This window comes from Molothrus ater, chromosome 3, assembly GCF_012460135.2.
Source record: "Molothrus ater isolate BHLD 08-10-18 breed brown headed cowbird chromosome 3, BPBGC_Mater_1.1, whole genome shotgun sequence".
NCBI lineage: Eukaryota > Metazoa > Chordata > Aves > Passeriformes > Icteridae > Molothrus > Molothrus ater.
In genome coordinates, this window is record NC_050480.2 from 82,521,410 (window position 1) to 82,809,767 (window position 288,358).

The 288,358-nt window shown below is 36.4% G+C and overlaps 2 protein-coding genes across 2 annotated transcripts; both read right to left on the bottom strand.

The window, feature by feature from the left end:
* Nucleotides 1–30,500: 30,500 nt before the first annotated feature.
* On the bottom strand, nt 30,501–67,297 carry TPO (thyroid peroxidase). Its single transcript, XM_036379808.1, has 13 exons — nt 67,204–67,297; nt 64,400–64,484; nt 62,618–62,787; nt 60,209–60,341; nt 55,416–55,545; nt 52,567–52,773; nt 46,658–47,173; nt 40,917–41,175; nt 40,222–40,392; nt 39,272–39,509; nt 35,450–35,658; nt 33,976–34,146; nt 30,501–30,756 (listed from the first exon to the last, which is right to left on the bottom strand). The coding sequence occupies exons 1-13, from the start codon at nt 67,295–67,297 to the stop codon at nt 30,596–30,598; spliced, it is 2,544 nt and encodes an 847-aa protein (XP_036235701.1). The 3' UTR covers nt 30,501–30,595.
* Nucleotides 67,298–98,355: 31,058 nt separating this feature from the next.
* On the bottom strand, nt 98,356–219,888 carry SNTG2 (syntrophin gamma 2). Its single transcript, XM_054514231.1, has 17 exons — nt 219,802–219,888; nt 218,195–218,332; nt 204,099–204,155; nt 203,954–204,011; nt 191,890–191,933; nt 191,739–191,780; nt 176,319–176,406; nt 173,221–173,312; nt 161,221–161,348; nt 152,056–152,185; nt 143,686–143,724; nt 134,719–134,835; nt 125,878–125,949; nt 122,227–122,436; nt 107,378–107,470; nt 103,258–103,368; nt 98,356–98,538 (listed from the first exon to the last, which is right to left on the bottom strand). The coding sequence occupies exons 1-17, from the start codon at nt 219,886–219,888 to the stop codon at nt 98,407–98,409; spliced, it is 1,638 nt and encodes a 545-aa protein (XP_054370206.1). The 3' UTR covers nt 98,356–98,406.
* Between the last annotated feature and the right edge of the window lie 68,470 nt (nt 219,889–288,358).

Here is a 288,358-nt window from a genome sequence, read left to right on the forward strand (position 1 = left end):
CCAGACATTTTGATGTGACACATGTTCAGTAGATCAAGATCAGATCTGTAAGAGAGGACATTTTGATCCAGTGATAATGGTCTGAAGTTTCACAGTGAGCATATCTGATCTATAGTCATTATGTTCTGAGCTCCTGCTATGCTCAGATATGCCTAGCAATCCTGGACAAGTACAGTGCAAATATTGTGCTCTGACAAGATTTCCAGGAATGAAAATGGATTCTGCTTGTCAAACTGAAATTCATGTTGACTTAGTCAGACTGGATAACACCCACTCTAACAGCCAGTCTCTGCAGTTTCTCTAAACCATAACCCTTCAACTCATTCCTATTTACATTGTCTTTTAATGAAATCAGGCAGGTATAAAAGTATTTATTAAAACAGTTGCCAGATCTTAACACAGCCTCCACTTGTTTTATTCTTTATCTCTATTGATGCAGTTCTCATGAAGTTGTTAATGCATGATGCTTTTGAAAGCACTATACAAAAGCATTACAGAATTATAGACATGTAGCCTTATTAATATCACTCAACAGCATTTTATAGCTAATAGATCATCCCAGCTGAAGCAAATCTTCATTGTATGATTACAGATTTATCTTACAAAGAATTTGATAAAATATGCTTAAATTAGTAAAGTCAGTTGATGCAACATTGCACAATATTTTAATTAAAATTTTGACAATATAATTTCAAGTCTACACTAAAATGATTACCTCATAGTTCCTTAAAAGATAAGTTAATGGTTAATCATTATCCAGTTGGTACATTTCAAGTGGGATTAATGAAGAATATGTAGTTGACCTTTTACTATCCTGAAGAAAACTAATGGAAATGCAAATCCATGCTGACATAGCTGTACATAATAGAAACAAATATCAAAGTTAAAAATAATAATAAAATAAATAAGTTTTTCCAGAAAACCCCCAAAATGTCTTTGAGCAGCCACCTGAACTAATATGTATAATAAGTATTTTAATGCAGCAAATTTGAAGCTATATTCTGGAGACTAATGCTATTCTGATGCTATTTCCAAATGGGTGAGTATGTTCTGAATGTCACCAACTCAGACAGGGAATTAGTCTGATTGTGGTAGATAACAAGCTGGACATGGACTCAAAATGTACTGCAATGCTAAAACAGCTGATATTAATCTCTAATCTAAGCCAAGTATGTAACTAAATCAATGTCTGTAAGTACCTACACAGGAAACGATTTAACAGTATATAAGAACCATCAATCTTGTGAACAAGGGCATAAAAATGTCCATGGACTGTCAGCTAAGCCTAAACAATTTCAGAATAAAATAAGGTATAGACACTTTACTGGAAATGCAATAGTTTTACACATCTTGCAAGGTAAAGTGAGCCCTCGTCTTCCTGACCTTAAGTCACACCAAGCTTAGCAGTCTATCCAACTCTGTCCCCCAGAAGAAGTTAGGGCCTGTGCTAGAAACACTGAGCACTTTTTATGAGAATCCAGGTTATTCAGATAAAATATTATGGCACAAATGCTGTGATACATCTTAAAATATGCCAGAGTAATACTTTATTATGAAGATGAATTATTAAGAGTTAGGGTAAGACAAGTATTACATGTCTTGATAGACAATGATAATTTACTCTTTCTTCAATTCAATCACATAGGTACATTTTGAATCATACAATGGAATCCTATAATGGCTTGGCTTGGAAATCATAGAATGGCTTGGGTTGTAAAGGACTTTAAAGACCATCAAGTTCCAACTCCCCTGTCATGGGCATGGATGTTTTCCACTAGACCGAGTTCCTCCACAACTCCATCCTACCAGGCCTTGAATACTCCCAGGGATAAAGTATCCATTGATTCTCTGGGCAACCTGTTTCAGTGTGTCACTACTCTCATAATAAGAACTTCTTCCTAATATCTAATGTCTCCCCTCCTTCAGTTTAAGGCTATTCCTGTTTGTCTTATTACTATATGCCCTTGCCAAAAGTCTCTTTACATCTTTCTTGTAAGCCCTCTTTATATACTACAAGGTGTTCTAAGGTGTCCTTGGAGCCTTCTCTTCCTTCAGGCTGAACAAGCCCAACTGTCAAGTCATCTCTGGTTTCCTGGCTCATCACAACATTCAGCAAAATTTAGCAGGCAGCCCTACACTGGTTTTTCTACTGTAACAAGAGTGAATCCCAAGTGGTAGGACTACTCAGTCTGGTCTCTGCAGCTATGATGTCAGTGCTCATTCCTTGACACTCATAGACCCCTTCCATCTCTTCTGCTCAAGTTGCTATCAGCAACATCCCTGCTTATTTTCCTTTGAAACTTCTTCTCTCCATCATATCAATCTGTTTATTTTGTCAGTAATGAAGAAACCACCAAGAACAAAGAAAACTTTAGTACACATGCAAATACAATCAACATGACCACATAAAAATACCTGAGAGAAAACAAACTGAATATGCCTTTCTCCCCTGAGACAAGAATCAAAGGATTTATTCATCAGTGATTTCAGGTTCTCACAATTTATTAGTTAGCATCTGAAAAAAGACTGCTGAAAAACTCAAAAGATGTGTTTTGCATTATTTTTGTCTCTAAGTGCAAGGTTATGAAATAACTTCAGCAATTCCTTTGTACAACCCCTGAACACAAACACACATGCATTTAACCCCATGCCCCAACCCCAAAACTTACTTGTTTAGGGCAGCCTGAATACTTTTTTTAGAAGAACATTTTCATATATTTATTTTGGCATGTTTATTTTCAATGAAATGAATTATTTGGTTATAAAAGTAATTACTCATCTTTGCACTTAAGTATGACACCATTAGGAAAAAAATATATAAGGCAAAGGAGAATCAATGTTGCCAGGGTTTCTTGTCCCATATGATCATCTCCTTTTGAGATGGGAACTATGCTGCCTATGTATTTTTCATCATGAAAGCCACTGGCAACCTTTAGAAAAGCTCATGCTCCCTTTCTCAGCAATGGCTATTTGTTTTTCCTGTTGAATTTTGAATTAAATATCAGGAAAAAAATATTTCTGTGTATATATCTTGATGTTTACCTAATCTCCAAAGGTGTCCTGAATCATGATCTGGACCTGTGTCCAAAACTGTCATGCTGGCCTAATCTGTGATGTGGCTGCTAGTTAACACAGTCTGCTGGAAAAGGCTGGGAGGGGGTGAGGAAATAAAAAACTTCCTCAACTAAATATAATACTTCACAGCTGTGAGAAGCATTATGAATGGTGCTATAACAGATAATGTGGAAAAAGATGGAAACAACAAAATGTGTGCCTGGACTCTCTGTATTTGCTAAACCAAAGCAAGAATATAGCTTTACCACATGGGAGCTTGTGTTCAAAGTCTGGAAACTATTCCCTTTTGGAATTTCAAGGACAGGTTAAAGGGGTGCACTTATTTATGGCCGGTAACATTTAGTCGTTACAACAATGTACAATGAACAGTGATGAAAATGACTGGCAAGCACTTACACATTGTGGTAAATTCAGTTTATTTTGCTGCAAATTACAGGCCATTATTCCAAATCCTGGAAGTCAATGCATAGGGTCCAGCTCCTGACTCATCAAAAGGGCAATTTTGTGGGCAAGTGGGTCATTATGTGCAGCATGAGGACCACCAGCCTATGGAACTGATACAGAACTTGGCATGAAGGCAGATTTTCAATGCTGTGAAAGAATCTGGGATAGGGCCAGGATCCAGAGGGTATTGAGAAAAAACGAATGGCTTTGACTTTTAGCAGCCAGTTTCCTCTGAGTTCCACATTCAGTATGAGCCACAAGTCTCATGTCTCTCTGGACATGTTATGAGCCCAGATTTCCTATAGCTAGTGGAACAGAAAGAAAGGTGTATTGGAATTAAACTTTTTGCAATTACTTTTTTTTAAAGTCATGAGATGATTTTAAAGCTAAGAAAACCCAATATGCAGTCTGTTCCTAATGAAAGAAGTATTCTGCTCTGGAAAACTGTAACTCAGAGAAGTCTTGAAGAGAAGTAAGTCAACAGAAGCTTTCAAGATACTATTGTTTGAAAAATAGCTGCTATGATGGGTGAAAAATTAATAAAAGAAAAACGAGTAGTATTAGTGAAATTATTTTCTAGCTATACTAAGCATATACAGTATTTAAAAAAACTTTGAAGAAGTTAAAAATCTGAAAAATGAGCCACAAAAAATCAGTTGAAGATTATAGGAAATACTTTGTGAGTATTAAAAAATCCCATTAATGGAAAAAAAAGACAAAACTGATTTTTTGACAGAACCTTAATATCCACAGGAGGAGAAAATATGCAGCAGAGAAAATCAACAAGTTGCAAGTGAAACCTGAAGTGAGAGAATTTGTATATAAAACAAGACACAGCATCATTAACAGCTGGGGCTGACCAGCAGTCATAGATACTTCCTCTGTGATATAATCATGACTAGTTCCCAAGCCAGGGGGCACAATCCTGTCTCAAATGAGGTATTAAATGTATTTTGAAGCTCATCACCATTTACAGACAGGGGAAGAACCAGGGGCACCATCTGTAAGAACATGGCAGCAATCCTAGAGCATAGAAAGGGCAGTACCTTCCTGAAATTAGGATGGACAACTGGCCAAATCCAGTCATGTCTAGGGTCCTCACTGTTTTCTTATCTGATGTTCAGCTACAAAAAGATCAGATAATCTTCTCAAACTTTGTCCAAACAAAATTTTGGTGGTTTGTCATAATTCATAAAATGGGTAGTTTAACTGCACAAAAATGAAAAATGTGTCAGACATGGGAAATCAGACCAGACTAATGCTTTGTAATTGTCTCAAGCCTTATGTCTTTAAGTAACTAGGCTGTGTATAATAAAATCCTCTCACTCTTAGAAAGCCATCTTTTTTTTAGATCTGGAAGAGATATAAAGATGGAATAGCACTCTTGGGAAGACTTTATGGTCAGGGAAAGTATTTAAACTGACTCAACACCTGTTAAAAAATAGAAAAAGTGAAATAAATGCCATATCCAATCACCTGTAATTATAAGTTATAGAAAATTTGTGAATTTTTAGCTGCTCTGTTGCCCTGCCCAGTTTACAGAAAGCAATAGTTGGCTTCTCAATTCATGAGCCCTCTGCTAAGGTTATTGTGAAAAAGGAGCAAACTGTGGAGCAGCTGCTTTATCATTTCACATGCATGTTACATTACACATACTTTCAGGACATATTCCGCTTATGAATCTGCATTAGGCCTCTGGTACACCTCTTACAGCTTCTCATTAGCATTGCCAATACTCTTCTGACACTTAGGAAGGTAAAGTTATTAACTGTGAAATCCTACTTGTGAGGAGCTGTTATTCCAACTTACACCAGAGCCTTTCCATACACAGAGTTCTTGTCTTAAATTAAATAAGATTGTTATTCTAATTCCACCTGTTTGTTAGGTCAAACTCCTGTGAATAATAGGAGAAAATATGAGGTGATTCACCTAAGATTATGATAAATTGTCAGAAGAAAAATAATCTGCTGAAATTGTTCAGAATTTGGTGCATGTGTTTTTGGTGCACGTAAAGGGTTCATAACAGTACAGAAAACAATAAAATAGGAGAACTTTTGTCTCATGTGCTCCAGTGTCTGATCTGATCTGTGAAAGTGTTAGATTTTCTACTACTTAGATGGTAAGCAATAAATAATTGAAGGTTTAAAGTTAGCTTCTTTTGGTCACCTAGCAAAATTTTGCAATTTGTAGCCTTTTGGAGGGAAAAGCAGATTCCCTGGATCCCTCTGTGAAAATTGTTATAGGTCAGTAAGAAAAAAATTCCAGCACTTAGAGAAAGTATTTGCTATGTTTCATGTGAGAGTTGCAGGAAAAGAAAAATAAAAGCAAATATTTTAAGCAAAAGAGATATAAAAAATGTCTATTAAACTACAGACAAGTCCAGCAGATTTTGCACATTTAGCAGAAATTCTAAATTTAAATGTTTACGATGCAGTATGCACTGACACTGTATAATTGCCAGGATTTGAGGAGATGGGAGGACAGATATGGTCAACCAGACTAAAAGATATTTTTGTATGGTAGTGCCCTCTATGGATATTTCCAGAAACTTGAATGTTATGGAAGAAAAATATTACTTTTTCTGTTCTCCTGCTTAGAACAAGGAAAAGTTGCTGGGAATTGTGCTCACACAAAGCTCATCAGTTATTTGGAGTGAGAACTTGGGAGTGAACTGACATATATATAGATGCCCTCTGGACCAGGATGCTGGCACAGTGAGACAGATAATTTGTCTAGCAAAAAATACTTACCTGTTGTGAAAAAAGGTGGAAGAAGGGACATGTGTACTTGGAACATAACATGTGACATAACTCAGGATTTAAGTGGTGGATTGTTATTTTATTTGTAACAACTGATGTAAATTAAATACTTTCTATGTTTTATAGAATTAGAAAGAGTTATCACAGACTATAAAATTATTATAAAATTAAAAAGCACACAAGTTAGCCTATAAAATAGAAACAAATGAGGCAGCCTACAAAAAAGAACAGATGAGGAAGTTAACATTATTATTCATTAATCAGAAAATAAGCCATTTTTGTATTGCAAATTTGGAATAAATTTGCCAAATCTGCAGCCAAATATAAATTCAAGCACACTGTGATTTAACATCTGATAAAATAGAAACTTTACCATGAGATATTTTGGCTTTACTGTAGGTGGTGCTGTAGCATAAAATATGCATCACACTCTAACTCCTGATTTTAAACTATTTAGCTATGACCAACATCCAAGTCCTTCTATGCACAGGATTGAGTCACAAATTTTTGTGAGGGATTATGTAAACATGTTGCAATTTATGAATGGTCCCATGTGAGCAAGTGTTTGTTAAAAAAAAAAAAAGAAAAAGAAAAACTAATTCTTTTCTATATTACTAATATGCTGGTGTATTACAGCATATTAATAAAAAAATATTAATTGAAAGGGATATCACGCAGACTGCCCAGGGAAGAGGTTGATTCACTGTCCCTAGAGGTAATTAAAAAGCATGCAGATGTTGCACACTTTAATGGTGGGTTTGGCAGTACTGGGTTAATGGCTGGACTTGATGGTCTTAGAAGACTTTCCCATCCTGAAAGATTCTATGAATCTATGAAATGCTATGCCATATAAAGGTTTAGAAATATCTGTGGAATATATTTGTTAAAAAGGATAAATCTCTGTATTTTTCTTTGGTTTATATTGTTTTCTTCCTTTGTTGAGAACCAATGCAAATTAATTTTCTCTAGGCAGGACCAACACAGAGTGATGGCAAAAAATCAAGTTCAATGCATATGCCACAAGCAATTCTTATTCCAAAGAAGTCTCAAAAACCCACCCAGTTATGATGCAAACTAGGGCTGGCCTCAGGGGCAGGAGGGACCCCAGGAGAGTGATTGGTGCAGAGGAGGGCAGGTGCTGTCCTGTCCCTGCCTACTCCCTGCAGGCACCAGCCCCCTTATCTAAAAGGTTCTTATGGAGCTCATGTTTTTACTGCATATTGTCTGTGCTATCTGTTCTGGAATTAAAATGTTTTTCTTGTTTCTTTTCAGGTCTCAAATGCTGCAGCTCCTCTTTCCAGGTATGTGCTTGGCAGATGTCTGCAGGGAAAACAAGAGATTTCAGACAAGATGAAAGATGAGATTTAAGAAGGTGCAGAGTGCGTGGGATAAGGAGCTTGCTAGATTGACCAGCAGCATGTACACAGAGGGTGGGTCCTCAGACACACCAAAAAACCCAGTCTGACATTTTATTTCAAAGAATCACAAAATGGGTCAGATTGAAAAAGATTAGAAAGTGTCACCTGTGCGCCCAAGCAGGCCCATCCTAGAGTACATGGTACTGTTAAATGCCAAAGTATTGCATTTAGGGATCTGACCTAATTGATGGCTCCCAATTTAATGGAACTAATAAATCAAGTTTAACATAATTGCCAGCAGACCAAATACAGTCCTGAAAAATACAGCTATGTCATTTCTCCCATATGTTCAGATGAAGTCACTGAATTTTCATTTGTATGCTTTCCTATAACTGCTAGAAAAAGCAAAGAATATCTTCTATTACAGAAGGACACTTGAATACAAATTAGCATCATTACCATAAAAGAACTATGCAATATTTTTAGCATATAATTAATCAAGAAAAAAATTAATATCACAGATAAAGGCTAGTTAATTTAAGTAGTTCCTACCTCTGATAAAATACCTTATCTACTTTATATTATAGCATTGATCTGTTCTCTATATTTTTAGCCATAATAGAAGTATGAGTGTTGTAATTAAACTGGAAGATATGCAGTTAGCCTAAATATATCTGTCCAGAATAGCGCTAATTTAGAATTTTGATGTAAAAGTAAAATTCTGTTGAATTTCCCATTTTGGATTTCACTATTATTTGTATCTTAATGTGGATAGTGCCTACTTAATGGGTATTTTTATGATGTATATTTTCACCTGAACTATATATAAAACAGTAGTGTTTGGTTTAATAGAGCTCCTAGACTCATAACTTACAGTATGAAACAAAATACACGTCTTTTGAAAAGTGTAACTAATGAGGTTGGATACAAGTGAACTTCAACAGTAAATATGAAAATTCCATCTTCTCAAGGGCAAAGATTCACCAGCCCATACATCATTTTTATTTTTAATGATTAAAAGGAGCAGGTATAAGTCCTCAACAATTGTTTCTGCAACTTTGAAGAGCTGAAAAGCCTGAGTGAATCAGCCAGCACTGCAGAGGTTTTTAAATTAAGAGCAAGTACAGAGAATTCAGAGACTTATATCTGTAGAATAAAAATGATGTGAGGAAATTCATAAATATGTCCCTTAATTCAGTAACAGAATTTAATTTTGATTTTATAACATATTTTTTCCACAGACAGAGTTTAAATTTTCACCAAAATGCACCATTTCACTTCCTGCATGCCAAAGTCCTTTGGACAGGGTCATGCTGAAATAGTTTTTATTCAAATACACATTTACATCAGATACAAAATACCACATAACTAAGCTGTGATCTTATTTTTTTTTGTTAAAACACTAGATATACTAACTCAAAATGATGTCATAAACTCAACCACTTGACACGGCTCTCATTTAGGTGAATATTAACTTCACATGTAAGAGAAAGGGGAAAACCAAAGAAGTTTTCCTCATTTTGTTTTCAAAGATTGACATTGAGAGAAAAAAACCAGTGGGATCATTTTACTATAATTCATGCTTTTCTACTGAAACAAATACATCTAAATGGCAAAATGGAGGAATGAAAAGTATCAGAGATACCAATCTCCCAGCCAGCCTACAGTGCCTGATGTACCTATCAGCAGAGGTAAATCTGATCTATACTTAAACCATTTCTGTCTTTAGAATGTTCACCCTGCAATGAACGCTGCAGATTAGCAGTGTAACATAGGCTTTAATTCAAGCACCTTAAACGTCGCTCTAATAATATCAAATGAAGGCAATTATGAAGTAGGGAGTCTAAGATGGAGAAGAGAAGAACAGAGACTTTCCCCCCTGCCTTTTTTCATTTAGAGTGATGTATTGAAATTTCAGCTGTAATGGCAAAGGTTTGGAGGAAAGAAATGTCCGTGCTGGCTTCAGGGACTTTCTTTCAACTCCACTTGTCAGATGTAGTTACATTTCTGGGCAGAGCTCAGCACCAGAGGATCTTGATTGCATGCAGTATCATTTTCTCTAATAGCCTGTTCAGTCAGAGTGGCTCCCATGACATGCAATGCTATCCATGGTATATTCATTTAGTTTTAAAATGTAGCAGAACTTACAATAACATTTGCATTAATTTGCATTTCAGTGTTGATGTGAAAAATACTGGAAGTAATTATAAAATAACATATATTTGGCCACTTGCCATTTTATGACTAACACCCATGGAGGGACTGTGATGACTGACAGCTTCCAATAGGTGCTTAGAAATATTAAGGTGCTTGATTTAGGCCAATTTATGGCCTTCTGCAGGCAACCAAAACTCCCATGAAACGATCCAGACCAGTGAAGAGTTTTACTTTGCTCACATTTGCCTCAACACCTGCAGCACCCAGTTGTGTCACTGCACTTACCACTGACTGTTCTCAGCTTGAGGAGCTCCTTGCTTGTCAGAGACCTGGTTAAACACTGATTCTTATGTTTAGCTGTAGATGTATCACTGTCCAGACTGGGACACTTCCAGCAGGGTGAGAAACTGTCCCAGTTGTTGAGCCCAGGCAGTAGGGGTCAATGCCTTGTGCTCCACCTCAATGCCTGAAGCAGGTGAAGCCTCTCAGGACACTCTCCTCTGTGTATCTTTACTGGCAAAGTGGAGGAGGAGGGAGAATAAACCCTCATGAAGTTTGTGGGCAGTGAGCTGAGCCTGAGCCAGCACTGAGACCTGGCACCAGCAACAATCAACAGTGTCCTGGTTGTGCTAAGGGTGAAGGGATTGCTCTCCTTCCCTCAGCACTTGTTAAATAACTTCTGGTCTACTCCGTCCAGGAAAGACTCCAACATAAAGTGGAATGAGCTAATTGGAGGGAACCAACCTACTTAGGGTGTGGGAGCACTTGCCCTGAGAGAAGAGGCTGAGGGAGATGGAACTGTGCAGCCTGGAGCAGAGACAGCCTTGGGGGAACCTGACAGGAGCCTTGCAACACCTGCATGGAGTTACAGAGCACATGGAGCCAGGCTTTCTGCTGAAGTCCATGGTGAGTAGAACAAGTCAGTATGCAAAACAGGAACAAGCTGCCCAGTGAGATTCCATAACTCCCTTCCTTGCAGGTTTTACAGACCCACTTGGCCAAAGGCCTCAAAAACCTAGTCTGCACTTGGTTTAGACTCTGTTTTGAGCAGAAGGTTGCAGTACAGTCAGTGTGAGTTCCCTTCCAGCCTGAATGATTTTATGAATTTTTGATACTACAGAGCTGGATAAATTATTACAGTGTCAGGTAAATTTTGCTTTGAAAATTAAAGATTAACATCCCTGACTCAGTTTATTTCCAACAATGCTAGAAATTTTTCTTGTGTGAATTACTTTTCTTTCTTTCCCATCTCATGTGCCTTTCATTTAGCTAAAAAAATCTACTTCTGCTTTTCATTCCAATATTGCTACAACTTGTGGCAATGAAAATTTTTATACCCTCCTCCCTCCTTCCTTCTGTACTCCTCCTTCTTCTCCCCTCTCTTTTTTATCTTCAGTATTTTCTGAATACTGCTGTGTCAATTTTCTGTCAACTGTGACATGATCAAGTTCATTCACAAAAATATCGGGAGTCTAAATCACTCTCTATCTCTCATTGTTTAGGGCAGACTTAACTTGGCATGTGTCTGAAATCACTGGAAATAGTTGAAAACTTTTTTCATTCTTTCTGTTTTTTAGTTTATCTCTAAAGCTTTCACAGTTCTCACAGACATTCACAACCACATTCCAAACAGTCATTGTTGCTGCTGTCTTAATTCCTTCTTCCCTCAGTATTTCTTCTTGATGAAGGAAAAATTGTCTCTATGCCATTGAGGATGGTAGAAAATTATACTGGTGATTGCTTTTCTTGACTACTTAAACAAATATAATGATTTATGAAAGTATTTACAAATGAAGCTTCCATAGAAGTTTCCCCAGGATGTTTCCTAAATCAATGACAATTGCATAGAGAAAACTATTAATATGGTAATTATATAAAGACATTTCTTAAAAGTTATAAAACCTCACACTGATACTGAAGATTTGCTACATAATGAAAGCAATTCACATAACTGAGACAAGCAGTTGTAATATTCATCTGTCATGCTGCCTGAAAATTTTGGTAGAGCTGGCTGATCACAGATGTATCATCTCTAGAATCCCTCTTTATTCTTTCTCCCCAATACTATTGCCTGAAACCATGCAGAACAACCATCACTGTAAAAGCTCTGCAATAAATGGCAAGCACATTTACACAGCTAAATAGAGCACAATACAGGGATTTCCAGGGTTTTAGATTTCCAATTCACACTGCATAGTCAGGATCAATATAGACAAATTATTATGGAGTCCCATACATAGGAATTAGTCTGTCAGGAGCTGCAAACTAGTGATTTCTTACTCAAGCTGTCTTTGGTCAGAAAGTTTGATTCCCAACACTGGGCCCTACTCCAATGACATGTGGCTATAAGCCAGGCAAGTCTAAATCTGTATATCTCTGCTGATTAAATATGTACAGAGGAGGCCAGGGATGGTTCATGACAGAAACCTGTTTTATGTGACTCATGGAAATCTAGACTTAATTTCTACCAAGGTAATGCTTTGCAAATATCAATGATAAACTGTGTTGGCTTAATAAGTATTACAGCACCTTTACACTGCCAGTGCTAAGACTGCCTGTTTGCAGTGCCCATGTGACACAGTGACTGGAAATTGTGCTACCACATAAAGTATGTTTAAGAAAATGAAGATGAATTAATTGTGAAAAGGATTATTAGAATCAACAGGACAGCATTTATTGCTTATTTAGGCAGACATCTCAGTCTCACTGAGACCAAGAACAGAATTTCCAGTGGATGCAAAATTTTTTAAATTTTAAATTTATTCTTTTGCTTACCAGTATACCAGCGATATATATCTGCTCACAGTGTTGATATTGTCAAAGCTAGAAGAGCAGGTGAGGAAGTAGAGGCAAAAGGAAGTTTTGAACTTGAGGTGGATTTCAGCATCAACATTGTGGGACATCCTGATTCTCATACAAATGTGGTAGAGCGGGTGTCATGGTTTGACACTGGCCAAATGCCTGGCACCCACAAAAGCTGCTGGCTCACCCTTCTCTGCCACAGCCAGGCAGAGGAGAGAAAAACATTAATGAAGGGCTCATGAGTTAAGGACTGAGAGAAAACACTCCAAGGGCAAAACAGGTTCAGCTTACTAACAGAATTGGAGGAGAATAATGAGAAGTCAAATAAGCCCAAAAATCCACCTGTTTTCCCCTAACCTCTCCCTCCTTCCCACTGACAGTGCAGGAGACAGGGAATGGGGATTTGGTCAGTTCATCACCCAAGGTTTTCTTCCACTGCTCAGGGAGAGAGTCTTCCCCTGCTTCACTATGGGGTCCCTCCCATGGGAGACAGTTCTCCATTAATTTCTTCTGCGTGGCTCCAAATCTCATGAGCAGAAATCCTGCCAAAACTGCTGCAATGTGAGTCCCTCCCACGGGCAAACAGTCCTCCCAAAACTGCTTCAGTGTGGGTCACTCTTCCATGGGGTGCAGTCCTCCAAGGACAGGCTGCTCCAGCCTGGAAGCAGGCACCCACTCTCTCCACCAGTCTCCCACTGGGTCACAGCCTCCTCCAGGCATCCACCCACTCCAGCATGGGCACCTTCCCCACGGGCTGAGGGTGGATCTCTGCATTCCCTGTGGGTCCCCATGGGCTGTGGGTGGATCTCTGCATTCCCCATGGATCCCCATGGGCTGAGGGTGGATCTCTGCATTCCCCATGGATCCCCGTGGGCTGCAGGGGCACAGCTGCCTCACCATGGTCTCACCACGGCCTGCAGAGGAATCTCAGCTCTGGAGCCTGGAGTCCCTCCTGCCCCTCCTTCTGCACTGACCTTGGTGTCTCCATGTTGTTTTCCCTTGCAAGGTCTCACCTCCTCCTCGCCTCTGACTAGAAGAAAAACTGTGTGTGCCCACTTAGTTTTGATCTTCTTCTTTACTATGTTATCCCAGAGGCGTTACCAACCTCTCTAATTGGCCCAGCCTTGCCCAGCAGCATGCCCATCCTCAGAGCCATCAGGGATTGGCTCTGCCAGACATGGAGGAAGCTTCCAGCAGCTTCTCACAGAGGCCACCTCTAGGCCTGGCCCCTCCTTCCACCCTCTGCTACCAAAAACTGGGCCATGTAAAACCAACACAGAGGGAAATAGCAAAATTGACTGAAACCAACTCAGTCCAGGATAGGAGTGCAATGTGGGAGTAATTTCTAACTCTTCCCCTTATTTCTATCTCTAAGAAAGCTTCATAGTGCTGCATAGTTTTACTCTTAGAAGCTAATTTCCTGCTTCTAGCAGAATTTTATATTCTCTTATCCTAAAGATCTGCAACAGGAAGGTAGAGGAAATCAGGCTGAAATAATAACAAGAAAATATTTGCCACGTAAAATCAGCAGCAACAGCAACAGCAACAAAACAGTTTATTAAGAGAGCAAATTCAAATAGGGATGATATTTTGAAGATTGTCTGTGACTTTTTCCCCTTGTGTCTATGCTTTGCTTGCTTAGCTATATGCTTGTATCTTTTTTTCCACACAAATCAGTACAGCATTGCTTATGGCCTTCAGTGCTTTCTTGTTGTGCTCAATATGTGGCCCTATGCCATAGTCACTGTACACCTTTTAAATTCAGCTCTAATTCAGAATTATTCCTTTTCTTTTGCTTTTCATCCTAATATCTTAATCTCAGAAGTCAGTCTTGGAGCAATCTTGGAGCAAATCACACTGGGTGCTGGAAATGATGTTTGAAGCCCCAACAAGATAAATTTTTTAGTGATATGGATCAAACTATGGATGACTGTGAGACAAACATCAACCACAAGCCTTCTTTCCTAATGCAGATGGAGCCTGTGTACAAAGATAAAGTCACCCTTTATACTGACCACTCTTGTCTGCAGCAGTCCTGGAGCTGCATCTGCTTGTTAGCTTCCTACAGGTTTGACAGTGTTTATTCTGCTACAGATGATACCATCTGATCTGGTGTCATTCCTAATTTGACAACATCTGCACATTTGCTGAATGTGTAGTGTGTGTGATACATGTTGCTGATAATGAGCAATGTCAGCCCTGCTATTGAATGGTGCCTTCTGGGGGTAGTGTGAAGTAGATGTCAATTTATCAGTCTTGTGGCAAGTTCACAAATCTGTAGAAGCCTATGGGCATATCTGCAACATCCTATGTAGCTTTTGGCAGAGAAGAACCCCATAGTTGGCTCCTCAATGACACATCCAGAAGTGTGACACTGTCTTTATGTTGTGCTGTGCAGAACTAGCAACACTTTTGGAGTTAAACTGAGTATTTATTTGTGGTTCTACATTTAAATTATAGACCCTATAGAACATGTAATTGATTCTTTTTACTGCAAGAAACAAGAGTTCAAGACCAATTGAGTTTTCTTTTTTTTTTTCGGTAGCAAGAGTTTAATATTTTCTCTCTCTGTTATAGTGTGGGTGAATTTTTCACTTCCCAGTGATAAATGGAGCTCATTAGAAGTTCCCTGTTATCTTATAATACCTTAAAGTAAATCCATTGTACCACAGTACATTGCTGTTATGTCTTACAATGCAGAAACAGGGCACTATTCAAGAGTCCCTTTGAAAACACAAGGTGAATTTGACAACAGAAAGAAAACTGTGAAGGCACAGTGAAGTTGGGTAAGTCTCAGTGTGACTAGTTACAACATATTTTTGATGTCCATTGGCAGTGACACAGCTCAAATATTTTGTCAGTCTTTGTAACTAAATCCTTGCTTTATCTCTGGTCTAGATGGTATTAGAGTATGGGGTTTTTTTCCCTGATTTATGCATGCTTCCATGTTTGTAACAATTCATAAGCCTCAGGAAAAGTATTTTGTATTCACTCTGGTTTTGGTTACTTTCTAATTGCTGCATTCAACAAATAAGGCTATAATTTTTTTAAAAATGAATTTACAGATTGTCTGTCTTCTACAGTTATTAAATACAAAAACATTTAAAATATATATATTTTTTCTCATGTCTTCTTTCAAATGAGCATTTGATGTGAAAAATCACATATTCTACTGGTGCCTGAAAATCCAGAGAGAAGCTCAGAAAGGAGAAGCAACTAAAATAGACAAAACAAGGCTTTTGACACATCCTCATGGGTAAACTCAGAAAGTGTGAACCAGGTAAATGGACAGTGAGGTGAATTGACCCATTTTGTAATTCTATGCAAATTTTATTAGAGTGCAATGGGATTGTGTTTAAAATTAACTCAACCAACAGCAATAAAAAGGAGCTCAGTTTTCTGAAAATACAGTCAAATAAAAAAAAGTAAAAAAATTAATGGACTTTTTGCATATAGCTGTGCACATGAGAAAGCTAAAAAGTCACCTTCAAACTTGCATAAAAAGATAGCTGTAATCAAGACAATGTGTGTTAACCATGAGTCAGGTGTAGAGATCATTGAGGATATAAATACCAACAAAAAAAATATGAAATATTGCCATACATTAGTAAAAATGTAATTAATTTAATCTGCATTTCTTAAACTATTAATAAGTATTTCTTATAGGTTAATAATGTTGTTTTTTGGACAAAGATTACCAAACTGCAGAATCTCTAAAGATTCCAAATGGCTAGTATGTAAAAGTGGCAATTGGGATGAATAGAGAGCAAGGAAGATATATTTCAAGTGCATATGTTGGTGGCTGAGAATAAATAATTTATTGCTTTATTGAAGTTAAAATATCTGACTTTGAGAGAGTATCTCAGTTTGTGGGGGTGTTTGGTTGGTTGGGTTTTATTTTTATTTCATTTTATTTTTACTAGAGATTTGTCTGGCATCAGAGAAGAATAGAGTTGTTTGGCTTTGTTCACAAAGAACCTAAGGGCACATCTTGGATTTTCCAGAGCAAATCCAATACTGTTCTTTATTTACTTCACTGGAAGCACTGGAAGAGCCCACATATGAAATTTTAACATACTCTGTCTTATGATATTATCATTATGATCATGATAAAGGACACTAAAAGTCTAAAATGTTTAAAGTAAGAAGAAACTATGCAAGCTCTTTGCTAAAAGAAGTTCAAAAGTGTCTGGATGCTGAATGCTCCCAAAATAGTGAATTTATTTCTGAATTTTTCCATTGTCTTTTAAGACATTTTAAGATTTTTACATTGTAGGTAGATTATGATGGTCCTAAAGACAAGGGAAAGTGTACTTAAATTTTGTATCTAAAGCCTGAATTCCATGCACTTGTATAAAATTTTTTGCTGATTTGGATCCCAAGCATCTAATTTTAGAGAGCTGAGGCTGATTAATGGCTGCAATAACAAAATTGTTTTATGACTCACAGCTCAGAAGAGAATTTTCATTCTCTTCAGCCTCATCAGACAATGGCGGTGCTCGGTGCTAACTTGCTGTGTGTGTGCAGAGTGTTGTGCAGTGCTTGGGATGACAAAGCCCCCTTTGTACTGGGAGCCTCCTGTTTGCAGATGTGCAGCCTGCCTTCCCCCTGCAGTGGTGGGGTGCTTATCACCTGAGCCACTTGGAAGGATCTCCCAGGGCCCTGAGACTGAATTTTCCTCTCCATGATCTGTTCTCATGGCCTTGCTCCTGCTAAGTTGGTAACGTGGCTGTGGTGGGCTCTCAAAGGAAGCAGTTGGGCCAGGCAGGAGAAACACTCAATCTGACTTATTTTCACCTCTTTTGAGTCTTCAGGGTAAATTGGAGAACTAATAATATGCTTAATACTGAGTGTAGCAGTGAGGATGCAGCACCGGCCCCAGTCAACACATCAGAGATAAGATCACAAAGTCAGGAGCCATCAACAAGGGTTCAAACATAAAGCTTGTGTCTCTACTGTAAGAGTGCTGTGGGGAAACACTGCTGCACTGGAGAGGAGCACTGGGGGGCTGCTTACCTGGGAACCTCCATCACTTCTCTTCCTGCTGGCCACTGAGGAGAGTTTTCTCTTTCTTTTTCTCTCTGTCTTTTACATTTTGATTTTATTTTTTCTCAAAGTAAATTTACTGTTGTATGATATATGCCATGAACTATGAGCTCCACTTGCAATTTTTGTGCACCTTTCTCAGCATTCAGTGTGTAACAATGGCTCTTTCTGCAACTTGTTGATAGATTCCTGCACCCAGTCATCTTTTCTTACCTTGGGTTTTAAAAAAACATTTTCTGCATACCAAAGTCCACGCCCCTTACCTTTTTCAGAGCACAGCTGTCATCTGTCTTTTCATGGGTGTGCTAAAACCCACAATGTCCAAAAACAGCTAAATCCAATCTCATACAGATTCACTAGCTCCTTGCTTAATTTAGTATTCAGCTCAGAGAACAGTCTGCAAGCAGGTTTGTACCCCAATTTGCATGCAGTCTTCTGTTGATATCCCTAGTCTCCAAGGCTTATTTGTAGTCCTCCTTTCTGTGGTACCTCATGTGGAAGGAAAGAAGAATTTACTTGGTGTCAAGTTCCTGGGTGAGATTAATTTTTTTTTTTATTAGCATGTTACAAGTTGCCTCTGGCAGTGATTAAAATATTCTACTTATTTTCAAAGGTATATTAAACCAAACCCCAATAATTTGCTCAAAACTAATGAATAAATCATTGGTAAAACATGTAAGAAAGTCCCAGTGCATCTGCAGGACTTTATATAGACACTTTGCTGTCAACTGTACCTGTTTTCTATACTGTTACCCTGGATTTGGAAACGGGAGAATTCTATGTTTATATGCCCACCCTTCTGTTAAGGAATTTAAGTAAATATCTTCCCTGTAGATAAACTTTGATCAGATGTAGGATTTCACTTCAGAATTATTTTTTATGATGCTTTAATTTTGGGTACATTAGACCTTACTGGCTGGATTGGCCAATATTGTGGATTGAGATGTCTTAATTGTCACAGCATTGTTTTTCAGCTTCTCTTCACAAACTAGATTAATTCTATCTATTGAATATGTTCAGCAGACCTGATGTGCTAACAAAATATGTTCTGTTTAAAACAAAAAAAGAAAACATGTTGAACTACTCACACAGCCAATAAAGTGAGCAATTCAGCATGAATCGAAACATATCTTCTGGGTCATTTCAGGTAAAGCCTAAAGAAATTATTGAGCAAAATTTGGAAATAAAAAAAATATATTGTTTAAATCAGCTTTCAAACATCAAAAGAAAAAGGAAAATTACACAGAGTAACTGGAGTACTTCTGTGAAACTTCTGAGGGCTGAATGTCAATGCTGGTGGCTGTCTGGATAGTTCAGGTTTCAGCCTTAGCTCTTGAAAAGAGTTTCTGACTCTTTTATATCAGTTAAGTGGGGCAGAGGAGATGCTTTCATAATCCTTTTCTAAAATCCTTCAAATTTCTCTGTTTTTCATCTCACTCCAACTAATTGGCAAGTATTTTGCCAAAGAGAATGTGTACACACAGGCAAACACCCACATGTGCACTGGCAAGGAAAAAGATCAGTTTTAACACTTTGCAGTCATTCTTCTTTTCAGAGTCATTTACTGTAAAACAAGTAATAAAACCCCCCTATATGGTTTACCATGTGGCAAACATAGCTTTCCTTGTTATGGATATTTAAGCAGTTCAGATAGGATCCTTAGAACAAAATGAATCCTCAGCAGCAATTTGGGGAAAGAAAGAAAGAAAGAAAGGAAAACTGAAAAGAAAAAAAAGGTGAATTTAAATCCTGTTCACCTACAGTCACAAAATATTCATTAAGTACAAAATAAGTTCTTGGCAGTGGTCTTTTTCTCCATGCTTTGTGAATTTAAGGCAGGGATTCAACACAATATAATCAGAGAATGCTGATAAGCAGATGTTAATTCATCATCGATACAATTCTCCTGAAGCAGGTTGGCTATCATGCACAGGGATCATAGAAATGGGTCAAACATGCAAATTAGATCAGTGCAGGAATTATTACATTGATTCTTTTCTCTCACCTAATGGAGATGCAGTCTGCACTTCCTTCAGGACCACCAAAAGATTTATTTTGATAAAGAGTCAACTTATCACAGCTTTTTTTCTGCAAAGGGAGGGCAATGCAACAAAGCTTACCAGGCTTAGCAAGCTTATGGAAAAAAAAAAAGATGCTTTAAAAATGTTACATAAGCAATTCATCTCATATAGTAATAAAACCAGAAATAAAATTATATATAAAATCAAGACCTCCTTATACTGCTAACCCTGGATATCAGTCCACCATGGTGCAACTCTAACAGCATCAGGCCTGGTCTTCTGGGGTGAGTTGCATGTAGCTGTAAAATCCCTGTGAAATCTTGTTTTCTCCAACCTGTAAGCTGTTATGGGATGAGGGTCTATTTGCAAAAGAAAAGACAGATCTTGCGTGCAGAAATGCATTTTCCTTCAGCCAGGAACTGAGGTTTCAGGACTAGGCTTAGCTTCTTGATTTCTGTACTTGATCTAGCCCTTGGACTCTACGTCCTCCTATAAATATTGTCTGATGAAAATGAACCAAGATTTTCTGTTGAAATTATCAATAGTAAATGTAGTTTCACTTTGGAATAAGCATGGAAAATTCCAGTAGTTTTGTCTTGTATAAAAGACAAATTAGGAGAGCAATCTTTATTAAAAAAATTAAGTTACCTGTAAATGCCTAGAGGTTTCCAATACATCAGTGTTAAAGCAAGGGATTTTTGTCTGTTGAACTGTATTGAAGGAATGATGCAGACAGCATACTCAGGAGAAAGAGGGCAGAGAAGTGAAACAAAGACAATGGATTCAGGACAGGAAAGCAGAAGAAAATCCAGGCTTCTAGTAAGCATTACCTTACTGTCACTATACTCTTCCTGTTTTAACAATACTACTAAAGATTTTTGGTGCTATGCAAAAGATGGAGTTTCTTCAGAAACCAGAAAACTCTTTGAAATATAAATCTATCTATCTATCTATCTATCTATCTATCTATCTATATATGTCTAATTTTTTATTCTTTTTCTCGTATATATCTGAATAGCATCATCATGAATAATAGACTAGAATTGGGATAAGTGCAAGAATTTAGGAATATAGTTCAGTCATGGTGGATATGAGGGTAGATCTGATATTATTGGACCCAGGAAAGCAGTTTGGGTCTCAAAAACAGGGAAAAGAGTCAGATGCCCACATATTCAATAATCTTACATATATAGGCTAATTGGATAGCATAAAAGGATTATACTTCACATATTTAATAACTATCCAGCTTCCTCATCACAAATTCTTAGTGAAAGTGTAAGTATGTCTCAGCCATACTTTTCAAAGTATTGTTTGTTTCTGCTCCTAAATTTCCAGTGTACTGAAAATCTAATTCTGCTCTGCCATTAAAATGGAAGAATTTGTGTTGGTGTTGCTTCCTTTTCTAAAAAAAAAATTAAAAATCTCATTCATGGCTTTTATAGTAAGGAAAGATTGCTGTAACTGTTAAGAAATATAGTGAGTAAGAGTCCTACTCCTAGTTCAGATGGGGCTAGCAGTCTCCTAAGTGTTTCTAGAGCCTGCAGAAAAATAGATCTTATAGACATATAATTATTAATTATTAATTTTTTAAACAAATTTTAGTCTTTTCTACCAATTTTTTTTGTAGTGATGAGTTAATTAAATAAAAAATTCTCTTAAACAAAAATTTCTGTATATTTAAGATGCAGCACAAATTAGCATAATCTGGAAACAGCTTTCACAGGAGGTGTCTCAGCTGTTAAATATCAAGCAGTCTTCATTTTAATAGAGAGAGACCTCAGATTGACAAGATAAAGAGGATTGCATAAAGATTGCAAACCCCCCCACATTTTTCTCATTAAAAAAAAATATAGGGCTCTAGCATTTGCATGCATTTTGAAATTTCTTTAGCTTGGGACCTGCTTTCAAGCTGGGCCCCCTCAAGCTTGTTTCCCTCCTGCTCTCTGCTACAGATGTGCACGGTAATGCCCATGGCAGTCCTCTGCTGATGTGAAACACGAACCTCACTTGCATGCTCGTGTCTCAGTCCAGCCTTGTCCCATCCCCAGTCCCCAGCTATGTGCCCAGTGCCTGGGCTGGGGCTGCCACGGTGCCCCTGGCTGCCCTGCTCTTGGCTGGGAGGTGGGATATGCCCTGCCTGAGTGCCCCAGCCCTGCCAGCTCAGGCAGCCTCCAGCATCTCCAGCAACTGCCCTCAAGCAGCCTCCAGCCCCCCTCATGCCCTGGCAAAGTTCCCTAAGCTTAATGTAGATATCTGTGCATTATATGTCTACATTTGTGGTGCTGTAAGCTTATGGAGCATTAACTTCATCCTTGTCCTCAGTAGAAAATTGAAGTCAGAAGAGTATCAGAGGAGCTGTACCCCAAAAGAGTCCATTTCCCCCAGAACCCCACAAAGGGACCTACTTTAGCTACAGTTAGAAATCTAAAATCAAGTGGTATAAATCCCATTCTCCATCTGGCATATGGAATAACAACATATAGTAGAGTGTATCATAACATACAACGTTATGTTACCAGAATTCAATGCGTCTTTATTAAGCAAATCAATAGAGCAGAATCACAGAAAGAGCTCTGTCTGACTTTACCCATTGAAATCTCAAAGCTTAGATCCATATGGGTATACACACATATATGGAAGTGTTGGTTCTGGTAACTTAATACAAAAATGGAAGAAGAGCAGATGTTGCACCATTCATGGAAAACATCAGAACACTTTTTACAAGCATGAGTGACTTCACATGTAATCATTTTCCTCATTTATTTCAACCAAATTACTTAGGATTTTGGTTTTATGCAGTGTGCCCTCAACTGTGAGAAATCAACAGCCATGTCTGCTGCAGGAAGATTTCTAAAGTTTCTGTGGAAAAAGAGACATCTGAGTCACTTAAATTCCTTCTTCCTATTGTTGTCAGGTTTCTTCCACTGAAGGTATATATATTTATTTGGGTTTATGTTTAGCATAAGGAGAATTGTCACCAGAGCTTGCAATAATCCAAGAAAAAGTTTAAAAATACCACAAAACACAAGAAGATCACAATAGCTTACTTAAATACTCCCAAGTTACTCTGCCTCAACTAAACAGACAGGTTCCTTTTATTTTGAAAGTGTAATACACACCAGACAGAAGCCAGATATCACCAGCTCAGAAAGAGGTCAAAGAAAATAGTACTGCTTTACTTGGGAACAGCCCAAAGGAATAAATTCTGTCCCATGGAAGAAAATGGTAGAATTCTACAGTATGAGGACTTGTTCCACCTGAAATATCATCTTTCAATAAGTTTATTTTAATAATATGTCACAGGAATATAATGGGAAAGTTAATTCAGAAACAGTTAAAATGGGTCAGAGCTAATTATGAATAGCATAATTCCAAAACATACAGGAATTATTTAAATTCCTTCTGTAAATCTGTCATTGTCACATATTTCTTATATTTAAGTTAAAATGAAGAATCACATTTGACTTTGTTGGGTACAAGTAAACATCAGCAATTTTTCAGAAATGTAGTCAGCATGGTCTTTGTAGCCAGCAACAGCTTGACTATCTTGCCACCAGCTCTACTTTCAAAGCTCACAAATTTTTGGGGTGGTCAACAGTCTACCTACTTGGTATTCAGAGACCATTTGCAGCAGATCAGAGTCCCTAGTAAAAGTTTTGACATGGCAGAGTTAAAATCTAAGGATATTGTGGGGTAGGTAAGGTAGAGGTAGAGGTATTCAGGCTGCAAAATCACCCAAAGAAGTTGAGAGCTTTGTATTTTTCCTAAAATTAATAATACAAGACAGAAAAATGCTGCAAATTTTCTCACAGGCTGGAAAAGGGTAAAAGAGAAAAAGTCACAGATGATGATATATTTTTTTTTGTCAAAGAAGTCAGTGTATCTTAAATGCTTTCGAGCTGACATCTTGGTTACTTGCCATCATAGTGAAAAATGTCAAAAAATCCCTGAAGCATTCTGGAATAAACTTTGATCCATAGTTCTAAGTCTTTCCATTCACACAAAGGATCATGGGATTTTAATGACCCAAATGGGTCACTACCTTTGATTTATAGCCCATCTAGTGGGGCCCTAACCTCAGCCTGTGCTTGTATACCTTTACTGTTAATTGGCTATAAAGAAAGTGGTACCAATCATTATTCTTTATTTTAGGAGCTCAAAAAGGAAAAGGAATACAAGAGTCTTATTTCAGTAATGTCAAAAATTATCAAAGATCTGGAACTGGGCACTTATAATGTGTAGTGCTCAGACAAACTAAATGACAGATAAGTACTGGAAAAAAATAACTGAGAAAACTGCAGTTCATTTTGAACATTGGCTGAAGTCTGTCTTGGTACCTTCATGGCACTAATCCAGTATTAACATTTCCTATGTGCTTAAAAAGATAACGTTCATCCTTCAAAAGATAATGTTCCCTTGTGGTCAAATCTCGTTCTGCAATCAAATCCGCAAAATAATAATTGACTACAATTAATATAGAAACCTCAAGAAACCATGAGTGGAAATAAAGGATAAGCGCTCCACAGTTTTATGATATAAAGCCAGAGAAAGAGCAAGCAAGTCATGTGTATGGTAAGTAAGCAGGTGAGTGAAACACCCAAAGGGACAATGAGAAGAGCATGATAATTCTGATTCAGCATGGGTTGCCTACCCCTTTCCAAGCATTGTGCAGGCGCTTGGACATCACTCTATAATGACACAGAGTCTAAAATCACAGCTCTGAGGCTTTACCCTGGAATATAGAGAGTAAATACCTCCTGGGGAAATGGTCAGTACACAAACCTCTGCCTTTCCACTGGCTTTTCAGCATGAGTTCAGCCCTGTGGTTTGGACAAGGCTGTCAGCCTTGTGGTTGTGTTTCTCTTGAAGTGTTCGCCTCTGAGTTAAGCCTGGGATAACAGGTTGGCTGGAGGTTGGCTGTCTTCACTGTGTGCAGGAATTGGGGATCCAGCATCTGGCCCATTACAACAAATATATTCTGCTGTGTCAAGCGCCTCAGTATCTTTTGCGTTTTTCACTTTGTGTTTCTGAGGAAAGCATGATAAAGTACAAACTGGCACACGGTGATAGAGCAACAAAACTTTCCTGGAGGGTGGAATTTGCCTCTGCAGTGATGAGCATGCCATGCATCTTCAGCTGCCATCTGTATCCTTGCAAAATTGGTTTCCTGTTTTGGGAGTGGGCAGGCGGCCATCAGCTCGGCAGATGTGTGTGCTTCCAATGCCATATAGAACCATCCAAAATAAAAATGACCTTCCAGGCTGGGAGGTCTGATTGCCATTTTTTCTTGAATTCTAGTGTCCAAAAGGTGTAATCATGTGACTGCTAGACTTCTGAAGAGAGGTACACCAACCTCATTTGCAGGCTGTGAGTCAGAATCAAGAATAGTAAAATGAGAGTGTTAATTCCTTCTTCGTTTTTCACCAAAAGCCGTACAGATTTAAAGTAACTTAGCTTTTTAGTTGTCAATGTTTTTAACTAACTATAAATGTAAAAAACTTTCCTTATGTATGCTGAAAGGCACAGTGGAATTGCCAAGAACACTCACAGAAATCATAATAGAGTTTTTATATTTTTCATTGAAACAATCTAATTAAAGGGCATATGTCAGAAAATAATATCATAGCTGCTAAAAATGCTGGTAAAACTTATCTCTTATTCTGTTTTAATTCAAGTACTTAGTTTTGCTTTTACACATCATTAGTGGAATAAAACTGTGTTTTGAGTTTAGTACATATTTAAATGGAAGTGCTGGACTATTTTGCTTCAGTCTATTCTCTTCACCCACCCCTGAATATGCTTCACTATTTATCTCAGTTTCTCAGTTAAGTCTTTACAGCAATATCCATTCACTGGTAAATACAAAATTGAGCACACAAAAAGATCAATTTTGTAAGCATGTGAGTAGCACAGAATATAAAGTTCCTGTTGTAAATTTTTCCCCAAATGAGCCATATTTTTCCTGTAGTTTTGATAAAAGTGTCAAAAGTCTTGTTTTCTGCCATCTCAAACCAGCTGGCTTTCTCAACCCTGCAGGGTGCAGTGCTGAGTGTACCAACTGACTTTGCAGACTAAAGCACCTGCTGTGATGAGTCACTTCTTACAACATTCTGCAGCGCAGCAAAGAAAGTTGGTCCAATATTATAATTCCATCAAAGTTTAAGGAAGTGTCATTTTCAGGATTTATGTTCATTTGACATGGCAGTAAAAACATGCAAAAAGTTAAGAACATTTATCCAAAGGTTACAATCTGTCACTGTCATATAACTCAAAACAAGAACTAAAGCTAATTTAAATTAGAGGCCAATATTTTGGGTTGCATGACTATGAGGAATCTTGAGAGTAAATTATTTTGTGCAGAGGTTAAATAATTGTGGATCAAGAGCGAAGATATTTAAAATGTGACAGTATTTTTAATGTAATTAGAGTACGCATAGATGAAAATTGAGAATTTTAAGCGTTTTGTTGGGGGTTTTCGTTTGTTTTTATTTGGGGTTTGTTTGGTTTGGTTTTTTTTTACTTCTAAAAGTATCACAAACCATGGCCAGAGTGGTAAGGGACGAACAAATTTGATTTGAGACCATTCAACAAATTCACTTCCTGAATAAAGTTATCCTATACAAGTTTCCATCTGAGTCAAAGACATTATCCAAACTTAGAAAAAAAAGCCTTGAGGCTACTGATCAATTCCATCAATAAAAGCAGGATTGAAGGTTATATAGATTTTTAGTATTGAATAGTTAGCATTACTAGAGCTCTTCAAAATTTATAAGAGCTTTTTAGTTTTGAAGACTGAAATGCTCATAATAATGTGAAGTGCTCTCATAATTTTAAATCACTCTATACTGCAGATTCCCAAATTCTTATTACTACTCAGTTTCAGCTGCTCATCTATTATCACCAATATGTTGGTTTAGAAAAGTGTTGCGCTGCCTTTTTCACCAAGTCTCAAAACCTCACTTTAATCATAAGATGAAATTAGCTAGGCCTTATGAATGATGTCCTTAAAAATGCAAAAACAATAGACCAATAAAAGAAGCCACTCAATGACCTTGATAAAAACTTACTGTCTGAAATAAAAACACAAATGTCTTATTTTATGTAAAATTTTCATATTTTTAATATGGAAATTAAACAAACTAGAATACACTTAGCTGTAACATTCTCCTTTCCCTTGTTAATACAAATATTTTTGCAAGCAATCTACTATCAAGTTGCTAATTGACTCTTTTCTCAATTCAAAAAATGTGAGCAATGACAGTGAGAGATGTACACTAGTATGTTAAGAACCACAGTTTACAGATAAACCATACAAAACACTGCTAAAACCTGTTTTCTCTTTACCTAAATGTAGAATCAAAGATTCATTGAGGTTGGAAGGGACCTTTTGAGGTCAACTAGTCAAATTTCCCTGTTTAAACAGGATCAGCAGGTTGCCCAGGGGCCTCTACAGGTGGGATAAATGGGCTGACAGGCACCTCAAAGTTCAACAGGAAAAATACAAACTCCTGCTGTTGTAGTGCATTTTTATATTTTGTAATACTTTGAAGTAGTTTTGTTTTGTATCCCCATATTTTTCCCAAATGGTTTATCCCAAACTGTACCCCCCTCCCTTTACCTGTGTTATCCCTCTCCGGGATGAGATCATCCCCAAACCCCCACCCTGGCTCTCTGTCAATCACTCAGCATCCCATCCCCTCCATCCAGAAGTTTCAGTCCAAGTCACCGAGTGATTAGCCAGAGGCCAGGGGTCAGCCCGCCAAGCCTTGCCCCATACGCTGTCCTATATGTCTATCCCCCAGTACCCATCCCTCAGGGTCACTTATTGGTTGGTAAAATGTTATCTACTTTTGGTTTCCACCTCCCTTTAAATGTGACCTTGGCCCATCTCCCGGGGCTCTCAGCAGGAGGCCCCCTGAGGTGCAGGAGCTTCCTTGGGATCCTAATAAAATCTTGGATTAACACCTGCTCAGAGTCGGCCCTTTCTCTTCTACCGATGTCTCTGGTGTCTCTTGTGCTGCAAAGGCGCCCAGCCCAGGTGCCCTCAGCACCCTCGGGGCACACACAGAGAGTGTCTGCCCCCAGCCCAGGTGCCCTCAGCACCCTCGGGGCACACACAGAGAGTGTCTCCCTGCCAGCCCAGGTGCCCTCAGTACCCTCGGGGCACAGAGAGTGTCTCCCTGCCAGCCCAGGTGCCCTCAGCACCCTCGGGGCACACACAGAGAGTGTCTCCCTGCTGTCAGCCCAGGTGCCCTCAGCACCCTCGGGGCACACACAGAGAGTGTCTCCCCGCTGTCAGCCCAGGTACCCTCAGCACCCTCGGGGCACACACAGAGAGTGTCTCCCTGCTGTCGGCCATGTCGGGGCTGCCCCCCGGTGTCTGCCGACTCGGGACTGGCCGAGGGCCCCTGAGAGGCTCGCAGAGGGACCGAGACACTTGCATCTGAGGAGGAACAACACCAGGCCCCAGTCCACACCAGCAAATGACTTGCCGGAAAATGGCTTGGCAGAAAAGGACCTGTGGGGCTGTTGGCACCAAGCTGAAGGTGAGCCAGCGATGCACCCTTCCTGCAAAGGTGGATGATAGTTGTAGCAGGCACAGGGATTGCAAAGGCCCCGTGGAGAGCAGAGGCCTAAAGATAGGAAATGCTAATTTCCATGGCAAGCCCCTGTCTTCTGCCTTTCGGACCCCTGCTTATCTCTCTGTAAGCCTATAGGTCACTTCCCCTTAACCCCTGCTATCGGACAATTTCTGATCCCCCTATACCCTATATAATGGGCTGTTTTAGCCTGGTTCCGTAGAAGAGCTGTCGCTGGGACCCTTCGCAGAACACCCAATAAAGACATCGGTGCGGAAGATGATGTTATCCTAGGATGCGTTGAGGAAAGTATTGCCAGCAGATCAAGAGATGTGGTCCTTCCCCTCTGCTCTGGATAAAACATCATCTAGAGTTGGGTGGGTGCAGCAGAGACATCGACATACTGGAAAGAGTCCTGAAAAGGGGCACAAAGACAATTGGAGTCTAAATTATCTCTCCTATTAGAAGAGGCTGAGAGCTCTGGGACAGCTTAGCCTTGCAATGAGAAGATTCAGGGGGGAGCTTATCAATTTGTATAAATATCTGAAGGAAAGGTGCAAAGAGGATAGAGCTGTGCTCTTTCCAGTGGTGCCCAGTGACAGGACAAGAGGCAATGGGCACAAACTGGTATACAGTGGGTGTGATCAGGAAACTGCCACTGGGAGACTAAGTGAGCACTGGTATTGTTTGCTCAGAGAGGTTGTGGAGTCTCCACACGGAGAGAGTTGAATGCTGTCTAGACATGGTCCTGGACAATTGGCTTTAGGTGATCTTGCTTGAACAGAAGAATTGGGCAAGATGAACCCCAGGGGTGCCATTCTGTGATGCTATTTTTAAGCACTAGATCCCACAGAGCACCTTTTCTTCTTGTCTCCTTGGTCTACTTCTGTCAGAAAGCTGTCAATACCCTCCAAAAATCTTCTAGATTGCATGTGCCCTGCTGTACTGTCCTTACAACTGTGGGTAAAATTCCTCATGAGGGCCAGGGTCTGTGGACACAAAGATTCTTTCAGTTGTTTGAAAAAGACCCATCTATTTCTTCCTGAACAGGAAGTCCATAGCACATACTCACTACAACAGCAGCCATATGCCAATGCAGTGTCCTCATGTTATCATTGTTGCATTCAACACCAATGAATTAACCACTTTAAATTAATCTGAAAGCAGATTTTTGTCTCTGAATTTAGAGGAATAAAAAAATGTAACCATGGTTGATTGGATAAAGGAATAAATAATAAAGTTAAGAAACACCTAAAAAAAATGTGTGTTTTTTCTATTTTCTGATTCAGATGGAACTCTGAATGGCTACCACTATAACTTTTTAGTCTAGTCTCATAAAAAATAGGCCCTGAAGATTTGCATTTGCTTTTTCTACAGCAAGAGAGAGGTAGGTCCATTCTGGCAACCTCCTATTGGGGAAGATTTTCTTCTGGAGTGTCTTCTGGGCTAGTGCAGTCTCCCATTGTACTTCATTCCTGGGCCTTTGATGAAGTCATGTGGCCTTTCTTAAGGTGTAATTTTAAGAATGCGGTTTCACTGGTTGGATTGCTCATGTGACCCTGAAACACAGCTGGAAAATTGACTGGATATACCTCATATAATTGAAGAGATGTTTGTCTGCAACTAAGTTTTTTTTTTTCCCTCTGGAATTATCATCTTGTTTTCTTAGAGCAATTAATAATAAGGGATAGTGTAGTCCCACATCATAACCAAGGAATTGCTGAAACAGGAAGAAAGTAATTTGCTACCAGTGAGATTCAGTGTGCTTATGATTGTGTGGCATACAGCACTCTATCTGCAAGAACTGAGTGGTTTAAACATTGTGTGTTTCCCTTGGGCACTCAGATAAAGCAAATACACATCCACTTGAGTTTGAATTGTAGGTTTCATGGAGGTTTCCCCAGAACAGGTATTGCTCAGCTTTAGGGGGTAACTGCGCTCATATTCCCCCTAAACTTCTACCATACAGCTTCCATTCATGCTGAAAAGTAGAAAACCCCAAGAAAATGCGTCATTTCTGCTAGCTCTGAAAGAGTTGACAGTTTTGAAATGTGTCAAGTAGAACTTAGTTAATATTTAAATGCTTAATTTAGATACTGACTAGGAGAAACTGAGACAAATTTGATTCCCTCCTCATATGCACTGTCAGGAAATACTTAGTGGTTCATATGCAATAGGAATGGAAATGAAAAGCTTATTTATGTATCAGAATTATTTATTCAACACCTTCATTTACAGAATCTGTATCTTTATGTCCATGGTTGTGTAGAGATTTTTCACATATGTTAACAGCTCTTCAATAAAATGTAATCTGATGAATTTATACAGCATTGTAAAGTGGAACAAAGAACATTTTATTGGGCAGTAGGTTCACAGCCATTACCAATGCATGTTCTCCCATCTTCTGCCAGCTTGTAGGGATCAGTGTGGAGACATCTGTAGCTGCCTTTAGTATTAATGCATATAGCAGAAGGATGGCATGGTGGATTAATTTCATTTTCACATTCATTGATGTCTGCAAAATAAGTACACTCTGATCAATAACAATTACAAATTACAAAGGGATTACTAATTTCTCATAAACACTTTTTACAAGGATTCATAAATGAAAGGCATTGTACATTTTCAATGAGATACATGATAAAAATCTGTATTGTTACTGTTTAAAGGACAAAATACAGGGTTGTTGTTGCTTCGTTTTGATTTTTTGTTTGTTTGTTTTAAAGCTGGAGATTATGAAGAAAAATGTTGCTTTCATAATCCTCAAAAAGCCACAAATGGAAATTGGATGAATTTTCAAAAATGCAAACCCTAAACTTGAGAGCTCTTCTTGCATGTGTTTATGTCCTAAGATTTGACTTTCTCTATAAATGTTTTCATCCTGTGCTCTATAGACATAGTGAAAATAATAATGCACAGTTCTGTACACTTCTAGGCATGATTTTGAGAGGTCAAATTTTCAGGTTAGCTTTGGTTACAAAATTTATAACCACAATTTGTGATATCACTGCAAGGATGGTTGTTTCAAGATGCTATATAAATTCTGTAAAATGACAATATCCTGGCAGAATGTTGAGCAGATAAACAATTATCCACTGGAAAATGTGCATACACATATTGTTCTTGAGGCCTTTCAAGATCTTTCACTCTCACTTTCTGGTTATGCAATGAAATGGAAACAACAGTGCAGGAGAGAAAGTACTCAGTGAAAGAAAGAGATCTTTTCATATTTTTGCAACTTTCTTCTTTCTATGTAATATTTACTTGCATGACTGAATTTAGTTGACTAAAAGTAGGTGTCCAGTGTTATTTTAGGTACTTTCCAATTGGTTCTGTATATCTGACAGCTTGTTTAATGTCTCTGACCAATGGTCCTGTGAAGCATTGCAAACCCATATGTGGACAAGTAGTCAAGTCTTCAGTGTCTTCTCTTTTTGGTTTTATTCCATTCCTTCTCTATCACAATGTTTGATCTGCTACTTCAATATAAGTAGTTATTTTCAATCAGTATTAGAAATTGACCTGTCTTTACTGACTTAGTTTACCATTGTCACTGAGACCACTTTCCATCATTGGAAATAGGATCAGCCTGATTCTCTCAAATTTTAGTACAAAAAAGTAGCTGTGCCCAAAGATAGTTATCAACTAAGATGGTCAAAAGACTAACATGGAGGAAAAATCTAAAACTTCAGAACTCTTAAGAAACAATAACTTTCATAACACTTCTTTGAAGCAGGAAAAGAATCTGTTGGTCAGGATGAAGATTTCTGAGTATTACTCCCTTCAAAACTAAATTTTGAGTCAATGTTCACTGCCTTAATCATCATCCAGGAAAGAAAACCTCCCCCTTTGCCTGCACTGTAATTCAAATGTGCCACTTCCACTTCTGCAGATCCATAGTCATGCTCTCTGCTAAGTAGCTAACACTTCTTCATCACTAAATAGTGCATGTCAGATCTGACCAGTCTACCCTGCTAATCAGAGAGCAGTAGTTTACTAAATCAAAAAATAGTCATCTATCAGGAGTATGACATCACTTAATATAAAGGAAGGTGGCATATTCTAGCACTAAATGGCTTCCTGAATCAATAGAAATGATTTCAGTCAAAGCCCAAGTTAGTAAGGGGGAATTAACAGCTCTCAGAATCCTATGCTTTTGCCAGCAAGCCACTCTGTCTTTTCCAGAGCAGCATATAATTTTGAAACCATCTGCAGAAATGCTAAGCTCTATCCTCCTCATTATATTGCTTGATTTATCCCTAATTTGCTGAATATTTAAAAGAATGGGAACATATTGCACAGGCATGCGTGGAACAAAGTGCTTTCTACTGTAAAACTCAAGTAGCATCTGCATAAGTGGGTTTTGATGGTTTTTCCTTTAATAAAGGCATTGCTTTTTTAATATATGCAGCAGCTTGTTTTCCTATAGCAGATATACAGTCTTTTGTTTACATTACTAAACATATTAAAAGAAACTAGGACAAGGAATGATTCACTCATTTAACTTATTTATTCCATTCACTGCCAGAACATTAATCTATTGAAAAGGTTTTATTATAATTCATTTAAGAGCTTTATTTCTTTATATAGTATTTATGTGGGAGGAATTCAGTGGATAAATAGGATGTGAATAAAGGAAAAAGCTGCAAATTTCATTTGACTTTTTCCGTACCAGGTATACAATTAGAATGAAGAGCTTTCCATTCCGCTATCACAGAAATACCAATAAGCAGACTTTATTGTGGATGAGCAGCAGCACTTGCACTCAAATTATTTTACCAGCATCCATAATATATTCTGAAATACAGCCTTTTTAGGTTTAGTTTTCTCTCATGTTCTTATAAAGCAGAGGAATATGAATATATATATATACACCCAATACATATATACATATATATGTACACACAGCCCCATTGTAAAAGCACACATTTGAAATGGGAACAGAGAGAATTCATTCTTCATAACATGAAGAGTGATAGTCTTGAAATATTTGCCACAATCTCTTTCTAACCTATTCTATTAAACAGTAAAAGGCAAAAAGAAAAGAGAAGATTAAAGAATTATTAAAATAACAGAAAAGTTTTCCTGTGAAAATGTGCTAGAAATATGTCCTTTTGCTGATTTTTTCACCTGCTCTACTTTTGTACCTGCAGAAGTAATTAACTTCTGGCAAATCTTTTCCCAGCTGTTTGGGAGAGTGGTTGGACCTAAAGTGATTGTTTCCTTCATTTCACTTATTCACTCCACAGAATGTTTTTTTTTCACTATTACTAAAATTATTATCATCCTAAAATTATTAGGATGACACATGACCTAGTGGTGCATAGTTCAGCTTTTATCTAGAGCATCCATTGAAACAATGCCAGAAAAATGGCAACTATCTGTCATGCTGTTATGTTCAATGTAGGAGGAAGCAATGTATAATTCTGATTTGCTGCCTTTTTCCTCACTTTCTCCTCCCCCTCCCTCCCACTGGCTGTTAATAGACTTGATTTTTGCTTAATTGGGCAATTTTTAGTGCCATTTTCTGATCATCAACTTGATTGCTGAATCAGGATGGGTAGAAATTGAGATAGAGATTCTGGAGAGAGTCACATTTTTGTGCTATTACACCTATAACCCCAGGATGCTAACTACAGAAAGCATAGGAGTGAATTCACATCTGATGAGCTATGGTGGACTTTAGATGTTAGAAAACTCATAAATAAATAAATAAATAAATAATAATAGATACCTATACAAACTGGAGCCTCAAAGTTCCATCCTTTGCTTGTGCAGGTTAATTGTTCTTCTCCTTGTAACTGAAATCCATAGTGACATGTATAAGTCACTGTAGATTTTCCAGATTCTGAACAGTATACAAAATCACCATTTTCCACACTCTTTGGTGTTCCACATAGTTCATCTACAAATAGAAAGTCTATATTACAGGCTTTTAAAACATTAAGCATTTTGATATCCCATGTCAAACTACAACATCCCCTTATACTTACAAATGGATGGTATTCATCATTACTGTTATAAACATTAACTTCAGTGAAAATTTTCACATGTCTTAAGGTGATCAAAGCTTTCATTATTCATTTATGGAAAAGAATTTATATGGGATACCACAGGTTTGACTTGTGATCCTCACAAATCTAGCATTACAACATAAGAAGTACATGGACCTGTTGGATCAAGTCCAGAGTAGGGCAACACAGATAATCAGAGGGCTGGAGCTGGAGGGCTGGAGCACCTTTCCTTTGAAGAGAGAGGTTGAGAGAGCTGGGGTTGTTGTTGTTGCAGCCTGGAGAAGAAAAGGGCTCCAGGGAGACCTTTTTGCAGTCTGCTAATTTAGCTAAGTCTTTTCAGAATGATTAGCACAAACTTTTAACCAGAACCTCTTGCAAGAGGAGAAGTGGTAATGTTTTTAAACTAAAAGAGGGATGATTTAGATTAAATATAAGGGACAAGTTTTTTGCAAGAGCATTGTAGCAACAATCCCCTGAACTGGGAATAATGAGCATTGACTCCATGATTGCAGAAGGCTGATCAATCACTTTATTATTGCTGCTACTACACTACACTATCCTATACTATATTCTACCATATGAAAAACCCATCACCCTTGCCAGACAGTCTGATACAGCTTTGACCTAATTGGTCAATCAATCAAAACACCATCACCAGAGTCCAATTAAGAAATCACTCTTTGGTAAACAATCTCCATGACACATTCCACATGTGCACAACAACAGGTGCAGCAAGTAGAGATATGAATTGTTTTCTTTGAGCTTTCTCACAGCTTCCCAGGAAAATCCTGGGAGATAATTGTGTCTGTCTCTGTTCAGAGAATATGTGATTACCACACAAGAGTACTTAAACACTGGCACAAGTTATCCTGAGAGGTGAATGCCCCTTCCCTGGAAACATTTGGATTCAGATTGCACAGGGGTCTAAGAAATTTGATATAGTTGAATATGTCCTTGGTCATTGCAGGTGAGTTGAACTAGATGTCTTATAAAGATCCCTTCCAAGCCAAAATGTTCTATGATTCTATAATCCCACTTCTAAGTGATAGAAATACTAAAGGTCTCACCCAGACCAGTAATTTAAGATCTATGAGAACCAAGGTCAGTACTTCAACTGCTCTTTACTGTCCCTCCCCTCCCCTTCTCTCTCTGCCCCTCCCTTCCCCTCCAAAATTATTGGTAACTACAGATTACCTTCCTGATAAAATTCTTGCCAAGCTTCTAAATTCATTCCAGGTATATTGTTACAATGCTTAAAATCCTGTGGAAACTTTCCAAGTTGAAAGGCATCTGCTGGCACTTCAGAAATTCCTGTGTTGTCACAAATCACGCGGGACAGTGAATGTTTTTTGAGTTCCTGCTTTTGAGCTTCTGTGAAAACTTCATCATTTTCCCACCAAAATCTGGAAAAAATAATATAAACTTTTTCTGAAAATATCAAATTCAAAGGGCTGGCTATTCTTACTTACACAGTACATTATATAAAAGACCAAAAATAAGAATTACAGTAAAAATAGGTGAATATAACAATAATAAGAGTAAACGCCATGACCATACAGAACCAGTCATAAAAAGGCTAGTGTGAGTCTGATATGCTGGTCAACTCGGGTCTTGTGTTAAAGCCAACAGAATCGCTTTTCATTGATTAAACTGGTCCACAAAAAAGTTACAATCCTGAGACAAAAACTTGACACAGACTTGATTGGACTGGATCCTTACTCCTATGCACACTAATATGTGCTGTTCACTCATAAATTGTTAAAGCATAAATTACAGAAGACTGGGAGGAGTAACCATAATAGATTTCCCCATACCAAAGCTTTTGAATTCTGCTTGCTCTTACTGAATGGTTGCTAGGAAAACAGGCATTGTTGAATGCTTCTCTGGTTAACTAGGACCATTTAATTTGCTAAGAAACCTGTAGATGTGCAGATTAATTATAGTAGAAAAACATAAGATAGTAGTTAGTGTTTTGATCATACAAAAAGTAAGCTAAGACGACTGTCTGGAACAGACAAGACCTGTTTATTTTTGTCAGGAGTGTGGCGTCAGAACGGAGGAGCCAGTTGGTGCTACAAAAGTATATCTACTAAATGGTGACATTATATAAAATATATATGTATGCATACACATATACATTCAAAGGTTAAAGGAAAGAAAACAATGAGGAGAAAAGGAAAGACAAACATTTGTATATAAAGAAGAGTCATAAATGGAAAAAATACTTCTGGGGAGCTTGATTTAACATCTCTATTAGTAAATTAAATGGTGATAAGCACTCCTACACTGCTTGGTTCCCTGTGGTACTCAGGCCAAGCCAGTTAGGATTTTCCCAAATGCTAGGCAGGATTGGTGGTAACATGCCTGAGCATAGTCAGCAGTAGAGTATGGGAGTGATCACACTGTAGAAACTGAGCTCAGGTATAACAGAGAGCTTATGATCCATAATACAGGGGGCTCACGGCTGAGGCTTCTAGAAAGTCTGTGATTTTGTGTTTATATTTTCCTGAATAAAACAGAACAGCAATATTGACTGTGGACTCTAAGCAAACCTGGCACATGTGCAGTATTTGAAGATTTTTATGAACTTTGAAGATTTTTGTGAAGATCTGAAGATTTTTATGCCTGTAAAGGTACCATACAAGTGGAAATTCTGATAGTTGTGTTTATGTTGTGGGGAGGATGAGGACTACCCGTGTGCCCTAGGGTGGCTTTTCAAGGCAAATTGGATCCTGCTGCCAAAAGAAGCATACCTGCTGGATAAGGTGAGTGTATGTGAAATTTTGGAAAACTGGCTTTATTTGTAGGCCAATAGTTACATTCAGAAGCCTAATTTGTTAAAAAACCCATCCCACTTTGCCTACATTGAAGGAGGAGGCAACCAGAACCAGGGGTGGAACAAATGTTCCATACCTTAGCAGCACTGTGGCAAGAAATGCAGGAGAGATGAAGGGGCTAAAGGGAAAAAAAGAAAGAAATTCCCCCTATACCTCAGCTGCAAACTGTTCCTAAACTACTCAGAGCATCCTGAAACCTCTCTCATGATTCCAAGGCCCCTTCCTATAACCAAAGCTATCAAAGACATTTCTCCACTCAGCTCTACATCTGTCACATCCCCTTTAATGTACATTAAAACCTATTCTACTTTCATCACAAAATTCAGTTTTATCTACAGGCCTAAATGAAAAATGATTTTTTAATATACCCAACAGATAGGTGTTTACTTTAACAAACATTTTGGTTTTTTCCATTCTTTCTGCATCAGGTGACCAAATCCCTATGCAAAGTATGTCCAAACTTCAGAAGTTTTGCCCAAATATTTCAAATACTGAGATTGCAAAAATATTCAGAGGAGGAAAAGGTGGAAGAAGGCTGATGGATCAGAAACAAGTTATTTCAGGTGATGTGGTTAAGACAGTGCCTGAATTTAGTAGATAGAAAGAAGAAAACCTTTTATTTTTTGTGAGATTACTGAAAAAATTATTTAGGGCTATCAGAATTCAGAGTTCAGTCAGATGACAATTCCAGGTAGTCCTGATTTCTGAACTTAAAGAGTACATTAGAAGAATTATTTTTAAATCCCTGCATACAGACCTGTCAATTGGGGTATCAAGTGTGTGTAGTGTCCCTGGTGCAGTTATAGGTAACATCCAACACTCTACCTAGACCAGACACTTTTCTATTCTTATTATGTGACAACTATAACATGTTGTTACATACTTCTAAATTTTCTTGGGTGGTTTCTTTGTTATTCATGATGGAATACCATTTCATAGTTACGTTAACTGCCGCAAACTTTGTGGCAGAAACCTGGGGAATTCTTTCATTATTAGAGCTCTCTTTTTCTCAATTTGGAGTTAAAGTAATAAATTAGGCTTATGTTTATTTAATGCAGGTAGCATTATAAGACACTGAATGTTAAGTAACTGTGTAAAGTACTGAATAATAGAATGGAGGCTGAAAATACTTCCAAAGATACTCCTTCCTCAGATAGGGAAAAGTATGCCTGTACAATTCAGAGGACTTTCAACCATGTTTTTAACACAGATGAGTAGAATGATTGTTGTCTATACAGTTTCTGCAAATAAAATGTTACCTTTATGATTAGCATTGCTTTTTCTTGTGAGCTAATTAATTAACATTTTTTAAAGTTCAGATTTAAATTCTGCCTTGGATGATTATTTCCATAATGGTTATTTTCCGTAACAGTGACTTATAAGAGGAGCTTAAAGGTCATTGTAAGGACCAGAAGTACTTAAACACCCCTGCTAGCATGGTGTGAGCAGTTTTAAATTAGTTGTCTCATGAGATCCAAAATTACTGCCACAAGTACATGACAGAAATAAAAAATGTTTGGTTTTTTAATTGCTTCATGAGCAGAAGCAAGATATAAACAGCTTCTTGTGCCCCGTTGTGACCTAAAGCTGCATTCCTCCTGCTTTTCTGGTATGAAGGGTTGTACTGGCACAAGATCCTGGTGGCACTTGTGCAGGATTGGTTGAACTGACATCCTGTGTTGTGTCCAATGAGGTAAGTCTGGGAACACTCTGCAGTCCCAATTCACATAGGGCCAAGTATGTGGTGTTTTTTTTATCCCCTCTATGAGGACTGAATTACAGCTTTTTCCTATCCCTTCTGACTTTGCTGCAGTTGCCAACGAAAAATATTGAGGTTCTTCCAGCTCCTGAGTCCAGTGCAGCCCTCAGGGGGAATAAAGTTTGCACTGTACTACATCCATCCCTGCAGGAGTTACTGGCCCCTGCCACAATTAACTTCTGGTGGCACCTTGCATTTTCAGCAGGAGTGCACAGCTGGTCACCTCAGTACCATAAAAACAAATTCCATGTCATCTGGAATTGAGACTATGTACCAAAGAAGAATAATCAAAAGCTCACCCGACAAAACTGAGGGAGCTAAGACAAAAATGTGCAAGGGGTAGAGAATGATTTGTTTGAAGCATATTTAAGTGGCTGTAAAATCTCCATTGCTACACAATTTGACTCGTAATAAACTCACCGGTCACCATCCCTTAGTGCTTTCATTTGCTTTCCAATTATACATGCAAACAGGGGACCAGTTCTAGCACCTGGAAGAAAGTCTTCCATGAGACCGCCAAGCCAAACATCAATATTGTTAGGATTATGGTAGAATTCCATGATTTTTTCAGTGACATTGGGATTGGTTATTACTGTGTTCAGGTCAGTGTGAGTTTCCAGTTTTGGCAAGCCACAGAATTCTCGCCATTCATTATAACCTGCAAATATGATGTTTAAAGGAAGATTAGATTTGTCTATTAGACATGATATATGAAATGTAAAAATTTATAAGGACTGGATTTTGACAATCTTGATCATAGTCATAGACAGTTAAGTATAAAAAAGGTCTACTATTACTGATTAAATTGATGAGAGAAATTATGGCAGGATCTGAACTAAGCTCCAGCAGTCTTTCTCTAAGCAGGTTTATCCATGGCCTGATGGGCTATTAACTCCTTGACTGTTAGTTCAATCTTACCCTGGGCTGACTGGAGTAAAAAATCTAATGCAAAAAACAATGAAAAACATGTAATATTTCTCAAAATGCAGAGTGTACCTAACTAAGCCATCTATAGCACTCCTGAAGACATCTGTCAACACCTTCTGTGGTTGGTGGAGCTGGTGAGGTTGTGCCTGAATTGACCTATCCCACAGGCTGGGGACAGCCTGCTGATGGGGAGTGGCTGCTTCAGGCAGAAAGCCCCACTTCTCAGAACTGGTTCCAGCTGGTTTTAATCTGGTTTTAATCTCAAAACTGTCAAATACTTTCCATCAAAGTCAAGAATATTAGCAATGTATATTTTAAAAGAGACTTAAGTGACTTTTCTGATTACTAAAGCTACTATTTAAAAGTTTACAGTCACATCCCAAATATAAGCAGTTATACTTCAGTTACCAGTTGGAAGAAAAACTCAAGAAAAATCAATAGACCTGGGAGTCCATGATCACGGCCACGTTGTAAATTCAATGACGATAAATCAAGTGATCCATTATTGGACAGCACAAACAGTTTTTCTGTTAACTCCTCATTCAGCAGTTGATCTTGTACCTGTAGTTTTGCTGGATGTGCTAGAAGACCCCTTATTAAAGGATCCAAGCCTCCTTTAAAAATAAAAAATGATGCTATTATAGCATATATGTAGACCATTATAACTTTCATAACAAATGTGAATACATATGTGTTTCCATGTTTTTAGAACTTTGTCCACATAGGTTTTTACATTCAGACGCATGCAAAAATCTCCTTTAGTTTAAAAAAAAAGTAATAGTGGTATGAAGGAGGAGCTTCGTCTTCTTCAGGTATAAAAGAACTTGTAACCTGTTAATAAATTCATACACAAAAAATTCCAGAAATGTCTTCATCATCACTCATCTTCCTATTGCTAATATACCAAACTGGCTTGATCTGGACAGTAATGTTCTTCCAATTTTGTCAACTATTTAATTGAGAATAATAATTCAAGTTCTTTTTAGTGCTCTGGAATCCAGTCAGCAACTTTAAAAAATAATTTAATTAAATAAATGCTCCAATTCCTAATTCAGGATAAGTAACTTTGAAAAAAGTTACAGTATTCTGGTGAGAAAAAGACCAAAGAACAACAGAAGCAGTTTAAATAAGACCATACCTTCTTTAATGAGTCTCCAGGGACTAAAGAAAACTTGATGCAAATGAAGATTTGGGAGTTCAGGATCATCTAAATACTGTGCATTCAATCGCCTTACTATTGGTTGGATTGTTGCATGACCAAAACGAAAAGCAGCTGTTGAAAATACGTTAGAAACTGTAGGATTCATTGTGGGATCATAACCTGTATAAAGGCCAATATACAGATTAAAAGCATCTGGACCAATGATTTTGGGAATGTAATCTCTTAAAGTAATAATCTGAAAGAAAAGAAAAAGAAACATATTTCAGCTTTTCTATAGATGAATAGTAATGAATCCCAGGTGCTAAATGCTTTTTGTCTTTGTTCATCTATGCCCAAGCATTTGGCATAAGTAAGAGCAGTATTACCTGGAAAACAATATCAGTCTTATTTTTGCATCAAGGGGACAAATATGACCAGAGAGAATTGGTGGTGCAGCTCAGTGCAGTGCAACAGTCAGGCCCTGTTAGGTCTTACCATACATGCTAGACCAAAGCCTCCTGAGCAAAGATTACCAGGGCTGCTCATTTACAAACCACCGGGGTAATCCAGCTCACAGGAGGTGCGTTGAGATTAAAAATGTAAGTTATAGTGGCCTTAAAAATGGCAATGAAAGCAAGAAGAACTAGAATATCTTTCAAGAATGCTTTCTAATGTGAACAGATGCTATTTTCAGGCATATGTTTGTGACAAAAATTCTTTTTATGTTTTTTTTTTATTTGAAATGATGAGGCTTTAAAATACTGGTGCCCAAAATCTCCTTGTAGACATTTTATACTAAACTTAAACCAATTTATAGACTTCTAAAAAATACACTTCAAAAATGAAAAGACTGATAAACACCTTCTGTCAAATGCTTTTATAATGTAATAATATTATAGTGGCATGGAAAAGCATAGGAGTAATCATGACAAAAGGAAAGAGGGGAAAATATTCTAATATACCAAATAAAATGAAAATGCATTATAGGTTAAAGATTATGCTGAACTCAATAAAGCAATATGAGATAAATATGAAGCATAATGAACTCAATAAAATACCTCATAGATTCAATATAATATGCAATAAATATACAGACAAATGTACTTTGAACTTGATATAGCGCATATTGAAAAACTAGCTGGCATAAAAACGACCTTATAAAAAACTTGTGTTTTTATTTTAGGCAAAGAGCACAAACAAGCAAACCTTTCCACAATTTGATCACTTTTCTCAGAGAGTAGAGGTTTAGGTTTTCAGGTTAGGTTGTTCAGTGAACAAAATATATAAAAGACAGTATGTTAGAATCCCTTTTACATCTCCTTTAATGCAGCATATGAAACAAATGAAATTATTGCAAGAAACTAATACTGACACTGTCATTTGAAAAGATGATATTTTGCTTTATTCATAAAGGTTTTGCAAGACAGCAGTTCTAATTTTAGATATAGTTTTTACAATCAAAGACCTTATGGAGGAGTAGGTTAGTCATGGATACAAAAATCCTGGCATGACTAATTTTTTGGCTCATTTTAAATGAAATCCCTAGCTAAGCTGCTCAGAAAGGCTGGACTCCCTGAAGGAAAGGGCAACTCAGATTTTACATTTTCTCCAGAGGCAATGTTTTCATTTCTAATTTCCTTGATAGAGAAAGAGGGGTTGCCATTTCAAGGCACAAAAATTAAAAGGCTAAGGGTAAAAAGGGGTCTTATGCCTGCCTACCCTCCACTAGGAGAGGCATCTGTTTGATGGAAACCTCCAAAGGCTAAATGAGGCTCCATCAAGTAGAGGTGAGTTTTAGACCATACAGGCTAAAGTTGTTACTAATACAGAAGAATACAATACTGCTACTGGAATCTGCCAAAGAACCCCATCTGAAATGGCATCTAGCATTTGTGTAGTATCTGGATATGGACAAATTTGTCTGTGTGAAGTCAAGGAAAGGCTCACTACAAGTTCCTAGAACTGACACATATATAAATTTGAAAGAAGATGTTAACAGCTGACAAGCATCAAAATTATTTTTGTTAAAATTCTTTTGCATGCAGTTCCTTCTCTCAGATAATGACATAAAATGTTTATTTGCTTTCATAAATAAGCACAGTACTTTCTTTCAGTAGAGTATTCTTTCTTTAAATGAGATTCTCTTGTGGAAACAAAGGAATGTACTTGTTACAAAATATGTCAATAAAATCAGACAGCAAGTGACTCTATGGGAAAGAAAGCTAGCATAATGAATGGCTCCATCATTTCTGACTTACTTTGAGTCTATTTGTTAAAAAAATGTTAACTTTTGTGTGTTTGCAGGAGCATAAGGAATGTATGTGGATATCCTAAGTCTGAACCTGCAAGTTACTGCATGGTCTCAACTCTGTCACATTTATGAGATTAGTGGTAATCCAAATTCCTCTTAGGCTACATTCCATTCATCACCTCATAGCATCACATCCAAACTCTGCAGAAGCCTCATGAAGAAAACAATTTTAATCAGTAACATCAATATTTCTACTATCTCATGACAGTTATTGTTCCAACAGTTTAATTTAGTGGAAAATTATGACAAATGAGCGCTGTGTTTTAAACAGAGGCCCATATGCTTGGTGTTTTAATATGACCTTTTTATTCTATATAACCATATATTAACTGAGAAATTAAGATCATTTAAATGCTATTCATTTAGTCATACCAGAGAAAATAAAACACTAATTTCTTAGCAATTCTGCCAATAATTTGGTAAGTATCCAGATAGAAACAGCATCTGAGAGTCAGAAAAGGCTTTGTATAGATTTTGCATCATATCATGAATCCCATGTGCACTGTTTACATAAAAAGTAATTGAATCCTGACCTCTAAACAATAGGATACTGCAAGTCAGACAGGATGTTACTTTAAAGACAACACTCTTCTCATTCAGAAGGCAGAATTACAGCTAAACATTATTGTCAATTAGATGCAAAAGATCCAGAAATTCTTATCACTTTTCATAGGGTTCAGGAGACTTTCCTTTCAAAAGCCTCTACAAGTATACCCCAAAGTAGGTGTGAGTGGGGCACAATGGTTGGAACAGGAAAACAAAAAACAAGGTTGGAAGAGTGAATATAAAAATATGTGAACCACCATAAGGATGAGTAAGGCCAAAAGTGTGTCTTGTCATTGCCATTGGCCAGCTATAACTGCAGAGGAATAATATCTCACTGAGATAGTGTAGTGCCAATTAAATGAAGCTTCAGCACTTGGAAAAGATTGCAGAAAAAATAGAGAACTATCAAATATAGCAACCATGTTTAATTCATTAAAGTGCTGTGCATGGTTAGTCTGCAGTTCTCATTGAACATACTAAAGGATTTACAGATGATGAAGATGATGTTGAAGTCCTAAACTTTTGGGTAAAAGGTGATTTTACAAGAGTTCAATTTTTAATAAAAAAATGAACACATTATTATAGTTTTGTTAATAGTCTAAACTATACACTTTATAAACATGAGGTCTGACATTATTCAGTACATACTATTTTATAAGACATATTGTTTATCTATTTATTCTTTATAATTTCAAGTTCTGAGAGGAGCTATCTAATCATCTAATTTCACATCCAAGCAGTTAATTTATGTAAGTCTCAGAAGAGAGACTTTCAACCACTTTCAACCCATGCCTTGGACCATGCAAGATGCTCAGAGAACACAAGCAGATGCAGAGGGAAGTGAAATAAACACCTACATGTACACTGAAAACTAAAGGCAATTGTCACCTAAAATTGGGATTAAGTGGGAGCAACTGCATTCATTCAGAGATGGTTCTCTGGTACTAAATCTGGTAATAAATCAAAGAGAATTGGATTCAGATTGATCTGCAGAAGTCCTGCTCCATCTGACTAGTGCCAAATAATCCATCTTTCATAATCCAAATGGCACATCAAAGGAAACTGTCTCCAGAAAGAGCAGCATAGGTGTGTGCAAACTTCGTATGTATGAGATAGTAATGTTAAGACTAGCAATTGCATAATTGAACATTTTTTCTTCACATATTAAATGACAGTGAAAAAATGTTTTTTTTTCACAAAATATGAGGTAAATAAGAATATGTGTCTTTAACACTGTGTACTGCAGTATATTAACTTTATAAAGTTAAGCATGTGTCATTCCCATGAAATAGAAAGGACAGTTACTACTCCCTAACAGTGAAACTGTATAATGCAGCCAAAAAAAAACTTGTTTTGTGCAGGATATCAACAGACAATTGTTATGTTTGCTAACTTTGTCAAGGTTCTATTATCAAATACTTGTCACTAGACATATTTAAGGTGCCAGAAAAACATCCAGGAAGAAAAGCATGGTCTAAATAGATTTTTTTTAATCTTCTTTATTCTAGAAAGAAGAAAAGGCTTTTTTATTCAATTCTCTATAATTACACACCCACAGGCAGGACTCATGCTTGAAAGTATTCCTTCTGAAAAAAGAGAATTTTAGAAATGTCTAGCAAGTGAAGCAAAACTTGATCGTGGAAATCTCAAGGTAAGTTCAACCAGAGCTGTCATTAGTGTGCCAGTTAACATACTACACTAATAGAGATACTCCAATTATCTGTCCTGAATGAATGTTTCTAAAACAGCTAGAGATAACTCAAACCCATTTCTAATGAGCCACAGGCAAATCTCATTAGTCTGTGATACCAGCAGAGATAATGAGCAGTGCTGATCCATGCAGTGCAGTACCTTGCAAAAAGCTGTTTTTTCAGGCCATTATGTTTGTGAATGCAAACCAGAAGGGTATAAATGGACAGAGATCTACTTTTGGACTTGCAATTTTCTTCTAACAAGTATTAACAACTATTCTGACTCGTCAATGCCATTCTTTTAATGAAAATGGCATATTTATGGCAGAGGAGCTGACTTGGTTAAAGCAAACAAAAAGCCAAACATTTCAAAAGACCTGACTAAATACAGTAAAGTGTGTTACTTGTCTGAAGCTATATGGCTTTGAGTGCAAGTAACAATGCATTGGAAAATGTAGGTGGTTTCTTAAAGGAAAATGCTTCGTATTCTATTCCACTGTCTAAAAATTGTGGCAGAAGAAAGGGAAATTTTTTTATCAGAAAAGTGAAGTTTTATTGCATCCTTCCCCAATTTATCTTCAAAAGAGTCTCCTTTGGTACTGAAAACAAAATACACTGTAAGAGTCAGAAAACATGTCTAATATAAACATTCTTATGGACTCTTCTGTATTTTCCCACTCTTATTTCTCCTGCTATCTCCTGTCAACAGTAGCCCCTGATGTTTGTGCATTACTACTTCATTGAGAACTTCACTGGCATTTTTACATGGAGGATTTATTATTTATGATACACCTGCGAGAAAGTAAATATTTTGTGCATTATATAAATACAGAGACATATATTACTTTTAAATAATTTCCCTGACCAAAAAAAAAGGCAAAAAAAAAAAGCGTCTGAAAAAGCCTCTTTTATAGACAAAACAGACATTAGAGTTGCCTGCATAAATATGTATCAACTGCCATGAAAATCAGAGCACTAAGGTGCCTAGACAGACTAAGCACCGGGACATTGCATTTAGAAAGTGGAAAGCAAAACCAACTTTAAACATGCCATATTTGAAGCACCGAAATAGGTGGGAAAGAAAAGGTAACGTGATCTCAAAAAGCCCTCACAGAAGCATGTTTGAAGCTTTGTGAGCTCTGTTGTGAGATATTTACTGCAGTGTGTAGAAAAGCAAGCAAGCAGCCCACCTGATGCAGAGCACCAACAATTTTGCGTGTCTCTTGGTAGACGGTCTCCGCACTCCAGTGGCCATTGATGCGTTTGAGGGCTCGGGCCAGGCGGTTGTGCTCCCGCAGCCACAGCGTGTGCATGGCAGCCAGGGATGTCACCTCGCTGGAGCGGCTGTCTCCAGCCAGAAAACATTCCACCCTCTCACCTCCACTTGCACTTAAGTCCTGTGCACAAGGGGATGGGATCTGGTCTGTAAAAGGCAGGTATTCCCGATGGTTATCATAATACTTTAAGTTTACTCTAAGAAGTCCTTCTTTGCTTGTTAAATTCCTCAGTTTGTTTTCAACAGCAGGGGTACTGCCATAGACTGTAGAGGCATCAAGGAAAGAAGTTAAGCCATTGATCTGTTGTCTTGTATTTAGCACAGATATATTTCCAAAGAGAACAGAATGATCACCAGTGCCGCATGCGGGAGATGAGCGGTAGAAGGGCAGGCAATCCATCCCTGCAGATAATGTATCATTGGTGGTTACCTGCATACAAAACAAGGGTATTTTCTGAGGTGAGGAGAACAGCTGTGGATGCTGAATTGAGTCTTGTCTAAATATTTACCTTCTCTCTCTCAGTTTTTAATTGCTCAGACCTCATCTACTGGAGTGACATATTCTAAATATGTATAGATTGTTTTTCTTTAGACTGAAGGAAAAAGATGAATCTTTTTTAAGCAGAGACAAATAAACCCCGAAATATTTACTCTATCACAAGCTATTGATGTAATACATCTACATCTAAATCAGTCTGGCTTTACAATGAAAATTCATCATAAAATGTATCAGAGTGAAGACATGAACAGCTGGTCAAATTCTGTTCTACTGAAGAACAACTGAAACAGCAGGTTTACCTGTATGCATCAAAACATCATGAGGAGTTTCAGTGTCTGCAGCAGCACTCTGTAAAAGCTTTGGTTCAATGCTGAATTCTAATCCAGCTTCCTAACTAAAAAGGACAGACGTAAATATTCATTCTGCTTTCTACCACTCCCCCACAAGTCTTCTGCTGCATTATTTTGCTGCAACAGTTGTCTTACAATTATTGAATTCTGACCATCTTTATAAAAAGCAAAGGCTGCACATAGACTTGGCTAAATGAAAGATTGCCCAGTCCTTTATTGATTTGAACCCCACACAGTTGAGACACTGAGGTCAAATAATGAGGTTCAAAAATCTGACTAAGAGAAAATAAATGTTTTGTACAGACACCTGAGCTAACTCTAATTTGTATTCTATCTGCTTGCTTTTCATTTTTCAGAACTCTTCGGCAGAAGACAGTGAATGCTGCATATATGATGTAATTTCTTCTTCATTTTTCTAATAATGCAGAGATCAGTCTGCAAAGATAGAACAGTCATTAAATTGGGGTTAACAGTAACAAAGTAAATTTGGAGTGAAATTAATTAACTTTATATATTAACATTACCTCACTTGTTATACCAAGTAAAATCTTCTTACTACTGAGAGCTCATGTCAGTAGAGATTGATAACAACAAATCATTTACATTACGAAATGGTTTAATTTTGTTTGGTAAAGAAATTCTACCATTATTTCTTCATTGCCTAGGTTTTAGCAAATCAAGGTAGGTTATGTTTGAAGAAAACAAGTAATTTTTTTACTGATTTTAGAAATCAGTAATTTCTCTGTCTTGTGTTTTCTATTTAGCATTTGTTATTGTGTCTTTTGCTATTAGTGTGGCTTCTTTTTCCCTTCAGCTGGTAATGTAAGCAGGCAGCTCATCTCGTAATACAAATATCTGAACTTGACAGCCACAGCCCTGTATGTGTTTGAGTGTGTCCTGCTTCTAGTCATCAGGAGATATTCCAGGAAGAATTCAGATATCACTGAGAAAAGAATGTAGGAGATGCCTTTATGCTGTTAAACAGCAAGGCTCACAGCAAAACATATAAACACTGAATAAAGTTCATACTGGATAATCTTTAGTTAACTGCCTCTGCAATTTCAATTCAATCTGTTTTGGTCCCAGTGGAGAAAAACCAGCAGTAATGAACATTAAGGGACTGGCAGAGCTGCATTATGCTGTCCTTTCCCTTTTCATAGGATTAGTACTTTGCAGCCAACAGCTGAATGTATAAAATAGAGGTTCCTTCTATTATTATTTAGAGACATTAAAAATAATCTGAGTGAAAAAGGAGACCCTTTTCTGCTGAAATGGGTACTGAGTAACATTTATTTTCAAAACTAATTACTGAAATTAATGTGATTCTTTTTTGTGTATAATTCTAGAGGGAAAAAATTGCAACAGAACCTTGATTGGTCACAATAGTTTTCCTGTATAGCTGCATGTTAATTTAAATGGTTATTATATATGCATGGTCAAACCTAGTTATGGTGAAATTCTTCTATGTGAAGGAAAATGAAAGGTAATAATTGTTTAAGTGTACTGCAATCTCTAAACTGTTATTTCAGTTAAAGAAAAATCTTGCTTATTGTGAATTCATCCTGTGGGAAATGACCTTGTAAATGGTTTTTTTACTGTAGATTTAAAAGAAAACCTAGCTTATGGTCTCTGAAAGTTTTAAAAAAAGGAAAATATTAGTGCTTGAAGAAGAGTCCATGATCTCATCTGACAGCAAGCTGCTGCTTCTGAAACAGAAGAAGAAGGCAGGAACTCTGCTGGTTGTTGAGTGCAGATGACTGATCTATTTGTACCTGAGACAGTAACCTGTCCTGTTACATGTCACCTTTTTCAAATCACCTCAATTTTCTGTGACTCTATTTCTTTTCCACCTTTTTTTACTCAGGTAAACTGTAAGCTTTTCTGGATTGCATCATGCTAACTGTATGCCTCGTGTCTATCTTAGCAGCAGCAGCTTAATTAATACTGAATAAAGTCAGTAGCTCTCTTATGAAAGTCTTTTTAATGCTTCTTTATGTCTCAGACCTAACCTGAAATAATAATCTGAGGAATGACAAGTTTTCTCTACAACCCTGTACTGCATGTCAGGCTGTTATAAAAGAAGTGTAAGCTAAAGCTAGTGGGTTTGGGGTTTTTTTCCCATTAGAGGACCCTGTAAATATACAGCAAAAAGAATGTTCAGGCTCTATGTGAGAATTTCTGAGAGAAATTCTATAGCATTTATTATAAAAATATCCAGAACAGAAAATCACAATGGTTCCTGAGAACCTATGAATCATTTACCTACACTTCTTATTAATATCAATGCACTATTGCAGCTTTTGATCCTTCATTGAGTTGCACTGACTGAATATTTTCTAGGCAGAGTCCCTAACCTGTGCAGTCAGGAGCCTCCTCTCCCTGCTGAAACCCCCAGAGAGGATGTGCAGCTGCAGGCACAGTTGTCCTTTTCTGTGGGTGGATTCTCCCTTGGGTGCTGCTTTTGTAGGAACAGCAAGAGTGCAAACTGCAGCTTCTGTGTCTACACTGCTGTATAATATGCTATTGATTTCACTGCCATTGGAAACCAGCCATATTTTCTTCATACGCAAAATTAATGTATAAAACAGACTGTGGCAGTTTTCCAAATATTTACTATGTGGAAATTTATTTAGTTAATAATTCTGAAAGAAGAGTAGTTCTAGTGGGCAATAGCATTTTGTTTCACTGTTCAAAAATTAGCTCTTCTGGTCACACTATTTACTGCATGTACTGCAACAGCCCTTTCTTTTTCTGAACATATAAAAGCAAAAGAACAACCATCTTTGTATCTGTCCATCAAAGCTGTGAATAACAGGTTATAACAAAATGGAGCTGAAAAATTAACCATGTAAACGGGTCACAAGTTTGGAAATGTATCTAATACTTTCAGGGTTGTGACTGAATTTCTTTGTATGTCCCCTGCCATGGCCAATTGTGGCTACATCGAAGGTAGCCTTGAGCCATCCTCCTCCTGGGCTACACTGCTGAGTAGGACGAGCATCCAGTGCTAGATTTAGCTACACATTAAATATTCAGTGATACATTTAGTACATGTGGACATGATTTGTCTTCAAGAGCATCCTTGAAACATGCTCTCTGAACCTCATCACAGCTCTAAGACAGAAATCCAAAGTCTGTGCCTTGTTTAGAGCACTGAAGGATCCACTTGCAAGTCTATGCCATAATAATCTGTGCACCTTTTATCCCTCTGCACTGAATGCCTCTACCATATGAATAATGTTAGCCTTGGAGTCTTTTTTAAAAATCCCTTATGTTGTCTCTTTTTTACAAATCCCTTATATTGTCTCCTTTTTAAAGTAGATGGGATTTCGAGACTTGAATTAGTCAGGGTTCAGTAATTAGACTACTGTGGTCCCTGTGATCCACATTTCATTCAAGTTATGTGAAACAGTATGAGTCTCCTCTCAATCGAAAAATCCATGTAGTAATAAAAAATGTGGGGGTTTTGCACTTAAAAATCAATACTAGTCATGCTATTTCAAAGAATTTATTGTAAACACAAATGACTTTTGAAGACTTTTGCAGTTTTATAGCTACAGAAAACAGACTTTAAAACAGGGAGTTTTATGTTTAATATATCTTTTATAAACTTATATTATGGTGTATGTTTCAGATGGATCCATCTTCACATCATACAAAGCACTGCTGGTCGGGGAGTGGATGTCCACCCTAGCCTCTCTTGGTAAGACTTTAGGAATGGGAATATTTCTAAGACTATTACTTAAAAACATAAACAGAAAAAAAAAATCATGTCCCAGATGGAAATTTAAAACACAGTAAACTAGAGATTTTTGTCAGAACTATGGCATACTTTTAGTAATTAGAGCTGTTGTGGCTGATTCAGGTTACTCAGTGCTCTCTGTTGCTCACTACCTGAAAGAATGGGGTTCTTTAAGAAACCTCTTTTCTTTTTGAATGCTCTCAAGATATGTTTGCAACTTTCAAAAGTCCATATCTCCAGGGTGAGAGGGTCTAGATTTACTTGCCTGTGGTCAAATTCTAGTAATTTATTAATTTCACTTAACCTTCCCTGTATTTTAAATTCTCCCACCATATGGAAGACAAGCCACCTTTTAACACAACCTGATTTGGTTCTCTTTACAGTTACCCAAATATTTTCCTCTACATTTAATGAAAGAGGAATGAGGCACTTAAAGCAAAAGGAGACTGTGGAATGCTTATCAACTACAGCTTGCTGAGGCAAAAACGGTTTTCTATTCTGACAGAAGCCCTACATGGCAGTACATAGGGAAGCTGGTCAATAATCAAGCTCCAACAGAAAGTAAAGCAATTTAGGTTGCTCTCACTTGAACATTGCCAAGGGCTGTGATGAGCATGGGGCTTTCCTGTAGCCTGAGTTGGACAGGCTGTGCTTTGAGAAACAAAAACATGGTTTTACTTTGCTACTCAATTTTTTGAGTGAAAGAAGGACTATACTTTTAAATTAAGTGATCAAAATTAGAGTATCCTAAATTTATACCTATTTATGTTTCTCCTAGCCCTTTAACAAGGGCTTTGAACTCATGTTTTCCATCTGCTCAAAGCAAAGATGTGATGTATGTAGGTTTCAGCAGCTCCCCGGAGATCATTTTTATACATACATTGAAAAGGTAGCTCTCTTTGAAAGTTTGCATTAACTGGGAGAAGTATCTTTGCTTTCAATGATTAACATTAAGATCCTTTCATTTAATCTGACTGAAAATGTAAATGACTACTTTGCTATATTCCCAAATGGAACTCAAAACCTCAAAGCATGAGAACAATAACATTGGGAGAGACCAGTAAGGTCTCTGCAGCATAAACCTTAAATCAAAAAATTAAATGTCTACCTGTTTCATATAATAGTTGTATTGTTTTCTATTTTTCTATCATTGTCTATTCTAATGTTTCTTGACTTTACTCATCTGTTTAGAGCCTGGAATTTCTCTTGAAGAATTTAAGTTATAATCTTACCTTTATTGGAAAACATGGATTTTGTTTTTCACAAGTCATCTGGCACTCCATCCCGCTTAGGAAGGTAGCTCTACTTGTGCTCTGAGGTGTGAATGCAATGTCATGGTCTATGTACTGTCCCCATACCATGATGATATCAGAATACAGGCTGTCTTCAGTAACTGCCTCATTAGGTGCATGAATAATTTTTCTTGTCACTTCACGAACCTGAGAAGAGAACCAATTTACCTTGAGCGTTAAACAGTTTTTACTTCTCACAAAGTGATAGAACACTACAAAGTAGAGAGGACAGTGATAAAATCTATCTTCCCCTTCCCCAACTTTATGTTGTAGAGTGCTTCTAATAGTTTGACTATAACCAAACTAAAACAAAATAAAGAATCCAACAACAATATAAAATCCAGCTTCTACCAGGTTCTTATTTCTGTTCAGGAGCTGACACCAAGGTGTCACAAGCAGTTTCAAGGACATTTCAGCTGAGTTTTTCTATACGTTTGACAGTGAGGAGTGTATCTTTGATCTGTTCCTTTCCAGACAATTTTGAAAACCACACATTTGTTTTCGACAGTCCAAAGGTTTTCTTTCTATTTATTCTGTTTTCTCCTCCTTAAACAAAAGGATTTGCTGGAAAATCTCAAATCACTGTTGATACTCAGAAAGTTTGAGCGGCTCCATATGTAAATGAAAGAACTTATGCAGCCCACGACATGAGGTAGGTTGCAAACAAATGGTAGCAGAAAGTTCAGCTTCCTTTTCCCAGGTGAGGAGAAGCCAAAAAAATATTTCTGATGCAGTTCTGTGCAAGATGAACAGAGATACAGATGCTCTGAGGAGGAGCACATAGAGACATCTATGCTACGTGTCCAGCCTGTATTAATAACCAAGAAAAACCATAAGGGCAAAGTCAGCACTCATGTTGTGGAGATGTTAAGGGAATCATTGTTCACAGATTCCTCCCTCATGCTGCAAAATATTCCCTGGCAAATAGCAGCTGCCTTGAAAGTCAAGCAACTGAAAGGCAGCACATAAAATCGACTGACAGAGCCTGTAATAAATATAAGGGCTATATAATGAATGCATAGGGCAGGTTCAGTTAAATAGAATTGGTAAGGACAACAGGCAACATGGGACTTCTTAGGAACATCAGGATTTTTACTGAAATAGTCAAGAGCAAGCTACCTACAGCTCATCAGGAATCCAAATTTTTAGATCAGTATTTTAATAGCTTTGGTGGCCACAAACATTTTCTTGAAATTAGTAAAATTTTCTTATTACTGTTTTGCTTTATAATAATCCTCGCACTTATCTATCACTTTCACAATATTTTCATGTTACTTTTGAAAGAATATAATCAGATAGCTAAAAGCACAAAAAAAGAAAAAACAGTTATGACAATAGTTTTACCTATTTTGCTCCAAAACAAAGCAGAGAACCTTGCTGATGGTCAGATGTTGATTATCAGATTCGGTACAGTTATATAATCTTTTTTTAAGAGAGTTTTGCTTTACAAGCATTTAGCCTAATGAATCTAGAAAAAGGCAGTTTGTACTATCTACTGGAAATTTGCCTGTGTAAATGTCAGGTTTTCATCTCTGAGTGCTAAATTGTGCAACTTAGAGACAATGTTATTTAATTAATAACATGAGTTGTAGGTGACATTAACACTAAATTCTCCTGATTATCCTTATTAAACATACAATGGTTAAAATAGCAAGACTTTGAGTTCATTAAAAGTCAGGTTTCAAAGCAATGATGACAAATCACCAATTCTAAATCCAGCCCAAATCATTGCATGCTGCACTGGGGAATTTTTCTCCCAGTCCTCTGTGCAAATGCTCTTTTTTCAAACTTCTCTCTATGGCAGGTCTGCTATTTTTAAAGTATATGAGGTGCTATAATCCATAAATATTGCAATACTTTCTAAGATCAGTAAGTTTGACAAGCTAACAAATGAAGTCATGATTTGACAGCAATACTTGTTCAGTTGAGGCTTGCTAGCCTATGAGGAATGGCATACATGCACACACCTCCACACATGCTAGCGTGTCCCTGTGCTTTATACCTGTTTAGTTAACATCCAACCTTTTTCCCCTTCTTCCCTGAATAAAGGGAATTATTAAAACAAAGAATCATAAAACCGCTGGAAAATCTAAGCTGGAAGGAAATTCTGGAGACCACAAGGTGCAATTTTAAATTGAAAGCAGGTATTAGGTTATTAAGAGCCCCATGAAGACAGATCTTGGGTATTTCCCATGGCGGATATGCCAGAAGTTCTCTAGGCTGGAATCCATATTCCAACAAAAACCTTTTCCAACATTTGTTGTGCTCACAACAAATTTAATTTCTTGTTTCAAGGCAAAGTTTTCTCTGGAAAAACTTGTTACCATTGCCTCTTGCCATGGCAGCATGCATCGTTGTAGGCCTCCCTTGTATCTGCAATTTCATCACGGGAAGGTCAGAATTAGGTCCAGTGTGCACCTTTTCTCTACCTGAGCAATCATCACCCTGTGTCTGCTGGCTGCCTGGTGCCTGCCAGGCCAGGCATTTGGCTGGCTCCTGTCCTGCCTCTCTCCCTTACAGCTCTTTGGAGTACTGGGCTGCCCCTCAGGAAGGTCAGTGCCCCCTGCACTGCGCTATGGGCTCACCCCAGCCAGGGGCAGGGAATCTCTCACCATGGGGCTGAACTTATGCTTTAGCAAAGCCACTGGCTTCTTAACCAAGATCCACAGACACTTTTGAAGAATTTTATACAGATACTTCCTTTACTGATGCAAATGGAGGTGTGTGGTGCAGGTGTGATAATGGCCCAGTGTGTGTGTTTGAGGTGATCTGGAGGTGCCCTTCCTCACCGAGGGGAGCTGGAATCCATTGTATCGGATACTGGGATCCCATCCTCGAGGCTGGCTGAGGCCATCTTCATAGGCTGCTGGAAGCCACCTAGCCAAAGCTGTGTTGGATGCCCCCCATCTAGGATGTTCCCTATGAAAAGAAAAACAAAATTAAAAATCCCCCAAAAGCAATAGCAGCAACAGAACCTCTGAATAAATAAAATATATATAGACATATATACATACATACATATATATAATATTTATATTATATAATATTATATTTACATTTATATAATAGAAATGTTCCAAATATAAGACCAGATCATAAAAATAAAATAATATTAAAAAATCATCAGTCACAGAGCAATATGCCATTATAATAAGATGTTCATGTAGCAATCTTTGAAACTGCGTAAAATACTTGTCTTCATGTGTGCCAATATTATTTTACTCAAAAAGAAAATAATTAAAATCTAAATTGCTAATGAATTATTACTATTTTACTCGTGTTTATAACCTAAGTTGTTTACCTTTTGACATTTGTTAAATACTTGCTGTGAAGGTGAGTTCCTGATAGTGTCATCATTCCCCATAAAGTCAGATATACTCTCAAGTGCCTTTCCTAGCATCTCTAAAAAGATGTTTAAGAGCAACAAAAATGCTCTTTAAAAAGATGTGTTAGAGCAACAGAGAGAAAATAAAAACTTGGGGAAATATGAAGAAACCCTTCAGTGTGAAGGTGAAGAAAACTTAAATGAAAATTGGACACTAGTCATAGAGAAGAAATCATTTAGCAAGACCAAAGGAGCCAGGGCTGAAGAGATGGGAGCTGAATCCAGTGGCAATGCTGCCTCTGGCTGAAGCTATACCAATTTCTTGGGTCCATCTTTGGGATCCTGCACAAGCCCAGGCACTGAACTATGCTGCTAAGTTGTCAGTACTAACTGCAGTGTATTTTTTCCTCACAAAAACTTGCTTTTCTCTGAATGTCACCTGCCTGAGCACATCTTGGCATCATTGCATACCAGTTTGTGACCCCAAAGCCAGCCTACCTGGAAGGGAGAAGGGGAGTAAAAAAGTGTAGTCCAACATGTAAACATAAGGGGGTGGCACATATCAGGTCATATTTAATTTGAGGGTCAGCAAATGATTTCTGACCTATACTATTTATTAGCATAGTCAGTGAGTCTTGGGTTTGACCCAATTTATTTTCCCTCTGTCATGAGTATTAGAAATTTTAGGAATTTTTTTTGGTTATTTTTCAACTTGTCCTGTTCAATATATTTCATAATTGTTAAATATATGTTAACACTAAAAGGAAGAAATAATTTTTTGCAATGCATTCAAGTTGACTAAAGTTGTAAAGTAAGCCACAAAGAACGAGAAATATTTCTGGAATGTTGGTAGAAATATATAGTGTTAAAACATACATTTACATATCTATCAGGATGCTAAAGAATTATATTAATATTTCATTGATCTCCAGCACACTGAGGAGACTCAGTTTGCCAAGCTATATGGTGCTGTAATACACTTAATTATCCACAATAATTCACACTTGAAGGTTGAAGTATGCTTTAATAAAGCATTCAAATTAGTTACACTTGATTTGCCTTTATTGAAATTGCATAAAATACTGCACATAGTGTAGTGCTATTTTACTCAATTAAAAATAATGAAATGTTAATGTAACTGCTTAACTGGTGATTTTTCTCCTGATTGCTTTTGTATTTTAGCAGATCACTGGAATGTTAGTAAAACCCCTCTCACATGCCTTTTTATTATTGCATTAAACATGTTAGTGTCTTGGAATCTTGCTTGAGTTAAAAAGGCAGCTGAAATAATGAGATTTTGCTACCATACAGCTTTATAAAGTACCCAAATTTGATTACTATATATTCTGTTTATGGAAGGTGGGAGTTTTCATTTGCTTGTGAAATACTGGAATTGTACCATTTGGATTTTGCTTTGGCTGCGTGAGAAACAGCCTGGAGTGTTAAGCTGCCATTTGCTATCCAGATTTTTATCTTTTGAATCTTATTTTAATGTTCTGCCTAGTTTCAAGTAGATTGAATCAATGCCATATGGCAACTTAATAATTGGAGTTTGTGATGTTTTAGGTTTTGCTGAGCTATCATGCGTGTAACTTCTGGAAACATGGGACACTTCTGGAAAATAAGCCTGCTACTAATTGAACACTGAGTTTGCATTGAGGTGAAGTAGCTAACCTAAAGGAAACATCTCCATTCCTTCTGGAAGTCAATGGACTCAGTCAGGATTGCTCATTCTTTCCACTAGGTGAGCCATACTAACACTTCTAACTGCTGGTACTGCACCTCCAGAGTGAGCATCAGGTCCTTTTCTGAGAGAATGGTTAACAATGAAATAGAAATGCTGCAGATAAAATTCCTCCCAGATGCCCCAAATATTAGGTGTACAAAAAGTAAGGTAGTCATGGAACAACCTGTCCATCAAGCCAGAAGGACAGACAGTTTCTGGGTGCCATCCTGTCATTCCATTTTGTTTCTCACTACCAGGAACAGCCAAAGATGCAGCATTGCAGTAGACATATAACTCTGAAAGCTCTGATGAGGTGAAGCTAATTACACCGTGAGAGTCCCTTCCTTTAGTACCTGTAGTTCCTTCAACCTTTGAATTCCTTTCATTGTACTGGACACTAAAAAAATACCTAGATCAATGCTAGCTTGTTGGGATTAATAAATGGGAAAAAAACCACCTCTTTGGATTTTCCTTTTGTTCCTTTTTCTTCATTTTAAAATAATGCAATTTTATTTTGCTTGTTCAGGCAGAAAGGAAACTAAAATCTGTTAATATCTCTTACTAGTAAAAGGGGATAATATCTCTGCTGGGAATGCCTGATTTTATGTTGAGATTGTCCATAGGAGGTCATGTTTATACTATTCTACTACACCTTTGTTCTAGGAAGAGCACACTAAAACAAAGCAAACTCAGTGCTAAGGAAAACATCCTTTGCAATTGATCTGATTTTTCCCAAACATACAAACTGATGTAGCAGAACATCTGTAAAGCATTTCCTTGCTCCCTTCTAAACTAAAAATTTCATTTCTAAATTTCACTCATGAAATGGAGAGTTTCCTGATCTATAGTACAGCTATAGATCCAAACAGAGTGAACAAAAGTGCAAATGCAACACAGGTCTTGATGTATTTTCTGCCTGGAAGTGGAAGCTGTAAAGCAAGTAAAAGCACAGACTCGTATTTCATTTAATGTCTGAAGTTCTCAAAGCTGGCTTACATCACAGAATATGTTATTTACATTACAGTGTTATGGGCTTTTTAGGCTGATGTATTTCAGTAGAACTAGAGGTATTTCAAGGGGCTCACAAAATTTTAGACTCAGTTAAGATCTGATTCACTGGTTTCGACTCCTTTGTTTTTGAAGGGTTTTTTGTCATTTTACACCTTTTACATTTAGAGCACAGAGTATAAAATACTACCAAATATGAGTGGTGGGTTTATGTGGTACAAGCATAAAAACATACACAGTAGAACAGAGTGACTACAGACCAGACTCAATGAATCATATTTACCCTACCCAGCTTTAGATATCAGACTGAAATGCCTGTATACCTCCTAGTATTGTCAGTCACTGAAGAGAAAAAGGTTTTTTACCTTTACCTATAGCAGAGTGCTTCACTCCATCACTAGGGAGAAAGACTAAACAGCCACCCTGTAAATTAAGAGCTTCATCCATGTGTCTGTGTTCAGCTGCACAAATCTTGGCCAATGTATTCAAGCCCTGATGGAGATGTCAATGAAAATATTGTACTAGCTGCTAGTTCAGACTCCAAGCAACTCTGAACATGCCTGGGGGAAATTATGGATATCCACATAGTTAGATTTATAACACTGATGCATATCATGTTGTGTCCTTTCAGCAAAGAGTCTATCAGGCATGTTCCTTGCAAATGACTTGTGATGTAGCAAAACAGATTCATCTCATAAAACCAGACTCACTGAATAATAAAACTGCAGAATTGTACTGCTCTTTATTCAACACATTGCAGAGTACCTTAACCCGTACAATGATGAAGGCCTTCCATTTTCATCTCTGTAGCACTTCACCTGTAGACTTACAGTCCAACTTTCAGTTTGTGACCTTAGGTCTGTGTATCCAGAGGCTGCTGAGTAGAAATATTGTTTACCCTTGTACTTAAAAGGGCCCTCATTCTCAGTTTTACACTCATTGCATTGGAGGGTTCTGAAAAGACGAGCACATCTATTATGTGGGGTTTTGCAGGAAGCTATTGCCAGATAGATTCGGCAACAAGTAGATACTAGTTATAAAAAATAGCCACTAAACATATAAAAACAGATATGTAAAATTAGGAATGACATCTAGAACTTTTTGATTTGTCCTTTCTAACTGTTAGAATTGTGGGAAAATACAAAAATATTACTCCTTGGGGAGTAGTACTGTTTTCCTGCTTTATATAATTTTATCCAATTCAATCAAAAATAAATGCTGAGTTAGAATTAAGTTTTCTTTTTATGTAGAAGAAGGCATGTACTAAATCAGTCCTCCCTAAATATAAAGTTCCTCATATAATCCTAGAAGCTTTCAGAGGGAAAGCCTGTTTACAAAAAGTAGTGCACAAAAGTGTAAATGATGAGTTCTTCCTCCAGGAACTTTCACTGGCACCTCATTTACAGCCACTGATTAACACCAGTCCCCCTTCACCCATTTCCTTGGAAAAAGTAAACACAGCTTCTTGGGTTTAAAGAATGAGAAGAAAGGATTTTTCAGGACACAATTTTTATCATACATACCTGTTATTGCAGGCACCAGTGATGAGTCGATATTCATTAGCCAAGCAATTATTTGGACACTTTGGTGGCAACATATAAGGCAGGCATCCAGAAATATTAGCAATCATAGTGAGCAGATCAGCTGATAAATGATCTGAAAGGAAGAGCCCAGACAAGCAGTTTACTGTATTGGATTTAGCTGCTAGAGTAGAAAAGGCATTATTGTCAGCTGCATTTACAGAATTCTCCCTCTTCCTAGGAAAGAGCACTTAGTGAGAAGTGCTGCAAGAGGCTGTGTCAGGGACTTAGAGGAAGAGCTGGTTTTATTGGCTGATGCATAGAGAATGAGAAGAAAGAGGTTCAGCAACAGCTGAGAGCTGAGGTTGACCCGCTTGCTGCTTCCTTCTTTCCCTGTGTTGTAGTCCTTTACTTGCCTGGTCCTTGTGTTTACAACAAAGTTGTAATTCAATGCCATTCAAGGACAAAAGTATATGCCAAAGAAGAAAAATGTGTGACTGGAAAGATGCAGAAATCTAAAGACCCTGCAGCTGACTACAGAATTCAGTGTTGAGTGGAAGAGAATCAGAATTATTAGCTGGAATTTGGAAGCTAGGTAAAGTCAAGTCCCTTTATGCCAGTAGACAGCATGTTATAAATATATTTCTGATACAATCCAAGATGGGTCTCCCAGTGAGCATCTGATGATGAGGGACAAAGCCAACTATTGTGTAAGCTGCAGAGAGGTGGTACCTATTCTCACCTCTGCAGGTATTGAAATATGTGTGGCCAGTTGTAGGTGGATGTACCTATGAAATAGGAGCAAATTGGTCTAGAGGAAGGTGACCTTGCCCATGGCAGGGGGCTGGAACTAAGGGGTCTCCAAGGTTCTTTCCAACTCAAACCTTTCAACAATTCCATGAGTATCCTTCCTGAACTCAGAGAACCCTTGACATTCAAAGTGACTACAATCATCACATGATGAAAGATGAGGGTAGAGGTAACATACAACTCCTGCCCTTGTCTCCCCACTGGCTAATGCATGCCACCCAGTCCCAATATCTATTTGTTCTGCCCATTCAACTCTGAAATAAGCTGCTTTAGTCCATTGTTCAAACCAAAATATTAAGCCACAAAAACAAAGAACAAAGGTTCAAGAACCAAATCAGCTCAAAACATGTTCTGCTGAGCAGTTATAACCTGCACAAAGCAGTAGTGAGAACAGAGGGAGAATAGGTTGTTAGACTGGCTGCATAATCTTGTCATTATGTACTAATAACTCATGCCAAATTTGTGAATAGAGCTGTACTTCTATGTTAGTTCAGGTTCAAAATTATACTCAGAGCCCAGCTCCCCAGTTATCTGGGCTGCCTAGGTAGAAATTCATATGTTTTCTTTAAAGTCAATTTAGTTCTGTAATTCATGTAAAACTATTCTGTTGTGGCACATAGACTGTACAGTGTCTATTCACCTTCTGTTAACATTGTTTCTGTTCTGAAAATTAGCAAGAGCTTTGTGCACTTCTGAAGTTTAGAAATTCAACTTCTTTTGGATCGCACAGCACAAAAACAATTGCATCTGTGTATGTGTGTGTGTATATAAATATATGCACAGACATATCCATATAGATAAAGATATATTTTTTACTTCTACAAATGTCCCATTAGTTTAGTAAACCAGATATTTTTTCAAGGAAATAAAATAATAACTGTGGTGTGTGCTTTATGTTTGTTTACAGCACTCTAATGCTTCTATATCTTGGAAAAAAATGTTCGAATACTAAGATAGAACACTTTGTGTAAGTGACAGAATTAAATTATATGGGGAAAAAGTCAATGGTTCTGATATTTTGATCCTTCCAGACACCAGACAGACATCTTGAAATTCATATCTAATTAACAACAAGTATTTCACTTTGACAACATTGAACTTTCTCTTTCTTTCCCCATCTGATATGAAAAACCCCAGTTAAAGTGGAAATAAATGTGCAACAGCAGTGCATTATAAAATTAGTTTTGGAAATAACAACATATATTATTTAAAGAGGGATATGCATATGTTGAGAGGAAGTGTGTTTGAAAATGCCAGTGCCATAGTGTGATAGAAGATCAAGCACTAAACCCAAACTGCTGGGGAAGATAGACATTTCACTGCAAACATGAAGCTTGCAACACTGAGGATATACAGGCTGATTTATAGGCAATACAAATACACAGTCACGAGTTCACAGGGTGCCAATAGTGCAACACTGCTCTCCTCAACTATAACACCACCCACACTCCAGCAAAGAAAAATGTAAACCTATCTGAGGTGTTTTCAAGAACAAAAGAAAGTGAAAAATAAATAAAAGTGAACTTAACTGAACCTTAATCTAAAAGACAGCATTCAACAAATCAATAGGGTGGTTTGCCAATATCAATACACTGTATTTACCAGTTGGATGCAATGAACGCTTGTGCCTCTGGCAAACTTTTTGTTTCAGCACCTGAATTGACATTTCCATTCGTTCAGCTGCTTGGGAAATCTCTTGACTCTCTTGTTCAGGAAATTTTGAGAAAGCCAGCAGTAAGGTAGGGGTTGCTATTCCACTTCCTTGGATCTTTCTATAATAGAGATAAATACAGAAGGTTTTGCAATGTATACATTTTTAGAACATTTTCATAACAATAAAGCTGTCTGTCCTGGATATGTTGTAAGTTTAAGGTATTTAAGGTATTAAGGTATTTTGATTGAAGAGAACACTGGGAAAGCAAAGAGGAAGGCTGTTTTGTGACCTTGTTCTGCAAGGAAAATTCTAAAAGAGAAACTGTGGTTCTGTTGGACACACAGCCAGAGTTCATCTTGTGGGAAGTCTTTAGGATGAGAAAGAAACTTTAAGGGTGAGCAGAGCCTGCAGCACCAAGTGGAAGACTTTGTGCAGGATAGTCACAGAAGAGGTCTCCAAACTCACTGCTGTGAGTAGGTTTTGCTTTCATGTAACATTTAATACCGAAGACCATCCTCAATCTACTTCTGAGAACCAATTCTCTTTAAAGTCTATATATCCACATACACAGCATTTCAAAGGTAGCTTAATAGCTAAAAAGGTGTCTGGGGTAAGTGGTCTCAGTTTTATTCCTAATAAAATTTCAATTCCTAATTCAAATAATCATTGTTAAGCATTTATCTTTAGCATCTCTTAGCACTTATCACGTTTAAGATATTGACCAAATAATTGCTACAATATCTTGTGAGACATAAATATCAGTATCTCCATCTATTACATGAGGCAATTGAGCCACTGAAAGCTTGAGACTAATGTTTTTAAATTTTAAATGCCTTAGGATTGCCACCAAAATACTATCACTAAAACCTGTGAGTGACCTCAGTCTCTACATGTAGAGGGGCAAGAGTTCTTCACATGTTCTGTCCATATAAACAGTTAACATTCACAGAGGTCTGCAAATCAAGACTCATTTTCAAATCACAGAGATAAGTCTTAAGGGAAAGTCTACTAAAAAGTGTGGGGATTCTACCCTGTAAAACTTAGATGATGTGTTCTGAATTTTGGAGAGAAATTAATTTTGTGTTGCACAGAAATCTAGTCAGAAAATGGTTGAAAGAGCTCATTCTCATACTGTAACTCAAGCACAAAGAGCTTTCCCCTAATTTGTTGCCCATCCACAGTCCAAGACAAATGTTTCATTTCCTTTCCCTTATCCTTTTTTACATCTGTTGTAGATGAAAGGGGAAATATGCAATTCACTTTGAAAGTCCAATTTAAGGCAACAGTGTTTGGGTCCTGATGCAATAGGAGTTGCTCCAGTCTCACTGCACTGGAAAAAATATAATCAGTGTTCAAAAATAGGTCCACAAAAGTATGATTTTTGAGGTATTTAGTTCAGAAAAACATCCATATTTATATTTGTGTTATTTCTTTTTTCCCACATTTTAAAAGAGCAACTTACACGGTGATAATGCACAAGGTGCTATTGGATCAGATTATCAGTGACATAATCATAGAATGGTTTGGGTTGGAAGGAACCTTAGAGATCTCCTAGTTCCAACCCCCCTGCCACGGGCAGGGTCACCTTCCTCTAGATCAGATCCCTCAAAGGTAATGGGGGCAGTGATTTTTTGATCATGTGGGTTCTCAATGAAGCAGAAAGATTGACATCAAATTGTTTTGTTATGAAAGCTTTTTCCTGAGTACATTATTCACCTCTTTTTTTTTACCTTTTAATTTCATAATGTGCAGCATAATCCACCAGACTAGAACCCTTCTGGATAGCCTTAGTGATGCAGTTATCTTCAATTTGTTCTCAACGGGAAAAAACAAAAAGAAAAAAGAAAGAAAGATAAATATGTTAATAAATAGCATATTTATTAAAATATTTACAATTAGAAAATATACAAGTTTCTAACATTAAGATACAATTCTTGCCCTTTAAATCCAATTCCATATTTTATTCCTGAAATTCATGTTGTGGCTTCTGAGCTTTCTAAAAGGTAAGGTAGGTGTGGTAAATAAATTCTTCCATAATTTATAAGACATGGCGATTTAGATTTCCTTGCTTGAAGTATAAATCCAGTTATGAACATGTCATATAGGACCAAACATAATAGGTCCAGCTGAAACATGCTGTGTTCTCTGTATGCAGCTGTGTTCCTTAGGTTCATATTTATTTTTCATCAGACTGTCCTTGGATTGACAGGACAAACCTGACCCTCCCTCACAGGTAATATTAGCTGGTCTGAGCCATGTAAAGAATTCAAGTCCATATTTAAGCAAAATTAAGACCTGGGATAGGGCCAGTTCATGAAAACTCTATTCTCATTTCTTCACCTGTGTTTAATGGGAAGATATATGTAAACATAATAATACTTCAGCTGTGCTATTTTGTATAATGCTATTATGAGGCTTAGCTTATCCCTCTTTTGTGTACATGTTGCTTTATAATAAAAGAACCAGTCATGTTTAAAGTTCAACTGCTTTATTTCTATCTGAATTTTGTGGGATGGCCCATTTTTTTCTTAGAAAAAAAATAATAAAAAATAATAACAATCATTTATGTACAATCGTTCATCATTTATGTACAATTTAATTTTAGGGTAGCATGTTTTATTTGTAGTACAGTCTGTGCTGTTCCTATCATCTATTTTTTGAATAGGGCATTCAGCTCAAGGAAGAGAAATGTGTGATGAGGAGTAATCTCTCCTAGGCTAAATTATACTCTACTAAAGTTTTCAGTATCTAAGTATAGCAGTAGTTATTTCTCTTTTTCACCTATGCATAATAAAATATTCAGATGATTCATTTGGTATTATCATTTGGATTTCGACTACTTCTGAAAAACTTTTTGAGTCTATGTTAAAAAGAAGTTTGATTTTTACAGGCCATACAAAGGTAGTTCTTTCAGAATTTAATATAGCATATTTTTGAATTACTTTTAGGGGGCTTAGCTCTGAGAAATATAACATGCTTGAAGTATTGCCCATCCTGTGATATTGATTCATGCTCTGATGTAAAAGAGAGTATCCACTTCCTGTAATTAAATTCCATTGTCTCTCTTCCTTTTCTTCTAAGTATGAATTTGGTACCAATACCATGTCTTCAAATACATGGTTCTTGAGTAATAAACATTATCTTGTACTGTTTCATCAGACCAAGAACACTTACTATAAAAATAATCACATTTCATCTGTTCTATTTATTTATAGTCCATGTATATTTTATATATTGGTGCTTTCCTGTGTCTTAGGGAAGAATATAAAAAGGAGGGAAAGGGACTTCTTATATGACAGGATGATAGCCAATGGTTTCAAACTGACAGAGAGCAAGTTTAGATTAGATGTTAGGAAGAAATCCTTTACTGTGAGTGTGGTGAGGCACTGGAACTGGTTGCCCAGAGAAGTTGTGGATGCCTCATTTCTGGAAGTGTTGAAGGCCAGATTGGATGAGGCCCTGAGCAACCTGGGCTAGTGAATGGCATCCCTACCCATGGCAGAGGGTGTGGATCTAGATGATTTGTAAGGTCCCTTTCAACCTAAACCATTCTATTATTCTTGGATCCATTTTGTATTAACTAACATATAACATAATGTGGTCATTTTAGAACACATCTTTCCAAAAAATTTGTATGGTAACTCAAAGTAAAGAATCCGGTATGGAAAGAAAACTGGATCTCCTGTTTTGCAGTGATAGTAAAAAGAAGATTTCTCATAAGAAACAATAGCTTGGGAATTTAATTTAATTAAATTTAATTAATTAATTTAATTTTTTGCATATAATTTTATTTTATTTGTGATTCTACACTAAATTCAGGTGAACAGTTTCCTAGGGAATCATATCACCAAACTTTATGAATCAAGCATACAGCTATATAATATGAGGTTGTGGTTTGAAATCCTGTTTCTTTACTATCTCTGCCCTAGTTTCATGTAAAATCAGTTTCTGCAGACTTCTTTTAAAATTTAGTCTGGTATCTGCTACTCTTCTAGATTATTAGATTTAGCTGATTTAAATTGAGCAGATGCAAATGTTGGTAAAAATTACTAGATTAAATTTTTTGAACATAATGAATAGGGAAATCTGAGATGCTCTAAAATCCTCTGGGTGCCAGCAGCCAACAGATCCACAGGAAAGAAGCACCTTTGTGGGGCAGCAGGAGGGTGCCAGGTGGGACATCCTATGTCAACTGCCTCTAGCCCAGGATGATTAGCAGATGGGGAAAGAAATCCAGCAATCCTGCTTGGCAATGCATCATCTGACACATGAATGCCACTAAGAAAGTAAAATCACTCCTAGTCAAAGCAGTGATTGAGATACCCTACACATATAAAGTTTTACTTACTGAGATTATGAAACTACAATTTAAAAGAACACCTCCATGGAATAATTCTCCGAGAAACCAGATAGTGTATTTTGCACACAAAAGCAGTTGAACTATACTGCTGGTACTAAACTGTCTGCAGTGTCTGTGTATTTTCAGCTTAACAGTAAACATAAGAAACTAATGTGTATTTTCACTGTTACTTACCAAAGATGGTGTCTTTCCCTATTTGAAGGAAAGAAAAGAAAACAGCTGTAAAGGCTATAGCTGCAGAAAATCCCAAAATAATGAAAACTTTCATCTACAAGAAAGAAGAGATAACGGTTGAAAATACATATACCTTCATCTTCTAATTACAAGCCAGACTATAAATAATTTTCTGTATACCGCAAATTTTACTTTAAAATTAGATTTCCAACCATGTTCTGACTATTTTTTTGAAGTTCAAAGTAATTCACTTTCTCTTTTTCCCTTCCTTACTTATCACTTTTCTTTTACATTTTATTTTACATTCTTTCACATTTTGAGACGCTTCTAGCACAATGATACACATACTTATTTTATAACATAATACATTCTCACAATATCAGCAGCACTTAGCCTATACATTGGAAATTCATCAGCATTTTACCTCCATTCATTTTGAACTTCTCTGTGCACTAGACTGATTTGATTGTAAGTTAGTGATTGCACATAAGACAATGAAGTGGCCAAACTAACACCAATTAGTCAGACCCTAATCTCTGCTCCTATCCATAGATTACTGTGGTATCAAAGCAGCACAGTGAATGTGCTCACTCTGCTGAGGAGAGCTGAATTCTCCATTTCAGTACTGGTACTCTGGCAGTTCTTAGAGCAGTGCAAACTCTCCAAGAGATATCATTTTTCACATGCCCTATATTGATAGGAAATTGAAAGATTTGAAATATTTTTAGCTCCATATCCTATCAAAATTAAAAAAAGAAATCAAGTCTGAAAATTCAGAGAAACTATATTGCCCATAGAAATTCAATGTGAAAACACCCTTTCCTTTTATATTTCATGAGTTAATATGATGAATTTCTTCTGGAAAATGTCAAGCAAAAGTTTTATTGTCTGACCTTCTGTCTGCTGAGGAGATTATCTTCCACAGTTCTGTACTTTATCGATGGCAGTAACTGTTCTGAATTATGAAAGCCAAGTACTTTCCAGGGGCCCAGTTTATGCTATCAGCTTTATGCACTGGTACTCACTCAAGCTTTAGCAGTGCAATTTCAAAATCTTTTTGGCCACAGTTATGTTCCCACAAAGCAGAAACTGACGTTAATACTTGAGTTGTTTATTTTTGCCTGCTGGGGACCAAAAAATGGTGTTGTCAATTCTTACATCAGAATTATTTTCCTGAAAATGAGAAGGAAAATAAGTTCATATTAAATACATATGTGTGTGTGTATATATATATATATACACACACACATATATATATAATTGCCATGTTATGCAGTAAACCAAAATATTTTTCATTATTTTTTCTTTTCTTTTTTTAAATTTGTTTGACAAAAAAGAAACTTTGTGTCCAATTTTATGTGTGCTAAAGTTTGTGCTTTACCAAAACAACCATTTGGAATTCAGGTGCTAACTCCCAGGTTGCCCACCAACTTCCTTCCAGCACTTTTTCTCTAGTTATTTTGATTTAGTTACACTTTTCAGCACCATTGCTTCTTTTAAACTCAGTAGTTTGACCTAAAGAATCTATTTGGCTTTTTTCCATTGTTCTATAGAGGCAGAGAGGTCAAGATCAGATCTGGAATCAGTACTGAGGATTCCCTCATCCACTCTTTGCTGGCCACGCCAGGAGATCACAAGGTGGAGCCCAAGATCAGAGTTTGATCACTCCAGAGGGGACAAGGTGAGTAGGGGGTGGGTAGCAGGGAGCATCCTGGAGCTGGAGGCTGTGGTACATGGTGGTGAAAGGAAACCTAGGACCATGTAAACTGACTGGAGGACAAACTCCAGGATGTTATTACAGCAGTTTGGGAATATTATCCATAACCTGTTCACTGCAAAGATGAGTGGACATGTTTGAGAAGAAAGCACAGAGCCAAGGGGAACAGACCTCTGTTGGGAAAGTAGGCTTATGCTCCCTGGCTGGAGGATTTAAGATTGCAGGCAAAGAGTCAAACTTGCAATACCTCTTTATCCTGTTCCAAATTGTAAATTTTTTATTATGTTTCCTTACATAAGAAATTATAAAGGAGATTGACTTCTTCTGAAGCAGAGTTAAGTATTGAGAAAAGCAGATCCATCCTAAACACCTAATAGAATAAAAAGCTTGCACTATATCCTTTCATATACTTCACAAGCACTACAGGTTTAATTTCTGAGAGATGAGAGACCTCCTTAAAGTGAAAAAAAGGTTTGATTTTCTTTGCTGTTTCAGAGTCAAAAATCAAAGCTTCCCCATTTAGTTCAAAAAGAGCATACCTACATCAAGATTTGTTTGAATGAGGTTCCCAATATTTGCTCATTGGTTGCAGTTGAAGTATTTGTCAACAGTGGGCCTTAAATGTTTACAGACAGTAAATTGGTCTATGATGAAAAAATGGAATAGTAACATTTATTTTGTGTTTTTCTGAGTATGAATATTTAACTGCCTGCTGAGCCACAAACACAGTTTTAGCTAAAACCTGTGCAAAGTCTTAATTACACTGGACTCACACAGACAGGCACAGCTGAATTCCTATTCTTACTGGACCTCATTCAGAATCTTGTTATTTAAATCTGATTAAAGAGAATTAAGAGGGTAAAAATTAGTTGCTCAAGAACAGCCTTAATTTTTTTTATTCTGAGATTCACATATTGCCATTGTAAGTGCAGAAAATTTCAAGGAATATCCTGCTGAATGTACCCTCTTTGTTCCAGATTTTCTGTTATCTGTCTGTCTTAAGCCATTCTTCCTGCAGAAAGGGTTTCAGCCTTCATGCCCAGCAGTGAAACTGCACAGATCAATGATGGTCTCAACATGGAGTACAAGACCAGTATGAAACAGTTTTTATGCTAAACAAAGTCCTTGAGAATAGCAGAAGTGAACCTTAACCTTATTAATATTATTAAATTTTAAATTGACTTGTTCAATTTGCTATATTCTCAAGATTTAAATCTGCACATGAAGAACAATGCTGTATCTATGTTCTTAAAAGTTAAAGACCTATAAATCTCTGAGTTGATAATAAAAAGATAAATTCTGTTCATTGAAATATCCCAAAGCAATAGAATTTCAGATTACTCACAAATATGAATTTCTGCAAAGCTACTATGGTATTTAGAAAAAATAACTCATACTCAAAATATTATGCAATTGCAGATGATATTTGATACAGGAAACAGACACAATTCTATAATCTCAAAACAACTTACATTTGCACTGTAGCAGCCTGCAGCCCTGCCAGGCTCTCTGAGGCATCATCAGTTCTTACAAGCATTGGATTAGAATGAGAGACTTCCAACACAAATCTGTGCTGCTGCAGGAGCTATTTTTGATAGCAGATTACACCATTTTGTAGAACTTAGTGGCAATCCTGGGGTCAAGCAAAGCGTGAAGGACACTGTTAATATGGATGTCTAATCTATAATAGAAAAATTAGTTTCTAATCTCTTCTGGCTTTTAAAGTTCGAAGAACACTCTTGCAAGAGAAGAGGCAAAAAGTGTGCATAACTGCACAATACTTCAAGAGAAGGAATTTTGCCAGCTTTAAGTTCCAGCTTAACAACATAGAAGCAACAGCAATAAGCCTCATTTTCATATGCTGAGCAAAATATCACAAGTCAAAAAAGGCAAGAAAAGGGTGAAAGAAAAGTAGTTCAGTAGGAAGATCAATTTAGCTGGGTTTCAATGATGCCATTACTTCTACTTACTTTAAGTACTTAAGTTTTTTCCTGGAATCAATTTGATTTTATTAGAAAGGTTTGTTTTTGCTATTACTCTCTTTAGATAGAGAAGACCTTGTAGAGGTGTCTGAAGCCAGAAATGGGATGAAGAAGGTGAATGGGAACAATCATTCACTGCCTATTCCAGCAGAGAACCAAGGCTCACACAGGTTGAAAACAAACAAAAAAAGTACTGTTATTTACACAACACAAAGCTATACCACGAAACAGCTTGTGTCTGGGAAAAAAATTCATATAAGTTTCATTTAAATGTTTTCAAACTTTTATGGAATAAAAATATATAAAGGCCTATGAGGTACAAGATTTACAATAGGGACTCCTGAATCACAAATTAAGTATGGCTGGAATTTTTCTTATCCTTTTTTTTTAAGGCTTCTCCTAGCATTCACTATTGTTTGTGAGGGTTTTTTGTGCTTTGTGTTTTTCTTTCTTTTTTTTTTTGTTTGTTTGTTTTCTTTTGTTTGGGTTTTTTATTTGTTTGGTTTTTGGTTTTTTGTTCTTGTTGTTCTTGTCAAATAAAAAATATAATTCTAAATGGCTCTTAGGACTAGCTGGCTGGCTAGGCTCAGAGGGTGGTGGGGGATGCTGCCACATCCAGTCACATCCAGTTGATGGCCAGTCACTAGTGGGGTTCCCCAGAGCTCAATACTGAGGCCAGTCCTTTATCAATTATTAGGACAAGGACATTGAAGGCACCCTCAGCCAGTTTGCTGATCAAACCAATTTGGGTGGGAGTGTTGATATGCTGGAGAGTAGAAAGGCTCTACAAAGGGATCTGGACATGCTGGATCAGAGTTAGATTTAGTCATTACATACTAATTTTAGTGTATGATGCTGAACTCATGTTCTCAGGTAAATAATTTTTCTCAGAAGCAGGTGGCATGTAACATCTACAGAACATGAGATTGTCTTGTTAAAATGTTGATTCAAACCCCAAGTGATGTTTTATCTCATGCAAGCAAGCATTAAAAACTCTTAATTACAGGAAGAATCTCTGAGATGCTCTGTTTTAGAGTAACCCAACTTGCAGAACAAAACTATGTAAAAGTTAAATTTAACTGCAGAGAAGAGCCCACTCAATTTCTTATATCTGAATTCATGCGAATCCTGTATATCACTGTTTGAAAACTCTGCCTTAACTAATGAGCAAATTATGATTTATGTGAAAGGATGTGGAACAGATGAACAATTTTTAAGGTCTATAGAAGGTCTGAAATTCAGTGGCTTGAATCACAAAAACATTTCCTTCTAAAATGAGACAGAAAATTAATATTTCATCTTCACAGAGCACTTGTTTCAGACCAAACTCAGACTCTTTCAGACAGATCATTTTAATTGCAAGCTTAATGGTGAACTTTATGCCTTCTTCCAATGCATGGCCTTCTTGCAGAGACCGCTGCAATTTTGTATTATGAAGTCTATGTCTTGGATGGATGTTTAAGGATGGTCAGTAGATGCACCATATGTCATGTAGTCATAAAGCTGATCAAATACTAACAAGACATGATCTTTTGTAATTCAGGAGAAAACAGAAATGGATTTAGCAAAACAAAAACAATGGCCACATAATAAAATTATGACAGATGAATTTTAATATTCAGCCTGCTGTGAATGAGGCTCTCAGCATGGTTAGCAACAAATCCACAAAAGAGTTTAAAATTCCAGAGAGAAAACTGGGAAGTGCAAATAGTGACAGTGATTCATTACCATACTCAAAGGATGGCAGATGTTTCTGTCCTGCTTTTGTAGTGAAATATTTCCATGGTAGGAATCATGACAAATGGCTATCTCACTTCAGAAGTTCTTTTGATAGCACTAGGATCTGGAAAATGTCTTTGACCTCCTGCCTCCCAGGAGCAACTTATTGGGAAAATCCTGACAGTGACAATGTTTGCATTTTGTACCCATTATTTGAAAGAAAAAAAAAAGGTGGTGTAGTCAAAATGCTCAAGAAAAGGTGGTGACATCTATGAAGGAAGAGGAACAGGGAATCATAATGGAGAGAGAATCTGCCCTGCAGATCAGTGTGAATGCCATATCATGAAGAGCATTTTATGGTAGTTGTGTGTTCTCAACTGTTCTAACGAGCTGGGTCAGATATCTCAGTAGGACAATATCAGTACAGTCCATTCTGAGGAGTGCTACTCTCTCCACTGTCTGAAACCAAAAAGCCTGGGCTTTTTTGGGATGTATATCATGCCCAAAATGAGGCATTGCAGATGGTTGTGATGTGGAAGCCCCTCTGTAGACACAAATGTTGCAATAACTTGGAGAGCAGTGCTTGAACTCCTCCTCACACTTAAATGCTTTCTGCTGTTCTGCTTTAGTGACCTGCCTGGTAGGTGCAGTTTCCCAGGTATGGCATTGACTTTCCAACTTTATTATTTAATTTTTAATTATTTGTTTTTATCAATTCAAAGATAAAGGCAATGATAGATATTAACATAGTAAAAAAATAATTTTAGAGTTGGAGTTATTAAAAAAGGGAAAAAAGGGTAGTAAAGGGAAACAAACAGCTAGTGATGTTTGATGATCTCAAGATGACCACCAGCTCATTAAATGGACTGTTCACTAGACACATCCTACATTATAAACACATTTTGTTAATTGAAAACAGCATTTTAAATCTGATGAGTTACTCTTGAACTGTTTCATCCAAATTCATATTCACTCAGGCAAATGAGTATGCTTCCAAATTAATCTCCAAATTTCCATTAGTCTGTCACAAATCAGAAAAGTAAATGATCTGAAGAAGTTAAATGAAACATTCTTCATGAGTGCTGATATTAAGAGGTCACAAAGCACTACTCTCTGGAATATTTAGTGTTCAAGTGAGCCTTATGGCTGAGTAATAAAAACATCTTGGCTATTTGACGTCATGTCAAGCTTCCAAAAATCTTGAGCTGTTGTTTTTAATGCCCTGATGGGTACAAAGCATTCTGTAGCTAAAGTATGTTTTAGAAAACTCTCAGACTGAGCAAACAGGAGATGCTACAGGTTTCTTATTTCTCCAGATGCAAAAGGCACATAAGAATTAATAATCATGCAGCATTAAATAGTTGCTAATAGCATGCATGAAACCTATCACATTTAAATGAGCATTAATAAGAATCAATGCTGTGTGAAAAATACTCTGAGGTTACTAAATAAGTGAAGGAACAGGGAAGAGTATGTGTATGTATTTGTATGTAAACATACATAAAAAAATATATACACATACTCACACACACACGCAGAGATAGGCACACACAGAGATAGACATAACCAAAGAATACATTTTTTACTGAAGTCTTCATACCTAAACTGAGGCAAAATTAATAACAGATAACATTGTAGACTGACAAATTAAAAAACCCTTTTTTAATACAGTCAAATATAAAATGGTGTCTTTGGAAATAAATTTTATAGACAATAAACATGTGAGAAGAGAATCTGGAGAAGTTGAGACTCAGGAGAAAGGAAAAGATATAAAAGAGTCATTTATCACTGATTCTAAACAGACTTTTCAGGTGAGTACTCCGGCAAGACAAAATAATGTGCGTCCCTGAGATACAAAAGGAAAATAATAACAACAGAAAAAACCCCAACCAAACAAATGAAAAAAAGAAAACAAACAAAAAAACCCCCTTACTCTCAATATTTGGAATTGGTAACTCTGCTACAAGTTCATTATACCCACTTTTGAGATCTGCAGACTGTGGGTAAGCTTTTACAATGTGAGGCTTAAAGAAGTGAAGGTTCTTGGTTGGGTGTGAAAATGCTAAAGTTTGGTATTATAAGTGGTTGATCATTTACACTTTAAAAAAAACATCTGTAGGGAGCAAGTTTTCATTTCTGCAGAAAAAGGTATAAGAAGATGAGCTGTACTGGAATTAAACAACTCTGGCAATGAAATAAAAAATAGCTCCCAAATTGCAAAAAAAAACCCCAACCAATTAAAAATTGGAAGTGGTTACAAGACAAGGGTGCACTGTGAAGAAGTAAGAGAAGAAAGAAAGCCTTCTCCACAGGGTCCTGACCCCCTAGGCCTGCCTTAGTTCAGGGCTCCTGCATACAATACCCTTGGGTCCCAGTCTCCTGTCACACCAGCTCTTTGTGAGAAGGAAAACAAACCCAAGAATTTACAGAAATTTTTTTCCCTTTACAGCATTTTTTCCCCTTCCCCCCTGTCCTAGGGTGACGTTATGATGCTTGTATCCCCATTCAGGTGTTCTGTTAATGTTGGATATTATGTTCTGATGTTCTGTACCTTTAAGAGCGGCTCTGAAGAGGGAAAGTTTTGTTTTGGTTTTCTTATCAGCCTGGCGGGACACAGAGACTGCAGCTTTTGCTTTTCTTTTTTCTGCTTTTGCTTTTGCTTTGCTCTCTCGCTCTTGCTTCCTTCGCTTCTGCTTGCTTTTGCTCATTAGCTAGTTTAGCTAAACTGTCCAATTTCTTCCTGGACTGTTTCTCCTTTCCTTTTTCTGACCATTTCGAACCTGCTCCGGACTGGGACCTGGGAAACACCAAGAGCTTGCACCTTGTGGCCTGCAGCAGCTGCCCCAGCGCCGGAGGGACTGAGAACAGAGTGACCACCCCCCAAGAGAGACTTTCTGAATTTGTCACTCTTTTTCAGAGCGGTGTCATCCGGTATTGTTCATTCTGTGTGCTGGGGGGTGCTGTGCTTGTTAAATAAACAGGTTCTTTCCACTCCTCTCCGAGGAATTCTTCCCGAACCGGTTGGGGGGAGGGGCTGTGTGGGTTTGCTTACTGGAGGGGCCCTAATTTGGAAATTCTCCTCCAAATTTGCCCTAAACCACGACATCCCCCACCCCCGCAACCACCCCCATCTTCTCATTACTCCTCCTGCAGACTGGTATGCAGCACTTACCTGCTGCCCTTCCTGTGCTCCTGCCCAGCTTCCCAGCCCTGCTCTTCTGCAGGTAGCAGCAAGGTCTGCCTGAGCATCCCCCATCCATGACCACCAGTCTGGCTTCTTTTCTGCACAGCAGCTTATTGCAGGGTATGTAATGGTAGGTGGCATTTAATTATGGATAATCTGGGGTGGGTAATCTTGTCTGGCAGATCAGCTCATTGCTCTAAACCAGCAGGATGCTTTTGCATATAATTGTAGGCACCACATTTAGAGAACCATCTATGTCAGTTTTCTCTAACAATGTACCCCTCGTTTCTTCAGGCATACAGCTGATCCCTGATGCACAAGGTAGCCCTTTCTTCAACAACAGAAAAGAACAAATCTATGCACAATTCAGATCAATGGTATTTGGCAGCAGAATTTTTTGCCTCCTGAGAGGATCACAGTTCACTTGAGAAATGATAAAATTTGTGTTAATGAGGAATAAACACTTGAGTGAAATATCATTTCATCAGAAGTGGCTTTTGTAGCTGTAGTACCCTGGCAACGTGTGCTCCCAAAAAGAGTTCTAACCTTATTACAATTGGACTGCTTAATGGCCACAAAACACACATCTATTTTACTATGTTACAATATTAAGGGCTATAAGTCCATACCATGATTATACTGTGAAAATTTGGAGGATTTTGATTCCCAGCTCCTTTTTCTAGATTTCAACAAGGCCATCACAAATTAAAGAACTTATTCACAAGGCATGCATGGAAGACATGGATGCCTTTCTCTGGTGCAAGGTACCAATGCCATATGGTGGGGCTTGTATATGAACACTGGAGTCCCTGAAATGGAAAGCTGCTTCTGCTGAGTGAATTAAAGGTGCATGAAACACTACAGATTCCATCCGTACTATGGGAGATCTCCACCTCCAGATGAATGTAGTTACACAGCCTGTAGCAAACAGCATCTGGCTTGTGCTAATGCTTCAGCCATGCCCAGGGCATTTCAGCACACTGATGACTGGCCTGGGGCAAAAATACATCAGAGAGAATTTTCACAAATTTACCTTAGGGCCAGCAATAACCCAAGTCCCAACCATTTCCTAATATAGTTTAGTTTAATTTACTTGTATGGGAGTGATGAAAAGGTCTTCACTAGAGAAACAGCTTGGTTTATAAAGGGTGCTCTCTAATCAATTTTTCAAGGTGATTGAATGTGGGCACTATGGAAGACAGACTCTTCACTGTGTGATAGAAAAGTACCAGGCTCTCCTGACGACCACTCTGAAGGGCAAAATGAACTTCCCAGAACTATAACAGGAGGACATGATCAATCAGTTTGTTTTGAGTATCCATTCATAAATAAGAACACACTGACAACAGGACCAATAGAAGCTTTGGGAAATGACATATAATGTAATACCCTTGAAGGACCATGAATAAGAAATTACTTCTCTCCCCACAGAAATTATTAAGTAAGGTGTGAAGTTGAGTGTGTAACTCATACAGACATGTTTATAATCTTCATATATCATTTAAAACCAAATAATATTATGACAACAGGTAGCTTTTTTCAATATACATAAATCTAAGAATGATATCCATATTCTCTTCTCCCTGAGGCACAGACAGTTTTAGATCCTCACTTTTTTTTTTCAGTTGCTGCATGTGATAGCACCCAAGTACCTGAATTTTCATTAATAAAAAGTCATCACATTTGTGTGGCTGTGCAAGGGAATGACTAGTGCAACACCAGACCTAGCAGTCTGTGACATTGCCTCAGTGCTCATTCCCACAGGTTGCTCTGACTCCAGCCTGTCTGTAACAGATGAATGCAGTAGACTGTCCCCTGTTAACAACTACTTGGGCAGAAGGGAGAGCTATTCCCAGACAGGGAAAAGCAGTGGGGAGAAAAGTGCTGATGAGTGCAAATCTGGTATTTCATGGAGACTTGACCACAAAGAAGTTGGCTGCTCTGAATTAACTATCACCTCTTGAGATCTAATCTGACACAAAGAACAGCTTCATTTCCCCAGGCAGGGAACATATCTGCCTTATTACATAGATGACTTTTATGAAAGGTTGTAGAAAAGTTGCTAAATACACCACTGACATATCAACATTAGCTCAATATGCACAAAGATGCTAAATACACCACTGCTGTATCAACACTAGCTTAATATGAACAAAGTTGCTGCCCCATAGCAAGCATGTTTTAGGTAATGTGATGTGCTCTGACTCTTGAAGAGAGAGATTAGCACAGGCTGGGAAAGGCAGATGCAAGCAGGTTAGAACAAGGCACAAGGTGGCAGAAAGAACAGGTGGATCTTTTAAAGGGGGAACACACAAAAATGGTAACAGTAATGGGCAGAAAAAGACATAACTTTCCTGGAATTCTGCCTGTGCCAGTTGCAGTAATTATATGGCAGAACAAACCTGCCAGCAGCAATGTTTGTTTTCTGTGCAACAGCCAGGCTGTGGTATACATAATTAGCAAGCAGATGGCTAAAGCCCCGCAGGGACCATAGTTTGTGATGACTTTTGCACTCCACTGCTTGTGCCATAACATTCTTTTAAAAATACTACATGTGCCAGGTCTGGGTAATGGTTTAACAGATGCCTCATTTTGGCTGCAGGACAGCAGATGCAGGAATGTTTCTCTGAGAGACAAGGAGGAGATGTGCATGAAGCTGTAGATATTCCGGTATGTACAACCTTGCACAGGTATACATGTGCTCCTTTAGCCCTGAGAATGCCTGGGATATATAGGTTAAATGTGGGTATTCAAGAAGGAGAAGTTGCAGAAAACAGAGAACTTATCTCTTCCCGAAAGACGCCAACACTTTGTGGCTAATCCTATGCAGTGAACTGACCGGTTGGCTCAATTTTGGGTACTGAAGACTTTGAATCTGAGATCTGGAGGCCAGGTGCTGTTTAAGAAAATGCTGGAAGGCTGAAGGGGCACGGGAACAAGGTCTCGTAGTTGCATGGGCTCTCTTACAGAAATGTGAAAGGTCCTCAATGAAAAATGTTATTAGTAACATGCCTATGTCTAATACTAATTTTTTATATTTCAGAATACTTTGTATTGATCAACTACAGTAATTCTCAAGAATAAAATGCTCAGAGAATTGAATAGGTAAGAATGAAATGACAAAGGACTGTTATTCAAGAGGCTTTGCATATGTTTAGATACAATACTTTTGCAAAAACGAAGTTGTGGTCTGCCATTTAAACCTGCTTTATGAGTCAGTGTTAACCTGACCCATGTGCGTAAGCCAATAGGTTCAGGCAGCTTAGCTGTCTGCATCCATACCAGACTGCTCTACTTTGCTTTTCCTCACTAGTTTTTGTTGAAACCTTCAGTAACTTTCTCCTCTTTTCTTTCCAGCTCTACTTGATCTCATTTATCTCCTGAAGTCTCATCTTTCTGTGTTTCTCACATCGGTCAAAACTTTCAGATATAACTGCCTCATTCTTTCCTTAAAGTGAATACACCTAATGTCTAAGTGAGTTGGATAAGAGGACAAATTACAACAAAACAGCTCTGAAAATTGATAAGATTTAAATATTCTGGGCAAGAAATTAAAATATGATACCATACCCTTTTAAGATCCTTCTTTCCAGCTTTGATCTTTTTCTATTACTTTTGAATAATTTTATGCTTGTAAAAACTTGTATCAACTTACCTGCATCACCAGGAAATGTCTTACCTGACAACACCTTTTGACCCAGCTCTATTCAGAGTTTCCATCCTACTTCCTGCTCCCTCACCCCAGTAACACACCTCCAAATGCTCAGTATTAATGTCTGAGAGAGAGCACCCCTCTAATTCTCATCCAAAGGTACAGGTATTGGCCAATTTTCCAGGCAAGAACACCCTCCCAACACTTATCTCTCCAACCTTTACATCCCTCAGTATCATCTTGTATCCCCCTCTTTCAGATCTCACATTCTATTTTCACTTTCCAGCCCTTTCCCATGCTCCCACCCTCCATTTGCACAGCCTTTCTACCTCCATCGGTCCCTGCCTCCCTCTCCTTCTCCCTCTCTATTTTTCTTAATATTTTTTGTCCCTACCCTAGTTCTTCTGTTGTGGGTCTCTTTTAATTGTCATTTAACTATTCTCTTGAATTCCATCACAATTTTGTATAGAACAAGGAGGGATTTACATGCTTTAAAATCCTCTGTGCTGGGTAGGCAATAAATATTTCATGCATCTTTTAATTGTCATTTAACTATTCTCTTGAATTCCATCACAATTTTGTATAGAACAAGGAGGGATTTACATGCTTTAAAATCCTCTGTGCTGGGTAGGCAATAAGTATTTCATGCATCTTTTAATTGTCATTTAACTATTCTCTTGAATTCCATCACAATTTTGTATAGAACAAGGAGGGATTTACATGCTTTAAAATCCTCTGTGCTGGGTAGGCAATAAGTATTTCATGCAATGGGAGTTTCCCAGATGGCAGAGATACAGACACAAGTACTCCTAAGCTCTTCTTGCTCTACTTTTGACACCATCAAGTAAAGTTCCTCCTTTGAATGCACAAAAGCTGCACCTGAATCATTAAACAAGGCTGCATATGAACAACAAAGTCCAGCTCTCAGAAGAGAGAAAAGGAAAACAACCTCCTCTCTTTGGGTACTTAAAAATTAACCCACCCATTTCTCTGTCAGGTGCAGTGCTGCTAGCCCAGTTCATAGGCTGGAGTTCAGACTGAGTACAATCTAGTTTAATGAAAAATGAACTGTGAAGAACAGCTTCTTGCTTTTGCAAAAATCACTAAGTTTGCAACTAACCCCAGCTAATAGTAAAAATCATAAGAATAAATGCTAATACTTTAAAATTTGCCACTGTCTTAACATTTTTTCTGCAGTTGAAAAAGCCCCACTTTATTTTCCCAATAACCATGAATTTTCTTCTCTTTTGAGGCGCATACTGTAGAAAGTAATTCAGCTCTGTCATTCCAAGCATGAAGTAGAACAGACCACCTGAAATAGTTAGTACAATTTAGTGCAATGCAATTACATCTATTGCCTGTGAAGCACAATTTACTACCACAGGGAAGTGAAAAAGTCCAATATGTCATAGTAAAATGCACTTTAAACTGCACATAAATGAGACCTTCCTCACATCTCTGCATATTTCTCTTTGGAACTAGAGCTCAGGGCTACACCTCCCCAGATGACTGCCCTGCCTGCTGGGTTACCAAAGCTTGCACCTTCAGCTGTGCTTACTTTCCCTCTCCAGCAAATCTGCCTCCTTTCCTCCATAGTGGCACAACCTCAAGCAGGAACCCAGAAAGGGCTGCCATTCCCAGCAGCCTCCAGAGGTAATAAAGGCAGCTATGATATTGCACTCAAGGGCTTGGGCACATGCAAAGGGAAGTCGATGCTTAAGGAGTACAGAGCCCCCCAGCTGCTTGCCCTGTCCTTCCTGCCTCATTGGTCCCTCCCGGCTGGACACTGAATTAGACCTCTGCAGGGACTGCTGGACCTGAAATGCCAGACTGCCACCCACAATGCAGGTACACACTCTCCTCTGCTGCCTCTTCTCAGGGGTAGCTCTGCACAGACAAGAGGTTCAGGCATGCATCTATAAATTTGTCTGCTCTAGGAGCTCACTTTCTAAAAGAATATTTTCCCCTTGGGCCCAGTGCTGTAACCAATGGGCAGTTAAATGTTGGTGTTACTCGGCCTTTCCCCACCTGCCAGTACATATTTTAATGGAAATTACAGCTGCAATGTCATCTTCTGGAGAGTCTGACTGCACTCTAAAATTGCACTGTAGCATCGAGCCTTTCTGCAGACCAAGCAGCCTTCCTCCCAGCTGGCCTCTGCCTACATGGAGTGCACATGAGAGTATGTGGGAAATTTGGGGTATTAAGGAGGTCCAAAGTTTTATACTCTCTATGGACAAAAGACTTTTTCTGTGACTGCTTTTTCATTTTGTGCTTTCATATTAGTTGTCTAAGTCCTACTTCTGATTCAATCTTGTGAGACTAGGATACCTCTGGTTTCAAAGACTAAAAGGAGGGGTGACTGAAAAGTGTTACCTTAAAGACAACTTATAGGTTGTTTTTGATGACACTGCTATGGTCATTATCTAAGACAGCAAGCCCAGCTCCATTAAAGCACACACTGTTTTTCTATTAGGTTTAAATTCAAGAGTTATCCTTTTCCTTCTGAATATTACTGTGTTTTCTTCTTACAAGCTAGATATACTAGAAGACATTAAAAATTAAAAAAAAACCCTGTTTATAAAACTTTTCTGAAGTCTCTTTTTCCAAACATCTGCCTGGTAGAGGTGACTTGGTCCTAATGTGCCGTATTTTTTCTCTGTTAGCAAAGCAAGGAACAAATCTAGAAGAAATCTTAGATTACAAATCTGAATTATGCCCAGCTTTGAAGGCTGCAGACATTTTGCTGTTTAGTACTTTTCAGTTCAGATTTTCAGCACTAATCTCTCACTGAAGCAAATGTATACTGTGGTCATTATGCCTTTCAGTAAATATCAACTGGCTGCATTTAAGCCATGGAAAATGGAAGTGCTTCCTATTCCTTGCTATGTTCCCCTCTCTCCAAACCTTGATTTCCATGGCCAAATTGATCTTGGTGACTGAAGGAAGATGCTGTGGCAATGTCCTTTTGCTGGCTGATTGCTAAAAGGACTGGGGGCTGATCATGGCTCACACCTTGGCTTCCTCACAGCAACTAGATCAAGCCAACAATGATTTAGTGAATGAAAAGGAAAATGTGACTAAGTAATTAACTTTTCTCATTCCAAAAGCTTAATTTTAAAAAGTAAGAAATTCACTAAAGTCATCGATGATAAAATATAAATCTCAAATAGCTGCTTTCAAATACATTATATTTATTTCATAAATGACAAAACCCCCCACTAATGAGCAATAAATTATTTATTCAAAAACATCTATACAAAATAACACTCTTGGAGATAGACACTTTTACATTTTTAAAGTGCATCTCTCATTGCTACAATATTTGATTTGCTAATTTACACTGTACATTCATAATTTATAAAAAAAATAATTGGTGAATATTTCTCCAGTTGGATGTTAATAACAGTGACAGGGAGCACATATTCCATTGTAGAAATCACTTTTGAAGTGTGTACATATACAAACCATTCATATCCAGATTTAAAGACAATACTGTGACAATAGCAAGAGTATCACTACAAAGTGAATTACAGTATACTGTACGATAATAGATTCTTGTTATAAAAGGTTATTTAAAAGTGCAAAATATATACACTCTGCCTTTATATTACTTCCTAGTTTAGTTTTTACTACTTATTAAATCCCTTTCTGACTTCCTGAACAGATAAAATTACAGTAATTTTACACTATGCAAATCTATAATCATGCACATGTTGAGAGGCTGCATTTCCCATAAAAAAGGAACAAAAGCAAAGCTGCACATACAAAAAAATGCTGCATTTCAGATGTCTTTTTTTAATTTGCCAACTGAAACACATAAAATGTGTAGTAAAATATATAATGAATATCATTTAGATGTGAAACACTATGAGTATGAAAAATTTTTGTTAGTTTTATTTTGATCATTACAGGATTACTTGCAAGTAATTCCCTATACTAAGACAATCAAATATATGGGCTCATTTTGTTGCATTGTAGCCCTCAGTACCACCTTCCTCAAAAAAGTAAAGAAACCTGCAATATTCAAAACCTCAAAGAGCTTCAACAAAAATTTAACTACCACATGGCAAAGATGAACAACATTCAATCTTTATGTATCTATATAGAATTTTGACACCTATTTAGGTTTGGCTCTATTATGAACTGCTGAACTAATGCATTTTTAGGACAGAGGTAGAGAACTGTCAGGAAACATTTAATAAGGTATAGTTACTGGCTGCAATAGAGTATACTAATTCAAATGTTCTTTTTCAAAAAGAACTTCTGAGATCACATTGAATAAAGTTTTAAAACTGAAAATCTTGTGCCAATTACCTACTGGAGATCACTTTTTTCCCTGTTCCATAGACTTCAATATACTTGATTGTTCAAAACTTATGTCAGTTACTGAAGAAAAGATGATTTTTCCCTTTCAATAGAGATTTATAGGGTATGAATAAGAACAAATGGCAATTAGAGGGGAATACCTGAGATTTAATGTCACCACTGATTATTTAATCCTAAAGCCCTGAGTTCTTAAGGAATTCTGCCAATGCCCATTGACTTTCAAAGGCATATCTGGAAGTGGTTTGAAACATTTCCGATAAAATGTCTACATACCTTTTTCTTCTTTGGGTTAAAAAAAAAAACATTAAAAGGAATATCTGAAATATTCACCTCTTTTCCCATGAACAACAGTAGCCAGGAGTCAGACTTATGCCACACTAAGGATTACTGATCAGAATATGAACCAGCTCTGGACATCACTGCCAATGATGCTCATACACGGGATTGCATTAAAAATCTCCACACTTCTCCTCCATCACATGTTCCTGCAAGTTTTCACCAAGAAGTGGCAATTGCCTTTCACTTTGCAAACAAGATGGCATGATGGAGGGGCGGAGAATCAACAGCTGCATATTTCAAACTGATTATTTTGGGATGGAAATTCCCACAGATGTACTGTGTGGCTCAACTACTGATAGTGCCTGCCACCCACACTGAACAAACTTCAGTATTTAAGATAGAAATTCCTGGGAATATTGATACAAAAGCACATGTAGGAATGCTCCTAATACAAATTTCAAGGACACATAAAACTAGTTTTTTCAAATAAAAGTTCATGTAGCTTTCCCTTCTTTTCACGTAACACTTTCAGTAAGAATAAAGTAATCTCCATTTTTTACAGCTAAGTATAACCTGAGAACATCCCGAGAACCTTAAATTCCTTACTTTAAATCATAAGTGATTTATAGATTGTTATCTCTATCAACATAAGTCGTTGGTCATGTTTCTGTTGAAACAGGACTAATACTCAACTAATATACTACAAAATATGCAAAAATAGTTAAATTAAAATTAACTTCCCCAATGTCATTGCAAAATGTTTCTTTTTTTTTTTAACTTTCCAGTCAATAGAAAGATAAATACAGCTCTGATCATCTAACATCATAAATTGTTATTCCCTTTAAAAAAAAAACAAACATGGCTTATATAACAAATATCCAATTTGTTCATGTAATGGAATAAAGAGAATGCAATAAGCATGAATAATTAATCATTTAAGTACACCTGATAATGTCATGTCACTGTAAAAATTTGAAATAACAGACAGTTTGTATTGTCAATATAGTAAGCTACCAGATTATTCCAAATAGGGCTAAAACTCCTATCTCCATCTGTCTTTGAGAGATTTAAGTATTCCAAAATATTGGTTGTAAATAAGAAGTTTTGATTAAATTGATTAAGAGAACACAAAATTTGATTTCCAGAGGCGCTAGACCAGATATGAAAAAAACCTCAAGCATTCAAGGATGCTCAGTGAAAAATACAGAAAACAGCAGGTATACAATTAATGAACAGACACCTGTCATGGGAAGAGTGAGTGCAGAGGAATGAAATGAGAAAATATTCAGCGGCCACCAGTGATTTGGCCTCTTGGAGAATGGAATTGCATCATCTGAGAGAATGTTTATAATTTTCTCCAAAAGGCATAATTGATATTATAATCTCAGGAATAGGGTAGTGAATTATATATACAGTGAATATATATATTACACACTTCAAGAAGAGATATAGAAAGTACTTGCACTTACAAAATCATTCACAAGCACTAAAAGGAAACCAAACCCCAAAGATTTCACTTTCTCTGATAGGACCACTTTTCTAGAACAATTGAGCAGTTTTCTGCTCACACTGTGCAAGTAATTATTGAATAACTCTCCTTCCCTGCCCTCCATGTTTGTAACCATGTATGCTGCCTACTCTGGTCTGCATAACAGCTTCTCAGGACTCAGCATATTCCCAAGCACCTGGTTCCATGCTGCTCCTGTTGAGCTCATTAGTTTGCTTTTTTGGTTCGTTGTTTTCTGTTCACATCCCAAGTTTTTCATTTGAGAGAGTGTTTTTACAGTTTGAATATATTTTTCCCCACCATTGAAATAATATTTAAAATTACTTTTAAGTATCAGTGGTGTACCTGTTTATAGAGCAGAGCTCTTTATTTCAAACACTGCCACAGCTATTATTCAACAGCAGTAAGTTGGTCGTACATAAAAGGTGGTTAGAAGCACTTATATGTGCTTTTGCAGAGCTTTATGTTCTACAGACAAGAGCCTTGTGAATGCAGCTATCTCATTTACAGGATGGTTTTTACATAAGTTTTGCCTTTAAGACTGTAATCACATATTGTAACACAACTACTCGTTTCTAACAAAAAAAAATTCATTGTGTAAATATTAAATGTTTGAAATTAAATGACAAGTCGCTCCCATAGACTGGCCTCTATTTATATACTTAAAATTAGCCCATTGTTGCCTTTACAAGGTGAACAAGAGACAACTGCACAAATTCTAGGCAGTGAATTATCCCAGCTCGATGTCTTTGGCATGAACAGGCACCATTTTCAAAAGTGGTGGGTGCTGTGATCATCATGGCGATGAAAAGGCTGAGGATGCTCAGCTAAAATAATGGAATCATATGGAACCAAGACAATCAGGGACAAAAAGAGAAAGAGGAGATTCAGGCACCACTCATTTTCAGTACTTCATAACATTGAATTTGCTTCTGCCCTAATCTGTAGTATGGGAAGTTTTAATGAAAAAAGGGTATTCTCTGTTTCTGACTGGTTACCCCTAAAGCTCTGCTGTTATTAAATGAGAAGAACTTGCAAACATCTCTATAATCCAGGGCCTGTTTTCTGAAATGAATCATGGCGGCAGGAAAACTGACAGGCTGAGAATTCCCCAAGTGCTGGATCCTGGAGCTTCAAGTCTCTGTGGTCTGGACTTGGGCAGATTGATTGCTGGTTGAGAGGTACTGCCAGATGTACAACAGTTTTGCTGGGATGCACAGAAATCTGCTTGGTTAACTCATCCCAGTAAGTACTCCTCCAAATTCATCCTATAATTAGAGTATCAGAAAAACCTTTTTTTTTTTTTTTTTTTTTTGTGGAGGCTGAACAGTTAAACTAGGAAAAGAAGCCAACAACAAAAGTATAGATGACCAAAAAATGCAAGAAAAGAAATCAAATTAGTATATGTTTTAGTATATGTTTCTCTAAAAAGATTAATCTTCCTTCTCCCAGTAACAGTTGAGAATTATACCTTTGTTTCACCCTGTGAGTGTAGAGACAGGCTGAGGCCACATTTGCTTGCTAGCACCTTTAAACTGCTCGTAATCCCATTTGACTAATTCATGGAGGCTTGGGGGAACGTAGAAAATATTTAGGAACACTGTGCTAAATTAAAGGGTTTTTTTCCTCCTTTAAGATAGCTTTTAGAAACATAGGAACCATTTGGGTTGGAAAAGAATATTTGCCTCTTTTTCTTTTTTTTGTTTGTTTTAGTTTTGATTCAAGGAAGGAAAGCATTTTTCTTCTAGGTCTAAACATAAAACCTCCTCACTTTCAAAAATCGGAGACAAAATGCAAATGAGAAATGGTGGCTCTTTGTTTTCTGACATAGGAATGAGGGAATGAGCAGGATGAAGCGCCTCCAGGAGTATGTGGTGATGGTTCTGGATAAGGACATAAATGAGTCAGGCATACATTTGAAGAGAGGAACATAAGCAATAATGCAGCTGAACAAACAGGTGTTCTGAATGACCTCTCACATTTGAAAATGTGACAATACTACAACTTGAAGTATGACTTTCCTACACTGCATAATTATGTTGCCATCAGTACAAAACAGCTCATTTTTATATGATTAGAAATCCTTAGATTTTCAAAACCTAAAGATGGATTTCAATAGACTTTTCAAGTACATCAAATGTGCTTAATTTCTTCTACTCTTAATGCAACTACTTGCTTGCACTCACCACCCTAAGAATATTTTGCAGAAAATGTCTTATATTTTTAATTTAATTTCAAACCCACCACTGAAGCACACTTCTAGTGGGGCTAATCTATTTGACCTGAGAAGTCCAAGGATAGATTCACAGATAAGCAACCATAGGTAATCAAGATATTGCAGCTTAATGACAACTTCCACTCATCAACTGAGGCACAGCAATCATTTATATGCACACTCCCAGCTGGCTAGAGTTATTAACTGAAATATGCTCAGAAAACTGTGAATGTCTAGGAATTAAAAGTGAGTGCCTAGTGTGAGTAGATTGTTCTAAACTTAGCAATTTTCATTTAGGGTGATCTAAATAATCACACATAATACTAGAACTGCTAGATCAACTTCCCACTGCAAGACCTGCTCAGCAAGGGGGAAGCCGATTATGGAACTCTCTTTCTTGAGCTTCCTCTGAAGAAATCCCCAAAGACATTTAACTGTTCTCACTAACTAGAGTTCACAGAGGTTATTATATACATATTATATGTATATACATACATAATACATAATAGATAATATATATTATAGAATAATATATAATATATATATATTATATATAAATATATATATATCATATACTAGATAACATATATATATGTTGATAAAGTTATATCAATACCTAAGGAAGGTCTTGCTTGACCAGCCTAATGTTCTCCCATGACAAAGTGACCAGCCTAGTTGATGAGCGAAAGGCTGTGGATGTAGTCTAGACTTCAGTGAAGTGTTTGACACCATCTCCTAGAGCATCCTCTCAGAAAAGCTGGCTGCTGGCAGCTTGGATGGGTAGGCTCTCCCAAGGGTAAAAGCTGTGTGTCTGGCCAAGTGCAGAGAGCTGTGGTGAGTGGAGCTCACTGTGGCTGCCAGCTGTCGCCAGACATGTTCCCCAGGGCTCAGTGTTGGGGCCAGTCCTGTTTAACATCCTTATTGAAGACCTGAATATTGGGCTTAAGTCCACCCTCAGTAAATTTGTAGGTGATACCAGACTGGGTGGGAGGGAGCATTGATCTGATTGAGGAAGGCAGGAAGGCTCTGCAGAGAGACCTGGACAGACTCCATGAATGGCTGAGGACAACTACAGGAGGTTCAATATAAGGGGAAGAGTCCTGGCTTGGGTCAAAACAACCCCCTGCCGTGCTACAGGCTGGGGAGGAGTGGCTTGAGAGCTATTCAGCAGAAAGGGACTGGAGGTGCTGGTTAACAGCCATCTGAACATGAGCCAGTGTATGGCCAGATGGCCAAAAGGCCAATGGAGGTGTCCTGGCCTGTATCAGCAATAGTGTGGCCAGCAGGGCCAGGACAGTGGCTGTCTCCCTGTACTCAGCACTGGGGAGGCCACACCTTGAGTACTGTGTCCAGTTTTGGGCCACTCATTTCAAAAAGGATATTAAGGTACTGGAGTGAGTCCAGAGAAGGGCAACAAGGCTCGTGAAAGGACTAGAGAACATGTCCTAGGAGGAACAGCTGAGGGAGCTGGTTTTGTTTAGTCTTGAGAAGAGGAGGCTCAGGGGGGACCTCATCACTCTCTACAACTCCCTGAAAAGTGAGGTGGGGGTTGGTCTCTTCTGCTGTGCCTGCAGTGAGAGGACAAGAGGAAATGACCTTAAGCTGAGACAGGTGAGATTCAGATTAGATATTAGAAATGTCGCTGTTAGGGTGGCCAGGCATTGGAATAGCTTGCCCAGGGAAGTGATGGAGTCACCATCCCTGGAGGTGTTTATAAAAGGCGTCTGAACCTGGCACTGGGTGATGTGGTTTAGTGGTTACAGTGGTAGTGTTGGGTTGGCAGCTGGACTTGATGATCTTGGGGATCTCTTGCAACCTTTATGACTCTACCTTACCCTGGGTTAAAGCTCTGTGTCCTTTTTGTGGGTGTTTAAAATACATCTTATGCTTGTTCTTTGTTAGATGGAAGTTGATCTCTGGTGGAAAATCCTTCAGTCTGCAAATTGCAAATAGCACACAGTGAATGCTGCTGGGTTATATTGTGAGGTAGAGTTCAGCTTTTGAAGTCTGATATATGATGCTTTAAAATGACAGAGACAAGATGTCTGTCTACCCAAGAAATTTTCTGAAGAGTTTAATTACTCTGGGAAATTCCTTCCTATGTATTTTTTACTGGTCCCTGGCTTTTCTAGGTGATAAAAAACAGCCAGACACAGATTGGTAGCTATGTTCACATGGTTCGCAAAACATTTTAATATAAAAAAACCGCACATACCTGATACCAAAATGTCCCCTCTTCCTTATGCTGTAGAAATGTTCCTAGTTTTTGCAATATTTAATGAAACACCCATTTCCTCAGCTGCAATTTTATTTGCAGTTCAGATAATTAAATTTGAGTTCCACACAGTTCTGGCAATTTCCAAATTCTGGTGTCAAACAATAGTGTACAGTAACCTGCCCATGTATGTACTTGTGAGGTTATTTCACACAGTTTGAAGTCTTAATTTTTGATTTTGGATGGTGTGTTTTCCTGTCACAGAGACATAATTCTGGGTGTGTTTTAAATGTCAGGATTAAAAGGAATGTAGGAAAAAGAAAAATAGGATGGAGCATGCAACTTATTATTCCACATATAACTTTTTTCTCATTTTTTGTCAAAAGGGAAAAAAAAAGAAAATTAAGAGAAAAAATAACATCAATTAAGCAAATTTATGGAGAAAACTACAGAGATTTTTTTATCAGGCAATTGAATTTTTTTCAGACCAAGAGATGAAAATGTACCTGTAAAAGAAAAAAAGTTTGATAGATTTTTTTGAAAGAGCTGTAACAAATGAACACAAAATATAATATTTCAGAAAAATGACCTTGATAAAATGGCAGTGGTATGATAAATCTTGGGGTAGTGTTTATTGCAGATTAATATGCACCAATAAAAATTAGGAAACTGATTAGAAAACATTAGGCAAAAATAGGACTCACTCTTAGACACGGTTACCACACAGGCATTTTCAGCCTATTGGGAAAGTAGTGCAGCTTTGGATGGTAGAGGATAGACTGTGCTTATTGAAAATAATTGAAAAAAATAACATCTATACCTTACCTACTTGCCTGTATTGTTACAAAACAAAAGATGTCATGTCCCGCTGGGAGAACATTTTCTTTGAAGACAGAGGCAGAGGAGCTAAGCAATTCTGAGTTAAAAGGACCACTTGGTGACTGGCCATGCTATTTAAATAAAGAAAAAACCCCAGAAAACCTACTTGTCTTTAAGATAGATTAAGTAAAATCACATGAAAGCATGCCACATAAATGGATTTACTACTGATGAAAGGCACATATTGTTGAAGGCTGTATAATAATTAGCATGGGAAAGACCTACTACACTGCTGTGCATACTATGACATACCAGACAAAACTGAAGTACGGTATAAGTTTTTCCAAGAAGAAAATTAGTAAAATATCTGCATGATTAAAACAGAGAAAGCTTGTTTAGATCCTTTTCATATGACCATTCATAAACTGTCTTTTTAGGGATAATTTCCTGATTGCAATTGCAGATATTTCTCTACAGTATATAAAAAACTGAGTTAGAAACGTATTAAGAAAATAAAAGGAAATTAAGAATAAAAATGATTAATGTGGCAACAAAAGGCACAGAAGCACTTGGATTAATAGAATTAGGGTGACCAATATTGTAGCGAAATAAAAGAATATTAAGAATATTTTGAGCTATTAGTAAAACACTGAAGTGCAAAAGAATACAACAAGCAAATAAACTCAGGGAAATTATTTGCAGGACTGGGAATAAATTAACTATGATTGATCAGGAGCCCATAATATGATGCTGTCATAAGAGCATTTTTACCTACCATATAGAGTGAGCTAAATGAAATTCTACAGGGTCTTGGTCCAAAGAAAGGTAAAGGGCAAATTAAATGTAAGTTTGGTTATGAATCTGATACTTTTCCTTTCAACCTGCTATAAATATCCGAGAGATGGGAACAAATAAATTTCTAATAATAATAATACAAATGCTGGTAAAAATCATTGACTTGAATAAAGAATTGAAGCCCAGAAATGTCTGTAAGGTTCAATTCTGCAGTCATTTGGATGTTGCTGTTTCTTCTTCTCTCTGGCTGCACGTTTCCTCTTTTGAGTTCTGTGAAATCATCAATATATCTCAAGCAATATGATGTGATATGTGCTAATAGCTGCTGGGGCTTTTGTGGAAGCCACCATTCTTTTAGTTTTAGGCAAATAAGGAAAATTCCTGCCTTCATTCCAGAGATTCTTCATACTATTGAAAACGGTTAGAGTACAAGACATGCAAGTCATAGCACTTCTCCAAGTCCTAGTGAGAAAAATTTAAGAGCTGCTTTTCCCAGTTCTATCCAGCAATAAAACATACTGGTTCAGTAAAGGACTTCTACTTTAAAAGACAGGGAAAGTTTTATCCCTGAAACCAATTTGGTATTCATATTCACTCCACCAGGGAATACTTGTCTGTCTTCTGTGCAAAAAGAAAACAGTGAGCTGATTATGTACTCTACTTATGGATATTGTAGAGTAGTAATTTAGCTCAGTTTTGAATGTTAATTGAACAAAGTGCTTAGAGATACAGTGGAATGTCTCTAATATTTTTTTATGAGTAGCTCTGTGTTCCAAGAGTCAGTACATCTCCTGAGACATAGAACTCATCTATGAATTAATACAATTCCTGCTGTATTATTTTAGAAATTTTTTCTACTATGCCCCAGGTAGTAACTCATAGCTAGTAAAACAGGCTAAGACCTTTTCTTCCCTCTTCCCTGCCAGTTAAATAGGATGACAAAATTCTGATTTAAATTTCATTCACTTCAGCATTGTTTTATTTTATTCCCATAATCCTGCAACATTGCTCATGATTGATACTTTTATTGTATTGGTACATAAATCTGATACTAAACCTATCTATAGAGAATTGAGCTGTCAAAAATCTATGTTAGTATGGTAGTATAGTTTGTTGATGGACAAAGATGCCTTCTCAGAACGTTATTTATTCCACTGGTTTTAGGCATCTATTGCAGTAAGGAATAAAGCACTCCTCAGATTTGCTGGTTTCTATCCACTGGTTATGGGGTTGAGACCAGATGATTAACAGAGACTGGGCACCTAATTTCTACACTAATTCCTTAATAAATATCGAGTATGGCATTTCCATCATAGTTGGGAATTTAGAGACTTGTAAGAAACAGTCAGTTAGTAGCCTAGAAATATAACAGAAATAATGTTCAAGAATAACTGGTAGTGAGGAAAGAAAAATAAAGTTCTTACATTTAACTTCCTTTCCCTGCTTGGTTGTCTTGCAATCCTAGAGATCTATGCAGCTTAGATGCTTCTGCCACTCACACCTCCAGATGTGTAGACTTGCACAATAGATCATGTCTTTGCACTGAAAAAATATGTGTGGTCCATTTAAACTAGAGGTCCGAGTACCTGCATAAGTGCAACTTGTACAGGGCATCGTCATAGCTGCTCCAAAAAAAAGATTATGGCTTTCAGTCCAAATAGTTCTGATTTTGATTCCCTACTGAAAAGTCAGCAGTGTTTTCAGTAGGAATTAATCCTTTAAGTGAACATGTAGGCAGCTGTGCACCGAAGGAATATTAGAAAAGAAAAGCAATTTGGTTTCTCTGTTTATTATTTAAAATCACGTATCTTTGTTTCAGGCAAAGTCCTGTATACTTTACTGGGACTTAAAACAGCAGTGGATTTTGGCTCATATCCGTGGAATTTCATAAAAAACCTTCAAATTTCATAAAAATATTTTACTTAAGATTTTTTTTGTGCTTGAACCACATTAAAATACATATTTGATTTCATCTTGTATGCTGCACAAATTTGTTTTGCACTTAGTAAATTTACTACAAGGTCTTTAGTTCACATAAGATAATTGCTTGTCTGCATGCTTCAACACAAAAGTACCTAAACATTTTGAAGCATTGTTTAAAAAAAATACAATTACATAATATATTTTACATTTTTTCTTTGCAGCCTTTAACTCTTCAGCATCCATAGCTCAATAACAGCAATTCAAAGTAAGACAACTACACTGAAAGATAAATTTCCTGATGAAGTTCCTGATGAAGTCAAATGAGTTCCAAGAGGGTTTTGTATACCTAAGCGAAGAAGTTTTTTAAGATTTCACAGTCTGTCTGTCCATTTCTCCCCTACTTCCATTTTTTCAGTACTTTCTCCTATTTCTCATGTACAGGAAAGAGCGACAGAAATCACCACATTGCCTCTCAAGAGAGCATGGAGAAAAGTGCTTCCTTCCTAACATTCACCCTCTCTGCTCTGAAAAAGCTTCTGGAGGACACAGGCAAACTGTATTAAAAGAAAATCAACAACAGAAGTAAACAAAAAGCAGAAAAATTGCATTGCCATTATACACATCTCACTTTGAGCACTGCAACAGAGGAGATACTCAGGTGGGCAGGAAAGTGTTACAAAATACTGACAGCATTTTGATAGAAGCATTTATAGACATGTACTTAAAAAGAAATTCAGGCAATTTTAAATTCTGCTTAGGCCACTGCAAAAATCAGATTACACATTAAAGGTTTTGTGGAAAAAGCATGCCTTTGTCTGAAGTTACTTATGAATTAATGTATTTCAGATATAATACAGGATTTTAGATTAATGGTTTCAAAATTTGGCATAGCTAAGTCTTCCTCCCACAGAAAATTATTTTTTAAGCTTCAGGCCTACTGGCTCAAGGTTAAGAATAATTTTGAAATAGTTTTTCTAAGATCCTAACCTTAGAAGAATTCAGTCAGATTTCCATATCTTGAGCTTTGGATCAGCACAGCCTCAGCCTCCCAGATTTTATGATTACAGGCAAAAATAAAACAAAATATTATAGCTCAGATTAAGTCAGTGAAATGCTCTGGTAACTCCTAAATTTATAACTAAAATTGTCAGGTCTTGTTTTTTATCCCTGAGGCCATCTGGCACACCCTGGCCACATTCCCTCTATTAAATGCTCTGGTGTTTTCAACAGGGTAGCACAACCATGCCATGCACTGAGAACAGAGCTGAGCTGACTTCAGCTTGATTGTGAATAGGATTTTTTTCCGCAGGTTTTAATCATGTTAGAGCAAAAAATTCCAGAAATTATATTAACAAATCATCAGTATGATTCAAGTCCTGTGCTTAAATTCAGGCTGTACCACTCCTTAATTAATAAGTCACTGATGAGCCTTGTTCTAATTTAAATCAAGAGTACTACCCATTTGCTCAAAATCACGTTTGTAGATGGGATCATTTTTAGCCTTTTAACCAAGTCTTGAGTTTAAAAAAAGGCATAAAGATAATTTGGACGTAGAGAGAATGTCCTTTTTTTACTCATTTCTAATCACAAGCGGCTATCTTGATTTTGTGATGGGGCCCAATTTCATAACACTGTGTTTGTATGCTTCCTTCCCCAGCCTGCTTTTTATGGTGCTTCTTCCGTAAATGGTTGTCTTTTCCTACTCCATATTCAATTCTGCTACACCTTTGTCACCCTAGAAAAATATAAAGGAAAACTATACTCAAATAAATTATGAGATTGTAAGACTAAAGCTTAATATATCACAAGAATGTAACAAAGAATATAAAAATTTGTTTTATGATGTCATTAGAAATTAAATATTTGACATTTGAAATGGCTTAAGCAGGTGTCCTCTGCCTCAGCCCACAATTCTTAAGGGGTGACTGTGGACGGTTTCTAGCAGCAGATATAATTGTGAATCCCAGTATTTTCCTATTTTGAGATGTTTTGGCAGCTGAAATGTGGTGCAGATACGCAAAACATTGACAGAGAAAAATATATGCATGATATGTGATTCACATTCTGAAGGCAATGACGAACTTATATGCTTTGACATAAGAAACATAAACAATGGAACAAATTTGGAATGCAACATTTTCAAATATGAGGTATATGACTAAGAAATACATATTTGTAGGTGCTATGGAAGCCCTACACAGCCTATATAATAGCTGAGTAACTAGCAATCCATTAGCTTTTCCCAGCCTCTGGCAACTTTCTCAAATAACTGGCCTTTAGTCCCTGCCTTGAGAGTGTTGTAGAATGTGAAAGAAAGAAAGAAAGGAAAAAGCAACTGAGCTAATCTTGAGCTTGATCTTCAAGTTCCTCATTAAAAATATGTTTGGAGAATTATTTCTAAAACACAATGCTAAATTTCAGATGGTGAATTTATAAGAATTTTTTCTCTAATATTCCTTGAGATTGATTTGGGCATGTAGAAGAAAACTACGATGTTGCAAAAACAGTAGCTCATCAAAAGACTAAAAGAATTTAGAAATTCCATTAAACAATAACAAAATTAATTAAAATCAGCATAAGCAACTTCATATAAGAAATTTGAAAAGTGCAGTATCCAGCAGTTTTGGAAAAAAAAATCAATAATGCTCTTTTTGAACTGCAGAACATTTTTTGGTGGAAATGAAAGATTATTTAATAAATTAGGCCTAATTTATTTTAAGGTTTTATTACAGTATTTGGGGAGATATTCTAGTTTATGATTACATGATTCTTAAAACATTAAATCTAGATGTCTGACTGTAGTACCAGTTCAGAACTAGCCGGTACAGTTTTCTACTATAACTAACATGTTAGTATTGAACTTTTTCTGTGAGAAAATATTAGAAAAACAAAACTGAATTAATTCCATAATTCTTTGTCCTACAGAAAAAGTGATGCTTCTAATTATTCATGCTAATAAACTCAATTGAGAATTGGTTGTAAGAAAGATACTATAATGTTAATGCTGTAATTTGTGATTGTTAAAACCCCAGTAAATACAATGAGCTGAAAATAAAAAAGAAAGCTGAAAATTAAATGAAACATTTTCAATAAATGTGTGTTCAGAAAAGTAAACTTTTAAAATTATTTTCTTGAAATCAAATTATTATAAAATTGAGATTATGTATGTTAAAGATACAATAATGGCTATAAAGATTTATTTTAAAATAATAAAAATATTTCTCACATTTGCTAAGTACTGCTTTACCAGGAGTTAGCATGCCTCAATGCAAACAACACTGGAACTCCAAACAGAGTCTGCACCATTCAAATTAATTTCTCTATAGATAACACTTAGAAACATGCAATCCTCCTGGCAGGATTAAATCACCTGCATCAGGCATTTTATTTGTGCCCAAGCTTTAGGTGGACAGAGAAGCATCTGTTTGAAGCAAGTGCCCCACTGCACTATGAAAAGACAGCTCAAGACCTGAAGGAGAGAATTTAACTGACTAAACTTAAGCACTGAGTTTATGTAAAAACACTCCTCACTTGAGACCTTTTAAAGGCACCAACCTCTTTTCGTTAGGCTACAGTAACTTTAGGTTGTAACTTTATCAGGGCACCTTATAAGACTCCTAAAATATAGGGAGGACTTTGATGAATTCACTCCTTTCCATGGCTTCTACTTAAGATACTCTACTTGTTCGATTTTGATTGTTTTATTTTCTTGATGCTGCCTCAAAAGTACAAGTGAGAAAAACAGAAACTCCTATAAGAAAAACTTGCAATATCTGGTATCACTTACAGGGAATTTGCCCTAAGAATAAATGTCTTCTTTTTTAATAATTTTTTCAATTGCAGGAAGTATTATCTGTTCATTTAGGATTATGATTTCAGAAGGAAAGTTAGGCATATGTCAAAAGTAACACAACATTTTTTCCTCAGCAAGGACAAAATCCACTTTTCTTGAATAAGAGTCAAGGTTAAAGCGATAGGAAAAAGAAAGGCAGATGTGCCAGAAAAATATTTATGTTTTGTTATGTTCATCTTATCTTGGAAGCATGTTTCTCCAAATAAAAGCTGTTCCCAAGCATACAGAGCATTATATCAAAGGATAGGTGTCAAGTCAATCTATTAATGAATAAATGAATGGGTCATGGAAGCTTTATTAAAAGATAAGAAAACCCTATGGCAAGTTTCTTAAAACTTAAGTGTCTATAGTCGGGCTTCTTAGCTGAGTCTAAAGCTCTTCACAGCTGATACTTAAATACACTCTTAACATTACCTTGCAAATACTGGGGCTGCTGAGTATTTTAGAGCCAAGTGCGTGCTTAGCTATGTTCCTAGATATGAAATAGATAGAGTATTTAGTGTTTTACAAGAGCTAAACTCTCAGGCCTTGAAAGAGCCCAACCACAGAACTACAATTTTTCAAAGATATAGAAGGAAGATGAAAGTTTGATCCCTACAGCAGTTGTCTTCAATAATTCCTCTTTTTTACAGTGAAGACTGTAGTAGTTGTCTGTATGCCCAACACTTTTCAAAAGAGACTTAGAGGCCAAATTTTGGACATGCACTTTTCAAATGTTACTCCACATTACTATGTAATAAGGGGTAGAATGTATCATCATGAGAGCAGAAATCAAAATGACTCTACAAATATTCACTTGGAATTTTAGATCAATGGTGAAGATAACAAGCTTTGACTTAGTATTTTTAAACTCATAGATTCAAAATATTTATCAGATTGTGAAAACTCTTAACATTACAGATAACACAACTAGAGCCTTTTTATAAAATCACCAAGTTGCAATATTGTGAATGAAATAACTACTTTGGTTAAGAAAATAATTTATTTTCCATAGTCACAACATTTAATCTAGTATCAGTTACTGTACATATATTTTCTTGCAACACTCTGACTGTCTATGAATACAGGATCCACAGATGCCACTTTTGCTGCTATAAAGGAGTGAATACAGTGTAAAACTGCCGTCAGATCCTGAAATTCAAGTTCCTGAAAGAAGTAAGAGAAAAAAAAGAAAAAAATGAATTCAATTCAGATTTATAAACATTTCATATGAATAAAGAGTAGACTAGTTAGAAAACAATAATGGCCTTAACATGAAAATTGAATTTTTATAGGAAACTGTAAAATTAAAATTGTTAAGAATAAAATCTGTATATCCATACCTTGTTCATCTCTTGTGAATAACCTTTTGAATACTAATACACTCTTGTTTCTGGAAGATATACTCTACTTAGAGGTGGAAGACCAGCAGTAACACTAAATCTATGTTTTATGTGACAACAACACTACTTACTGCAGTTAATACTGCAAGGTCCCTATTTTTGGATTGTTTTCAAGAGTGGTGCCAATTTTGAAAGTTATTACAGAGCTGAAAAGCAAAATGTGTGGCACATAAGCACTCCTCATGCAGTTTAGCAGCTCGTCCACACCTCTTGTCTCTCACATCTTCACTGTCTTAGGTTAGGTTTGTGCAGGGATGAGCAATCCTCTGGGATCATAAAACAGAAGCAGAGCTCTGGAGATGTTATCTTACAGGCCTCAGCTAGATGTGGCCACCTATGGTGGCATCAGAAAGGTGGGGCTCATCTGAGGCCTCATGCACCAGAAGCTTCTAGAAATGCAGCTTATAACAGTAGTATTTGATCAAGAAGTCCACTAATGGGGTAGGGCTGTGGAGCTTTGTGTCTGAAGGATGTTTGATGCCTGTTCTGGCTGCCTTTGCAATCCTGCAGCCTGCTAGTCAGGTGTAGATAATGAGGAGTAGTCACACATACCTAAGGATAAGCTGGGGTAAGGATTTGCTTACATGTTGATTACAAAAGGGAAAGGGGAAGAGGGGTTTAATTTGAATATATGGATTTAGTAAAAGATAAGGATGGCTTTCTGACTTGGGAAAATGTAGCTGTTGCATAGTCTGAAGACTGGGACACAATATGTCTCTTTGCTATCTTGAATATAGTTTTATAGATGGAAATGCAGCCTCTTTAGCTTTCGAATGCAATGTGAATTCTTCCTAGAAAATAACACCAATGGCACTTCTTTCAAACAAATACATTGCTCTGATAGTTTATTTTTTTTAAGTAACATTTGTCTCTGTAGTCAGTCAGGCAGATGAGTAACTGATCATTTTATTTGTGCTATACCACCTAACAGCACCCTTATGTTTGCTTTCCTTATCTGAGTTTGCTGCTTTTTTTCTTTAATTGAGATTGTCAGTTTTTAAGGAGAATCTGTGCATGTCTAATATTTCAATAACCAAAGCTCTTTCAGTTTACTGTATGTACCACAATAAGTAGATTAAGTACAACAAAGGCACTGGAAGGAAGACACTGGGAGAAGAATACAAAAGATTGGATTTAAGCAGTGGGAGGACAAAACTGCAAAATTTCCTGCTGGTACTGAAAATACAAAAAATGAGCACAATGCACTGACCTCCTTCACTGCATATGCACAGCCAAGGAAGAAAAATATATGTTCTTATTTCATCCACCCACTAGGAGAGTTGGATTTATTACATGTCATAAAGAGCTTGACAGGCCTGTTGCATTATTACCATGCATGCAATTTTATTGAGAACTTCTGAGAGCTGTTGAATCACTGTTTGAACAAGACATGAGCCTTGACATCACATGAAAGGCAAATAATGGAGATGCTGACAGATAGTGTTATTGTGCCCTGTGCATTTCATGACTTTAGGGACACTGGTAAGTCTCAGTGTATGTTATTTGTTGACCAGAGCAGAACTGTTACCAGTTCTGGTATTGTTCAAGATATGTTTTCCAATCAGACTGACTTTTTTAATTGTTGTGGGGTTTTGCTGTTGTTGTTTGTTTGTTTCTTTGTTTGTTAGTTTGGTGTGGTTTGGTTTGGGGTTTTTTTCAGGTTAAAAGTCCAAATAAAGATATTCAGGTTTTAGCTGCAGACAACATCAAAGTCAAAATGGAAACCAAAATTCTAAATTTGATTCTGTATCTCAGCAAATATAGCAGGGCTTGGTTGCCATATCATGGATGAGAAGAATATGCAGGGTTCTTAAGTTATTTCTTGTAATAGACAAGAAATTTATGAGACCAGCAACATCTAGCTGAGACTTCAGTATGGCTCACAGTACTCTATTGACCACCGTGGTTTCTTATCTTTCTTCAATAAATATTTAAGACTAAGTAAGATGAAAAGAAAAGAGAAATGCTCAATTCAAATAGGCTTGGTAAAAAAGGCATTTTTTTCAGATATATAGCTACAGTTTAGCAAAGGGAAATAAAGCATCAACACAAACATGGAAGTGTTAATCTTAGTTTTTTTCTTTTTTATGAGAAACCTTGACATTTTGGGTAAAGAATATCTAGTATTACTAAGATTGCTTGTAATTTCTCAATGCTAAAGGCAGGGTAAGTCCAGGGAAGTACTGAAGTGGTAAACTATAAGAAGTTGTAGGGAATATGAAGAACCTGAAGGAGAAAAAACTGACAGGAATCTTTTCCTTATTATCTTCTTTCAACAGAAAACTTTTTAAATGGAGGAATGTACTGTTCACCTAAAACTAAAGTGCACAGGAAGAAGTATTTGGCTTAAGATTTAGAAGCCAAAATAAGAGAAGAAACATCACATCTAGCTATTAAACAAGATACAAAAATAGAATTCCCAAGTGTGGTTTTTTTTTTTTACTCCCAAGAATTCATAATAATATAGAATTAAATATAGTTTGGAAAATTCTTCTGCAACCTTGACTCTCTGTTTTCCACCAAGGGAATGTAAGTCATCTGCATCAAGATTCTTTTGTGCATAGTGGCTCATTTACCCAGGAAAAATGAAACTTCTATTATTTGATAACATTTTTATTTCTTGTTACTGGCTACATTTCACCATATAGCACCATCTGGCCCTATGAAATCTCTTTCAGTGTAATAAGCAGAGGCAACTACTGGATTGTACCATGAGCATTAGTGCTGGGCATTTTCCAGCCAGCCTGTAACTCTCAAGTCTAAGAACTCATTCCAATTAGGTGGTGGGCATACAGTTGATGATATATACCAGTTATCTGAAATGGAGAGGCTGCACAGCTGTGTCCCAGTCCCATTAAATGTGAAATGCTAGTGGCTACATTGCACTTTGCAGAGGCGGTTGTAAAAGGTGTAATCACTGAAATTCTGATAAATCCTCAGCTACTCAGTATCAGCCTTTTCTTCTGGCCTTTAATGAGCTTATTCTGGGATCTTCCAATACTTGCAACACATATGTACTTTCGGGTACACAGATATTAAGAATTCTGTATGAACCAATCCTGTATCAACTTCCATCTGATACTTTCAAGGTGAATTTTGCCAACTACAAGATTTTCATTAGAGCTATGTAAAGGAATGATTTTTAGTGTTTTAACAAATCTGTCCCTTGAACAAAATTTACTGCAAAATTATAATAAGGATTCACCTATAATAATTTTACAGATAACCAAATTTTCATTAAAAATACTAAAATTTACAATTTTTCTATCAAAGAGTAAAATTGGGTAAAACCAATTAGAAGCAATCTAATTTGCCGAAAATAAAAAGAAAGCAAAATTTTAAAAATCAGATTGTTTACCACACCAGAAAGATGAATGATACAGTATTAAAGTAATAGAATTCCATTACAAGCAATGGAATTGCAGGCCTTGGCTAATCACACACAAGGACTATCTAAAGATTTAATGCACAGACATACACAAAGTAGTTTATGCATGAGTACAATCTTCCTGTCTGCCTGACCTGAAACAAGTTATGTAAGCTCTCAGCAACAGATGATCACATATAAAATGAAGACAGTAGTCCTGTTCTGTCTCCAAGGTCTACTGTGAGAAATGAAGTGGAAATGGCCTGCTACTAGATAAATTATTATACATTGTAACTTTTGTAACAGATATTATAATATCTTTTGCAGTAGAGCCAGGAGGGTCAACTCGGGTCAAGCTTGCTGATGAAATCCTGAATAATTTACTAATACAGATGTACAAAGAAAGATATATTGCATGTACTGTAACTGTAACAGGCATCAAACATGCCTGTTCCTTTTACAAATAAGGAAGGTTATGGACTTCTTCCTTACAATTATTTTAAACATTAGAAGGATAGGTAACATATATCTTTTGTGTATGGTCAGTATAGAAAAATATTACTTTATAAGTGACTTTAACCTGTACAACTCCAGGTAAGAGTATTTGAAAACTTTCACAGGTTTTCAGATACTTTTCTCTTGTTTCACTGGCTTTTGTCAACCAAAACCCAGTTGTACCAGTCTCATCTTCCTTTTCTATGTCATATCATGCCAAAGTTCTCCTCCTTCTTTTTAAAACCACATAGGTGAAAAACTGGTCTGGTTCTTTTATTCAACAGCAAGCTCAGGATCATTTTTTTTTACTTTATCTTTTTTGAACACAATTTTTAGACATTATATCTACTATAGGTTGACAGAATAACTTCAGATAAACTATCTTTCTGAAAAAGTAAAATACTATCATAACACAACTTAATAACTGGCTTGTAGAAATAGTGCAATAAATCTATGGGTATTACATTGCTTCCATTTATTGTGGAGTTTCTAAAGAATTGGCAAAAAAAGATAAGCTGTGATGTATTCACCATGTCTATGTCCCAGTAAATGGGATTTCTGATGCTTTGACAGTAATTTTATGTCATCTTTAACTAAATTGAAAAAGAGGATGTTGCTTACCTTTGTCTCAATTTGTTTGGTGTCTATATTTTGAAAAAGCAGCTTTACTCTTGTTTTCCCATCATCTGATGAGCCTTTGAGCTGAGAGAATTTAAACCTCCACAGCACATTCTAAAGAAAAAAAAAATTGATTAAGGACTCTGCTACATGTTTTTACCTAGAACTATAGAAGGATGATCAATATTCATGTACTAAAATAAAGCACTACAGCAGTAATGTGGTGCATGGTAACAGGCTCTTTGCAAAGCAATTAAAATTAACACTTCTGTACCCTTTGTGAAAGCAAAATATGCAATATTAAAATTCATTAATTAAACTATTTTGAAATTCTCTGAGATATAAATGTTTCAATTGCCTACGTCACATAAAGTTGGCAAAAGCTTCATTCCATAAAGATCCATGAGGACATTAGTATCAGTTTCTTTAGGAATACAATTCCATGCCATATCTTGATTTTTTTATTTCAGTTGGCTCATTTGCATAATGTAGATAATTGTGACTTACACAGATATTGCAAAGCTGAACTTACTTATGTGTGAAATGTAGTTTGAAGTTCTCAAAAAAGCTATATAAATGCAAAAATATTATTATTGAGCATAGTCTCAGAAACCACAAAAATGTGTCCCTTCATTACATAATGCTTTGTAAAATATATGACTTCTAAGCTTCTTGGTCTCCCACAGGTTTATCCATGGCATCTTGGTAGTGCTGGCTAACTCTAGATTGACAGATATGCTTTAATATTTATGGAGATATTTTGTAAAAACAAAAATTGGGAAATTATTTTTGAAATCAAGGTTATTTTCTGTATTTATCTGAATGTTTTCTATTCATCACCTGAAAATGCATAATTAAAGAAAACCCCACAAGGTAACCAACTTGCACCTGGACTTTCTGTTGATGTTTCCTTTAATACTTATAATCTTAATGAAAATTCTCTGCACATGTTGAAGAGTGCTTCAGTTCCTGGACACTGCTGAAGAAACACAATTTAAATACTTGGGAGCTTATTTCAAAAGCATACATGGAAAAAAGTTTGCTCTGTTCCATTTTCCAACATGCCTCTTCTCAAAATATTTTTGCTACGTAGACCACTGCTACCAGTGGGCTTTAGAACCCTATTCACAGTTTAAAATGGAATGTCCTATAAAAAACCCCTATCTCCTGGTTCCTTGCAGACATAAATGTCACTGAATTCTTAGAGAGATATAACAGATGAAGAAAAACTGAAGTACGCTACAGCACTGTGATGGTGCTTAAACTTTATATTCATGAACAGATTTTAACTGGGTCCAGAGGGCCTAATTATAGCACCTGAAAAGTGTTAAAAGCTTAAATGAGTTTGGCTCTAAACAGGATAGATGAATGTTTGCTATGTAATAACTGTTAAGGTGGAGATGAATCAAGAACTTAGGAGCAATTTAGTAAAAGTAAGCATTGCTGGAGTTATCATCTCTCTCAACAGTTGACACCGAGTGGGGAAGAGAAGCAGAGAGAGATGGAAGATGGCAGAAAATAAATGCACACTTTGGGATCCCTTCATATTGGAGGAGCGGCTGGAGGCACAGGATGGGGAAGGTGACCCAACCAAGCTGACAAGATAAAAAGAATCTCTACAATGAGATAAAAAGCAGATGCAGGCTATAGAAGTATCTCAGTGATGAGCCCAAAAAAGATAAAAGCTGAATGAATTAAGCCCATCAAGAGCCTGGAATAGAATATGCAGGAAAAGAAACTGTTCTAGAAAAATTCTTTAAAGATATTTTTCTTGTGCTGGAGAAATGAATGAGAATATGGGAGAGAAAAAGCCCTGCAGACACCATGGTCAGGGAAGAAGGGGAGGAGGTGCTGTTCCTGGAGGACCCACACTGGAGCAGTTCATGAAGAGCTGCAGCCCATGGGAAGGACTCATGCTGGATTCTGGAGGGGTGTCTCCTGTGAAAGGGACTCCATGCTGGAGTAGATGAGTGTGAGAAATTCTCCTCCTGAGGAGGAAGGAAGGACAGAGACAACATGTGGTAAACTCACTACAGCCCCCATTTCCAACCCACCTGTGCTGCTGGAGAGGAGGAGATAAAGAAAATTAGGAAGCAAAGAAGTGTGGGGTAAAAGGTGTTTTAAGATCTGTTTTTATTTCTCATTATCGTACTCTGATTTGACTAGTAATAAATTAAACTGATTTGCCCAAGTGGAGTCTGTTTTGCCCACGATGGTCACTGGTGAGTGACTTCTCCCTGCCTTTATCTGGACTCACAAGCCTTTAGTTGTATTTTCTCTCATTTGCCTGACTCATGAGGAAGCCAGAGACAACCTCCACACTCCAAAGCAAAAAATTTATGTGCTTTTTATTTCAGAATTTGTAATAATAAGGCCCTTTTAAAACTGTTTTTCAAAGTGTAAAAAAGAATGCTTTTCAATGACTACATGAGCTGGTTACCCAAAATTTGAGATCCAGATTTAGAGTCATAGAGGAGACAGGGGACTGGCCTTTATTTTAATAATCCTCTTTGAACACCTGCTGGGGTGTAAGAGCATTCTTTACATCAATAGAACACTTTATTTTTTTTCATTAAATTTAAGAAAAAGATAGATTCTTCAAGAAAATTTCTGTGGGCCTAATGAACAGTTAATTTCTTGACCACTTTAAGAATCTTTTTTGCATTGGCAGGAAATATTCTAAAATAGCTATGCATATGGGAAAACACAGTAAACTTCAGCTGACAATTATGGGAAGCAAGATCAACTGCACAAGTCGCCCATTACTGCCTCACTCAGGCTTGAGGATGCAGAGAACATCTCCATCTCTCACACAGATGAAGAATAGATGTACTTAAGCTCTCCAGAATTTTTACTGTTTGGCAATGGAATCAGTCTATCTGCTGATATTCTGTGTTTCGCCTTAGGTAGGCAACAATAAATCATCTAAATCCTCCTCATCATCAATACTGAAGGTAGGTACTGTGACACAAAGTCCTATTAATAGAGAAAGGTTATAATTTTAAAGATGAGAGTACATGCAATCATTCTTCACATTTAAAAGAAACCCTTTCTAAAGGATAGAGAGCTTACTTCTTACAGTTAATTTGTGATTACATGCAAAATATGATCAATTGTGTAAAAAGCAGGATTCCAAAATGCAGTATCACCTGAGGGAGAGAAGTGTATACAAAAATATGTTCTGAAATTTTATCCTGCTGCATGGGATGCACACTTAATTTATCTAAATTTTCATGCAGTTTTGGTCATTATTTCTCTGCACTAAGATTTCAATAGATTTGAAATCTGGGGGCATTTTGATCCCAAACCCACAGAATGCCAACATGCAAAAACTAGGTCCTGCATCAGTATTTCAAAAAGCAGTGTGTTCCCTCTTTTCTCAGAATGACTGACTGAATTTTTAAAAAAATATTTGAGAAGACCAACTTTCTACTGAACAGTTCTATTAATGCAGAAACATTTTTTGTATATTTGTTTTCTTCTACTATCAAAAAAAATGTTAAAATCCACTTAGAATAATATACATTAAAGTACCACTAAGTTATACAGAAAATAGTAGCATTATAGACAGGTCTTGGAAGTTGGCATGTATCATTAACCATTCTCTGTAGGCACTTCCTATATAGCCACTGTTTTGCAAGATAAGTGCATGTAAACTTTTAGATTCTGACTTTGAAAAACATTTGCCTTTATTCTGTTTATTTTAGACATGACCTAAATTTCTTATGATGGAAGAATAATTAATCCTATTTTATATTCATAGCTTCAAAACAAATAGAATCAGGTGACATTTCATTTTTTTCATGACTTGTAATCTTTTATAAATCTTTAAGTTTCTTCGTTAAACCAAGTTCTCTGCTAAATATAATTTTCCTTTGCTTTTATTACTTGAAGAGGAGGTTACTTTTTTATATCTTTCTTCAAAATGCATCTTTACATGCTATACAACTATAATCACCCCTTTGAAGTCCCAAACTGACTGTATTTCAGTAGGGGTAAATAAATAGTACAGTATATTGGAGGAATAAATACTGGACATAAACATAAAGAAAATGCAATAGATGATAACTTCAATAACTATAAAACAATTCAGAGTTATATTTTCCTTTTCTTTTACTCTTACCTTCGTTTTACTGTCAAAACAGGTAAATCCTAGAGCAAAGTCGACTGTGAAACACAGGGTATCCCCTTGCCAACTGCACATATATGTTTTAGACTGAAAAAAAAAGGTATGATCTTTGAGAGGACAGCCATCACTGTAAATTATTGTATTCAAATAATATTTTATGCAGATATCTTTGGCTGGGAAGACACTCAGCTGACAACACTGGTACTGCTTATATTACTCTGTTTGAAAATGGTCATAAATTTCTGGCTGTAAATCATTGTCACATCTGTCAGCTAGACATTAACTGAAGACCTTTTATATTTCAAGTCACTCTTCTACAAAATTAATATATTCTTGAAAACCAACCCTTGCAAAATGCAACACAGAACAAACAAAACCAGATCGGACTACTCTAAACTGCTTAGACCTGAACTATTAATGACTTCTGATATCACTTCCAGCAATTGTGAATGCAACAGTGCCTAAATGTTCAGTCATTGCAATCTAATTATAGAAATCTAATTATAGAAAAGCATTCTGCCTGCTTGACCTCTCCATCTGATTTAAACTTTGTAGAGAATCTTTCTATTTTACAACACTTTTTAATTTGGGTCTGGTGACATGCTGGCACAGCCCTATGCTAAAGTTAGTTAATGTAATTTCATAGTAAGACCTAATAGCTATCACATCTTGGTTAGCACTGATACCTGCCAGACACTGCTATCTATTCACCAATTCCATGATAAGCTTTCAGATTAGAAAGGAAAAGAATTTGTTTTATCAATAAAACTCAGAAGTTCTGGTTAAACTTGTGAATAAGCTTTACAGTAAAAAGTCAGTTAACTCTTTCCAGGCATTTTTAAGGCTCACTAACTTAGGTATGTGGCAGATTCTGGAAAGACATGAATGAGATTTGCTGTAATATGGAGCACCCTGGTGACATTCACTGTTGACAGCCATAATAGCAAAAAACCCATAATAGCAAATAACCTTCAGCACAAATAGGGATCAGATCCTGTCTCCAGGCTTTTCTTGCCACATCTTACCAAGCCATTTTTAAGATGATACCCTTGTGCCTTGTGAAATTTGGATTTTTTGTTTCTTCCAAGGAAGCATTACTTCACTGTCATTGATTTATCATAAATCTCAATGTTGCCTCATGCTTAGACATTTGTTGACACAGAAGTGTTGTATCTGGATAATTTCTTTTAATTAAAAAAAAACCAAAAAAAAACAAACCGAAATCCTTTTACACGCAAGAATTCCCTAGACGAGACTGAAAGCATTAATAAAACTTGCTTAAAATGCAAACTGCCATTTGAATTGGTTTTTTAAAAATTTTTAGTATAGTCTAAAACTTCTGGATGATTGTAAAGGTTTCCTCACTCCAGTATCAATAAAAAAGTTAGTTATACTAAAATAAGCATTTTTGAGTTACAGTTATGACATTTTAAAAAGGATTTTGAAAGGGCTAGGAGTACTATGAGTTTAAAAGTGCAGATTAGTATTATAATCATCTCCACAATAATGGAGATGTATAATATTTCTGAATAAATTAATTTGCTCATTGGTGTTCAAAGATCATATTATTTGGCATTTAAAAATATTTCAGCGATTGATTTTCAATTAGAATGACATTTACATATCCTTACATTTCATTCAGTAATTAAAAGGTGGCATTAAGCACCAGCCATAACTTATTCTCCATTATTCTCCAATTAAAAAGGTCATACTAGCTGAGCTCTGACTGAGCAAAGCAATTTTTAAAACGAATAAAATTAGATTCCCCTAATGGGTAAGCATCAAATTGCTCAGCCACAAATGGTGAATACTAAAATGAACTATGCAGAAATAATGAGCTTGGAGTACTTTAAAAATATTCAATATTGGGAAATAATGAAACCAATTTTGAAATTATTCACAAATACTAGAGAAAAACATAATCATTTTCACCGTTATTAAAAATATATACGTGTTTTGTACTTACAAAACTCACGGGGTTTTCTTTACAAAAGAATTAGTTTGTATTTTGCCATATAAATTTTAAATCCTACTCCTGGCATCTCCTCAGTGACTTTGAACAGATTCTCAGAAAGCTCTATGGTAAGAACCCTCATCCTGACTCATTGACTCTAGGACAGAGCCTTATTTCTTTCCATTTTGCACTTGGAATAAGCTTCCCATACACTTACAATTGTGATCACCCTTGGATATCTACAACAATTGTTTACAACAATTGTGGAAATTTAACATCAGAGGTCTAGGTTCAGGTGTCTTTAAGTGAATTTGGGAAAAAAAAAAAGCATTGAATATCAGCCAGCTTGCTAAATCAGTTTAAACAACAGAGAGAAGAAAAGGCCTCATAGTGCAATAGCTAAGAAAATTGTAGTGTACAACCTAGATCAATCATCTGATGTTTTCTGAGCAATGTAAAGATCCACAGAATATTATATTTGTGATAAAAGACAATAACAAAACTTTTACCTGTGTAAAGTTCAGGTATCAGCATCTCAATGCATATTCTTTTAACTCATAAAAAGATCATTAAGTTGATAATACCACTGTTCAAATACCAAAAGAACACTGTATCTGACTCATTTATGACAGAATTCCTCAGACATACTACCTGTTGCTGAGTAGAAGCATGACTCTTGTCTATCTCTGGCTCTGTCATTTGTCCTCCAAGACCCTGAGAGGGCCTAATAGTTACAATGACCACACATGTACACTCATTCTCATTCCCATAGACAGAGATTTCCCTGAAATAATTCAGCTTTGAACTATGCTTGGTGGTCAAGAAGCATCCAGGCATAGCACTTGTTCTATGTGGTCTATGTTGTCCATGGTCTAGTTAACAAGGGTGATGATCAGTCTGGTTGGACTTGATGATGTCACAGGTCCTTTTCACCAGTTTTTACAAAAGGACATGGGACAGTTTGCTTCAATATTCTAAAAGAAAGACTGACATAGTATTCTAACAGTAAAAGACATTACAAATATATACAATGACAAGCCAATTATTTCCAAAATCAGCTTTTATGTTTATGAGTTACTATGACTCTTTCCCTCATGGGAGAGAATGTGTTTGTAAATAGATCAGCTAACACAAAAAGAAGGGCTTTGAACTTGGTTTATGGGTGTCAGGAACACAAGACAAGAAGTGAGTAAACACTCAAACTGGAAAGTGAATGCATGGAAAGAGATAACAAGAGGGATTTATTTCCACCCAGAGAGGAGACCACCAATATACCTCAGATATGTGTGACAGACAAAGCCTGAGGGACAAACAGAAAGAGGAATCTCTTCATGGGGAGTCACCAGGGTGTGATGAGGCTGAAGCACAAAGACTGGGTGGTAGCAAGCACCACTGCAGCCCAGACACAGAGGTCTGGGGAAGGAAAGGCAGGAATAAAGAGGAACCCTCCTCTTCTTCAGTTTCCTTTGTGTTGGTGTCCTTGTCCCCTTTAAGCTGAAGTACGACGGCAGAAGGAAGCATGAAGGCCCCCTGGATCACAGGGAGGCCTTCTGATTTCTCCACACATGTGGGTCTCCCATGTAGGGTAACGCCATAAGTACATTTGGGTTCTTCTGGGACTGGGAAGTCCAAAAGCTTCTAAATAAATCATGATATGCAATAGATTTTTTGGCAATAGACTTTTGCTGGAATATGAGTTTATTGCAGTGCTTTGGATGGAGGGCTTAGATTTGCCTATGTTCTGCCACAGGCATCCAGTGTAGTATCTCTGGATTCTTTTTTGAAGACACAGAGTCCTTAATGTTACTTAATGATGTGGGATTGTATTCTGTCCAAGAAATAGGGGTTCAACTTGCTTTTGTTTTTCAGTAAAATTATTAAAAATCAAGATTAATAACAATAACTTTCAGTTGAGATAGCATATTCTGAGATCATCAGCAAAGATTCTTAGTAAAAAATACCATTTCACGTATTTTTTTAAGAATCAGGGCACCAACCTTTTCAGTCAGTACTCTTTTTCCTAAGTTCATGACAGTAAGTTTTCTAAGGATTAAGTGAGACTGAGTGATGCTGCTCATCTAAGTGTAACACAGAAAAATGACACAGTGTATATTCATTTCAAAGGATATTACTTTTACAACTCTAATGCTGTTGGTCCAAATGTCTCATCAAATTTACAGTTTCAAAAATTCAGCTGGTGATTGGCTACATTGCAGTTAATTATTTTCTTGCATGAAGGAAACCCTCATTTTGCTTTAACTACGGCACTGATTTGCAATGTCTTTATTAATTTTGGACTCAGCCATGTTCTACTGAGCAGGAATTTTAGTGTTTTTAATCAGCCAAAATGCAGAAATAATACCTACCTTCTAATCTAAGTGAATACAAATTGGGCATGTACATGATTTTGTTTATTTTCCAAAAAGCAATTGGAAAGCTGGCAGTACCATTACACTTTCCTGCTTGAACTACATATTTTCTCTGCTATGCCGTTAACTGCTTTATACATAAAGATATCCATTTCCTCTAAGATGAGCTGTAAGGGTTTATTACGTGTAAATGGGAGCACAGACATTATTTCTCACTATACTCATGATATAGAATTTAACACACATTTTCTAAAACTAAATTCTAACCAGACAGGACAGCATTTAGGCAATAGCCATATTCATGCAGTGCACATACTGCATGCTGTATTCACTTACTCACTTTAAGTTAATGTGCTATGAAGCCAAAGAATTTATTTTTGGAGTAGAAGACTCCAGCATTGCCAATTTGAACTGATAAAATTTTAGCATCCTCCAAATATCACTTCTATTTGTTTCTTTTTACTTCTAAGACCAAATCTCTCACCACCTTACATTTAATATTTTTCGTCATCTTTCTGCCAATGTCTGTAAAAACTGGAAGGAACTTGGTGGACTTGTCAGAGGAACTTAAATGCATGAAAGACAGAAGGACCTAAATGATGTGTTATTTTTTTCTGCATTAGAAATAAAAATAATGTACACCAGCATTTAAGATACATTGACAGGAAGGGAAAAAATTGTTTGGAACACAGGTTCTTGCATTAAGACTTTATATGGCAGCTTTTCAAAAGCTTGTAAATCGTAGAGGAGTGACAGAAGTAAGGTGTCTTAATGCATCCCATGTATTTACAAAAATATAGAGTTTGGTAAAAGCCTTAATATGGGACCAGATATGTCAAAAAAGTATTTTTGAAAATTCCCCTTTTAGCATTAAAAAAATCCAAGCAGTATATGAAAATAAAGATAAGAGCAACCGGAGTTATTATGGTTGTACTGAGAAATATATATCAGCCCACACATAGAGAGAGTACTAGAAGGCAAAATTAAACCCCTTAATTCTGAACACAGCCTGCAAAACCTCCAAGAGTCTTTTTGCATAGAATGAATAGTGCTAAACTGAAATGTTTTTAAACCCTTTGAAATAGCAGAATCACTGAATTAAAAATGTAGATGCTCTGGCTTTCTCATATCTAAAAAAATGGGGTTTTAGCATAAAATATTCTATATATAGTCTTTTTTTTTAAAAAACAAAACTTTCAGACCATGTTTATAAAGTACACCAAAAGCATTGTTACTCTGAATTCACATTATACATGAGAAAATGAAACAACAATGAAATCCATCATTCACCAAAAGCATGAGAGTTTTCAGAAATTTCATCTAGAACAGACTCCCAAAGCTCAGTTGTATTCCTGTTCCATATAACAGTGAAAAAGAATCAGTGAAATAATTTCAGTGAGAGTGATCAAATGAATATAAGCTTCACTTAAAAACCATGGCAGATCCACTCATTTGCCCATACCTTTAAGGAATTAATCATGTCACAATTAAAAGGTTACAGAACTTTGATAATTATGGACAAATACAAAAAAACCCACTTCATCTAAACAAATGAGATCTGATTTAAAATCTTGTATATTCCTTCAAGAGCTGCTGTTACTGCTGCCAAAGGAATTACATCTTAATATCCTAAAATGACTCTTTTTTGCATACCTTGCTTGTATTAGTATGAAAAGTGCATTCTCTTATAAAAGATGGAACTGTAATCTGATGATTTCAAGAAGGTTATAGTTGTTTTTTTAAAACATTTATGCGCATTTGTGGTTCAGCATATATGTGTACAAGAGACATTCTGGCAGTAAAAGTAAGATTTTTCAAAGGAATCAAATGATGGCTCATTATATTTTCACTGAATTTTAAAGAAAGTTTCTATTTATTTCAGTAGAAGTGGGACTAGCTCAGTGCTTTAGAAAATAATACCTGGGTTTAATACATCCATGTTTTAAATGCTTACTTTCTTAGGATACTGCTCAACTTGAAACTTTTCCCTTTAGGTTATCTATTGAAATAACTATCTGATCTATTTGTAATTTTTAATTTTTAATGCTTATGACATTATAGCAGCTAACTGCCAAAATGGTTTGCTTAGAAGAGCGACTCATTGGACAGACTGTCTTTTCAGAAACTTTCAGCATCACTGAGATAAAGCATTAAACCAGCATTCAAATATTAGGATTACATTAATGTGGGATTTTAGGATTCAAATATTAGGATTACATGTACATGTGGGATTACATGTACAAATGAATTTTACTCCACAGGGAATTGTGTTCCTGTAGGAAGACTGAGGTGAACCTGTAGGTTCAGCTATTTCTTGGCAAGACAGATAATGCAGTAGTGGATGGCAACTCTTGGCCATGGCATTCTCTCTGTGATATGAACCTATGGCTCAAGTAAACCTGACAGAAGAAAAGACTTGCTGCCCTCTTTGCTGAACAGACAGACAATGACTTAAACCTACAGCGAGCAAAATGGATGCAGGAGGAAAAAATCTAAGGGTAGCAACTAAGAAATGGTTATCTTCTAGCAGGGAAAATTCAAATTGTGTTCTTTAGCGTTCGCTTATGTCAGAAAGAGATTGTGCTTCCTCCTGTCTGTGTCTGAAGAATACCTTCATTGTTTTGCAGCAACTCATTTTTCCATAAGGAAAAGCAAGAATCAACAGTGGCTTCAATGTTAAGAGTTTCCCACATATTTTCCTACATTTCCTATATGTTTCCTACATGTCCCAAGCATATTTTCATAAACCTGAGGCAGATTCTCAGTGGTAAACACAGTAATCAAGCTGACACTGCTTGATTTAGTAGAACCAGTGGACCACTACTGGCTTACTTCAGCAAAGACAACGACTTCATTCTGATGCAGTTTGTTATTATATAATAATAAATATTTTTTTTCTCTGGTGATCTGTAAATTCTGGAATTTCACAGTTGAGAAGGGAATTAATCAGAAATATCATCAAAAGACATTTCTGAGTACACAATTCAATTGTGAATCAGTGGCATTTTCACTGGGATTTTCTTCTGCCTGATTCTTATAAATGGTGGGTGGAGAATTATAGGGAACACCAAAATTAAAACCATAAAATCCAGCATCAAAATTCTAATTTTACTCTATAAATTCTAATATTACTCTATAATTTGAAGTTCCATGACAGTAAATTTCTAAGATAGTATTACTCTACAAATTTGAAGTTCCATGACAGTAAATTCTTTGCAGCAAATTCTTGACAGATTTAAAAGAATCACAGAATGGTTTGAGTTGGAAGAGTTCCAAAATGGGCCCACTCACCACAGGCAGGGACACTTTCCAGAACACCAGGCTTGTCAGAGCCCCATCCAACCTGCCTTGGACTCCTTCAGGGATGGGGCATCCGCAACATCTCTGGGCAACCTGTTCAGTGTCTCACCACCTTCCTGTATAGAATTTATTCCTAATAAATTCTATGTAATCTAAACATGCACTCTTTCATTTTAAAGCCATTCCCACTTGTTCTATCACTATTTGCTCTTGAAAAAGTCCCTCTCCAGCTCTCTTGTGGTTTCTTCCTTATTCCAGTCTATAAGATCCTCTGGAAATAAAAACAAACCTAGATTCCCATGACATGATTTTTATCAGAATATTTGGATTTAGAAATAACTATATGTAATATAAAATTATTTAGATTTATTCTTTTTATATAAATAAATGTAATTTTAAGAATACATTATATTTTCAGAAATAATGGTCATTTTATATTAATCATGTCAAAAATACAGAATATAGAAACAAGTTTGAGTTCAATAGCCTTGAAAATTGGTACATTCACTGTTTTAAAAGTTCTAATAAATGCATTGTTTGATTTTCATTTGTCATATGAATTGTTGAATTATTAATAATTATTGAAAATGTATTTACTATTAATCTGTATAGTTCTCAGAACGTTTCTTTGTGTTAGAGAATGGTGAGTTTTTTGCATCAGTGTGGAAATGAATTAGAATCTAACACCGTTTCTAAAGGTGACCAGTTAAATTGTAACTGTAATTGTAATAAGCTTTCTGTGCATAATGAAAACAATCTAAAACTTAATTGTGTAATTAAACTGAGTGCTTCTTGTAACAAACTGGAGAGTATCTTTTAATGACACTATAAATCTCACCTAATCTACATGCTATTTAATATTTCGCCTGAATATAAGGAGAATATTACCTTCGCTTAAATGTTTGTCTCAGAAATTAGTTCTGAATTTAGCATGTGGTGACATTTCCATTCTTAAAGGGACTCCTACATATAACTCTGTTTCATATATGCTTGGCAATCATCACAGAATAAAAAAAAAACCAAAAACCAAAAACTTGGCCAACTGTATTTAATATTTTTACAATTCAATACAGTATTTGCAGCTCGCAAGGCTTACATTGTGATCAACCAATCATGATTTATTCAACCTCTCAGGTCACCATGAAGAATTAATAAAATCATAAATGTCCAATAATGGATCATAGAAATGACAATTACTTCCTATCGAGATCACCCAATTTCTGCAAGGTTTTCTTTATTTCAGTGGAATTCTTTTGGCTCAGTCTCCGAGGGTGGTTTAGTCTCCTATTTCTGCAGGACCACTAAATTCCCAAAGATGCCCCAAAACAATGAGTGTGTTTGTTTTGATGCCAGCCTTACTGAGAAAGTCAAAGTTCTGAGAATCTCAGGAGTCAGGCAGTTGGAAAACTTAAGTAAGCTGTGGTAGAGAAGTGAAAACATAACTAATCTCTGACCAAGTTCCAGTGGGGACATAGTCTTTAAAATCTATTCTGATTACATCTAACTTGAATTGTAGTAAGATTATTTCAAAATGCCACTAGTGAATGACTAGAAAGCACATTTTGTATAATATTGCAGGAAGGAGACACAGGAACTGAACTTCTTGTAGGCTGTCTTGATATGAATATCACAAACTCTTCTGTTTTCTCTAAATCCAAAATCTTCAATTGAACTTGTACCTTTCACGCTAAAAAAATAGTTTCAGAGTGAGCTAATTCCACATTTCCATGTAGCTTGGCTTCCATACGCTGGGAATGCAAGGAATCCATCACCCTGACCAGCATACATCACTATTTATATTGGTGACTTGTTAAACACTCAGCATTAAGCAAATATGAAGGCATGTTGATAAAATATGCATTGAAATTCAGTTTACAAAAAAAAATATTTAGAAGCCATTTGAGTTTCTATGTAAGGGATTTTCTCCATCTGGCTCCTAATTTTGAAACCATGAGGAATTTATAGTTATCTCCAGAGGACAAAGAATAAATGCCTAACTAAATTAATTTTAGCTCTTTCTTGAGCTGCTACAGATATGGGAGCTATTTATCCATTAATTTTGTGAAAATGTGAAGTCTTAAAATATCAGTGCAATTTCGTGCAGTTCTTTCTTTTTGATCTTTCATCATTATGTGGTTTTACATATCATAGAAGCAACTATGTGATTTAAAATATAAATACTGCTTTTCATGTTATGAATCAATTACTGGTTGTGACTGGTTAGTAAGTAGCATGTATGCATACAATCACTATTACACTGTTATTTTATACAATATAGTCAACTGAATGCTTTTAAAGGGAAATTATGACCAAAAAAAAGTGGTTTCCTTGAAATGTTGTTGAGGTCAATTGGAAAGAACTTATTCACTTCTCTATGTCTTAAATTAATTGTAGTGAACCCTTTAAGAAGATTTTAAACAAAGATAAGCATCTAAAATCAAGTAATGGTCTAGAACAAACAGCAAGCGAGTGTTGAAATGAGGAGGTTGCACTGATTATTTCCTGAGCTGAGAAGGAATGATGAGAAGGAAGCATTACATGGACAAGTTTTATAAAAGAAACTTTAAACCCATAAATCTTTACTAGAAAGCCAAGAGGTGAAAATCAACACCTGTCAACAGTATTCTGAAAGGATTTGTACAATGAACCATATCTATTTCATGGAAAAAAAAATATTTTCTGAAATGAACATATTATGAATACATTAGAAATTAATTCAAACTGATGAACTAGCAAAATCTATGACAAAGTATTATAAAGAAATTTAAAAGATGGATAGAAGAGAGGATACCAAAGATAACCAGGACCAGATAATTAATGAAAAATAGTCCATCAAGCAAAAAGGCAAAGACATATAAAGCTGAGGAAAGGTTATTGAGTTAACCATTTCTTCAAAATAGTTATGTGACTTTTTGGTTGGTTGGTTTTAATCATCAACAACATGATTGCTGATTCCTTATGTACTTCGTACCAATCTGCCAGAAGAAGACAGAGTGTCTAGGGGGAAATGTTGAAGTGGAACAGGAAGATGGTGAACTTAGCATTGTGCAAGCTATGTCACTCTCATGTCTGTCACCTTTTTTAAGCATGGAAGACTCAAGTTCACAGAGGAAAACAGTAACTAGCTGGAATAACTAATATGCAAAAGCAATTAATTGTTGCTTACAAAACAAAACAAAATTATCAATTGCGCTTATCTATTATATATTTTTTAGGAATTTTCATCATGGTGTTTTAGCAGCACAATATTTGTAGAAATAAAATTTAAAGTCTAATGTGGGAATCCCATAGAAATGAAGCTCTAGGTCTGCATGCACAATTATTCCCAATAATTATTTTTGCTTTATCCAGGAACAGACATAATCTGTCTGAGAGCAATTCTGAGTCACAATGATTCTGAGTCATATATGCAGCATCAAGAATCCTTCTATAGAGAATGGTTTGGTATTAACTTCTCAGAAAATAAAGACATATTAAAAATGCATACAGAAACATAAAACATCCACAGTATATGTGATTTATGTTAACTGATTTTAAAAGAGGGAAAACACAGGAAAAATGCATCATACGTTTATGTTCATTATAAAATTACTTTGGATTTCCAATTGTGTTAACAGAAATAAGTTGGAACATTCATTAATCTTCATTTGTTTACTTTGCTTGCTTTATTTACTTTGATTTTATTAGTATTTATTTATTTGATTTTATTAGTATTACTTTGATTTATAGTAATGTATATTCTTCACATGAGGAGCCTGTATCATTCCAGGAATATGAATTTTGCTGCTAACATTTTTCTATATATATTCATATCCCTGACTTAAAAAAATAAATAATAATTGTATTTCAAGGGTTTATTTCTCTGTTGATATTAGTCACTGAATCATGGAACAAAATGGAAAGAAGTTAACTAGAAGTACTTACCTTTAAGCATGGAAAATAATGAGGCACCAAAACTTCTTGATTATTCTGTTATAACTGAATAGGATCCAGCCTATTTTAATTCTTGGAGTAACTCACATTAAACAAATATTTTGTCCAAGCAACAAAAATGGTTTCAATACAGTAGGTTATTCAGCTGTATGAGATTGGAAAGAACTTGCAGCATCTTCATCACAACTGGAAGTATGAAGGGAAAACTTTCTTTTGTGTTAGAATTGCTAGTGAGGAGAGTATGCAACCATGTCTTATCACTATATACCCACCGCAGGTACTTTAGAAACACTGTGGTAGATTATTTTCCCACTGCATGGGTTTTTTTCAGTCTCCTGATACTTCTTTCATTTGTAAAGAAGATTTCTCTCCTCTATCTTCTTCCAGCCATCAAAAAAAGCTTACATGTACAAGGTTTCAAGATGACAAAACTGTTGGTCCAATTTTTCTACAGCTGATGGTAAAATACATTCCTGTCACTCTTTCCTCTGTCCACTATTCCAGTATTCTCCTCCATCCTCCTACTGAACACAACTGATCCAAATCATCCCTTTGAGATGTTTCTGCATTAATTTAATAACCATATCCAAGACTCAGATGAGTCAAAATAATTTCCTTTGGAAAAACTAGTCTGAGGCAAAGCAAGAATACTGATTTAGAAATTAAAAAAGACATCATTGAAAAAAATGTGGAATAATATCCTATGCTACTGACAAGACCAAGCTGAAGGGTCAAAGAATTAGTAAGAGCTCTGGAAAATGTACTAGTGTCTTATTTTTGAAGATTTTCTGCACCATAAAAATCTTGGAAAAAAAAAAAAAGAAAAATTACCTAATGTGAGCATCCTTTATTCATCTTGCACTGTTTAGGATGTTCCATGTGAAACAAGCATTCATGCTGGGATTTGCAGGAGATTATTTAACTACAATATATGACTGAGAGGATTTCATTGCCTATCTTCCACTATTGCAATGCTGACTTTTATTACCAGCCTCGTGGAAATACTTTTCAACAACACTTTTTCTCTCTTTCAATTGCCTTTCTGCCTCACTTCTCCTGCATTTTTATTGCCCCCATCTATCCAAGTTATGCCATCAGCAACTACAATAGTTTTTCTAGGAAAAAACCCCATGTATTTCTAGTACATGAATTCAACATCTGTTTGTTTGTTATTATTGTCTGCAAATAGATTAATTTCACCAGGGTCACTGAATTTCAGAGTTACTTGGTAAAATTTTTGTAAACAATTGCAGCTAGAAATAGGGATTTAAGATAGCTAAAAGGGGAGCAATATTGTGAGGGGTGTTTCTTCCTGCTTTATTGCATTCTTTCTGTCATCTACTGCTGCTGCCATTTTCAAAAGAATTGCAAAAAAATGACACAACACCAGCAGATAAAATTCAAAAGGACCACTGCACCTTAGCATTTCTCTTCATAGACTGTGTAAGGACAGAATCTTCTCAGAAATACAGCTCTGATTATAGAAACACCAAATACAAAGGGTATGTACAGGAAAGAGTTAACAAAAACTCATAGGCAAGATCCTAACTACACTCGACATCAAACAGGACCAAGCTCCATTTAAATAAGAATGGCTGAAATGGCACAATGCAATCCAACAGCTGCCATGAATCTTGCCCAATCATTTATGAATAAAAAATAATTTCCAAAATTCTCCAAAAGAAAGAACTTTTACAGACTGACATACCAGTGAAAAGCTTGAATTTTCTGGGTACTGGAATGCCAGTTCTTTTTCTAGGACTTGAAATATTCTATGTAATATTAAATTGCACCTCATTCATGCTGCTCTTGACATCATTCTGAAAAGAAAGGCACTCACAACAGAATTTATGCTTTGAATGGAGAAAGAAAATAGTGCAGTAAAAAGACTTTTCACTGCTGGAGACTGACCATAGTACTCTGAACTCTACTGACATAGTAGTTTACAGTAAATTTGGATGTGTCCAACCATGTGAGAGAAAATGAAGACATAGGAAACACATATGGAGACTTGAGCACTGTAATCAAGATTTTATTTGAATTACTTTCCTGGAGGTTTCAGATAGGTTAAACCACAGCTGCAGGACATTTAATGTCTTTTGTGTGAAATGAGTCTAGATGACTGATTCAAATGACAAAAGATCATTCCACAAACAAAGAATCATTCCTTAATTTTAAGGATGTAACGGAAAGGCAAGCTTTGAGATTTAACAATAAATATTCAGAAATTTAATCAGATAAAGAGCCAGCTAATCTGCACGCTTGTTATACTTAATTTCAATTATGTTATCTGGTTTTATATGGATAATATATATAAGGATCAATATTTTCCTGAAGAACTGCATTCCTTCTCAGGAATTCAGTATTAGGAACTGTTACAAAATCTTTTTGTTCCTTCATCAGTCTAAAGAGACAATTAAGTACCTTGTAAGAACCCAGAAACCTGTTTAGAATCCCAGAGATTTGGAAATTTAGACAAGCTGATTAACCACCTACGACAGGACTCCTGCTCCTTGCAAGTCGTGTTAATACAATGCTGTGATCCACTGTTCTCAGTGTTTCGAATGTCTTTAGGAGGCTCACAGGGCACTGGAAACCTGAGCACACCAAATCAAGTTTGCATTTGTGTTCAACTGTACAAATATATTTTTAATTGGAAGAGGTCTATAGTCTCAATGAATACACTCCCATAACGTTCATCCAGTTCACTTGAGAGTATGGATCTAGATTTACTAGACAGCAGAAAGCGAAAATCTGCTGTTTAATTTTGAGAATTCAAGACTATTACAAACTTCTTTTCACTTTTATACTGTCTTCAAACTCTTCCAATGTTAACAAGGACAATCCCAATTCACAATTAACAATATAAGAGCAAAATATTTCTTTGAATACAGAAGCATTATGTAAACCATATCATATTTACCTTATGTGAGAGGAAAATTAGCTTTCTGGAAGAAAATGTTTAAGTTGGACTAAATAAACTCCTGAGAGTTTTCCAGTGGTAAAATATATTAATTTCCAGTTTTTAATAATCAAGGTGAAATTACAAAGTATTACTTTCAATTTTCAATCTGTCATAACATGCTCATTGACTGGTATTACACAGTCATTGACAGAAAAATATCGATGTGATGATGAAGCTTTCAGAACTCTTCATTGTATTAAATGTACTCAGAGCCTTAGTCATGGAGGACATCAATTGAATGAAATTATTAAACATACAAATAATTCAAAATCTTTTTATACTTATTTTGCAGATTAAATGACTTAAATTGTTCGCTACTTACCCCTGTTCTTTGAACTTCCAAGAAAATTGCTCTTTGGAATGATTTCTCCCACACTGCCAATTCACTGCCCAGCTCTACGTTGAAATAGTGGCTCTTGCCATGTCCAACCATAACACTGAAACAATATGGCCTCTGGTCTTCAAGATCAAAGTCCTGGTGAATACCTAAATACAAGTTTGCTTGTAGCCAGCAATCATCAGCAAGCCAGAGCTGAAAGATATGTTTCAGTATGTGATTCTTCATCTGGCAAAACCAAATAATTGAAGCAACACTGTCTTCTGTAAGTGATGGGTATTTGGATATACTACGCCATTATGTCAACAATTGTGTTGAAGAAATGTTCTAGGAGTTAAATAAGTATGTCAAAGACAGCCTCTCTCTTTGCTTCTTATTTGCTTTATTCCCTATCTTTTAATCCAAGCTACTCCTGCAGCTCCAAAATACTGTCAAAATTACCTAAGGAAAACATGTATAATTTAAAGGAAGTTTGTACAAATACATTGCTTACAGTGAAAAAAGAAGGAAATCCCTGAGTGTTTCAACACATTCCAGGAGCTGTGTACCAGCTCTACAGGAGACTAGCATTATTCCATTCTACTTGGATTCCAATACGCTAAAACCCAAGGAATGCAGTAATTTATCAAGCACCCCACGGCTAATTCTAGAAATGACAACAGGAGTATGTCCTCCAATAGCTGTCAATGCTGTTCTTTAACTACAAGGAGACTGAAACAAGATCCTGCCATCACCAAGATAAAGCAGAGAAACTTTACATTAAACTTTCATAATAAAAAATATACCTGCAATACAATGTTTGGTGAATGTAAACAAATTAATACAAGAAACTTCCCTACTATTTCAAGACTTATTGATTAACAAAATATAGAGGAAAATAAAACTAAATTAAAAAGCTGCAACTTATACATCTAAGTGCTTTCACAGCTTGAATTTCCAAATTACACATATTGTTATTTTTCTGTTTTTCAGATAGAATCCTTCTCTATCCCCATTTCTCTGTGATATCATGGGGCAGAAAAGACTGAAACCCCAAAATAATTAGCAATGATTCATGGGGCATCTTGGGCGCACCACATATTGCCACCAGGGTACAAAGCACTGTGTTCTCAAAATTGGCCCTGCTACTGCCTGAGGAGAGAACAGACTTGATGCAGCTCAGTTATTTTACAACATTCCTTTGCACTGTTGAAAAGGAAGTTGAACAAAATTCCTGCATATATTCTGTTTCAGCAGCTATGGAGTGACAGGTATTACATCTGCTTCAAGACTCAGTGCTGCATATCATGGCTTTTAGACTACTATACTAGCATTTTTTTAATTTTTCATGTGAATATATGAGAAAATAAGAAAAAATAAAATGTTTTTAAGACAAATGACTTTTAAAAATGTACAGGATTACAGTAAGAGTTTGAATTATGAGACAAGCTGTAAGAATAAACACATGCAATGCAAGACATTACATTTCAAATAATCTGGCTGTTACCACCAAATGAACAGAAATATGCAAAGGCATATTATATATATGAATTTTAATTCACATATTTGTGTATTTATATTTATGTATACATACATCCAAATCTAAAATATATCAAACATTCTGTTTTAAAATTTAAGTTCCATATTGGATTGATATTTTCCCTGTTTAACTCTTGCATCATAATAAACATAGATGAGAAGTTTACAATTAGGTGTGTAACAAGAACACTTCTCCTTAAAATCCATATTTTGTGAGAAGATACAAAACACACTCTCCCACAGTTTTGCACTAGTTCTAACCAGCTTCTGAAAATCCTTAAGAACCCCCTCCCCAAATGGCAGCTTTTACAACATTAGTGTATCATATCTAATGCAGAAACCTTAATCTCTTACAATTTTTTGGATTTGTTCTGTTTGTTTCATTGTCATTTATACCAAAGAATCAACAGAAAAGAGGTTAAGGGGTTCAGTTCAAGCTTTTGCACTTTAGCTTACGTATTCATGAAGACTGGCAATTAAGCATTCATTTATTAAAATGTCAAGAACATTAAAGAGTTGAACCATGAGTAGTTTATTTCCCAACTTCTTTTTCTTAATGAAAAAGTATTGGAGAAGCTGCAGGAAGACAGAATATCCTTGAAATTACCGTAATATTCCAGGAACAACTGAGTTTTAGCAGTACCAATTATAGGAGAAAAACCAAAACCAAAACCAAAACCAAGCCGCAGGAAAATCTTCCCAAAAGGCTTAATGTCTATGTATTTCATTGGTGCCTGACTTATTTATGAGCCAAAAGTAAAATTATAAAAAATATGAAAGAGAGTAAATAAATGATCTGTGACGGAACATCTACTTTTTGTTGGTATGTTAGTGATGGGAAGGACCTGAATGTGCCCATATGTTCCCAGCTGGAGACATGGTCACACAAAAATAATGCCATGACTACAAGAATATGCCTCTCCTGTGCCTCTGGAGCTGAGCTCTATTCCTGAACTCCAGGACTACTGTTTTCTGGCATGGCAGTGCCAAAACACTTCCTTCCCATGTCCTGAATAGCCTGCATCAGAAAAAAAACCAACAAATAAAAAACCCCTACAACACAAAAAAAAAACCCTACACACCCCAAACAAAACCAAAGCAAAACCAAAGCAAAGCAAAGAAAACCAAAGCAAACCAAAGCAAATCAAAGCAAACCAAACAACCCCCACCAAGACCAAATCAAAAACCTTAAGCACTTTTGCTTCAATGCAGGATCTGTTACAGGTAATAGCAACAACCTGCCTTTTCCACCACATCAGTGTGTGGTCAAAGAGAAACAGCAGAGAAGGGCAGCAGCTGGTGAGAACTAAAGATGAGCTTTAATTTTTCACTGAAATACTATTTTATCTGAAAAGATAGGTTTTTTGGTCGGAAAATATTCTTTACTCTCCTAGACAAATAGGCTCTCACAGTAGCCTTATCTCACCTGCAAAGGTTTTGTTTTAGTTGCAGAACAAAATTAATCTATCTGATGCAATTTATTAGACAATATATTCCATAAGTCAATTATTTACGTAAAGTGCTAATATTTTGATGCAAATCTCTAATTGGAACAAGCTAGACAGAAAACACAACTTTTTCTAGTTGGGGGAAAAAATTAATTCTATGGGAAACAAACCTGACATGTTTCCCTTTATAAAGAAAAAACCACTACAATACTTGATACAACAATCAATACATATGATACAACAAGGATATAAATTTATATTTTTAATTTCTAAAATGAAAATACCTTTATATGGATCAAGAATTACAGCAAGAGTATTTTTCATCATGTTTGCTTGATAATCTCACCCACTAAGAAAAAACTAATATCATTATGCTTATCAGTGTGTCTCACTGATACTTCATATTGAAGTATCATATCCAGCTCTAATACTGAAAACTTTCTTCAATAAGAAAACATGTTAGTAACTTGTTCACTTGGAGCTTAACCCATTTTCCATATTTTCTTATACTTGTACAGCTAATGCCTTAGGAATTGCAAATAGCTTTTTATAAGAACAGATGAACTATTTGAATACTAGTTATTCCTAATTAAGATTAATTTGAGCTTATCATCAACAGGAAAAGGTTAACTTTACTAAATAAAATCACTGGAATTGTTGGGAAACCTACCTTGTGAATTTTAAATAGAACCTCACAGAGGTTATAGATTTTTTCAGCTCGTACCCAGTCTAGTGTGCTCACCTATAATATAAAAAAAATAACATTTTTTATTTGAAAATCATGTTCAGATAAAAAAAACCTGAAAATATTTCACCCATCATTATTCTACTGGATTTTTTAAATACAGGCACATCACTACATTTAATATCCAGCATTTAGAAGAGACTGCCAAATAGTATTAATTTTTTATGGAAACAGGAATTAAAAGGTGTTAAATAATTTACTTTTTCTTTTCCTAGTATGATGGAAATGTCTTTGTAATCTCTGTGGTTAGTTACATAAGCAATTTTATTTCTCAAGATGCTAACACAGAGAACTCAGTCTCAAACACAGTCATTCAGCTTCATGTCTCAATATGAAAAAAATCTTACAATCAATAGATCAAGATGTATTCCCAAATTCAGTTTTGAGTTTACATGCACTAGGGAGGCAATAACGCAATATTTATTGTGTTATTGCCTCCCTAGTGGGAGGCAATAAAACTGGAAAAGGACTATGTGACTGCAATATTTAAAATCAAGGAAAATATCAACTGTGTGCTCAACAATATGAAAACACCTGTATTTTCTTTTCTTTTGATTTCATTACCTAATCCTGTTGACATGACAGGCTGTTAAAATCTGAATAGCGAGAATGATTGAAGTTTTTACCAAAATTCTACTTAATGATATGATGTGATAATCTGTTTTCTTTTAAAAACAGTACCCAGGCTACAATGTTCAAAGGAAAAAAAAAAAACTCACACGGAGGAAAAACTCAATGTGGATATGTATCATTTTTGCTTATATGTTTTAGTGCAAAATTCTAGCTCTTGGGGAATGCATAGGAGTGGCTGCATAGATAGATGAAGGATTTGACTAGGTTGCACCTCTGAGGCTTTTGGCATATGCAAATAAGTATTTTGGTAACTTTAATACTAACTTGAATAATTTAAAATTCTAGGGCTTATACAGCTTTGTCCTATTCCCACATCCCAATCAAAAGGAAGAAAGCAGAAAGAATAAATTAAAACAATTACCATAAAGAAAAACATTTCCGTCAAACATCTGGTTTATATGAATGAAACTTAACTAGAATAAACTATGAAATTCAATCACATATTCTTTTTCTCTGTGTTCACAGTAGCACATAATTCACCTTTAAAAATTTAGTATTTCTCCTGATGATTTGCATGGAGATATCAACATGTTTTGGTTCTTTTAAAATTTATTTTATGTTTAATTTTCAAGTGTCTTAAAATTCTAAGCTGTTAAACAGAATTTTAATAACTTGATGAGATTCCACTCAACACTTACAGGACTCTAATGGGACTTCTGTTAGTTATGAAATGTAACTTCAGAGTCCTTTGGAGGAATAATGTGAACTTGGTGTTAGTTTCGTTCTAATCTTAACAATCTGAATTAATTCTTAATAATCTAATTACTAAGAATTAAATCTAATAATCTAATCTTCTTCCAACTTCTCTTAGGTTTAGATTAGGTTTTTTTATATGATTAAATTTAGATATTATGAATCACCAACTGAAATGGAACTGAAGAACTCTAGAAATTCTAGCACCACATCTTTTCAGGATAGAGAGGGACTCACATTCTAGGATTCTCCATTTCATGTTTTCTATATCTTAACAATCAAATGGCAAACATGACTTGAACACAATATGTCCACTAGAATATGTAAAACAGATTACACACTTTATTTTACTATGAGAAATGTCTCAAAAATTAAAGCTCAAAACATTACATACAGGTCATTTTAAAGCTACATGATAAAAGCACATAGTAGTACTTAAACTTTTTCAAATTTAAATCTGATGTCTGGTTTAGAAAAGAAATGTAAATAAATTCTAGGTACTAACTTGTCCTCCCATCCCTTTATAAAAAGGTAGCAATTTTTAAGGACACCTTTCTATTTTTTAGGTTTCCATTTCTACTTATCTTCTTGTAAGTCCATTCAATATTTATTGAGTTTTGCAATTTAATTATTGTACAAATAAGAAATAACCTAAGTTTTGTAACAACTGAAACAAAGGACTTATAAAGTTAATTCATAAAGAAATGTACATTTTAACAGGCTCACAATAGAGTAAGCACTTCAGGTCTTTGATTAATCTTATGTCCAGGGAAATACTTTGTACTTTGATGGCTGTTTTGAAAAGAAAATAATTAAATAATACATGTTTTGACCCATACTGTTGATACTCCAAAGGGATATTCATGCTTCTTCAAAATAAGGTTTAGAGTAGAATGGAGGCTAGTTCATTATTTGGTCTTGAATTTTTCAAAGGGAAAGGATATTTTCCATCTCAATTAACAGCAGGAGAAGCCTTTATTGATGTAAGTGGCTAAACATAGAAGCATAGGCACTGATTCATTTGCTGTTTATGCCACTGGCTTTGGTGACATAGGCTATGACCTGAAAGCTGTTGAGATATGAATGGACTTTCATTTGCTCATATAATTTGTTTTGATTCCTGAAGATTAATTTTAACTGTTGGGGATCTTTGCACTATTAATGATGGATGAAGGTAACACTGCTGTGCCATTAAATTTACTGTGCGTACTTCAGATTTCTTCCCATTATTCCACACATCTCTTTCATCTTTTGATGCTGTGTAACCTCATATGACTTTTTCAGCAGAGGCAGGTAGTGATAGTGACAACTGCTGTCACCTATATAAGTCAAGGTTTTCTTTACCTGTGTACGTCAGAGAACAGTTACCATACTTAGAGAGTGAAACAGTCTGAATACCACTGTGTGAAAAGTGCTCAGAACACAAAAAACATGTTGAGAGGAATTTTAAGGAGGCAAAATAAACATGTTACAAATGAATACTAGAATCTAAAAAGACAGCTGACATTATTTATAGTTTTATCAGCACTATCATAGCATGTCTAAGTTTAAAATGTTACTGTTATAGACTGCTTTACTTTTAAAACCCCACATATAACCATATACTCCTAGTCAAGAAGAAAAGCTGGAAATAATCAGGAAATTTCATGAAAATTGCAATATCCTTCATTTGATTTAAAGAATATTCAAGTTTATTGCAGGTTATCCATCATCACACATGTAATTACTGGGTAACAAATACCTAAGATAAATGAGATACCCAAGTATATTTCTTAGTCAATAAAGTAGTTTTTCCTCATTATTTCCCCTTGGACTTGTTCCTGCAGGTATTCTATACATTGCAATTTCTTGGCATGACAGTGTTATTATTTTATGAAGCATTTGACAAAACATTTCAAACAGCTCCATTCAGAATAGATGACTCAATGAGACATGCTTGCATTCATATGAATTTAGTTCAGACAGTTTCAGAGTGTCAAAATGCATGAGAGTTTCAATTAGCATTCAGTAAGCCTCTACTTTAATTCGTGTTCATCTACTATATGAATTTATGACCAAGAGGAGCTGAATGTTGTTATTTATATTATTGGCAGACCACCTCCATAGCTAACCTAGTGTAGTATGTGTTGAGTACTTGGTTCTGCAGACATTTAGCTACATTAATCTTTTCAGGATTAATACATTGCAAAACATTGCAAATGTTGCAAAACTAAGACATTTGTAAACTCACAGGTAACACTGAGCTGATCAGAAAGATAATAAGACCAAACAGGGTTACAAAAAATAGGAATCTGAAATTAGAATTCTAAATCTCTAATGAGAGACTAAAACAGGTACATAGAGTTACAAAAGTTCCAAGTGTTGCAGAAGTACTTTCTACTTTAGCATGAGTTTTTGCAATTTCTTCATGGTTTAGAAACAGGCATTACAGTGGAGTTCTGAAAATAAACAAACTGAAAAAATCTAGCTTTACATAGACCAGGTGATCTCATAATCAGTTCAAACTCCTATTCCAAATATACTTACCTTTAAATATGTGAGTTAATCGTTGGATTTTCTTTCAAAAGTTATGATTTAAAATAGAGAGAAAACAATTAAGTTAAACTCATTTTGACACACAAAGTAAACAACTAGCTCATAAAATTACTCCCTATAAGAGAACTCTGCAATCATAAAATAGGTGTTGGAGTTCTGGATGCTGAGAATTTTAGACTTTCTGTGCTGACAGACTCTGACTCCCAAGAGAGCACTGCATTTGACCTGAGGCTGTGGAGAAGGCTTCCAAAGTTGATTGATAGCACTGTGATTACGGGTGTGTAGTTTCATTAGAAGTGTGTAACATCACAGGGTGTAAAACTTAAGAGTTTAAGGTTTTAGAATATAGTAATATATATGGAGAAAGAGGGAGGTTTTAGAGCAGAGGCTGATTCTTCTTCTTTACCTTCTTCCTTCTGCATGGGTTTGGGTGGTATTTTGTAATTGGACAGAAAAGTCTGCATTGTGGACTTTGAGTGATATGTTACTGGGTTAAAAGTGAACATAATTTAGGTGCCATTTCTTTAATTGGATAGGTTAGCCTTAAAAGACCTTGTAACAAATGATAGCCATTTTGCACCTTGTTAGTGAAATACTGCAGAACTCACTGCCTGTGAGACTGTAACATAGATAAGAAAAAATAAACACCTAAGTCTGAACACAAAAAATAATCTCGAGTGCCTTCAATCCTGACCTCAACAGAGGCAGAGAAAAGAAGCCAAGAACTGGCAATAGGCATAAAAGACTTTTGTGCCTGCTCAGAGATCACCACTAAATAAAGAAATATGGCGTGAATGTAAAAGAGAATCATACTTCAAAAATCACTGAAATCAAATTAACATAACATACTCTTGGACCTTCTCTGAACACAGAATCTGATTCTAGAAGTCTCCAAAGCCCCCCAAAATATTAAAAATATTTGAATAAATGTAAAGGAAAAAAATTAAAGTGCTGATAATAATTATTACTGGAATACAGCAAAGTCTACATTATCTGAGAATTCAGCAGAATCATCCAACCTGCCTAGAAGTACTAAAAAGGTCTAAGGAGAAGATGAAATACTTCTAGGTAAAGAGTAATTAATTTCACTGGTCTTTTTACTCCTTAATGAAAAAAAAAAAAATCAAGAATTTTTTTTTTAAGATTATTCTAGTACTTACTAGAATAACTTACATGACAGCATTAAAAACACTGCTTGTCTTAATTACATTGTGCAAGCTTCTCTATACTGTCAAATGTGGAACTATTTCTGTTACTTTCACTATATACTTCTATTTGTTCTTTTCTTAAAATTACAAACAGCCCATGCAGCGATTTTCTAGCTGCCTTCATGTTAAATCACATCAGTGCTATTTATTTAATCACATTAAAAAAGTTAGTTTTGCAATTAAGGGTTACACAACAGATCTAACTTTATGGCTACTTGAATACTTTAATGTAAAAATCATAATGAACTATAAGGGAAACATAAAAAAATCAAACAGGAGAAATCTCCCTTCCATGTAGCCCATATTCGATAAAAACATTAAATTAGTTTCTGGAAATTTTCAACAATATAAAAAGTAGTTTGATTTTGAATGATAATTTAGAATATTTTTTTGCCTCAATCTCTTCTGGGAGATGAATTTAGAACTTTTCCAATATCTGAAAATTGACAGGAATTTTATAGCTGCTTTTAGAATGTAATAAAATACTGCTTGTATATTAAAAATGACACAAGAATAATTTCTATTGGTTCAGTGGTGTTTTTCAGGTATTCAGTTTTTAGAAATGGGTCACATTTCTAATATAGCAGTGTGTAGATGAAATCTATAAATTTCTTAAATACAATCAGTTAAGCTACTTCAGGGATGCATAACGACCCATCTCTGTTAATCACATGATTCTTGATATTTACTTCTGTGGTGAAGCCTCTACATTTCTGGAATCACCATCTGAGATATTGTAGAAATAGCATATAAATAGAATATTACTTGCCATAGTGATTTATTTCATAGTACAATATCCACTTTTTTCCACAATTTTCTTTATTTTTGCTCATATATAACTATGTTTTCCATTCTTATGAAAATTAGCAGCTGTATTTACAATCACATCATCTTTTACACACAATGAAATAGAAAGAGTGGAAATTGTACTACATCCTTTTACAAGCAGTTGTAAAATTATGGATAAAGATAAGTGTCGAATTTATAGGTCATCTGCTCTGTGCACACTATATTGATACACTGATATGCAACTGATTTAGAATAAAAATAGCAATAGCAACATCTCTGAAATAAAACATGTTAAACTTGTATCTTCTGAAGTTCAAGCAAGTTGAAATATTTGTATTTTTGTGAACAATCTTTCTTTTTTTTTTCCTGCTTAAAATAGTAAAAAAACCAAGCCTCAGTAGGAGAAATGATAAGACCAGTAGCATCAAATATCTCTAAAAGCAGTGGAAAAGCTTTATGCACAGTTTTCTCGCGGTACCAGTGTTTCCAGCTACAGAGCTGGGACACGCGGCACAGAATCAGTGCCATGGGAGCTGTCCAGGGTCTGTCAGGGCAGGTCCCAACTCATGGTCCTGCAGTGGATTGACCTTGTCACACAGTCAAACACCCACACAGCCGCTCACTAACTCCCAGTCACCTGCTGTGGGATGGGAGAGACAATAGGAAGAGCAAAATCAAGAAAATACATGGGGCAAGAAGACAACAGTTTAAAAAGTGATGGAAAGGGGAAGAAACCAATTCATGCAAAGACAATTGCACACTGCTCACCCCAAGCAGAGCAATGCCTAGCCATTCTCAATCAGTGGCTACTTTTGAAGATCACATCCCCATTTTTTTATTGCTTAGCATGATGTTTCATGGTACAGGAAATCCCTTTTGCTCTATTTAAATCAGCTGTCCTGGCCGTGCCCCCCCCAGCCTGTCCCAGCTCCAGCAGTTTGCTGGGTGAGCAGAGAGAATGGAAAGGCTGCACCAGCCCTGCTCAGCATCAGCCCAAACAGGGCTGTGTTAGTTCTGCTTTAGCCCCTGGAAGAAACCACTGCCACACGGGCTGCTCTGAAGTGGTGTCCTCCATCCCAGCAGGGCCCAGGCAGGAGCATGCCAGCCATGGGGACTGGGGCAGCCCCAGCTCGGGGCACCAGCCGTGTCCCTGGGAGCAGTGACAGGCTGAGGCTGGACTGGACACGGGCCCCTGGGTGGCCCTGACTTGTGGGACCATGGCTGGGCAGGGCAGGGCTGTGGAGCCCAAGACTGGCCCTGCTGCACTGCAGGGCTGCAATGGGATCGTGGAGTGAGCCATGGAAGGGCATCAATGAAAGCCTGGGCTGGAGGTGGCCTTAGGAGAATGATAATCAGCTTCAAAGTGTGGCTTTAGATCCAGGTTTGAAGTCTCCAGATAGGAGGTTTCTGGAAACTGTGAATTTGGTATTTAGTTTTTTGTGGGGGGGGGGGGGGGGGGTTTGTCCCTTGATGAGAGACATCTGGGGAATGTTAAAAGAGCAAGAAAACCGGTCAACAAGTTTTATGATTTATAGACTCTTTCACATTTACTGGTGCATCATAGTATTGAGGTGGCACAACACATTGATCAAAGGGATCCCCATGGTTCATTTTTTGAAAGCCAAGGCTCCTATAAAAAAAAATTTGTAAGAGGATAATAGATTATATCAAGTAATTTCTACTACCAGTCACCCCCACTTGCCTGTTCTTAGTGGATTGCTGAAAATGGTAAATGAAGTAGTTTATCCCAAATTGGTATCATATAGATGTAAAATTTTAATTATATCAAAAATGTGTCTTAGAAACAGGTCCGAAGACAATAATTTAACTTTAGAGGGGAAAACAATTCATTTGGTGTGTTATTTATTTGCTTAATATTTCTGGATATTACATTTTAATTAAATTGTAGTAATTGTATCAAATTTTAGTTCCTTGCCTTAACATATGAAACACCCAATTTTTAGAGGGGGAATCCCCCTGCTTTTCCCAGATGTGTTGTCTCACTTTAAAAAGAATACTATTGGCCATTTTAGAATGTTTGAAATTAATTGGAATAATTGGATTAATAATTTCAGTCTAGAGAGGGGGAAGTTTCACTTATTGCATTTCATTGAGGTTCACAAATAATTTTTGAAAGTATGCACTTCTCAATGGTACTGCAGAGAGTACACATATAAAGGATCAGATTTTCCCAGACAAAACTGGGAGAATGAACACCTTCTGAGCAAAACTGTAAGCAAGTTGCATAATTGAAATTTCATGCTAAGTCCACATTTTATTCTTTTATCATTTGTTTAAGGCAAAGGTTCTCTGGAGAAAAAATAAAGGATTAAATGTGGTAAGTATAGGTAATTTTTAAACAGTTTAGAATTCTACAGCTCATTTCCATTTTACCCTTCTAAATTATTTTTTAGAAAAATATTAGATAAGGCACCTGTTGTGAAACAGAATCCTTGTTATGAGGTATATAAATGATGAAAGCAAGACTTGTCCAAACTGTACACTTAGCACTTTGATCCCTTGCGCGTTGAAAAATCCACAAGTATCATCCAATAGTATGGATGGTTTATTTCATGATGCATCTTGTCTTTCAGAAAGCACAGTAACTACCAACTCATTACATCTACAAAATACCTTAAAATAAATAAGGGAAGAAATATTAGGCCTAACCAACCAAAATAAAACCTGACCTTGACAACTTCAAAAAACAAAACATACAGCAAGCTTTTCAGAGGACCTTGAAAGAGGCTAAATATCTACAGTTTATTGAAATTCAGTGGCATCTGTGACTTTAACTTACATTGAAATCTCGGCTGAAAACTTCACTTGATAAAGGAAAATAAACCCAGACGTAACTAACAGGTTTCCATTTACAATGAAACTAATACAAAAATATGATTTTTTTTACCGGTGGAGTGCTGAAAATGTAGAAGGATGAACCCTTCAGGGCCAGAAACTTGAATTTGTAGAGCTGAGATGAATCAGTTCCTTCAAGTCTCTCATTTACCCATCCCATATGTATGACCTGTAAAAGAAAATAATTGAAAATTAAAAAGTTCTCTTTCTCAGTGGATCATGAGTGGTTTTAGTAGCATGGGATGCATCATATACTTCACATTTGCCTTGCAACCATTTATATATTCTTGAAGCATACAGTATAATGCCAGTGTGTCAGATGTCCTTGAAGAGACTTAAACTTGTAGTACAGGTAGCCTGAATCTTATCTGAAATAATCCCTGTTTTAAAAGCCAGCTGTGCAGGTCAAAGCAGACTTTCATTTGAGACTACAGAAAATCTACATGTACTGAAGTAGTTCAGTAGTTCAACAGTTTATAAAACCATAATACCTTATCTATAGCAAACTTGGACATACTGATATTTCTATTAGACATACCTCTAAAAAAATACCTCTAAACAAATCACTGAATTTATCTGAAATCAAACAGCTTTCACCAGCCTCATGTCTGCAACTGTTAAAGTTTTTGTCACACTTTTTGTCTTCCAGAGTTTATGCATTTTCATATATGCTTTATCACATTTATGTTTTCAAAGAATTAGGTATCAAATCCAGTAGGTACACAATGTTAGCAGTGTTACAATGCATGCCTTTATTTTCCAGATAAATTAATGCTAAGAAAAAATGAAATGGAGAAGTAAGATTGCATGCTTCCTTTCTGAGGCAAATACAAATATATAATGAAATGCCATAAAGAAGAATGCCATGGTATGGTAGCAGAATATCATAAATGTCTTTACTGAAAAATAACAAAGCAAAAACATTCCAGGCTCCATTTTGCATACATTAAGAGGAATATATTGCTCTTGAAACAGGTACTTAAATCTAGAGTGAATCACCAATCTGAGTGCACAAGCATTGCTGAGCAGCTTGCTCATTTTCAACTAAGGCTACACTTACAGACAGTAATGATTTACAGGGAGAAGAAATGTCAAAGCCCTCACTAATAGTATGGATGAATTTTCATACCTATATTATGAAGACCTCACAAATTGCTTTCTAATGTTGGTATTTAATGTATCAATTATGTCTTTTGTCAATCAATTTATTAATAAATGAATAATAAATCAGTATGTTGAGCCAGACAATCCTTCACCATACTGTTCTTCTGAGCTCCAGGACTAACATTTTAAGGAGATCTAAGAAACTGCAAAATAAATACAGTAGCCCTTCCAGTTCTTGATTTGCTGTTCTGTAAATTGAATAACTCTCACCAAAACATTGTTTCTATAGTAGTCAGCAAAAGTGTTGAAGCAGGATGTTCAGACATCACATAACTTAAAAAAATAATATATTATTTTGCTACTCTACTACAATGATATAATATATTCTGTTTGTCAGGGTCTTAATATCAAATAACACAGACAAAAAGAATTATATCCAATATATTTTTAGGGTTTTTTACTTTCTTTCTACATATCTTTCCTATTGACTGGTTTATTTAATGGTCTTTTAGATTTCAGAAATTGAGAAAGAATTATTATTCAGTTCAACAAAATCTGTATGGAACAAAAGCAAACAAGTGTTGATACTTAATTACAAGCTGTTTGTGGTTTACTGGGTTACTAAGATTTTAATGTGATCTTAGTACATGGGTGGAAATGTTAGTCTGGGATAATAAATATTCTGGTTTTTTTGATTGAAACCTGCCATTTGAAGATGTCAGGAGTGCTCACAAGGCATTGTACTACAAACTGTCCCTTCTCAGCACTGCTTTCACTACTGTTTGAAAATTACCCATACATCATTGAAGTTATTAAGTTTCTAACATGCTTTAATACACTTTCCAAAAGTTCCTGTAAGAAGAAAATGAGCAATGGCACTCATTACAAGGAGATAAAACAAGTTACTAACAAAATTTAATCCAATCATAGCAGATAAATGAAAGTTCTTATTTGCACTTATTGTTTTCCTGCAGCAATAAAGCATCTAGATGCTGCAATGACTGGAAATTTAATGTGTTAAATTTAACAAAGCAGTCAGTAAATTTTATATATAGTATTTTAGTTAAATACTTATGAAAAGTAAATGATGCAAAACACTCAGGAGGGAATTGAAGAAAGAAAATCAAATAGATGTCTGTGTATGACACACCAGAACAGACAGATACACTTATGTAATTAAAGTGGGATAAGAATCTCCAAGAGATGCCAGACTGACCTGCAAATTAAGAACCAGTATCATACCATGAGGCACAATGGAACTATAACAAATTAAGAAAGCAAAAAAAAGTACATCTTGAGGCATCTTAAATCATTCTGGGGGGTCTTTTCCAAAACAAGTGGTAGATGGTATATTTTGAAGAAAACAGCTATTGGGGCAGGACTGGGAGGGGAGGACAAGCAGTCCTTACACATACATAAAGTTTAACTAAAAGTAAAATAAAAATAAAAAATAAGATTGTAATGCTGTAAGTTTTGGTATTTTACATTACTTTTTTCCATTGTACACCAGTTGCATTCAGTTATGTCTGAATGGCTGCTATTCAAAACAAAATGTTCTTGAGAGCAAAGCATAGAGGAACTTAGAAATTATGACACAAGTGTTCTTTGTGCTTTAGTTCAAGAACAAAATTCATAACTCTGAGCTGGGCACAGTTTGAACACCACAAATAGCAACATATCCACACTATGCTGAAGGGAACTATGAAGATAGGTATGTACCTGAATTCATGCATCTTCCCAGGCATTGTCTGCCTGGGCAAAATTTAGATTACAAGTCCTTTTGGGTAGCAATAAGAGTTTCTTCTCTTTGTTTTCTTGTTTTAACAGGAGGCTGGTAAATTTGACCTGATGTCTCTCATCTTTACTCATTACAGCCTTCTTGTTCAAGTTAGGATCCAAAGCACAAAACTCTATCTTGAAGACAGCTACAACCAGTAAATTGCCTTATGGTTATGCATTCTTATATTATAGCAGATCAGTAGCACTATTTATGCAGCAGGAATTAACCAAACTAAAGAAAAATGGAAAACTCACATTCTTCACAACTTTTTTTTTTCTTATATGTCTGCTTTGTATTTTAGCTATATTACAACAATAAGTGGAAAAATAAAGAAGAAACTATTTCAAACTATAGCTGTTTATCTCACAGAGCATATATACCTCACAGCACTGCATATCAGCTGACTAGGGGTTAAAAAGCCCAGTGTTTTTAAGTGATACTTCTTCCATTCAAGTTTTTTCAGTTGAGGATCTGAGGTGTCAGAAAAAGTCTCTGAAGCAAATCAAGGCAATTTCATTAGGAAATAAAAGCTGTCCTCCCACATAAATAAAGTAAAAAAAACAAAGAAGATCCCAATTCTGTCGCTATGTGGTCTCTTTATGCTTAAAGGAATTTAGTCCTGCTCCCTTTCTAAGGTAGAAGTTGTAAAATTATAGTCTTCAAGAACCTAACTTTTCCAGACTAACCATTAGGATAAACTAATTTTATTGCTATATGTTATATTTTTAGAAATATTTTTCTCTTTTTTGAGAAAAAAAAAATAGAAAGAGAAGCGGAAGAAAAAATGGTCTTTCAAGAGTAGGTGCAGGGTTTCTTGTATGCTGCAGGATGAAGTCAGGCAAACATGTCCATGGCACACCTGCAGCAGCAGTTTGGCTCTGAGGAACAACAAGAAAACCCTTCATATTTGAAAAGCTTCTTATTTAGAATTATGATTTTATAATTATACAACACAGAGTAGAAAAGAGGTTTCTGAAAAACTTATTATCGTACCCTCTCAAAAATGCAGTAGCTCTGATACCTATTTTGTTTCTAAAAAATGCTTCCTTAATGTTCTCAGGACCTCTCCTATAGTGGAGGCTGCCTATTTTCTCTCAGTAATCTATTCTAGCACTTTGTTTCTCATGTCCAGCATGAATCAGCCTCACTGTAATCATAATTACTGCCCTTTCCACTAAAGACTCAAATGGTTTTCACCTTAAAGTGGAAGAATTAAAAAACTTAGTTCACAAATGGAGCAAAAATCGATGAACAAGGATATGTAGCTGGTGTAGCCATCATTCTTTGCTGCTTTTCACATGTTATTCTCTGAGCAAAAAGTTACCATTATTGAATATTTCTTTCATACCTCTATATTTTTCTCAACCTGTCCACAGAGGCCACAGAAAACCTCTGGTCAATACCTTTTCAGAAACACAGTGCACAAAATCAGAGGCTGTATTCTGGCCAAGGCCTTACAGCAACAGGAAGGCTTAGCATGTTCTGCAGTAGCTGGCTTAGGTACAGCCCACAATGCCTGCCTTTCTCAAAAGCCACCATGGTTGTTCTGGCATGCAGGTGAGCAGCCAGCCTGGCTGGTGATGTTAAACTGACAGGGAGCAGTGTGAGAAACTGCTGGACATCACTCGCGATGTGAAGGGAGGAGTTGGCTGGAAGCTGAAGCCAACAAGGGGGTAAACATCAATAAGGGGGTAAACCAGAAGGTGAAATACACTAAAAGAAAGTGAATAATGGGTGAAGAATGCCAAAAGATAATGAAAAAGGGGACTAACTGGCAGACAGCTGTGGTGCTATCACAGATTAAGGCTGAAATAGCCAAATGAGCATGTAAAATTCAGAAAAAATAAGGGCCAATGGAGAAGCAGTAAAGTGAGGGTGAATTCCTTATTTGCAAGGAGAAAAAGGAGGGGAAAAGGAATATTAGGAATACCAGAGGAATGCAAATTTTTGGGGTGTCTGTTGGTCAACCCTGTACCTGATTACAGCATACAGATGTAATAATAAACTGTAATAATAAACCATAGTAGTAAGTCTTAAAAATGAACCTGTTTTTCATATTATCTCTATCTGACTGGCTTGTGCAGATAGGATCATCTCTGAGTTCTAGTAAAACAATGGGGGATGAACCAAACCTTTCTAAAAGAATTTATCCCTCCCCTAGAAAACCATCAAACATTTTGCAGCAACAACCTCTTCAGTTTTTCCCAGTCTTTTACATATACTTAATTGTTCTTGCATATATGCCATGTACTAACTGGCTTCAATCCTGGTTTTCAGACTCACTCTTCAATATGGCAAGATCATTCATATGTTTAACATGGTGTTTTAAAGCTTAATGTCTGCAAAATTAGTAGGCTTATTTTTACTAATGCACCATAAAGGCAGTATTCAAGGGAACTGGATCTGGGTCACCTCTTTGGCATTTCTAGTCAATATGTCAGTTTGGAAAGTGAACCATACATACCTAATATTGGATTATACAACAAAATCTGTACAACCAAATCCATATAATACTTGTTTAAAATATTTTAATGCCAGAAGTTGTCAAAAACCTTGCTGGAATCAAGATATGTTGCAGCAACCTCCTGTCACATATCCACAGGCTGTGTTACATGTTCACAAGAGAAAATTAGATTGGTTGTCATGATTTGTTATTGAAAAATCCTTCAAGGCAGTCATTTTTCATCTTCCTGCTCCACACAGGTATTTTGTTTATTTATTTCAAATTTATTTACAGGGATTGAAGTCAAATTGAGTAGTATTTAATTTCCAATTTCTCCTTTATTCCATTAGCGACCATAATGTTTGCCCTTTCCTAATGTTTAGATATGTCACTTGGCAGACACAAATCCCCTGAAATAATAATGATAAAAGTTTAGGTCTTTAAAACATAAAAAACTATCCAGCAAACAAACCAAAAAACATTGCAAGTATTTTTATCTGTACAAAGAGAGAATTGGCTAATTTACTTTCATAAAAATTAAAAAGCAATCCAGCAGCATGTATTTTTGAAAATCAAGTCCCAAATTTAACAAAGAATCAAGTGCTTTCAAATCTCTAGAGTATTATAATAAAGGATATCAAGCAAAATCAAAAGTTATGATGCTTAGATGCTGTGTGTTTCATCATTGACACAGGTTACACAGACACTTAGAACCAGAGCTTCATCAGTGCTACTTATTAAATGCCTTTCAAATTTGTGTAATCCCTGCATATTTCTTAAAATCTTGTAGTCCTTGACTTGGAGTAACTATCATGACATGTCCTAGTATAACTAGAACTCACAAACAATTTCCACAGATAGTCTGGGATTTTAGCTTTGGTGGAAATAATTTCCAATAGGCAGTTTAAATGCAAACACCCTACTTTGGTGGGAAAAAGGAATTTAAAAGTGTGGGAGTAGCCAGACCAATTAACTTCATAACCTGGTACTGTCAATATAAATTGATATGCTTAACAATATAAACATATCAATAATAACTACAACTTCTACTACCTTGCCTAACACCTCTAACTTTGGGTCATAGACACAGAGCAAAGTCATAGAATCAGTGAGTCATAGAATATTCTGAGCTAGAAGGGATCTACAAGGATCATCAAAGTCTAAATTATGGCCCTGCACAGGCTAAGAATCACACCATATTTGTTTGACATCTTTTGTCAAGGAGACCCATAAATAAAGCTGGTTTAGACCCAAGAACCAATATCTTAGTCCTTTCCCTTTTTTTTTTTTATTTGAATGTGTACAGAATTCATTATGTTCTGGAGATTCAGTTCGCAAAAAAAAAAAAAAAAGTCAGAGGCAATATAAAAGTATAAAAGACAAAGAAGAAAGCCAGGTTTAACAAACTAATTTTTTACATTCTTGATAACCTTGAATCCTAGTTTTTTAATGGCCTATGAAAACCAGAATCTGAATGAATCTATCCACGTCCAACCTTCTTTCTTTATGAAAGATTAAGTTGGACTCTAAAAGCAATGAAAAAACTCACCGCAGGCAACACAGTAATGAAACTCTAAGGACCTGTTTAATTCTTCAGGAATGTCCATGCTCAAAAGGAAAGATAAATTTGCAGCTATCAAAAATTTTACTTCAAGGCAGTTCTTCAAGTGACCTCCAATCTCTTAAGGTTATACTTTCTCTAAATTTTAAATCAATTGCCTTAATATGGGTCTGTACAAATATTATGTAACTGACACTAATAGGCTCCATTAATCTAGGTCAGAAAAGGTTCTCTTCTGCTTTCAGTTATCATTGCCAAATTTTATATGATGCCTTTGTGATATATATATCTGAAAATTCACTTTTTGATTGTTTTTAAAGCAAATTTTAACAGGACATATAAAGTCTGAGTTGATCACAATTGCTCCTTTAATATTTTTATGTTTTCTAGTTTTGTTTACTTGATCTTCCCAAATTCATTATAAACATTTTTTTCTCACTTTTTGGCAGAGAACAATCCAATGTTTGTTGCTGTCAGTTGTACCTTAAATTTTCAACTCCTGAAATTAAGGTCCTAATTGTCCTTCATTTCATACTTGGGATGGAAAAAGTGAGATAGATTTGTACTGCCTAACTTAAGGCAACTACTTTAGATAGTAGGCTGAGGCAAGTCAAGATTAGCAAAAGTGACTCCTCTAAAGGATGATTTAAAGCACTGATACCAAGTTTCACACTTGAACAGCTCTCTAGAACAGAATACATTTCTGCACTGATTATTTAGGCAGTTTATGGAGACTAGCCTATTAATTTAGGAAATCAAATTATGTATCTAGTGATATGTATGCAGTTGTATGACTGTCTCCAAAATTTTTTGAAAATTGAGGGAGAGTATGTCTTCTTTTTTTCAACTGAACTCAGTATGTGTGCCCAAACTGATAAGGAAAAAACTTTGAATAGTTACTAAAGCACTTGCAGTAGACAGTAAATCAAATAAAAGATATCCAAATCCAATACCTTTTCCCCTGGCATTCATAATCACCTGTTTTTCATATTAGTTTAATTGATAATTAAAAGCCATGACAAAGAGAGCAATTAAATCACAGAATTATAGAACAGTTTGGGTTGGAAGGGAGTTTTAAATGTAATGGAGGTCAACCCCACTGCAAAAAGCTGGCACATCTTCAAATAGATCAGATGGCTCAGAGCTCCACTAACTTGACCTTGAAAGTTTCCACAGATGGGGCATGTATCACCTCTCTGGGCAACTTTTGCCAGTGCTTTACTGCCCTTAATGTAAGAAAAACTTCTTTTTTATGGCTAAACTAAATCAACACTCTTTCAGTTTAAAATTAGCACCTCTTGTCCTATTACAATATGTTCTGCTAAAAGTATGTCCCAGTCATTCTTACAGGCCCCCTTTAGGTACTGAAAGGCTTCAATAAGGTCATGCTGGAGCCTTCCCTTCTCCAGGCTGAACAGCCCCAGCTCCCCCAGTCTCTCCTCACAGGAGTGGTGTTCCATCCCTCTGATTATCTTTGTGGCCCTCCTCTGGATCTGTTAGAGCTGGTCCATGCCCTTCTTATTTTGAGAGCCCTCAGGGCTGGATGCAGAGGTAGAGGGGTCTCACAAGAGCAGAGCAGAGGGTCAGAATCACCTGCCCTGACCTGCAGGCCTCTCTACTTTTGATGCAGCCCAGGACAGAGTTGGCTTTCTGCTCCCCAAGTCCTCCCTGCCCTTCAAGTGCCTTATCACAACTTCTAGGAGGATCTGTTCCTTGATCTTCCCAGGAACGTGGATGAGGCTGACAGGTCAGTAGTTCCTGGGTTCCTCCTTTCTATCAGTTTTAAAAGCGGGTGCAAGGTTTCCTCTCTACTTCTCACCAGGGGCTTCACCTGACTTCTATGGCTTTGCAAACATCATGGAGAATGGCTTGGCAACTACATCAGCCAATTCTCTTAGGACTCCAGGATGCATCTCATCAGGTCCCATAGACTTAAGCATGTTCAGGTTCCTGAAGTGGTCACAAGTCTGATCTTACAGTGGGAGGGACTTTGCTTTCCCATCACTGATCTTGCAGTCCATCCACTAGGCAGTTTTAAAACTGACTAGATGTGTATATGCAAGCTCTACAAATTTTCCAACAATGTAATCACACAAATTAAAAAAATTGGATAATATAATGGAAATCTTACCTGGTCAGAGGGAGAACAGCATTTATTTGCCATTTTCATCTATGAAAGAGAGAGGGAAGAACACATAGAGTTATTGGTATGCTGAAGAGTTTCTCTGATAGAATTAGAATTGATTGACTTAGTTATTGAATACTATATCAATACTTCCAAATTATATTTGTAAGAAATTTTATCATTCAGTGCTTAAATAGTAGATTTTTATTATTATAGTGAATTTGCAAAACCAAGGACTTGAAAGACAAAAGCTTTTAATCATAAAGTTTTCCTTAAATACCACATAAAGATTTGCATTTATGAATTTATCTTTGCCAGTCTGAGTGAAAATGTCTACTGTACTGTAGACATTTCACTTAGGTCTCAGTTAAACAATTGCTTAAGCAGATTCTTAAATGATGTCTGCAATTAAGTGCTTGTGACCATAGAGTGTAAGATGTACTTACAGATGAAATGAAAATTGCATGGGCTTTCCTGTTAGTTTACTCTTCAAGACAAAGTTTTTTCTCTTTGTTTAGGCAATGAAGAGTTTTGATCATTTTGATTTTTCTCTGGCAGTCACAGTTTGCACATATGAGTGGTGGACAAATACTGACATATATAGTACACAAATACTTTAAAGTATAACATTTTTTAAAGTGCAATTTTATTAAGTGTATATAAGAATTTAGAAAGAAATATATTAGAGTGCAAAACCAGACTTCCCTACAAGCTAGGAGAAAGCTGAAAACTGTCCTAGAGTTGATGAGTACTTCCAAAGGACCTTGTTGTCAAAAAGCTTGTTTTCTTAGAAATTAAAGGTTCGTGATGGAAGACCAAAACCCTACACCTGTGAACAGGGAAAACTCCAATTGCCATAGGAAATGAACAGAAGAATTCCAGGGCTATTGTTTGTATCCTGGGCACACAAGATTTGTAAGATCAAATCTGTGGATGTAACTCATGTTAATATGGTGATGCCATTGACTGCTATGGTGGGTTGGCTCTGGCCAGTAGCTGAGCATCCACATAGCTGCTCACTCCCTCCTCCCTACCAGCAGCAAGGGTGAGAGAATAGGAAAAGCAAAAGGAAGAAAACTTCTGAGTCAAGATGAACAGAATTAAAGTGAAAGAAACAAGAAAAATTCAAGTGATGTGAATGCAATCACTCTCTGCCTCCCACAAGCAGGCTTCAAGCAACAGCCACCTTGGAAGACAAAGCCACACCTCTTTTCTCCATGATGTCATTTCAATTGCTGGGCACAATGGTGTGGAATAATATTGGAATATGATCCCAGTATTACTGGGTGGAACGTGCCTGGGCTCTTCTGGCCCTTGCTGCTTGACCAGAGGCAGCAACTGTGGTGTTTTCACCTCAGAGACACCCCTGGCTGGCTGTATGTTGCAGCTGGCACTTGGAACAAGTCCAGGCAAGCAGGAATTCAGTTTTTACTTCTAATGGAAAGGCTTTAGGCGAGGTGAAGAGGAAAAGGAGACGGATTCTGCTGGAGGGTTAATCCAGAGTTTTATTCCATGGTCACAGATCTCCGAATCTTGGTAACAGCTCCAACAGAATCCTGACCACATGGCCCCGTGTCTTTTTAAGCCTGGGGAAAGGGGAGGGGAAGGGGTAGGTGTGCCACCAACCAGGTGGAAGGGGGGCAATGACATCTAGACTGGCCAATGACCAGGGGACAATGACACCTAGACTGGCCAATGACCCCAGGGCTGAGAGGCATCTTTTGAACTACACCAACCAGACAACGCCCTTGCTGGAATGTTAAGATTGACGGACAGCAGTTAGCAAGGGGGCAAGGGGGAGGGGAAGGGAGAGGTTGGCACACCTGAGGGTCTGGCAAAGGTGAAACAGGATATTGCTTCACACTGCAACAGAATATTTCTTTTCCTGCTTTCGGTCAGCTAACCCATCCATGTCCCTTCCTAATTCCTTGTTCCATCCTCTACTGAGGTGGGTGGGGTGTGTCAGAGAGAAAAAGGCAAAGCCTTCATTCCATGCAAGTACTGTTCAGCACCAATCAAAATACTGGTGTGTTATTAATGCTGTTCTAGCCACAAATACAAAACACAGCACCTGCTGCTACAAAGAGGGCTCCCCCCATCCCAGCCAGACCCAGTACACCTGTATGGGCCGACAGACTTTGTGTCATGGTAATGACACAGGCCTCAGGATGTGTCTGGGTTTATACACACACACACATACACACACACACTTGCACCTAACTGAGGACAATAACAAGTCATTGAGTCAAGTATCTATGATCATAAACAAAATGACCTTAGGAAAAAGGCAATGTGGAGGGGTAGGATGGCAATAGGAGTCTTGACTGTATGGACAGAGGGTGATAGCAATGCTCAGGGCTGTAGGAGCTCTCTAGTCAGTCCTAACCCATCATAGGCCATCAGGGTTTCTTCTCCCTCTCACACACTCACTTTTGCAGCCCTTTGGAATTGAACTGTGTAGTTAAATGGTGCAGATGTGCTGGCAGGTCAGACAGCTGGGGGTGACCGAGGGTCTGAGGTAGAGGTGGCCAAGCTGCTGGGAGCCAGGGGCATCTGCCAGGCCTGGCTGTCACTTTGGGCTGTGTGTTGGGAGATCCTGCCAGGCTCTTGAAGTGGCCCTAACAGCTCCTGGCCACCCTAGAGGAGGAGCAGGGACTACCACAACAGCAGTGGGTCACAGACTGCAGGGCTGGCACCCCTTGCTTAGCACAGGCAGGGAGAAGTCAAGAAGATGGAACTGGAATTTGGCTGCTGACTGGACAGAGTGGCCCCAGCAAGGCTCCTGGCAGGTCATGCACCAGGTGTGTGTGCCTTCCTGAGCCCGGCACAACCGCAGGGCTGCACTGCTCTGGAGCTGGCCCTGGAGCACTGGCTGGGAGAAGAGTCCTCCATGGGGCCCCTCAGTAACAAACCAGCTGGAACTCAAGAACCTCACTCTGTAACTTGGTTAAAACAAATTGGTGAAATGGCCAGTGTTGCAGAAGGAAGCAGTCACCAGTCTGCTCTGGTGGTGGGCTTAATCCTGCTAGAAGAGTTGTGCAGGACATAATGAAAAGTCACCTGGAATACTTCAATGTCAGTAGAAATGCTGATACATCCTGCCCATAGTCAAGACCAACCTTTCTCCTGTGCCTCAGACACAAATACATACACAAAGTAACTACAGAAAAGCCATGTTAGACACACAGAAAATATAATTTCCTTTCAGGTGTCCAAAACCATATTCAGTAAGATTACTATAGCACAAACCATTGCAAGTAAGTGTGTCAGACTGGCTATGAAGGTTTTCTGCACCAAGCAGGTAGAATATTTTGGAGAGCACCCTAATAACCAGCCCAGCATCCTATTGGAAAGGATAAAAGGGAAGAATGCTTTGGACTCCACAGTTTTTCACTGCACAGGCAACTCATTCCCTATTCCAAGCAGGATGGCTGCAGCCCTGATGTTGCTGTGGGGAGAAGAAAAAGATCTGCTTCTATATCATATTGCATCCCAGTGTCACAGGGCTGAGAAGTACGAACTCTTCATTTCACCTGGCACCACGTGTGCCCTTCACATGTTTCCACAGCTGGTGCAGACAGGCAGGAATACAAATGGGATACATTTTCCTTGCTAGCACTGCTGTATAGAAATGTGAGCTGGACACAGCAGGGGAACTAAAACAAAGACTGCAGGCTACTTGGAAAAGGAACTATTAAGCAAATTGCAATTCCTGTGCTCTGTTCTAAATGGATACACACAAGGCAGGAACTAAAATTATTCAGAACCATTTACCTAAATCTGAATGCCTCCCAGCCTGGGATTTATTTCACATATACCTTTATTCTCTTTCAAGAAAACAGTGAAGGATCTTGACAGGCACCTATTTTTTCCTAGCTGTATTAGTATCCTCTGTGACTGCTTATTGCTTGGCCAAGTTAGGGGACGTGAGTCCTATCCCTACTGACTACCCTTTGCAACCTCTACAGTTTGAACTGTGGTGCTTTCAACAGGAAATTTTGCATTTAAAACAACAAAAAAGCAGCAGTGAAGAAATATTATGCATTCTCACCCTGGGAATAGAACTGTTTGTATAATCATTGAGTCAGTCAAATTTGTATACTGCTTCCTACACACAAGGATTTTGTTTCCATCTACATATACCCCACAATCTGCTGTGTAAAGAAAACAAGACCTCCTCAATCTTTCTTTTTTCTTAATATATGTTTAAAGCTCATATTTCATAAATCTCTCCCTATTACAACAGACATTTCACACAACTGCAACACAAAATATCCCCAGATACGTGTTTACATCAAGAAATAAAAGAGAAGGTTTACAGACTATGACATATACAATTAAAAAGATGTCATGGGCATAAATGTGATCTGGCTTAATAACCCCACTTTAATATAAAATTTTAAGTTTCTACCATCTTCCAATGAAACAGCTGGAATGATTTATAAAAATCATAAATAATGTTTAAATTGGAACAAGAGCATCATAACTTGTTCTCTGACCTGCTTATGACCTACTCATTTATTTACAATTTTTTTTAAACAATAACACCATTAAAATTTACTGTGAAAAAACACTAAACCTTGAGAAATTTTTATATATAAGAAACAAATCTCTATAATGTAAATGAACTGACAGCATTACCTTTAGGTGCTTCTACTGATTATGACTGAAATTATGTTCAGTGCTATATTTCAAAGACAATAATTAAGATCCATGAGAAAACCTGCATATATCTTATAGCTGTCAATCTGAATGGTGAAAAACAGAGAGAGAAATATAAATTATCCCAAAGACCTTTCTCCTAGAAAGTCATAGCCATTACAGCACTGTCACTTCAGCCTACAAAGAACCCTTCATCTGAAGAAATTAGGAACAGGAGCAGTGAGAAGCACAGGCAGAATAATTTATTTCCTGTGCTTTTGTTTAATCATGGAAGATTCACTGCCAGTTTCTGTTACTCCTCTTCTCTCAGTTTTTTCAACGACACCTCCTTCTGCAAGAAAAGAGGTGTATGAAGAAATAAATCTGAGGTGCTGATTCACCTGCATTTATTTCTGCCAAGGATAAATGCAAAAAGCTTTGAGAATATTGAAAATGAGGACTGAATCACAAGGGAAGATGATAGGGTAGTTTCATGCTGGTAGAAAAGGATGTGACAAAAAAAACCAGAATATGTACAGAGAGATAAATAATTTGGGGCAAGGGTCCTCAGAAATGCATGTTGCTTGTAAAGCGGACTGTAACTAGGAAATTTTCTGAGCTAAGCATACAACACATGTATCAGCAATGAGGGCTGAAAAAACACTTACATTTTTCTCCACATTGCAGCATTCCCTGTGCTCCTCTCTCATCTAAGAATTAAGTCCAGGCTGGTACCAGAGTCATTATTTCTCATCTACCAAGTAACACTCTCTAAATATGTACAGGGACAGCACTCCAGCAGTGACAAGTTCTCACATCTCCACTGTTGAAAGATGATTCCTCCTATACACTTGATCCCCAGAGAGCTTGCCTTTGTATAGATGTTAGATGTTTCAGGAGTACTTCAAAAGAGTAGTCTGACATTAGCAGAAGTGTCACATTGTGGCAGAGCTATTTTTGCACTACCTACACTAGGACTGTCTCCTGGCATCAGCAGGAGATCTGACAAAGAGCTGCTGAACATGACTTTATTAGGGTAAAATAAATAAAAAAAAAAAGTATATTAGGGTAAAGTGATACAGGAATGATTTGGTGCACTGTACAAAAAATCCCTATTAAGAGCTCTTTAAGAACTAAAATTCTAAAAGAAATTATTTAAAACATCATGCAAATATGTAGGGTAAAAAATGTAGATAAGAGTAACACAAATAGGCACAGTTTAAGTAAGAATGACTAAGGTACAAGAAAAGTTGCTAAAGTCATGAAACAAGTACCAGAAGAACAAAATGTAAAAATGTGTGGAAGTAAAACATGAATAATGGTAAGTATTGCTTAAAAACACCATAATAGCTCAGGTAAGGATGCTGACATTATGCCAACAGTGTTAGCAAAAAAAGTCCATTTTGACTATGTATCTAGTAATTAATTTCCATACTGAGATGATGGTGTGGGACAGAATAGGAAATCAATAGTTTAACTATTTGGAGAAGCAACTGAACTTTGAGTCAGCAAGTACTCATGAAAATAACCCATAACCAGATAAGGAACTCTCTGAAATAATTTCTGGATGAGTAGTTATTATCTTTGGTCCTGGAGAATGGGGAGACACTCTACAGGAGTGGAGAAGTGCAGAGACAGGAAGAAGCTCTGAAGGAATGACAGATACATTCCCCAATGTCAGTGTCAGAGGTATGATAAGAAAATAATCATTTTTTGAAATTATAAGACTAAGGTAACCAAAAGGATTCCAAATGGACTTCCAAGAAGCGAGATTCAAAGGCCTGTCCCAAGCACTGTGGAGGGTGGTGTGTGTTTTCTGGCTGCTCAGAGGCAGAGAGCTGTCCAGCCTTCTGCTGTACTCCACCCTCTCAATCACTGTCGTAAAAATAGTTTGCAACAAAAGGGATTCTCACTGACTACTGCATCTCCTCTTCTGATGATCAATAATTAAATAAATGCTCTGGCCTGACCTTTCCAGTTGTACCACAGGCTGCATGCCTGACAAAACCTGGAAAGCCACTGTCCAAGCAAAAAAGTTTACATTCTTCTCATATGAACTTATATGAGTTTGCTTTGTAACTCACTAAGAACACAAAACATGGATATTCATCATGACTGTTGTTTCTCAGGCCCTTCCTGGGAACTGCCAGCTATATGAACACCAGATGCATTACTTTGTTGACAGAGTTCACTGGTAATAGATAGTGGAGAAGACTACGAAAGTACTCAGTTCATAATAAAATATTGCTGCTGACAGGTCACAGCACAGTGAAGATACTGTGTCAGGACACATAATTACTGCCCATAGTCCTTTGGAAAAAAACTGATTAGCACCCTATGACTAACAAAAGCTGCCTGCATTTATTTTTATTCTTATTCACTTATATCATTGGAATGGCTTTTATTCAGTGAATTTCTCTAGGCTTAGTAACTATGAATTGGAATTTCTCTAGAAATATTACCATACACTTTCTTAGAGTTATTACATAATAATACCCTGTACATTATGTGAGTCACTAAATAGTATTTAAAAAGAACACGTCATAAGCAAAAATGTCTGATTTTGACAAAGAGATTGTTTAAGCAATTGAATATTTTAAAAGAATTAATGGAATAAATGAACTATTATGATCAAATGTGATTCATGTAGCTTTTGAAGAATAGGAAAACAAATTAAATTTTATGTCTGTTTTAACCAACAGACTTAACCAAAAGATTTATGTTGAAATTTAATACAAATTCTTCACAATATAATCTGGAGACCTAAGCAATAGCTCATTTAGAGTACAAAGCACAAATACAAGTCAGGCTACTAAATCATAATTTATGAAAGAAGTTAACAGACTATGCACATGTAGAGAAAGAAAAGATTAAAACCTGCACAGGCAATTTTTTCAGGGACAGCTGTGCTATTGCATTTTCATCACTGAATTTTATCATTTCATAAAGACAAATATACTTTCAAAATTGTACATTATTGAGTTCCCTATTTAACTTCATAGCTAATTCCATATTTATCAATGTTTTTAGCTGCTCTTTGATGGAATAATAGATGTGCTGTCCAAATAGTTATTTCCTGTTTCTCTGGGGATTAGTTAATACTTCTGCTTGCAAAGGCAATTGTTACTTATTAATTTACAGGAGTAACTTAAAATAGCATAAGCATCTTTATACTTCTAGGAAGTGAGATGGAATAATGTGTCCTTAAATAAATCAACTCTTAGACAACTTAGAGATGTAAAATTACTGTCTCCAGTAAGTCTCAGTAAATCATTCTTCACTAGCTACGGAATTTTTACATGCTTGTTTCAAAATAAACAAATCTGACAAAGAGCTGCTGAACATGACTTTATTAAGGTAAAATAAAAAAATTAAGCAACAAATGCTAATTTCAAGCACAGTTTAACTACAAAAATGTGAAAATGAAATATTTCGTCACATCTAAAGGTCTGTGAAATGACCAGTACTGATACATATTTTGACCTAAAAATCTTTAAAATGATAAATGTAATCTGATTTTCTACGGGTTTCTGTTCTATGCTAACACTGCAAGCCTTGAAAACTTCTTGATGCTTTTGATCAGGCAACCTCTCCCTGTTTTGTCCTTTCTCCTTTTCCTCCCCATACACAAGCATTTTATATATTGTACTTAAAGGTGAATTGTTTTTTACCCTTTGAAAACTAGAAATAACTTTACAATAGCATAAACAAGAAAATATGCAGAAAGTAACATACATTTTGAAGTGTCAAATCACTGATGTTAGTAGACATTGCTCTCAGCCAGTCAGCACTCTCCTGGGCTGTATAAAACTGAAGTATCCCAGTACTAACTCCATCGAGTGCCAGCACTTCAAATGCATTAGATCTGCAGTAAGAAGAAATATATCCGTAAAGGAAGATATGTCAGTTTTCTGAAACTGCCCAATATTTATCAGTGTTCAAGTGATTTTTATGCCTTTTGACAAGTTTTTGACTGTTTTATTTACCAATCAATAGAAAGGCAACAAAACCAAGGATAATAGGGCAGCACCAAGAGTAACAGATACAAGTACTTTCTCTTATGTACCAATATACACATGTGCTGATGATCATTTACTTCCCCTGGGTATACGTATTATGTTCATATTTATTAAACTTAGGGTAGTGTGTTCAGGAAATATGCATTGGGCCTTTTTGAAAAAAAAATAGTGTTTTTTAAACCAAAATGCCAATTTTATTTATTGCATTTTGGCTTCATTTACTAGGAATTTATAAAGACTCAAAGCACCGTCTTCCCTAGCTTCCATTTCTTGGATTCCTAAACCTTTTTTATGTAGCATTCAAAGCAATGCTTACTTCAAGCACTTTTATGTCATAGGAATTTGAAAAACATTCTTAGAAGCTTTTTCAAAAATTTTCCCCAAACAGTCTTCTCAAAACAGCATTGGCTCAGGCTAATGTGCAACTGCATTTTGTTAACTTTTAATGCAACTTTTATGTGTTTATAGCAACTTTATTCTGCAAATACCAATGCTTTCCTTCCCTCACTATCTGCAGTAAGTAAGGCACTGCATATGTACCTTTGAAATCCCCTACATCTGAATGCTGGTGGGATATGCTTTTTTAACTCTTAAAATTTTCCTATAGGAACCACAAAAGCTCATTAAGTAGTGGCACGAAAGTACACTGGTCTAAATTTAAAAAAAGTAACATACAATAGTTGCAATAACTAAACTTCAGAAAGATAACCAGATTATTTAAATGCCTATGATTGCCAGAAGAGGTAGATGTTAGTTAAATACTACTGTGAAAGACAATTATAATTAGCTCAATGATTTTGCATATGTTTGTTTTGTGTATAATATGGAGAATATCACCACTGCCTTCTACATTTGTAAATTAGATATTTATACTTATATGCTATATTGCCCCATTTCTGGTACCAACCTAGAAGAAAGCTAGCTACTGAATCAGAATACTGCTCTATGAAGTTGCTGAGAGTCCTGGGGATCTCTGATATAAGGTAAAATCCTCTACTGCTTAATTGATGATATATGTCAACATTCAAAATGACATCTAGTGGTTAATGTGCAGTTATTCATTCCGTGACACTTAGGGAAGAAGTTATTAACCTAATATTTGTCATTTGTAGGGAGTTTGATGGTGAACATGAATACTGAACTCTATATACTTGCTAGAAAAGGACTACCCATTATACACAGTATAAATAAGACAATGTATCTGAATAGATATATGTGAGATGCTTTGCTTTTAAAGGAGTTGTAAAGCATTCTATCTGCTGTTTGCAAAAATTAACATGCTTGGCCTGAAGACTTAGATATGTATCAGCCAATTGTCCATTTTTCTTTCATGATTGAATAATCATGGGAACTACTAAAACTTGATGTCAGTGGCACAATTCTGTGTCACTTTTATTCCAGTAATCTCTTTCACCTCTTCAGAAAGAAAGAAAAGATTTTTAAAAAACCCTTTTATTACCTTCAAGTAAACTGAGCAAAATAATCACCTCCCAAACATATTGTTCATTTTACCTAAGGTTCTGACAAAGATCCCAACAGTGCTGTAATAAAATGACTTATGGTATGATCTCCTCAGCATCCCACTGAGACAGTGAGAATCTGTCAGCCATTATGCATTGATACACACTGGTGCCTGCAAACAGACTTAACTTAATGCTGTGAGGAGAAGCCCTTCACAATGCCCAGCTTAGGTATCCCATTCAAATATCAAAGCTAAGATGCTAGGATCCTTACACAGCAAGAGGCCTGTCCAGAGCATTTAAGAGAGCCAAGCAATAGGATGTGCTCTCCATGGAACCACAGGGTGTCTAGATACTAACTCAGCTTCTGCAGACACACAAAGACCTGAATGCCTTATCTCAGGGGCACAAAGTTACCTAAGTGGCTGATGAAAGATCACAGAAGGGAACTCCTTGGTTAACAATTGAGGCAACCAAAATAGGCCAACAAAATTTAAAAAAATAACTTTTATTATAAAAATTACCAATTTTTTATCATTTGAAACAGGGTGCTGGTGATAGAGTGGACTACACTAAAACTCCTGTTGTTCTTTACCTTTTTTATAATATGGTGATCAATTACAGTTAATAATATTCAATATTCATCTAGAGAACACTTCACTAACAAGATATTTGCACAGAATCAAATAGGGTGTGAGGGATCATGTAGGTCCTCTAGTCCAGCCTCCTCACTAACTTGCTTAAAATACAAATCTTTTCCATAGGAACAACAAAACTGGACACAGAGGGAGCTACCTCAGGTGTGGCCTCAGGAATGCAAGTAGATGAGAACAGATGATAACAACCATTTCCCTTGACTATGTAATTGCTAACACAGCCCCTCCTTACATGGGACTTCATCACTGAACCTGTGCCTAGCTGACTACTGCTCAGTGGGGAGTCTGCCAAGGTCTCCAAGCCCTGCCTGCAGAGCGTGCTCCCTTGCTCCAGCACACTGACTCCAGGACATTCTTTTCCCAGGGCTCAGGTTGGTTCAAGGCTTCTGATGAGCCAGTGGTGGTCACATTGCCTGGCACACAAGACTGAGACCTTTGGGGCTCTGCTGTCCCCACTGTGCTGCCTTGACAGGAATGTGGTTTTATCAGAAAGTAGTTCAGTGTAAATGACACAGGATAAAAAACAGCCAGTGCTTTTCAAAGTTTACATATGCCAGTCATGGTAGTAACACAGTGTTTTTGCCCTGAATCTTAATCAACTTTACTATTAACTTTACTTTATTTCTTGCTTTCAGTTACAAAAGTTTCTCTCTGAAGATCCCATAATATATTGATATTGTTCCATGTACCAAACTGTGTTCTAAAAAGCATAATGTGCAGAAGGCTACAAGTAAAAACAGATATCCAAACTAAAAGAAAAGCTTAACAAAATAAATCCTAAGGCTTTTATGTTAAGTGAAACAATCAAAGCAAGCTCCAAGATGGCACTGGAACTCACAAGAAAATAAATCATACAGGCTTAAGTGACATGCATTTCTCTCTGCCATTTCCTCAAAACAGAGAAAAGAAAAAAAGACACAACAAAGCACCTACTCCTGTTAGCTGTCAAGGAGGAGCTTTCCATTTAATACCAAATAATAAGTTTGAAAGGTTTCAAGATGCTATAAAGTTTCTGTAGGGTTTTTATTTTCTTTGTTGGTTTGTATTTCTTTTTTCCCTGAGGCCCTAAGATGATTTTGAAACACAGACAGAGGAAATTTCTACATCTTCTGTTACTGAAGTTATGCTACTGACTACTGTAACTAGAGCAAGAAATTAATATTTGCATTTCCTAAATACTAGAAATTTGTGTTGCACTGCCATCACATTTCTTACTTTGAGCTTTCTCTCCCTATCTGTAAATTTGTTTCCTTCAAGCATTTCTGCTAAGGAGCATGAGTCACTATTTTCAATACTCAGTCTTTCTATCTCACTTTCATGGTGAAAGTATGAATAGATCTGCATTCCTGGTCTCTTATGGAGTTTGTTTATAGCATTAATTTCTTGTAATAAAATAAACTATATCTTTGTGAGCATGGCAGTCAGAATAACAGATGAGCATTTGTAGACTTTAGGTTCTCTTCTTGAAATTGATAAATTTAAACAAGTACTATTGATTAATATTAGTAAGGAAATTTTTCCATATAAGCAGTTTGCTACTATAGAGGTGCTAAATCCAAAGACTTTTCTTAGATAAAAAGTATTTTCAGTGCCAGCTGAAATGGAAAGAGCTGAACTTTTATTTTACTGGAGGCTAAGAATTCCAGCAAAGCATATATTTTTATTTTTCAGTGTCTGTGGCATGTGAAACCATCTCTCTTAGACTTATATAGGTATTTTATAATATAGATATTTCTACAAAAATCTAGATGTAGGCTTGACTGCAGCTCTTTTATCTTTACTACCATGCTGATACAGACAGATGGATTTAATCAGCTTTGCATATTCCCAGGTCCTGAATCAGTACTCCCTCCTGTTTGTATAATTTTTTTTATGTTTGAGTTAGTTTTTGTTGCTTTTGTTACAACATTGTATTGTGGCTTGTTTATAATACTACACAGCCCTCTTCCTAGAATATCTACTTAGACTGAAGTTTTAAGGACTATGGGTAGATCTGAGTGGAAACTCTCCAAAAGGAAGAATCTGAATTACTTAATCTCTTTGAAATGTCATTAGAAGTAATGGGATTTTGTATTGTAAATGTCACAGAGCCTCGTACCTTACAAAATGTTTAAATGTGAGCATATAACTGGACTATCAACAGAAATCACATAGCTCAGAAGATATCAAAACATTAAACATAAACTTGATTGTATTTTATGTTTGTGGTTTTGGGGGGAACGTTTTGATTCCAGTATTGTAACTTTTATTTTCATTACACTTATAGCGACCAAATAACATAACTGAAGGAACACAGACATTTATGCTTCTACAGATATTTTCTAACTGATGTGTCAGAAAACTGTGAGAAAGTTCATTCAGTTGTGTAACTCAGTGAGATTGTGCTTAATTTCGAGATTTTTTTAAAATGGTTTATTCAATTTCTTAGTTTTCAACTTATTTATCTAATTAAAGGCATTTTGTTAACTTACTGAAATGATAAATGGAAAATATCATTCTTCAGAAAAAATCTGTTAAGAAACCAGTGAACACATAAAAAAATTAAAAATACACAATACTTTGGAGTAATTGCAATGGTCAGAATACCATGAAATAAAAATAACACTAAATCTAATTAGGTTGCTTTGTAATTGACATCACAGCTACATGGGCTCATAGCTACTGGGCATGAATTACTTTCATTCCACTCACTATTTCAGTCTCCCATATTCGAAATAAGCATGTTTTCTTCAGTCTCTACTCATAATATTCAAGATGTTATAGGCATTGTACCTTTACTCAAAGCTTCTGCCAATACACTGTATAAAATTATTATACAATACTACCAGTATCAGCTGTAAGGACTAAAAATAGTAATATCTGCATTTCCCCAAATAACAAATCCATAGCAAAAATTAAAGACTACAGTGCATGAACTGTGTTCCTCAGCTTCTAAAAGACTACCTATCTTTACTTTTCTATCTTAAAAAAGAAAACCCCCCCAAACTGGAATATGAACCACAAATTCCTTTGAGTGAGAAAAACTTACTGATATTATTTCTCTGTTAAACTCACATCACATTTATTGACCAATTCAATCCTCAACAGTCAAAAAATGTTCCCGTTGCCAACTAGCAATTAAGAGTATTCACAGCAATAGCATTCTCACTACATTTATATTGCCTTACTTCCTTCAGAGAAAAACTACATTGATGGATTAGTGAGAAGTCTAGAATAATAGAAGCAGTAGTGCCATATAATAAAGGCAAATGAATAAAAAAGTTATTGAATTTCTAACTAATCAAAAAGACTAATTAGCATGCTACATATATAAATATCTTCAGACTGACTCCAACCATATCAAGAATTCGAAATAAACTAATTCAAGCTGATATTGTAATTGATACAAAGTTTAATCTTCCATTGAGAACAGGAATGACACCTACTATGTTTCTTATCTTTCTTTTAAAATATTCAGAGGAAATTTTTTTTGCTTTTGTTTTGTGGTATTGATAAACATATTTCACAGGCCTGGTGTGCAGTATTTTCAGCCATTCCTTTATATGGAGGGAGAATATCTATCCCATTCTCTCTTGTTTCTGTTAATACATATGGTGTTAACAGAATTTAAAATATATGAAAAAATATTCCTTTGTCATTAAGTCACAGTCTAAAGACTTCCTGTGAAACATACAATAAAAAGTCAAGTGAAATGAAAAGCCAGAGGCAAGTTGCCTTTCTTTTCACATGAACAACAAATAAGAATCAAACAGATAGATGTGATCTTGGCCATATCGTGACACAAGAATATGCTGAAAGTATGCCTTTTTTTTTGGGCAAAGCTACTGGAAAACTCAACTGAAGTACAGAAGAATTTAAACTGCTCAGTTTATCCACAAAGGAAATAATAGAGCCTAAGAACATGCTTAGGATACATACGAGTTATGACAGACTCATGGACTCATGTAGTACAGGAAAAACAAACATGCTGTCAACCCATGTATGAAAATAGGCTCCAAATAAATATGGTAAAACTAGGAAATCAGTCAGAAGGATCTGTGATCCATTCAGGGGAATGAATTCAGGCTCACTCCAATGGCTTTAGACTGATGGCTGCAATGTAAAAGGGAACAAAGACAGGCAGATGTGGTTGAAAGAGGGATTTTTATCTAGACTGATCAGAGGTTTTATTTCATGTAAAGCAAGTATTTAATTTTAGAGAGTAATTACAGAAGACATATGTTGGACACTATACATATATGAACATGGGGAAATGCAAAAAGAGGATACGAGTTGGATAATAGTAAAAATACATACATGCATTTCACAGTACAGGATAAGAGCAGTCTGGTGTGCCTCAGGCACAGAAATCCCACTTTTAGTAAGAATATGGGAAATGCCTCATCCACAGTTAACCTCAAGGCAATATCCCTTTAATGCTCATATAGCTGATTTGTTGGTTCACCAAAACAAGCAAGGAGCACTTACTCTAGAAGTAAAGTATTATGGGATGGCAGTAGGCTTTATGGCACTATTTCATATTCCTTCAGAGTGTATACAACAATAATAAAACTCCCACTAATAGAAGAGTGGAATATATACTAAATATATATGGGAGCGAGATACATCACAAGAGAATATATCTCTCCAAGACTAAAACTGAAAGCACTAAGTTCCTCAAATCTTACATAAAAAACATGGGTTGATCTCGGGCCAGCAGCCAAGCATCCACACTGCCATTCACTCCCCCAGCCCTCTCCAGAGGCATAGCAGAGAGGATTTGAAGAAGAAAAAACCTCATAAACTGAAACAAAGGAAGTTTAATAAACAAACAGAAGAGGGAAAACCCCCAACTAACTAAATTACAACAAAACAAGTGATGCAAATGCAACCACTCACTGTCTCTCACAAGCAGAATGATGTCCTGTCAGTCTCCACGAAATGGCTCACTTCCCCCATGCCCTCTCTGCTCAGTTTTTATTGCTGAGCAAAGATGCTACACAGCATGGAATATTCCTTTGGTCAGTTTGGTTCACTGGTCCTGCTTGTGCCTCCTCTTAAGTTCTTGCCTACCCTGGGCCTATTTACTGTGTAGGACAGACCAAGAAAAAGAGAAAGCCTTGATGGTGTGCAAGCCCTGGTCAGCAACAACCACTATACTGGTGTGCTATTAATATTGCTTTAGTCACAAATCAAAACACAGCACCATATGGACTACTATAAAGAAGATGAGCTCCATCTCAGCCAGACCCAGTACAAAGCTGGAGCCACTGTACTTCAAAGAATTCTCAAAATTCACATGCCCCTCTTCTGGGAACTGGAATCCCTTGGGATTTCTCCATCTAATGTGTAAAGTACACAGCACAGGAATGAAAGCACTTCAAACTGTCAGAGTGGTAACTGAAGTCAGAGGTTTAAATGTTCTGTCCTCTTCAATTTATCCTTCAGATTCTAGAACACTGATAAGTTAATGTCTAAATGTGAACACTGAGATTTTTTTTACTTAATTCACTGAATGTCTAAGCCTTGAATGGTTGGAGGTCTGTGATAGGTTGGACAATACTGGACAGCATGAACTTGTTAGTTGAAGTAGAGAGGAAGAAAGTGGTGGAGAAGTGATGAGACACTAAGTTGAAGAAAATTAAGAGTTCAAAGAAAGTCTGTGGAAGAAGCTAAAACTTTTCTGGGCAATTTATTATTCACCTGTGATGCTTTAACACAAACTCTGGGAGAGGAGATGCCAACTGCCTTAGAAGATGAATTGCTGTAAGTTAAAGCAGCATATCTGTCCTACTAGAAAAATAATGCTTTTCAGGTAATTTTGAGGAAACAGGTAAAAAATCTGGCATAAGTCAATAAAGGTTTTCACATGAATTTCTGGTACCTCCTCATAGCAGGTGACCTGTATATTGATTCTTCAATAGAGATTCCAAGTATCTCCTTAATATGTATTAAAGGCAAATAAAAATAGGACAACCCATAAAGACCATGGAAAATAACGACAGCGAATGAACTCCTGTTCTGATACATATGGAGAACTATGGACTGCTTGGCCTACAAGTACTGGTAGATTTGAGACAGTTGTACCATAGAATGGTTTGCAGAAAAAGCTTATGTATTCTGCAATGTGTAAAACTTTCTCAAGCATATTATTTATTGAAGCTTTATTAAACTTCACTTCTGCTTTTAGATTTCCTGAAGCCCAGTTAAATAGCCTCTGACATCCTATTCCACAGTTACTTTATGAACCATTAGTTATGTCTCTGAGATGCAAAAAAAATCTATGATCAAAAATACAGTATTTTGTACCATGTACTTTGCCAAAATCTCATCAATATGACTTTCTTTATGACACTGATAAAAGCATATCTATATGACATGATAGAACAGGCATGATGATTGTGCACTGTGTTATCATTTATAATGAAAAAGGAGATTTAATTGACAAATCAGAATTGGGGAATATAGAAGTATCCTATTAGGTATACTGAAGGAAATCTAGTAGCTTCAAAATTCATTCACATAACACTGGGATTAACTTTTGTGCTAGCTGCTGATGCTAACTGAATTCCCAAGATACAACAGATTATAGAAATGTATTTGTAGGAGCTTTACCTTATCTTTGGTAATCACCATGAATACCATTAATCTTAGGAGAAAATGAACTGCATAGCTTTTAATAAGAAGAATTTCATATCTCCACTCAATTCTTATAAAGCCAACAATCCACAGCAAAACACTATGTACAGCTAACTAACCCAGTGCCTCCCCTTTCAGATTACAAACCTTAATTTATCTGTTCCGGTTTTGTACCTCGAGATTCGAGCCATCGACAGAGGAACTGATAAGGTGTCTAGCCAGCGCTTCTCGTATTTTGGTTCATTAGCTATGGGTGAAGAAGGTGATGATGGAGCCTGTGCAGAATAAATGAGAAACAGTAGGAGAGCTTATAATACAATATAGAGAAAAACCCATGAATATGCATCTCTAGCTCTGTTTGTCTCAGAAGTGAATAATCATCACAATAAAAGTATTCAAGAAACTCAGAGTGGGGTAGAGAAATGAAAACCCTTATGTTACCCATCTTGGTATTTTGCTCTTGGTGCAATTTCAATTACTTTAACATTAAACACATCTAAATTTTTGTTAATATTAATAACTGATACTAGAAAGTAAAGAGCTTTCAGTCGTAAATGCCATGATTTTATTCTAAATGCAGTATAATATACATTTGTAGTTTAAATTGATTTGTTCTGTATAACTCTTCTGCATCCTTCTATCATCAGAGAAAAGGACATAAATAATATCCTAATTAAATACTACACTAGAACATTTATTTGTGCATTGTGCTCTTATATAATTTAAGAGTTGATTTAAAATTCTAATTCCTGTGTTATCATACTATAGATGGATGACTTTTGAAATTTTATCTTTGAAGTCTTTCTTCAAATGCCTCCACTAGAAAGGCAAGAGTTGAGCATTTCACTCTTTTATAAAGATACCAGTAAAATTTACACAAAGTTGGCTGAGAAAGATTTACAGACATACACATTTAGGTCAAAATTAGGCATTTGTGCTCTTTCTGAACCAAAATTTTTTTATCCTGTACTGAGCAGAGAACTTTCCAGTAGAAATCAGAGTTGAAAGTTAGTTATTTTTATACGAGCTGTAAATAAGCACTGAGTAGCATTTATGAAAGCAAAGAAACCACAGAATGACCCAAATTCAGTTCTGTTCTGCCAGGTGTTCAAAAGCCATAAAACTTACACATAATAAAAAGCATTCTGGGAATTGTCTATTTCTTTTTCTTGCTCATAAGGATTTGGGATTTTTTTCCTCCCCTAAAGCCCCTTCTTATAGTCAACAAGGGCTGATCTATTTACTTCTTTAAATAAATCAAAATAGTGAGTTTCAAATTCTAACAGGATGACTGAGACTTAATGACAAAAGTATAATTTCCTAGTAAAAGAAAAATTTGTAATGAAATTGCTGGAGTTATTTTATTAGTATTTATTGGTATCACAATGAAGAATCTGACACATATTACAGAATTCTGCATGAACTAAAATAATTGATAGAACCCCATGCAATCTGAAGTTGGAAAAGGATCAACATAATCTATCATTGTCTGTGTGGAAACCAAAATGTCTAGGAATAAAACAGAAGGTAGCTTGTTGCAGTCAAATATAAATACTTGATTATGATCACTGAATCAAAGAATGAGAAAAAAAAAGAAACATAAAAATTCGTGCAACAACATCATCTATTGTTCCCACCCTCTAAACTCTCAAGATGTAAAATACATCTAGACAATTTAAAGATAAAAATATTTTTCTTATGAACTATTACTTTTACTTCTTTTATCAGGTTATTGAACAACCTGATAAATATTCTGTAATATTCTAGGTAATTTAAGAACATTTGGCAGCAAAAAAAAAAAAAAGAGTAGGTCACATAGGCAATTTAATATTTCCATTTGAGTCCCTTACACTTCAATCAAATGCTTCAGTAGGGTATCAGCATAAAGAAAAAGTATCTCAATGCAAGAAAAAGCTAGAATTTTAGAAAATGTACATCACAGCTATTCATTAGGTTAATGAACTGAAGGGGAAAATTGGCCAACATCACTTGGTCAAAAAATCTATTAACCCCAAAGCTATGAAACTGCAGCATAGAAATATTCATGTCAAAATGCTGAACTGTTAAAACTGCTGCAAACTCCTAAAGCAAATGGGTCTTCTCCAGACAATTTCAAAGATTTGATATTTGAAAAATACACTAGAAGGAGTAATTTGTTTTTTTCCCACAGTTCCAAACTACTTATATCTGCAGAAACCCTACTGCATGATCTGAACATTAATGGCCAAGAACAGCAAAAGGGTATGAAGGGGTCAAGCTAGTCTAAGTTTCAAATATGTATTTCTTATGAAGCCATACTCTAGTAACCAGTTTATGGTAGAGGATAAAGCTGGAATTACCCCTCTTCTTCTTCTTAAGGACAAAACAGGGAATATGTATGTCCGTAAGACCATTGCATCAAAACAAAATACTATCATAAAACCAGCAGCTCCTTTTGTTCTATTTAACCTATAATCTATGAACAATTCAATCTGAGACTCCTTGTTGATATATTCTCTTCAAAACACATGGATAAAAATAAGGAAATGAGAAGGAAGCAAGTAAAAAAACAAGAGAATGGGCTGTGGAAGAAGCTCAATATACTGAATGAGAGATAAAAGAACTGTTAAAAATTAGTAGATAAATGTATAGCAATGGACATGAAGAAAAACAATATTACCTTTTCCTACACTGTAATGGGATATGAACAGGTGATTACAACTCAAAGTTTCGATATTGAAATTTAGATGTTGAACAGAATTGTTTTTTAACAATTAGATTAACAAAGATTCATTGGTCTGGAAAAGAAACTGCTGAGGGAATTGTATGACTGAGATATGTAAAAAAAATAAATAACAGAGAAAGGGGTTAAGAAACAGTGGTTCACTTGGCATTTTCACATAAGAAGCAGGGGTATTGATTAGCAGTAAGAGACGTAGGATAAAAACAGAGAATGAATGTGTTAGTCTATATAACAAACTGGTTCCGGAAGCATCTATGTCAGAAGTCTCCAGAGGTGCAGGAAATATTCCCTAGAAATAACTGTACATATTTCCTCTGTTCTTGCATTCTCTTGAGGGCATCTTCTGGGAACAAGCTTTTTGGCTGGATGTTTCTTTGGTCTGACCCAATGTAGTGAGCTGGCTGACCTTCAAGGCATTTCTCCACTAAACAGCTGCTGCTGCTCATCTTGAAAACTCTTCACATCTTTCCTCCAAAGTACTAAAATAGAGCTCATCTCTGTAATCACAGCTTTTATCCTCTCGATCATTTCATACCTTCAGTTTTCTGCTGAGGTCACCAACAATGTTGCCAATTAATGCCAATTTGCTTGTAACACCTACCCATTAAGAAATGGATTGAACACAAAAACCTTGTTTTTGACAGAACAGTGAACAAGAATCAAGTTTTAATGACACATAATCACTACCTACCTGGGACAGCTGTGTACTGCTGACATGGAGGAGGGCCTGACTGAATCCCATTAGCAATCACTGACCTATGAATGACACTGTAGGCAAGTGCTTTAGGCTTTCTTAAACAATTATATAACTAGTCATTATGGTGCAACCAAAAAGTCTTCCAAGAGGTAGAATAAGTCCAGAAATGGACTAACAGGGAGATGTAATCAGACATCTCTCTATATTAAGTTTCCACTAAAAGCACAGAAAGGAAGGGAAAAGATCCCAGCTGGCTGGACACTGTCAATTTTTTCCTCTTTTTGTGCCATATAATTTGCAGAGTTTGGGAAACTCAGTTATTTTACCTTTCTTTTAAACTGTCATTGATTTTAAATCTCTGCAAGAAAAATATCATGTCATCAGAAGAAAGTCTTTCTGAACCTTCTTTAGTAATTTAATTTCCAGCTGCTGCTAGGGCCCTACCTTGAAAGCAGCCACAGTGTTATTTTAAGTTGACACAGCTTTTTTCATTAAACATGGGCTTCAGGAAGGCTGAAGCTGGGTGAATTTACTTGGAATCAGAAATACTCAGGGTCATATTATTCAGCAAGATTAAGCTTGGCTTTAAATGTATTTTTAATCTCATATTACAGTGTCTGCTTTTGCAGAAAGGCAAATGATGCCCCATCTTTGGAAGTATCCAAGGTCAGGCTGAATGGGACTTTGACCAGCAATCATCCTGAGTGCTACCATGTGGCACATGCAGAACAACCAGCTGATCAGGTACAGCCAGCATGGGCTTAGGAAAGGCAGGTCCTGCTTGACCAGCCTGATCTTCTATTACAAGACTGGGTGGATGGAGAAGGCTGTGCATGTTATCTACCTGGACTTCAGTAAAGCTTTTGTTTCTGCCTCCCACAGCATTCTCTTGGAAAAGTTGGCAGCCCATGGCTTGGAGAGGTGCACCCATCACTTGCTAAAATCTGGCTGGATGGCTGGGCCCAGAGAGTGCTAGTGAATGGAGTTACATCCAGCTGGGAACCGGTCACAAGTTGGGATCCCCAGGGCTCAGTATTGTTTAACATCTTTATTGGTGATCTGGAGGAGGGGATCAAGTGTACTTCCAGTCAGTTTGCTGAGGACACCAAGTGGGGTGGGAGTGTTATCTGCTGGAGGGTAGAAGGAACTGCAGAAGGATCTGGACAGACTCTATCCATTGTATGAGGTTCAACAAGGCAAAGTGCCAGATCCTCCACATGGGTCATGATGGTCCCCTGCAGTGCTACAGGCTGTGAGTCTCTGGAATGGTGGAAAACGACCAGGATGTCCTGGTTGACATGAGCCTGGGTATGCCTGGGTGACTAAGAAGGCCAGTGGCTGGAGAAAAGGCAGCTCTGGGGTGTCCTTATTGCTCTCTACAACTACCTGAAAGGAGGTTGTAGCCAAGTAGGGGTTGGTCTCTTCTCTCAAATAACAAGTGATAGAACAAGAGGAAATGGCCTCAGTTGCACAGTTGCACCAGGAGAGGTTTAGGTTGGATATTAGGGAAAACTTCTTCACAGAAAGGTTATCAAGCATTGGAGCAGGCTTCCCAGGGAAATTATTGAGTCACTGTCCTTGGAGATGTTTAAAAGATACATAAACAGGACACCTAGAGACATGGTTTGGTGTTGGACTCGGTCATTCTTGGTTAAGCTCAGATTGGATTTGATGATCTTAGAAGTCTTCTCTAACCTAAATGTGTCTATAATTATACCATTTTATGAAATAAGAATCAAGTGTGACATCCATTAGGAAAAAATATAACTTTTTACTGATAATTTGAATTTTATCAATTTTCTGCTTTAGAGGATTTAATATTTCAAAGTACATCATTAAAGCCTTGATCCTGATCCATAAATTTATATTTCTACAGAGCACATGTAAGAGGTATGACTAATCTTCATTACTGCCTTTGTCAACACTGGTTCAAAAAGAGATTATAATGATGATGCTGTTATTTATTTCTCAAAGTAATTTTTGCTGTTTTCATTTTAGTGAACATTGCTGAGAATTTCTGAAAAGAATATAAAATATCTCTCTGTAAAATATGTATATGAAAATGGTAGCAACATTAACATATTTGATATTTATATATTGATATATTTTTATGATGTAAAAACAACTCTGTGGTTTAAATTATAGAAACATAAAACCACAGAGTATCTCAAGTTGAGGGGGTCCATAAGGATCACTCAAATCCCTGCTCCTCACAGGACTACCTAAAATTAAATCATATGACTAAGAGTGTTTTCCAGACATGCCTTAAACTCTGAAATGCTAAAATAGCTTGGCATAGCTTCATTGCCTTAAGCTATAACTGAAAACATTGGCCATTAAGTTTCAGTGGATATCATGACAATCTCTTAGATTAGAAATGCATCTTTTTGATGCCAACTGGAATGTGTTTTGCCAAAGCTCCGTTACTAAAAATGTTTCAGCATACTCAAAAAAAGAGCCTTCAATATAATATACTTTTCAAATAGATTGATTTGTCTTACACTTATTCTAAAAAAAGAGAATTAGGGTCACATAATTTCTTGCAACAACACCCAGCAACATTCAACTCACAGTGAATTCAATGTGGTCTCTCTACAGTTTTTAGTCTGGTCTGTGATTGAAATGTATGTATATATACATATATTGGCAGGTTGATTTTCTGTATATCAATGAACCTGTCTGACCTCTGTATGGCTGAGTGTTTGCTAATACTTATTACAGGGACAGACAGAAAGCAGGGGCTTTCTGTTGATCGGAGAAGAAAACATGACTGCTCCATTTAGCAATAAGAATCTCACATTAGCTCACTTTAATCATTGAACAACAAAAATACCAAATTTATAGCCAGGAGTAGAGACATGAATGAAACTCTTGTGATGCCCAGACAACAAAACAAATTATGGTGATATCTACTGTAGATAGGAGTCAGAGCTTTCAACTTGTCTCAGAATTCAGAGGGATTTAATTATGATATCAAAATACCTGTGCATCCTTTGATGCAGTATGAATTTAGAAGAGGGTCTGTATTTATTTATTTTTAATGGAATTCATAGATGCAGGTGCACAATTCTGTGACAGTTTTAAGAAGACAGTAATTATCTGGTAAAGTATGCATCACCAAATCATTTAATAGATAAAGGGTTCTATAGAGGAAACATGCTCTTTCAGGTGAAGTAACAATTTGGAGTTTTAATATGATGTCTTCAAAATTCACTGAAAGCACCTTTTAATTATACAGCTCTATCTACAATATTTTAATTGACAGATGTTTAATTAAATGGGAGGAAGGTGAAAAAGCATGTGAAAAACTCCTCCTTTCCTACCAGAGAAAATAAATACTTTTAATTATAATGTTGCATCAGATACATGATTTGAAATATAATGACTGCTCTTTAAGACATGTAATTCTTTTTAATTAATACATGAGTTTACAGACACTGAGCACCCATATATGATGTTTACATAGAGCCTGTATAGCAGTACATGCTGGGGACTTACACTGCTTTATTCACTGCAATACCTATGCATTTAAATCAATTGGATTATTATTCTACCAGTGAGGAACAAATGAAAACCCTTTCAATTATATAAATTTCTCTAGAGGTGATCTACAATGGAAATATTAATGAAAATTTCGTTACATCTGTGCTGCTAGGTGCTAATACATTATTCTTTTTTTAATGAACCAATGGCGTAAAAGCCTGAGTAAGATATTTTTAGAGAATACATATGGACTATTTGTCAGAATCTTGCACCTTTTTCTTTAATTTTTTTCCCTTGAGCTAGTATGTAATTGGTTTCTGAGTAACCTCAACAACCTTGCCTGGAACACCTTTCCAGATAAATTCTTCCTTTGGGGGTAGGGGACAGGGACGAGAGTAGTTTATATTAAATCTCAGCACAAAAAGTAGAAAGTAATTATGACTGCTCAAAAACTACAATAGCAGTCAGAAATCAAAACCTAACATTGAATGTATATAAGGAAAATAAAAGATACAATGTTGAGATCATTATAATTTTACACTATAAACGCAAGTGTACCCAAACTTCAGCTGTTAGAAACAGCTTTTGGCAGCCTTTTATATCCTCAAATGGGGCATGCTGTCCTTGCTTAGAAAAATTAGCTCAAGGTTTGGGAAACTCTTTGAATTTCACACAGTCTGCACATCCCTCAGAATAAATCTGACCCTTGACTCTTGCTTCTCTCTCTGAGATCAGTGTCAATTTGTTGCTGGAACTTGTGGAAAGACACTGGATGTAGCTTAGAGGGAGAACTTGTTACCTCAATTTTACTCTGTTTTCTCTATAAGCCACATACACATGTACCTGGACTGCCAGGGTTCACCTATACTAATATCAAATTTAGAAACTTTTTCTTTTTTGCTGCTGCTGCTGAAAACTTGAAATGAGAAAAATTCATAAGAACTGTAAAAAACCATGTATTCACATGCAAGGGCTGTGTATGGTGAAAATATATATAACTAAGAACTAAAACCAGATACCTAACAAACTGGGGAATTTTTGTGCAGAAGAAATGATTAAGCTAATTGATCAAATGTTAATTTGATTAATCAAATACTGGAAGAAATAACTGCTGAAAGGATTAGCAGTGACTGTGGACATTAATAAAAGGAAAGGATGAGACTTTTAAAGATACTTTTTATTCACTTCATTAATGTCATAGTGAAAGTCCCAATCAACTCTAATCACAATTAGAAAAACAGCACTTCTGTACAGCTAAATCTAAACAAACATTTCAATCCAAAAGATTTTCCTTACAACTCTGTTGTAGTAAAGTAGGAAGGTGTTATTTAAAAGTTTTCTTCCAGCTTCTATTGCTGTGATTTCTGAGAGGTATAATCAGAAACAGAAAATCTGGATTATCGTTCACTGAGTCATTATAATCATTTCATATTTTATTAATTGAGGAAAACTTATTTGCAGTGTGTTCATCTCATTTCATAAAGGCCTTCAGCAGAGCAGAAGTCCAAACTACTGAAGTGCAGCTGGCTGTGTTTAATCTGTTTTATCTTTCTCTTCAGCCAAAAATGGAAGACATGGTGACAATTAATGAGAGTAACCATTGTGGGCCTCTATGTGAGATATTTTTGTATTTATTAAATTAATCATTTTATGAATTTACATTGCCAAATGATACACTGTGAACTGGAAGTCAGTTAAAAGTTAACTTGCTTTCATACAACATGAGAAAATAATGGATTTTCAGATTGAGAATTGGCAGAGGCAACTGAAACCATGAACACATTAAATCATTCCAAAAGAAAGGATATTGAACTGAAATTCTGAAGTTTCTCTTCTTAAAGCAAGCTACAGGATGATAAAAACTAAAGAATAAAATCAGCTTTAAGAATGGTGTGTTTATACTAAAATGGAAGACACTACAGGAATATTCAAAAAAGCAAGAGTATTGAAGCTTTCATACGTAGGACATCCATTCAATCTCAATTCAGTGTTCTGGTCATACATTCCCCGAGGGTGTCCACCTCCCCGTCTTGAATCCTCTTCCTTTTTTGCCATTTAGTGCTTGGGATTGAGTCATATAATTTTCTCACTCTGGAACTAGGACTACCATAGGCATTAAAGATGTAGCATTCTACTGGTCCCATCAAGAGCTGAGCATTTGTATTTTTTTCTTTTTTAAAAGCTTGATGATGAAGTAGGCAATGACTTTTTTAAAGCAAAACTATTTAACTTAGTAGATAAAACAAAGGCATCAAAGAAAAACTATTTTAAAGCAGTTTAGAAAAATGTAAGTGCCTGTTTAGCTTAATCTAACCAACTAACCTTAATATACACTATCAAAATTAGAGTTCTCAAATTACACAAACACACAGAAAACAACAATTTACTCTGGTCTCACTTCACTTATTAGAACACCACTTTTAGACAATTCAAGGAAGGTGGATTCTCAAACAAATGAAAAAGTAGTATATTCTGCCTTTGCATTGTAACTGTCAAATTATCCCATGGTGTCTTAAACAGTAATTTCTTTTATTTACAATATTTTTCTCCACCACTAATTTCTCCAGAAAGATGGCCTGGATGTCTAGGATATTTGGACATCTGGTAGGAGATCGCTAAAGTACTTTCTTCATTGTTTTAGAGTTAGAACTCTCCAGGAAAACAACCTGTACTCACTAGCCTTGAAACCACCTCCTTTGTATGTTTTATGTTCCCTTCTGGAAGCTTACATTGTGTTCAATAAACTACTTATAAGGTACAGATGAATGTGACTGCCACTGTCAATCCCTGTAGCATTTGTCACAGTAATCACCAAGCACAAAATAATCAGGTGTGAAGGGAGCACTTCAGCTCATTTCTCTGGGTTTCAGAGAACCCTGTTGAAGTGCTGCACTGCAAACTGCTCTGATATTACAAAAGATGTATATAAATCCTGAAGGTGGTGTCACATCACATACAGCAGATTCTTCACAGCAGAGGTGACAGAGATAGGTCCAACAGGAGGCAGGACAGCACCAGAACTGAAAATGGTACAATCCTATTAGGCAGAAAGAGCCTGCTGCTAAGATGGCTAAACGACTACCTCTATGCTGCAAGCCATCAAAAATGACAGCTTGGTAAAACTGGAGTAACAGTAACTCTTTGGCTCTCATTCCTGTCCTTTCCTTTACATGGTGTGCTTTTTGGAGTAGAACTTCCACTTATAAATATAGGTGCATTGTCTATTATGGCATGGATCTGAGTGCGGTTAGGAAGGTACGTAAAACTGCAACACAAACTTGTAAGATGCAGTGTTCAAAGTGAGTCAGATCTCCCCTACCAGGGTGATATAAAAACGGGATTTAAATATCATTACTCTTATTAGGCAATAGCATTACAGGAAATGTCAGTTCTGCTTTTACTTTACCATAAACCTGAAAATATTTAATTGAATAGAAGTGCTCACTAGATGGTAGTTGAAACACATTCATAACCACTTTTCAAGATATGATCACAGCTCAGTTACACTCACAGCTTGAGAAAAGTTTAACCATACAATGCAACATCTCAAAATCCAGTCATTCCTGCTCAAAATACATAGGGCCTTGCTTTTGAGTTTCACAATAAGATTCTAGCAATTTTTCATTTTGTTTTCTGTGAAGGGAGATCATGACTTTTACAATCTATGATGTATATTGTCCTGTTTATTCTACTTCTAGGTCATAGTGTCTATTTTATACATAGCTCTTCACATGAGTTTATGTCAGGCTTCAGAAAAATTAAGTGCTGTATAAAATCAACCCAGCACCTGACTATTACACCTTTTTAAATTTTTATTTTTCTGCTTATATTTCAGGCCTATACCCAGTCTTTTGTGTGCTATCTTGTGTGCTAACTCTAAATTACTCTGTTACAAGTCTACAAAACTTCAGCCACTTATTTATATTTTTATAATATGAGAAAGAAGTGTGCAGTTCCCACAGCAGTCATAATGGTTGTTAAAAATCATCACAACACGCTCTTTCTAGCATTTAGTAGGCATTAATTTACTAAAATGTGCTAATGCAATCACTGCCATAGCCCTTTTCTTATCATGTAAGCTCTTTGCAGAAAGGACTTTGCCTGCAGAGAACATGGTGGACAGGCATTGCAGAATGCTGGATCCTGAGGTTTGGATTCTTTAGTAAGACAACAGTACAAGACAGTCCAAATTAATAGTCATCTGTATAACTGCAAACAAATAAACATGAAATCTTTTGTATCTATGACCATTTTGGACACCAAACACTGAGGTACAGGTATCAGCATAGAAAAGCATATTTATATTTATTTATTTATTGTACATTATGCCTTTATACTATCATAAATGAATATATTTTTAGCAGATGAAAACAAGCTTTAAGGAATAGTATAGAGAAACAGTGGTTGAAGAAGTGCAAAGCTTGAGAGAAGTACAGTAAGCATCTGACAATTTTATTACTGTCTGAGAAGAAAAGGGAAAACAGAGGAGAAGCCTTCTGTCCATTCAGTGGGTCTTCTTTCTCTATAATTTAATATACAACTGAAAGACTAGAGCTGAGTTTTGTTAGGTGTCAAACAGGTTTTGAGCATGAAGGTCCATGTACTTGTACAGATAGTATTTACATCTTCAATCTTCATTACTAAAAGGACAGCACTCTTGCTTACTAAGACACCCTATGTTCTTTGGTGACTACCACTTTTCCTGGAGAAAAAGTTTTTTTCTTTTCTTTCCCCACAATGCTGCAATTAATTTAATCACAGTTGTTCACTGCAGAAAGAAGAACTGAATATCCTCTGGGTTAAAAAAGAGACATTTTTTCCTCTTTTATTTCTTTCTCTCACTATCTTTCCTATTAAAAAAGTTTTCTTCACGAATTAAACTTTACATTATTTTCTTAATTTCACCTGGATTTCAGCATCTCCAGCTGGATTAAATGAAACAGTATAATCCAACAAAGTATGACAAAAGTTTGCATGAATTCATGTCTAAATAATGATTAAATCTTACTGTGTTCACTCTTCCAAATGTCTCAGCTGTCCCAGAGTAAAAACCTAGCAGTTCATGGCCATGTGTTGTGGACTTTGTAAGTACAGAATTTTACAGTATAAGCCCTTAAAAATCCATCAGTGCAAACAACAAGAAGAACAAAGCTAAGTTAGTCTTACTATAGCATTTTGAAGCTCAAAATGGGAAAAGAACTTACAGAGCTCACACCCACCAAGCTTTTATCATTCATTTGCATACCGTGTTGGTTGAGTTTCCATTTAAATGTAAGCCACTGTCAAAGAGAGGTGATGAAGTTCCACTGCTGTGATCACTGGATGGTCCAGGGGAACCTGGAAATCAGTTCAAGAAAAATACCTGCTGATGCTAAAAATATATGTATATATCAGACAATATCTATTCCAGCTGTAAAACACAGGAAGAATATTTAATATAATTCCCCCAACCAGGACAGAAATACTACTTGTATTTCAGAAAGGCAGACACTTAAATATCCATACTCTATATTTAATGTCTAGAAACAAAAACAGTTTCTAGATGTCATCTGAGAGGGGCTGTGCTCATGGGGTCTATTTGTATGCTTAACTGTCTTCCAGATTAAGTCTTTTTTCACTGAGAATGAGATATTCAAAACAAGCAGTCTTTGTCTCATCCTTAAGTGATACTTAATCAGTATCTACAAATAAACCCATGTCAAATTCTGGGTTTTTTTTGTTGGCAATAACAAAGGAGTCGAATAGATAAAAAAATGCTGTGAGAACTGTAGGTAGATATTTCCATGTTATGACATTTTGCCATGACATGAGATGGTGTAGGGAAGGGAGATGTATAAGAAGGGAGCAGGGGAGGCAGATGCTACTTGTGATGATGTGCTCATGGTGATGAAATGGGATGATGGGAAGAGACAGTATGATTGCAGTTAAAGTGAACACAGCACAGCACTAAATCTGCCAGCACAGCAGCTGGTCTGACTGAATGCTGGAAGGTAGGGGACCAAGTGCCTGAGCCTTCTGGGATGGCTGGAGTAGCCGAGATACTTCAGAATTATGCATGTATGCACTTAAATCCTGCCTGCAGAGTGATTTGGGAATTTCTTTATTGCATAATGCAATTGCTACTTAGCTTTCTAAATGTGTCATGATGCTTCATGACTGGAATTCCCTTTTGTGCATGGACTTGTGAAAAGCTCTTCTTGAAATGAGGTGCTATTCTCTGTAACCCATTACTATTCTCTGTAACTCCAGTTTATATATTGTATTAAATCGTAACTATTTTCTGTACTTTTATCCACCTTATTTGCTTATTTTCTCATTACAGGAATGAATATTTATAGCAAGCCATTTACCAAAGATCACTTGACTCACAAACCTTGGTTTCAGCCTCTATTGAATGGCTACACACAACATTCTAGAGAGGTGCATGTAAGCTCTTGTAGAGGTCCAGGTTCAGGTGAAGGGTCATTTCCTAAGTTCCTTACATGTCTGATCATATCTAGGAAGTTTTTTTTTTTTGAGCATGCTTCTATTGAGCTGCTTTCTATTTCCAGAAATGGCACTTTATGGAAGCAGTGCCATGATCTCAGGCTCCCAGACAAAGATGCTGCAGTATCTCCTGGTGAGAAAGCCAAGCTCCCCATGATGCACAAAGAGGGCACCAATATTGCTGGACCTACATGAACTACATGTGAATGTGGCAGCCAGCTTGTGTAGTGTGTACTAGGTCTTAGTGGCAAGGGTTTATGGGCTGGGATGTCTCCAGAAGTGGGAAATGGTTGGGGCTGCCCTGTGCCAGACACAGACAGATCCAGCCAGATCCCACATTACCACTGGGCCGTGCAGCTGAGCTGTTAGCACCTCTGGGAAACTATTTAACAAAGGGTAAAACGCAGAAGGGCAGAGACAATAGTATGGAAAAGAGTGACACAAAAATCAAATGAACCTCAAAGTCAGTGAAGAAGCTGATGGACAATTTATTTGTCTTTGTTTCTCATTGCCTGAATCTATTTTAATAGACAATACATTTGTCTAAGTTTTCCCACATTGCCTCTGCTTTGGCCATGATGGTAATTAATAGCTAATCTCTTTTTTGTTCTATTTGTACACCACAGTCTGTTTGAGAACAGGGAGTGAGAGAGTGTCTGAATGAGAGTTTGGCTCTTAGCTAAGGTTAACCAATGACAGGCAATACAGTTCAAGTATGTGATGTCAGTCTACAAGATGAGATACAAGTTCTAGTAGCACTGTCATAGTCACAAATAAACATGCCCAACGACACAGACACTACTGGTAAGATGCTGCTAGTTTAAGCTTGGACAGTTATCCAAGGTGCAGTCAACATAATTTTAGAGTTGTCTGATGATCTAGTAGGAAAAGTAGGAAGACACCTGAAGACTCATTAAAAGAAACACTGACCGTATATTTTCCAATGAAAATGATAAGCAGTAAGCACTGAAAGAAAGGGTCTAGCATGAAATGTATAGTTCAGCTTATTAGAGGCCTGTCAAGTTGGCTTTTGACAGGTATAAAAATCTAGATTACATGACTGACACTCTTCTAATGGCAAGGTCTAAACTATGACACCTATGAGTCTGCTGAAATTAGGAAAATACAAGTATATAGTTGAGTGCAATTTAAAGAAGTAAAACCTAAATCAATCCAAAGAACAAGACACATTTCAAAACTTTTTGCTTAATTTTGAGAGAAAATAATCTGCTAAAATAAACTGGCGCAAAATTATTAATTTGATTAAATAAAGTGATTTATTATGAACACTTTTCTACTTGCAACACTGATCACAACTGTGCAATTTGAATATTTTATCTGATAACCAGAAGAGCCCCAAACTTCCACGATCTGTATCGTTCATACACTTTTTAGTATTCCTACTGTTAAACTACTCAGCTGTCTCAACATAATTCTGCTGACAAAACCAATCAAAATAGTAAAGTAATTTTTGAAATATACCTTATTAATGTTATCCATTTGTTTGGTAAGTGTCCTCAAAGTAACTTTCAGTGTAAATGTATGATTCAAATGTTTGCAATTTGCTATTTTATTGTATTCAGGCAAAGCTTCTATTGAAAAACTTTCAGCTATCACCCATGACTGTACTGCATCTTAATGATTTTTTTTCAGTTTTATTTTGAATAAATTATACATAAGAAGCAAGGCAGTATGCATTTGACTCTTATATGTTAAACAGTAAAGTAGACAGACAATTTTCTATTTCTTCCTGTGAAGCACTCAAGGATTGAATTTCCATTTCTGTCACTGTCAGCTTATTACAAGAATACTGCAAAGAGGAAAACAAATTACTCCCATTCACTAATTTCCTCTTACCTAATGGGAGCTTTAAAAATGATGGAGCTTCCCTGAGGTATTGAACTGTGATGGTAACTTCATCGCCAGCATTTCGCAGTAGGTGTACCTGTCAAGTGTGACAAATAACAACTACTTTAAACCAAAGAACAATCAGTCATGGAAAGCACATTGCTTACAATGAAATCAACATTCCTGTTGATCTATAATAAACTCAGTGTAAGCATTTCTGACTTAGAATGTAGAATAGTTGAGGATCAAGCCACAGCAACAATGGAAAAGAGTAGGCAAAACCAGTAGAACAACCTGAGTAAATAATTTGCTGGGCAACCTGATATTACATACCAGCTGAACACAACTTCCACTAACTGATTTTATAAAACTGACATAGGACAGTAGGGAAATATGTGTCTATGTAGATATAATACATTAATTTTGTCTGTATACAAACAGAAAGATATATGGAAGTATATTAATACATCATACACATCTTGATCTTAAGTATTTGATTTGATTGATTTGGGTACCAAGTTAAGCACACTTTTGTGATTCAAATACAGTCTTGAGGTTTGTGTCTTTATTGTCTGTAAGCATTTGTTAACCAAAAGGGAACACACACACATGTCTAGACATGTTTTAAAGCATCAGAATTCACTTTGGGGAATAGCACACTATGATATAAAGTTTTTTTTAAATGCAGAACTACAGATATTATCTCTGATGGATCTCAGTTCCTACTACAGGGCAGAGGTGTTCCTCAGTTTCATATCCATGACTCTCTGGAAACAGATATTGTGCTTGGTTTGCATGTGGCCTGTACCCACAGGGCCTGCATATCCCTGACCCAGTTTGTCAGAAATGGATGCTAGAGCTTGTGGCCTCTAATCTGAGCACAACCAGAGCATTCATCCACCAAGCAGAAAAGCAACTAACTGTAGCAAACTGACTTATATAGATGCATTTAATGGTTTAATGTGCTGGGAGGAAGCTGGTAGTTGTGTTGTTCCAGACCACTGTGTTAGCACAATGCCACATTGGCCAACATCATGAGATGCAGGATTACCTCAAACATTTTATGTTTTCCACTTGTGTACATAAAATAATGCTTACACTAGAGAGTGATGTATTCACTTACATGAAAATATCAAGCTTATGTCTGATGGAAACCAAGAACCCTTTTTCTTTTTTTCTTCCACCCCCATCTACCCCTCACTCAATCTGCTTTTAAATTATTTACTATGAAAAATACAACAGCCAGTGCTACCTACTCAACCTCAGAAATCTCAGTGTTGTGCTTTTGTGGACAACTGACTATAAGAGAACCTGAGGTCTCATTGTGGGAAAAAAACACTGTGGAGAGAAATAATATGATCACTGATTTCTGACTAAACCATTTGAAGATGGTCACAACAGGAGTAAACAAGAATGACAGTGTAGCAAACTTTGCATGCATTTTTAAGGTCATACAAAAGTATGCTAGGGCTACAAAGCAAACCAGTGTGTCCTAAATTCTAAGGTGCAAGAAAACTATGTCTCTTGAAATCCTCTGCCCCTTATTTCCTACAGAAAATTTCCTATTTCCGAGTTTAGACATTATTTATTACTCAAGAAACACTGAAGAAGATAGGTAGCTTTGCTAGTCTCACTCTACTGTTACAAAGATAGGACAACCCTCTACTGTTACAAGGATATTCCCTTCCAAATTGAAAATGTCAGAAAGTATCAGGGCAGGGAGAAGTCACAGTTGGCAAAAAATACAAGATCCTGTAACCAAGTGTTGCTGTTCTTGTAATACCATTCTACTTTTCACTGAATGGTAAATCTATTAAAAATGCCAACTTTAATTTATAATAAGTACAGAAACAACAGTGTTTTGCATAATTAAATAGAAAATTTCAAACCAAACAAATTTTAACTGTTGTCCTGATACATCTAATGGGAAGAAATATAAACCAAATAAAATTAATACTGAGAAATCACTTTTTTATTCATGATTGCCTTTTAAAATAAGCTATAGAAGTGAAGTACTTTAATTTTACCTTTGGAATAACAAGAAAGAATTTTAATTTCTTAATTGAAATAAACCTTTTGCAAACACAGAAGAACAACTATGTTTCGTCTTAATTAAGAAAGGAATATTTGCACACAAACATTTATATTTATCAAGAGAAGAGAGGAGACAGCATGACAGACATATTGCCTAATGTACTTTTGGAAGACATTAGTCAAATTTTACAAAAATAAATCCAAAAATTGTTGGAACAAAACAAGACAGTAGATTAGAAACTGTTGCAGAGTATGAGATTTCACTTTTTATTTCAAATTATACTTTGAAAAGGAAATAACTCCAATATTAATGATTTGGTTTAAAATTTCCAAGCATCACTAGTCTCTTAAAAGATATTCACACTGTATCATACTCTCTGAAGCTGCTTAGTATGCTTTGGGTAGTGCCTGAAGAGGTCAGAGTGTTGAACCACACACATACTAACAGAACTAAATCAATTTCAGTGATCACAAGAAGGTCTTAACAGTCAGAAGGTCACTAAATAATGCACTGCTCTGTGATGCTGAAGCTTTTGCAAAAGTCCACTAAGTCCAAAAAAGACAAATCCAGTATCTTTGAAGTAACATTCACTGCTACACTGTTGTAGTAAAATTATTAAAAGAGAATTGCAGAAGGGAGTGAGTTTTGACGTTTTTTTAAAGGTTGATTAAATGCATTTAGTGCAGCTGACTCTGTGTGTGTGTGTGTGTGTTCATGCACTTGTGTTCATGTGTATAAAGGAAAAAAGGGCTTCAGCTGAAATGCTTGCTTTTCATGCTGGCTCCAGTTTGCAGGCTTTGCTTATCTCTAAGAACATTTATCAGCCCAGCGTTTATTACGCTTCTTTTTCTCACATGCATTTCTCAGGAACAGAACAGAGAAAATGTTACAAATATAAATAGGAGATTCTATATCTCAACTAACTACAGCACAGAGTCTGTAGAGAAAAATATTACTCATATTTTAGAAAAACCTAATGACCTTTGTCATCTCATTTTTACTGTCAACACCCAGTTAAGGGAAATTCTATATATTTCTATGCAGACAAGCCAATGGCACAATGCAAAGCTGCTGGCACTCTTTTTAAATTCTGGTTCTTTGTGTTTACTGTGATTTGATCTAAATCTTCAAACATATCTGAACACTAATAGTCACACTGCTCAGAGATTTAGAAAAGTTTTTGGCTGTTTGAAACAGGTTCTGTTTTATTAAGAACAGCACTTAAAAATGAAAATGAGAATGTTTTTGATGAATTATTTCACCCATATGGCCCCTTAGCCAATATCTATTTTGAGTGCAGAAGTCAAATCATTTCACTGTGGCCATTTAAGAGATTCAACTCTAAAGTATTTGCTAATATATTTTCTAGAAATCAGTAAAGATCTTAGGATACAAAGAAATCCTCATTCACAGATATGTATCTCTAAATACAAAGAATCTGGATGATAACCTTACACTTTAAACATAGGAAGTTGGATGAAATTAATCTTATCTTGCATGCCTTGAAGAATATTTAGGTACATATATCGGACTAAAAGTCTGAAGCAAAAATTCTGAAGCAGAGGGATGTGAACCACCTGATGAATGCCTGAGCTTGAGGTACAAGCATTTCCCAAATAAAACACTTGAAATTCACACGAAGTGCAAGTCTTGGACTTGAAAAGTATCTGGGTGGAAGGTTATCTACAAGCCTGCAACAGAGCAGGCAAAAAACTGAGATGTGGTAAAATATATGAAGAATTACACCATAACATATCATAGTAAAATAAAACAAAACAAAACAAGCCCCAATGAAATACAGAAAACTAAAAGTTTTAAAAAATTCTTCACTTTTCAGACAGAACGATAATATTTAACACTTTAAATGCCTCCTAAGCAAAAGTATACTTTGAGGCACTTTAGGAAACTTGGTAATTTCAGCTTAAAGCATACATAAGCACAGTATTGTGCTTATCTGTCTATGAGTAGTCAAGGGAAATGTGTGACAAACAGATACCTTGCAGTACAAGGTAGATTTTAAAATTATAGTAGACACAAAATGGCTTTAAAATTAGTTTTTAAAATTAAGATTGGATTGCAATACATATTGGAAAACAATGAAGCAGAATTAAATTAGTTCAAGAAACAATGATTTCTTGATATTTGTCTCTTTTCCAATGGTCAAATATGGAATGGTTTCAAATAAATATTTTGGATTCTTCTTTTCCTTAGCATTGCACTATTCAATGAGCAATAATCTCTTTCTAAATGCTTAACTGGCTAATACAAAGCAAGCCTTTGTGTGTGAACAATTCATACAAATATGCTAGGAAAAATGGCAGTCAATGTAGCCTTTGGAAATTTTCACAGATTTAAACTAAACTGCAACTACTTAGTTTACTCTTTTCTTAATCCTAAATTCTAAATTAAGTAATTTCATTACTTAAACTTCTTAGTTTACTAACTTCTAACTTTTCTCTAATTTCTGCCTATAAATATAATAAAAGATGTTTTACAGATAGCTTCAGTATCAATTTAAACAAATAATGCTGCTTCTGTGTGATATAAATACCAGGCATTATGAACAAAAAAATAAATAATTTCAATTTTATTTTCATTATTCTGTACATATTTTTTCTATTTAATTACACATTCTAGTGTGTAATTAGTATTGTGTAAACAATGCTTGCAAAACTGTCTGGAAGATCAAAGGTGTTGTTACATGCTGTGCATTGGAAAATAAATTTTGTGTCAACTCGGCTGTTCCCTGAAGCAATACAAGTTTAAATAAATTTGCTTAAGGATAACTATTACCTGAAACATGGAGACCCATTCCTGAGAAAGTAACATTTTCAAAAAATTCCAAGAATATCAGAGCATTATGGGGACTTCTCTCAGGAAATGAAGGTCAGTCTCAACTGTGATCAGTGTGCTATAAACAAAAGGGGTTCAAAACCACAGAACTCAAATTAAAGAACAAACAGTATGTTTTACTGCTTATCTACTGTTTTGCTTTACTTCTAAAAAGAAAGAATTGTCTCAGGTATCAAAAACTCACGACAGAGAGATACACATATCTGACTACATGTGATTGCAAATGCCTATGGTAAAGTGGAATCAGTACCCATAGAATTGCAAACATTTCTGTCGCAAAAACCCATTTCTGCAGTCCTTTTCAAGCAAAGAAAATGGAACAACCTAACCCTGCAGGTTCAGAATCTTCAACTATATATAGAAATTTTTCTAGATGATAGTTAAATGGTTGAGTTTATACAAACTCAAAGGAGCACAGATTGAGCTAAAAAGACTAAATGCAGGTTTTCATGTAGCCATTACTTTCCAATTTTCTTTGTTGTTTGCTTGTATCTGTAACACCTGCACAGCTCTCAGAAACAGATTTTATCTGACCTGAAGTTTCTGAGGAGAGAGGTATCCACCAAAAACCCCTGCCATCATTTAATGGCAATGGTACAAAATGATGATAAAGGTAACTCCAGCTGAAGAATTGGCAATACTTAATAAAGGCTGTTTTGTGCTATCAAATGTAAAAACAAAACCAGAAGGTTTTGAAGTTGTCAAACCCAGCAGGTCATATGCTGTATTCTCTGAATTCCTAACAATTTGGACATTTCTTCCTTTTCTCACGACAAACTTTTCCACAATGATCCCTTTGATCTAGGTCTTCTAGCCTACTCTAGAGTTAATACAGGATTAAAGGTAGGAAGCACCGAGAAGTGCTTTTGTTGCCTACACATTAACTGATGAAGTACAAGCTAGAAGACCCATGGAGTGATCAGTCTAACGGAGTGCCCTGCAGTTTGAATCAGCCACAGAATTTATTTATAATCACTCATATGTTCATCCTTTCAGAGTTAAAGAACAGAGGCACCTAGAACACAAAAACATTTCTCCTTTACTAAACTCCCTACTTGTAGAGAATAGATTGTGGGAGAATAGAAATGGGGCTATGGCAGAGCCATACCTAATGGGGTGCAGCTGTATAAGACATGCATTAAAGAGGAAGTGTGGAAAGCTGATGTGTATTGACCCATCACAAAAGAGTAAAAGAGCATGCCGGTGCTATGCATGTGAGAAAAGAGGTATAAAAAGTGGTATGGGGGAACAATAAAGGGCTGATGCTTGCCACCATTTTCGGTGTCAGTTGTGTGTCCACTGCCACCTTACAGCATGTAGGTGAACGTAAAAGAATAAGAGGAATATCTACGGATAAAGTTCAGCACTCTTTCATAGTAGTAGTACCCCTCTATGCTAGTCCTTAATGCTTTTGTTTCCCCAATTCCACAGACATGAAAGTACTACTATCACCATAAACCTGCAGATCATCTGCAATATTCAGCACACATCAGAGAGAAATCTTTTTTAGGAAAAGTCCTGTACCAGAAACTTTAAACTGTCTCAGGACTGTAGTCCTGAGAATGATTATAGACCTGTTAATGATTCCTTGTACTTTTGCTACTGTATAGACTTATATTTATTCAGCATAGACCACCATAAAATATAGTTTTTTATTCAATACTAAAAATTTCCTTCACTGGGAAAATAACATGCTATTTGATAAGAGGAATAGCATTCAAATCCCACTGGCATGTTACAGTCTCCTGAATTGGTTTCTCTTCCCTCAGAGTACTAATTACAGTCAGAGCCATAACTGTTTAAATACAGGGCTATACTTTTTCTACTAGACATTTTTATATTAGACTTTTTGATGCCTAATATCATATCAGACAGAAAAAAGAAACCCCACCAAAAAACCCTTTTGATTTCCTAATCCAATCCTTTAATACTTTTGATGAAGTGTGCTAGAATATTTGGCCTTTGAAGTGTATGAATACACTTCTGCTCTATGACTGTTGTCTGCTCTCTACAATAAGGAACAAGCATAGGTGCTATTATTCATCCTCAAGCCAGCAGCTAAACAAATGAGTCTGAAATATTAGTGATACCTATAAGATCTATTCACTTATTTAGATCACAATCCTATTAAGTCAATAACTTTTTGAAGAGAAATAGTATTTATATACAATATATACTGTGATCTCAAAGGAGTTAATCCGTCCTGTGATCAGAAACATACCAATTTTATTAATGGGTTAATTTTATGTGGTTGTAAGGCCTCTATATAACTTATATTTCCCTTTCCATTAAAAAAAAAAAACTTAAAAACCACAAAATAACTGAGTTTCACTGATGTAAACATAATCTTTCACAAACATTTATTTAATTAATCTTTTTGGAATCACCAGGGTGCACACTAACTCTTTATTAGCCTGCAGCTATGTTATGTTGATAACATTGAGCTAGAGCACTTCAAAATTCTCTACATCTTGATGAAATACTGAAGGTCACCTAATATAAGGTAGTAAATAAATGAAAATCAGAAAACACTGTTTAGATAGGAAAAGGAAGGTATAAAAGAGAAATGAGATGGAGGTGATACTGCTTAAGTTAGTTTAGCCAGACTGGAAACTGAGCAGAGTGACTAAAAGGAAGAGATAGACTACTTTGGGCACAAGAATAAGGATCAAAGAAAGCAGGAGTCTTCATACTAATTATCAAGGATAAAAAGAGACATAATACAATGTTGTTCATGAAGCTATGAAGTAGCTTTTTCTTTTCCTACCAGCCCTTTCAAAGACAATTCCCCCCATCGCCCCCACCCTCCCCACTGATTTACCCACAGATAGCTTACACCCTTTTGTTGTTATTCCAAGTCCCTTTTTTGTTCACGTATTTAACCTACCTCTATGGTACTCAGTTTTGTACAGCTGGGAGGTGGAGGAGGAGATGGAAGAAAGTGCCCCTCTACTTATGAATAAAGTGGCTGATATAATTTCTCATAAATCCTTTGTATGCCTTTCAACATTTGTTAAAGAAATAAATAGAAATTTAAAAGGGTTAAAAGAAACATCTTTAAAAAAAAAATTAAATATCTTAACTCCTTGTACCCTTAGAAATTACTTAAAATTGTAGCTGTCCAGCCACACTGTTGTGCTTTACCTAAGTGCTACATTTTGCATCCATAGCTTAGCAAACATTACAATGCTTCCTAAAGCTCCTTTGTGTGAGGTACCTGAATTCTTCCATCAGTTTTCATTATAGTAATTCTGCTTTTGTGCTCAAAGATTATGCACATTGGAAATGCTCATAATGCCAGAGTACTTGCTGCTTCTCTAATGTAGGAAATTAAGTTCCTGTGCAATGATGGAGGTAAAATAGCAGTGCTGAAATATTAACTACTTAATGTAAATACTTCCTTAACATATCTAGAGCTTGAAATAAAGTTGATTTCCACAATTACATTACAAAAGTTGCATAATATTCTGAGGTGTACATTATACGCAGGTACTTACGTTACTCCAATTAAAAAAAAATCTTTCTCTGAAATTTTGCTGTCTCCTACTAAAGCACAGTAAGGGGGCAAATGGATGCAAATTTAAATGGCAAAATCATGTTTTAAAGCATGTGAGTTTTATCATTTGCATGTGAAAGGCATTGGAGACCAAAAGTATCCTATAACTTGTTTCTTAGTGAGAAATGTTGCCAGATGCATTCAGCAAGGAGATAATCACACTTCTTAGAGCATCTGGAAACAATGAGGATGAATTGTACATTCCACAAAGTTGTAAAGTTGTATTATAATTTGATGATTTTATGTAGCTTTATCTTTATGCGGTGGTGGGACACAGAATACTTATGGGAAATTAGCGCCTGGAAAAAGGAAATTAAATTTAGATAGGTTTCATCCAAGCAAGGTGAAAAACTTTTTAAAATTATTTATCTCACCGTCATGATAAGTCCTTTTCTGCTGTGACTAAATCTCCATGTAAGTAGCTCAGGAAAATTCTATGGGGAAACTGAAAGAAAACTATGTCCAGCAAATATCACATATTAACCTTTTTGCTATTGATGTTTATTTCTGCCCACCTACATAGCAGCAGCAAATTTTCTGAAGTACATAGTACTTAATGAAAGTGACTACACTAAACTCAATAAATGCTGCTCAATAAAAGTTTGTTCATTTCTCCCAGTTCCTGCCTCAGGTCTGATGCATGCAGCTGTCCTGAGGATATATACTCAGTATAAACAGGTATTTGCTGTCCACATTATAGATGACTAAAGCATTCTTTTAGAACTGATTGAGGCAATGACAAATGAACAATGAGAACTACTACTAAGAGAAAGTTAAGAAAGTAAAATATTCGAAAGATTGATAACTTTTCTTTGGTGTGTCTGTAGTCCTATAAATATATAACAATGCATTAACTAAACATAAACTTCATGAATTTTTCATGTGTAAAGAGCTTCTCAGTGAAAACCAACCTATAGAAATTATGCAGTTTCTTGAACAGCTGTGTGTCAAAACTGCATTGTGCTTGAAAGTAACCTACAAACAGTTCCAATTCTATATGCTCACACTGGCTGATACCAAATAAAAGTCTCCTAATAATAAAGAAAGCAAGGGGTCGGTCTGAGATCATTTCAGCAAGCTCCCTGTTAATAATACTTCTAGGTGATGGATTCTACCTATGATGTTTCTGTTCACACGTCTTTAGGTAACTGGAGACACTCTCATAGTCTGGAGCACATCAAAACCTTAAGCCACTCAAGGTATGCTAACTCCACACCCCAAATTGTCCATTTAAAGAAAATGATAAAAGTACCATATTGAGAAGACAATATGTGTAATCAAAAACAAGTGAAAGTTTCTTACACAGAAACTAGTCATAGAAAAATTGATATGTAGAACCCTCTAAAGGTCTTTTTGAATACCTAATGACAATGTAGGTCAGTGTTGGAAATTAGCTAGAGGGAGAAAAGTTTAAGATGCTAAAGGTTTTGGCTTAAACTCTAAGCAGAAATAGTTTATTATAATCTAAACCATCTGAAAAACCAAAAGCAATCTACCCAATCTAAAAGTAAACCCTGGAAATTACTGAGAAAATGTGAGAGCCATGCAGTTGAAGAAAGAAATCAAACGGTTTCATGACATGCAGAGGAACCACACAATCTTCACATGAGGTGAAAAAAACTCAGTTACTGGTTCTTCTGGATCTGGTAGAATTACCCTTCCAATATTAATAGAGTATTTCTTTTATGCTGAGAAAACAAAAAAATTGCAGTACAAAGGACAAACTATTCAAGTAAATCATGCAGAGCATTGCTAAAAGTACTGTGAAGTTTCAATATTACCATTAAGATAGACTTCCAAGAAATGAAGCATACACAGTTTGTCTACACAGAAAAATAGTCTTCTTTCCTTCATTTCATATCCATTTTATACTTGTACTTGAATTACATTCTTCATTTTTTACTTATTAACATCTTTTCTGTTGGATGAAAAATCATGTTCAAACCAAAAAGCACCCCACAGGAAAAACTTCAGAAAATCAAGGAGTAATTTGAAGTTAAAAGTCAGTCTAGGGTCAGAAATATGTGTAGGTCAGTAAGGGCATCTATATATGTTAGTGTAGCAACTACCTGGGCAATCTAGCTAAAAGATTTCCTTGCATTTGATCTGCATTGCTGACTATCTCTAAATGTCATAAAGCTGTTGCCTCAAATATTAATGAATTACATATTCCAATATTAACATGTGGTTTAATCAACAGAGCATAACACTGCAATTTTCACATAGTAAATACATATCTTAATTTGTTTGAAGATTAATTATTGCAATAAATCAATAAAATCTACTTATGAATAAAGTCATATTAGTAAGATATTATTACACAGTAACATTTGTAAATAAAAAAAAATTTGCTACTTCTCAAGCATCTATCTGAAAAGCTAGTTCATAATTATTTTTATATAATTATAATTTATATATAATTATTTCATAATTATTTTAATAATCCATCACTCTATTTTTTTAATTATTTTATTAGTTTTGATGTATTTGTTGAATAGTTAACCATTATGTGCCTATTCTAGTTATGTATTCTCCTCTGTTTTTCTATTTGATCTCTTTTTTTCTGATATTATATGGATAAAATTCATAATCTGTGCTCCACCATTTGGGACTGAATTCCAGAAGAACATGCAGAGAACTTCAATTCCAAAATAGCTAATTCACAAATGAAAATAAAATCTCAGTATCTCAATGAAGATAAACAATTTTCAGGTTAAATCCTTGTATCTCAATTAAGCAGCCTAATGAAGAACATGTTCATCACTGCCAGCCAGACATGCCAATGATACATTAAATAGCACTACAGTAAACATCTGAACTTGTGGCATTCACATTCTCTCAACAGAGAGACTTATAATTTTCTCTCTCAGGGGTTTTCCTGGAGAAGCACAGAGAGAAGAAGAGAAAACAATTCTTATCTCTACTTGCTGCTACTGTTGTTTTGCTTTTGCACATGTGGAATGTGTTATGGAGATTGTTTACTGAGAGTGAGTTCTTAATTGGATTCTGGTGATGGTTATTTATATTAATTGGCCTATTAGGTCCAAGCTGTGTCCTGGCTGTCTCAGACAGTCACAGGTTTTCCTTTAGTATTCTTTTAGTATCTCTTTAGTATAGTATCTCTTTAATATAGTATAGTATTAATGTAATATAATATGGTTTTAATTCAGCATTCTCAATCAATGGAGTCAGATGCCAATCATTCCCAGACACTGGGGTCGCCCTGAATTTGAGATGAAGTATTAAATATTTTTAAAAAATTAATTAATATCAACTAAAATCTGTTCAAATTCTGAAAATCTAAAATTATCCTACTGAACAGATTCTCAGTTTTAATGGAGAATTATTTAGCAATGTCCTTCGGTGAGAATATTCATTAATAAAAAGAAAAAAATGTTTCCAAGTACTTTCCTGGATCACTGGGCAAAATTCCAAAGAGATTAACATTTGTGAGGAATACTAAAAATGTGTCAAACATACTAATACTATGAAATACATGAATAAGATATAGTAGGAAAAAAATAACATGCAACATCTAATTTTCCATTTTTGTATAACTAAACACCCTCTCCTGCATTTTCTAGTTAATGGAAATAATCAGTTTATTAATCCTTGAAATAGGATTAATTTAATACAAAATTATGTTTGAACTAATCATAGATTCATATAAAACAGTCTTCATGAGAGATTATGTAGAACCCTGTCCAATTCCCCTTTGAAAGGCAACAGAGATGGTTTTTCATCACATTTCCTACAATTTGCTTATGGTAGAAACAAGCAGGTACTTCTAGTACATTTCAGCAGAGGGCAATGCTTACCTTGGGGACTCACAAAAATCTTTCTGAATCTTATTTTTCTCTTTCACTAAGAACAGGGAGAGAAAAGTACTCAGACTCACACCACAAAATGCCAAGAAGTCTGCTCAGCTCTGTGATTATCAGGTGGGCCAAGGAGATGCTCAAAGGGCTGGAACACCTCTCCTATGATGACAGGCTTTGGGAGTTGGGGTTGTTCAGCCTGGAGAAAACTCAGGGGAGACCTTCCAGACCCTAAAGGGGGCTACTAGAGAAGAGGGACTTTTTACAAGAGAATGTAGTGATAGTTCAAGGGAGAACAGTTTTAAACTCAAGAAGAGGAGGTTTGGAGTAGATATTAGGAAGAAATTCTTTACTGTGGAGATGGTGAGGCACTGGAGCAGGTTGTCAGAGAAACTGAAGATGTCCCATCCCTGAAGTGTTCAAGGCCAGGCTGGATGGGACTTCAAGCAACCTGGTGTAATGGAAGGTGTTCCTGCCCATGGCAGGGGTGTTGGAAGTAGATGATCTTCAAGATCCCTTCAAAACAAGCCATTTTCTGACTCTATGAATCTTAAAAATTCTGTTGAATCAGAAAACTGCAACCTCATGTTTAATTTCCTTTCACAGTTTATTGTATTTATATCTTGAAAATTGAAGTCCCAACCAAAGAACACCAAGTGGTACACCTTTGTGAACTTCAACCAAAATACTCCTTTATCTTTGCTTCCCTCTTTCTCTCCACTCAGGACATCTGACTGCTCCTTTCATGTTATGCACATTGACAACCTGATTAGCCACCAGGGAAAGAAAATTAAATTGCCTCTCTGATACACAATACAGAAACTATATTAATCTCTGAATCAACATTTTCTGCATTCTCCACACCAGTAGATTTTCTAAAAATAAACTTAAGTTTCAAGGAAAAGAAATTATTTTCAATTTTCCACACCATTGTATTACTTACTACAAAAGCAGAATTTTTCTTGGCACTGATTCTGAATTATTTATTCTATCCATACCCTTAGCCAGAACTAATGTGTGATAGTAGCAGCTTGAATAATTGTGGAGGAAAACAAATTCTAGTATCAAAAGAGATAAACAGAGAGCCAGTTTGTTGTTAAATTGCTGCTGACAGAGTAGATAATTGTTTGGCTTGCCCAGAAGTAATCACCTTTTAACACTGCTGAAGTTCAAGGGTCAAGAAACAAAACTCCCGATTTGGTACAATCGGGACTAGCTAACTCCATAAACATCTCAGGAGGGAAGATGGTAGGTAGCAGGCAGAACAAACTGGCTTCCTTTCCTAAATTTCTCAGATTTTGTAGCCTTCTCTCCCATGAATTAACCCCAATGGGTTTTAGGTCTTTAGCACCTGTGAGCCATACTGATTACACTTACACTACAATTACACTTAAGCTTCAGTTTTGTAAAAGAAAGATTTTCTGAGTGTGTGCTGACCGCGTGCACCTCCTCACATCCTGCAAGGGTGTACTAGCAGACATTCTAAAATGGCAGAAAGTAAAAGAAAACAGAAAAAGTCTGAACAGCAAGGAATGCCATTGTGAAACAAACAAAATAAAAAACTGAAAGAAAATTTTTGAAAACATTTGTTAGAGTTACAATTTAAAAAATAAAATAAACCACAACAAGGCAAACAAACAGAAAAAACCCAGAAAAAAACATCAGTTCAACACCAAAAAAGTAAGAAACATATTTGCTTCTACCCCTTAATGCCAGATGCATATAGAGCAAGCCAAAAGAATGACTCAATAACCTTTGACAGGCTTCCATTGTATTAACAAGGTTGGGTAAACTTGAACACAGAGTGGATTAAGAATACCCAAGCCTCACTGAGGAATGTGTTTTGAACAGAAGTGCTGGAGCACCTCTCATTTAACCTGAGTGACATTTAGGGCATCCTTTACAGAGAGAGAAGATATAGGCATGATTTTCTAAAAGAAATGAGTTCTTCATCCTTAGCCTCCTGTTTTTTGGAAAACTACCCATAATCACTACATTACTATATTACTAGCTTACTATGTTGTAACAAGCTTAATATGTTATATACCTTCTTCCTTTCAAACCTTCTTTTTTAAAGCATTTCCTTCAAATTGCAAACCCACCATGTTCAAATAAAGAGAACTTTATCTTAACCATTATTTCATAAAAATGCAAAGACATAGTTTTGATAAAATAAGAAATAATAAATCTTCCATTCTCTGAGGAGCTTTGTCAACAGCCCACCTCATCTGATAGAATCATTTCTTATCTCTACTGCCTGACACATTCTTCTAACCCTATTCTCATCATAGTAACAGGCTGTGGTAGTAGCAATTATGCTTAATGCTTCTACTGAATTCCCATGTACAGGGAAAGGAGCAGCACAATGCATTTCTCTCTCATTCCTCATCTCTGTTATGTTATACTGACAGTTCTGGACCACTTCTTGGTTTTTACAAACAATTCTTAATGGAAGTAGCTTACCATTTTCTGAGGAGTAGCTTTCTGGAAGTTTTTTTTTTTTCTGTGCAATAACAACACAAGCAGCAGGAGGGTAGTTCACCAATACACAACAGATCTAACTATTACTGAGACTGTCTGTAAGAGAGTCAGCTTGATGGTATTAATCAACACCAAGAAAAGGACTGCAAGATCATGCAGCTGCACTTTATCTTGAACTAGAAAGATCACCTTCAAGTAATAAAAGCAAGTTTAGTTCCTTTGCCCATGTAATTTCTGCCCTGCTGATAAGACTGCCAAAGCCCACGTCATTTATGGTTGCTACAGATGTTATTCTGAGATACTGCCAATAAACAGGCAACAGGGGTAACAATTTTTATCTATAAGGCCTTGCACTGCAGACCGGAAAAGCACTGCACATCGAGTGAATGTGAACTAGCTTTGTCCTCATATGGTCAGTCTGATAAATGAAGCAAATCTGTAAAACCTGACCACTATTCAATAAATTATTTTGTTACAGGTTAGACCAAGCATTATGGCAAATTTGATTTCAAAATGGAATTAAATAACTGGAAAAGTTTTAATAATCAAATAGATGATAAACCTGATAAATAGCACTATCTTTATAGTAAAAAAGAGTAAATTCATTTGAAACAAGACCAGAGACAGAACAGTTTGGACATAAGATATTTTGTACACCAATAAAAAATCAAAGTGGAATGACTTACCACTTCTTCATGGGTAGCACTTTCTACATTTATACCATTAACCTAAAAACAGATACAATAGGGAGAAAATTATTTGTAATGCGAAGTTAGTTACTGAAATAAAAGCAAGTAAGAAACAAATGTCTGTGGAAAAATGTGAATGTTTACTGACCTGTATTATTGCATCTCCTATAAATAACATTCCTGTCTGTTCAGCTGTGGGATTACAGAAGGAGTAAATTTTAATTGATAGTAGTACTGAAAAAATGCTATATTCTCTTCCAGCAATTGTTTTAACACACTCTTTGTAATCCTCATTTGAAACTGATTTGGTTGTGAAAATACCAATGGCACAGCAATCAGTATTCATCCAAAAAAGGTAATAGACTCCTAGCAATTTTAAACACATTAAGAGAGCTACTTTCCAAGCATAAAGAACTTGTTTAGTATGGAATACAAATGTCAGTTCTCACTAATGAAGGATTTCAATAAATTATGTGGAAAATGTGATTCACACTTTTCATTATTCTTCCACAAAAGGGAAACAGGGACTGCTGTAATTAAAGAGGTTGTGACTAGAATTTAATACAATTCTAACTTGAAGTTTGAGTTAATTTTGTCCTAAAGAATAACATTATTTTGATCTACAATTTGCATATTTCCTGCCTTACAGAATTAATGGGGATAATGTCATGAAATTTCAATCAACTCTCCATAGATACAAACAATGACATTGTTTTGAGGTCTATTCACTAACTTTCAAAATTTTAACTTTTTTTTTGGTTGGAATTTGAGGATGTTTATCTCATGAAATGCATAAATTAATTAAAATTAAGGCTCTTATCCTTAAAAGACTGATAGTATTAAAGAAAGCCTATTAGTCTTATACATGACCTTTAAGGTCACACCTTGAGGCTTAGAAGAATGCCATCAATGTTAATGAAGAGAGTACTATGAGAAAAGAAAATAGAAGTAAAAAAGAAAGGACTGAATAGAATATTCTTGATTTCTGCAACTTAGCTGTTGCTACTGCAAATGTGCCTTTGTTACAAAATAGCACTTTTTAAAAAATAAATTGTTCATCACTCTTTTGGCAGATAAAAATTACAGTTCATTAGTAAATACTTAGGAAATATTTCTCTATTTATTTTAAAAATCATGTTACAAGTTGCATTGGAGGTCATTACCCCACTTCTCATCCTACTTTTTATTTAAAATCATGCATATAATTTTTATTTGCTTGCATAGAAAAGACATCTATGTACAGAAATTTAAGGGAATTAAAGCAGTTCAAAACTGACACAAAGCAATCAGAAGTAATCTGTTCTGGGTACATACATTGGTAGAGCAGATGAACATTAGTGTGGGCATCTCAATACTAAACTACTATTTGAGATGTTAGTAAAACATACACCAATAGTAAAAAATGTGAAAAAATTTAATTCAGTGCTTATGTTAGGGCCATTGACTGTTTTAAAAAAGTGGAAGCATCTTTGAATTGGAGATAGAAGGAAGAGGGTGAGTTTGAAATTCCAGTTGAGGCAAAGAAGAAAAGGATGAATTCAAAGGATGCATGCCTTGTCCACAGTGTCTGATTGACTCAGAAGTGAGTGGAGAAATTTTAAGCATTCTTTGTATCAGCAAGCTGCCATGGTTTAACCTTAGGTGGCAACTAATTACCATGCAGCCATTTGCTTAACCCTCCTTTCCAACCCCATTCTTCTACCCCATACTAGCCCCCAGGGATGGGGAAAAGACTTTAAAAAAAAACATAAAAATTCATGGGTTGAGACAAGAACAGTTTAATTTTTGAAGTATAATATACTAATAGTAATGGAAAGGAGACAGTGTGCAATAAAACCCAGGAGAAACAAGGAATGCGCAATCACAAAACAATTCCTCATCCCCTGCTGACTGATGCTTAGCCCATTCCTAAGCAGCAACTGGCAGCTCCCAGACAATTCTCCACAGTTTATATTCCAAGGATGATGTTCTATGGGATGGAATATTTCTTGCCATGGAATATATTTTTGGCCAGTTTGGGTCACCTCTCCTGGCCATGCTTGCTCCCAACTTCTTGTGCACTTGTTTGCAGGCAGAGCATGGGACAGTGAAAAGTCTTTGATTTAGGGAAAGTACTATTTAGATAGAACTAAAATATCAGTGTGTTATCAACATCATTCCCATACTCAATCAAAAACATAGCACTGTACCAGCTACTACGAAGAAAATTAATTCTATCCCAGCTGAAAACCAGGACACAAAAGTCATCTGTGAAGAGGCAGAAGAGAAAGAGATCATGAATCAAAGCAGTTGATGATGAGGCTCCTTATATCCATACTGTAAATTTCAGGGATTTTAAACGAGATCAGACTGGTCCTCCAGTCTAAGTGCTCTCAAGTGAAGAGAAGCTGACTGAGGAAAATTAGTACAAAAAACTTTCTGTTTTGTGGACCTCTAAGCAGCCTATCCTAGGGCACACCAGTGCCACACTGTGATGCACTTCTGCTGCCAGTAACAGCTGCAAGAAGCCCCAGTAGGCAGAAGCAGACTTTGCTGACAAGTACTGCAACAGTCCCTGAAACTGGAATCAGTGTAGAACCTGGACAGCAACCAAACAAGGTGAAACACAGGGACAGTGTGTCCTCAGCCTCTTAGAGGAGGAAAACCCTAGCAAGCCAATCCTCAGATATTACTCTGTCTGTGCAGGGGTCACAGTTGGATTCAGGCTCCAAGCCCCGCAGCAAGGCAGATGTGTTTGTTTGCTCTCCAACAAGTACCAGTCAGCTGATCTGTGGGCCACAGATGTGATAAGGACAGCACATGTGAGCAGCAGCAGTGCTGCTTTCCTGAGGCCCTGTGCTGTTGGCTCTGCTGTCAAAGCTGTTGCTTTTGGGAAGATCCACTGGGAACAGCAATACAGGAAAAAGTACAATAAATAAAGAAATGTGGAAATGTAAGAAATTAATTTGGAAAAAAATTTCTGTAAGAGGTGGCAACAGAAAAATGTAGGGCAAGAAAGCAAATCATACTGAACCAGAAAATGTTTGTGTGAAATCTAAGATCCTGATGGAAGAGTGCATGATGAAGATCTGTGGGCATGTAGGTAGGTATTACCATTTTCCTGGATGCTCATCTATTTTTGATGCACTGCATAAAGACACAACAGCACAGTTGTGCAGTATTGTCTATGTCTTCTGAGGAAACTGCTGCATTGTAACAAAAGTTAAAGGAAAATACATAGACTAGTATTCATGCAGAAAAGGAAAGACTAAATTCTAGACACAGCTAAAATTCTTGAAATAACACTATGTAACAGCTCAAGGCTTAAAAAGGAAAAGCAGTGATATGAATAGGTATAAAACCTCAAGGAAGAAAACTGGGTAAATGGAGGATTGTAACTTGGCAGCATAGAAGACAATTCCCTTGTCTTCTATGGAGCAGTGGAGGCTGAACCTTTCTCCCAGGACTGTTGGCTGCCAGACCAGCAAAGACCCATTGCTCATTCCACAGGGGTGATGAATACTGCAACATCCCCAGCTACCTCATGTGTGTTAGCCAATAAATTTAATAGTTTAAGAGCACAAAGCAATTATATCCTACTTGCAGAATCTTGAAAAACAATCAAGGCTGTCCACATAAGCAAATGAGAGAAGGAGCATTATGTAGTCAAGACCAAACACTCTATGAACTGAAACAAGTATAGCCTTTAGGACAACCAGAGAATTTTCTCTAGAAGTGCATTATGCTGCATACTAAACCAATAAGCTGGACACCTGCTGCTTGCAGACATGTCTATGATGAAAGTCTTTGGGTTTAGGCAATGGTCTATAATTTAAAATCAATGATGGTTACTCAAAAATAGGTTTATCATACATGAAATTGTAGAGAGTGTGTCACTACAATGCAGAATTTACAATATGGTTTAGAAATATATTAAAAATAAAGTGACTGGACACAGAAAATCAGTCCTGTAAATTTGGACACAGAAAGTCAGTCCTGTTTCTAAAAGGCATATTTTAAACCTGAAGACAAGACATCTATTGATGTTTCCATGAAATCACATTCTCCCTACATGACAAAAATATTAAGTAAAATCTTCAACACTTCATGAAAGTTTCTCCCACTGGCAACATCCTCATGTACAAAGGTGCTTATGAAAGGCTACTCTACAATTATCAGTCATTATGTGTAAAATGATGCAACACTAAAACCAAAATACTTCAAAAAGAGCTTTGGGCTACCACGGAATATATAACCTTATTCACTGAAAAAATAAATGCAACTTTTTCAGATTCCAGTTTGCCTCTTGAAGTTTTACTTGAAAAATAGTGCTACATCACTTTTACTCTTCATCTCTTTAAAGAGGTTTAATACTGATTAAATGCTGTACATTTAAATTCAAAAGTAATACTGAACGAAGGAAAGCAGGATGGAAACCTAAAAGGGCTTATGCTGAAGTAATGGTATGAAAATAATCATTAAAAAAACCTAAAATCTTATTTTTGTGTATATTAGATTTGAAAAATTTTCCCAAATGTAAATGATCCATCATTCTAATCTCTAAAAAAAAACCCCAACCTCTAACAGTGCCAGAACTATTAAAATTCTTTTACACTCAGTGAGAAGGGAAAAGAACCAGTAATTCTGGCTTTGGTTTGCTTACTTTTCCTATCCACTAAGACTGAAGAAAGGCTGTATCAAATTTGCCAAAATTTCCAAGGTAGTGAAATGGTAAATTTACCGAACAGTCTCTGGAAATACTTACTTACAACTAGTTAATTAATGCACACCTCTATGCAGATTTGAATGTGTAGATAATCTGACGTCTTTATATTTTTCAAGATTGGTCACAGTACATATTTTCTCTCAATTTTTGTTGAATTCCTGAATCACACAAGAAAAATACAAGGTACTATGTCTTATGACAAAAAAATGCTTCTTAAAGCACACAGTGAGCTGCCCTGACTTCATGGATTTCTCAATTCACAAGCTTAACATTAAACACATACATAAGTATTTAACTGCATGAAGAAAATCCAAAGGAATAGTTAAGAAACTGGATGAAATGAAAAGATTGGAAAAATTAGATTAAGGATGCAAAAGACAGCTTCAATATATCCAGATGTATTTTCCCCCTCCTCTTCCATAACTACACTCCTGACTGTAAAGATACACCTGCTGCAAGCAAAACCTTTAATCTGTGATTTAAAACACAACTATATCAACTCAATTATTGACAGAAATTGGACCTTAAATCATTCTTACTAAGTTGAATAGAAAATAATTCCTGAATCAGAGATCAAAATACCTTGCTTTTACTTGTTGCTCTTCAATAGTTCACTAAGACTTTCCTTCTATTATGAGGTACTGACTTTCATGGCCTGTCTAGTCTTGAGAAGGCAACAGTTAAAAAGAAATCAAAAATGTTAAAAATGTTCTTCCAGGCCTTCTGAAAATAAGTTTAGAGATGGAGGCATAAGTCCATGAGAAAGAACAATGAGTATGCTAACTTCATATATCATTAGCTTTCTAATAATAAAGAAAAATAACACTGTCAAAGATAATAAAAGATTGAGAGAAAATAAGATTAATGCTAAAACAAAAACTTGAAGAAATTTTAAAGTGATATTAGGAAATAAAATCCAAAAATTAAACACCACCCAGCTTCAGCTGTTTTATACTCTAACAAGGCCTTATGTTCTAATGAGGCTATAGGCTCAAAGATGGCCTTGTATTCAGACTTCACCTTCATTAGCACAGGGTGTAAAAAATTTTTGATCCATTCTGGCTTCCTTATAAACCTAAATACCTCTGTTTTCCCTTAACTCATCCTTAATATTGAGCTGGCTGGCTCAGTGGAATGAATCTCCAAGGCTGATGAAGCTAAGGTGAATACAGCTGCAGGGACGAAGAACATCAGCTGTGGATAGAACCATGCTGTGCAGCTGGGTGCAATCTCACATCATGACCACCCACTTGTTCAGACTGGGCTGGGTTACTGTGCTTGTACCCTTTTGGTGACGAGTCAACACCAAAACCCAGAAATATACCCATGGAGGAGGTATCACAGACAATTTCACACCAAACCATCTTTGGAATGGGAAACTGTTGAAAGCCCTCATCAAACTGATGCCATGTCCTCCAGACAGTCCTGAATTCAGGAACCAGGATGTGATATTTGGACACAGTCCGTGTTTGCAGAGCACATGGTTTTACACCAAGAATGTTTCAGTTGCTGAATGTCTGGAGTTCATTCCAGTTCTGGACAGCGTCAGTTAGAAATGGACTTGGCATTAACCAGAAGATTTTTCAACACAGCAGAACGTGAGTTATGAGTCAACTTTTGCTACAGAAGGTGGGAAAATGCATTCAAAATAAGATTTTAATTAATTTTGGCCCTTAAGGGAGATTTTTTTCTTAAACTGGCACAATGCAAACTAATCCTATTCCATTGCACTTTATTTAATTTTATTTACGTATTTTCATCACACCTCATGAGCTGAACCCACTGGTCTGTTTCATCATTGCTGCTTGTCTAACTTCACATATTACTTGAGCTATGAGCAGAACTAGCAGCAGTAGTCAAATTATTGCAAAAGGTCTCACAAAATGAAAAATTGGATCAGATGAAAATGTTCTGCAACAAAACAGTACTTTATTGTTTGATGTTTAAACAATCAGAATTTCCAATATTATATGTAGTAAATCATTTGTACATAGAATGAACCTAGATTTCAAAATCCATTAATTTTTACAATCTCCACCATCTAGATTCTACAAACTCATAAAGAATCTTTAGTAATTAAAAATGGGAATACACAGGGCAAGATGTAAACACATGAAATCTTGTACACTTTATCCACACATAGGATCTGAAGATTCTCTGAAGTATTTTTAGTTGATCTAATCAATTCACTGTACAACAAGAAAACCTGACTGATATGATTCCTTTCCAAGTTCTGGACATTACATTACATAGCTCTAAGAATAGGACTCTACATTCATTTGACTGTAAGTCCACAGCACTATTTGCCTTAAATCAATTGTTAATATTATTATAGCACATCTGTAAAAATATAACACACCTAGAAACTAATAGCAATTCACCAATCAATGTACACCAAGTACCACGCAGTCCATCTTAAGCCAGTTTCAAAAGGAAAAAACAAACCAATACGGTATTAAATTACATTAAAAAACCCCCGAAACCCAAACCAGCCTGAATCAGGCTTATAGAACATTATTTGGAAGTTTCAACATCAACAATTCTTTCCATAATCTGGGAGATTATCAGCAATGTTGTTAATACCCCGAGTCAACTGATGATTTAATAAATGGGTAGGAAAAACACCTGGTTTTGCAAGTGAAATAATTTCCTTTGTGATAAAAATTACTCTTTGGCTAATTATATTATTTTACTCTTGATTTTATAACTCTACATTATATTTTAAAGTTTGCATTTACTTTTTCTCATTCTGACACAGAAATTTCTTCCCTCTGCAATTAACTTTAGCAAAAGTTTTGGAGGTAGGAAAAAAAAAAATCTTTGTTAGAATGCAAGGCAGAATCAATTGAAAAAATTTAAAAGGCCAGACTTGGTGATGAGTCATTGGAATTAGAAAAACTTGCTCTAATACTGTTGAGGAGGACGTGCTCAGGAAAAACTCTGTGTATTTTTTACTGTGATTTGCAATACATCAGTCTCCGTCACTTGTATTTCAAAAATGTAAAGTTATGCTCTTGAACTGAGTTTCTGTGTATGTTTCAGTGAACTTTTTCAGGAAAGAAGAGTGATCTAGGATAGCTTAATTTGATATTTATAAACACAGTGATCACAGCTGAGAGGTCAAAACTATAAGAATAGTATTTATAAGCACTGCTGCTATGGATGTGCTTCTGTGAAGTAATGAAAGGAAATCCTATTGAAATGTTAATCCTATTTCAAAAACTGAAGCACAAATGCTGCCAGCTGATGCTTAGGTCAGTGCCAAAAAAATCACTTGTCCAATGTTTGAAAAAATTAAACAGTACAAAAATAGACAACTAATTACTTTATTTAGATAGCACAAAGGTTATAGAGATCTAAAAGAGAAATAACTGGGTTTTTTTATTGTGCTTCTACCTTTGGAACTAAAATAGTACTATATCCATACAAAGTAAGGTTGTAAACATTATTTGATAGTGTTGTCATATAAAAGTGTGGTAGTTTGACAGGAAATGTGTTTTTTGGGATGCTGTGTTTTTGGCCAATGGATATTCAGACTTTAATATTGGCATTTAACCTGGCCATTGAGACATGGACACGCCTCTGAGAACACGGGGTTAAAAGCAGAGCTCTCCCCTGGGAGGGTCCTTTTGGGTTTCTGGTGGGAAAGAGTTCGGGTCTCTCCCCCGGCCCAGCTGCTGGCTGGGCAGGGGGAGGGGAAAGCCATGAGGCCGAGAGAGGTAGGCCTGAGCCCGGGGGTGGAAGGGTGGAAGAGAGAGAGAGAGACACCGGGAGCCATCGGGCAGCCCCCCTGAGAGACACAGAGAGAGAGAGAGAAAGAGAGCCGCTGCCTGAGACTGTAACCTTGAAGCTTGATAAACATGGGCCTGCGCCGGCAGCACGGCTGGGACGGAGATGAAGGGGGGGTGCAGCCGGCCGCTTGTAGGAGCTTTTAACCCCTTTTTGGAGAATGAGAACTTTACAGAACATTGACCTTTCCTAGAAGATAGAGTGGAAGATGAGGAAGAAATGGGCCAGTGTGAGAGAGGTCTGGGCGAGTGAGAGATAGTAGAAGAATAGAGAAGAATCCTAGTATTTGGGAAGAGATGATGGAGTAGCTTTTGCTGGACTCTTTTTGTATAGCCATGGACAGAACCATGTTCCTTGTGATACAGAGACTGCATTCTAGGGGGAGGCAATGGCCACAGAACCAAGAGGGTTCAGTGTTGATGCCCCTCGGCCCCAGGGGGTGAAAATATGGGGGGGACAGGTGTCCCAAAGGAGAGATTGTGGGGACAGGTGTCCCAAAGGAGAGACTGTGCCTCTTTTGGATCAGGACAGAGCATCCTTAAAAGACAACCCTAGAAGCAGTTCTGGTCCGTGTTCAGTGGTGAGAGCACTGGACATGAAAAGGAAGAAGTCACAACGGCAGATGTACTCCGGGCGGTGCCACGAGTGACACAGAAACACACGGGGTTTCGACTGTGTTTCCAGGGGAAGCCCATGGCACAAGAAGGACTCCTCTCCTCTTGATGAACTGAGGATTGATTGTCTAAAAGGTGGTGCTGGACCGAGAGTTGGTGATTTGAGGAACAAATGTATTGGGTTGGAAATTTGGTGGGGGGAGGAGGAGATGCACTTGTGAAGTTTTCATTTTCCCTGTGTGTGTGTTCCTTTTTATCTGTAGTTGTAGAGTAGTTAATAAAGTTCTGGTTCTTTTTCCCTAAGTAGGAGCCTGCTTTGCTTATTCCTGGTCACATCTCACAGCAGAAACCAGGGAGAAGGTATCTTCATGGGGGCACTGGCATTGTACCAGTGTCAAACCATGACAAAAAGGCATTAAATTTCATGAAAATTATCACAAATGATCAACCATTTTAGGAAATCAGCTTTTTAGTTATTAAGGAGAATTTTACTCATGTTTCTCAGGCATTTTACTCAAGTACAGAAAACAGTAAAATGCCTGATAAGAAATTGCTTTTTTATCAGGTAAATTATTTATTTTCTAATGTTACTGCACAATAAAGCCTTTTTTTATTTTTTACAATTCAGTTTATTTTCTTGAAGCAGCAATGAATCTCAGTGCTTAACTAAAGGCCACTCTTAAAGCCAGCTAATCAGTTTCACTGTTATTAGCACCTTGTGAAATGAAAGTCCATTGGTGATTTATCTACATTATGAATATACAGATTTTCAGTCCAAAGCTTAGTTTTAAATAAATCTGCACTGGTCTCATCTCTCTGTCATGTATAACACATTATATTAACACATTATATTCTCATTACATTAACATTATACAACACAATATATTCTCATTATATTAAACTTCCTACAGATATTCTTTTCTATGTAAATACATTTGTATTTTGGTATGTGTGTCTGTGTATCAATATATATATTATATAAATGGAGAGAGAATACACATATTTATAGAACACTTATTATTTTCCCTTAATCCCTTGCCAGATTGTTGTCTCTTACATTAAAACACTAGAATCTAAAACCAGAAATACTGCCTCAATGTCACCTGTGTGATAAATTTAGACATGTTCTCTTACTTAATTTTCCAGTTATGTATAATACCAGAAGAATAACACTGTGAATAGCCTTTGTTATTATCTTCCTCCTGTACTGAATAACAGCACCTCTCTGAGATTTGTCAGATCATATATATATTAAAAAAAAAAAAGATTTGCAGTATAAGAAGGTTGAGCACTTCCAAAATTCTTCTGAAAATCTTTTGAAACTTTTTAGAAATATTTATTTTCTGGAAGAAACAAGCAAAAAAAACCTCCACTCTATTTTCTCTTGCACAGAAATTCAGTAACTGGAATGGGAGTGCTATAAGCCACGTGCCCCAAAAAGCATTTCTGTCTCAGATCCCTACTCTTTAGTACCTGCAGCAGTACCTGAATCACAGACTCACTCAGGCTAGAAGGGATGCAGGAGCTAACTGGAACCTGCCTGACTACTTCCTTCATACCTTGCCAGGTGTGTCAATGCCTTCATTCCATTCACTGATCCAGCCAGGAACATTTAATATGGGCTTAGTGTGATACAGCGCTGCTCCTGGTTATAATCACTACTGATTTTGGAGTTTCCTCAGACAAAAGATTATAAGATCTTAAAAGAAGTACATTCTGAGGAGTGATTTTCAAATTTGAAGTAAAAAGCTGACCCCATAAAATTGTTGTTGCATTTGTTTCTCTACAAATAAATACAGGTAAAGAATAACTAGTCACAATGTACAAAACCTTGAATGTAGGTATTCTATATACAAACTTGCTACTAACCTTGGTTGAGAGTATTATGCCCTAAGAGAGCAGGACATAGCTTTCCTTGTTGGTGATTAATTTCCTGAATTATGTCCCTTCGATCTGAACGCTTACATTAATTTATTGTTATTATTTTAATGCACATTTTCTTAGTATTGTTATAAATACTGTGTATTTAGGAAGCATATCACTATTCCATATACAGTAATACAGTTGATATAAAAACACCTTCTCTTCCTCACTGCAGAAACAATATTATAAAAAGAAATGTAAATACTGAACACAGGAAACTTGAAGCAGTGTTTCCAATAGGATACAGGAATAGACAATCCATTCAATATTCATTAGGTATCAGATGAAATCAGGTATTCATTTCAAGTAAAAAAAGGACCCCCTGAAGAAGATGTGGAGGAGAAAAATCAGCACAGTGTGTGACCTAGTAAAGCATGAGTCTAAACATGGTGTCAATCAAATGTGCTTAACCTCCATTACAGCAAAGCAGGAAAAGAGCCTGATGAGTGAAAAAGATCATGTCAGTGGCTTTTAGACCTTTAAGGAGCAGGACATGCACTGAGGATCACAATCTTTGTCTTCTTTTGAAGGAAAGGTTACATGAAATAGGCAGATTTGTACTAGGGAAGAGAGGAAACACATAGAAGCTTTGGAAGACAACAAATCTTAAAACATGTAAAAGAATGCCTCAGAAAACAAAAGAACAAGCTTATCCCCATGTCCACACCCATCAGAGAACAGAACACGACTTTGCTTTTGGTCGTCTAAGACCCTTAGCAAGGCACTGCCCACCCACATGCAACTTTTCCTCACTAAGGAGCCCCTTTGTTTTCCAGACCAGTTCTCCAACTTGCCAAGTTCAGTTTCAGGTCTGAAAAGGTCTCCCAAAGGTTCCTTTTGCTAGATAAATGTCAATGTAATACTTAACCAAGATAGACTGTACTGATTTAGTTGTTGTGTTATCTTCACTATAATAAACATTACAAATTACTCTCTGGGGGCACCTAGTCATACCATATGGTTGTGAATTACTGTGTGGGGAAAAAAAAAATTGGTTTGTACTTTTTCTATCCTTTGCGTTATATACGTTAAGTACATCAATATAGTTCCTCTATCATACTTATGGTTTTGCAAGTCACTTTAAATATTTTGTTTATAACATAACCGTCTTACTGAAATAAAAACAGATTCCTGAAACTATTAGTATCTACGGTACTATATAAATAAATAGCATAAGTTACCTGCTTGGTTTTTAAATATTTTTGATATGACGACAGGCACTTTGTGCTCAGCACCACCCTGTAAGAGAGAGATATTAACCATGAGATCTCAAGACTGAAGTGGTCATACTGAAATTTAAAAGAAGAAAAGAGATGTTACCCATACCTTTATGCTTAAGCCCAAGCCACCAACTGGTTGTCTATGAAGTGTAACAGTTCTGTGCTTTAAAAAATTGTAGAAAAAATAAATTTAGGTGAAAATACAGTATCTGAATGAGCATAAAAGATTTTCCTAGGCTCTCGTTTACTTAAAAAAATTCCTAAAAGTAGTCCAGAATATGAATTATGAGTTCTGAAGTATCATTCCATATTGATTTACAGGAACTTAATTAATTCTTTATCACAGAGAGCAGAACTTTTGAGTTGTGTATTCAGACTTTAGTATGCTTTTCTATCTCTGAATTGATATTCTTCCTGAACAGAAATTTGTACATACTTTTCCTTTGGCAAGAGAAAACTATATGAAGAACTCAGATATGTATCATTTCATAGCTATTGTGTATGGATACTTGTTCTAATTTTTCAACCAAAAATACCGGTGCTTTCTATTCTATATCTTCAGATCTCAATATTTTTTTTGTAGCATATGCAGAAAAACTTTTAGTGATAGTCTACTTCAAATGTTTAATTTTTTCATTTCAGTTTTAAGTGCATAAGGAAGAAAAACCTTTATCAATATTTTTCTAGAGAAACCTATCATATGTTTAACAGTATACTGAATTTGACGTTTCAATAATGTGTAACTCATGGTGCCTGACAACATAATAATAGCACTTCATCTGTTGACAATAATTATACAGTTGATGGGAACTTTTTTTGGAACACGCTGAACAGTAGTGGACAGAATGCCATTTTTACAGTAATTCCTGAACATATAAGATAAAATATTTTTTCTTTCTCTGCACATTAGAAATAGTATACAAGATTACTCCTCTATATGTATACTTTCTCTCTGTGTGTTTTACAATTTCACCAATTCAGATAAATATAAATTTTTATTTTAGTAGCCAAGACCAGAATCTTATGATAACAAGCTATTTTAATAGATATAGCTCTTTTTTTTTTTTTGTAACACTCATCATGCTAGACATATGTTCATATTGACTCAGGGGAAAACGAAACAAAATATATCTGGAATTTCACTTTCATTTTAGGTGGATAAAAACAATCCATATGGTAAAAAGATTAGGAATTTTTTCATACATTTTCAAAACTGCTTCTGTTCCAATGAATACTGTACTTCACTAGTCTATGCTAAAAATTGAAAACTGCTGCATTATGAACATGGCACCTGACATGTCAAAAGATTTATATGATTAAATTTCAGCTGATATAATGCAGTTTCTTTGAAATCTATGCTAATGCAAATTTTTTCATAGGTTTTTTTCTTCATTTGGAACTGCATCATAACTTTTGATCAAAATTATCACACTCGCTGACAAAGGTCAGATCCAATCCGAATCAGAATACATGCCTAACTTTGAATTCAGGGACTCACTTCCAAGAGATGCTTTCCAGGAACTAATGGCTGTCTGCTTACTTAATTCTTCTTTTACTCCACCTATACTCACACCTTGAAAATATATTATCCTAATACATCCCATCACAAGGAGGAGACGATGGAATAAATATTTTCACATTTTTGTTTGCTTTAGCATGATCATACAACAAATAGAAAGCTGCTATGTGAATAGCTTTAGAAGTTTTATAAAAAAGACTTGTAGGGAACTACTTATTGGCATCTTGTACTTTCAAATAGAGCTAACGTGCATTTTTATATGATTGATAGGCAGTCTTATGAAGCAACATACCAATGCATAACATTGTATAATCTTGATATTTCTATTTAAATAGTTCATAGTATTGACTATTACAGGTATTCAAATATTTCCATTAAAAGAAGATATTAAACTCACACTTAAATGATTCCTACATAACAGCTTAGTAAAGGCTGTGTTTAAAAACTGCAAAAACTTTCTTCTTTTCAAGATATTCAAATTGCAAAGTAAAATGCTAAAAGCTGAGCATGATTAAGTATCATGATCAAGATAATTTACATAAATTTATTTCAATTCTATGATCATATATAATTTGCTATGACTAGAAAAACAACTTTCTTGCCCTGTTTGGCTTTTTTAAGGAAACATTACTAGCTGCTGTCAGAAAAAGGACAGTTGGTTCAGTAGACTTTAGGTCCTGAATTTGTTATGCAAGGATAAAATTTCATGACTATGAAATTTGGACTGAAACCCACAGTAGCTTTGCAAGTAACTATGAAAAAAAACTCTACTCCAAAACATCTTGCCAAAACTGAACTGCAATGTTTGTGGGGAAATAAACAAACCTATCTTATTGTGACATTAATGTCATGCACATATGCAGCTGAAAACCCAATGTGTATGTCTCAGTCAAACAAACAAACAACTTATTTCACTTTTTGGTTGCCTGCAGGCTAGATATAATTTTTCTTTCCAGATGAATTTATTTATGGTTTTAGAGTGAAGTGAGACAGACATTTGTATCAGTGTTAAAAAATAACAAAAACAATGCTATAGTTGACTGTATAATTTTATTTCATTATAGGCAAGGAAAACTCTTTAGACAGTCTTACTAATTATAAATCAGAACAGCAAAGCTGAAATTAACATTTTTTAAATTAACCTTTTTTGCTTTTTAAATAGCATTTTGTTTTGTTCAATACTATCTACAGTTTCTTGAAACTCTTTATTCTCATGGGTTCCAAAGCACCCAATGTGTACCCTGTAACAATCACACTTTACAGGTGTGCCACCAAGCAGAAGCACTCATGTACCCCCCATGGCACAACAGTCTGTTTTGTTTCCTGTTTCTAGGAGATTACAGGACAAAGTAGTACCCCACATAAAACTTTAGGATGCATTTGAATATATAGAATGTAAGAAATAAAGCTGTAATTGGCAGAATACCAATATGAAATATTCCTATATTTTTGAGACCTTTTGTCGTTGCAGCTGTGAACCGGTGGGGCAGAAAATTTCAGGAACTCCAAGAATGATGTCAGACAGGGAATATATTGAAAAGCAGACACAACAGAAAATTTTATCCGTATAAGATGCAGACACCATTCAAAAGATCACTATTTCAACAACTGTATAAAGAAGAGACTACATGGTAACAGGTGCAGTGCTGCTTATAACACCTAAAATGAATAATGCAACTGAAAAAATTGCTATACTTTTATTAGCTGCAAACTGAATGACACTTACAAATATGGGGAGAACTATATGGTCAAATAGCCATCTTTTAGGTATGAAGTAGCTCTACACAGAAGACTTACTAGATTCTGTTAAAAAACAATGATGAGAGAAATTTTATCTCTGGGAAGGTCTTTTATGTCTTGTTATTTGCTCATATGAAGTGGTATGACTGGAGCTTAATGGGCAACATGAGAAGGCAATTGCAGTGCTTATTTATATTACCGTGTTTTAGGAAAATTTTATATCCACCTATAGGCCAATGCCTACCTAATAGGTCATTGCTACCAGGCTGTTAACACCCAGGACTGGTACTTGTGGTAAAAGACCTGTCATTAGAAAAAAGTATTATATTTATCTATCTATCTATCTACCTACCTACATATCTACCTAAATGAATAATGTACTATGGGGATTTCAAAAGAAGAATCTGCTTGAAGCACTCCAAAATCATTGATATAAAGAGACATTTTTGAAAAAAGACTCTGTCTGTACAATATTTTACTTTTCTGTTCCAGTCTGCATGAAAATATTAATGAATATAAATATTATTTCAAAGCATCAAACTGAAGTACACAGCAGAAAAGGCTGGGGCACTTGACACAGTTCACGGCTTCACTGACCAATAACATTTCAAGGTTAAATTCCTGGTACCAACTCCACTTGTTAGCCTGAGTCTGTGTCCATGGGCTAAAAGTAGCTGGGCTAAGCTCTGCAGTTATCAAGGTGTGCTGTGTGCCTTATACTACTTCAGACAGATATTGGCAAAAATGGGTCAAATGATTATTATCAACAGGAATGTTCGTAACAATGGCCACACCAACAAATCCCATGGAATGTAAGGGCACCAACAGGCTCAGTACCATGACACATCATCAAAATCACCAATCAGGATAAAAATCACTGGTTTTCACTCAAGGAGACTAGTCACCTTTTCTCAACCCAGGAAATGAACACGGATACGTGTTTGATAAATAGCCATGACTAAGCATGGCCCCATACTCAAACCACAACTGACTATTACCTTAATAGATAGCAGACTATTCCTTAAACATAAAAAGTGGATAAAGAAGAAGATAGGAAAAAGTGAAAAAAGAGAAATAAATCATTGCTGCATTGTTTACAGGATTTTTTTAAAAAGAAAATTTATTCCAACTTCTAAATTTGCATCTGATATTTATTGAAAGAAGTAGTCTCAGAAGTTCTCCTTACTTGTTGAAATTACCTACATGTCAAATTTAGTTAATTAACTGTCAAATTAACTACAGATACTACATGACAGGTTTGCAATAGAAAAAAAATGCAGTTTGCCACCTTTGGGAAGCATACAGGGGAAAGGAAAAAGCAAAACAAGTGCAATAATAAGACTTAAAAGAGAAGCCTGTAACCTCTCCTGCATGGATGCAAGGGAAGAAACAGTCTGATAACTGAAAGGGTAAGAAGATAGTTTGTCCTGGTTTCACTTGGGATAGAGTTAGCTTTCTTCTTAGAACTTAACATATCAGCCATATGTTCCTTTTCTTAGCAACTCTAGGCAGCTACCATGAGGAATTTATGAGATAGGAAATAACTGAAGAAGCAGATCTTGTAAGAATGAGAGAACCAGTAAAATGTATCATAAAAGGCAGACATCCTGTTGGTTGTTAAACATCCCAAAAGATGAAAAGAGGATGTGGTGAGCAAGGATATGTTGAAATTCCTCAGGAAATTTTCTCCTCAAGATGGGGAGTACCCATGATAAGGGCTTTCTCAGCTCACAACCTCCACCTCTCCAAACCTTGAGCTTCCTAAGCAAATTGTTCAGCGTGTATTTAGCATTTTTTCAAATAGATATTTCCACTTCTGCTCATACAACCCTCACTTATTGACAGCAAAATTCCACCTACCCAGTGTCTGGCTGCAGGTTGCCCGGCACCTACTGGCTGACTGTGGCAGGAGTCACCCCCTCTCCTCTCTACCACAGGTAGACAAAAGTCAAAATATTATTTTGAATGTGAGAGTTTGAAGCTTTACTTCTTGCACTGCACAGGTTTTCACCTTCTCCTAAAAGGACAGGAAGAATGCACTAAAGATTAACTAAGGCATGTCAGTTTATGTTCAGTTTTGTATAAAGTCAAAGCAGATCTTTTCATGTGCTAAAACAGACCTGGGACATCAGCAGATTAAATATAATAACATTTTTATCAGTTTACATTATTATCTTACTGCAAATGTTATATTATCTTACTACTGTAGGTAAAAGTTGGTTGGTTTTTGTTTGTTTGTGTGGGGTTTTTTTTGTGGGTTATTTTGGGTTTTTTTTAAGGGGAAAGTGGTTTTTTTGATGAATTTCTGTGGAGACTTTAGATAAAAATGAAAGTCACTCATTTTATTACAAACCTAGCCAAGCTAAGGGAGGATTATACAACAAAATCCAAAAACAAAACAACAAAAAACCCCAAACAATTTTTCTCACAAGTGTACAAAGAACAAGCATTAGACGCAAGTCACAACTTGCAAGAAAGGAAATTCCAGCTGAGCATAACAATAGGAAAGAACTTCACATGGTTAAGCATCAAGAGCTGCCCAGAGAGCTGGCAGCATCTCCATCCTTGGAGATATTCTAAACATGAATGGACAACGCAATGTGGAAGCTATCACCACTTTCAGCAGTGGGTTGAATTAGATAACCTCAAGAGATCCCTTTCAAAATAAATTATTACATGATTTCTTTTTAGTGAGGATGACTGACAAAGCCCATGGTGTTTTATTCCTCTGAGGGAAGGAATCATATTAATGTGCCTGAATGAAAAACAGTCTCAATATGACTTCAGAATAATCCTCAGGTGCTCCTCCACTGAGTTGTCAAATATTCAGTTTGGGACAAGAGCTTTTTTCTGGCAAGTGGTGTGAAAAGATCCCAGACTCTTCCCAGATACAAATTACATCAATGGAGATAATCTAAAAATATGGATTTCCAGAGTTACTAATAACACATATAAGGCCCTGTATATGATAATACTTTTGCCATTGAAAATTAGCTGATTACTTTCAATTTAAAAGGCATCCCATAACAACAAATTATATCTGAATCCTGCCAGAATACAGCTTTTCTTTGAGTAATGCCAATCTGCATTCAACTTTGCACAGCATTTTACAGGCTGGCCATAGTGAAGATGAACAACAGAGGTTGAACCCATCAATATCCCAAGTACTGATAGTGGAAAGCCTCATGCTTCCATCACAGTCAAGACAGTTTGCTCCTAACTGTTGAAAGTTTTAAACTGCTACAAGATCTCTCACAATGTGTATAAGCTACAATTTACCAGTCCTGACACTGTCATATCTTTAAGTGTAATAGATTTATTGAAAATTCAAATAAAGGACACATATATTTATGTGCATGTGTGGCTTATCAAAGTTGTGATGCCTTTCTTTTATCTTCTTGGTATGAGTACTCACCCTTAGCTGGACTCTTTCCACCTTTCAGGATGAGATTGTTTTTCAGGGGTATTCAAAGTGTCCTTTGCATTCTTCTGTTCTATTTAGCAGTCTTTTGTTAAGCTACTTATTATTTCTATCTTTAATAATAAAGTTTTTTTGTCATGCTGAAAAATACTCATATTTATTTTGTGATGCAAACTTCTAACTGTTCTCAGATTGGCAGCAAGACAAGCATATGATCTGTCATTCTAAAGTTCCTAAGGAATTACTTGATAGCTCTCTTCTAAGTATCTAGGTCAGCTTTCCAGAGCTGGAAAGCTGGAAAACAAATAACAAATGGTTAAATAATGTATTTTCTCCATACAGGTGATCTTAGTTTCAAAAGGAAGACTCTTAATCATTTACTTGATGCTTAAAACAAGACATTAAAAAAAGACAGAAATTGTTAATTATTCGCTTTTTAAAAAAAACAATTTTGGACTAAAATACCACACCAGCAATGGTAGAATAGTCACTGGGCAAACTGTAATATTAGCAGTTCTTGAGAGAGAAATTTCCTTAGCTTAAAAAAAAAAAACCCTAGATTTTTTTTTGCAGATTTGTTCCCTAGAGATTTTCTAAGGGAACATTCTTCTGCATCATTATTAGCATCTGAGGTATAAAGGAAAAGCCATAGAAATCGCATCAGGAATCTGAACAGTATTTTCAGACACTGTTTCTATTCTTTTAATCAAAAAAACAAGTAATCTTGATGCTTTTCTTCCTTATTCACTTACTTTACTTCATACTAAGACACAGCTTGTGAAGCTGGAACATGGATTATCCAGCATACAAAGGTTTTTGTTATTCTAATTCTATTAGACTCAAGCCTCTGAGGGGTCCTCTCCCAATCAAGATGTCATCCACCTGCATTCAAAAACTCTTTGCGTGACCCATGACCAATTCAGAGACAATTTAGCTCTGTGAGAAGGACCAATTTTGATAAAAAACCAGATGGATTTCTGCTCTATTTCTTAGAAAAATAAAAGAAAGAAAATGCTTATGAAAAGAGAGCATAAAACTGTGGACTGTCAACAGGAGAAGGATGAAGCAATATACATGGAAGAAAAACACAGAATATTAAGGTTGAGGTACTGTATGTAAGAAATGAATTTTAGCACATAAAATAAGGAAGAGTCCAAGTCCAGTAACAGCTTCATGGAGTAGAAAGTTTAAAAATGAATGCCTTCCTGGTTATCCTTTAACTAAAATTGATTATTCACTGTCTGTCATGCACTTCCTTTATTTCTGTGAGTATTGTTTAACTTTAAACCTGGAGGGAAAAACATCTTCTGTTAAAAATACTTGACAGGTAGGGAAATTGTCTATTTATTTTCAATTCACCATTTCTGTCAATACTTTTGTATTTTTTTGGATTCTATGAGCATTCACCAATTCAAAGAATCACAGAATGAGTCTGTTTGGAAATAACCACAGTGGGTCATGTGGTCCAATCCCCCTGCTCAAGCAGGGACATCCCACAGCACATGGCACAGGATTGTGTCCAGACAGTTTTTGAATAACTCCAAGGAAGGAGACTCCACAACCCCTCAGGGCAATCTGTTCCAGCGCTTGGTTACCTGCCCAAGGGGATATGGTGAGAGACAGTGACAAAATCCTTACTGAAGTTGAGGTTCAGCTGTTATCCATCCAGGTAGCTGTTTCATCATAGAGGGCAATCAGATTGGTCAATCATGATTTACTTTTAGTGAATCCATGCTGACTATTCCTGGTGACTTGCTTGTCATCCACGTAGATAGAGATGGCCTCCAAAATGAGGCATTCAATCACCTTTCCAGGGATTGAGGATTGACTGGCTGGTAGTTCTGTGGATCCTCCTCCTTTCCCTTTTTGAAGACTGGGGTGGCATTTGTATTTTTCCAGTCCTCAGGCACCTCTCCTGACTGCCACACCTTTTCAGGGATGATCATGAGCAGCCTTGCTGTGCCATCCAGCATCCCTCTCAGCACTTGTGGATGCATTCCGTCCAGGCCCTTGAATTTGTGGATGGTCAGGTTTACCTAGGTGTTCTCTAACCCAATTCTCCTTGACCAAGGGAAAGTTTGCCTTCCAACAGTCCTTTTTCCTGGTTTCTTGGGTCAGAGATTCCAGAGGTCTTATCTTACCAGTGAAGACCAGTGCAAAGGTGGCATTCAGTAATTCTGCCTTCTCTGTATCCTTTGTTATGAGGATCCCTCTCCATGTAGTAATGGGCCCACATTAGCCTTAGTTTTCCTTTTGTTACTGATGAATTTGAAAAAGCCTTTCTTGTTGTCCTTGACACCTTTGGCCAGATTTAATTCCAGGAGAAACTTGGCCTTCATTTCATTCGAACTTACTCTGACAACCTCTCTACTGACTGCTTCCATCTCCTCTGCATTTCCTGCTTACACTTGAGTAATGAAAGGAGTTCCTTTTTATCCATGCAGGTCTCTTGACCCCTTTGCTCAATTCCTTGCTCACTGGGATGGTTTGTTCTTGAGTCTGGAGAAAGCGATCCTTCAATACTAACCAACTCTCTTGGAACCTTCCCCCCTGAAAGGCGTTTTCCCATGGCTAAGATCCCCTGAAGAGGCTAAAGGTAGTTCTTTAGCCCTGAAGAGGCTGAAGGTTACAATTTACTTACTGCCCTGCTTCTCCTTGTTCTATACTGAACTTCACAATCTCATGGTTGCTGCAGCAAAGCTGCCCCCAACCTTCACATCTTCAACAAGGATCTCCCTGTTTTTTAGTGAAAGGTCAAGGAGCACACCATTCCTTGTAGAAACCTCCACCGTGTCAGGAAGATGCCATCAATGCTTTCCAGGTTCCTCCCATCCTGCATGTGCTTCAGGTGCTGCTTCTCCAGCCATGTCAGGGTGGTTGAAGTCCCCCACAAGAATCAGAGCCTGTGACTGTGGGGCTGCTCCAAGCTGCTCTGTACAAGGCCTCATTCACTCCCTCTCCCTGACCAGGAGTCTGTAGCAAACACCCTCAACAGCGGTTGTCTTGCTACTCTGTCACTCTTGCTACTCTGCCCTTTTACCCTAACTCATAGGCTCTCAATTTGCTCATCATCCACCCCAAGACAGAGCCTGATGCATTCCAAGTGTTGCCTCACTTAGAGGTAACTCCACCACTGTGATTCTGATGCACCCATACACTTACATACACTCTTTATCCTTGAAATCTGAACACCCCAAACGTTACACCAAGTCATGAAGACTTGCTTAGAACACTAGAATTTGCCAAGTCTGAAAATCTGAAATGCATCTTGATGGAACAATTGCATGCTTAGTATACAAACTTAAATTATATAAATATTTATGAATAGTTATATAGACAATTATTTTCATTAGTGTAATATTATATAAAAAAACATTGTAAAATATTACTTCCCTAATTAGCTCCAAATCCAGAAGGATATTTAGAGATACTTAAAAGCAGCTTGTCTACTGTGAAAAAATTTAATATCAAAAAGAAGCAGCTGATTTTACATTATTTGTCTATATACACCTTGAATTTCAAAACCATGTTTTTCTCTCATTACTCTCTCATCAAATCCAAGATTGCAAGAAGTGAAATGGGCTGAACTATCATTAAATTACAGTGAACCAGGTATAAAATTTCTCATCAAAGGTGAAGCTTTCTCAGTGCTTAAAAGTAGCTCTTGAATGGCAAATGACAAAATATGGAACAGGAACAGACCTTGATGATGGCAGTAAAATGTATTTTATAGTAATAGTCTTTTATGCTTGGGCAGAATCTCTATTGCTGAAAGTCCCTCTCATCACAGTAGCTTTAGCGATCACTGATGTCTTTGCCAGTCCTCAGCATAGCATTCAGAACTACACCGGACTAGCAGAGCTAAATATGCACAGCTGCAAATCCTCTCCTCAGTGTTCCTCAGGATTAACCTGTCAGTAAAAGGGAGGCTGGAAGCAAATGCATCCCACAAATGCTGACCCATGTAAGTGGCTGAAGAAAAAAGTATTACCACAAGTAGAAACAGAACTTTTCTTTTCAACAATTTTCCATTCAAATATCCCACCTAAGAGGAAAAGTCATTCTACATGCAGTTTTTTTCTCTTCCCATGCATTTGAGGTGAATACAAAAAGAAGGCCAAAGCTATTTCTATTTTTGTTGAAAATGAACTAATTTGATGAATGGCCATGTTTAAAATAAAGATTAACTAGGAGTACCTGAGAATGAAAAAGCACAGAGAAAGAAGAATAAATCAGTAAGACAATGTGATCATTTATGACTGCTATAGCATTGACTTTCAGGTTACAATTTTCTATTAATATTTTGAATTATACAAAACAGGGTGAAAACTATTCTCTTTAACCACTTGAAATATAAACCATTTATCTCTGGAATTTCTGTCATGTAAATGTAATTGTAAAACTTACCAAACTCAGCACTAGACAACTACCAGCTATTTCAGCCTGATTTCAAATTCTGCTCTTGAGCTCCTATGTACTAGAAATTTATATATGATAAAAAAATGTTTATCTTCGTGTTACACTCAAATTGTGTTCATATTAAATGACAGTTGTCCAGAAGCTTTTATTTTGTTCAAAATATAATGCAGAAAAAGTGAATATGGCCATGAGGACAGTTTAATTCATTTTTCTCATCAGAGTTTGACAACAGAATCATGTGAGGACTGCAGATAACACTTTCAGAAAGGGACCTTGGGGATATCTTGTAAGGGACACAGAAAAACAGATCAGACCCTAAAATTTTAGTTTTCAGAGTCTTCAGTGAGAAAACTTAGGGAAAATAAGGATAATGTTAACAATGTTTCCCAGGAAAGGGCAGCTTGGCAGAACTGTCCACTCTTATTTCGCAATAGTGTGAAGTAGGAGAAATCCCTTCTGAATGGGTGTCATACCTAGAGTCACGTTAATACTTTGCAACTCTAACCTAAATTACTCTCTGAATTATACATGAAATTCACTTACTTTTACACATTAACACTACATCTACAACCAAGAAAAACCGTCTCTCTTTGCCACAGTCCTGGAAATCACTTCTTTCTAGGCTCTACCCATTACTGTGATCACTACTGGCAATGAAATACAACAAAGAAACTTGGACTCATTTTATATGCAGTGGCTGCATATCCCAGCAATGCCGCCTCTGAAAGGTCTATAACTTTCCAGAATTTATTTCAAAATTCAATTGAAGGCTTGCTTCCCTGCCCTGTCTTCCATCAGGAAATACTATTTAGGGTACCTGTGGGAACTCAGCACATCCCTCTGGATGTCCAGAGTTGCCGAGAACCCCGTCGGGGGGCTCAGAGACCAGGCATGCTGCCTGGAACACCTGGTGGCTTGATTTTGATCCTTTCAGCAAACTGCCAGCTTGGCATGGGGATGTGAAAGCCACACAGGTTTGAATTGTGTAATAACAAGGTGTTCACAGGGTGAAAATGTAGATTTTAGGATTTTTGGTATAAGGGTTATGGGGACAAGATGGAGGAATCAGGGCATGTCTAGTCCTTCTTCTTTCTTCCTCTTGTTCTCCATTTTCTGCTGTGATGTTGGCACTTGGGGATTGGTTTAGAGTAGAAATGCACTGTCTATAGGTGATAGGTATTGGGAATTAAAAGTAAATATGATATACATAGTTTGTAGTATAAAAAGACGACACCGCCTCAGGGGCGGAGGAGAGGGCTTGTGGCTGCCGTGCTGAGCAGAAAGAAAATTTTGTAGATAAGAAATAATAAACAACCTGAAGACCGAAAAAAGTGAAGAGTCCAGGCTCATTCTTCAGAGCGCGGGCTGCCGCAGAACTATCCCACGCATCTCGGGGCAGAGAACAGACAGCTGACCCGAGAGGTACCGATAAAATGTAGGAGTAAAAGGCATCAAAATCAACCCAAATCTTGATACTAAAAGGAAGAGGCAGACTTGTGTTGTTCAGGACAGGTTTTTGTACTACTTTAGGTTGGACATTGAGAATGTTGGGTGGGGGGTGACTTGCTGTATTTTGGGTGTTGATCAATACATACACAGATTTGATACAATATTTTCTCAGATGCACCCAGCTTGTGTTAATTCAATCAAGAAATAAACTAGGAGTATGTAGGATAGAACTGTGATTCTTCTTCTATGACACTCATACACAAGGCATTTAAACACCATTGAGTCCATAGCAATCATGTATAATTATATGCACAAATACTGTATACTGAAGTCTCATTATATTTTACTATGACTCTTGCAACTAGTTTGCATACAACTTATCAGCATTACCAGCAATGCCTGATGAAAAAAAACCACAACTGTTTTTTCATGCTTCTCAGTGAAGCAGAAAGTATATGCAAAGCTGATGAATGAGGCTTATACTTATCTCAGCAAACCAACCACAAGTGGACATGCCTGTCACCGATCAACCTTTTAAAACATTTTAAAGAGCAAGTCATGTTCCACAGAATTCCATGGACAAGTACTTAATGTTTTGAATTGCTAAAAGCTATTTCAAATTATTTTATGAGTGATACTAAACAATTTAAATAAATATTTACTGCATCAGGAATGAAATATTTACATATTATAGAGGCAGACTCTCTAACATACTCACATAAGCACACAAAAATGCCCATTATATGCTTTTTTGGTTCTAACTCTTAGCAGAGTATCACAAACCCACTTGATGTCCCCAGGTGCCAGATTTTAAGTTTACAGGATGCAATACAGCAAGCAGACAGAAAAACTCTCCCTTGGCCCACTCTGAGGAGGCTGCCATGAATTGTGCACTCTAAGAAACACGAGCGAAGTTCATGAAATCGATTTTACTCAGTTAAATTAAGTACATGTATTCCATATTCAAGAACACTGTTTATATGAGGAAATGAAATACATCACTTAAGGATGCTGATAACTTAGACACCCTTGCTGCACTGCTTATGCAAAACATCACCAGTTTATCTAGTGACATTAGCAAATGGTCACACAGAAGGTTCCTCTATAGCTTAGAGGCACCACAGGCTTTGAAAATGCAGCATAACTGGATTTTGGTTAAAAAAAGCACCACATACATGCTGGCGCTGAGCTCCATCTGTGCCTGAAAGAGAATTACAGTGAAATAAGTGCCCATCAAGTGTTCTCTCAGTCAGCTCAATGCCCTTGAACAGACATCCTGTCTGATACACAAATGAAGCAAACTTTGGTGTATCAGTTTACTCTTCAAATGCTTTCACTGGGAAACACTTTTTCCTTTTCTCCCCTAATTTAATGGCCCAGCAATATTTGGTGGAAGAATGCTTTCATCTTGGTATTTATAGATGTTTTTTGCTAGTATTAAGATTACAAATGACATCATAAAGTATGTACAGCACTGGTCAGAAATGCAGTTTTTATACTTATGAATATAGGTACGCACAGAAGAGCCAAACAACTGATAATTACTTGTATTTGTTACCCAATAAAATCTCTTGCACTCCAATACAATAAAGGTGTCCTCTGCAGAATTCATTAAAGTGGGCAGCCAAAAGCACAGAGATATAGAAGCACTTACATTTGCACTGTGATCACTTCCACTAACACAGACGACATCTTGTTTTTGAATTGTTAATACCTCTTTTGTAAGCTTCAGTCGGATGTCATAAGCATTTTCAGATACTTCATCATACAACAATGCAATACCAGTTTTAGTCTGCAAAAAAGAAAGGCATACAAAAAAATTTAAGAATATGAACATTTCATAATGGTGAATAACAAGCTCTATCCCATTCAATAAAAAAAAGCATACAAATGAGCATTATTTGCAGTGGAAAAAGTGGAAAACTGGTCTACTTTTCAGTCTTCAAATGGATTAGACATAAAAAGCCTCTTTTGTACAGGAAAGTACAGGATAAGTGGTCCTTTAAGTAGACATTAATATGCAAAGAGTAAAAAAAATTATAAAATTTTCTCCATTGTATTGTTACACAAAGAAATGTTGCCAATAATGATGTAATTATGTCCTGTTTGACTTTATTTATACAAAGACTTATGAAAATATATTAGAAACAGGTATGTATAAATGTATGTGAACACACTTTCTATTTTTGGCAAGAAGCAGGGAAGTGAAATATTGTTCTTGTCCTGAAGATGTTCATTCCGCTCTGTCAGAACAAGAACATAAAAGTTCTTTTTCATAAAAGTTGCCATTAAGATACAGAGTTCTGTACCAGTAGAAAACTATGTTTTCACAATGTAAAACGTGATTAAACCCAGTTGTTGCAGAAATTATTTTGTTTAGGATAAGATGAACATACATTTATTAAGTTACATCATCACTGGACTAATAACTAGCAAACTCCATAGGATAGTCAACTATTTGGTATAAATAATGTTTTCTCCATTAGTAGTAGAAAAGAAACTTTAATTTCTGGCTTATCCCTTAACATTCAGTCAGATATTTCCTCTTCCAAATAAAAACTGTAGTGTTAGGACTGCTTGTCCTAATTTGTCAAAATATGCAGACAAATGAAATTTCAAATCTTTACATTCATTGCACAGAAGACAAAAACACCTGCTCTGAAATGAATGATCATATTTAAAAGTACTATTTCTTTATTAATTTGTAATGTATATTACAGCATCATCACAGCACTGCATTTCATGTAAGTGAAGAAAAATCAAGCATGATTTAAGTTTTAGCTGCAGTATTTGTTTTTAAAAGAAGATTTAAAATCAAGTTGTCCATCTATGTTTTCTTAAATGGTAGATGGTATCAAAAAGAGAGTAATGGAATTAATGTCCTGTGTACTGAATGAAAGCATGAGGGATTTAAAAATAAAATTAAACATGAAAAATTAGCTTCATAATATTCCTATTTCTATAAAATGAGGGAGAACGGTCTGTGGTGATTGCCAATAAAACCTTTCAGTCTTTAAAAACAGGATCAGGTTAAGCTTAAGGCACTTAGGCTACACTTTGGTGTAGCTCTATGCTGCAACTGAGTGTCATAACCTCCCTTACAGTAGAAACAGAAAACACAGTCTAGACAGAAATTAGATTTGTTCTGAATTATATACAAAGCAGTTGCTCAGGTGAATTGTTCATGTAGTTGGGCTATCCCTGAGCTCAAAGCAATTGTCTCCATGTAGGTCACTTCTACCATTCAAGACACTGAGATACCCTAAGACCTCTGAGCACGTAAAGCTGACACAGGCTTTTTAGGACATCCAGGTCCTTTTCTAGCTGGAGGCAGGACCAGATTTCCATGTTTGTAATGAGATATAAACATTGGTCACGTCAGCAGACATCCACATGTAGGTATCTTCAGCCTGTAATGGATGTCATGAAAGGTTTACAGCCAGAAATCACAGAACACCTTGGGCTGGGAGGGTCTTTAAAATCATCTACTTCCAATACTTTGGAAGAACACTTTCCAACAAACCAGGTTGCTCAAAGGCCAGGTTGGACCTTGAGCACTTCCAGGAATGGGACATCCACACCTTCTCTGAGAAATCTGTTCAAGTGCGTCACTACCCTCATAGCAAAAAATTTCTTTCTAATATGTAACTTAAACATATGCTCCTTCAGTTTAAAGCTATTCTGCCCTGTGCCATTACTACATACCCTTGTAAAGAGTCCTTCTCCAGCTTACTTTAAGGTGCCTTTAGATACTGGCAGGCTGCTCTAAGGTCTTTCTGGAGCCTTCTCTTTCCCAGACTGAAAAACCCCAATTCTCTCAGCCTGTTTTTGTAAGAGAAACCCACGTCTAAGACAGCTGTTTAGAATCTGTCCAGGCAGCAGTGAGCAACAGACACCTCTGAAGCATGATCTCTTTTATACATCCATCTAGAAGAGAACAAGTGAGTCATAGCTCTCTGAGCTACAAGGTAAATATAAATAACAACTCAAATATAACTGTCTAATTGTGGGAAGATAAACCTATTCAGTGTTTGCTGGGTATGTCTAAGGGTAAGAAAGTTCTGTCATGATATAAAGCCTTAATCATTCTCACTTGTTTGGAATCCAATATTTATTTTCCCAAGACTTTGAGTCTTTTCACGTTTTCAGCATGTGTGAATGTCTTATCAACACATTTTTGTGAATGACAACATATGAGAACTATGCCAGTACAATCTGCCTAAAAGCCATGCTGCCAGCAGGAAGTATTTCCAAACAGTGGAACTACAGACTTGAAAACCCACTGTCCCTGATTTTTGCTGTTGTTCAGATGTTGAGCATCGCTTTCCCATCTGGACTGGTGACCACTGTTACTTTTGCTGTGTACCAGAGCATGCTTTACAGAAACACTGAAGAATGGAGCTCTGGAGCACTCTTTATACAGCTTACACTCAGAACAACTCTCTTGCTAGAAATTGTTACATATGTTTAGAAGAATCCCAATGAAAAAACTCTGAACTTTCATTTGTAACAGATGATCAGGTAACAAATGAAATATGCAGAGTGACTTGTTAAATAGTTTAGCATTTGCCATCACATTATTTCAAATGAAGTCCCACTGAAGTTCATCTATTACTATTAAAATCCAATACCTACACTACACTTCATCTAACTGCTGATATGATCCAAGATGACGTGCAGCAATACCTTATTTGCTTTCAGAATCAATAAGATTAATCTGGACTTCTCTCAGCCTTTCAAGTCAGCTTTTTTTTTGACCATTATAAATAGCTTTGAATCAAAATTCAGCACATTCCCTTGTTCATTCTTTGTGTTAAAGCGATGGCATACATTACTCTAGTGGGCAAATCCCAGTCCAGAAAAGGGGTTCTTCAAATAAGAAACTTGAAATGAGAACTTAATCTCTGCATGTATATGTATACTTCACATTTTAACTAGCTGTGTTCATCTTGATTTCTCATTTAAAAACTGTCTATACAGTGGCCATTCTATGTAACTGATATAAAAAACTGAGGACTGAAAAGTCAAAATAACTCTCCAAAATTATGTAGTATTTTTAGAGCTCATAGATTTTGTAATAAAAAGCATCCAGAAAGTTCATAGGGAGTTGCATCTCAACACGATTTTAATGTTTATGTTGAGAAGTAGGGGAATACGAATTTAAATTCACTTGGGCAGAAAAAGAAATCAAATATTGATTTTCATACCTCGTAGTTTTCTAGACACTGGCTTCAGGAAGAGGAATGTGTGGGTGTTCATGTGCATGTTCACCATGTGGTGGGAGGAAGAGAAAAGGTCAGTAGTACAAGCATCACGGTAGCTGTGACTTTTACAACAGCATAGACATTGCTCTGTTTTTGAAAAAAAGATAAAACCACAAACCTATTTTGTCAAACCAGCTCAAAAATTGTCAATACCACAGAAAACATTCATCTCTAGAGAAAGCTAGAACAGCAGATGAATCTTTTTATCAGTATTATTGTTGACTACTTAAGAAGGTCCCTAGCCAATGTACTTGCCTTAAAGCACTCCCTGTTCAGCATAATGTATTGGACCCTACTCAATGTAACATGACTCTTTCAATACGTCATATCTGCAGTTTAAAGCTCACAATTGTAAATTATGTTTCAAGATAGGTATCTCTACAACAAACTTCAGACTTACTGGCAAAAAATACTTGTCTTCATTGCTGTTTTATTTTGAAATAGCTTGCAAAAAAATTCCTCTGCATTGAGTTACTTTTGTTCTCCAGCCGAAAACACCTTTTACTGATCCTTTATAAATACATCCATGGCTTCAAGGGCAGTGAAGTTCAATTTTATCTGCTAAAATTCATTCATAAATGACCTTTCTTTATTTGTAAATAAATTTATTTAAGCACTATATTTGAAATTTTTTTCCCCATTGAAATGCCACATTATATTTCCAAACTAATATTTTATCAGCAACATTTATACCTCATAGGTCTAGTGATAAAATTCTCTAATCCAATTTCATTTTTTTAAATGAAATTAACTCTTTGGTATACTTATAGTTGGAAAACTTGCTGAAGACACATAAGAACTGGAGTCACCGATTTTTATCCTACATCATTTAAGATTAGGAAGAAATAGAAATTCAGAACTTCATGTAATGCCCTGAGCACTAAATTACAGCAGGCTCAAATCTACTTTCTCTCTCACAACTGGTTTGATGCTTTCTAGAGCACATTTCCTATCATGATCAAAAAAGAAAGATACTTTCTCAGAGAAATTAAAATTTAAAATATCCTTGACTAACATATAAATATTTAAAATGGGATAAAATATAAAGGGAAAAAAAGTGCAAGGTGTTACACTATAGGAAGAACAGTCATCTGTATGGAAGAAGAAAAGCTCTTCTTCACCATGTCTTAAACAATGGAAACAGGTATGTAGGACTGAGGATTGGCAGAAAAATACGGGCATCAATATTTTGTTGTTGCAATAAAGGCAAATGCTTTCTTCACATTCTTTCCTACTGATTTGTTTTTTTCTTAATCTTACAGGACAGTACCTAAAAGTACAAATAAAAAAAAGTTCTTTAGTTGGGTACTAGAGAAGGTTCCTTAAACACTGCTGAATGTGAGGGAACAAAATTTCATGCCCATGAAGTAATCCATCACCAGTGTTGCATTTAATACATCTTAGTATATTGTTTCCTTTTATACAGTATTTTGTCAGTGTTGTTTCATGTCTACACTACATCAAAGAGGTAATGAGCTAAAAGGGTCATGAAAGAAACAAAAAAATTAAAAGCGGTCAGAGATCTGTAAAATAAGATGTGTAGGTAATTCAAGAAAAATTCAGGTTATTTTGTTTCAAGACAGCAGATATGAGACCATAGCAACAGTTTTAAGTACTTCATAATCTATTTCAAATAGAGTAATCAGGAAGAAAATAATTCAGAAATTTCCTCCTTTGAACATATTCCGGTTATGAGGAAACAGAAGTCCTCGAACAGAGTGCTTGGATGAATTATGGACATCCATTGCTAATGGATTTTGAGAGAAAACTGAACAAACATCTGCCCAAATGGTATCAGTAATCCCCCCACAGGACAAAATCCAAGAAAATCTTCTTTAGATCTATTTCATGCTAATATTCAAAATTATGTGACTTCTTGCATATGAATGAACTTCTGAATCCAGGAGAAAACCTGACTGGCTTTACAAGGACACCTGGAATGATTAACTTGCAACTGCCATAGGATGGGTGAAAAGTAACTATTAAGGCTTGAAGAAATTTATCACTTAGGTGCCTTGACAATGGATGAGTGACATTTACAACATGTGTAAATAATCATAATTTTCATAGCACTTAATCTGAAAGATGACTGTAACCTAAGAAGAAATGTGCTCATGTCTTTCATGATGAAAAGACAATTCCACGCTTAAGGAGCCTTGAGCAAGAACATAAATACACACTTTTTAATGGACCAACATGGGACAAATGGATAAGGCAGTAGATAAGTGAGAGCTATAACACATCTGTGGAACACAGAGAATCAATGATTCCATTAGTACCACAAACACACAAAGAACCATTAATAAAACTAAAAGCAGACAGAAATCAACTATAACTTGCTGAAATCAGTCATACAGAGCTCCCTTACAGAGCATGTTTTCTCCTGTAAGAACACATGGAGTTGTCCTTGTTCTCAGCTTTAATATACTACAAGTTTTACTTCTAATGACATCATTTCACAAATGCAGAGACAAAAATACTTAACCTCAGTACTCCTTCCTTTAAGAAATTTTGACTATAATGATAATGAAGCCATTAAACAGACTATTTGGAGGATAGATTATGGTTCCCCAATACTATGAGGGTGAGGGGTTCTGTGAACAAGTTAGAAGAAGCATCTCAAAAAACTTTATGGAGAAGAAATGGTATGGATTTGTCCCATATCTCAGAAGAGTAGTTCAAGACTCCTATATTAGGAGAGAAAACATCATCTTACCATCACATGTAGGAAGAGATCTGGAAAGGTATGAAGCCTAGCTTCAAAGCAAGGAAATTCTGTGACCAGCCCAGCTGAAAGCCTCTAAGGATGGAGGCTGTTCCCCGCTGCTGGGCAACCTGCTCTACTGCTTGTCTGTCCTCATGAGGAAAGGCTTTTCATTGTGTCCCATTCCAAGTTCCACTTATTGTCTCCTGTCCATCCCGACACCATTACAAAGAGCCTGGTTCCATCTTCTTGATCTCCTCATTGACATGGAAAGGCTCCATTTAGGTTCTGATGAAGCCATCTCCAGGCTGAACAAGCCCAGCTCCCTCACAGGGAAAATGCTTCCAGCCCCAGTCAGCTGCCACAGTGAACTTTCTCTGTATTATCAGTGCTGTTTTTGTACTGAGGGAATCTAAACTGCATACAGTATCCTGGATACAGTCTAACAAGCACTGGGATGAGAGGGACACTCTTCCCTTAATCTCCTAGTTGTGCTCCTCCTAATACAGCTCAGCATAATGTTCACTTCTCTGCTGCTGGCTCAGCTACAGCTCACTACCCATCAGGACCCCTCGAGACTCTTCATATGAGCTGCTCCCCAGACACGCAGGACCCAGTCTGTATCACTGCCAGGGGCTCTTCGTTCTGAGGTGCAGGATGTGGCACCTGTTGGATTTTATGAATTTAGTTCATTAATTTCTTTAATTTCTTGGCAGTCTGTTTGTTAGCCTGCCTAGGTGTCTGTCAGTGGTGCACCCTCCAGTTTGGTGTTATCAGCAAACCTGAAAACCAAGCCCTCTGTGCCTTCTTCCAGGGTACTGACAAAAATATTAAAGAACATCGGCCACAGGACCCATCTGAAAAACACCCCTTGCCACAAGAATCTAGACAGAGTATACCCCATTAACCACTACCTCCAGCCTGAGCATCAAAGCAGTTGTCTACCCTCATCTAGATGGAGGCTAGATGGAGCAGTTGTCCACCCTCATCTAGCAGATGGATCTAGATGGAGCAGTTGTCCACAGTCATCTAGCAGATGGATCTAGATGGAGCAGTTGTCCACCCTCATCTAGCAGATGGATCTAGATGGAGCAGTTGTCCACCCTCATCTAGATGGCAACAAAGTAGCAAACAAACATATTTATTTCCTTAAACTAAAATACTACTAATACCAATAACAATGTTCATAATAAAACTGATTCTTTGTTTTAAGACACAAATGCATAAAAAATGTTAATTTTAAAAAATTCAGGAAAAAAATCATCATGCTTATTGCCACTATCAGGTATCTTCTGCCCTAAAGTACTACTGCCCACTTTCAGCAGCATCCAATTCCCATGTACAGAAGGATGCAGCAATGCCTTTACGTCCATTAGGCCCAGCAGACCTACTCACCCATCTCAGAGTCCAAAGACCAGGACACATCTACAGTCATGGCAGGGGCCACAATCCCCCTTTCACACCCTCCACACGAAGCCTCACACGCAGTCCCCCAGCAGCTGCTTCTGCCTCCCTTCCCAAAGGGGAAGCCTTGCAGCAGGGAAACAGCATCAACACCAGCACTGCTGCACATGATGAACCCTGTGGCTGCCCCAGTGGTCCAGCCCATGCACTACTGCTCATGTCTGAAGGGAAATATTTCAAATTAAGCTAAAACCAAGTTAAGTTGGAATCTCATTCCAGTTGGAAAGAAACTGCCAGTGTTAATTTTTAACACTGAATTGTTTTTAGCATCACAAAATCAATAAAACCCCCCACCTTGTAAACTAGAATAATATACAATTAAACTGATCTACCCAACTTTCATGATGTACTGGGAACATACACAGCTTCTTTCAGCTCCCATCAAAATAAGCACACCTACAAGCCAAATGCACAGGAAATTACACAAAAAACACCACAACTGCTTTATAGGCTTAGTAAGAAGCCAGAAAAAGTACTTATCTTTGTCATACCATTTTTCAAGATGTATAATAGATCATGCATTTTTATTAGAGCTGTAACTCCATTTCATAGTTTCATAATGTTCACAATTGCTCTCAGTGAAGAAAACCACAAATTTCTGACAACTATTTTCAGAAAGGTGATTCACATTCACAACAAAGCTAGTGAAATATTATTTGATGGACACCATTGATTCACATCTAAGTCAATTAAGAGTAAAGACACTGAATTAAAATGTAGTGTAAATTTTAAATGCACTCTGATAAGAATCAGCATCAGAAATGAAGATGGTCTAAACTAGATATTTAGGAAATATTTGAGTGAGTTTTTCCCAAAAGCATTGACTACATCTGAAATTTGCAACTTCAATAACAATGTTTTGATAAAGATTTTTTTTACATTTGCATTTATTAATAACAATATTATGGATTGACATTTCAATATACACAGTTGTAAAAGTGTATTAGCATTACAAGTCTTTAGAAGATTTTTAACTGCAGCATGACAGCATCGCTTTCTAACAACTCAGCAAAATTTTTCCTAAACTTTCAAGGGCCATACTCAAAGTAACAGAAGTTTGAAAAGACGCTCTCAATATATAAAATTTAAAAGTCTATTTTGTTCCTTACATCACAACCCATTCAATAGTAAAAAATAGCCTTAGGGATACATATCTGCTAATAACACTAGCCTTGCAAGAAAAGTGGTTAACAGCTGGCTCACAATATCTGTGATCTTAATCAGTAAGCACTAATATGTTGTTTAATTACTGCAAGCTCAGTGTATCATGAGCTAATAAGATATGATTGATTGTTGTCATTCTGATGCACCTCTCAAAACATCAGACACAAATATTTGAATTCTGTATTGCACATTTGAAAAATGAACTTCTAGAATGTTATGTCAGAATGACAATTCCCTTCTTAATACTCTAAAGAAATGCCAATAGAGACATATAGTTAAATATGTTCTAATAGAAATTCTAATCCATAAAATTGCCAAGGCTCAAACTATTTAGAAAAATTGCCTAGTTTTATTTTGATTTAGATAGTATCTTCAAATAAAAGAATTAAGAATATAAAGAATATAAAACCTCCGAGTATAAAAATGCTCCTATGCTTACAGCAGTTTCCTACCTGCCAAACAAGAAAGCATAAATTTCACACTTCAAAATAAACCACTTAGCAATAGCTGGAAAAACCCAGAACATTCCCTTTGGAGATTATTTAAGAAACAGATTATCAGAAAATTAATGTGATTATTTCTATTGCTGATACCATGAATCTTAACCTGGTGGGGCTTCAGCTGATTAATAAATATTCCTGTTGTTATATCAAATGGCAAACAAAAACTCTAAGAGCACAATAAAAACACCTCACCCATTTTCTTAACCTAGAATAGCCAAGAAAGAGCACTATAAAGGCATAACTTTGGTTTTTTTTAATAGAATACCAGATTTTGATTCATCCTGCTCTTCCTATCCTTCCCCTTTTGACTGATACAGGTCCACCACGTTCATTCTTTTTCAGGATTTTGTATAAAATTATTGGGGTTTTTTGTTTTGGTTTGGTTTTTTTTTGCCCTGGTAAACTGTTGTGTTACTCTGACAAAACCAAGAAGAAAGCCATATCTAACTGCTTAATTTCTGAATAAGGTGGAAAAGAGAACAAGTCCAACTAGGAAAAAATTACTAAAGCTTTCTGGAGAAGACAAAAACAAAGCAAACAAACAAAACAACAACTAGACAAACAAAACCAACAAAATAATAATATATAACCAGTTTATATATAACCTTAAGCAGTTATCCTTCAGAAACTGGAAATATATAAACAAAATAGCACAGAAGATACAGGAAACCTAGGAAAAAGTGAAGGATTTTTTGCAATGCCCAGTAACTGAATAAAAACTGCAGGTAATTAAGGTATTGAAAATTCAATTATTTATTTCAATTCAGACTTCAGACAAAGATTTCTTAAGATGGGGAATATGTATTCTAAACCCCCTTTCAAAAGCAAGAAAACATGTCATCAGAAACAGCAAGTAGAGATACAGATTCAGCTCTCATTTTAAAAAGATACATGGTCTGGGATGAATGAATGTTTGTCCAGAATTCAAAGAGACTGCTATTTTTAAAGCATATACAGTCTAGTCTCATTAACATTAAGACAAACAAGGAGATCAGTACTAAAAAAAAAAAAAAAAAGTCTGCAACTGATGCTAAGTCTGATTTTGACAGCTGCATATAAAACTTGCTTTGTATCTTTCTCAATTTCAATAATTTGCTGATCAGAACCAGTACATGCAACTGACTGATCCACTGGTCCTGTAACCATTTGACTTAAGCCTATGGAGGTGCATTTACACATTTGGATGCATGTATCACAGAACAAAAATAAAGCTAGGAAAAGAAACTAGGTAGCAGACAATCAAAAATGTCTGAGTAAAAGGATTCAAAAGTAAGATGCTTGACAAAAGAGCTGGACACTTTGGGGTTTTTGATGAATTGTTGCCAAAAAATCTGTATTTCAGAGTGAATAATGTGCAGCAGAATTTAATTTTATCCATTATCATCTGTCCAGGGTCATCTGTCCCTTGATGCTCTCGGTCACAGAGCACTGGACTGCCACAGTGTTTGACTAACACATGGAAAGTCTCATTCCCATAGGCTGGGGGTAAAGCTGATCTGCATCACCCACTGCAGGCCATGGCAAAGGTCGCTGAATGAGCTCTGATGGACTCGTGGGTCAGCAGGGCACAGTGAGGGCCTGGACAGGGCCTCTGCTGGGCCTGACAGTGTGGGGAGAGCAAGCACCTGCGGAGAGGAGCACCAGCTTCTCCAGCACATGCGCAACAGCAGCGAGTCAGGCAAAGAGAGCTCCTGCATAATCAGCAATCAGTGCTCAGCAAGGTGGAGCATTAAACACAAGTCAGCTGTGTTTAATGTGACACCAGAATTTTTAACCCAAGGATTCACAAAATCTTATGATAACCTTTCTGTCCCAGAAAGGCATTCACCAGAACAAGTTAGCTCCTATCCTGAGAAATGACAGGACAAAAGGATAGGACTGAGGGGATTTATTTTATGTTCAGAACCTGGAACCAAAGAACTAAAACAGACTCAGAAACAGACAAAACCCCTGACAGTTAAAGGAAGAGAAAAAAGAAATTTTAATTGTTCCTTTCCAGACAGCATTAACAGCATCATGAAGTCATACCAGTACCATGGCAGAACTGCTGTCAGTTTATCCCAGTGGTATTTCACATGGAAAGGCTGAAGGAAGTAATGTCCATGAATGCACAAATATTTTGGTGACGAGACACTGAGAATACAAATTCCTTTGTTGTGTATATTTGAAGCATATTTATGAAAGGCCTGTGTTCAGAAAAGGTGCATGACCTTAAATACACTATCAATAGTTTCACAGTTTTATGCAAGCATACAAGTCAAATTTGCAGGGTAAGAAACATGATTGTACTGTGTAGGAAACCAGGAGTAGAGAAATGGATGTAAAATGACAGGAGAATAGTTCTTGAGATAACAAAACTTACTTAGAGAAGAGGAAGAGAAGATTTAAAATAAGAACAGAAAACAGTAAGAGAAATTACCAGTAATAAAGGGGAAAATATAAAAATGAAAGAAAAAGAATATTAAAAAAGGTAATTTCTAGAAATTGTATGCTTAAGAAAAAGAATATCTGTCCACTGAAAAACACATCTATCTTTTGCAGCAATGATCACCATAGGTTATTAATCCATAAAAGGATCTGACACATTAGCTCTACTCAGAGTATTAAAAATGTGTGGAAACTGTAAACAAAATTTACAAAACCTGTGTGCAATAAACGTGATATCCAGTATTTGAAAGTGCAGCTAAACAAGAAGCCATAAAACACAGCTGGTGGTAAACAGGATCCTGCCTGAGCTTCACCACTGCTTCTCCCACTACCACACAGCCCTCCAGGATGACCATTAATTGAACTTTGCATTCTACTACTTCCTTCTCATGTTGTGCCAGCCCAAAGATGGATGAGCCAACTTAATCATCACTGATCATTGCTTACCTAATCCCATTTTCACTGCCACACCTATACTTAGATGTGTTTTATATCCCTTTTACGTACTGCCATACTTTCTAGTACCCCTTTTCTGCACAGTAGAAAACAAGAAAACTATGTGCTTTTCTAAGGAAGTGTTAAGGGGACAAACAGTGAGAATATTACTGTTTCAGTCTTTCTGTGACATACTGGTTTCAGTTGAAAATTTACTGTGCTTTTTTTTTTCCTTTTTTTTTTTGTTTTTTTGCAGCACCATAGCACATAAAGCATCACTCACTTATCAGGATTTTCTGTTTTGCAGATAAGGATTTTTTGATTAGAAGGTGCAGTATAGGGCACCTCCCCTGCTCCTGCTTAGGTTCTCTTCATTACATGAATGTCAAAGGCTTACTTTAGCCTTTGTTACCCTCCTTTGATTTCTGTACTACAGGGATACATTTTCTGTGTTCAGATGATTCTCACTTGTGTTCATGGGCCATTAAAAGTCCTGGGAGTAATCTTAGATAATCTCTCTCCATTGCTTGTAGCTGAAACTCAGCTATTATTGCATTCTTACAAAAGAGGAACAGCATTCTAGCTCAAATGCTCAAAAAATCCTAGGGATTTAATTTTAGTCCCAATGAAGCTGAAGTCAATTGAAAATTCTCATTCAAGTCAGGCTTTCATTGTAAAAATAATTAGTTTAAACTTTGTCACAAATGTTGACAGCTTTTCAAGTTACAACATTCATAGCATAGTCATTACCATAACTATAAAAATTCATGTAGAAGGACATCTCTCAGGATTCTGCAGTTTTCTTCCATAAAATCCACCTAAACTATTTTGTTAACTGCTATCAAGACCCCCCAAACTATGTTGGTTTTCATACTCATTTAAAATTCCTTCAAGTTTCTGAACAAGAAAAGGGTACATTAACAATTATACACATATGCAACATCATCATTTAGAAATGAAAATGACACTTAAAAATCTATCTAACCTGTACATTTTTAAATTCCACTATTTCCAAGGCAGTCTATATAACAAGGGCCAAATTACCTACTAAATGCTTCAGGTTAATATAATGAAAATATTTGTTAATAAAGAATGAAGAAACAATCACACACAGATGAAGCTTTAGTAATTGTGTTTTTAAAAAAGACAGTGAAAACTGAACAGAAAAATGAACACCTAATCAGCCAGTACAAGAACCTTTCAAAAAAATAAAGTTGAACAACAGAATAGATTTCTATGGATATGTTCCAAAAAAAAAAGGAAAGAGAAAGAAGGATAAAAAAAAGAAGCCAACAAAAAACCCAGTCACAATTATACCATATAATCTACTTAAAGATATGCAAAAAAATCATATTAGTAGCCCTCTTTATTGCTTGTTTTCCTGATTGTGCTAGGGTTTGTTTCATTTTTTAAAGAACTATCCATTATTAAAACAAAAAGCAATGTGGATCTTTTTTTCTGAAATCTGGTTATTATTATAAGCATGGAAATGCTAATCATATTCATTTTTCTGCTCTCACAAAGTGAGGGTGTTTTGTTTGTGACTGTACACTTAATAAATAATTCTCAAACTTACAGGAAAATACTAGGACAGAACCACTGATGGACTAAAGATGGAAGGGGCTTCTGGAGATCATCTAATTCAAACCCCCATTCAAATCATAGAATTACAGAATGTTAAGGGGTTGGAATGGACCTTAAAGATCATCTAACCCCAACCTCTCTCTCCACAGGCAGGAACATCTCCCACTAGACCAGGCTGCTCTGCTCAGAATCATGTGCTATCAGGTTTTGAGTATTTACAATAATGGAAATCTTGGATGAACCATTGTGGGACCTTTTCCAGTGTTTGACCACCCTCACTGTGAAAAATAAAAAATAATCCTCACTCAACAGAATTTCCTGGGTTCCAGCTTTTGTTCTTTGCCTCTTTCAGTGGGCATTTCTGAGAACATTCTGGCTCAGTCTTCATTGCCACCTGCCAGCTGGGAATTTTTCCACGTTGGGAAGACTGCTCTGAGCCTTCTCTTCTTTAGCTCTACAGTCACAGTTCTCTCAACCTCTTCTCATATGTCAGATGCTCCCTTGATCTATTTGGGCCTTTTCTGGACTTGCTCCAGCATGCCCATATCTCTCCTGCAATAGGAAGCACAGGACAGGACAGGACTACAGATTCTGTCTCACAATGCAGTGCTGAGCAGAGGGGCAGATTCACCTCCATCCACCTGCTGGCAATGCTCTGGCTAATGCAGCTGAGAGAGCTGCTGCCTTTAGCCACAAGGCTGCATTGCTGACTCACTTCAATTTGGTGACCTTTTCTGTAAAGTTGCTTTTCACCCTGTCAGCTTCTACTATGTCTGGAGTTATTCCTTCCCAGGAGCAGGACTGCACACTACCCTATCCTGAACTTCCCCTCAGCCTGCTCTAACCAGTGCCAATCCTCCTGAAAGGCAGCACAGCCATCTGATATTATGAGCCAGTCCTCCCAGTTTTGCACCATCTGCAAACTTTCTGAGGGCTTTCTCTGTCCCAACATCCAAGTCATCAGATGGTTAACAGTACTGAATCCATTATTGATTTCCTCACTATGGCACCAGTGACCATCATCAACTTGGACTTCATGCCACAGGTCACAACTGTTTTTGACTGTGGTCACTTTTAAACTGCACCTCCCCATTCATCAAGGACATACTCCATCAACTTGTCTATGAGGATATGATGGGAGCCAGTGTCAAAAAATTTGCTATATGCAAGATAAACATCCAGTCTTAGAACCCCATCCACCAATCCAATGACTTCATTAGGGATGATTATGATGTCAGTCAGGTGAAATTTCCCCAATGTAGCAGAGTACTTCCAAACACCTTCTTGTCTATCACATTTGAAAGTGGATTTCCAGGTGAATTTGCTCCATTACCTCTCCAAGGATCTTACCAAGGATCTCACCCAGTGCCCCCACTCTGGACCTCCTCTACTAGGTCCACATATTTCTTGTGCTGGGGAGCCCAGCACAAGATGCAGCACTCCAGGTGGAGTCTCACCAGAGTGGAGCAGAGGGACAGAATCCCCTCCCTTGCACTCCTGGCCACACTGTTTTGGATGCAGCCCAGGGTGTGGTCAGCTCTCTGGGCTGCAATTGAACACTGTTGGCTCATGTCCAGATTTTCCTCCAATCTCAGGTGCATCCTGTCTCCACAGGACCTCATCCTTCAGCCAAGTCAGCCTTTCTTACATCAACTATGTACGTTTCCACCCACAAAGATAATGTAAAATGAAGTCTATGGTGCAGACAGAACACCTTACCCTTGCCCAAGTCCTTAGTCATCATCCCACAAAAAGAATATAAAGGCACAGCATAAATGATGCATGAATATCTGAATTTTGCAAAGCAGTCTCATGGATTTATTTCAGTAGCTTAATTATAACATAACAGTGGCTTACTGGGGTGGGTCAGATGGGAGGTCAGATTGAGTGTGTGTCAACAAATGTATTTTAAATCATTTTAGGGGATTAATTTAAAAACAAAGTGAACACCATAAATTTTAAATAACACTAACCATAGTAAGGTCAGGTTTTACAGTCAAGTAGGAATCTTTCCCTACTCATACATAGACAAATTTGTAAAATCACTGTAATTATTTCAGTTCTTATGGGGATACACATAATGGCTAGAATGAAGAGGTGTCAAATGTCTTAAAAAATACAACAATCTGAATGTATTTACATCAAATGGGAAAATAAGGCTACCTGTAAAAAAATAGTTGATCTAACAAAATAGGTGACCTTTCAGTGACTCAAAACTTGCTCAAGACTGAACTCAGCAAACCACCTAGGTAGGTACCCAGGATTTAACAAGAGGACTACTGAAATCCAGTTCTACTCCTGAAATCAACCGCTTAGCACAGGCCACCAGTGCCCAGCTGGGTGTGTCACACATGGGGACCTCCACCTCACTCTGCCTGCAGATCTCAAGGGGGCTTTTGGACCATGACAAGTCCCAGCAGACTGTGGGAAGTAGCACATGCAGAGCAGGAGCAACCACACCTCCAGCCAGGGATGGAAAGGTGGTGTGTGTCAACGGGGATTGTTTAGAAGTTTGTTGGTCATACCAGTAGCAAAAGGATAAGGACAGACAAAAAAGAGCAAACCTTAGGAGCAAACTGTACTTATGGAAGAACAAGTCTTAGGCTAGAGAATATAGCCTCTATAAATACGAGTGAATTAATTGGCTGTAAAATACTTCAGAGTGTTCAGAGGCCCTGTTCTGTAATTTTGCACCCCATCTGATGGACTGTTCACAAAGCTAAGGTCTAACAGAGAGAACAAATGAATAGAAAAGGGGAAGGATGCTGAAAGGAACATCAGTGATAAAATGCAAATAAATGGCAGATCACCAGCCTAACAGGCACAGATGTGAGAGGTCAAGAGACCAAAAGAACTAAAAAAGAATAGTATAAGCAATAAAGATTAAAGCATATATTGGCAAAGTAGCCATTAAAGATAGAAAAAAAAATCCTGAAAGATAGGAAAGTCATTAGAAATCAGCAAAAATCAGACTTTATAAATTGTGAAAATCTGAGAAAGTAAAATAAAACCAGAATGAAGATAGGCTTTTAAAATTATGACAATTGCCATCAGATAGCAATAGAGTACAGCTCATGACACCTCAGGCCACTGATGTTAATTAACAAGTCATGGAACAGTAAGAAAATTCCAAATGACTATTGAAAGCACACTGTTGCCCTATTTGCATAAGCAAATAGGACATCCTAGGTAACTACAAACAGATTAGCAGCTATTATATATAAGTAAAATAATCATCATTCTCTGATATTAACACACTGGAAACAGTCATCAAAGTTAAAGGAAAACCAACTTCCCAAAATTACTTTTATTTCTTGGAGAAATTCACAAGTCAGTTTGATAAAGTGAGTGCATAATGGAATTTATTTATTCTATACATGTTGATAAATCTGAAAAATCTGAACCTGGTGAATTAAGTGGTTCCATGAGCCACAAAGCTGATCTTGCTTGGTTTTACAAAGATTTCTATCCAATATCTTCATAAAAAACTTTTTTTATGTTCCCAGCTCACCACGTTTCCCTTTCTAACTGTGTCCCAGCATTCCTTGGATTCTACTCTTTCCACAGAACTGGACAAGCACTGGAAACAAGAACATGCACCAGGATATCCATGAGAGTAAGTGCTACCAGCCACACCACAGCCATAAGAGGCTTGTAAATGCGTTTTAATGCCCCCACTGAAGTAATTAGTTCAGCTTTCTCTAACAAGTTAAATTTTTAAACAGGCTTCACAGTACAAAATTAAACAGTCACCAAAGGAAAACAAAGGAAAGTGGAAGGTGGACTAAAGGACAGTTAGATCAATGGACTCAAAATTGGCACACACGGCTAATATTTAGGTTAAAATAAAAGGCTACCAAAATGGCTTGTAACAAACAAAACTTAATTGAATGATTAATGAAGAAAAAACCTTCATTGGGGAGTTATAATTTAAAAGTGTGATTTTTGATAATGGATATAAAGAGCCATATTTCCAAGAATATGTACAGAAGAATCAAAAAGATACTTTGTGAAGAAGTTAAAATGATTGCCCAACTCAACATTGCAAACCAATGCAACATATTATAAGAAATCTTTCCTATAAGTGACAGCTGAAAACTACATAATGTCTCTGCACAGCACAGGTAAACACTAGAACACTTCAATAATTTATGCTGTTATGTGTTATAAAAAATTAAAAGTAGAAAACTGAGAAAAAACTGCAAAAATTGCCTTCAAGAACTTAATAAGGAGAAAAATGTGAACTTTTAAATTTTAATCTATTAATCAATAATAATAAATAATTTGATAAGGACATTTATCTAAGTATTGCCGAAATATAGTCTAAATTATCAATTTTTTTATTAATGGATATTCCTGAACTCTTGAATGTGTGGGTTTGTTGTTTGGTTTTTTTAGACTTTGGCATCCTTTTAATTTAATGTTAATCAGTTTCCCAAAATTGTATCATTACATCTCTCCAGTCATCTAAAAAATTCTGCCACAAATTCTCCATTAAAAAAACATTTCATTTCTTGATTCAGTTATGGATAGTTAGATAAAATTTTGCAGAGCTTCACGAAGTAGAAGATGCAAACAGGAAAAAATGTTCCTATTCACATTGAATAGCCAGTTCTGTACATTTCATACAGGCTGTTTTTCCTGAAAGCTGCATTTTGGTGAATACTGACTATAAAACCCTGGAACTGAGGAGGAAAATTAAAATGAAAAAAGTTAGGCACTTGAATTTGCTGTGTCCACTGCCTTACTGCCTCTCTTAGCAGGGCAGACAAAAAAATATCCAAGTGGAAGGATGCTAACATCACTCTTCTTCATAGTTTCAATTACACAAACATTATTATCCCATTACTGCAGGAAAATAAAAACCCCTTTAACTAGTAATTTTCTATTCTGCATATTTAAATTCACCACTCAAGACGTCCAGGATGTCCTCAAGGAGTTGGCAAGAGTCCATAACCTGAAGCCAAAAGAAACAATTTCCTCTGAAAGAACAAAAAACAAGGAATGAGATCCTTTCCCATTCCTCAAATTCCTTGAAAACCCATGTGCAACTCTCACTTGTCTGCAATACTGAGGGAAGTTGTAACTTGTCTGTTCTTCAGTTGGCTGCTGACTGCTATCAGAGCTATTAGCCTTTAAAGCACCTGGCTTTTCTCATGGGCACAGGGATCCTCCAACTGTGGAAGGAACAACAGCAGGTAAGCCAATGAAATGTATCACCACTCCATGTTTTAGTCGGCACAAGGAGAGCAGGCATGGCAACCTGGGTTTATATGCAGATGTTCTCAGATAACACCCATTACCTTCACAAGCCTTCAGCAAAAAAGTCTTTTCATCAAAAAACATCATAGTAAAACACAAAATGTAAAATGTAGGAAAAAAAAAAAAGGAAAAAATAGCCAAGTCTTTGGAAAAAAGAGCCAAGTCTTTGGAGTGGTTTATCACATAGAATGCATTTAGTCTGGATGAATTTGCATTATTTGCTTAATTTAAAACTGCATTTTCAAGCAGTAGTTTCTTATATTTATAATGAACCATTTAAAAAAGAAGACCCAAATCCAATGAAAGCTGTGGGCTTTCTGAAGTTTTCAGTTGTGCTTTACCTTTATGCACACAAAGACAATAGTAGCATAGTACAATATCTGAGTATGAGAGTGATTTGAGAATAATTGTAACATAGTCCAGAAAGAACTCTCAGTATTTAATGCAGTTGAACATAATTTGAGACTGTACATTAGATTTTTTCACTTGATCAATTTGTAAAAGATCCAACTAAATCTCAAAGACATCCACAAAATATAATGAAGACATTAGAGCAGGTAAAAGGAGAACTGTCAATATTTCACTGCCACTGTTGCAGCACTATCATTGTCAGCACTCATACTCTTCCCTTCATTAATCTTCCTCCATCTAGAACAAAACACTTGGATTCCCCTATCTTGCATCCATGCATGGTGACAGCTCTGTAAAGCCCTTGTGCCTGGCTGCCTGTATTTTCACAATCATTTGCATTTTGTTCAAAAAACTGTATTAGAAATTTGTAATGGACTTATTCAATAAAATATTATAAGCTAGTTGTCATATCATTTGGACACATGACATTGTCATCTCATCCTTCTGTGCTTGTTTTACTGCCCTTTCACACTGTAACTCTCCAGCTGGGATCCCAGGAACGTTCCCAGGAACAGAACCGACCGACATCACAGGAATCACTTACCCACTAAGATTTTTCTTATATCAACATTAATTAGCCTCATGATATTTGCATAAATCCAACATTCAGTTGAAAGCACTTTAAAGGGCAGTATCCTTTCATGATTCCCTATCTGACCAGAGATCAAAGTCTGGAAACTACCACTGCCACCACCACAGTCGAAGCTCTCCTTTCAGTGCCACTCTGCAGCAGGACACTGCTCTGCACAAATTACACTGCAGTGATAGCCCAACTAGATGGCATTATCTGCATGTTTTAAAATTACATTCTATACTGAAAAGGAATTATTTTGTCATACATATGGAAGAGCTCACTAAATTAGTCAAATACACTGAGCTTGAGTGCCTCCAGTAGTAAATAAACAAACAGATTCAAAGACTAAGAAAGGTATTTGCATAGAAGTTATTTTGTTAGCAGTATAGAAAGGAATTGTAAGAAAAAGTTATGTATAGACTGAAAAGAGCATAGTGTACTTCTTGGAAAAGTGTACTAAATCAAACCAAATCACTCTTCTATAAAAATATCACTAAGGATCTAAGAGATCATATGCAGTATTTGATATAAGTCTACAATGAAAAAAACACCTTAAATCACAATACAAAGTTATGTGCTATGTCACAATACAATAGACAGACTGAGTATCATATACTGGCAGACTCTCTCTACCACATTTTTTTCTTACTAACTGTAGATACCAGGATTTTCAATGGTCTAATGTGTAATTAATGCTGCATTCTTCCACTTAGGGTGAGCAATACTAATTATATTGGATTGTATCACAAACTTTTTTTTTTAGCATTTTACCATCTAAGGTTAAAAATCTAGCACCAACAGTAATAACACATAAATACAATAATATAATTCTGCATATACAGAAAAAAAACCAGTATTGTGTGCTCACTGTATACCCTGGCAAAAAGTAAGATTGCTCTGTGTTTGTGTTTTACAGCAATGCCTGAAGACATTTCAGTATTATACTGCATTACAGTTCACAGAAATGCAAACATAACAGTTTCTGTTCTGGAAAACATACTCTGCAACACCATTAAAGCTGGAAGAAAGAAAAATATCAACTAATGAATAAATTATTATCAAGAGCATCTCCTAAATTATACTACCTCTTCCACATCAACTTTGTCATTACTGGAATGACGACATGGAAAGCCTTTAATTTATTCATTCATTTTATCAAATTAAAACTTGCTGTATCAGAAAGCATGATTTAAACATATTGTACTCCTACCAAAACAAGAATGGGTGAAAATGGCAATAGACAGCCTGGGAAGCAACTGAGAAAGTTCAGCCCATGTCTTTAAATGTCTTATTCCACAGAACAAAGGACTAAACATTAAAACCCACTGTAAAGTCTCAAGCTGTACTTCTACATTAGATATACCCTTCATCTCCACCAATTTTATTTCAGTAGTAAAAAATTACTTTAAAATTGTCTCTACCAGTCACATCCTGAGTGCTGCTATTCCCAGCATGTGAAGACATAAGTCTAGATAGGGATGTGCAGTTTAACAGCTCCTCCACAGCAGTTTGCTCACTGTGGTCTACCATTATACTCAAGTAAGCAGTTATATTATGAAAAGAGATAAGGCAACAGACATTCATCACACTGTAGACTGATGATGAGACAGTTACTCTGGAATAAATGACCCATTTTAAACGCACATACTCTTTGCACCTTTGAGATTAAAAAAAAAAAAAGATGTGCATTCAATGGTAAACAATGGTAAACAGCTGGTTGCATAATAATTTCACTAGAAAATAACAGGAGTGTTCAGATCTTCAGCATTACACAGCAGAAAAAAACAGTGCTACTGTTCTCAAATATTATTTAATCCTTTATCATTCCTGATGTAACCACCCTTTGCAAAAGACACAATGCTATACCAGGCACTATTTTAAAATAACTTATTTACAAACCAGCTCTTTGCTCATATTTGGCATCTTCACAAACCATAATTAACAGCCCTATTTTTGACATAGGTGTGAATGCAGACATGTAAACTCCATAAAGCACTTCTCCCACAATTCAGGTTCATAGAGCCTCCAAAAACCTACATAACCCAGACAGAAATTCATTATCAGCATTTGCTGGATTCACCAACAAGTTATCTAATTTAGACCTAATAATGTAAGGCTCTAACACAGAAATTGGCATCATTGAGAAGATGACTGACAGAAGAGAATAAAAGCAGAAGCAGAGCAGCCTGACAGAGGGGGGAAATGAGCACATTTCAAGGTCAAGAGAGCAGCTCAAGCTTGTATGGGAGCATCTCCTACACACAAAGAAGTTGTAAAGAGGCTCTGCACAAGTAATTTATAAAAAGCATGTCTAAATGTAAAGTTATAAAAATTATTTTTGGTTTTGCAATAACAGCATAAAACACGCAGAGGTTCTTCTGCATAACTCTCCCTTTGCATGCTCAAATAAACTAAGAAGCAGTTTTAATTTCATTTCTGGTAACTGATTATTGCAATGCCTCATTAAGGAAAAACCCTGTAATACAAACATGAAGTTTAACTTCACAGAACAATCTTAAAATGCCTTTTGTTTCACCCGCCAATCAATATGTCTTCATAATCCTTGAAAGATACATGTAGAAAATTTTGTTGAGTGTACACTGAGGACTTGGGATCCTGCACATGGCAAGTAGTTTATCTGTTTAAACTTACAGAAGTACTCAATTTTGAAATTTTATTTCACATTTGTTGTGTAAAACTGGTGTCACTACTGTCAACAGCAATATACTTACCGAGTCACAGTCTTGCTTTGAGGATGAATTTTGCCGGAATTAAGATTTTGCCATGGGGGGAGTGGGGAGGGAAGCTGTTTGATTTTAGGTATATATTCTGTAAATGTATTAGTTTGCTTTGATGTTCATTTTACAGGAGTCACTTAAAAGGTATTTACTGAGTTGTGTGTGTCACCTCCTACCCTCCCCATTCCCCCAACCCCCACTTAGGCTCTGATTTTCAGTAAATTCCAATCCCTATTACACAAAAAAAATCTATATTGAAGATATTGCAAAGGTGAATATGCAAAGGCTTGTAAAGTCACAAGGCTATACTCAATTGAAAAAAAAAAAAAGTTGAGTCTAGATAGAGCCATCTGACATAGCAGATATCTGTTAAGGCATCTCTGAATGAATCAGGAAGTACTTGGATTTTTACAAGATCACATAGTGTTAATATATATATATCTATATTTAATTACATATATTCATGTGTATAAATAAATTCATAATTCTAACAGAATATCTTTTCTGAATAAATCAAAGTGGATTGGCAAAAAATTTAGACCAGAATGTGAGCTTTCTAAATTCTTAGGTGTGGGAGACCTCTTTTTTGCTTTTGAGGTTCAGAGCATGTTGAACCCAAACAAAGATACACCAGAGAGGTGAAACAGAAACCCTTGAAAAAGGCAGGTTTAGCAAGCTAAATCTTCTAGAAGCTGTGATGCCAAAAGTATCTAAATCCAATTTTCAACATCTTTCCTTGAAGTTCATATCTTAAGAAATGCCCCAGACTTTTGATCCCTGCAAAACATAATTATATTAACTCTCTATCCCCATTTACATCCTTTCAGAAAGAAGAGTAACCCTGCACAAAGCAAAGTTGAACTATTATGCCTACAGATTATGGTGTCACCCACATTTAATTGAATCTCATTTCTCAAAAAATTAATTACTTCTTTATACACTTCATACACTTAATTTGATGTTCTTTATTGGTAAGACAGATGAAGAGAAATAATTTTGTGTATTTATATTTGTATTTCTTGTGAGCCCCAATCTCTGGTTCTGTGGTATTAAGGGGAGACAGTGGAAAATACAGATCAATTCAAGAGGCAGCTGAGGGCACTACAAGTGTAGTACACTTCAGAAACTCAGCTCCATTTAGCATGGTTATGAAGTTTGCCTCTAAAGCAGACAATATAATGGAAACCATGGCAACTGCTCAACTATGGCAAAAGAGGCAAGAGCATTAACTATAAATATTCAACTTGCATGCAGCTTATAATTTTGCTTTTAAATATATGATGAACAGAGAACTATTTAACGGTATACAGAGTATGTTTTAGTGTAATTTCCACTAATGCTGCAGTCTCAAGGTTTTCAAAGGCTTCTGAGGCAGACACAACAGCCACAGTGCAATGAAGAGGTGGCAATCAAGTTATGAAAGTCTTAACCAGGAGTCATACTAAACATATTTTATAAATTAGGTTCTTATCCTATTAAAACCACACAGCACAGCTTAGACACCCCAATCAACACTTAGGTAAGAAGTTAGAGTTCTCCCACCAGCAGAAGGCAGCAGCTCAAGATGCCCTTCTCCTTCACCCTGGTCATTTGCTGTAGAAGATGAATTCTTCCTCTGAATTTGAACTAACTGCATTTACCTAGCCTCTTCTAGTTCCTCAATGTTCTAGAAATAAAGAACTTCTTTAATATTAGTATTTTGACTGCATTATTTAGAAATTACATGACAAAATAGCCAATTGCATCTCTACAACAGCTTAAATGTATCGAAAGCAAGAGGTATCTTTCCTTTTCCGGTTCCACTTGCATATTCCACCTCTTGTTTCACATCAGACTGATGGAAAATCACTCAAAAGGTTTTTTAGGCTTAATTTTCAACAAGAGGAATGCCTTGACTGGACCACCAAAAGTTTTTACTACTTGACTGCAATAGTGATCTCTGAAAATATCTTCATTGAGTAAGATATGATGTTCTCAGATTCTAACATAACATTTTTAAATTGTGATTTTTATTTTTGTTTTTTATACAACTTCAGTTGCTTTAAGAAATAAAATTTAAGCAAAAATTACAAGAATAAAATCATGCAGGTTGGGAAAGCATCCTGCATTCTCCAGATGCTGACCACTACAAAATGAGACTAATTTTCTTTTTACAGGATGAAATGGCAGATCATCTATTTTTACAGATGGCAATTCATTGTTCAAAGGTATACAGGATTATTAGTTTATCTTAAGAGAAAGCACATTTATATTCCTAATTTAGGATTGCAAATAAATTAACTTGGATTGAAATGATGCACTATTTTTCCCTGTTTAATCCCACAGATTAAACAGATTTTCTATTTAATAGAAGATATTAAATAGAAAACGGGTACTTCTATTTTATGCTCAGTGTGAAGAGTTTTCAATTCAAGAGGTAGCATTATCTTCAAATCATAGAATCACAGGAAATGCTGAGTTGGAAGGGACAGGACACACAAGGATCCTCAAGTCCAACTCCCTGTCCCCAGACAGCACTATCTCCAAGAATCACACCATGTACCTGAGAGCTTTTTCCAAACCCTTCTTGAGCTCTGTCAGGCTTGGTGCTGTGACCACTTCCCTGGGGAGCCAGTTCCAGTGCCCAAACACCCTCTGGGCGAAGAACATTTTTCTAATATCCAACCTAAACCTCCCCTGACACAACTCCAGGCCATTCCCTTGGGTCTGTCACTGGGCACCATAGAGAAGAGATCAGTGCCTGTCCCTCCTCTTCCCCTCACAAGGAAGTTGTAGCTGCAGTGAGGTTTCCCCTCAGTCTCCTCCACACTGAACAGACCAAGTGACCTCAAGTCACTCCTTGTACAGCTTCCCCTCAAGGCCCTTTACCATCTTTGTTGCTCTCCTTTGGATACTCTCTAATAGTTTATATCTTCTTACACTGTGGTGCCCAAAACTGCACACAATATTCAAGGTGAGGCTGGCCCAGAGCAGAGCAGGACAATCCCCTCCCTTGCCTGGCTGGTGATGCTGGGGCTGATGTACCTCAGGACAGGGCTGACCCTTCTGGCTGCCAGGGCGCTGCTGGCTCACGTTCAGTTTGTCAACAGGACCCCGAGGTTCCTTTCCATGCCACTGCTTTCTAGAATCTCAGTCTCCAGTCTGTCTGTACAGCCAGGATTGGATTCTGCCAGTGCAGAATCCAGCACCTTCCCTTGTTGAAATCCATACATTTGGTAATTGCTCAGTCCTCCAAGCTGTTGAGATCTCTCTTTAGAGTCTTCCTGCCCTCAAGGGAGTCAACAGCTCCTCTCAGTTTTGTATCATCTTTGAATTCGCTCAGTGCCCCTTCAAGTCCTGCATCCAAGTTGTTCATGAAGATGTTAAAGAGCACAGGCCTGATGATGAGCCCTGTAGAACCCCACTAGTGACAAGTCCCCAGTCTGATGTCACCCCATTCTTGATAACCCTTTGTGTCTAATCCATGAGGCAGTTGCTCACCCATTACATGATGTGGATGCTTATTCAGCTGTGTGTTGGTCATTTATTCCAGAGGGAACTGTGAGAGACAGTATTGAGAGCTTTACTGAAATCCCAAAAGATGCTATCAACTGGCTTCCTTTGATCAGTAAGTGGTTTACCTTGTCATAAAAATCAGGTTTGATTAGCAGGACTTTGCTGCCATCAAGTTTGCTCACTCTCTAAAACTCCCTGAAAGGAGGCCGGGTGGGAGTCAATCTCTTCTCCCAGACAACCAGCAACAGGATTAGAGGACACAGTCTTAAGCTGTACCAGGGGAAGTTTAGGCTAGATGTTAGAAAAAAGAAAATTACAGAGAGAGTGGTTGAGCATTGGAATAGGGTGCTCAAGAAGGTGGTGGAGTCACCATCCCTGGAGGTGTTTAAAAAAAGACCGGATGTTGCACTCAGTGCCATGGTTTAGTTGATAAGGTGGGTGGTGTTGGGTCATAAGTTGGACTTGAAGATCTCCAAGGTCTTTTCCAACCTAGTTGATGCTGTCATTCTGTTCCATCAGAGTACTGGCCAAAATATAAAAATGGTCTTTGCCTGGTTTTTAAAATAAAAATGTTCAGGTTCAGTAACATTTATCTACAAGTTCTGTTACCTAAGTAAATAAATTGATACCCCAGAACATGAAACATGTGAAAATAATTTTTCAATGTAATGAAGTATCGCCAGCAATTCTTATTATTGGTTACTGTCAGACCCACAACAGTTCTTTCACTAAATGCTCACTTTTGACAGGAATGGCTTTCTAAATATAACCTATTTTGAAGTACACTCTCTCCTAAGCAGCCTTCTCTTTAAGTATACTTAGAGATTCTATCTCATTCATGAGATGAATGAAACACCACAGTATATACAGTGATTTGACATCTACCTGTCCAGTAATTAAACATACACATTAGTATTCTATAAAATGCCTGCAAGATAACACCTTAAATTGTCAAGAAAAATACCTCTGAACACAAAAACTTTAAATCTTTTTCACAATACCTAATTCAGTACAGAATTAGCCCTACACTCTTAAAACACCATATGCAGTTAGACCTGAAGAGAAATATCATTTAATTCTTCACCTAAAAGGCCTCAGATACTTCAACACTCAGATTCTGCTCAACAGTTCAGTTACAGGTTACCATTAAAATTGAAGTAGGTGACCACAATCAACTTACATCTTCAATCTGCTTTAATTTGATTTACAATTCAAATAATAAAGCATCATGTTGTTTTTAAGTACTCTTATCCCTTATTTTTCTCTTAATACTCCTACTACATCTTACAGATTTCCTTATGTGACGTATCACACTCACCTTTCACTCACATTGTCACAATAATTTACAATGTAGTTCTTAAATATTATTGTAAGGACATCTACCTACTATTGTTTGATCACTAATAATCCTGATTATACATCAGACATATCATGTTCTTAGGCAAGAGTCACTCAATAAATCAATCCATGATATACCGCTAAATTACTTGGCTATAGCACAGGAACTTTAATGGCTGGCAGTTCAGCAGAGTTTAGGCTATCTTCTGCCAGCGAACAAAAATCAAACTTCTCTTAGAGGAATCTAGTATTTAATATTAAGGACTCATTACCTGTGCTCCTGAATCAATGTAAATTACTATCCTATTGCTATAGAAATGATAAAAGAAATTGCCTTCATTAAATAAACCTCCTCAGAATTGATGAAGCACTTATTCTTCCAAACTTAATATTCTCTCTATGCTCAAGACAATTAGGATCTACATGCATAGAGGGTTATTTCCCTTTTTGTTTGCCAAGACTGCCAAACAGTAACCCACCTTGACTGAAGGGGGGATTTGGCTGCTTTTACTAAACTGTTATACTTAAAACCTTTCATCAAACTGGAAACTGTTCTTTGCTAACAAAATTATACTGATTGCATAATGAAGCTGAACTCTCTTGATGGCACAGACTATAGATAATAGCAACACATATTTATACCCATTTGTTAAATGCAATTTCAAAAAAATCATTGGCCTGCCTTCACAAAGAGACTTGGAGACCTTGATTTTAACCTGTGTCAGTTTTCAATTTCTTTTTTGTACTTCCCCTGCACTCTAATTGATCCTAATATGCAAACTCCTTCCCAGCTCCATCTTTGATCCCAGTGTTCTGAATAAGAAAGAAGAATCAGATATTGTGCAGACAGGAAACAAAACTCACAGCTTAGTTCAAAACTGTAGCCCCCTGAAGTAGCCACACAAAGCGCTAATTAGAAAAGGCATTAATAATTTTTTTTTTCCAATACTTCAATCTTCACAGTACCTATTCACCATCAAGGCAGAAACAGTAAGATGAAGACACAGACTACTTCAGACACAAATTTGACTGCTTTATGCTAATACTTCCTGTCTCGTACTCATAGATAGAAGCGCATTTCTTATCAAGTTTATTCAATCTTTTGCCTACATGTGCTTCATTTTCCTGTCTCATACTCCAGTGAGAGTCTGACCCTTAAGGGTGATGAACTGGCAGTGGATCAAACAGTTGGGAAATGCTGACACACAAGGTTTCTGTTTCTACCTAGTATAACAGAATGTGGCTTTCAGAGTCTTGCAGTGGGTCTTTACACATATCCTTAATATACTAAAGATACGATTCTGGAGAGTATTTATCTCCAGATCAGTATAATGCCATTTTTTTTCATAGTAACTTTATGAGGGGGCAATGTAAATAAAAAAATAAAATAAGGCAATTGAATTCCAATTATTGTATATTTCTATACATGTCTATAGCAGTATTTACACATGAACACAAATATATATGTTTTTGTGCCTATGCATACACACACACACATATATATGTGTGTGTGTGTGGGGCATGGTAATAAAGCAGAAGGCCTAAGATTTTTCTAGTATATTTACTCAGTCAGTTTACTGTGATGAGTACCATGTTAAGAAATATGCAATGAGTATCCAAGTCTGTTGAACTACCTGTACTCCACTTGCACTTTTGCAAGGATGTATAATTGACAACTAAAAGATCTTTTGACATGCAAGCTTGCATTGCTATGGGATGTTTCAGTTATAAAAACTAAAATAATAAAATAATTACAAACATGACAAATTATGCTACCCTACATATAATCTTTTATACTTCTCTCTGTTTACTGCAAGCAATTATTTATTTCCTTCATGAAGATTTGGAGAGACTACTGTGTATGTAAAGTACCTGTATTACCTTCCAGAGGAAGGTAATTGGCAAGGATCATCTCCTACTCTGACTTTACTGATCACACAAAGAGACAGTACAATTTACAAAAGCAGTAATTAAAGGACAGTGTAAACACAAAACATGATTAAACACATTATCATTGTAACAACAATTGCCTTACACAACTTAATTTGGTCTTGATCTTGTCCTTGTAGATGGGAAGTTAGATAGAGTTAACCTATCAGACATGTCAGTAAAACAAGTAAATAGAAAGCAAGAGACAAGTCTTAGAAATCATGGCACAGTTTACTCAAGGAAAACAGTATGAAACAGAGAATGTGCTTGGGGAATTCCCCAAAGGATACTCTTCTGCCTAAATGCTTCTAAGACTACCTAAATGCATTTATAATTTATCATAAGTTTTTTTTTTCAAAGAATATTGGTAATGGCAGAGGAATAGAAGACAGCATCAGTATACAAAAAAAAAAAGTTTAAAATTCCTCTTTCTCAATAAAATTGTTAAGATTTGGTACTATGTTAAGAGATTACAAATGTCAAGATTAGAAATATTAGCATCTCCATGTCTGGAAGAGAAGAAATGCTGCACAGAGTTCCTCTGAACTATTAATGTAGTACACTCACTGCACAAAAAAATGTCACAAAACAACTGCAAACTGGAGCATGATAAAGATTTAAAATTGTGCTTAATTCTAAGATATGTACACTACAAGGAAATAGCTTGCTTTGCAAAGCAAGAGAGGAAAGAAAAAGAAGACAATTGCTCAAACATGGCTCAGGTTGAGGGAACTTGTGAGAGGCAAGATCTAGTCATCACAACAAGTGATACGAAAAAAGCAAGATTAAGAAGCCAGAATTAAGCCTATACCTAAATCAACCTACCAAAACTGTTTAATGTGTAAGTAGGAGCAATAGAAAAGACCCACTGATAAGGAAGTTTTCTTCTAATCAGTGTTTCTACCTATTCAAATACAAACATATTCAAATACAAACTGTCAATTTCTTTGCAGTGTTTATAATCCCTGGCAGGAAAATAACTGCCTCTACTACAACAGAAACCTCTCACCAATTCCACTAAATGTCTGTGAGCTGGGCAGAACAGTGTGCACCTCTGAGGACTTCAAGGGATTTCTTGAAGATTTTATTCTAAGAAAAATTGTTTTCAGAGTTCTTCAGTTTAACCTCGTATGAACAAGAACCAGTTTCAAATAAACAAAAAATATTTCTATTTTTACTATCAAAGTCTACAATTTTTAAAAAGTTATTATCTGACTTGAAGAAGCAACATCTGCTAATAAATAGAGGTTTTATTTTTGGACACAAAACATTTTATAGTGACATCTTAATGAACTACTATGTGAGGATACTGAACAGATGTAACAGTAGGCAACATTGAATACACCACTAGTTAAAAAGAACAAAACATTACACAGAAACACAGAATAGCTGGAAAATATTTCTCATGGATTATAAATCAAGTATAATTCATTAGTCTTTATTTTGAACTTAAAGAAGAACAATACAGATAAAATTTAAATACATATTCATGGACACTAGAGTGACAAAATAAAAGAAAAACTCCAAGGGTTTTTTTTTTACTCCAGGATTTTTCAAGTATTTCCTAATCATGAATACTTAGATTTAGTTAATAAAATATCATAGAATGGTTTGGCTTAGAAGGGATCTTAAAGATCACTTAGTTTCACTCCCCAACATTTTTTATTATTTTATTAGGATGAGAAACTAGAAATTACACTCTAAATCTACATAGAGCAAACTAAAAACTTGCCAAGTAATATAGTGGCCATATAATTGTCACTGTAGTTTCGAAACCTAAACTTTTTTTAGTTTAAACTAAACTTGTCTTTTCTTTCATCTAATAACTTACCTTACACTAAACACTCAATCTTCTCTTAGTTGCAATGTTGAGAGGCTGGCAAACAGAAGGGATGGTATTCACTCACCTGCAGTGCATTTGTCAGTCACTTGTTGGCAAAAGCCTCTGATTGCACTGCTCTGTCCACACTGGTTCTCAAGTGTTTCTCCAATGTTTCTCCAGAACCTGGATGCAGTTTTTGTAGAGATCCTATGTCACATCAAACACACTTTTGGCATGATGATAACAAGAACTCTTCTAATTTGTAGATATAACACCTGAAACACCATTTGCTAATTCTATACATGCTATTGGTGATGTCTGAAAAGAAACCAGCTGTCCTGAATCCCTCTTTCCTCCAGGAACTGCATCCCATGGGATGAATCAATTCATGTTGATCCCTGACATAACCAACAGGTTCCTAAACACGAAAAATGATTTGATCTTCATGAAAGCAGACGAGATCCTTCTTCAATACCTCACTTTATGATTTTTCCTTCCCATAAACTCAGATTCTTCCTCTTTACCTTATCAGTTCTCACCTTTATTTCACCATCTGTCATTCTACTCAAGAGAAGAGATAGTTTGAAAAAAATACATAATTACTCCGCCAGCTTCTCTCAACCTGCATGACCGAAAGCCTCAAAGTTTTTCTGCATTTCCATCAAGAGATGATAAACTTTACTCTCTCTCCCTTACCAATCTTCACTGTGAAGATTGTGAAACCCAGTGAAAATTTTACTATCTTTCAGATCTGGTCTGATTTAAACTAGACACTGATTCCAGAACCCCCTTGGGTGGAACAGGAAGAAGTGACAGAAGCTGGCTTATCAAGCGGAGATATAAAAAATGGTAGAAGATTTTTCTTGTAAAACCTTGTGTCAAAGCATTGTCCAGAGACATCAAAGATAATAAATAGCATAAAGACAATTTTGCAAAATGGAAAATTTTCCTGTACCATCAAAGTTGCATCTTGTTCAACGACAAGGGAAGCTTACTCCTTAGAACTTCTTAGAACTCCTTAGAACTAGGAAGTTTTGTATCATTGTAATTCAAACTCTTCAAATTTCAACTCCCTTTTTTTTTCTGGGAAAATTAAAACTCATTCACTGAACTTTACCAGTGACAAATGTTTATTTATAGATTAAACCATTCTCACTAAGAAAAGATGACACAAAAACTCTGAATTAAAAGGACATCTTTTACAAGGAAAGGCTGAGAGAGTTGGGCCTATTAAGACCTGAGAAAACACGACTGAGAAGGGACCTCCTCAAAGCCTCCAAATGAAGGGAGGGTGTCAGAGGATGCTTCCAGGCTCTCCTTGATGGTGCCAAGCAATAGGAGAAGAGGCAATGGGCAGAAACTGATGCACAGGAGGTTCCACCTGGACATGAGGAAGAACTTTACTGTGAAGGTGACTGAGCACTGGAACAGATTGCCTGATGACCCCACCATGGTCCCTTCCAACCATGCTGTGATTCTGTGTGTGTGACATGCTGTCCAACTTGAACATAAAATCTCTGAATATTCCTGTCTGCATAGAACACAATACTATAAGACACTAAGTGTAAAAAATTTTTGCCAACTTGAAAGGCAAGAAATAAATTCACACAATTTTTTAACAAGAGAGAATATGGAAGTAAATTTCTAAGTAATGACTAATTTCAAAAATCTGGTTACTTAAATGATTGCAACAGATACTTCAAAGACACGATTTAGTATATATTTTCCTCTCGTTCTTAGTCATAAACAGAAATATCTGTAGGCACTCATACATATAGATATACCCACATTTTAAATATTCACAGTACATCTGTTTATGGCATATGAATATTTATAATGAAATTACAGGGATGCTGACAGAGAGATCTGTAAATGAAATAGTTTCTCAAAGATATGAAAGCAGATAGTATGCAGAGGTATAAATACACTGAAATTTCTGTGCTTTCATTGGGACTGCTGTCTACTGAGCCTACATCACTTCTCTGTACAAGACAAAGCCTCAGCTCTTCAAGTTAATAAATGCATATGAAAACAACCATTACAAGTTTCCATTGCTAGGATATTTTAGATAGAAAAGGGGAAATTCCCCAACACATACAATAAGCTTTCCTTGCTAGGAAAAGCTTATTGTATGTGTTGGGGAATTATTGTATGTGTTGCTCCATATTTTGGAGATGAAAGGGGAAATTCCCTAACACCCAGGTTCTAGCTTCACATAAAGTCTGATTAATTTCCTTTAGGATATTAAAGCCCCTAAAAAGAAAAACAAACAAATGAAGAAACAAAAAAAAAAACCCCAAAACAACAATACCTCAAAAACAAAGAAATAAAACAAAACTCAAACAAAAACCCCCACAATAAATCTAAAATAAGGTCAGAGAGCTGGAGCCCCTCTCCTATGAAGACAAGCTGAGAAAGCTGGAGTGGTTCAGCCTGGAGAAGAGAAGGCTTCAGGAAGACTTTATAGCAGCCTTCCATTACCCAAAGGGGGCATACAAGAGAGTAGAAAAGGGACATTTTACAAGGGCAAGAAATGATTGGAGAAGGGGGAATGGCTTTAAACTGAAAGAGATCAAGTTTAGATTAGATACTAGGAATAAATGCTTTACTGTGAAGGTGATGAGGCATGGGAGCAGGTCACCCAGAAAAGCTGTGGCTGCCCCATCCCTGAAGTGTTCAAGGCCAGGTTGGGTGGGGCATTGAACAGCCTGGTGTACTGAAAGATGTTCCTGACTATGGTAGAGGGGGTTGGAACTAAATGATCTTCAAGGTCCCTTCCAACCCAAACCATTCTATGATTCTAAGGTAAATAAAGATCAATACATTTTAGGTTGCAAATGTCATAGAAAAGAGAAATAGTTTGCCTGACAGTTTCAAACCACATTTAGTCTGATAAATGAAATGGATACAATTAGATAACCCATATGCTTACTTATATATTTAGGATTGATATCTTTCTTGAATATATCAGTTTTTGAAGAAGTGTTTTCAACTCTACATGACTCCAAAATAATTTAAGTAAACCTTACGTTTATACTGCCTCAAAACCTTTAACACATAAACTGTAATTGAAATAAACTTTTAATTAATAGTGTAACAATTCCACACCATAATAACAAAAAGTATATTTGTCTTTACATTGATTTTCTCTACAAAAAACATTGAAAGTAACAGACACGTCTCATACTTGCTTGATTGACTTAAAATTAAGTTCCTGGATCCGTTCTGAACAGAAATTAATGAAGTTTTGCCAAAAAACATATTAGGTTCTAAAATTACTATTACATGCCATGGCTGTTGAGCTGGTAATGAATTGGTGCACCATCTCCTCCAGTTCTGGGGTTGTTATGAAATTCATGCATGTGAGAACAGTCTCTACTCCTGAAGCTGAAGTGTTGTATTACTCAACTGCAGAAACAATAGTTCTGAATACCAAACTTAAGAACATCCACACCAAACAGCACACAACAAACTACACCAGTCTTAGTCTGGAATCTGTCTTCAACTTCCAGTGGTAAAATTCAGGGCATCTATTTGACATAGCACAATTTTTACATGCAGTTCCAGTCTCTGGATCTCTGAAATGTACTGCTATGGAGTTGAGCAGCTGCCCTACACATAAATAAAGAAATTTGGAACTCTCAGCAGTAAAAGTCTGCAGAGAATATGAGCAAGTTTGTAAGATTGTAACAACAGTGGGTTAATGTGAATACAAAGGGCTTTTCATCAAGCTCTGTGCAACACCAAAACACAGCATCAACTCAGCAAGCAAACAAAAATAACTAATTTAGAGAGCAGGTAGTGAACTTGGGAAATCTGTCATCACAAGGGTTCTCCAGGCTGACAGCATTATCTGCATTATCAGTATTACTGAAAAGATAAATTGGGTTCAATAAAGGAAAACAGCTTCCAAAGTTTGAATATGGTTTAGCATCTTGCACTGTCACTATCAGAAACAGACTGGTGGGGTCAGACTGCAGCTCTGACCTCAGTAAGAACCTGCTTCTGTTTGAATTCTTAGCCTCTATTTTCTTATCTTATCTTGCATTTGAAGTATACTTAGAGGCACTGCAAATCCTGACCACACAAAGATCAGTTTTCAATCCTTGACTTCTGGCCTTCTTTACAAGAAGACTGTCAGAAAAGCCTGATAGATTAATTTTGCTACAATATTTAAGAAGTGAGAAGCACTATATGAAGGACTTCATTCCATAATGCAGCTCACAATAGAGAAACTGGCAGATTATCTGCATCAGTATTTGCTGAGCCTAAAAACATCACCACAGTAATGTAGCAATGCTCTTCGTGACATCCTGACAAGTGATTTTCTAACTTGAATTTAGGCAAAACCACCTTCAGTTGTCAGGGTTATGTCAACTCCTACAAACAATTTTCACAGGATTCATTCAACCAACTGCGTGGCAACTCTGTGCAGCAGAGGTTAAAACCTGTAGGAAACTGATCTGCTTGTACAAGCATTCATATCATCTACTGCTTGTGTTACCTCACACAGAGACCTATGTATCAAATCTTGATCCTCAATCTATTCTCCAGGCTGCTTTATCAGATTACTTTTTCATCTCAGGAAAGTGCTCCATGTGGGGTTTTATCTGAGGGCATTACTGCAAAAGAGGACAGGAAGTCTGCTTCTCATTGAAAACTTTGCAAAGACAAAGGTGTGAGAAAGCTCATGTAGTCACTATAATCCTAATTCCTTCCAAGAAATTGGAAGTTTATGACATCCAAAGGCCTTCTGCAGCAGGAAGGGGCAAAAAGTGCCAGTTTTATTGCTGTGGGTTGGACAGACTTAAATGTCAATTAGATTGACACACCAAAGATAAACAAGAAAGTAAAGTATTTGAAAGAAATGATAAAAATTAGTCCCCGAACTCCCAACTATTCAGTACAGAAAATGGTTCCATTAAAAACATTTGACTTCATATTGATTATTATTCTGAAAATGCCAAATCCTACTCCATGAAAGCTAACTAAATTTAAAAAAGTTTCAAAGATGCCTTTGAAGAGGAAAAAAAAAGTCAACCAAAAAAACCAAACAAAAACCCCAACCAGTAATGCAAGAGAAATAGAGACATTCAAGTGTCCTCCACACTGAAGAACATAATTTTTTCAAGCCATTATTAGTATGCTATATAAAATTTGTGAGGTATTCAATTTTCCACAATAGTCCCTTTGTGGACGAAATATCTCTGTGGATCAAAGAATACTTTCTATGTGAAAGCTCTGAACTTCTGCATGACAACATCAGAAAAAGAACAGAGTCAATAACAAAGATGTTTATTAAAGATAGGTTTTGCTGTGTAACAAAGAGCTAATGAATACAAGTTCACTACCTTTCAATAGTCCATCCCTTTTCTAATTTTTTTTTTATTTCAGTTTATGCTTATGGCATACAGTGTAATGTTTTTCAGCTGGAGGTAAGCTGATTACATAAATTTTGTTCCTATTTGTAGTACAATTCACAAAGTCTCCACAGTAAATCTAATTTGTAGCAATTAAGTCATTGTGAAGATTGATTATTTCTTCTTTTTTTCAGAAACTTATAATTCTCAGAATACTCAGAGCACAGATTACATTTCCTTTCTCAGCAAATATTCCACCCCTGCAGGATACTGTTCTCATTTTCACTTGTTCCACTGAAACAATAAACAGGGTCATTTTATTTTCCCCTAAGCTTGCATTGACAGGTTGCATACTGTGTGCCCCCTGTACTATGTATATTATCCTCCTAAAAGCATATGTATGATATCATTAATTCTGAGTAACATACCAAATCTATTAGTCTTTTCTGATTACTGCAAGGCACCCTATGTGCAACATGTATAATAAATGTAGCTATAAAATACTTATTACAAGGAGTTTCACTCACACTAGCATTCAATCTGCATTACCAAGAAGTGATACTCTATTCCCTTACTGAACTAACAGCTATGATAAAGGCCACTCGGAGTGAAGCAGAGATTAAACATCAACATGAAGCAAAAATGTTGAGCAAAAAACTGATTGCCAATCTTCCCTCAGGTCTTAATGCAAAACTCAACAATGCTCCAGAGATGCTTCTGCATATACCTATTCTGGCTTAATACTGTAATTTCATAATGAATACACCAGATTATACCAGCTTGTCCATAAGGAAGATCTTGTATCACACTGCATAATAAACATTTTCCACAACATTTGTCATCATATCCTAATTATACTATGTAGAAACTGCCTGCAAGGATGTCCATCCCTCTTGCAAGTAAGTTATTAATAAGCAAACCACTTCCACCTGATCCATCTTCACTTGAAACTTACATAATGGTACCTCTTTTCCAGTCCTTACCACACAGAGCACCAAGCAAAAATACTCAGATGTGATCAAAACTGCAAACAAGCTAAAAAAATCCAACATGTCATTCGTGGTATAAAACATCCTACAGTAACTGACATCACAGCAATGCACCATGTAGCTCTTAGAAGATGCATGGAACATAGGCATGAGTACATATCTCGTATCCTTCCACTACAGAATGCTGCAAAACAGAACTTAAATAATCTCACACAAACTGTTTCTGTTTGTTTTGGTTTTTTTTAACACACAGCCTGCATTGCATGCAAAGCAATTATCCAGGATGCTACTAAGGCATCCAAGTCTGTACACATAACCCGTGGCCGAAACCAGCAGCTTTAGGTAAACTCCCACTTTTTAAAGTATCTTATTACCATTTTGTCTCTTTTTCTCAAATACTCTCCCTCCTCACTGTATTTTCCATTTCTTCCCCATCCCCTGCAAGCTCTCACTGTCTCCACTGCAGACCTTTTCCACCTCTTTGACTATTTGTTACATATTCTCTCTATATATAATCTTTCTTTCTGAGTCCAGCTCCACCTACCTTACAGAGGAATTATCACAACTGCTTGCCCTATTCTTAATATCTTTAGATAGCAATAGAGAAAACTTGTAAATTAAGCCCACGATGGCTAGCCCTGCCAGTCATCCAGATTTACATAAACTCATGGCCATATATCAATATATACCAATATTATAGCGAATTTAGCGAAGACAAATGTGACTGCACAATATCAGTCAACTGTTAATCAGAATTTTTTCTAGTACTCCAACACTTGATTTTTGAGAAAAAATATATTGTGACTATATCCAACTTCAAATATGTTTAGACCCTATTATAGAACACTAAAGCAACACTACTTCTAAGTCAGTTGCTCTATGGCAGAAAGCACATGAGGCAAATTTAAAAATGATTGGCAATGCAATTATTAAAAGTAACTGTACAGTAACTGCTGCAAAAATTATTTGGGTTTCCCTAACAAAGTGACTTTTACAAGGATTTGGCCCATAAAATACCCTTAAGAAAAGCTGAAACATTTTCCCATCAGTTTTCTTTCACTATAAAAGCTTTCTCATTTGCTAAGCATATTTTGTTTCTCAGTCTTTGATAGAAGTGCCTAAAAGAATCTGGAGAAAAAAAGATGGAATACTGCAAGCACTTTTTTATAACAAGTCTTTCCATAAGGTTTCATTTACAGGTAAGTAAATTGCAATTTATGAATATATCCTGAAATTATGAGCATACCATTCATAAATTAATTATTTTAATGTTAGCATACAAAGCAGAAAAAATTCAAACTGATATATTATTAACAAAAAACACTTGGAAAGAACATGATAGTGTTGTGTCCTACACAAATGCAAGATGGTGAAAAAGTAACAAGAATACACGTGCATTTCAAAAGTCCTCTTTCCAAGCACTGCAATGGCACACTCAGGTAAACAAGACTTCAGGATTTAATTAAACCTTGTTTGGTGGCAAAGGTAATGTAAGAATCCAAACCAGCTCTCCAATCCCCCAATCTAAAACCCCTTCACTTATTTCAATGAAACTTCCTATGGGGACAGGCTGTAAATTACCTTAATTACAGGAAGTGGTCAGGAACTTAATTTCATCTTTGTTCCAAATAAAACAATGAGAAACTACACTCTCATGCTCAGATTATCCTATTTTTATATCTAGGCACATTCCTCCACAGCTGTGCCAAAGTTAAGCCAAATCTGAGCTGCTGTCTTGGAATTTTTTCAAGCATGTCATCGCACAGCCAACTTTCCTGCTGTCTTTTTCCACAGAGCAAGAAATTAACTACAACCAACCCAAACAGAAGAAAACTGAGATCATGAAGCACTTGGAGATGAGGAAAAAAAAAATCCTTTATACTTCCTTGGTCTGCAGTTCCACATACCATTTAACTTTAATATAATATTATGCTTTATTATATTTTATATCTTGGATGTTTTTCTTTTTTGAATTCCAAAAGCCAATTTTACTTCATTCCAAAGAATTCAATTCCTGTGTGATCGGTAACTGAACATTTCTGAGCTGTTTATAGCTCTGGGATATGTGTGTGTCATCTTCTGTGCTCGCAACTTAATTGCTTTGCTGTCACTCTACCTCCCCGGTCCTCTGAGCTATACCTTTCTCCTATGGTCATAGCTCATCTTACATGGAGTTTGCAACTTATTACACTATTAGTCATTGAAGTGCATGAGAGTGTGGGAAAAAATGGCTTTTCAATACACTATCCTACAATACTAAACTAAAATCAAAACAGATAAGGGAACAATTTCTTGGTCACTATGTAATTGCTATTATAGTTGAAGAAGCTGTAACAGAGCCCCAGGTAAGCCTAAGAAAAGTGCAAAGTATGCCTGACAAACCTTGTCAGAAAGCTAAGTAAGGCAAGACAAGTCTCTAGTCAGTGACAGACAATGAAAATATTTCTTGTGATATAGGTACGAGCTTGCAACCTGAAAAGGGCTCCTGGTTTGGAACTAGCAGCTCTGGGACTGCAAATAGCTGTTCTGTAGGTAGAGCAAACACAGAAAATTACACCAGAGATTTTCAGCAGTCCTGCTGGGCCAGAATCAGCCCTACCCACTTTTTGCACTGGAGCTCTGTTAGATGTCCCATAGCTGTAGTTAGCTGGATGCACATCAACCCCTGGCCACTGGGTGTAGATCTATTTTTTTCAGCCTATATTCATTCAAAGCTCAGCATCTATTCTGCCTGCAACACAAACCCCAGAGCACTTCCAGCAACTGCTTCCAGCTTTAATCTCCAGTAACAACCAGATTTACACATCAGGCTCACCGTTTGATTTTATTTCCTAATGTGGGAATGTTTCCATAATCAAGGTTCTCTTCCTACACCTTCTTTACCACCAGTGTCTTCTGAACTAATTCACATTTTACCCAGGTATCTATTTGAGAGTGAATCAGCCACACAAAATATGATAAAATATTTCTTGATAAAGAGACAGGACATCACATTTCCTTACTAATAACACTAATTCATTCCAAAATCCTATTGGAAAGGTCTGACAACAGTCAAGACTCCTGTAATAAAGAAATCCATAATGGGAGATGAACATCTCTACTATTTCTTTGAAATAAAGTAATATAAGATTATCTTTTTTTTTCTTTCAACCACTTTTATGGGAAAAATTATAAAATACATATTTTGTAACCAGAAGTTGACAAGTAGAACAGCAAATTTCAAATGAGGATTGACACCTATGTATTCCTCTAGATCCAGAATTTTCCAGAACTTAATTTCTCTGCACTGTCTCTGTTGAATATATATGGTGTTTGCTGCATGGATTTTGGTCCTCTTAATTTTTTTAATCATTTGATTAAAGGAGCAATGTCCCCCTTTATTAAAAAAATAATAATAAAAGAGTACTCACTTGAACCACAAATAAGGGATTCATCAGAAACCCAGTTCTACACACAGAAAACCCACCAAATTCTCATTAATTCACTGAGAGCTAGGTCCGCAAGGAAAGAAAAATTATCTTTTTAAAAGAGATAATTGTTCTCAATCATTTAAATATGCACATTTCACTTTTAAAGCAGTTATATTTTGTCTTCTAAGAAAGGCAAAGTAACAAATACATCGAGTTCCATATACCTGAATAATTTTTTAATACTTAAGACAGCCAGCTAATATACTTGTGAAACTAGAGCATATATCTGTTTATAAACTTATAGTTCAAGCAATCAATTACTAGGTCAGGAATCACACGCATAAGCAGGTGCTAAATGAATCATTTTCCATATGAAAACATTGTTCAAGAAAACAATTTTAAAGGCTGCTCTTAATATAGCAGGTTTTCATGTTCCAGTAATTTAATTTTATCTGTTAGAACCATGCAAGTTGCCAAGGATTAAGTTCTTTCCTTCAGCATAAAATGAAATGTATTTTACTGAATGCCTGAAGCCTTTCTATATTTATCTGTTATTCAGAGGAGTTATTGCTTAGTAGTCAGTGGTATACACCATTGCACATGTAAGTCAAAAAGTGGGCTCTGAGAGGGTGCACAGTCCATAAATTTGGATAAGAAATGACAGAACAGATAAAAAAAGTTACATTCTTTTGAGAAGCGAATACTTTCACTATTGGAAATGTATTCCTCCAGATGATCAATGACCTCATAACCCCCTGCAGTAGCACTGGAGACCTTCCTGCTCTCACTTCCCATGCCCAACATTAGAATAAAGTACTGCAACACAGTAGATAAAAGCACATACAGATAGTTCCTTTAGATTTCAAGATTATTTAGAACTTTAAACTGACATTTAGAACTGAAAAACCAATTCCCTATTAAAACACTTTTTTGACCCTATTAGATTTACTTTTTAATCATTTTCTATTCTAGTTCAGAGATTTTGCTGATGTAAACACAAGCCATAACTTGACTGCCCTGCTCATACACACTCAACCATAAAAATAAACATGAGTCTCCTCCTGATGCCTTCTCTTTACCTGTCTGCTCTTTATGTCTACGTGCCACTGGTTTGATAAATGGATTCTTCTGTATTTGCAGTTTGCTAAGCAAGTAAAGAATATTTTGCTCAAAATATAAATTTCCAGCAACTAAGAGACAAAGCAAATTATATTTAAGAATGGTATTTATTCACCCCTCCCCACACACAATTGCACCATGTTTCCACAGGTGGTCTTTCTGAAGCTATAAGCCTAGTAGTGACTTACCCATAAATTCCTGTTACTGCACAGACAGCAGCAACCAAGGGAAAGTCAGACCAGGCCATTAGCAAATTGAAAAAAAAAATGAAATGAACTTATTTTCTACTGGAAACATTGTAAGCCTCTATAAGTCAGGTGTGATAAAGGAGCATCTGGGATTACATGGCTTGGAAGGAGAATGACCATGCTGGGCCCACTCCCTGCCATGGGAGGCCCTTGAGCAACAGGCTGAACCGAGTGACCGTCTGGCTGGAGCCTGCCTGACCCACTCCAGAGTCAAGGCACAGAACTGTGTCAATAAAACCTCTGGAGGTGCCCTGTACGATGTTGAGATTTAAGTAGGAGAGTATCCAGCATCAAGCCACCAATTCAGATGTTGCTGTGTCAAGCTAAGCCTTGAAAATCATTCTGAGAAAGGTGTTCCATAGCCTTTAAACAACCTGCTCTCATGCTGCAGTACCCCATCCTCTAAGGGGAATTTGCTTCCCTACTCCTTAGCCAAGCAACCCAGGCTGCATTTTGCACCCTTCTTATAACAGCTGGTAGTACTAAGGTGATATTGTCTCCATCAGCTTGGCCATTACCCTTCAAACACCTGGAGGCAGCTACTAGATCACCCTTCTGCTTCAAATACCTGGAGGCAGCTACTAGATCACCCTTCTGCTTCAAATACCTGGAGACAGCTACTAGATCACCCTTCTGCTTCACCTACACCAATGTTTAGACGTACAACAGCAACACAACTGATGTGTTTCAGGACCTGAATTTAGACCCTTCAGAACCTGCCTGCTAGAGAACCTAGGAACTTTTAAGTTATTTAAAAAGGTTTGGAAACAGCAAGTCTAGTAGTCAAAGATACCAAAAAAAGGGAGGTATGTATCTGTTGTTGTTCTATTTTTTCTCTAGTGTCCCATACTGTTCTTATCAGACTTCTAAAATCCATACCTCTTTGGTGTATTCTCATAGCTACAGCTCTTCACTGACTCCTTCTGCTACATGCTGTTCTCTCTCAGGTCATGGCTCCTCCAAGGCTCTCCCTGACTGGCTAACCCGCCCCCTTTTATCCCAGTCATCTTCATTGGTCACAGCTGCAGCCCAATTAAGGACATCACAGCTGCAGCCCATCAAGGGCAACCGGGACCTCTGGGGCAAAGCCTCTATACACATGTTCAAATACATTTCGTCTACTACATGTATCTCTCAGGGAAAGGCGGCACAGTGTTGGAAGAGATTCCCGCCAGAGCCATGCGAAAGCATGAGGGCAAACAGCGGAATAACTGACAGCAGATGGTTTTAATTACTGGAGAGTTGAACAAATTACTGCAACAATTTTCTCCCGCCACACAGGCTGTGCCTCTGTGGGGATCACCCTTCTCCACACTGCAGAAGCTTTTGCTGATTTCTCATACCTTGCAAAGCCTCCCCCTGAGATCCCCTGCAGAGATGCAGCTCTGCACTGCAGCTAGAGTAAGGCTGTACTGAACACACTGCAAAGCCTTCAGGCAGTCTTTTCCACTGGAGTCACCGGTAGAGTTTTTTAAGTGAAAAGGAGTAAATAAACACATAAAATCATTGTTTGAGATAAACAGACTTTCTGTTAAAAAATTCTAACTCTAAACTTTGCAGAAAAGCTTACCAAAGGCTATAAAAGCTCACAGTTTAACTGGTAACTGTAGCAGATGTATCTAAAGCGCAGCTATATTTTATCTTTTTGGTAGGGAGAGGACACTTCTACCAAGGCATAAACAAAAGACTCTTCATGTGTTGCTATGCTGGCATCTAATTCAGGGTCTTTGTCACAAAGTGAGGTAAAATTAATTTCTGTAACATAATTTACTCCCTATAAACTCAGAACCAAATGATAATTACTTTTAAAACCACTACTTAATGAGACATTAAAAATTCCAAATCTGAGCTGACTTTATGTAATTCAAATTAATACAGTATTAACTATGTAGCATGTACTAACAAGTTTGAGAAAAGTATTTTCTTTAAGTGTCATTTGATGTTCTCTTTTTCCTGTGAATGCTGTTTACATGGCACAGAATGGTTTGTAGCTAAATCTAGAAACACCAGACAAAAGTGAAATCTTTGCAGCACAGACTCTGATATTTGTTATTCTAGGACACTTTGGAACTCCTAGTAGGAGGGAGTTGATCCCTCAGTCATCTCTTCCATGGTAAGAAACTTTCTGAAGAAGTAGGGAATAAAGGTTAGCTGGCAATTAGCTCTACTTGTTCTTATCTTTTGCATCCCCACCAGTCAATTTCCCTATGCAGAACTAGAAAAGATTTATTAAATTAGTATTCTTTCCCAACCTTCTTGCTGACCAGACATTTTTAAATTATAGCAACTCAGCTGAAATTCATAAGAAGTACTATTCAGATATTCTACGGAAACTAATCCAAATTAATTTTTAAAGGACAAAATAGATTAAGAACTTACATAATCACAATACATTACTTTAGTATACCATCAGAAATATAGTAAAGATAATTTTTATTCTTTTGTATTACTGTGTTTTCACTGACTTCACTGGAATGCAGAAATAAAATTTTGGGTCACTAACATTGTAAGATGTGGTATCTCTGAGAAAAAGTCGAGAGACATGAAATTACATTTATCGGAAAACAAATTGGATAATGCTCAAAGACATTACTCATTTTAATTCACTGCTTGATTCTTGTTGCCAAAAAAGAACAATATTAATGTGATGAGATTTTTAGAGCATCATAAGGCATACTGGATAGAAAAAACAGCTGTTGTAGACAAGAGATGCTACCCTTCCTCTCTAAGAAGAACTATATCAAGGGGATTTTTAACATTGTCTAATTTACTACAAAGTTTTACATAAAGATTGCAATGATCAATGACACCAATTACTGCATTAATCACCGTAATTAACTGATTCAGATATTCAGCCAAAACCTCTTCAACCCAACATCACTTTTCCTTAAGATTGCAAAAGACACATACAAAGCATGTTCTGGGTACTTGAATTCAGCTTAGATTCTTAAATGCATTCAGCCATTTATGAAATTCAGAATATGAGTTGTTTACATTGAATTAAGGATATATGAGATTCCAATACTATTATTTCCTGAGTAGCATAATTCTCCTATGGTTTCTATTCTACTGTATGTTTTGTGGAAACAAAGAAATAACTCAAATCCAAGAGCTTTTACTGTTTCTCCAGAAATATGAGGCAGCTCTAGGACAAGGCATTCTAGCATGAATGCAGAATCCCCTGCAAGCACCAAGTGCATGCCTCTAAAGACAAAAGAGTCTCAGTTTTCCCCTGCTGCAAAGCTGTGGGATGCCATGGTAAAGATTAAGATTGGAGCAAATTAAGGCATCCAAGTATTTTCTGTTTGACCCCAATAGTCCTCTACCAGTCAATAAAATAATCTAAACATTTTGGCCAACTAAACTACCCCAGAGAGAAAGGTTAGTGTCAAATAGCCAGCAGCCCTCTCAGGGTGGGATGCAACATTTTTACTAATTGTTTTTTTCTGAAAACAAATGCACCAGCACTTCAAATTCAATTCCTAGGCTTCTGGCTATTAAACTGAGAATTTTAATATGATCAGAAAAACATCACTCTTGTGTATCAACAAAATGTGCTTAGCACAGAAATAGGAGTTTAACATTCTGCAAATATTTTCAATAAACAATATTACTAAAGATAAATTCAGAACCTAACGGGAAAATAACTATTATTTTAACAGTGTAATGAAATATTTTAGTTGAATACAAAGGTTGTCAGAAGCCAATAATATGCATTTGTATTACTCTCACACACACTTTAATATCACACACCTCTTCTGTTAAGGAACACAAACGATGTAACAATGGAAAAATTCTATTTTTGCCATACTAATAAGATTTGTTATACTCATGAGTGGTATCATACAGACCCTAAATCAGGTTAAATATAAATAATACAGTACTGGCATTTCATGAGAGCTACAGAGCAAAAGCTCTCAGGGACCTTCCCACCATTCCCACAACAAGCTAACAGACACAATGGGATAAAAAACCAAAAAAATCCAATGGAGCCACAATCATCCTCCATCACTGAGGCCAGTGGGAGGAATACCTCAGGTTCAGCACGATGATCTATTTTACTCTCAGAAGAGGAGGCAAATACACCTGTTGTGTACTGGGGATGGCTTCAGCCCCAGTGAACTTCCACAGGATGGCAGATGAAGAAAGCTGCATAGATCACACCACAACCAAGCCCAAAACACCTACAGAAACCCTTGAGAGCAGAGCTGACTCATCTGACCAGAAGCATCTCCTGGGCCATCTCACCTTCCTGCAGGAGATGTAGTCAACAGCATAGATGTGACACACTGGCAAAAAATCGCATGATATTCAAGCATTTTTTGGGAGTTGTTACAAACAACATCCATAATTTATACATTCTTCCTTTACCACAGTAGTGGCTTCTTTTTATTTGTCAATCCGTGTCTTTTCTACCATATTATATAAGCCACCTGCAACTACTGAGGAAGGGAATTTTAAGTCCATGATTACATCAGCTGGCTTCCCTTGATAAACTACTTGGCTTACCTTTCATAGAAGGACAATAGCTTTGACAAGCAACACTTTCCACTCATGAAGTCCAGCTGGCTGTGACCACTGATTACATTGTCTGTAAACATGTTTCAGTATCTCCCAGAATAATCTTTGTAATTTTACCAGCTGCTGAAATGAGACTGATAGGCCTGTAGTTTCCGGGGTCATATTTCTTGCCTTTCTTAAAAACTGGGACAAGTCTGGCCAGCTTCCAGCTGGGGCCTCACCAGATTTCCAAGACCATTCAAAAATTATTAAGAGGGGCCTCACAAGGACATCAGCCAGATCTTCGAGTATTCCTGGATAAATCCCATCTATTATCTTTTGGGTGGAAAGTGCCCAATGTTTTAACATGTTTAGAGGAAAGTTGTTTAGAAAATATGCCAGCTGGTACAAGAACTTCATCTGTATTTCCAGGACACTTCAAATTGTTTTCTTACTTTTATAAGTAAATTTGAATGCTAGCAAATTTGAGATAACCACTGAAATCTGATCTCTCAAAAAAGTTCTACGTCTCTCCTTGAAAATGATCTAGGGTTTTCTAAAGCAGATCTTACATCTACATCTACATTGATGCCTATGTTTCAAAAGGATGTTTGAAGCAAGAGAAGATTTTATGAAGATGCTTATATACACTGAACTCACTTTTGAATGAATTCAATGGTTGCCTCAAGCTTCTCACTGTTATGAAGACACAAATTAGATGATGCCAAGTATCAAAATGTAGCATCAGCAGTGCTAGATAAGACATCTTACTGATCTTAGATTTTATAATTTAACTCCTGGTGCTTTATCTGAGCATCACCAGTAGTATAGAGTCATATGCTAAATTCAGACAAACCTTTTTAAGAGCAAAGTAGCACTTAACTGATGTAAAAGAATACAATCTTTCTCTGAGAAACTGAGTCAAAAAGATATTGCCATTCAACTAAATAAAGTCAGGTTTCATTTGAGAAATTTCACTGTCTATTTTTAGTCATTTTAGCAGCACAAAAACCTAGCTCAGAAAATTTAAATGTTCATACAAAATTTTATCATCTTCAAAAATAGCCAGAAACAATGCTAACACACTGTGCGTCTAAGTGCAAAATTGTGATTTACAAGACACTCTACATTAGCATCCATACTCTGAAAGTTAACCAAATATCTTAGAAGAAGATGCAAGAAAATTTAAAATTAGTTAATACATACAATCCACTTCCTTCTAAAGATGCTGCTGTGGAGATTACTGGATAGAGCTTCATTGCCTTTAGAAGAATTCATTGTTAACTCAGTCTATGTATTCCCATTATCTTTAAAAATACAAGAAACAGGGGCCAAACTGGTCTGCTTAGGGGCAAGACTGAAAAGAATTGGCTGTGTACAATTACAAACAATGATATTAACTGAAAAGAAATGAAATTTCCCATGCAGATCCTGAGTTCCAAGACTATAGTAAGATATAATATTTTCCACTAGCAACAGAAAATTAATGTCCTTGCAGTACACAAGGTATCACAGAATCATTTTAGATAAATTCTCTTGGCTTACCAAATACAACACTCAAAGTGTTTCACACTACTTACTTCCATATATTAACACCTATTAAATCATGTGCATTACTTAAGATATGGCAAATAAGACACCACTGAATCTTTTTGAATCCATTCTCTGGTAAAAAAAATAAACCAAACATGACTTGGCATTATTTTCATCCATGCTCCTCAGTCTATTGACCATAAGATCTCAAAAGCTAAGTGAAGACCAAGGAATTGCCTTCATAATTTACTCGAGAATACTAAGCAGAAAAATATTCAGCAACTATTTCTACAGAAATCTAGTTTTTCACATCTCACATTTTGTTTGTTTTTATATGCTCACCTAAGAGATATGACTGAGCAAAAGTACCATACGTCAACATTGAACTGCATGACATGGTGCCACAGAATATAATCTAATGTGCTGCAGATCACCTCCCACATGCTCTTTCATCCCATTAAATGATCTGTTAATAATAATAATAATAACAATAATAGTTGTGCTTCTAAAACTTGTAAGTAGTCTTGATACTTAAATACAAAATGGTAAAGAAAAGTTAAAAAAAAATTGACACAGAAGACAACACTCTTCTACCAGTTCTTTCTTCCATTCAAGAAAAGGTGCCTACAGAAATGCACGTTTCTTCAAGAGGCACCAAAAATGTCAGAAAGGAAAAGGCTACAATAATACCATTATCTTAACAAAGAGTAAACCAATACATACTCAAAGAGACTTAATTTAAATTAGTTAAAAATATCATGTGAAACACAGAATATTAATAGCCTGAAAGAAGATCTTAATTTTTTTTTCATTTAGTTGGTCACAGTAACAGCAGAACCTAACTTCCAACACAATTCAAAAGATCCAGGACTTGTTCCCCCAAACCAGAAGTAGTTGTCATGTAATGAAAGGAACCCACTGTACATCTTGCATTAGTGGTCAATGAAATAGCTGGTTATTAAGGAACAAACAAGTATGTAAAGCGAAGAAAGATTATTCTCTCCTATAAGGCATGAATTCCTTTCTTCAGTGTCAAAACAATTAGTGACAGAAAACACTTGTGAATTGCATTTGTGCTACCAAAATGATAGACTTCACACTATCTATCAGACATTTAAAAAATGAAATAACCCTTTGTCAAAACCAGTATTATTTTCATCAGTGTCTGACGCAATGGATTAAATCAATTAAAATACATAATCTAGAATTAATGAAATCACTGCATAAGTAGAAGTAAATTATCCACAGAGATGCAATTTATGATCAGATTTGAATATGAAACATGGACCCCTTTTTTTCTCTTTTTAATGACTTTTAGTAAGCTTTAGCTTAAATAGACTTCTTTTATGGCTCTATTTGTAGCTTCCCTGTAAAGACTATGCTCCAGCAGGACATGCAAGGCCACAGTCAGCCTTCACTGCAGTGACCATGAGACAGTGGGGTTCACCACCCTGAGAGGAGGGAAGAAAGCAGAAAGCAGACTGTTAACACTGAGGTTCAGGCAAGACCTTAGCCTGTTCAGAGATCAGTTTGGAAGAATTCTGTAGGATATAGTCATGGCAAGGGAAACCGAGAACAGCTGATTGATTTTTCAAGGATAACCTTTTCCAAGCTCAAGAATGGCACCTGCAAGAGTGGAAAAGAACACTAATTAGGATAGTCAACTGTGAGGTGGACTGAAAAGCAGAGGCTGAGTTCAAAGGGAAGTGATGAGCAAGCAGAAGAACTTCCAGCTGTAGGTCAGTCACTAGAGGAATATCCAGGAAGTAGATACTGGGACCAGTACTATTTAACATTGCAATTTATGACCTGGTAATGGGACAGAGAACACCTTCCTAAAGTTTGCAGACTGCATAAAGCAAGTAGGAAAGGTGATACAAAAGATATTTGTGTTTCATTCAGGTGAACCTTGAAAGGCTGGAGAAATAGGTCAACAGGAGTTCATTGAAGTCAAAAGAAAAGTGCTCAGTCCTGGGAAGTAATAACCTCATACACCAATGCAGTTTTGGGGCAATTGCTATTGGAAAGTAACTTTGCAGAAAAAGATCTGGAGCTCTGGGTGGACACCATGTTGTTCATGATCAAGGATTGTGAGCCAGCAACACACCACTGAAGTAAAGAAGGCTGGCAGCAGCCTGGGCTGCATGAGGGAGATTGTTCTCTGCAGGTCAAGGGAGGTGATGCTTTCCCTCTCCACAGCACTGAGGCGACATGGAAATATTGAAGCAAGTGCAGGGAATTGCACAAGGAGACAGACAGCTGGGACCGTCCAGCCCAGAGAAGATAAACTCTGGTGACATCTGCTCAATATATAGAACTACCTGGAGACAGTAAAGAAGACTAGTCCAGAGAGATTCAGAACAGGCAAGAGTCAATGAGCACAAATTGAATACAGAAATCTGCATTTAAACATCAAAGAAGCTGTTTTATTGACAGGATAGTTGAACACCAGAACAGGCTGCCCTGGGAGCTGTGGAATTTCCACTCTGGGAGATACTCAAAACTTAACCAGCCACAGCCCTGAACAACCTGCTGCAATCAATCTGTTTTGGAGCAGAGGGGTTTGGCTACACGATATTCAGAGGTCCCCTTCCAAAATGAAAAGTTCTGTGATCCTTTTTATTATGTGGGTGTTTATTCTGTCTGTTACCACTTAATTAGGCTTAGGCTAGAAACAGTATGTTTTGAATCTGGAAGCATGATTTTTACTATAGCACCTATGGTATTTTGAGGTGGAACATATACTTTCTATATTCTCTATGAATTAATGTATCTTTTATATAAATTATTCATTTAAAAATTTTTGCAAGGATTTTCAATCCAAGCCTTTCTGAAAAAATCATGATGCCAAAACAGAACTCTATAGCTACTGCTTTTGAAATCCTCTGGTACATTGACCTTAAAAGATGTTGGAGAGTTAAATCTGTAAGGAGAGTTTGCTCTTTAGCATGTAACAATTTTTAAATATAAATCCACTGGGGAAAAAAAAAACAAACAACAATGACATAGACCTATTAACCAATGTATTGAATAATTATCAGTTTATAATTATCAGCCACCACTACACTAGTCATTTCTTTGTTGTTTACAACTATCAGATTTTTCTCATCTTGAAGAATATTTATGTTGTTCACTGTTAGAGATCTATAACTTGACCTGCAGAAAACAAGCCCAAAGAAAACCCCTATCCAAACAATTATTACATATTTTGTTGCAATTCAAGAGCACATATGTTCTTAGCATGAAATCAAATAACAACAAGCGTATTTAAAGTGACAAAAGTGCAGTAAGTTACAGAAAGGCCTGCCATCTAAAAGAACATGGCTTTAGCCTGAACAGTAATGACAGGCTGAAACGATCCAAGTCAGGTACATGCTAAAATGGATGACAAACTCTAAGAAAAGCCTGTGACTTTTCCCAAAGCATATTCATTGTAACAAATAAGCCAGACTGGGACATGGACAGAAATCATGTACACTGATTAAATGTTGGCTTGCTCCTTGGCACAGTTTGGCCTGTACCTACTAACATTCCCCAGCAAACGCACCAGAGCAGGTCAGGAGACAGCAGTGACCAGAGACTGTGTCTGACAGGGGGTACACATGGGGCAGAAAATTGATCAGCTGCTTTTAACTGAGCTGTCACTTGTCCTTGGGTAGCATCCTCATCCTTTGCATCCCTTTCTACCTGCTCAGTACTTTCACTTTCACCTCATAACCATAGAAAGTTCAGCCCCACATACAGTTGCATCAGCCCCAAGCATAAGATAGTGAATAATGAATGTAGTATCTGTCATTCTTAACAGAAACTGTAAGTCAAAAGTGTGCACTAGCCACTTAATAAATTACAAAGCTAATTACTATTTTGAACAATTTGTAATGAAATAACTGCTATCAAAAAAAAAAACCCAAGAAAAACAAACCAAAATCAAAACAAATGAAACAAACACCCCAAAAAAATCAACAACAAAAAAAAAAACAAACAACAAAAGATTCCAAACCCCACCAGAAAACAATCATCTATGCAGTATTAGTAACACTGCCCTTCTGTGAAGAAGTAATGATAATAAAGTGAAATTATAATCTTTAATATATTATATAGCTCAATAAATGTTTGCATGTTATCATTTAGATTAAATGTTAACAAGCATTATGCTCCTTATTTATAAAAAGCCCTTGTTAGAAAACAATTACATCAGAAAATATAAAATCTAATTGCAACATATTGAGAAATTATATCATGCTTAAAGATTATAACAATGAACCAAACAATTTTCAAGTATCAGCATGACAATTTACCCTGAAGAAATCTAGCAGGACCCAAAGCCAAAAAAAAAGGCCCAAACACAACAAGCATAGAATGCTAGTCAAAACAGAATCCACTTGCATTTTTAACATCTTATGTAGTTTTCTTCAAAACCCCAGTTGGTATTAATTAATGTATTAATTAATTCCAAATGTTCCAAAGTCACTACAGATCCAGACTGCTACACAGCTTAATTACTCATTTAGTAAATGCATTCCTCAAAACTGCATCTAAGAATCAGGCTAGAAGAATGCATTGGCTGCATTTGCAATTAATGTGTTATTGAGGAAAACTCCAGCCCTTATGTTCTACTTCATTTTAAGAGGAGTTTGTAAGCAAGGATCACTTTTTAGCTCTCAAATAAAGCGAGATATGCATATTTTGACAAAAAGGGAATTCAGTTTACCAAATGGCTGTGCAAAAGTTCATCTGCAGTGTCCCTTTGCCAATCAAGGGCAAGATACCTCTCATCCTTTAATCTGCTTGCAGACATTTTCATGCAGTCCTTACAAAATATTTATTAATATCTCTTAATTAGGCCAAATATTTCTTTTAGAGTCCTTTAGTTCAAAGAAATTAAAAATTCCACTCCTGTACCCTGAACAACACAAAGTATGATACAAATCCCCCCATCAGCCTTATGCTTCCAAACCTGTGCCTTGAAATAATAATAAAAATAAAAATAATAACAACAATAATAACAGTAGTAGTAGTATTACCACCCCAATAGTGGACCTTGCATTCTGAGGCACAATATACAAGTCTTTCTTGCCTCCATATTAGCTGAGCAACATATGGCACAGGCATTATCATTCTGAGATTAAAGGAACAGATGATGCCTGCTGAAAACCAATGAATACAATGAAGCATCCATTACAACAATATATATTCAATCTTTTACATTTAAAATAATGCCACTCCTAATTAGCACCACATGCTTCCATATGTTACAGATGCCATTCTAACACTGATTCTCCCATCACTATGTGATACCACGTAACTACAGGCTGTTATCTAATTCTATAGGACTCCTCCCTTTCTTATTATCATCTGCTTTAATTATTAGCTCTGTGAACAGAATGGCACTTCAAAAAGCCCTTTGAATATCTTAAAACTACACTGTAAGTCTAGAAGATAGAAAAAAGCCTTATCTATTGCTGCAGGGATTATGAAACCCAGAAATATGGTCTTTTTATTGCTAGTACAAGGCTCAAGAAAATAGTTTGCAAGCTATTCATTCATAAGGACTGCTCAAAGTATCCTACAAATACCTCTAGTCTACATGATCTTAAAGAAAAGAGTGTGTTATCCAAAAAACTAATTAGTCAAGAAACAAGCTAGACCCTGTAGTTTTATTGTGAGTGGCTGAGTAAAGTACAAGAGTGCCTTGGGTTACAATGAAAGGTATTACCAAAAAGTATGTATTCTATTACCACATACATAAGCTGTTAAAATGGGTGGTGTCCTATAGTCCTTTATCTTCTCCATGACTCAGTCCTGATAACTGTCTCTGGGGAAGCAGCAGCTGCCTTGAGGGGGCCATCTCCACTAGTCGGCCATCAAGGTGACTCATTACATCATCCCACTGTGAGATGCCCTGCCCTTGGGGGAGGAACCAAACATTCCTACCTGTATGTAATCTGAGACCAGAGAAGCACTCCTACTGCATTCACAGAGGACAAGAACTCCTTAACTACCACTGGACCTCCAGAGAAGAGCCAGGCCTTGCTAGAGGATCGCTCAACAAAACCACATCCACCACCCCACCGGGACTGTAGCCACACTTTGATCGGACTGCTACCACCACCCTGACCAACAGGGTGTCAGGTTATTCTGACTTCAATCAGTGTTTCAGTATTGTTACTTTTAATTTAATTTTCCTATTAAATTGTAATTCTGACTTGGAATCTCTCTCAAGATATTTTTGTTAATTCCTCCTGCTGGTTTGCGTTCAAACCAGACCAAAGAGAAATATGCATAACTCAAGACTGTTAGCACATGACCCCTGTCCTGGGTGGCTGGGCCAAGAGACCTGAAGAACGATCCAGCACAGTCAGAGCTGATCACCTTGGAGTCACTTTTTCCAGGCTCTCCCCTCAGTCCATCCTGGTCCCAGCTTAAGTTTTGCTCCATCATCCTTTCTCACTTCACTACATCACAAACAACTATTTTCTCCTAAGGCCTGAGCTCCCAACCTGCAAAAAAGTGATCTGCAACCTACAGATGAAAAACTTAGCCCCTCCATATTCAGACCATATCTATTTATCTTGCCCAATGCTTTTCCTGCTTTAGCTGGAACAAGCAACAGCTGACATTAAATTAGCAGCTCACACTCTCAGCAGCTCCTAATGTGTTTCTTCTCAGGGACACCATCAAACAGAGGTGAGGTGGGCAGGTGCCTATGCACCTCTACCCTCTCCTGGGAGGAAGCAAGAGATTTTAATCAGTGATGAGCAAACCCTCAGGACATGTTACAGAGAAATTTGCTGTGCCAAAAAAAGATGATGCTTGGCTTCCCAGCTTTCTGACTGCAGCGCACCACTTCCCAGTGAACAGATTCTGTCTGGCAAATAGGAATTCACTTGCTCCAGTTCCCCAGTCAAGTACTTTGCAAGGTCAAGAGTGCAGTCAGCTCTCAGTTGAAGCTGGAGCAACATTGCAGAAGTCTGTGCATAACATATCTAGTTTGCTGGCTGCTTCCCCTAGTACAGCTTCCATCCAAAAACTGTGTCTAGACACATGAATTTAATGTGCCAGAACTGTTGTCTGGCCTGGATCCCTCCTGAGAGCCCATGTCATGACTGTTAACCTTTCCCTCTCCATCCCAGAAAAAGAGGTCTCACTCAACTCCTCTGGTTCTTGCTAACCTGTGATTCTGCCTGAGGAGGCTTTGAGTCAGTTGTAGTTCTTTTGGATCAAACAATTCTAGGCTTCATGGTGACAACATCCCAGTGCGGATCACCAAGGTGCAATGCCCTGGAATAGTTATCACTGCAGCACGATGCTGAACCTTGTACCCAAGCAAGGAGTAAGGTATGCATGACTTGGCCAGATATCAAGACACTGCCTCTGCACTCAGTATCATACTCAACAAAGCAAAAAACTAAAATGACCTTGCCTGAAAATGTTGCTATCTTACAGTGTTTCACCTTCATTGTCATTCTGTTTGGTACTTTTTTTATAACACTGTTATTACTGAGCCAGTGTTAAAAATAAAAGTAAACACGTAAAAAGGCAGCACTTTTCAAGGCCATATATAAGGCTTGAAAGTCACAGAGCTTTGAAAAGGAGGATAGTCTGCATCCAGGCATAGTGGCATCACCAGCTGAACAACTTTGTTCTCTGGCCTGAACCCTCTACACTGAGAGCTCATAAGCTGTAAAGAGACAAAATGAAACATCCACTGTCTGAGATCCATTAAACACCCTTCAGTCTCCTAGATCTAGAAAAATTTCAAAATGCTACAGTTTTCTGAGACAGCCCAAGAAACAGGCTTTTGCCTTTCCTTTAGAAGGTCACAGAGAAGATCTACACTAACTGATGGTGTTTAGTGTCTGCACTTCTAAGGATTTGGATTTGTTTTAGCTGTGCTTACTGTCATCTACCCTTCAGGTGAATACTGCCCTGCCTGTCCAGGTTAACATGGAATGGGTGTTTACAACCAAGATCTAACAAGCAACAGAATCAGCCTTGGCAATGGCCAGTCCCTGAGCAGGTGGGGTGAACACATTCATGGGACCATTCCCAAGAGATTTCACCAGCCTGGCCACCCCAGGGCTGCTGCAGGCTGGGACAATGTCACAAATTCAGACACAGAAATGGTGGAATGATCTTGAATTATCTCCATTGTTTTGGAATAAGAAAACTGGGGTAAAAATCCAAAATATTATAAGGAATAATTTGTTCATATTTTAGCTAGAAATAATAAAAAATTGTTACATTATTACAGATAATTTTTCCAAGACCAAAATCATGACAACTAATAGTTTTAAAAAATCCAAACTCTAGTATAAAAGACAATATGGACCTCTTGACAGTCCTACATAGTGACCCATTCCACAAATTAAAACATGCAATGAAAACAAATATGGCCATACCTTCATCAACACCCAAGCAGACATGCATTCTTCATCCCTTTTAAAATCATCAGTAAATCCCACCAAAGTGTGAACTCCACAAAAAATGTGTCCATCTGACACAGACAAGGCACTCAGGCGTCTACACAAAAGCAACAAAACAGTTTACACTAGTGTTGGAATGTAAGGAGCAGGTGACAAACTAAATAATTCAATAAATGAGTTTTTCTTGACATTTTTATTTTTTCAGTTTTGAAAACAATTCAGAAAAACACTTTGTGTCTAATCTTGCTATATATAGAAATCACTGAGGTGCAGTGACAGCAAAACCCACTTAAAGCTCTGCAGAATGAGGTATTACTGCAAACTTGCTCAAAAAGCAAACTCTGCTGAGCATCTTCATAAAGATCAGAAAACAGTCAAAATCATACATGCCAGTCCAGAAGGCTCTGTTTGATTTTAACAACTGTTCTGTTGGAATATATCCCAGGGAATCATTTGAATTTCATAATTATGGAGAGCAACATAAGTGCTTAACTGAGAAAAAACTTCCAAAATATATATTTTCAGCACTCAAGGCATGATTTTGAATATAAGCCCCTTCAAAACATGTATTTGGTATTCTAGCCAAAAATGCTGCCTTGGAATGAGTAAAAGCCAATACTTGTGCTCTCAGTGAAACAGGAGGGAGTTACTTGAGGTAGGTTGGCTCTGAGAAGCACCACGATATTAGAGTGGCTCCAAAATGGCTGGAGCCTTCTTCATTTCTCAGTAGATAATTGGTTAATACAGATACTAATGTATCTGTATTGCTTTGGGGGGCTAAAAATACCAGACTCAGTTAGGCCAAGTAGCTCTTCAGCAAACTGCCTTCCTTCCATCAAAAATTCTCCAGAAGTGTAGTCCAGACTGGCTTTTCTGAGCAATACCAAGATGCTAGAGACTGTTGGTGTGTCAGCATTTACAAATAAGTGCTGTCTCTAAAGCCTGATCATTCTCAACCTTCAAAATTTCTTCTCCTAGCTTCAGTTACGCTGTTTTGTTCCCCAAAGAAACAGAAGGCTTTGTACATTGAACACACAGTTCTAAATTGGTTGGAAATAAGAATCTGAACCTTAAATACTAGGATGTGCAAAATACACTCACACAGACTCAAACTAAAAAAAATATTTAGATTAAACAATTTTTGTACACCTTTATACTTAACAACTTATAGTTCTATCTCATCCCAGTCACTTCTCTTATCACTTTTCCCTGCTATTTTCTTTCTTTCTACCCTGCTTATCTTCATATTCTTATCAGTAATTCAGATGAAAATTCAAATAACTACTTTTCTCATAATCAGTGATAACAATCTTATTCACTCAATTACTGTCTTTTCACTTACTGACAAGATTTTCCCTATCCTTCTGTGTGTAGAGTTGTGTGTTCATAATCACTTTGCAGTGCAATGATTTTTAATCATTTGTTCAAACTAACCAATTCAAGCTAGAGAAAATCTTTTCACTTAGTACAGTTGGCTGATATCAGGTGTACCCAAATCAAATACTTTGACTAATCTATCATAATATATTCCAGATGAAAAGAAACCTGGTCTGAGGCAACGAATTTCTTTATTTTATCTACTCCCAACAATGTCATGGAAAACCATGCATATCTGGTTCCTGTTTCGAACTGCCATACTGAATAAGAGCTTTATTCACTCATTACAAAATCATTCATCTGGCACAACCATCATCTTTGTTTTGAATTTAATGAATGATTAAGCTAATTTTTGAGAATTCTAGGGAATCAGCAGTATTACCTATTCTATTGATTTAGTGTGGTATATAATTCAAAACTTTCACATATTTCTTATTTAGAATTTATTTTATAATGTGTATGTGTATTACTTTTCTTATGTATCTTCATCTTTTAAGGGGTTCTGAGCAATGCAAGAGAAAAAAAATTCTTTGTTTAGAAAACTACAGTGTAACAGCTGAATGGTTCTTTTTACATTCTATTAATTCTATGTATTTATTGGTACTATTGCTCTCTGTATACTCTCTCTTTTATTAGCTCTGGATTTCTTGTAGTTAATATATAATATAGAGTTAAACATACCCTATTAAGTATTCCCAGCCTTTCTTTGCAGGTGTCATGGTTTGGCACGACAAGAACAAGAACAGGTTTGGCAAGAACAGCTGAAGGAATGGGACACTGCTGTACCTCATTATTACATTTAGAAATCCTAGGCAATTAATAGACTAATTTTCTTTTCCCTCTGGGGGTTTGACTGTTTTCAGAAGAGAAATTAAGATAAAAATAAAATTAATATATTGGATAAGGCATTTTTCATTAGGATTGCCTGAAAAGACTGAACACAAACAAGAATCCAGAGCTTAGGCATATACAATGAAATTTTCACCTGGGATAAAAATAATGGGAAAAAATAGCAAAAAGACTTACAAACAGACTTTCTTACTGAGAATATATTTTACATTACATTGTAATTACTTCAGGCAATAATCATTCAACAACCAACACAAACATTAAGTTTCAGTGGTTTCACTCTTTTAAAGTCACGCTGAAATTACATTTTTAACACTGACAGACAATACTCGGGGATCCATAGTCAAATCTCAAAAATAGATCAAGAATGTATTTCTCTTGTGGTCATGTTCAGCATCACTTTGAGGCTGCTCTCTCAGATACTTCAATACTGCATTCACTCACAGCTGTCCCACACGACACTGACAATTAAAAGGAAACATACAGGTTTGCCCACCTCCAGTGCAATCCTTTTAACACAAAGATTTTCCCCTGCTGAAAACTGAAAAAAAAAGTAGAAGTGTCTTGCTTATTCCGGTTTTCAAAAAAATATGGTATATATACCTCAAACTCTGAACATAGACAAAATAGCTGCATGAGCAAGGCTAGATGAGCATCACTCCAAAGGTGTGTTTCAGCCTCCTGATTGCTCAGACTGCAGGTTTACAAGTAGGTAACATAACAGGTATGATTTGTCTGACACAACTTGCCTTTGTGATTAGCTGCACTTTAAAAATAATGGAGCTTCAAACACTGATATTTTTGGAAGGTTTCTAGGAGTGTGAAGTTTGTGAAAAAAAAAATATAAAGAAACATCATCCTCTCAGAGATTTTGCATTATCCTTCCTCTTGAAAAGAAGGGCAAGGTTTTATAGAAGGCCCCACAAATAAGAACAATAATTGAAAACATACAAAAATAGCATGCACGTTTCTATCTTTTCCTCTTCCATATACACTACTGTAATTAAATATTGCAGCTCTCTTTCTTTTTGAGGTTCTTGGCACCCCAATTCCTTCCCCCAAGCATGTTGGGAACATTGTCTTTAAAGGTTTTTGGTTTCCTTTCATTCTGACTTCCAAGTAACATTAAAGATTTCCAAACCCTTTTGTCTTATTCTTTACATCCTGTTTTTTTTACCTTCACAAACTCAGCCACTCAGACTTCTGTGCAGCCTCTCCCTGGTCTGCTCTGACAGAGCAGAAGCAACAATACACTGTTTGCATTCATGAGCACAAATATCATGTATTTTCCTATCTTATTCACAGGAAGGTCTTTCTGAGCAAAGCTGCTATTCTCTGTTGATGACCAAGAATATTTGACTAGTTTCACATTACTGAATCCACTCTGTGGACATTAAATTAAGCATGAGACCCTGAGCTAATCTAAAAAACAATGTGTAATCCCCATGAGGATTTACAAAGCACTGCACTCAGACCAAATGATCCAAATGGCACATAGAAGAGAAGCCATTATTTTGCTTAAGAGAAAGGGACAAAACGTTTGGAGCAGTGTGACAAACCACACCTTGGACCCCCACCTAAACTTTAACTGAATATAGTTAGGGGAAGGCTTTTCCTTTATCAAGGGGAGTAGAAAGTAGAGTCATAAATTGCTCTGGCTCTACTCTTGGTCATATTAAGATGTACCATTGAGAGATTTACTGTGAAGATGGGTCAAGCACTGGAAAAGGTTAAGAAGCTGTGGAGTACACAGCCTTACAGATATTCAAGACCTGGCTGGACATCACCCTGAGCAACCTCCTCCTGGTGAGTCCACTCTAAATAAAGGGTTGGGCTTGGCAAACTCCAGAAGTGCCTTTCCAGCCCAGTGGTTCTGTGACTCCAAGAACTGACACAGGCTGCCTAAAAACATTCACTGGAATGTCTCCCCAATGGGTTCCAATGGCCTTCAATTTAAATGTCTACAATGAGCTCCTTAGACGCCTCCTCTTTCTACAACACTTCTAAATCCTTTATCTTTGCATCATCCTTTTGTCCTTCTGTCCTTCTTAAAAGGTTTTGTTTACAGGCCACTAAGATTAAAAAATAACTACTCCCAAGACCATATAATGAGAAATTTTCCTTTCCATACTAGAATTTAAAATCTCATCTGTGAATGCATCACTTGGTAGTGAAGATCAGATTTTTATGGTATTATCATATAAAGAAACAACATATAAAGAATTTTAAAAGTTACAACACAAAATACAAACAAAATTAGTGCTGAGCAAGTAACGTGAAAATGCTGCTGTATAACTCAAGTAATACAAGCACATAAACAGCTAGGAATAGACATTCATTATGTATCTCGATGCAGAAAGTCTTTTAATCAGAAGTCACTCTAACTCAAGCATGGAGTTTCCAGAAATCTGACCTACTTTCATTTTTAGAACAATTTGTGTAATGTGCATACATTTCAATGCCTCATATTTAAACTTCACAATGCAACCTAAAATTTGCAAATTGACTTAGAAGTTTGCAAAAAGTTGCAGAGCAATGTGAGAACTTTTTTCTTAGTTTTAATTACTTATGATAGCATTCTGCAGTTGCATATAGGTGATGAGCTATCTTAAAAGTGTTGAAAAGTCAATAACAGAAGACCTAAAAGCAAAGCACTATTGTGAAATATTTTCTTAGGAAGCATGAAGATGTTGAATTTTGTGTTTGATTGATAGAGTGGTCACATGTAAAAATGTAAACTAGCGACTTTCTTCCACATGCATGTATTTTTATCATTTAGCAAACTAAACAGAAGAGCCCACGTGCTCTTTCCCCAACACTCAAGAGAGACTGTTTTCCAGGTTGCATTTTATGTCTTGGTGAATTTTAGAAAAGGTAAACTAGCATTGTAAAATTTGAAGCAAATAAAATTTGAGCACATCAGTTGCTTGACTGCATTTTCGTTCCATATAATCTTGACAAAAATCCCAAACAATTATATTTAGAGATTTTGATAATGTCACAAAGGCATTTACATATAACATGTAATGATACATTAATGGTTTTATAGAGGCCTCTGGAGATTTTATAGCAGCAAGCATTAATTAGTTCCTAACAATTGTTACACAAAAAATACATTGAACAATTTAATGCTCCATAGCTTCTCATTGTGCCTCTCCTGGTTAGCAGCAATCCCTTCAGTTCCTGGGGTTCCATAATCCCCATCTCTCTGCCATCTCCAGGTATTATCAGTGTTTGTGGCACCTGCACGTTGAACTTCACATTTGACTGCAGCAAAATCTGCATTGCTCCACTTTATTTTCCATTTATGCAGCATCCCAGAAAATAGCAGTTATTTGTCTGTTACGCTTTTATACTTCCAGATAGTAATTAAATTTTCATATCTGAAACTTCTTGTCTAGCAAGATGGCCAATGTTCCTTCATTTTCACAAAGCCAGAAAACATTCTGAGAACATCCACATATACCTCTGCTTTCTGAAAATCAATGGTTATTTGAATCAACACTAAGATTTATACTAATGTTAAACTGGCTTTAGATCAAATCTGCAATGTTGAGTGTATTAAGCATCAGCAGTTGCAGATATCTAATCTTAACATTAAACATAATGACTTGTGAATACTGGAACATTTGTTGTTCCGTCTTGTTTTTGCCTTTGTAGTTTATGTTGTAGCAAGAGAACCACTGGTTGTTAGGAAACAGACAAAATAATAAGCCTTTATTGCAAGTGAAAAAAAAAATTAAAACAATGCTAACTTTTGTAATAGTCATTCTTTTAAGTTGTCAGGTAGAAATATAAAATTTCTGAAACATTTAATCTAAATATACAAAAGCCAAAGCAGAATGTGCACCAATGCTATGTTTTAACTGGCTTAAAATTAATTTAAAAGGAGCATTTTCTTTTAAAACTGACTGAATAATAAAATATTTTTCCAAATTCATCAAACAATATAATTTTGCATGTTTAAACTGTTTTAAGTACAACTCAGCACATCCAAACTTCTATTCTGAAATCAAATTCAGTGGTGTTCGCAAGCATCTTAACAAAAAATGGTCTTCTCATAAAACTGTACACTTAAAAAATGGAGTATTTAAGTTGCAGAATGTTGCTAAACATGCTTTCCCTTTCTTCTATAAAAATGAAAGTTTAGTAGAAACTACATAAATAAAATGAAACCCTACTCTTTAGATACCATTTAACATAAGTGCTTTTGGAGTTGTCCAAGCTGAAAGAAAACCATCCAAAAACCTGCCTTGTGTGAAAAAAAAACCTGTACTCTTGAAATTTCTTTTCACTAGAGACACTGAGTTGTCAAAGTTATAGACTAGTCATACAGAACAGAACAAACAAAAATCCCTCCATGCCTTCTCTTTTTAGCTCATAGTTTAATATTTTCATCAACATAACACAGAAGCTATCTTGGCTTATTTTAATTCACCATAAAAGAAAGAAAAATTGACAACAACCCTTCCCAAACTGACAAAGGCTTTCCTTTCCAGGAAGAAAAAGAAACAAAACTGACAAGAAGTGACAGAATGAAGTTGTTTGTCATGTCATTCCCTGCGATAGAAAAAAGTGTTTTTTTGAGAAAAAGCTTAGTTTTTAAAAGCTTGCAAAAAACTTTAAAACCTTTTTGCTGGCATGAACTAAAGCAGGTTCAGAAACAGAGTATTTGTGAAATCAATGTAAAAGTACTGGTTTCTACAGCAAAAATACCAAGAGAAATTATTCCTGACAGAATACATTGTAAGGCAGTATTTTGGTGTGTATTAATAGAACTATAGCATCACTGAGGTTGTAAAAGACCTCCAAGAGCGTAGAGTCCAACCTGGAGCAAAAACAGTTCTCTATGAACTTCTCCAATGTGAGTCCATCCCTTGGGCAACAGCTCCCCCCAGATGGCTGCAGTGTGGGTCGCTCTTCCATGGGGTGCAGTCCCCTAAGTACAGGCTTCTCCAGCCTGGGAGCAGGGCCCCTCTCTCCACAGGCCTCCCATGGGCTCACAGCCTCCTCTCAGCCATCCAGCCACTTTGGTGTGTGCTCCTCCACAGGCTGCAGGTGGATCTCCATGGGCTGCAGGGGCACAGCTGCCTCACCATGCTCCTCACTATGGGCTGCGGGAATCCCAGCTCTGGTGCCTGGAGCACCTACTGCCCTTCCTTCTGCACTGACCCTGCTGTCTGCAGAGCTGTTCGACTCATGTTCTCACTATGCTTTTCTCTGGCTGGAATGAAAACTGCTTCTACAACCTTTGTTCTGATTTCTTCCTAATTACACTATCAACAGAGGGGCTTCTGCCATCTCCAGTTTGCCCAGCCTCGGCCAGTGGCACATCCATCCTCAGAGCCATCAGGGATTCTCTCTGCTGTACATGGTGGAACCTTCTGGAAGCTTCTCACAGAAGCCACCTCTGTGGCCCCCTGCTACCAAAAACCAGGCCATGCAAACCCAATGCATGTGCTAATGGGATGAACAGAGCTTAACATCTTTATGAGGAATAATACTGATCCCAGTAAAAAATTTTCACAGGAGTAATGCGAAATGTGTCAGCTTTCCTTTGTAACATGTTAAATCTCTGCATTTTTTTTTTTCAGTTTTCTGCTCTTTAACACCTACCCAGGACCTCTGTCAATTAGGAGCAGAGGATGATTTCATATATTGTGCCTTTCTTCCATCTCCTCAAGAACTGCGTTGATGGAAGACTAGAAAAGTAATGAATTACACTGTGCATCTTTTTATTGGACTGTTTTTTGAAAAGCAAACTTATTAAAATTTTCGAAAGTATTTCTTTATGAAAATATTAATAGCATGAATATATATTTTCTTGTATAACATGTACATTCTACTACTTTATCACTCTTGAACAATACAAAAAAATTCTGTTTATTACAAGCATCTAGAGGATAACTCATAAGCCTTGAGATGCATATTAACAAGTTTTGCAAAGACTTTATTCCTCTGTTCTCCCAAAAAGTACTATGATGCTTCCTTTCAAAAAATAATTTAAATATAAAAGGAAGTCTCTTTAAAGCATTATTCACTAGAGAGATTTGTTATTTGCTGCTAAATGAAAAAAAATGCTTTCTATTAATACAAAACAAGAATATTTTCATAACTAATTTACTTTTGGTCATAATATGGCCTTAAAGGATTGCCAGAGGTATTGTACTTCATCATAACAAATTAAGTCTTTCATTGGATTTGCAGGAAAAGCCTGAGTGACAGCCACAATAGTACAGCATTACAGAAATTGAAACATTCATATTTTTCATCTTCTTGGAAAAGTAAGATTGACCCATCAAAAATTAATTTAAATTATTCATTTTAAGCTGATTAAGACTCATACCTGGAGCAGTCAGTTATTTTTCTGTCTACACAATATCAGATTTTCTCCAGGAAAACCTAACTGCATCCTGAAGGGAGTCTACAAGAAAAGCTGGAGAGGCACTTCTAAATGGGTATGCAGTGATAGGGCAGGGGGGAATGGCTTTAAGATGAAAGATGGTGGGCTTAGATTAGAATCTATGAGGTACCCAGGCAAAACCTTCACCAAGGGGGCAACATTCTCACTTCCTTTTAAATAGAAAGACTCAAGACCCCTACACAAATATTACAGGATTTGATTTCTAAAGCTCTTTTCAATGATTTTCCGACACATTTGACTGGCAAAACTGATCTAACTGTTCAGTGTGAAAAACACCAAATTATTTGACAGAAATTATATGCAAGGAATACTGGAATTCTCCATTGTACAAGAGACAATGACTTGCATGTTTTGATGCTTCTTTCACAAAATTAGTTCAGTCAACTGCACTTAAGATTGTGTAAACATTTTTCCCACTGTTCATCTCTGCCAATCAGATGTTCATTACTACTGGATCTCAGTAACATGTTCTGGTAAGACAAAAAAATCTTGATAGGAAGGCAACAGTGGTTAACCATACAATTTTTTCTGATGTCTGCAATGGCAGTTGAAAATTTATTTTCCACATTAATTTTGATCACAAGTTCCAGAAGGCAATAAATCCAATTTTACCAGTAGAGATTTCTTAAGTAAAAGATATGACATTTAAGGCTTATTCTGTCTTTCATTTTCTTCCAAACAAAAATTCTTTCAAAGTCTTTCATCTTAATAGCACTGCTGAGAGGCTAATCCTAAAGGATGCCAACAGTATCTGGGAATAATTGCCTATGAATGTCTATGCACAACAGAAAGACAGTGAGAACGCAGGCTCTTCATGCAGCCATGAACAGGACCTCCCTGTGACAGTGGCAATGAACTGCATCTCACAGAAGCACCCTCGGACACCTAATGCCACCACAGTCTAAAGGTCCTTTCTTGAAAATGACAGGTGAAAAATCTGCAGCTGTACGTGACCAAGGTGGGAGGTATTGGTGGGAAACTTTTGATGGCATGTGGGGAGTCCTGCAACAATACAAGGATGTAGTTGGCCAGGGATATTTTCAACAAGCAATGTTAAAAGAGAAGTAACTGATGGTGAAATAGAAGAAACTCCTTGCAAATTACCTTAAATCATCTATAATTGTATTGAAATTGGGATTATATGACTAAGACAGAAAATAATGAAGTGTCCTAATTGTGCTTCAAGACATTTAAATAGAAATTATATGTAGGGCTTGTATAAATGTCACTTTATCAGATGTTATAATTTTCATCAAAATTACTCTTTTAATTGTCTTACTTCCCCTGCTCCCCACAAAAGTGCAGTTCCCAAATGACTATGTGAATATCAACCATTCTTATTTCACTTCATGAATAATAAAGTTAATCTATGCATATACATTTAATCAGTTAGAACTAGTTGAATTCTAAGATGTGTATTATGGAAAGAAAATGGCTCCCAGGAAACAGCTTAAAAACATGCCCAGCTTCTTTCAATAGCCTTCAGCACAAGCAATTAACCAGCAACTCACTGGGGACAGAAAACAAATAGAAAGAGTTTGGAACATTCTTGCTTCAGGTTGCCTAAAAAGTTATTTCTTCCTAAGAAATAATTTTCACTTATCAACCTTTGTCTCTTTATGTAGTTGCTACCTACCTGTGTTAGTATTACTTGCAAGTATTCTCCAAATAACTACAAAACATAAGCACACAACCATCCCTCATACTTCTGATTTTGTGTTAGCTACTACGTAGTACATATGTTAAGAAGTCTCTCTAAAGACACTGAGCCACCTTTAATTGTTTATGTAGAGTTTTAGTAAAACACTTTGAAGCTAGACAGCAACTCTTTGATCTTTAAAAGCTTAAGTGACTCAAGTGTATATCCTCAAACTTGCCGTTAATCTGAATTAAGACTCAAAATGAGAGACTCATTCACATTTCAAATTAATCAGACATCTTAAGATGACAGTGGCTAACTGATTAGTGCCCAAAATATGTCATTCTTATAGAGAAATATATCCTAAGAAACATTTACTCTGTACCTTCTATTGGTAACATTCTGATATGAAGATCACACTCAATGTGCAATTCACTCATAGACAAGCAATTTCAATTCTTCTTGGAGTCAATGGGCACTGTACTTAACAATTCACATGACAGAGAGATTTAATACTTTCAGTTTTGCTCCCAGAGCACAGCTAAAAGAAGGTAGTATTTCAAAATTACATCACTGCGTTTCACATCAATGTAGAAAATTCCACAAAACTGAAGACTGAAATGTAATACGAGGTGGGTTTTTTCTTTGCATAATGGCTGTTTGATTTTCTCCACATTCTTTCCAAAAGGAGAGGCATTTGTTCACATCTTTCCCCTTTCACTTCCATAAGTATGTCCAACTGTACTCACAGCACAAACATACAGACACACACAACTTTTTAAGTGATTCAATCAGATACATCTAGGTTTGAAGAAAGATGAAAAGAATACTAATACACTAATTCCTGATATTTCAGTAACATCATAAACACTCTTCCTTTAAAAGGACAACAGCTGTTCTGGTCTAGTTAAAATTATGCTTGGTAGTCTCAAAAAAGGACACAGAGACACCTGGATTTACAAAGAGACTGTGGTTAAGCCTGAAAAAAAAACACACCTTAGTACAAGAAAGGGGAGCCTAAAAGCATCCTGCTATGACTCAACTCTATGCAATCTCTAATCAGTATAAGAGGAGACAAATATGTTAGACTTTGCCAGGCAGCTGCAAATCAAGCCCCCCACACCCACCCAGCTGAAAGTGCAGAGATTCTGGGCTCTCTTCCAGAGCTCAGAACTTGAGCAAAGTCTCTCTACTCCACCATATGAGAAGATCATGTTTACTGCCTCATACTGAACAACAGGAAAATTACAAAAACATTCATTTTAATATAGATTCTAGGATCCTGTGATGATAAAACATAAAAATAGTTTGGAAGAAGGGAGAGTAGGGGTCTGTGAAACATCCAGCTTAGAATGCTTTTGAGTCTTTCATCTTCCCTTGGTGAAATGTCACAGGACTTCTCTCAGATGCATTTAATAAACCCACACCTTCTTAACCACATTCCTCACTGTGAGTGAATGCTGCTTGTTCTTACATGCAACATGGGACAGTAATCCTGAAATCCTCAGCTTAGTGTCAGCACAGAGCCAGCAGCTGACACTTATGTGTGCCACTGATGTCTTACATGCTCAGCACTGGCTGTAGTCTTCAGCTTTTAATCATACCATGACTGCAAAGCCATGCTAATAGAAAGTGTAGCCTTCAAAATGAGATATAACTCCTTAATTTGTCATTTATTGCAAAAATCCTAAGGAGTTGCTTCAAGTTTTCCTCTGTTATAGCTAGTTTCCTACTTTCTCCTCTTTATTTTAATATTAAAGGCTTATGAGTCTGATAGAAGGAGATAAAATAAATGCTCCAATTGATTATTCAACCAAGTTCCATTGACCACAGGAGGTTATGGTTGCATGCACAGCACAAAATATAAAGTTGTATTATCAAGTACACGAAACATTATTCATACTTACACATAACTGATTTCAAAATATTAACAAACTTAAAAGTGAGAACTACATAGCTTCTCCACATAGAATATAATAACAGAGTCATTTACTATCCTGTGAGACACTTTTGCGACCTCTAGACTGCCGGCTGACAGTCAAGCACTGCAATCACATAGTGTAGCTGTGGCCTCAGATTCAAGATTTCTGTGCTACATCCCACAGTGGTAAGGAGCATCTGTCAATCCAGTGCTAATACAGATGTTCTCTGGATCACAGTCTTAAAAAAGAAGTTTCAAAATAACATAGAAGGATGTACTGTAATCATTGATCTTCTTGGTGGGAGAAGAGTTGGTAAGACAATATTGTCACAGATATTACTAGGTTTAAGAATTCATTTTATGCTAAAAAGAGTAAGATTATACATTCTAGGGTAGTTTTCAGCTAACTTTGGGCTCCAATGAGAACCAAATACTGCCCCATATTTGCCCTAACCTTTCTCATCTGCATTTTCCACCTCACAACCTATTTCATGATGAACCAGTAAATTTTCAATTTAAAGTGTTACTACACATGGAAACAATTTGAAATTACCAAAAGAGATATGCTATATTATTTTCAAATTTCAAATTATACCAGTTTCCACTATTTAAACCCCCCATAAATGTTGCTTTCTTTTGAATTTTGGTCAAGCTTCCTCCAGAACACAGAAAATTTGCAATCAAAAATCACTTCTTCATGAAAATACATAGATTAAATACTCCTCATTTGACTCTTTATCTCCAACTACTGTTGTTATTTTATCAGACCCTTTACTGGGCAGCACAAACACATTAGAAAGAAAATTCTGGTGGTAGAGATGACAACTATTTTGCAATGTACCATTACAGATTTGAAAGAAGATCAGAATCAATTAATTTCATTTGTTCTTAATGACAGAACAAGAGGCA

Excerpts from the sequence above, each read along its gene's own strand:
- TPO (XM_036379808.1), bottom strand. The coding sequence starts at position 67,297 with ATGAAAGTTTTCATTATTTTGGGATTTTCTGCAGCTATAGCCTTTACA. Across the intron at positions 40,393-40,916 it reads CTGGAGACTCATTAAAGAAG|GAGGCTTGGATCCTTTAATA; the intron begins GTATGGTCTTAT and ends TTATTTTTAAAG. Across the intron at positions 34,147-35,449 it reads GCAAGAATTTTATCAGGAAG|ATGAACTATGTGGAACACCA; the intron begins GTAATCTGTAGT and ends TTCTATTTGTAG.
- SNTG2 (XM_054514231.1), bottom strand. The coding sequence starts at position 219,888 with ATGGAAATCTGGTCCTGCCTCCAGCTAGAAAAGGACCTGGATGTCCTA. Across the intron at positions 218,333-219,801 it reads ACGTGCTCAGAGGTCTTAGG|ACTAAAACTGGTATTGCATT; the intron begins GTATCTCAGTGT and ends TCTTTTTTGCAG. Across the intron at positions 204,156-218,194 it reads GAAGTGATCACAGTGCAAAT|CACAGAACTGTTACACTTCA; the intron begins GTAAGTGCTTCT and ends AATTTTTTAAAG.